The 243,793-nt window shown below is 43.6% G+C and overlaps 1 long non-coding RNA gene across 1 annotated transcript; it reads left to right on the top strand.

Moving 5' to 3' along the window:
* Positions 1-655: 655 nt before the first annotated feature.
* Positions 656-171,010, top strand: LOC125961385 (uncharacterized). Its single transcript, XR_007472063.1, has 2 exons — positions 656-711; positions 170,840-171,010. It is a non-coding gene; the product is annotated as an uncharacterized LOC125961385 (long non-coding RNA).
* Positions 171,011-243,793: the final 72,783 nt, after the last annotated feature.

Below are 243,793 nucleotides of genomic sequence, written 5' to 3'. Positions count from 1 at the left end.
TGTGCCTGGCACACAGGGGCACCCAAAGAAGCACTGATTACACAGGATTCTCACAGCCAGGTTGTGTCTCCCTCTCACACAGGACTGTGATCCTCCGAGGTCAGAACGGCTGGCGCACAGCGGAGGCCAGTGCAGGGAGTGGGGAAGGGGGAGCGATGGCCTGGGGTCGTTCCCAGTAGGACTAAGAGACCAGCAAACCCCGGTTTCACGCCGTCTCCCTCCTGCCTCATTTGCTTCCCCAGCACACAGCCCAAGAAGCAGGAGTTGCGTCAGCCCCAGTAAATAAGACCCGCTTTTTAAAAACATCATTAGAAACTCATTTACCACAAGCCACCAAAGCCGCGTGAGGCAGAGAAAACTGACCCCTTCCCCGCCATCTTCCTCTTATCCCACGTGCACTCTTCTTTTGTCTCTTTTTTTCCTTGTGTTTTGCTGATCCTCCTCCTTTGCAAAGAATTATTGCCACTGCTGTTTGCCGCCAAGTCCCAAACAATCGAGCGCACAGATGTGTGTGTTGCTCAAGGCGAGAAGTGCCGCTGAGCACATTTTCTGCCCTTCGCAGGGTTTTCATTCCAAAACCCCAAGATGCTGGAGCTCAGCCTTGCTCACTTGTCAACTCTTGGACTTACTTTCTCCGCATTAAAAAAATGTACAGGGGCTTCCCTGGTGGCGCAGTGGTAGAGAGTCCGCCTGCCGATGCAGGGGACGCGGGTTCGTGCCCCGGTCCGGGAAGATCCCACATGCCGCAGAGTGGCTGGGCCCGTGAGCCAGTGAGAGGCCCGCGTACCGCAAAAAAAAAAAAAAAAAAAAAAAAAGCACATACGGGTTTTTAATAGAGTTTAATTGCTTGCATTTTCCATAACTTTATCTCTTCCCTTCCCAGTCCTGGTCGGTGCTATTGGTTGCCTCTGAAAAAAGTTGTTTCAACTTATTTGAAAATTGTCTTAAAAATAAATTTAAAAAAATTTGCCATTCATTCAAAACTGTCTTAGTTTTCAGCTGGGAGCCTGCCCAGTGTCTCTGTGCCCCTGCTGCTACTCTTCCTACCTCGAGAAGAGGGGGCAAAAGGAGGTGGAAGTGATGCCTGGAGACCTACCCTGTGCCAGTTTCCTGGAGACGAGGACTCAGGAGCCCACGCTAACAAGGGAAGGCTCTGGGGCACAGAGAGGTTATGCAACTTTCCAAGGTCACACTGCTAGTGAGTGACAGAGGCAGGATTACTAACAGAACCAGCTTCTGGAAAACTCTAATGCTGTCACTGCCTCTGTCTTCTTGCTCCAAAGTTTTTGAGTCCTGATAGTATACGAATATCTCCTGCAAAGACCCATCCCGAGAAGGAGCAGTGGAAATCCTTTTCAATCTGCCAATCGTTAAAGGAAATTCTAGTCTCCATCCTCCTAGTGGTGCTTTGAGGATTAAATCTCCCAAGTCTAAGTTTGCTCAGCCGGGCACCCAGAAAGCACTTTATAATTATTAGCGGGCATAATTATTTCCTCCTTCAAAAGTATCCATCTTCTGTCCCATTCTCTAGACTCTGCCTGGCATGCTAAGATTTCTAAATGGTGAGTTCTTTGAGAACTGTGTCCACGTTAGGACCCACCAGGCTTTGAGTGTGCTGCCTGGCACTGCGCTCAGAAAATGCTGGTTGAATTGAACAGCAGCCCTGGTAATGGGCTCAGAGAGTAAACGGTGCGCTAGTAAATATCTTACCCTGCCCAGGCAATCCGATGCCTTGGGCTGTTACAAATGCACCTCTAAAGACCGTAAAGGATCAAGTGAATGGCAGAAATATACATGGTAGCAGGTGAACAGGGAAAATATTTGAGTGTGGATGGAAATTTTTTGTCTCCTCAGATTATATTGTAAGAGGATCAAGTCTTTTTCTATGTGCGTGGCAGCTGTCCTATTTTTAGAGTTAGGCTTTCTAACATATCGTCCTGAAGTTCTACCTTGCGCTAGGCACTGTGATCTAGTGCTGTTGAGGATAAAGGAGGATGAAATCATACTGTTCCTTAAGGTGAAATGAGGTTCATGGTAATTTAAAGGAAATTACACGATGAGCACCCACGTGTGGGTCTCCCCTGTTCCGCTTCCTGGGAGGTTTTCTCCTGGCCTCCCAGTGGGATTACGTGACTCATTCTGGCCAATGAGTTGAAAGCACGTGTCCCATTTCACTTCTGAGCTGGACCATTCGTTTGCCAGGTAAGACCCACCCTGCTCTCTTCAACATGATGGTTGCTCATCAATCTGGGACCCTAAGTGATTAAAATGCACAGAACCCTTCTGCTAACTTTCAGTGGGTGCGCAGCATGTGGGAGAAAGAAACATTTGTTTTAAATCCCTGAGTTTTTCTCAGTTTGGGGCTGTTTGTTACTGCAATATAACCTAGCCTATCCTGACTCACGCAAAATAGCCATATATTAGATCCTTGCTGTGAGCCAGACCCTGTTAACTGCATTAGAAAAATTAGCACATTCAATCCTCATAATAACCCCATGAAAAGATTCTCTGTATGTTTCTAATTGAGCTTTGAAAGTTGAGTGGCCCAGGGTTACACTGATAGTAAGTAGAGGGGCCAGGGTGGACCCAGATGGTCTAACTCCTGAGTCCTTGTTCTTTACCCCTGTGTGGTACCACGTTGCTGCCTCTCAAATAAATCAGTTAGTGCTGTAAGAGGGCTAAAAATGAAGCCACCAAGAATTAGGAAGAAGGAGGGATGATCCAGCTGGAGAGGAATGGCAATGGCTTTGGTGGGGGAGGTAGATTGGGAAGCTCCTCTTTGGAGCACAGACTTCAAAGGGGCAGACAGACTCTGTGGTGGTCCCGGAAGTCCAGCCTCCTGGTTGTCACATCCTGTACAATCCCCTCCCTTTGAGTGTGGGCTGGACCTATGATACATCCTAGCCAAATGATAGAGCCAAGGTGAAGGGATTTTACAGATGTAGTTAAGGTTTCATATAGGTTTTTGATTTGAGTTCATTAAAAGAGACGTTATCTTAAATAGGTCAGATGTAATCAGGTAAAAGCCTTTAAAAGGGAGACAGGGCCCTCCCTGAGGTGAGAATTCCTCCTAGCTGGCTTGATGAGGTGGGCAGCCATGTGGAGGAATCCTATATGGCAGGGAACTTTAAATGGCCTCTAGGAACTACAGGGGGCCTCCAGCCAACAGCCAGCAAAATGCTGAGCCCTCAGTCCCACAGCTGCAAGGAAACTCATTCTATGAACACCTTAATGAGCTTGGACGGGGATTCTTCCCCGGTCAGACCTCCACATGAGAACACAGCCTGGCAGATACCTTGATGGCAGCCTTGTGAGACCCTGAACAGAGGACCCCACTAGGCTTTTCCCGGACTTCTGGCTCACAGAGAGAGTGACATAAGAAATTCATGATGGTTTTTTTTGTTGTTGTTGTTGTTTTGCGGTATGCGGGCCTCTCATTGTTGTGACCTCTCCCATTGCGGAGCACAGGCTCCAGACACGCAGGCTCAGCGGCCATGGCTCACGGGCCCAGCCACTCCGCGGCATGTGGGATCTTCCCGGACCGGGGCACGAACCCGCGTCCCCTGCATCGGCAGGCGGACTCTCAACCGCTGCACCACCAGGGAAGCCCCAAGATGTTTTAAGCTGCTAAGTTGGTGGCAATTTGCTATGGAGCAACAGAAAAGTGATACAGAGCCCAAGATGGGAACATGGGTGTAAGGACGGTGCAAGAGGGAGGATGAGAAAACGATGAGGACCAGCAGCTCAGCACCTCCAGAGCCAGGTGCCTGAAGGGAGGAGAAGCTCAGGACCTGCTGGGGCAGAGCCTTCGATGGCAGACCAGCATGGCTGGAAGACTTTTAGGTGGAAAATGAGAAGGCTTTGTAGGCCTTTTGATGTGTGTTTGGCGAAGATTGACCTTGAAATGGTGATGTGGTGTTGGGATGTATAGTGGATTGAAAGGTGACCACCCCCTCAAATAAAAGATATGTCTACGTGCTAACTCCAAGAACCTGTGACTATGACCTATTTTAGAAATGGAGTCTTTGCAGATAGAATAACTTAAGGATCTCAAGATGAGATTACCCTGGATTACTTAGGTAGGACCTAAATCCAATGACAGGTGTCCTTACAAGGGCAAAGCCTAGAGGGAGATGAGACAGACAGAAGAGGAGAAGACACAGGAGGACAGAAGAAGGCTTTGTGAAGACGGAGGCAGAGATGGAAGGATGCATTTACAAGCCAGGGAACACCAGGCTGGCCGGCAACCACCAGAGCCAGGACAGCGGCTCGGGATGGATTCTTTCTCAGAACCTCCGGGGCAACCAACCCTGCCAACGACTTGGTTTCACACTTCCGGCCTGCAGAGCTGTGAGACAATACGTTTACGTTCTTTTAAGCCTCCAATTTTGTGGTAACTTGTCACCACAATCCTTGGAAACTAACGCAAAATGATTTGGAGAGAAAAGAGAGAGAAGGAACCACAACCAGACAGGAAAACATTGCACTGGTCCACACATGAGGTGTGACTGCTTCACACCAAATAGTGGGGATGGGAATGGTTGGAGCCAAGAGGAATCTACAACCCAATTTTCATATTTGACCTCCTATAATTTCCCCCTTGTGTATTACACATACAGAAACTCATTTATTGAACCCTTATTATGTGCCAGGTACTGTACATATTGCATTAATTATTTCATTCACATAACAAAAACATGTTAAAATAGAGATGATTATTACTCCCATTTTATGGAGGAGAAAACTGAGACTCAGTGGTGAAGTAATTTGCCGATGGATGTAGCATGTGTAAGTGGCAGAGTTGAGATTGACATGGAAGTGCATCGTACTGAAAGGGCAATGCCTTGAACCCAATGCTATACTGTCTCTGAGCTCTTTCTTTCATCAAGAAGCTTTGTAAAGGGTTCTTAGATGTGGGAATTCAAGGAGTCCTGGAAACACAAACGTAGGGCTTGGGTCTCTGTCTATGTCATCCTCTGGGTACAGCCAGAGTGCTAATTAGCATTTTTGTATTGCTTCTAATTACCCAAGACTCTCTGACAGTTTGAGTTCATGAATGCTAATGTAAGGGCAAAGTCATGAGAACTTGGAAGCAGAGGCCTTGGGCTCACAGAAACAAAATTTTGTGTTTTAGCTGACCCAATGGCTTTTGGTAGGGCAGAGTGACAAGGAGATGGGGCTCAGAACAGGGATTGAAATGAAGAGAGCCACTTCCTATGTACCTCCCATCCCAAGAGCTCTCACCTCGGTGGAATTATTCTCTAAGCAACCCAGCTCAAGGACTAGTGGGTTTGAAAGATTGATGTAATCTTAACATTTGTATTGCAAAAGGTTGTAGAGTACATCTATTATTTTTTGCCTGTCCGGAAAAAATGTCTCTTTCCTCTGGTAATAAGACTTTGATTTTGCTTGGAAGCCACCCATCCCTACTTTCAGTTTATGTGATTCTGATGGGGTCCAACTCACATCCCAGACCTTGGCTCCAGGAAGGGTCATGTGGTTCAAACCTGGCCAATCAGCAAATTCCATCCCCTTGGGCTCAGTGATTGACTCGGGAATAAGCCAATGAAATTCAACTCCAATATGTTGGCAATGCTGGGAAGAGAAGTATGTAAGTTGCAGATAGATCCCTTAGATTTCAGGCTCAACTCTATCCATAGGCTCAGTTGTATAATCAAGACTCTGTCGTTCTCCATCTCTGGTCCTGCTTCCCTTGATGTTGCTTCATTTTTAGGTTCATTCTCTACATAGGGCAGGAATGCTGGCCACCAGCAAGGCCCTTCTCTGACTTTGCATCCATATGTCCAGGTTCACAGAACCCTTGGTCACTCCTACTTGCCTGTACAGTCCATCCCTGGGGTGATCACAGTTGAGGAAATGAAGCTATATGACAAGTCCAGGCCATCTTTGCAACTGTGGGGAGGTGGGGCAGGCAGGCACCATGAAGTTACTCCCAGGGGACGATAAGGAGTTTTCTTAAGGCAGGCAAAGTCCAAATGCCCTCCAGAATGCCTTTCAACTGCGAGTGGCTTCCTATCCTTTGCCAGTGTCCAGAAATTTGAGTTTCTTATTAGACTTTTCAGACTTGGAAGGGCACAGTGGCTTCTCTGTCAGTGGTGTCATTGGCCAAATCTCACTCCTTGGAAGCCTTACAATCCAGTTTATAAGCAGATGTTGATTACATGCTAGCATGCTACTGCCAAGACACAAGCTTTCAGGCCAATGGGCTCACCTGGGGCAAGGGGATCCCCAGGGGCCCCCATAACCCTCCTAAAAAAGGAGACAGGAGGAGATGGTGACTCTTTCTGTTCTCAGTCAGCATCCTGGGACAGCCTCTCTCCCTCTTCCTGTTTCCTCCTGTCTTAGGTCCATCCTCCACATTACCGGCTGAGAGGTAATTCCCAGCTCTAAACTGCTCATGTCACTCCCCTTCCTAAATGCCAGTGGGTCTCCATTTTACTAGGTCCAAGTCCAAGGTTCTAACTTGGCATTCGGGGCTCTTTCCAGCCCAACCAGAACCCACCTTTCCAGTCACATGTCCTCCACACTTTTCCATCTTCTCCTTTTCCCCCATGGCTTGTTATGCTCCAACTGCAATGAGATATTTTTTGCCCCCTTCATGTGCAGGCTCTCTGGTCCCTCAGGGTCTTTGCACATGTGATTGCCTCTGCCCGTGAACAATCTTTAAAACTCCCCTCATTAGGCCAACACTGTATTATAATCATCTGAGAGAAGCTATAATGCAGTGCCTAAGAGCATAGACCCTTGAAATCCAACATCCTGCTTCTACCACTTACTGGCCATGATCTTGGTCAAGTCAGCCTCGGTTTTCTCATCTGTGAAATGGGGGGACAATGCTCGTACCTTCCTCTTGGAATTATTGTGTGGTTTAAATGTGGTAGATGATCTAACACACTTAGAGCAGTGCCTGGCACATCCCAAGCACTGTAGAAGCAACTGCCGTTGTTTTTGTCCGTTCACATTTCTTTCTCCTTGTAAATTGTAGACTCTTTGAGGGCAGTGCTGTGGCTTCTTCCCCTCTCTTCCCTCTGTGTTTATTTGCTCTCTTTTCCTCCGTCTACTGCAAAAAGAAACTGGGTTTCTGAGCAACGTGAGTATGAACAATCCCCGGGTTCATCATGGGGCAACTCATCCAGAAGCAAATCTCAGCCAACAGGTGAACTGAGCCAAGGTAGGAGGCTGGAGTTGTGGGAAAAGCATGGTTATTTGGGGCCAACCGGCGTGTCACACCAACTGCTAACCTAGTGGCTAGGATGGACCATTCTAACAGGTGATAGTACAGAGTTGACAATATGTTCTCATGCATACCAGTGCCTGTACAGGGAAAGGCAGAGCATGGGGTGAGAGGCAGGGAGTGACACTGGGAAAATTGATTAGGGGAAGCAGAGCTCCTGTGAGCGGAGTGTGCTGAGTCCTCTGCCAGGTGGCTGGAGGAGGGCCAGTGTGCGGAGCAGCATTTAACTGCTCTGCTGTTGCTCCCAATAGCTGGGCTATAAATGCTCATACTTCAGACGAAGAATAAGCCATCGAATCTGAAATTGTATTTCGGTAAAAATAAAAACAGGCTGGGTTGGAAGACAGTTGTGTTGCCTTTTGATTCCCCCCACATACACTTTTATTGCAGGAATTGCATGGCTGCTTCTCCAGCTGTGATAACTCTTTCAGGAATAATAAGAGCTCTCTTCAGTCTTAAACAGAGCAACAAAAGAATTTATTCCTTCTGATCTGCCTGTTTGTGGTTATTGAGCGCAGTGATAACTGGCATTTATATATTGCCTTTCATGTGCATTACCATTGGATCCTCAGGGCAGCTTTTGGAGGTAGGTGTGGTAATCATCTCAGTTACAGATGAGGAAACGCAGGATCAGAGAGGTGAAGCAACTTGCTCAAAATCACACAGCCAGGGCATAAGGCAAGACGGTATAAAGGAAAGAGCTGCACTTTAAGGTCAGAGAGATCTGGGTTCTAATCTCTGCTACTTAACAACTGGGTGACCTTGAGTAAGCTATTTCACCTCTCTGAATCTCCATTTCCTAGTTATTAAAATGGCACTGTAATACCCACTCCATAGATTTATTATAAATTGAATGAAATCGTATGTGAAAAGGTCTTAACATCATATATACTGCTTAATAATCCACTCTTTTCCCCCTTTTTCATAGTGTTGAATAGAGTTGGAACTTGAACCCAAACTAACTGATCACCCAGCCCATGTTCTTTTCACCTCTTCATGCTGCCTGGAAACTTGACCCTCTGCCACTATGATAATACCATGCAGGGGTGAGGTAATGCCTTCTTGTAAATTGCAACACAGAAAGGGAGATCCTGGGTACTAGAGGAACCTGCATTTATTCACTGTTCAGAGAGTGAGCCCTGTGGGGATTTAGGGGGACAGGGAGTCCAACTTTGAATATTACCTACATGTTAAATGGTCTGTGGGGAAGCCAAGTAGCACTGTCTACTTTAAGATGCAATGTCAGTGAGAGATGGACTCACTGAGCTGAAGCTTGGGAAACCAATCTGAGCTTTGGCTGCAGATTTATGACTCTCTGTCATACAAGGGGCCAGGATATGATACTTGTTTTCATGACTCTCAAAGGTAGTAGAGATGAGTTGTGGCGAGGACAGAAATAATTATAGTACAATATAAAACATGCGAACGCTGGATCACAACAGATAAAAGCAGACAAGACTCCTGTCCTCATGGAGCTTAGGTTTTAGTGCAATTTAATAGACGTGAATCAAATTTTCATTCAAATGGACACTAAAAATTGAAATGCCAGGCTCTGCAACTGGATCTATGATGTCTCCAAAACTCATTCATTTATTTATTCATTCTTACAAAGCATACTTATTCTGCTCCTGCTGTATGCCAGAGTCCATACTGAAAGCTGGAGATACAGTGATGAGTAAGGGGAGGTACAGTCTCTTCCTTTCATGGAGCTTCGAGACTATTGAAAGGGACAGATAGTAACTCAGTTTTGTGTAATGTACAAAAAATCACACCTGTGACAAGGGCTATAATGAAATGGCAAATGATATTAGAAAGTTTTAACCTAGACAGGTAAGTTGGGGAGGATTTTCCTGAGGAAATGATGGGAACTAAAGAACGATAAGACATTAACTAGGTGAAGAAGGTAGAATGGAGAACATGACAGAACAGCATGTGCAAAGGTCCTGTGGTGAGAAGAGCATGTGCATATGAAGAATTGGCAAAAGCCATTGCTCCATTTATTGAGCAAAAACCTATCATTGTTTCTTCATCTATAGCATATATTTGGGCCCTATTAATACTTAGCTACTTTGATTTTAAGATGCCAGTGTAAGTTACCCCATTGGTTTAGTAACATTGTTTTTTTTTTAAATTAAGAATTAAAAAAAAAAAACTAGTCAGAGCTTCATTACCACATTCAATTAGTACATGAATTTCTAAATAAACTTTTAATTCTGGATTTTTTATTGAAATATAGTTGATTTACACTATTATATTAGTTTCAGGTGTATAACATAGTGATTCAATGTTCTTATAGATTTAAAGTTATGAAATATTGGCTATATTCCCTGTGCTGTACAATATATCTTGTAGCTTTTTTATTTTGTACATAAAGTAGTTTATACCTCTTAATCCCCAATCCCTATCTTGCCCCTTACGCCTTCCCTCTCCCCACTGGTAACCACTAGTTTGTTCTCTATATCTGTGAGTCTGTTTATGTTTTGTTATATCTATTGGTTTGTTTTATTTTTTAGATTCCACATTTAAGTGATATCATACAGTATTTGTCTTCCCCTGTTTGACTTACTTCACTAAGCATAATAACATCTAGGCTCATCCATGTTTTTGCGAATGGCAGAATTTAATTCTTTTTCATGGCTGATTAATATTCCATTGCACATATATATCTATTCATCTGTTGATGGGCATTTAGGTTGCTTCCATATCTTGATTATTATAAATCATGCTGCTATGAACTTTGGGGTGCATGTATCTTTTCTTTTTTAAAATAAATTTATTTATTTATTTTTGGCTGCATTGGGTCTTCATTGCTGTGCGCGGGCTTTCTCTAGTTGTGGCAAGTGGGGGCTACTCTTCATTGAGGTGCACGGGCATCTCATTGCGGTGGCTTCTCATTGTGGAGCACAGGCTCTAGACGTGCAGGCTTCAGTAGCTGTGGCACGTGGGCTCAGTAGTTGTGGCTCGTGGGCTCAGTAGTTGTGGCTCACGGGCTTAGTTGCTCTGCAGCATGTGGGATCTTCCCGGACCAGGGCTCGAACCCGTGTCCTCTGCATTGGCAGGCAGATTCTTAATCACTGCACCACCAAGGAAGTCCCACATGTATCTCTTCAAATTAGTGTTTTCATTTTCTTCAGATATATACCCAAGAGTAGAAGTATTAATACATATGATAATTCTATTTTTAGTATTTTGAAGAATGTCCATACTGTTTTCCACAGTGGCTGCACCAATTAGTATTCCCCCGACAGTGTACAAGCGTTCCCTTTTCTCCACATTCTCACCAACATTTGTTATTTGTGTTTTTTAATAGAGCCATTCTGACAGGTGTGAGGTGATAGCTCATTGTGGTTTTAATTTGCATTTCTCTGATAGTTAATCATGTTGAGCATCTTTTCATGTGCCTGTGTGTCTTCATTGGAAGAAATGTCTGTTCAGGTCTTCTGCCCATTTTTTAATCGAGTTGTTTGGGGTTTTTTTTGACATTGAGTTGTATGAGCTGTTTATATCGATATATTTTGGATATTAACCCCTTATCAGTCATATCATTTGCAAATAATTTCTCCCATTCACAGTAGGTTGTTCTTTTGTTTTATTGATAGTTTCCTTTGCTGTGCAAAAGCGTTTATGTTTAATTAGGTCCCACTTGTTTATTTTTGCTTTTGTTTCCTTTGCCTTAGGAGACAGATCCAAAAAAAGATATTGCTACGATTTTGTCAAAGAGTGTTCTGCCTACTTTTTCTTCTAGGAGTTTATGGTTTCTGGTCCTATGTTTAGGTCTTTAATACATTTTGAGTTTATTTTTTGTATATGGTTTGAGAAAATGTTCTCATTTCATTATTTTACATGTAACTGTCCAATTTCCCTAACATCATTTGAAAAGATTGTCTTTTCTCCATTGTATATTGTTGCCTCCTTTGTTGTAGATTAATTGACCATAAGTGCATGGGTTTATTTTTGGGCTCTTTATTATGTTGCATTGATCTATGTGTCTGATTTTGTGCCAGTTCCATGCTGTTTTGATAGCTGTAGCTTTGTAGTGTAGGACAAAACATGTAGTATAGAACATGCTCCCTGAAGACAGGCAGCATGTTGCCTCCAGCTCTGCTTTTTTTTCTCAAGATTGCTTTGGCTGTTTGGAGTCTTTGAATAATTTTAGATTTATAGAAAACACATAAATTTTAAGATGCATTCAGAGCTTCAAAATGTGACGAAGATACATCTTGGAATTGTACCAATTTCTATGATTATGGCAATCACAGCTAACATTTATTGAGTTTTTACTATGTACCAGGCACTGCTAAGCACTCTTAATTTAAAACTTAGACAATACCGATGGAGAAACTGAGGCACAGAGATGTTAACTTGTTTTCCCTGAGTCGCCCTTTTAGGACCAAGTCAGGACTTGAATGTGGGCAGTCTGGCTCCAGAACTTTATAACCACTACATATGACCAAGCTTTACATGTTTGACCCAGCTCCTATTTCCATGATGGGCTTTTCTTCCAACAGCTGCTTTCAGGGATAATTGATGAGCTGAGTGTCAGTGGATGAAGCTGAAGGGGGCTCAGTCCTTAGCCAATGACACATCCCATGCCCTTGGGCATTCCTCTCTGCCCTCTGTGCTCACTCCATGCCATACCAAGTACAACATGGAAATGCCATAAGTTCCCTGGCCTCAGAGGAGAAGATGGGCACCTCCAGGCTCGAGACCAGCCTGGCCACACTGGCTGCACAGATCTACTGTGTTAGTACCGAGAACTGACTTTCCAATGAATGCGGAGCTCAGGGGCTGTTGATGGCCACATAATTATTCATGCTTTTGTCCAGATAATCAGAATCATCCTTCAGTCTCATTTATCTTGTCTACCCTTGTGCACCATGAGAGAAAGACAGCCATTACTCATGGCCCAACTGTTGATCTCTTTTGTTAATTTGTTAATTGGTTTTATGGTAACTTTGGTGGCAGATTTAAAGTAAATAAGAGATTATTTACTTAAATAAGGTAAGTAAATAAGATTTAAAGTAAATAAGAGAATTTCTAACCTTAAAGAAGGTTAGAAAAAAATAGAAGTTACTCTTGTTCATTCTCAACATATGAAGGACTGTGTGACTAAGTATAGAGATAGCTGTTACCTGTAAGGTATGAGGGTCCCCATATTCCTTGCTTGCCTTAATGCGTGAATTTTCTATTCTTCATTTTTCTTCTGGGTAAAGACATTTAAGACAGTTATACATTTTACAGCTCATACAGAGCCCTGTAGCCTGTAAAGGTTAGAGCTTAAAAGTGTGCCTCTGCCCTCAGATTATCTGGGATTGAACCCTAGCTCTATTACTTTCTTTGTGATCTTAAGTCACTTAAATTCTCAGTGCCTCAATTTTCTTATCTGTAAAATGAGGTTAATAATAGTACATACCTTGTAGAGTTGTTGGAGGTCCTAGTCCATATTAAATCTTCAGTAAATGCCCTGTCCATTCTCCTCCTTCTCATTATAATTATTTGTATTGTTGTTATTATTTTCAATATGCTATTTCATTAGATCTTTTCAAGCAGCCTGTAATAAAAGGAAGAGCATCATTTAAAGTAGTGTAACCCACTGAGAGAGGAATAGTGCTTGCTATTCTAGCACCCTAATAGAGGGATATTGTCATCTGTTCTATTCACTTAATTTCCCAGCAACTTTTTTTTTTTTTTTTTTGTGGTACGCGGGCCTCTCACTGTTGTGGCCTCTCCCGTTGCGGAGCACAGGCTCCGGACGCACAGGCTCAGCGGCCATGGCTCATGGGCCTAGCTGCTCCGCGGCATATGGGATCTTCCCGGACCGGGGCACGAACCCATGTCCCCTGCATCGGCAGGCGGACTCTCAACCACTGCGCCACCAGGGAAGCCCCCAGCAACTTTTTAATCGACTTTATTGAGTTATAATTAACATTAAATAGAATGCTCACATTTTAAGTGTATTGTTCGTGAACTTTTGTCAAATGTATATACCTGTGCTATCAAGATACAGAAAGTTTCCATCACACTCAGTTGTTTCCTTGTATCCCTTCCCATTCAATCCTCCTCCCCCAGCCTCAGTCAACTATTCATCTGCTTTCTGTCACTACAGAGCATATTTGTCTTGTATAGAATTTCATATAAATGGAATCATGTAATATGTGCTCTTTTGTGTTTGGATTCTTTAACTCAGCAGAGTGCTTTCCAGATTCAGCTATGTGTCTGTGTATCAGTAGTTTGTTCCTTTTTATTGCTAAGTAGTATCACATTTTATGGCTATAACAGAGTTTATCTGTTCAATGGTTGATGGACGTAGGGGCTGTTTCCAGTATTTCGGTGTTGTGGATAAGGTTGCTCAGTAACTTGTGTGCAAGCCCAAACCCATATGGAATATATTTTCATTTCTCTTGGGCAGATACGTAGGAGTGGAATTGCTGGAGAACCACAGAATCTCGACCACAGTATTTATTAAGGACTTCTCACTCCTCCAACCACTCATCTATACGAATACTTACAATTTTGGGGGGGCTGCACCATGCAGCATGCGTGATCTTAGTTCCCCGACCAGGGAACACACCCATGCCCCGTGCATTGGGAGCTTGGAGTCTTAACCACTGGACCACCAGGGAAGTCCCCACATTCTTTTATTCAGGACTTTTAAAAGATTAAGAAATTAGAACTATATATAATTTATCATAAGTTGACCTGGACTAATTAGTAATACCCAATAATGCATATTAGTGTAGTGGCTTCCTGCTAGTGACTTCTGATCCTTCTGTTCTGAGAAATAGTGACTCATGGAACCAAAGTAGGAAGGTGTCTCTCTCCTGGTCCCAACAGTGTGACTGGTAGTAACTCCCTGACATCAGAACATGTAGTACCGAGGAGACACAGATTGCAGTGAACTACTTCGGTCAGTCCTTCACAGGCTTTCAGAAAACAGCCTCTTACTCATGGAAGACACGTCCATAGACCCTCTAGGAAGCAAGGTGCTGCCCCATTGATCCCTGGATGATGCCAAAGTTTGTCCTTGATCAGATTCCACCTGCTTCTCCAGGTCCTGCCATCGTATCCTTTTAAAGTCAACTCCCTTCCCTAATGCCTTTTGGTAAAAGATGCAACAATGTCAACTTTTCTCTTCTGTTTTATTCCATATTCCACTTGAATCCCACTCACCATTTCACTTCCCCTTTCCCATGGACAAGCATTCCAGTGCAGTCAATGGATATCATTTCTCTATATATGTTCTTGCAAAATGTTACTATTTGAGGGTTGGATGAGTCACCTTGACAGAGACATTCCCACGGAAATTGCATTCAGTTAGTAGCTCACCAAAGGAAAACAAAAGTGTTTGTAACCAAAAGAAGGGGGAAGGATTCCTGAACAAGGGCAACCAATAGATATCCACTACAGTCCTCTCCATCCCAACAGGATCCTTCCTGCAGACACTAGTGAGCCCTTTAGGTGTTTAGAATTTTAGATACTGTGTCCAGGTGTAGTGAAAGGCTTCAAATAAATTGGGAGGGAAGACTTGGAATAAGGGGAGCCTAATAGATGTCTTTTAATCAGACCTCTGTCGAGTACCTCCTGCGTGCCAGATACTCTGGAGGGATGCAGAGTGGAGTCAGTGCTGCCTTTCTTTCTAGAGCCTATGGTCAGATGGAGGGAGACTGACGTGGAAAAAAATGATCTCTTCTACCAGACACATTATTATAAATGGGCAAAGGTCTATGAAATAGAAATAAGGGAGAGGTTAATTTCAGCACTGGGGTTGGGGGGGGAGTTGGAGAAGGCTTCCTGGAGGGGGTGCCATCTTAGCTGAGCACTTATGTAACAAACATCTACTGAGCATCTCTCATAGGTGCTTGGGATGCTGCAGTGAATAAAAAGATCAAAGCTGTATTCTCATGGGCTTTCCAAGCAGATTCTAGGGGACTGTGACTTGCCCCTGACAACCCCTCCAGCACGATGCCTCCTCTAGCCCCACCCTACACCTCACCTGTGTTTTAACCACGTGGTAACAAGTCATTAGCAGACAAATGGCTCCGGTTTTCTCCTGCATTCACGGATGAGCTCATGCTGTTCTCTTGCCTGAGACCTGCTCCCTGCCTGCTCTGTATCTAACCAACAGTTGCTAATACCTTCTCCTCCAGGGGGCTTCCTGGAAGCTCTCTCTCCTCCCCTGCCTTGGCTTTGTCCTGCCTCCTCTGTGCTCTCACAGCCCCTGTGTTTTCTCTCCTCCATAAGTTCATTGATTACAATATCAGCCTTGATTCCCCTCTCTGTCTCCTTGAAGGCAGGGACTGCATTGGATTCATCTTATTTCCAAGTACGCGTTTGCTAAATTTTTGATGAATGAATGAATATTGGGGGAAAACCTATTCTGAGATCTATGTCTTGATTCTGGTCTTGCTTCAACAATCAAATTACTGTGTGACCTGAGATAAATCCATTGCCCCCTCTGATCCTCTGTTTCTTCATCTGGATGTGAAAATCTTCAGGGTCCTCTCTTTAGTTCTGAGCTTCTATATACCTCCTTCTCTCTTAAGAAAATTATAAGTGTCTTTGTGGGAAAGTACAAAGAAAGAATGGCAAACTTATCCCAAATCCCACCATACAGAAATAACCATAGTTCACATTTGATGAAGGTCACTCCAGACATCTTTCTAAGGTCATGTACTAATAGCTGGGAGATCAACAGATAGAAAGAAAATGATAAAAATCAGGATCATTGTATCCTGACTTTTTGAAATACAATGTTAAATTAATTTTTCCCTAGATGTAATAGAAGCAAAAGAAATTGAAATGAAACTAAAGGACTTTCTGAACCCCAAAGTCCCATTATTCCGACATTAAACACTTACAAAGCTACAGCCCAAGAAATACCAACAATTTAGATACAAAGAAATTTCAAAACAGAGGGTAGAACAGATGTCTTTTAATTCTGACCATGAGATCTCAGACCCTAAGCTAGAAGAATAGGCTGCAGGGTCTCGATGATTCAGTTCCAGCAGGCTTGCGAAGGCATGATGGATGACTAGCTGCCCCGCCGTGGGCCATAATTGATGACAGCACCGCCCTGACCCAAACTCTTCTGCTTGAGAAGCCCGGTACCCGAGGCTGTCAGCTGGGGCTGTCAGCAATCCAGTGGGGCTGGGGTGGACCCTGCGAGCCCCGATCCTGGGGAGCTGACATGTCTGACTGCCTGATACATCCTCCCCAGAGTCCAGAATGATTGAGGGCAGATGGGCAAGATCTGGAGACCATGTTCTGATGTGATTCCAGGGGGTGCTTCTGGCAATAAATTACACATGTGGCGGAAATTCACCCATCTTCAGGTCCCAGCCCCTCTTGGCTTTCATAGACAGATGAACTCACAGTCTGATTTTATCTCCTCAGACAAGGCAGCTGTCACAAGAGACGGGGATGCCTTGACTCTTGCAGCAAGAACATAGGACAGGACACCAGTGGTGGGATTTTAGGGTCAGGCAGGAAAAAAAAAAGATGGTGGCATCACCATAGGACAGGGTAAGTCTCAAAGTTCTGGGTCTGAATCCAGGATCTGCCCTTTACTAGCTGTGCTCATTCAGGCTAGTGTCTTAACCTTTCTGGGCCTCAGTTTTCTCGCCTATGGATGGAGCTGAGAATAGTAATGATTGCTGAGGGTTGCTGTGGGTATAAAGCAGCTAGCACACCCAGGGTTCTTGCTAAATTAAATTTATTTGTATGACCTTAACAAGTTAATATGGTCTCTTGGTATCTCAGTTTTATTGTAATCAGTATAATAACAATATGGTGATAATAGTTAACCATGAAGACCACGTATTGGATTCGTACTGTGTGGTGGGCACACAACAAAGAGGTAATCGACGAGAGTTTAGTGAGGCGTATAGTTACAGAGATGGGGTCAGGTTACGGGGTATGGTGAAGTACCCCAGAGTTGGCAAGAGTGCGAAACCATAAACTATTCAGCCTCCAGGGTCAGGAGAAGGACGGGCTCCAGGAGCTCAGGGAGCAGCCGTGGCTGTGGGAAAGGGCTGCCCAGCAGAAGCACAGCTTTTTCATCTGGAAACTCCCAAGGCTGCGGGAAGGGACCAGGGGAACAAACGCACTTTGCAGTTTCTGCCGTGGCTCCTGTGGGCCAAACCCACTGAAAACCAGAGGGCAACGGAGCGAAGGGTGATGCAGTTGGAGGGGTTTCTGCTCTTGGAGCACAGAGAGGGTTGAGCGGGGTGAAAAGATCACCAGCACAGCCCTGCAGGCTTTGTCTTATTTCATCCTTGCCATGACCTAGAGGTCAGGACTGCTGTACCCCTGTTTACAGATGAAGGGACTGAGGCCTAGAGAGTTCAGGAGCCCCATCCAAGTTACAATGCGGTGAGTGGCAGAGCTGGTCTTCAGACCCGGGTCTGTGTGAATCAGGAAGCACCCTCACAATTACTTCTGTTAGCGATGCTAACTGTCAGAGATGATCGGCCTCCTTGGGGTGATCTCATGAGAAGAGGATGGAGGCAGGAGAGGCACAGGACACACGGAGGGGGTGACAGGGCCATCCTCCACCTAGCCACCAGGATGATCTTTCTGAGACACATACCTGAAACTGCCTCACACCCACTCCTTCCATGGCTCCCCATCGTCCTCATGAAAAAGTTAAGTCTCTTTCCTTCTCCTCCACAAGCTTCATCTTCTTCCACAGCCAGCCAGATTCCCCAACCTCCAGCCGCATGGAAGCATAAACTAATCTCTACACTTATGGCATCTGTGGCAGTCAGTGTTCTACAGAGAAACAGAGCCAAGCCAGAGATAGAGATATACATATACGTATTAAGAGATTTATTTCAAGGAATTGGCTTGATGTGTGGGGGGCTGGTAAATGTGAAATCTATGGGGCAGGCTGGGAGGCTGGAAACTCAAGCGGGAGCTGATGCCGCAAACTTGAGGCAGAATTTCTTCTTCAGGAAACCTCAGTCTCTCTCCCAAGCCCTTACAACTGATTGAATGAAGCCCACCCACCTTATTGAGGGTAATCCCCTTTCTTTAAAATCAACTGATTGTGTTAACCACATCTACACCATACCTTCAGGGCAACTCCTAGATTAGTGTTTGATTAAGTAACTGGGTACCACAGCCTGTTATCACAGCATCCTTTCATGCCCCCATGCCTTTTCAAAAGCTGTCCCCTCTGCCTGGGCGTCCCTCCCAGCCTTCTCAGTGTTGTGAGCCTTAGAGGCACTGCCCAGACGTCCCCTCCTTTGTGACGGCTTCCCAGATTTTCCCAAGCACGGTGAGACCCCCTCTCTTGACCCCCATAGCACCCGAGGCTCAATTCTGTCACAACATTTGTCACACAGCACAGCAAATATTTACTTCTATCCCCTGCACCCCCCAACTAGACTAGGTGGACGGTGGGTATTTTTTCAACCCAGTGTCCCCAGCATGTAGCACATGAAGGGGGAACAATAAATATTTGTTAAATGAATCAATTTCTTATAGTCAAGAAGGAGAATGTGAAGGAACAAACCCTGAAGCTCCGTGAGGCATGGGGAGATTTCACCACACACAAAATCCACCGAGGTATACGTTTCACCCCACTCAGCCTCGATCTCAATGTCTTTCCTCCCTGCTGCTTAGAGCTAAGTCGAGGCAGAACTGCCATGGGGCCAGGTGAGTCAGTAAACAGTGTGTGTGGGGTTGGGGGCAAAGGCAGGCATGTCTGCAGAAAGCCACCAGGGGCTGCTCTCCGTGAGAGGTTTCTGCACTTGGTATTCCACAGTATGTGCCATTTTTCAGCTTCTTGCTGGAAAGCACCAAGTAGTTGACGTGGTTGTAAATCATTCCAATGCAGCTGTCCGAGTGATAAGTGCCTGGGAATTGGGAAGGGACGTGGGGACATGCTCCCGCCCTTGGGAGCCAAGCAGGCTATTTCCGAAGCTTGGCAATTTTTTGCTGAAATGCAGGGGTCTTTGTCCCTTGGCTCCCGAATCAACAGGAGGCGGGCTGACTTTCATTCTCATGGTGGGGTCCACAGGGAGAAGATGCGAGGGGCCAGATCTCCTGGGAGAGTAGGTGCTTTAGCACCCTGGACGTGTAGCCACCTCAGTAAGAAATCCACTTCTAAGCTTGGTCAACCTTAGAAAAATTATCCAAACTCCCTGATATTCATTCTACTTACATGTAAAATGGAGACAAAAATAGTAGCTACTACGTAGAGTTGTGAGGATTAAATGAATGCTATTAAAGCATTTGTAACAGTGCCTAGAATATGGCAACCGCTCTATAAATGTTTGCCATCATCACTATATCATTATCACCATCATCATCACCATCATCTTTGCTATTGTCATCATGATTGTCTTGTCAAATATTTACTTAGATCCTATTACATACCAGGTTCTATACTAGGTTCAGAGAATTCTAGAGATTGAAAGATATGATCCTCTAACAGGAAGTTGGGCATGCAGACATCCACAGGTGCTGCAACAAACACTTGTTCGAGGGAAGGGGCACAGAGAAGAAATAGATGAAGACTTCCAAGGGGAGCAGTGTTTGAACTGACTCTTTAAGACGGTCCAAGAGAAGAAGAAATTGGTAAGGCAGACGAGAGGGTGCTGTGTACGGTGCAAGATAACATTCCAGGCAGAGGAAGGGCATGGAGACCCTGATCTGCAACGTGCAATCAGGGTGCTAAATGACCCGGCACAAAACCTGATCAGGGATATGTGAGCAGAGCTGATGGCCCCTCAGAACATTGCTAAGGTGCATTCACGGCCACAGAAGATTCCTGGCCTTCAATACACTGTAACATGTATTCTAAGTAGGTGAAAGTTTCTGCTGTAAGCTGTCTTCACAGCCTCACTCCATCATCTCCATAGAAACATTAGATGGATAAATCCCAGGTAAATGGTCCTGGATTCCTTCTTCCACCCATAGCACTAACACGAAGGAAAAGATGCTACTCAAGTCCCATTCACACAATTGTAAGTGTAATATTAATAGCTCTCACCGAATTGGCTTTCATTTTCTGTGCCAAGCACTCTTCTAGCCACTTAATATACAACATATTATTAACTATCAGCAGAGTTGCAAGGAAGACAACGTACTAAGCCTACCTAATAGATGAGAAAACCGAAGCTCCAACTGGCACATCCAAGGTGATGCAGGCAGAGAGTGGTAGACCTAGGATTCGAATCTCATTCTGCAAAATTAATCTTTGGATTACTCTAGAGCTACGATGTCCAATATGGTAGCCACCAGACATGTGGGGCTATTTACATATAAATGTTAATTAAATAAAATTTAAAATTCAGTTCCAAGTTGCACCAGTCACAAAGTGTTCCATGGCCGCATGTGACCAGTAACTACTGTATCGGGTAGTATAGATGTGGACCATTTCCATCATCCAGCAAGTTCTATGGAACAGAGCTGCTCTAGAGGACTCGCAATACCCTTCCTGTATCTGCCTTGTGCTATCAGGAGATCATGCCTTGTTTAGTTGGAGCTTTGCAATATCATACTTAAGACACTCCAGAGACCCACAAACCTCCCCTTATAAGGTTGCCACCCAGGAATAACCCATTTGGAAGGTAATTAGGCAATGTAAATCATGAAAGTTGCGGTTAATCAAAGCAAAAGGCATAGAAGGAAGACGTAGGATGGGCAGCTTCTCAAAGTATGGAAACTGCACTGAGGAAGAGCAGACCAGCCCCATGAGCACTGACCCACCCACACCGTGCGCTCTCCCCTGGCCTCAGAACCACAAAGTAGGTTCCCTAACATTGTTTGATGGCTTTCCTCCATGTTCCTGGAGTTTGCCCTCGACAGCCCTTCACAGATATTAACTCACTGAGGTTCAGCGTGGGTCTGGACCTACTATGAGCTGGGCACGCTGCAGGTTCTGTGGAGGAGAATCCATGTGGGATTTTGACTTCACACCTTGGCTGTGAGAACTGGGTTCAAGCCTGAGTCTCCCTCTCTCTGCGGTCTGGCACAAGTCCCTTTGTAGCTCTGGACCTTGGTTACCCAACTGGAAAATGAGATCTCAAAAAATGTTCGTCATGATCAAGTCATCATCATGATAGATGATGATACGTGTGAAAATCCCCCCACAGGGTGAAAAGTACTGCTCTGAAGGTCATTGTTCTAATTGAACTTCAAGGTGTTTCCTATGGCGCCAGTGAGTGTCAGACGACAATCTCAGAGAAGGAGGGGAAAGATTAGTTCTGTTTATCTGAGTCTTCATTTCACATATGAGAACAGGTGGACACGGGCTAAAATGACTTTTGAGAGGGAGCCCAGGTAGGCAGAGGGACAGAGAGACTGGAATCCCAAACTCCCACATCTTCTCTTCTTCTCACTTTAATCGCCTTTCCATCCTCAACCAAGCTGGGAACCCCTCTCTGCTTTCAGGACCCACAGGCTCTGTGTGGACTTTCATGATCTGAGGTCAATAATAAAGGTCCTGGAGATCATTTACTGATCACTTATCATGTGCCAGATAATTAACACACATACTAGTGGTTAAGCTCTATGGACACACCCTTATCCTACAGAAAGGGAAACATCATAGAGAGGTTAAGTTCACTGTCCAAGGCCACACCACTGATAATTGGCGGAGGAGCTGATCAAGCCCATGTTTTTCTGACTCTGAAGGTGTTTCACAGCTCACTGTCTGCTAGGGCAGCACCGTTTTGTACTTGCCAAGGGCTACAAAGATGGTGGGGAGAAAGGTCAGCTGTCTGCACCAGGGCAGGGCACTGCTGGGGCCCCTCTTCCCAGGGCTGATCAAAATGTCCAGCAGGGCTTCCCTGGTGGCGCAGTGGTTGAGAGTCCGCCTGACGATGCAGGGGACACGGGTTCATGCCTTGGTCCGGGAAGATCCCACATGCCGCGGAGCGGCTGGGCCCGTGAGCCATGGCCGCTGAGCCCGCGCGTCCGGAGCCTGTGCTCCGCAACAGGAGAGGCCACAACAGTGAGAGGCCCGCGTACCGCCAAAAAAAAAAAAAAAATGTCCAGCAAGACTGACCACCCTGGAACGTGCTGCTTTGTCAGAGGCCTTTGGTCTCTGCAGCTGGCTGGGCGAGGACTGTCGCTGTAGAGCAGCGCTTCCTAGAGGAAGAAAATGGAGAGGTCCCTCGGGAGCCTTCCCAGGGCATTGAGAAGCTCCCTCCACTCCAAAGCCTTGAGTTTCCTCCTCTGTTGGGATTTCCCTAGCTTTTTAATTATATTTAACTGAATTTTTCAGTGAAAACACTTCTGGAGGAATTTCCTAATTAAACGAAGAAGCAGTATTCTCAAATTATTTGGGGCAAACACCGTCTCCGTTTCCCGCTTAGAGAAGAAACTAAAATCCCACATTGGCCTTTTAGAAAGATCAAGGCCAGTTTTACTCCGTTATATCCATTCTAGCTGCAGCCTCCCCCTCCTTCCTTCCTTCTTCTCCTTCTTGCAAATTTGCATCTCCGGTTTAGAACAAAGGTAGTAAACGTATCTGAGGATTAGAGGATAGAATTTACAGGAGTTTGGGACAAAGTCCTCACCTTTTGCTTGTGTCCTGGTTGATCAGCGCACCTGTGGTAATTTCTAGGCTGTGATAGTTTCAATTTTCCAGACAAAGATTACGCATTCCCTTGTATTACAGCATTAGTCCGGCTTGTAATGGCCACTTCCATTTTCATCAGTGGCTGCAGCCTCAGCCTCCATAGCCCTTGATGCGTCTAACAGATGTCCAACAATTACTGGTTAATAACACTTTGTGTGTCTTTCATAACGTTTAACACCTCCTGACCTTAGTTTTTGTGCCTTTCATGTTCTCTGTCACTAGAATTTAAGCCCTAAGAAGACAGAGATTTGTTTCTTTAGTTCATTCCCAGGAAGAGGCACTCCACCAATATCTGTTGGATAAATAAAGCACAGAAAAGCCACAGAGAAGGAGCTGCCCATCTCAAATTCCAGAGTCAAGGTGAGAAACGAAATGGAAGGTGCTACTTGGGCCCTGCAGGGAAAACAAATTAGGGCCCTGTGTATCCAAGCGTGGCAAACAAAACTACCCAACAGGAGAGCTGTCATTAGTAAACAGTTCATCTACAACTTGTGAAAATCATCTCTCACAGCGCTTGGCAACCACTCTGTTGCATTTCATATGCATTTTCTAATTCAGTCCTTCACAGCTGCCGGGTGTGGTAGGTTATTCTTTTAAAGGATCTCTTTTTGTGGAAATACATGCAGATGAGAAAATCAAGGTATACAGAAGCGAGGGAAATTGTCAAAGTCACAGGGTTGGCAAGTGGCGAGGCCAGATTCGATCTTTCCTGCCCACCCTGCTCTACCACCTTCCTCAGTATGAAAATCAGCCATTGAGAGCTGCAATATCATTAACCAGAAAGGGGCTTAATATTCAAACGCAACTGAAGTGACCTAAGGTAAAGGACAAAAAAATAAATAAAATAAAAATAAAAACAACTCACCTCCCTCTCCCTCTGTCTTTGTGTTCTAACAAGCATCGCTATGCTTCTCAAGAACTAATCCCTTTATTTCCATAATTGATTCTTCTTTTTCCTCTTTGCTTTCCCAGCTGAGTGCTGTAAAATATGTTTTATTACCTGAGATTTTCTTCTTATTTACTATGTTAAAGCTGTCTTGACTGGGGCCTAAATTTCCCTTCTTTGTTCTCTGAAGTCCCTCTATTGTATGATTTTTTATAATGCAGAGCCCGAGCTCCAGGAGAACAGAGAGCTTGTCTAATCGGTCCTCCATTCTATCCATCCCCGAAATTTACATCAGTTCCAGGCACAAAAAAAGACACCATAAATATGTCTGAATGGACAAATAAGGGCACTTCAGATGCAGGTAAAATAATAGGGCCTAAAAGATGGGATGAAGGAGGAAACTCTGTCTTCCTTGAAGTCAGGAGGTCCTGGAAAGGTGGAAACTAGCATCTATTTTGTGAGGGACCCCTGGCTATGTATTATAATACTAGAAGTGGCAACGCTGGGAAGAAACTGGAGAGAGTATTGTAATGTGGAGTGAGCCTGGCTTGAAGCCAAGTATGGTGTGCGTTCCAGAAGCTAAAAGAATCTAAGGCCAATCTCCTTCTTTAGTACGGATATAGGGGAGAGTACTGGTATTGGTGCCCACATCCAGATTGATCCAACAATGAGAGAAATCTCAACTGCGTCTTTTAAACTCCAATTTATTTCAACAAATTCTCCCCAAGTCAAGTTCCATCTTTGCCTTGAGTAAAATAAATGTAGTGAACCCTTTGAAAGCTGCTTATGAAGATTTACATGTCTGAGATCCTGGCAAGTGAGAGTCGGCCTCAGTCCTGAGTGGATGATGATTTGTCTGTTCTGCTGCTCTCTGATCAGAGTGAGTGGCCCTAAATGATTTCCCATTCCTATTTGAAAAAGGATAGGTCACCGGTTTTGCTAGTTTCCAAGAGGCCACCATCACCCTGACATCGAAACCAGACAAAGATGTCACAAAAAAAGAAAACTACAGGCCAATATCACGGATGAACATAGATGCAAAAATCCTCAACAAAATACTAGCACACAAAATCCAACAGCACATTAAAAGGATCATACACCATGATCAAGTGGGGTTTATCCCAGGAATGCAAGGATTCTTCAATATATGCAAATCAATTCATGTGATACGCCATATTGAAAATTGAAGGCGAAAAACCATATGATAATCTCAATAGATGCAGAAAAAGCTTTCGACAAAATTCAACACCCATTGAAGGGTGAGCTGTGACAAAGCGAGAGAGAGGCATGGACATATATACACTACCAAACGTAAGGTAGCTAGCTAGTGGGAAGCAGCCGCATAGCACAGGGAGATCAGCTCAGTGCTTTGTGACCACCTGGAGGGGTGGGATAGGGAGGGTGGGAGGGAGGGAGACGCAAGAGGGAAGAGATATGGGAACATATGTATATGTATAACTGATTCACTTTGTTATAAAGCAGAAACTAACACACCATTGTAAAGCAATTATACTCCAATAAAGATGTTAAAAAAAAAAGGGCACCTAGTAAAATAAATAAATAAATAAATAAATAAATAAATGAAAATTCAACACCCATTTATGATAAAAATTCTCCAGAAAGTAGGCATAGAGGGAACCTACCTCAACATAATAAAGGCCATATATGACAAACCCACAGTCAACATCGTTCTCAATGGTGAAAAACTGAAAGCATTTCCACTAAGATCAGGAACAAGACAAGGTGCCTCCTCTCACCACTATTATTCAATATAGTTTTGGAAGTTTTAGCCACAGCAATCAAAGAAGAAAAAGAAATAAAAGGAATCCAAATGAGAAAAGAAGAAGTAAAGCTGTCACTGTTTGTAGATGACATGATACTATACATAGAGAATCCTAAAGACACTACCAGAAAAATACTAGAGCTAATCAATGAATTTGGAAGAGTAGCAGGGTACAAAATTCATGCACAGAAATCTCTGGCAGTCCTATACACTAATGATGAAAAATCTGAAAGAGAAATTAAGGAAACACTCCCACTAACCATTGCAACAAAATAATAAAATACCTAGGAATAAACCTACCTAAGGAGACAAAAGACCTGTGTGCAGAAAACTATAATACACTGATGAAAGAAATTAAAGACGATACAAACAGATGGAGAGATATACCATGTTCTTGGATTGGAAGAATCAACATTGTGAAAATGACTATACTACCCAAAGCAATCTACCAATTCAATGCAATCCCTATCAAACTACCAATGGCATTTTTCACAGAACCAGAACAAAAAATTTCACAATTTGTATGGAAACACAAAAGTCCCTGAATGGCCAAAGCAATCTTGAAAAAGAAAAATGGAGCTGGAGGAATCAGCTGGACTTCAGACTATACTACAAAGCTACAGTAATCAAGGCAGTATGGTACTGGCACAAAAACAGAAAGATAGATCAATGGAACAGGATAGAAAGCCCAGAGATAAACCCACGCACATATGGTCACCTTATCTTTGATAAAGGAGGCAACAATATACAATGGAGAAAAGATAGCCTCTTCAGTAAGTGGTGCCGGGAAACTGGACAGCTACATGTAAAAGAATGAAATTAGAACACTCCCTAACACCATATACAAAAATAAACTGAAAATGGATTAAAGACCTAAATGTAAGGCCAGACACTATAAAACTCTTAGAGGAAAACATAGGCAGAACACTCTATGACATACATCATAGCAAGATCCTTTTGACCCACCTGCTAGAGGAATGGAAACAAAAACAAAAATAAACAAATGGGACCTAATTAAACTTAAAAGCTTTTGCACAGCAAATGAAACCATAAACAAGACAAAAAGACAACCCTCAGAATGGGAGGATTGCAAACGAAGCAACTGACAAAGGATTAATCTTCAAAATATAGAAGAAGCTCAATATCAAAAACCAAACAAGCCAATCCAAAAATGGGCAGAAGACCTAAATAGACATTTCTCCAAAGAAGATATTCAGATTGCCAACTAACACATGAAAGGATGCTCAACATCACTAATCATTAGAGAAATGCAAATCAAAACTACAATGAGGTATCACCTCACACTCGTCAGAATGGCCACCATCAAAAAATCTACAAACACTTAATGCTGAAGAGGATGTGGAGAAAAGGGAACCCTCTTGCCCTGTCAGTGGGAATGTAAATTGATACAGGCACTATGGAGAACAGTATGAAGGTTCCTTAAAAAACTAAAAATAGACCTACCATATGACCCAGCAATCCCATTACTGGGCATATACCCTGAGAAAACCATAATTCAGAGTCACCACAATGTTCATAGCAGCACTATTTACAATAGCCAGAACATGGAAGCAACCTAAGTGTCCATCAACAGATGATAAAGAAGATGTGGCACATATATACAATGGAATATTACTCAGCCATAAAAAGAAACGAAATTGAGTTATTTGTAGTGAGGTGGTTGGATCTAGAGTCTGTCACACAGACTGCAGTAAGTCAGAAAGAGAAAAACAAATACCATATGTTAACACATATATATGGAATCTAAACAACAACAAAAAAAACAGGTTCTGATGAACCTAGGGGCAGGAGAGGCATAAAGACGCAGACATAGAGAATGGACTTGAGGATGGTAAAGGGGGAAGGGTAAGCTGGGATGAAGTGAGAGAGAGGCATGGACATATATACACTACCAAATGTAAAACAGATAGCTAGTGGGAAGCAGCCACATAGCACAGGTAGATCAGCTCGGTGCTTTGTGTCCACCCAGAGGGGTGGGTTAGGGAGTGTGGGAGGGAGACGCAAGAGGGAGGGGATATGGGGATATATGTATACATATATAGCTGTTTCACTTTGTTATACAGCAGAAACTAACACATCATTGTAAAGCAATTATACCCCAATCAAGATGTTTAAATAAATAAATAAATGAAATTATTAGGGTGGTCCCTAATCTGACTGGCATCCTTATAAGAAGGGGAGATTAAGACACAGACACACACAGAAGGAAGACCATGTGAGGACACAGTGAGAAGACGTCCATCTGCCAGCCAAGGAGAGGGGCCTCAGAAGAAACCAACCTTGCCGACACCTTGATCTTGGTCTTCTAGCCTCCCGAATTATAAGAAAATCAATTTCTGTTGTTTAAGCCACTCAGTTCGTGGTGCTTTAATATGGTAGCCCTAGCAGACTAGTATAGCAAGAGATAAGGAAAAACATTCCTGACCAATGGATCAGATGAGCTAAGGTCCAGCCACGACAGCCTCGGGGGCTTCAAGTGAGAAGGGGCGGGGGATTGGGGGGGGTGCGGAAGAGGATGTGTGTTGGGTGCAGGCTTTTGACAGGACTGAACTGAGGCTTCCCCTTGGGGCGAGCGCCACGGCTTCCTAGGAAAAATGCTGGTTAAACACAGACACGTATTTTAACTGGACAGGATGTCTGCCGAGCTCTGAGCACCAAGCCTACCTCCTTCCCCAGCAACTTAGACGGGTGGGTAGCAAGAAAAGCTCTCCCAGCCAGCCTCTGGGTCTAGCCAGTGACCAAGCTGAGGGCGTGGACAGCCCCCCAAACCCTGTTCAAAGAACCCAGGCTCCTCGAGTGGCCTGGTGGCCAGCAGAGACCCCCTCTCATTCATCTCTGCTGCAGACCTTGCTGGTTGTTCCCTGATCTACCCTGCCCTTCCATCCAACGTCTTTGCTGGAAGACTCTCCACCCCACGTTTTTTCTGGATGTTCACACTTCTCCAAAAACTGTGTTCTCAGGGAGGGTACCTTTGAATTGACCTATAAAACACACAATTCTTAATTGCTCAGCCTGATTAATTTTTACATATGCAAACCCCTGTGAAACTAGAATGAGATCAAGATATTGAAAATTTCCAACACACCAGAAAATTTACTGCTGCCCCCTTCCAAGTCAGTGCCAATCACTCTTCTGACTTCTACCACCATGGATTTGTTTTGCCTGTCCTTGAACTTCATATAAATGGAATCATACCCTATGTATGCTTTTGTGCGTTCCTCCTTTGCTCCACATACTTGTTTTGAGATTTCTTCATATTTTTGCATGTAGCAGTCATTCGGTTGTTTTTTTTTTTTTTAGGAAGGAACATATACTACGATTTGTTCATTTTTTTCTATTGAGAGAGGTCACACTTTAAATGATGCAATGCTGATATCTGGAAAATTCTCAGTAGAAAGAGAAAGAAAGTTCATCTTACTGAAGCAAAAATATTGTCACCGCTGTGATATCAAAACTTGCTGCACCTGTCTTATTCTATCTCAGTATGTTGGCAGGGAAATGTATACAACATCTCTGGGATTTTTTCCTGTAGAAGCAGGCTGGCCAGAAGGGTCTGAAGCCAAACTACTGCGCAAGGGACTCTCCCTCTAAGCTGGACCCTGGGTACAGGGAGCTGCCAACAAATAACAAGGAAACAGACCAAGATGTAGTAGAAAAGCCTGAACCCAGATAGACCAACTGGGTTCAGTTCCTGGAAGTTACTCTTAGCTATGTAACATTTAGAAAGCAACTTAAGAGTTGTAGCTCTCAGATTCCACATCCTAAAGTGGGTTGTATAAAACAGACTTCATAACATTGTGAGGTTTCAGTGAGGCACTTGACACATTGTATGGGTTTTTTCTACTGGGGAAAAGATCTAAAGGAAACTTTTAACTTTCAGGGAAGAATTCCATGACATATTCTAACCCAGGGACATTGAACATTCTCCCCAGGACTTGTGGAGTCATGGCTATTGTCTGTGTCTCCTGCAGGAGTAGACACCAACAAAATACACACGCCGTTATAGTTTACATCTGGGGTCTCCCGCCGGGTACTCTCTGCTCTCATTCTGTCCCTTCTGACCAAGTTCACTTGCCACGGAATCCCATTGTACCCTGGCACCCCCTTTCTCTCCTGCATCACTTCTCCACCTTAACTGGATCACCCCACTGGTTCATAAATTAGACTTAATGGGTCCTATGGGAAGTCCTTCTCATTCTCTCCAGATAACACCCAATTTCTCTTCTGTCCTTCTGAACAAAGTTCCTCGAGAGGGTTGACCTTACTCACCATCCTCACTTCCTGACTCTTCATCCTCTCCTCAGCCCACTCCCCACTAATGACTATTACCAAATGTTGACAATGACCTAGATCTTGCCAAAGCCAGTGGGGATCCGTTCAATCATTCAACAGCTACTTATGACCATTTCTTCTAGCAGTTTGTTCTGGGTTCTGGCATAGATCTCTGAACAAAGACAAAGATCCCTACCTTCCTGGAACTTACCTTCCAGAGCAGAGTAAAGAGGTTGAAAGCCATCATTTCTTCCATTCTCTCCACAGCACTTCATTTTCTTGGAACACTTTCTAACTGTATGACCTTGGGCAGAACAACATTTTAATGCCTTAATTCCCCTCCTTGTTGGAGGAGATCATTGAAAGGACATGAAAGAGACCAGGACCTGTGTAATCGCAGGCTCCTTGCCCCTCCCCGTCCTTGGAATGTACATTCTGCCCACGTTCCCACAGTGGGAGCCGTTTTCAAGGATGTGGCCTTGAGAGAAAATGTGTGGAGACCATCTGGATGGTTTACATGACTGAACCCTGTTAAGACCTGTATATAAACTGTTAAGATTCTGGCGGGTGGGTGTGGAGATCTACTCGCCATCCAAGAAAAGCCATATACGTAAGTTCCCTTGTTTACTAACCCTGCCACCTACCAGTCTGGAGTGGCTGCCTCTTGCTTCGTTCTGTCTTTGCCCACTGTGTACAGGGGCCAGTTTGTGAATCCTCTGTAAGATGCAAGCGATAAAATCTACCTGGGAGGGTTCTTGGGAAGATCCAGGGAAGTACGACATGCTCAGTGCCTGGCACACACACATACACAGAAACTACAGCTCTAGCTCCTGATTTTTTGCTCTTTACCCCACAAAATCTTTAATAACAAAGTATATGACTTCATATTTGTTATGCTTGTAATTATAAAGTAACCTCCACAATAATACACGCAACGGAATTAAATTGCCTACAGCTCAACATGTGTTTTTTTTTTAACTTTCAGTTTTATGGTTTCCACCAGCTCTCTGATTTACAGACCTGTAATCATCCCTTTCTGCCTGTCAGCCCCTGCCAGCCCAGGGACAGCCTTGGCTTGTTTAGTCAAGACCTTCAGAGCTTAACAGCCTGGCCTGAGGCCTTGTTCTCCCAGAATCATATCTTGGGTCTCTCACTCTCTCCCTTCCTTCATTCCCTCAACTTTTGATTTTAATATAATTTCAAACTTGCAGAAAAGCTGCAAAATGAGTGCCAAAAAAATCCCAATACCTTTAACCATTTTCATAACATCTCGCTCCATTTTCTTCATCATTCTACATATGATGGATTTGAGACGTTGGAGATTATCATGTCCATTATTCATTTTAGTGGGTGTTTCTTCAGATCAAGAACGTTCTTTTTTGTAAACACAGCATCATCAAATTTGAGAAATTTATCATTGATTTAATACTATCGTGAAATCCACCGTTTATATGTTGTCAACTTTACCCAAAATGTCTTTTACGGTCCCCACCCCACTCTACACCACCATCCAATCCAGCATTTGGTCGTCATGTCTGTTCAGTCTTCTTTCATCTAGAATGTTCCTCAGTCTTTCTTTGCCTTTCTTGATCCTTATATTCTTGGAGAGTTCTGATGGGCTATTTTGTAGAACAGTCCTCAAAATCTCTCAGTTAATGTGATGTCTACCAGGCTTCTCCTCTGTATCTTCACCATTTTCCCTTTAAAATTAATAAATAATTTGTGCATAGATACTTTGAAGCTCTGTACATATCCCATTCCTTTACCAAAGCTTCACAGCAATGGTTAAGTGTTAACTGGTGATTTTCTAACTCCATCAATCCTTCTGTATTTATTAGTTGACATTTAACCATAAGGCAGAGCTTTTCTTTCTTCTCCATGGGCTTATTTATTCATTTACCACCTGTATCATTATGGACATCATGGATTCCTATTTTATTCAATGAGTTGTAATCTATTATCATTATTTATTTCCATACTCAAGCTGTACCAGATTGAGCCAATAGGAACTCCTTCATGTCGATGCCATTTCCTTTTGACACTGCCACATCATCCTGGAGCACTTCCTTACTTTCTGGCACAAAAAGGAATTCCGGGCTCAATTTATACTCTCCCTTCCCCAGCCCTGGATTTGGCCTTTTTTCTCCAAATGATCCAAGTGCCTTTCAGACGAGAATGATACTTGGAAACCAAGATCTAGGTCTTAATGTGCTCACTGCTGTTACTATAGTGTTGCTGCTATAGCATCTACTCAGCAGATAGAGCTAGAATATACATATATGTCTACACACACACACCTCTGTATTAAATAAAAACCAAGAGCTTGTACTGATACTTCTAAATCTAATCCAGTGGCACAAGAAACGTTCTAGTTTTCCCCCTTTCTATACTTGCAGCTGCTTTTTCTAACAGTGAGAAAACTAGATCTCATTATCTTCAAAATATTTACTCTTTTGCTCAAGCCCAGGATACACAAAATGTAGTTTCAGAATTGCTAACTCATGCCGCTATAAAAAACAAACCAATTAACTAGAGTTCAAATTTTGTTTTTAATTCTTCTTTTGGGTAAAATTCACATAAAATGAAACGCACAAATCTAAAATGTACAATGTATGAGTTTTGGAAAATGCATACATCTGTGTAACCTGTAATCCTGTCAATATGTACAGCATTTCCATCATGCCAGCAAGTTCCCTTGTGCCCCAGTTTCCAGTCAATTCCCCACAAGAGGCAACCATTTTTCTGATGTTTTCCATCATAAATGAGTTTTACATGTTATAAAACTTAATATAAATGGAATCAACCATTATGTTCTCTTGTGTGTCCAGCTTGTTTCTCCCAGCATATAGAAGTGATTTATCTATGTCGTTATATGTATAAATAATTCATTCCTGTTTACTGCTAATTGTTAGTCTGCTGAATAAGGATGCTACAAACTGTTTCTACATTTCCTTGTTAATTCTTCTTTTGGTTATTTCCAACTTGGGGCTATTATGAAGCTGCTCTCAACATTCTTATACAAGTCTTTTGGTGGATGTATGTTTTCATTTCTCTTTGGCATATACCTAGGAATGGAATTGCTGAGTTATTGGGTAGAAGGTGACAATTCTTCTCAAAGTAGTTGTACCATTTTACACATCCTCCAGCAATGTATGAGAGTTCCTGTTGCTTCCCACCTTTGTCAACTTTGGTGTTGTCGGTCTTCTTTAGTTTTAGCTATTCAGGTGAGGGTATAGTGATACGCCATTGTTGTTTTAAATTTGTATTTCCCTGGTTACTAATGGTGTTGAGCACTTTTTCATGTGTTAATTTGAAATTTGCATATTTGTTTGTAAGAGGATATCTAAGGTTTTGTCCATTTTTAATTGGATTGTTCATCTTTATATTCTTGACTTGCAGGAGTTCCTTATACAGTATATTCTGATGCAAGTCGTTTGTCATGTATGTGTTTTGCAAATATTTTTCTACAATCTATGTTTTCTTGCTTCATTTTCATAATGGTGACTTTTAAATAGCAAAATTATTTAATTTCGATAAAGTCTAATGTGTCGGTATTTTTTCTTTCTCCTTTTTTTGTGTTTTACTCAAGAAAATTTTAACCACTCCCAAGTTGTATGGATATTCACCTATATTTTTTCCTAAAAGTTTATATTTCTGATTTTTATGGTTAGGTCCATAGTCCATCTCAAATCGATTTTTTTGGTACAGTGTAAGGAAGAAATCAAGGTTTATTTTTCTTTCCCTAATGAGCTGCTTTGGGGTCTTTGTTTAAAATCATTTAACCATTTAAGATGAGTCCGTTTTTGGAGTCTCTGGACAATGATTTAATATTCTTTCATTTTGCCAATATCACAATGTGTTACAAAGTAGCTTTCAGTCCACTAAGTCTGGAACTATAGATAGATGGTGACAGTTGCACAGCATCACAGATGTACTTAACGCCATTGAACTGTACACTTTAAAATGGTTGAATGGTAAATTGTATGTTATGTGTATTTTACCACAATAAAAAGAATGTAATGAAAACTTTTCAATTCCTATTGTCCTTGACCTCTCAGGGAAATGTTGCTCTGTTACCCACTCTCCTTCTTCTTTGACATCTTCTCATCCCAAGACTTCCAGGACTGAAGGTACCCATCATTTTATTATCCTCCCCAAAGCCCCCATCTCTCCAATTCCTCTTCTCTGCTCTTCATGTTGCTTTTTCTCAGGACTCAGCTCTCTCCTCTCTACTCTTCTTATTCTGAGCGTGTTCCTTGGGAGATCTCACACGATCCCATGGCTGCCCTTCCATTTCCATCTGTATCCTCAGCCCAGTCCCCTCTTGGAGCTCTAGATCTTTATTTGAAGCTGTCTCTTGGACCCCCTACTAGGTTGTTCATCCAACATCTCAAGTCCCCCAGGTCCCAAACCTAATTCAACTTTCCTCTCATTTCCTCCAAATCTGCTCATCCTCCAGTGTTCTACCCATTTTAATCACTACCTGTGCTACCTTGGGAAGGTACCTGAAGTTCATCTTAACTGTCAGGGCCATGGCCAGAAAAAGGCAGTCATGGAAAAGAGGGGATTGGGAAAGAGCTTAATGGTGGAAGTCTGTGCAAAGGTATGGGTGGGCTTAGCAAAACTGGCTAGGGATGTTGAAGCACCCTGGGCCACCAACTGTGGACAGTCATCATCACAGCAGGCATAGGAAGAGGGAGCATCTTCCAGAATTCAGCAAGAGCTGGAGGACAGCACTACCTGACACAGACTGTGGTCTTCAGAGAGGAATTCAGTCCCTGCCAACCCACAGCCCACCAGGGATGGAGACGGGAAGAAATCTCTCCAATGGCTCTTCCCTCTCACACCCTAATCTCCAGCTGATGCCTCTTATTGGCTGACCCTAACCAGAAGCCAGATGGCCAGGGAGCCTGGTTCAAGCAGTCCGTAGAATGCAGTCACCAGATCAGAGAATAGAGAAGGCTGGAGAATGAATCTGGAGGGACAAACGGAGAATATCCAGCACACTCACTATGCCTCCTTTTTCTCATGTATAAAACTGGGATGAGAATAGTACCTACTTAATGGATCCTTCATGAGCAGTAAATACTTTATCATATATAAAGCACCCGGAACACTGTCTGACATATGATAAAAACTCAATGAATGTTTGTTACCGTGTTTCTTTTCTTCCTTCTCGTCCACCTGACTGGATTGAAACTAATCCAAAAAAAATGTTTTGAATAAAATCTTCTAGCTCCAAGAGAAGGCAACTGTCCAAAACATGTGTAATAAGTCCTTATTACATTGTAATAAGTCCAATTTGTGCAACAGTGTGGCTTGTTTGTCGACATCTGTTCTTTCTGGAAACTGACACGTAATTTTCTTACCATTAAGCCACTGATTTCTCATATGCAACAAACATATAACGCATCCATCACCCATTGTGAGCTGACTTTGAGCAGACCGTGAAACCCAATGGCCTGTTCCGATGATTTCTGGAATCCATAGGTGGACTCAGATTCATTTGCCTTGAATTTTATGAAAAGCTCATCTTTTATCATCATCTCCTGTCAAGCCGGCCTTGTATTAGTTGCTTTAAAGTGTTACAAAGTGTGTAATTATATCTATAGAAATATGCTACATTTAAAATACAATTAGAAAAATAACAAGTATGCATGATGGCAAATATGAAACAATCACAATCCTATAAAGTGCATAAAATTACCTGTAATTTCCCTAGCTTCAAAACACTGTATCCATAGTATATTATGCTCTATGTTATCCATAATACATTGAATATTATGTATTACAGTATGTATTACAACATAAAAGTTTCTGAGTCAGACAGCATAGTTTAAAATGTAGGTTCTGTCGTGTACTAATTCTGTGACCTTGGAAGATGTATGTATCCTCTTTAAAATTCATTTATCTCATTGCAAAATGAGGGCAATGATGTCTAATTCAAGAGGTTGTTATGAGGATCAAGTGTGAAACTATATTATTGGGGTCCAGGGCAGGCCACCCCAAAATGTGCCTTATTGGCATATTGATGATTTTGAATTAACGTTACTTAAGAAATGGCCAATGCAGAGGTACACTCTGACCGTCCTCTTTGTCTCTCTGAAAGCAGGAAGTAAATCCCTGCGAAAGGTACCCTCCCTCCCTCTGGAGGTGGAAAAACACCCTTATCGTCAGAGAGAGGGAGTTCCATCCAAGAAGGCTACATCAACAAACCTTGTCACTTCTTTAACTGACTTCCCCAAGCCCTAACTCTGTTTAGATTCTTCACCAATTAAACACCCAAAACCTAAGTTTCTTTATTCCTCACAAGTTTATTGTTTCTTTGTCTAAAAGATAAAAAAAGCTGCCTGCTTTGGCCACTTCCTAGGTCTTATTTCTATGAGACTTCAGTGTGCACAAATTAAAATTGGTTTCTTTTTCTCCTATCTTATTATCAGTCCAGCCACAAGAATGCAAGAGGGGTAGAGGGGGAAATTCCCACCCGCCAACAATACGTGAGATGTCTAGTACTGGGCCCAACACATGATTTGTGCTCCATATATTAAAGATTGCAGGGAATTCCCTGGCCGTCCAGTGGTTAGGACTCCGTGCTTCCACTGCAGCAGGCACAGGTTTGACCTCTGGTCGGGGAGCTAAGCAAGGCACAGCCAGAAAAAAAAAAAAAAAGTAAAGATTTAATTATTATGGAAAATCATATGGCTGTTTATCAAGATTTAAAGTTTGTTTTCCAAAGAGTTCTATCTGGAAGAAGGAATGCTGGGTAAATAGAAAACTTTACAATTTAGAAGGAGATTTTAGCCGGAGGGAAGGAGTGATTGGGCTGTGTGTCTCCTGGGTATTTTTACTGCAACATGGCCTCCTCCCGATTGTCACTGACCACAGGCTCCTCTAAAGACAGAGGTTTCTAGGGAAGGCCTGTCTCAACATCTCCATCCAGACCAGCTCTGGGAACGTCAGTAGCCATATTTCTTCCATTTCTCACTGTCAGCCCAAGGGCTTGGGGACACTCTGATCTCATCTGTGTAGCACTTCTCAGGATGAAACGTCTTTGGGCATTTCACACATGCAAAAGAATAAGGTCAGAAAACAATCCCGAAAAGACCCTGTGTTAGGAGTCAGTGTTAGGATGAGAGAGCTCTCTTCTGTCTCAGATCCTTCTGGGGATGAGCTGAGGCATAAGTTAAATCAACAGATAAAAAAAATGAAATGAAATATTAAAAGGTCTGAGGAAATGGATTTTGTTATCATGGTCCCTGGACCAAACTTTCCATTTAAAAACACCCAGATAAGAAGGTGGGATTAAATCAGAGTCATGAGTGGATTACAAGAAAATAATCATAATAATGGTAAATATAATAACAATGACTAAGGTTTCTGAGTGTTTACTATGTACTAGGCATCACTCCACATGCTTTCCATATATGAGTTCTTAAATCTTCAAAACAATTCTGTGAAATAAGTGCTATTATTTTCCATATTTTTCAGATAAGGAAACTGAAACAGAGAAGACAATAAACTTGCCCGAGGTCACACAGCTAATAAGTGGCAGCGCTAGGATTCGAACCCAGGCAGCTAATTCCAGTCTGGAGACAGCCTGCCTCTGACCTTGGCTTCTCTCCCAGATGAAAATGTGGCCTTGCTGATGTGAGTGTAGGTAAGTAACAAGGAGACTCTGATATTTGTAAACATCCCTTTAAATGGAAACACATAATATTATCAGCATAAGTTATTCTGGGAGGCAGAGAGATTTCTGTAAGCCCCAAGAATACAAAGACAATGGCACCAAGATGATCATGCTGTTTTCATATTTTGACAGGGACCTACCTGTTGAGACATTGTCATTACTAGGCAAGTGTCACATTAGGGGGACAGGGACCAAGGAAATCCCTGCCCTGGTTATGCTATGACTGTTCCTGCCCTATGCGTTCACTCTGCATTCTTGAAAAGTTCTAGGATTTTGGCTAATAAAAGTTAGAACTTATCGTAGGTCTGTGTGTGCACCCATGTGGGCCCTGTATTTTTTTTTAATTTTATTGAAGCATAGTTGATTTATAATTTTGTGTTAATTTCTGCTGTACAGCAAAGTGATTCAGTTACATATATACACACATTCTTTTTCGTATTCTTTTCCATTATGACTTACCACAGGATACTGAATATAGTTCCCTGTGCTATATAGTAGGACCTTGGTGTTTATCCAGTCTATACATAATAGTTTGCACCTGCTAATCCCCAAATCCCAATCCTTCCCTCCACCACCCACTTCTCCCTTGGCAACCACAAGTCTGTTCTCTATGTCTGTGAGTCTGTTTCTGTTTTGTAGATAGGTTCATTTGTACCGTATTTTAAATTCCACATGTAAGTGATATGATATGGTATTCGTCTTTCTCTTTCTGACTTAGTATAAGAATCTCTTGTTGCTGCAAATGGAATTATTTCATTCTTTTTATGGCTGAATAATACTCCACTGTATATATACACCTATGGGCCTTTTAGAGCCCGTGGGCCAGTAGCACCGGTAGCACTTGGGAGCTTGTTAGAAATGCAGTCTCAGGCCCCACCCCAGACCTTCTATAATGAGTGGAATTGTGTCACCCCAAAAGGCCTGTCCACCTAGTACCTCAGGAGGTGACTTCTCTCTCTCTCTCTCTCTCTTTCTTTTTTTACAGAAATTATTTTCTTGTTATTATTTGGAACAAGGGTCTTTGCATATTATACTAACTAAAGGATCTCGAGATGAAATCATACATCCTGGTGTTCTTAGAAGAGAAGGAGAGGACACACAAATACACGCAGAGGGACGAAGGCCGTGGGAAGTTGGAGGCAGAGTCTGAAGTGATGAATCTACAGCCCAAAGAACACCCAAGATTGGCGGCAGCCTCCAGAAGCCAGAACAGAGGCAAGGAACAGATTCTCCCCGAGAGCCTGTAGAAGGAGCCAACCCTGCCCACATCTTGGTTTCAGACTTCCAGCCCCCAGAACCCTGGGGGAATAGATTTCTTTTGTTGCAAGCCACCCAGTGTGTGGGGCTCTGTGACAGCAGCCCGAGGAAAAGAATGTTCTTACTGACTCAGATATTAAACACTTGGTTTAGCCAAAATTAAAAGTTTGACTATAGATGCCTAATGTGATGTACATTTTAAGAAAAAGCATATTTATTTTTACAATACCTGGGTGATTCGCATGCACATTAAAACTTAAGGAGCATTGGCTAGCATTTGCCAGGTATGTTGACATCTATCACAGGTTTTCAATCTATTCGAAGGAGCAGGTCCACCCGTGCCCGTCCCCGGGCCAAGAGACCTGTCGGAGACAAAGCCCATTGTGGCTCTAATGCATGTACAGGCCCCCCTGATGCTTTACAGAAGCAGTGAGTAAGAGCAGGGTCCCTGGAACCTGAAGGTCTGAATCCCCACTCTGCCCTTTCTTAGCTCTGTAACCTTGGGCCATTTAGTTTCCTACACCTCGTATAACCCCGGTACTTGTGTTTATAACGGGATCGTCAGGAATGAGTTAACACACTTAACACACATTACGACAGGGCCTCGCACAAGCACAAAAGAATCTAGCTGTTCTTCTGTGAGTCCGTAGCCTCACGTTGGTGAGTCTTGTCTGTGGCACTATATCGATGAAGAATTGATCCATTCCAAGTCCTGTCTGTCTAGCACATGCCTCATCTCTCGATAGGCACAAGGCCCTCGTTCAATCTATAATGACCAATCCACTGAACTCCCTTTCCCCCTGACTTCTCCAGGTCTGAAATTCCTCAGCTGAAGCACTCATTATGTCCCATGAAAGAACAGTTGCTATTTCAGTGTAGCTTTGATTCTATTCACCTATCCGCTCCTCTGATTTTGCCGCCTTCTTTCAAGTTCACACCTGCACAGACCTCATGCCTGCCCACCTGTCTTAGTTTCCAGGTGGCTGTACCGGACCCATCTGTATCCTAGTACTTAGCCCCAGGCATTAACCAGAATTACTTTGAGTTGAAAGGAAACATAGAAGCTGCCCCACTTTTACAATGAGGAAACAGAGAGGGGTGGATGAAGGGAAAGACAATTGAAATGTACGCACATTAATTGAGCACCATTTAGTCCATGGGATTTCAGTTCATCCACAGGGCAATTTTACTAAGTTGGTGTTCTCGTTCTCCATATACCAATGACAAATGTGAGATTCAAAAAGGGCTGGATAATTTGCCCAAGGTCACCCAATTGGAATGCGGTGAATCCAACATTGGAAACAGACCTTTCTATTTCTAAAGCAATTTTGGTCATTTCATTAAATCATGTGACTGAGCTGCCATGTGATCTATCCAAGGTCACAGAGCTCACAGAGAATGTCTGAGATGCGGATGCAACCCTCTTCCCCACTCTCCCTCCTTCAGTTTGGTCAATTGCAAGACCTTTTAAAATATATGGTTTTATAATCCGCTCAGGTTATAAAAATCTTTGAAATGCAGACACCTCATTCCTGTAGCAGAAATATTAAATGTTGCTCAAGCAAAAGGCATTATCTGATAAAGCAGCTACTCATATCCAAGCATTGTGATAAACTACTGCTTACCATAGAGAAAGTATTTATAAAACCATGAGAGCCTATCAGAGTGGATACTAAATCCCCCTTTTCCCATCTTTATAGAAAAGTTTTCCCTTCGCAGCAAACAGAAGGGCACCGGGGCAGAAGGGAGGGTGACACTGCCTCTTTTAAGTTTCCTATCCAGTTTAGAGGTCACTGCTGCGAGCCAGCCATCCCCTTCCTGCTTCTTTGAGATATGAGGACGTCAGTCTGGGACCAGGAAAGAGAGTTAGCTTTCTCCTAGTGCTCATGTTTGCTGACCTTCGCTTAACAGGTATTTATGAGCTGTGCCTATTTCCAAATTGCGAGACTGGCAGGAGTGATCAATATCATGGCAGCAGGCACCTGTTGAACTATTATGTGCTGAGCACTGTGCAAAGGGTTTTGCATGAATCATCCCATATGATCTGCCAGCAATCCGATGAGGTCGATTATTTCATTACACCCATTTTACAGATGAGGAGACTGAGGCTTAAAGAGGTCAAGTGGCATGGTGAAGGTCGTGCAGCTATAATAGAATATGACAAAACTTCTCAAACTGACCTTTTCCAGCAGAACCTTCTGAAGACCCCAGAGAGTCCCTTGTTTTTTCAGAAAGAAAGTTTGGTTGGGGTATTTATCCATTAGCTCCCATTCCCCAGTGGTTGAGGGTTGCTCCTAGGAGTGTTAATCCCCTGTACTCCCAGGCTTTGCTTGCACGGGGGCCAGGCAGTTTTCTGCAGCCCTTGGAGAAGGTCCTGGGGCAGAAATCAGAAAGACACACAGCGCATGGTTTTGACTCATTCCAGCTGAATATATTCAGGGGTACTTATGTGTGTTGGAGGGAAGTTTGAAAATGTATAGGTCTATGACAATGTGGGTCGATACTATAGCCAACTCTTACGTAGCTACTTACATTTAAATTAATTTATATTAAATTTAAAATTCAGTTTCTTATTCACACTAGCCACATTTCAGGTGCTCAAGAGCTTCATGTGTCTAGTGGGAACACTATTGGGCAACATGGATATAGAACATTCCATGACCATAGAGAGTTCTGTTGGACAGGGCAGGGCTTCCAGTCACCAACATCTGATTGCTCAATCCCATCACCATGGTGGTTCAAGGACTTTCTCTTGTCAAGGACTTTTCAATTGTTGAACACCTATTGTCCATTGAGCACCAGGGATAATGCATTCTATATATCATCTCCCTCAATTCCCGAAATTCTAGAAGTGAACAGTACCCTCTGCCCATTTTACAGCTGAGAGGACTAGTGCTTTGAAAGGTCAGGTGACTCACCCAGCGTCACGCTGCTTGGGCTGTGGTAGAGCTGTGATCTAAGACCAAGGCACTGGATTCAAAACCAGGGCTCTTTCTGCAGTGAGCATTTGTTTCTCACTGCACACCTTGCTATGTGTGTGTGAAATCTCCCATAGGCATCTTGAAATCAGTTGCTAACCATGTTTCAAACTCATCCCAGATGAGTGGTAGGATGCGGGGCAAGCATCATGTCTCGCCATTTTGACTCGTATGTACAGCCATACCTACACGTCTGGTTTCCAGATGAGCGTTCTCCAGTTCAAGAGATGGATAAAATGCCAATGGTCTTTTATCTAATTAAACATACAGATTACTCGTAGAAATATACGACACAAACCAGAACTGACAACTGTTAAATCTGCACGTGGTAAAATGTGTTACGGTAGAAAAACTGATTGAAGAATCGCAGCTTTTTGATAACACTGAAAATCTGCAAAAGCAAAATGACCCGAGGAAAAAATTAGAACGGGTAGAACGCTTGAAAGAAAGTAAAACTGATAGCAGCAAAAACTGAACTGACTGGCAAAGTCTGTTGTTGATTAAAAGTTGTTGGAATGGGAAGTCCCTGGGGGTCTAGTAGTTAGGACTCCACACTTTCACTGTCGAGAGTACGGGTTCGATCCCTGGTCAGGGAACTAGGATACTGCAAGTTGCGCAGCGTGACCAAAAAGAAAAACAAAAAACTGTTGGAAGACTCAAATGGTCTTGACAAAACTTAGACGTGCAAAATTTTACCTGAGAATATTTAATTTGATAAATTAAAAATTAGTAATTTTTTTAAACGGCAAACACTAATCCGAGCTGTCTTATGGATCAGCCAACATGATAAACACTTTGTCTGGTTTATTTTACTTAATTCTCAAATAGACTGGGAGACTGATATTAATGTTACCTTCATTTTACAGTTGATGAAACTGAGGCAAAGGGAGTTCATGGAACTTTCTCAGATTGATAATACAGCTAATAAAGGCTGATGGTGGACTAGAACCCAGGAAATTTGTTTATAATGTTTACGTGCCTCAATATTTATTTCACTTTACCATGCTTTTTATTTGGTTCCTTTTTGGGGGGCTTTCTGTGAAATTATTTTCTGCACCTCTTTTGGTTTATATGAAATATTTTATATTTAAGAATTTAAAAATATGTGTTTGGGCTTTATATTTCAAAATAATTTTAAACAGAAAAATTGTAGAAATAGTCTAATTTGAATAATTTGTGAATGTGTTGCAGACATGATGTCCCATTATTCCCAAATATTTTAGTATTTCCCAAGCCAAAACATACTCTCCTAAATAACTATGTATAGCCAGCTAAATCAGGAAATTAACATTGATAAAACAGAGGAATGGATAAAGAAGATGTGGTACATATATACAATGGAATACTACTCAGCCATAAAAAGGAATGAAATTGTGCCATTTGAAGAGATGTGGATGGACTTAGAGACTGTCATACAGAGTGAAGTAAGTCAGAAAGAGAAAAACAATTATCATATATTAATGCATATATGTGGAATCTAGAAAAATGGTATAGATGAACTTATTTGCAGAGCAGAAATGGAGACACAGACATAGAGAACAGATATATGGATACCAAGGAGGGAAGGGGGGAGTGGGACAGATTGGGAGATTGGGATTGACATATATATCCTACTATGTATAAAATAGATAGCTAATGAGAACCTACTGTGTAGCACAGGGAACTCTACTCAATGCTCTGTGGTGACCTAAATGGGAGGGAAATCCAAGGAAGACGGGATGCATGCATACATGTGGCTGATTCACTTTGCTCTACAGCAGAAACTGACACAACCCTGTAAAGCAACTATACTCCAATTTAAAAAAAAAATCACTAAAAAAAAAGACTTTGCAATCTGTGATTCATCATTGAAATTCAATGGCTTTAGGCAATATCTCGCACATAGTAGGTGCTCAACACATAGTGTTGAATTGGTGGGTGATGCATGGACATGAGGAAACCAGAGCCACAGTGCCAGCCCCTGAGCCCAGCAAGACACCTCTGTTAACCCAGGAAAAAAGGGCAGATAAACCCCGACCCCCTCCCTGTCCCAGTCACCCTTGTCCCAGCATCTCAGCTTCACTTTTAAAGGGAACCCTCTTTTGTGGAATCAGCCCCATTGCTGCGGATGCATTCATTAATTTTGCTACTTAAAGATCCAAAATAATAACTTGTCTTTTCCACTTAAGGAGGTTCATCCAACCCCCAAATACGTGTGGTTTTTATTTGTTCTTTTTTCAATTATAAAAGCAATATGTGTTTACTGGAAAAAATTTGGGAGATAGAGACAAGTGTAAGAAGTAAACACATCAAACACAGCCTCTCCGTGTGTTGTTATCATTTGAGTGTTTCTGTTGCCACCCTATTTTATTAGGTTGTTTTTTTTTTTTTTTACACAGCTCGTAAGTTGGAGAGCTCTGGTAAGTGCTTGTCTACATTATAAAAAGGATTGAAAACATTATTTTCAACAGCGACATAATACCCCGTCGCATGGAGTATTATGTACCATTTTATTCTCCTATTGGACTTGTAGCTTATTACCAAAGTCTCGTTATTACAAATAATGGTTTCTTGAGCATGCTTACAGATGCATACATTAAATTTGGTTTCGCTTGTGATTATTTCCTTATGATAAATTCCTACAAGTGGAATTACTATGTCAACAGGTAAGAACATTTCTAAAGTTCAGGATATATATTAGCTGCTTTTCAGAATGTTTGTAAAAATTTCTGTTGCCTATGGAGTGTCTGATGATATCTGTAAATGACATTTTCTGGTTTCTTCGTCCTTTTAATGGGAACTGTTCTCCTTGGCTAAAAGGAAGAGTTCTAAAAATTGGGGGAAGAGTTCAAAAAGCATTGTTGGTCCCTGACAGCAGAATCCCAGTTGGCATGCTTAGATGCCCCACATCCCCTGGACTTTTATCCCAGAAGAACAAGACCAGATTTCCCAAGGGGGTCTTCAGGTGGATGTCTCAACCCTCTGCCTGTCTTTGCTTGTAGAAAGGGGGAAACTCTGAGGATGGAGTTGGGGAGCAAGAATCAAATGCTCACATTGGTCTTGTAATTTCCTCAAGTCCCTGAAGATGCTGTTAGCCTGGGGCGGATTCTTTCAGAATGATCTGAGTACTGGGGCAGCCATACAATGGCCACCAAGAGAGGGCAGGGGAGGGGAGGGGTGTCCTCCAATAAACACATATTGCTTTTATAATTGAAAAAAGAACAAATAAAAACCACACGTATTTGGGGGTTGGATGAACCTCCTTAAGTGGAAAAGACAAGTTATTATTTTGGATCTTTAAGTAGCAAAATTAATGAATGCATCCGCAGCAATGGGGCTGATTCCACAAAAGAGGGTTCCCTTTAAAAGTGAAGCTGAGATGCTGGGACAAGGGTGACTGGGACAGGGAGAGGGTCGGGGTTTATCTGCCCTTTTTTCCTGGGTTAACAGAGGTGTCTTGCTGGGCTCAGGGGCTGGCACTGTGGCTCTGGTTTCCTCATGTCCATGCATCACCCACCAATTCAACACTCTGTGTTGAACACCTACTGTGCGCCAGATATTGCCTAAAGCCCTTCAGAAAAGTATTGAAAAGGACAGGTGGGGGGAGTCATTTTTGCAACTGGACCTGTTGCTGGCCTCGAATATCACTTCCTTCTTTTCTGAACACACATACCTGTTCTCTCCTGCAAGCTGCTTTCTTTGGACTTTCCCACCTGCATCCTACAGGTTTCCCTGAACCTCTTGGTCCTGTGTCCTCTCACCTCCCACCGTGAGCAACTTACTTCAAGAAGAACCAGTGGCTCAGAAATTATCCCAACTGCTGGGCTACATTCCTCTTGACAGATCTGCCCTCCTGAGCCAGAGACCTTAACTAAACTACCAGGGCATCCTTATGTGTCACTTAACTCTTTTGAAGGGCATCTCAACCCCAACTGCTCCATCAACCAGCTTCCAGAAATTACAGAGAATAAAAATGCTAGCTGAGGTGTGGGCTGGAGGTGATCCATGTTATGACTGAATCAAAGGACCTTTGCAGAGCCTGGGGCCAAACCTGTTAGTGTTCCTCCAGTATCCAAGCAACCCTCTGCATTTCCCATCCTCCCATGCAGCTGGCGTGGACCATGTGCCTAGTGCCGGCCAATGAAATGTAAGAATGGTTAGCAGTGTTGGAGTTCAGACATATGACACTTCCAGGTTGAGGCATTTAAGACCCTTCCAACACTCTCTTCCCCTGACACAGTACCCATGGAGGCTGTGTGTCTTGATACATCTGGGTTCGTGTAATAAAAATGTTTGCACTCTGAGCCACTGAGATCTCAGCTAACGTTAGTTATCTAGTATAACAGCAACTTCAATTACCCTGATCGATATGGAAGCACAAAGTCAGTTTGAGGAACTGGTTTTTTTCCATATGTTGGTTAATAACAAAATCTTTCTTTGACTGGCTTCTGCTGTCCCTTTAACTTTGGCCAAAAGCCCTGCAGTCTCAGAGCCTAAGATGAGGTTTGAATGGCACCTTCCCGTTGATGGTTTGACCCAACATAGCATCCTCTACTTTGGGGATTGATAGGAGTTAGAGTTTATGAGGAAAGATGGGTGAAAGTGAAACTAATGGATGTGAATTGAGTTCTGGGTTGAAATTTTGATTCCACCACTGACTGGCTGTGACTTTGGGCAAGTTGTTTACCTCTTCAGCCTCAGTGTCTTCATCTATAAAATGGGACTAGTAATAGTACCTGCCTCATCATGCATTTGATGTGAAGATCAAATGTAATGATCCATGCAGAGCACTTAGCACGGTGCTATGAGACATTGCTATTTGACAGACGAGGAAACCGAGCCTTAGGTGAGGTGATCTGGCTGTGTCACACAGTGAGTTATTTGCAGAACTTGGGTGGGAAGCCAAAGCTGGTCTTGACTCCAAAGCTGGTCACGTCTCCTCTGTGCCATTCTGCTTCCCTGTCCCCTCCCCTCCTTGGAGGGCCTTCTGACAGCTTGCGGAGCTGCTCTCTGTGGGATGGGCTGCAGCGTAAAGCCATTCTGTGTGGCATTCATTTGTGTCTCAGCCTTGGGCTGAGCTCCCTGCTCAGGTGTCTGGACCTCCTCTGAGCCACAAGGAAGGGATGTTGAGAGTTGATAGGGCTTTGCTGTCACTGGAGAGAAACAGCTGAGACAGAGATTGTCTTTGAGCCCATTCGTGATGGTGAATGAAGAACTTTGAAAGTGCCCCTCAGACCCATTTAAGACAACAGAAAGACACCATTCAGACAGAATTCCCTCTGCCAAGTGTGTCTCCCATTAAGCCTTCCTTTGTGTGGGCCCAGCAACGGGCTGTGATAACCTAGGCTGGTGAAAGAGAACAATATTCCTCTGAGGAAGAACGAGATGCCATTTCTCTGAGACGCCTTTTGTTAGGTGAGCTGTCATTGAAATATGGGGACAGGGACCATGGTAAGCAAACAGCTACTGAGCACAGAGTTAGGTGAAGACAAGATAAAGAGGGAAGCTTTCTGAATAGCCCACAGGCACTTGGCTCTTAGAAGGATGGGAAGGATTTTCACGATGTTGCATAAGAAGGATGAGGATGGAGCAGTGAAAATGCGACTTCTACCCAGGATCCTCCCTGGAGACACAGCTTTCTGAGCAGCATCGTCAACACCGTAGGTACCACTTCTGAAGCACTTATGATGTGCTGGGTCGTCACGTCCACTCTCTCAGGCTATTACCATGACAGTCACGTGTGGTTGTTCTCTTTATTTCTATTTTACAGGTAAGGAAAATGGGGCTCCAAGAAGGTCAGGAAGTTGCCGTTAGTCGCATGGCGTGCAGTAAAGAATTCAGCCTTGCCCAAAGAGAGGCGTGGTCTTTGCCCTTGGCTTCTGAGGGGGAATCTCTAAGCCCTTGGAAGGGCAAGCCTGGAAAATGTCTCTGTTTGCTTGGGGGCCTTCAGTCACACCATGTGATTTAGGGTGGAGGCTGTCACACGATATCAGCTCAACCTCCAGAAGACTGCAGACTGACATCAGACACAAGGATGGTCAACCAAGCCTATGAGATGGAGCCCCAGTAATACTGAGGCCCCAAGCCCCTGAGGCCTGGGTGGGCTTCCCTGCTAGGCAAGGCTCCGTGTATATTGTCACAGACAGCCGCCTGGACCCCATCTCAGTCCTACTGAAGGAGAATTTCTAGGAGTTAACGTCAAGGAATGTCTACTCTTTGGTTTTAATAAAGTCTCTGGTTGATTCTAATAGGGTTAGCCTGGCACCAGTCCATAGAGGCGGGGAACCACACTGCTCCGTGAAATCCCTTTGCTCCCTTGGTTTAAAGGCATTTTCCCAGTCAAGCATTTAATTCTAACATGTGATGCATCCCCCAAATGCCTTGAGGGTGCGGAGAGTGTCTTTTTATTTCTGCATCCTTCACATCCAACATAGAGATTGGCGCATAGACGTTTGTCAAATAAAAGAATTAATATAGTTCTGGTTTGACATGTTCATAACTAGCTACATTATCTGGTGCAAATGACTGTGAAATAAATTAATACTTATTGCTATTATTTAATAATAAATAATTAGTAAAATTATTAATATTAATGTGTTCCTTTTAATTTTATTTAAATTAAATTAAATATTTGAGGGACTTCCCTGGTGGTCCAGTGGTTAAGACTCTGCGCTCCCAATGCAGGGGACCTGGGTTCAATCCCTGGTCAGGGAACTAGAGGCCACATGCTGCAACTAAATAGCCCATGTGCCACAACTACATGCCACAACGAAGACCCGGCACAGTCCCAAAATAAATAAATAAAATATTTTATTAAAATTGATTAAAATTAATTTTGTGTGATATGAGGGAGAGTAGAAAAAAAGAACTTAATTGACCTAAATGTGCGTATGGAAGCCACCGTGAGACTGCCCCATCACAGGGACAGAGCCTCAGACAGACCCACATCTGTTTGACTTAAAGGAAGCAGAGGACCTGGGTCAAGGAAGTGTCAAGATCCCTCCTGCCCCGAGAGCCACGCCTGGCCCTCTGTGCATCAGTTCATTTCCTCCCCACATAACTGCCCAGAAGGGCCTTTGAACCTGCTGTTTTCTCAGCTTAAAATGCTTTCTGCACGGTCTTGGCTTTTATTCATCCTTAGCATCTTAACCTCAGGGACACGAACACACCCTCCAGGTCCCTTCTCTCTACTCTACGCTCTCAGCAGATGTCACTCCATCTGTGGGGCTCATCTGTGCGATTCTTCTTCCCTTTCTTCTTAACTCTACTGTCATGAGCAAAGGGGACCTTTCAACTAGGACAGGGATGGTATTTACTCCCTACACCCAGCACAGCACCTGACACCTGATAGATAGACCTCCACAGACCTATTGCCGAATGAATAAATTATCCCTCAAGTTACAGGTGAGACTCAGGGAGCAAAAGTCTTGCCCGGGGTTGCATGGCCAGGAAGCAGCAAAGCTGGGGCAAAAGGCTTCTGGATTCTTCTGTCTTTGCTCTCTTCTCCTGAATCCCCACCTCCTCCTCAAAGGAGTGGGAAACTCAGAGCAGGCCGAAGAAAACCCTTAGCAGGGACAGCTGCCATCTGCCGAACCGAGGAGGCAAGAGCTGCAAAGAAAGAAGAAAGACTATTTATGATCCACTGGGTTTCACAGAGAGACTCACTTTAGCAGGTTATTTCCCAGAGGCCAAAGATTTTGACCCCTACATTGAGGGAAGTGTCACATGGGATAATGCCGGTTTATGAACTTCTCCCCTGGCCTTTGGGAAAGTGGAGACTGTAGGAGAGAGGCTTTAAATGGGGTCAGAAGAAGACGTTAAAAATGGCATTCGCCTGAAATCCAGGCTCTGACTACCACACCTCCATTTCTAGAGGGAGGAAATGTTATTCATTCAGTTCAGCAAATCTCATTTTACTTTCCTGAAGGCAGTGGGATGTAGTGAGATACACAAGGGCTTCGAGGGCAAAGAGGCTGGATCTCAGATGTGCTGCTTATGAGCTGTGCAACATAGGAAAAGTTGCTTCTGTTTGCCTGTCACCTTGTTGGGAATAGGAGGAAAATGCCTACCATGCATGGCATTGGGAGGATATTTAATGAGACAAAGAATTTAAAAGTACCTAGCAGGGTGCCTATCACAGGGCAGACACTCAGGAAATCTTAGGTCTCATTGAATGAAATGTACCCGTTTGAATTGAAGCTTCCATTGTTAGAATGAGGGCAGACAACTGGGATCATGGGAGAAACAAGTGACCTTTAGGGTCTCCCCCAAACAAGGATACCATGGTTCTCCTTCATGTTTCTTGACTGTCTTTGGGTGTTAAGCTTCTCTGGGATTTGTGTTTTGGATGTAATCATTTGACAGCAAAGCATGAATAAATTGGGGTTGTGGCCATTAAGCCCTTCCTAGGACTTTTCCAAAGTGAAGATAAGTAACATCTTCAGGGTCCTGAATCACCCAATCCAGTTACTTATTCAGTGTGGACAGGCATAACAATAGCTAGCATCCTAGGGGCCAATACTTACCATGAGACAGACAACGGATTAACATCCAGACAATGTATTAGTATCATTTGATCCCCACGAGCTGAAAAGGTAAATACTGTTGTTATCCCTATTTCACAAGTGAGGGAACTGAGGCTCAGAGAGGTTAGGTATCTTGTCCAAGGTCACACAGCTGCTAAGTGATGGGACTTGGATTTGAAGCAGGCAGTCTAACTCCACAGCCTTTGCTTGAAGCTACTAGGCTGCACCCCTCCCAACTGAGCAGGCTTCTCCTCTGTAGCAAGTCCTGTGATGTTTAAGCCCAGAGATGTTGATGCAGAATCTGGTCTCTGTACACTGACACCGAATTAAATCTCGGAGACAAAGTTTTGGGTGAAGTTGAAAGGAATAGCTTTATTGCTTTGCCAAGCAAAGGGGGCCACAGAGAGCTAATGCTCTCAAAACTGAGTGTCCCGACCTGGAAAGGGTAGTGCGGAGTTCTACAGTAATGGTTCAAAGAGGAGGGTGTGATCAGCTCGTGGACTTTCTTCTGATTGGTTGGTGGTGAGGTAAGTGGGAGTCAGCATCATCAACCTTCTGGTTCCAATAGGTCTGGGGTCTACGTGCTTGTGGGCAGCATATCGTTAACTTCTGTTAACTTCTCCCACACGGCAGGGGTTTCAAGTATCTGCAAAACAGCTCAAAGATATTGTTATGTGTATCCCCTGAGGGGGACCCAGGACCCTGCCCCAAGGCTGCACTATTGTTTCTCGACTGCTCCTCCCTTATCTCTGCATCCCCTCCCTTCCCTGATTAACAGCTGTTTGAACCTGCCCGTTGGAACTTAAGTTGCTTAACATTTTAAAATTTGTTCCGAGCCCAGTAATTAAAAAAAAAAAAAAAAGTTTTTTCATGTTTGAAAATTTTCATTTATGCTTAGTCTCATTTTAAGCAGATTTCTGATGGCATCTCATCTAGTGGCTTTTTTTTTTTTTTTTTTTTTTTTTTTTGCGGTACTCAGGCCTCTCACTGTTGTGGCCTCTCCCGCTGCGGAGCACAGGCTCTGGAAGCGCAGGCTCAGCGACCACGGCTCACGGGCCCAGCCGCTCCATGGCATGTGGGATCTTCCCAGACCGGGAAGATCAGCAGGCGGACGCTCAACCACTGCACCACCAGGGAAGCCCTATCCTGTGATTTTTTTCTAAGATCAAAGTAGTTTTTGAAGAGATGCATTATCTAAGATTTACAAATCAATGGATTGGGTCCCATGGGCGTGGGGGAATACTAGCCATAGCAAGGGATTCTAAAACAACTAATTTGGGCAGTGGAAAGAACAAAAGAAATGCATGCACAAATGCACTGGCCAGCAGAGACTCTGGGACAATGGTGGGTTTGAAGTTTTGGGTCTGAGCTCATATCCGAATCTGTTTTAATGGCAGGTCCTGGTGTGCTAAGTTACCACCTCTCCTCTGCATTTGAATATTGTTTTCTCTATGGGGCTTTGAGCTCCATGGAGACTTGTGTCACGCCTGAGTGTCCCTGTCCCAGTAGCTGAGAAGGGCAGCAGGTCTTGGGGGGGGTCACAGCTGCAGCAGTTGCAGCAAATTGCCTGCCCATTTGTACACTAGGCTGATGCTCTGTGATGTTGCATTTGTTCTTGGAAAGTTAAAGCCGTCCTCAGTTTGTCCAGATGCTGCTCCTATTCAGTTGTGTTTTTATTAAGCCCAGGCAGCAGGCAGGAGAAGAAAATCCAAGGCATAAAATGCAAGGATGCATAGATTTCTCATAAAATTACTCCTCAGGCAAGTTATTTTTTAAATACAGGAAAGAATGATCACATTTCCCCATGACACCACGCTGTCAAGGGCTGAGTGCTGGAAAGATACAAGAGATATAAAAGACACAAGCCCCGGCCCCAAGGAGCTTTTATGTCTATTTCCCCCAAAGTCTGCAAACGTTTCACAGTACTGTTAAAAATAAGTAGCCAGCATTTACTACTTATTACATGTGTCAGGAAGGAAGAAATTTCCCCCTGCCCTGCTGAAAACGTGCACCTCAGATTGGGACTTGAACCCACGTGCCAGGACTCGAACCGGGCCAAAACCCACAGTCTTCCAACTGAGATCACACACCTGGTCTCAGGACCTAATGAAGCTCAGGTTCAAACTTTAGTTCAAAATAATCAATATGCCATTGAGGCATACTTTGGGGTAGCCTGACCTGGGCCCCCAAATCCCCAAATGCCTGAGACCAAGAAGCATGCCCAGGTAAGGTGACCTCATACTATCAGAGCTGAATGGATGCTAACAAGTGCTACCATCTATCCCTCAGCACTAACTTTATGACTATGTTAAGCTCTCCGTAAATATACTATGTCATTAAATCCTCTCACTACCCCACGAGGCAGATACTGTTAGAATCCCTGTTGTAGAGATGAGAAAACTGTGGCACAGAGAGGTTAAGAAACTTGCCTGATGTCACACAGCCAGGAAGGAACTGAACTGGGAAAGAATCCACTGGGACTGTCTGAGGTAAGAGCCCCAGGTCAAAACAGCCACGTGACACTGAGGCAACTCCCAGGAAAGCAATGAAAGAAGAGAATGGATGCATGCTTGGATTGACCAGGAAATTGAGGTGGAGGAAAAGTAAAGCTAGAGAATCAATGAAAGCTAGGGAGTAAGCTTAATTCATCAGTCATTGCCATCAACTCAACTACAGGACATAATGCACTAGATTGAGGCTCTTAGCAGTAGAGATAAAACAACCACGTCTCAATGGCATAAAATAAGACCCAACTCAGTGCCAAGGAGTCCTAGACCCCTTTGCTTGCTTTTTCATTTTATTCTTCCAAAGACAGAAAAAAAAGCTCAAAGGGTCTTTCTGTGATGAGGAGCTACCTTTTTTTTTTCATTCGAGGTTATACAGACACGCTGATATGCAGAGAAAACAATTTTCTAGATAACTTTTCATCCTTACTTCTGTCTTTCCCCATTCCCACCCCACAAAGCCCAGCATACTGGAATAACACTCCCTTGCAGTTGAATGGCTGTTCTTAACTTTTACAAGCAAGTTTGATATCTACTCGATAATAGTAACAATAATTTTTTTAGCACCTGATAGATGTCAAGCCCACGTGTTTACCAGCATGAGCTGATTTATATATATATATTTATTTATTTATTTATTTATTTAAATGTTGAGCCTTCATTTAATTTATTTATTTTTATTTTTGGCTGTGTTGGGTCTTCGTCTCTGTGCAAGGCTTTCTCTAGTTGTGGCAAGCGGGGGCCACTCTTCACCGCAGTGCGCGGGTCTCTCACCGTCGCGGCCTCTCTCGTTGCGGAGCACAGGCTCCAGACGCGCAGGCTCAGTAGTTGTGGCCCACGGGCCCAGTTGCTCCGCGGCATGTGGGATCTTCCCAGACCAGGGCTCGAACCCACGTCCCCTGCATTAGCAGGCAGCCTCTCAACCACTGCGCCACCAGGGAAGCCCTGATGTGATTTTAACAGCAGCTCCGATGTGGTAAATATTATAGCTTGCATTTGCCCAGTTGAGGAAACAGGTTCAGGGAATTAGCAATTAGGACATGGAGAGGAATCCAAACCCTGGGGGGCTGGACACCACAGTCACACCCTTCCCACCAGTTTTCTTTAAGCCTGTAGTTCTCAACCTTGACAGCCCATTATAACATCCTGGGAAACTTTAAAAAATAACTAATGTCTGGGCCTTTACTCAGATCAAAAGAATGAGAATCAATGGGGTAGAGGGACGGCATTTGAAAAGCCCGTCGTGTGATTTTTGTTTTTAATTGGGGTGAAACTTGTGTAGCATAGGGTTACCCATTTGAAAGCACACAATTCAGTGGCAATTAGCGCATTCACCATGTTGTGCAACCATCACGCGTCCCTAGTTCCAGAACATTTCCATCATCTGTAAAGGAAGCCGCACCCCCAGCAGCCGTCACTTCCCATCGCCTCCTCCCTGCAGCCCCTGGCAACCAGCAGTCTGCTTTCTGTCTCTATGGATTTGCCTATCCCGGATGTTTTATGTAAGTGGAATCACACAATCTATGACCTTTTGAGTCTGACTTCTTTCATTTAGCATCATGTTTTCAAGGTTCATCCAGGTTGTGACATGTGTCAGAGCTCCATTCCTTTCTATGGCTGAATGGTACCGTAATTATGGAGAATCACGGTCGTGTACTGAAGGGGAGCGCGATTTACTACCCCAGGGTGTGTGTCTCTTTGGCAGAGGGATTATTTGGGGCTGATCCGTTTTGAGAGACGGCAGATATAGGAGCAGCTCTGAAAGCTGAGTGGAGATTACCCTGTGTAAGAGACGTTTACGCGTATAAGGGAAATCTCCAATTGTGAGGGCGTCTCCCTCTCTGTATCAGGAAGAGAAGGACGACCCTATCAGTGAAGAAAGCAATGATTTAAATCTGCACTGCAACCAGACCCTTGTTTTCTGTGCTTTTCCTGGTCACCTCCCCAAACTGGCTCCCCCTTCCCCCCCGACCAACATCCTTTGTCTTTAGCTGGAGATGGTATTTCAGGCGATGGCTTGAACCATTTCAGGGATTTGCTCAGATTTCCTGGGTCTCTTCCATGCATACAGGAGATACACATGTTATTAAACTTCTGCTTTTCTTCTGTTCATGTGTTTTATTACAGGGAGGTCTCACAGCCAAGAATCCAGAAGGGCAGAGGGGATATTATCTTTCCCCCATCACAATACTACCCGCCACAACCACCATGGGACGTCTGGGGGAGCACACGTTTGTATTTTTGTTTTCAAAGGTGAGAAACTCAGGGAATGTGATGTGCACAAAATCTTAGGAAATCTGTCTACTCTTCTTTCCCCAAGCCAGTGGTATTATCACTACATGGCCTTTCCTTGACCAGACTCAACAGATGAACCTCTTCTATAATTTGGGGGTTTTCTCCCCACCGTTTTTGTTTCGATAACACCCACATAAAGCTCAGACAGACCCCCCAGGGTGCTGGTGATGCTTGTGTTGGAGCCGAGGAAAGGGCTGGCCTCTTGGACCCTTATGTCTTGCTGGCCGCTCATTACCCACTCATGAAGATTTAGAAGCCCTTGGCCATCATTCCTTCCTTCATTTCTTCTTTCATTCATTCCACAATACTAAGCAAGTGGCTTCTTTTGTGGTGCTAGTGTTTGGTCTGGGGCGGGGGACCAGCAGTAAATTACGCTCAGAGACTGAGATTGTCTTTGCCAATAATTTATTTACTGCAGTTTCACTGCGAGAATTATAATAAATAGCATAGAGGATAATGTCTCTTAATAAGCCAATAAAGAAATAACATACTCCAAACTAATAAGAGGTTAACAGTGAACTATTTTTCCAGGCCAGGGGGAGATGAAAGAAATAAAGTCCAAATTTAGTCGAGGTGTACACTCTCTATGAGCTGGTTCTTGGGAGAGGGGTTTAGCCAATCGCAAGCTGACTCCAGCTTCTGGGGCAAAAGAAAAAGTCCCTTGTTGCTAGAGCACGTTGCTAGGGAGCAAAGACACAGATGTTGGCGGGCAAGGTGATTTCCTCCTGGAGCTGCTGCACAGTTCTCACCACTGCTGACAAAGAGTCGCTTTGCTCAAGCAGGAGCTAATGCCCCAAGGTCTTTAGAGAGCTATTTAGATCAGCAAAGAGTCGCCTTGCCCAGATGTAACACTCTCGAGTTAGGGTCAAACCTCTTGGTAGTTAAGGTCTCCTGGTCATAGTCACTCCTCCACGTGGTCTCATCCGTAAGCCCCCAGCAGGGCTCCCAATAGCTGAGCTACTGCACGGTTGTCGACAACCACAGATATCGACAATGGACACAGCAGCGTAAACAATTTCCTCCTCAGAACAGAACAACTGCATTCTTAGCCGTTTTTTAAAAAAGTGAATTTGACATCATATCAAACCAATATAGAACCGCTAGTAATCACACCACAGTTGGGGGTTATGGAGGTGAACAAGATAAACCCGGACCCTGATTTTGAGGAGTCAACTCTCTAGGAAGAAAAGGCTGAAATCAAGCAAAAAAATGTACCAGACACAGGTATCCCCCACTTTTCAAAAGACTGCTTTTCACCACTTTGCTTTTATGAAAGACCTGCATCACTACTGTAATAGAGAAGAACAGATCTGACTCCATATTGGATTGGTTTCTTTTACTTTTTTGTATTCTATTGATTTGCTACACGTTTAGTCACTAAAGGGATGCTGACTGTAGCTTAAAGTATACATAATGGCTCATCTCGGGGAACCCTGCCTCCCATGCCTGAGGATTAAGCTAAAATACCTTTGTTTAACACACAGGAAGCATCTTGACCAGGCCCGCCTGTGAATGACTGCAGAAAAGAAGCAATTAACACATCCCCTTGGGAGTCTGGTTGGAACCAGGAAATATCTGCAACAACTTATTGCCTTTTTACTTTACCTCCTCCCCTCCCCCCACCCCCTTCATTCTAGGAAAGAAACTGGCAAGATGGTTCTTTGGGACACCAGTCCATCATCTTCTCAGTCTGCTGGTTTCCAAATAGTCACTATTCATTGCCCAACGACTCATCTCTCAATTTACTGACCTGTCACGTGGTGGGCAGTACAAGCTTGGAGTCAGTAACAGTACTTGTTTTTGCTAACTGAAAGAAATCCCAAGAGGATTTCTGCTTTTACAAAAAAAGGTATATAATTGCTTCTTCCCTTTACGCCATTTCAGCTTATGAAAGGTTATACAGGAAAGCCCTGCTTTCAGATAGCGGGGTTAACTTGTAGCTAATTGTTTACAGGAGAGAAGGATGCCACAGAGAAGACATACAGGATCCTTGAGAGGATGTGATGGGGAGCTGACGTTGTCTAGGGCTCAGGGCACTGCTTGTCAATTTCAGGTGTATGTGCGCTTCAGCACAGACCTTGTGAATGTGCGGATTCTGACTTGCAGATCTAGGGTGGGAAGGGGAATCTGCATTTATATCAAGCCCTCAGATTGTGCCAATGCTGCTGGTCCACAGGCCACACTTTGAAGCAGCGGTGGGTGAGTTGGGGCCTGGGGTATGGGTAGCAGTTAACCAGGGATGTTCCCCCTGCTGAATGAACCCTTTTGTCACTGCATTTAGAAGGAAGAGCCATTCTCTGGCAACCTTTCAGTCCTGGACCTCAACCTGGCAGACACTGATGGAGAAATAGTTAGAGGTTCAGGGGTAGAAGGGCAATAGATTTCCCAAATTTTTAGAGGTATTTCATAAAGTCCTTGCTATAGGAGGGTCTGGAGACATGAAATTTGTGGAGACTGAAGCAGCCAGCCTTTTAGAGAATTTCTGGTCCCACCCCCTCATTTTAAAATTAGAATCTGGGACCCTGTCCATCCTTTGGTATTTGTTAGCATTTACTGGGCACCTGCTGTGTGGCAAGTCCTATGCCATCCATGTTGTTCATTTGTGCAATTCTCAGAACAACCCAGAAGGATTAGTATGAATATCTGGGGTTTATAAAGAAGAAAATATAAATAAATGCTTATCTAACACCACACAACTAGTAAGTGACACAGCTGAATGCAACCCCAGTCAGCCCAGCTCCAAAGCCACGCTCTTTGCACGGCATCTACTGATCTGAATCTTTATTCCGGCATCTGCTTACTTTTGAGCCTTGACTTGGGTAAAACACCTGGTGCTGGGATAGAGTCAAGAAAATGGGGACGAGGGGGTGGCAGATGGGAGGCGCTGGCTTCACCTCATGAATTACAAAATGCTTCTCCTACCCATGCTCTTGCCACAAAAACTCTTCCAGAACTATTTACCGTGATGACAACTTCACCTGGGACTTTTCAGTAGCGAATTTAGGAGGAAGAAAAAAAAAAAACTCGAAGCAGCTTAAGCAGTGTCCCCATGTGCCCCTCTCCCTGGCCCTTTTTCATTTTTCCTTGTTTCTCCTTGGCTTTATTCCGCTTGCTGTCGGCAGCTTGTATCCATGAAAGCCATGCCAAGGAGTTCAATTTTTACCTTCCAGAAGACAGGGATTCGTTTGGTAATGTCTCCCTTATCCCAATCCTGGCACACTCACGGGCAATTGAGTCAAATGGCTCATTTACTAGGAAGTTCATGACAGCAAATCAGACCACTGGCACTGATTCAAAAAGATATAACAGATTCCAAGTCCCAAATTGACCCTCAGGCACAGAGTGTCCCTTATCAAGCCAGTCTTTTCTGGACCAGCCTTGGACAAAGGAAGCTGGTAAATTAATTAGAATCCGAGCTCTTTGGAATAAAAAGTGATCATTTTTCATCGTGGCTTGAAGGACACCATTTATCTGGCAGGTCTCCACTCTCTTCAGAGTCGATGGTCAGAAATCACCAGGAGCCTGACAGGTGATGTCACGGGACGGACACAGGGTGTGCAGTTAGATGGAGTTCCTTCCTCTGAAGCCAGCATCCTGGGCACATCAGGTCATCACCCTGGACCTCACCTTCCCAATCTGTAAAGTGGGATGAATCATAAGTCCTGCTTTGACTCATTGTCGTGGGGGTTCTGAACACTGTGTGTGAGGCGTCCACAATGTCCCTGACCCGTAGTGGGCACTCAGCAGAGTGGCAGCTCCTGGGGCAGCGTCTGCGTTAGCTGGAAGAAACTCGCTCTTTTGAGCTGGTGTTGCTCTGATATTCAGTATGCACCAGGCACTGCTCTAAGAGCTTCACATGCTTAACTCATTTAAAAATTCATGGCCACTTTTTCTTTCTTTTTCATTTTTTTAAAAATAAATTTATTTATTTATTTTGGCTGCATTGGGTCTTTGTTGCTGCGCATTTGCTTTCTCCAGTTGCAGCGAGCGGTGGCTACTCTTCGTTGCGGTGCGTGGGCTTCTCATTGCAGTGGCTTCTCTTGTTGCGAAGCACAGGCTCTAGGCGCGTGGGCTTCAGTAGTCGTGGCGTGCGGGCTCAGTAGTTGTGGTGCACGAGTTTAGTTGCTTTGCAGCATGTGGGATCTTCCCAGACCAGGGCTCGAACCCGTGTCCCCTGCACTGGCAGGCATATTTTTAACCACTGCGCCACCAGGGAAGTCCCCACAGCCACTTTTTCATATGGAAGTGTTATCATCTCCATTTTATCAATACATATGATGAACCTGAGACTCAGAGAGGTCACCAAGGTCATAGAGCCGTCCTTGAACCCCAGGGTCTCCGCTCTCAAACAGGACACTGTAATGATTCTACTGCTTACGATTGGAGGTACAGAGATGGGAAAAATAACAAGAGCTGATCTTCACTTACTGCTTGAAATCAGCCGGGCACCTTACGTGGTTCATCTCATTTGTTATAACCCAATAAACTAAGTCCTGTCATTACTACCATTTTACAGATGATGAAACTGAGGCCCAAGGAGGCTAATTAGCTTGACCCAGATTACACAGCTGGTAAGTGGATTCAGATCCATGTCTGAGTGAAGAGCCTGTGTTCTCAGCCTCTGCTACTTGGAGTCCTCGACAGGTTCTGCTCCCTCGGTGCTCCCTCTGGGCCATTAAAGGAGCTGCTGGCTGGAGGGGGCCTCACTGGAATGACCTCTCAAGAGTCCCGGGTCAGGGTCAGCTGCCCTATGCTGATAGTCTGAGCCACCCCAAAGAATGATGGTGCCTGTAGATGCTCCAAGATCATCGCATTTAGAACCCATTCTACAGACAAGTAAACTGAGCTGAGAGAAGGCCCTTGCCCAATAAAACCAGCACTGAGTCCTCCTTTCAGTCTACCTTCTCTTTAAAAAAGGAAACTTTCTAATATTCTCTAATACTTATTCTCCAAAAATGTCTAAAATATGGGAGAAGATTTAAGTCAATATATAATAACTGTAGCATTTTTTATAATAGTGACAAATAAGATGTGAACCAATTCAATGTGCAGCCATGTGGATTGTTTAAATATATTGTGGTGTATATGGAAATAACTCAAGTATCCATCAACAGATGAATGGATAAAGAAAATGTGGTCTGTATACAATTATTATACTATTTAGCCTTAAAAAAGAAGGAAATCCTGGGCTTCCCTGGTGGCGCAGCGGTTGAGAGTCCGCCTGCCGATGAGGGGACGCGGGTTCGTGCCGCGGTCCGGGATGATCCCACATGCCACAGAGCGGCTGGGCCCGTGAGCCATGGCCGCTGAGCCTGCGCGTCCGGAGCCTGTGCTCCGCAACGGGAGAGGCCACAACAGTGAGAGGCCCGTGTGCTGCAAAAAAAAAGAAGGAAATCTGACATCTGTGACAACATGGTTGAACCTGAAGGACACTATACTAAGTGAAATAAGCCAGACACAGAAGGACATATACTGCATGATTCCATTTATATCTAAAATAGCCAAACTCATAGAAGCAGAGAATACAATGGTAGTTTCCAGGGACTGAAGGGCGGGAGAATTCAATGGGTATAAAATTTCAGTTATGCTAGATGAGTCGGTTCTAAATAAATAAATAGATAGATAGATAAATAAATAGATAAATAACCCAACCAACCAACCCAAGGACCCTCTGGGAAGTGTTGGATGAGTCTATTACTTTGATCATATTGATGGCATCACGGGTGTTTGCAAATGTCGAGACTCATCCAATTGTACACATTTAATATGTGCAGTCCTCTGCATAACAATTATACCTCAAAAGAGCTGGTTTAAAAATCATAGTGCATCTACACAGTAGAATATTGTGCAGCTGCTCTCAATAATGTGTGTGAAAAGTTTGTCATGGAGTGGGAACTGCATGTGAGGTAATGTTAGATGAAAAAAAAATCAGTGGACTTCCCTGGTGGTCCAGCAGTTAAGACCCCACACTTCCACGGCAGGGGGCACGGGTTCAATCCCTGGTCAGAGAAATAAGACCGGCATGCTCTCTGGAGGGCCAAAAAAACAAAACAAAACAAAGCAAAACGAAACAAAACAAAACTAAGCGTTTCTTCTACTTTCAGCTAAAACCTTTCTTGTGCTCCTGGGACTACCAAATTCTGTTTCCTTTAAAAAAAAAAATCAGAGCTCAAAACTAATAGAGGCCATCATCATTGCTTTGGGGCTGGTGGGGGAGGGTCACTTGATTATTCTGCTTCCTAAATATGTCCCATATTGTCTGGTGTCTGATCACTCACCCAAAGAGTGGCTTTTACCGCTGTAACGTGCCTTGGCCTGTCGCCTGGTCTCCACTTGCACTGTCAATACCTTAGCCCAGGTCATCTTCACCTTTCACTTGGGCAATGGCAGCAGCCCACCAGCTGGTCTCCCAGACGTGAGGTCTGCCCCCTTCATTCATATCTCACGTCACAGCCACCGTGATCTTTATAAAACATGAACATAACCGTGGTCTTCCCTCGCTGAATGCCTCAGGTGGCTCCCCACTGCCCTCAGGATAAAGTCTGAACTTAACGTGACACCCAACTTCCCTCTGCAGTCTGATTGCATTTTCAGCATTTTCTGTCTCTCACCAGCCAAGCAGAAAGTTCCACAGCCCCTCTGACCTTCCAAGCTCCTTCTAGCCCTGGGACCCAGTCACATGGCCTTCCTCCCACCTGGCACCGCCCCCCTTCCCTCCACTAACTTGTCCTTCTCATCGGCTTAGCTGTCACTCCCTCTTTACAGCTTTCTGTGTCCCAGAGACTAGGTCAGCGCCCCTCCCTGGGGCTCCATGCTCCCCCTCCCCTACTCATGGTGCCGCTTTTATTTTGTTGTAATTATCTGCTAAGATGCAACCTCCACAGGGGCAACGTCTTTCTTCAATTCCAGCCACAAACACCAGTGCATTGAGTAGGCACTCAGTTTTGCTGAATTGATGCCTCAGACAATACAATGAGGAGGCTGGTTTGGGAGTCTAAATTATCCAGTTATTTGAAGGGAAGGAAACTTTGAGGGGAAAGCTTAAATGACCCATATCTGTTGTATTAAAGGAACATTTCCTCTGAAATGTAACTGTCTTTCCTTCTGTGCTATAACGATTTAGCCTCTCCATAATCTGAAATGCATACAAACCACCAGGTGGTCAAAGAAACATTTAAAAAATACAGATGCCCAGGCACTACCCACAGGGATCCTAATTCAGTAAGTCTGGGATAAGGCCCAGGAATCTATATTCGTAAGCAGTCCTATGGGGGAATTTGACACACCCACCCGCCCAACTTGGGGTACCATTACAATATAGATGAGCCCAGCTTTGTGCTTGCAGTCGGGAGCAGGTCTGTTGCCTCCTAACTCCTTTCTTCTCCGGTCCCACATTTTCTACCTATTGAGTGATCCATGTGAATTAGCTCCCAGGGCTGGAGACCCATTCTTCCTTGAGCCCGCTCGGAATAAAAATGTACACGAAGCCCATCAGACTGCAGAGCGGATGATCCTTCCTGCTTATTAACGATATTATAGAGGCAGCTGGCTGACCACGTTAGTATGACAGGTCTATTTTCATATGGAAAAGAAAATTATAGAGAGGCATAAACATTTGCTAACTAGAGAGATGTTATTATAGCTTGTAAATTGCATTCAGATGTTCAGTAATACTGGAGTTAATGGGTTTCTGAGAGTTCTTCAGCAAGCCAGTCCATCTAAGAAAAAACCTTTCTTTTCTATTTTTATTAAAAGGGTGTTGCCCAGCCTCCCGAATCGGCAAGCAGGGAATCCTGAGTCTCCAGGGGTCTGGGGGCTGCAGGGGGACAACACTGCCTCTGCTTCCGTTAAGTGTAGGACAGTCAGGGAAGCCCCTCCTGCATCCTTGCATATTATTAAAGAACAGAAAAGAATTACCGACCCAGGACCTGTGCTGAGCACATCTCATTTTATCCTCCCTGCAACTCAGTGAAGTGGGATTATCTCCTTTTTATCGATAAGGAAACCAAGGCACAGAAAGTTCAGGAGTCTTGCTTAAAACCTAACAGTTGATAAGTACAAGAGGTGGGATTGGAACTCATAGCATCCAACCTCAGAACCCAGACTCTGAACCAGCAAATTCTAGATGCCAGGATTAAACAGCCCTGCGGGGCAGCCCTGCGGGGCAGACCTGCGGGGCAGACCCAAGTGGAGTAAAGTATTCCCTAAAAAGAGAAAGAATCAGTTGTGATTTCTCAACATTCTTAATAAAAGTATCTAGTATATATTTATTGAAAAAAATCAAGACTTTTCCTCACCAAGGAAACAGTTCCGGAAACCCTTAAGTTTCAAATGTTGTACCCATTTTACAGATGCATCTCCAGAGGCTCAAAAGTTCATTCGTCCAAGAGGTGGAGCCAGAATGTGAACCAGATCTGTATGACTTACCTGGACTGCCAGTCAGCAGATACTGTTTGAAATCTCCTCCATGCCAGGCTCTGAGACACGCAGTCGTGTGGGGACACAACAGACACCACCCCAGCCCCAGGATTTATACTCAGTGCTGCTCTGGGACTCCCTCTGGTGTGGCAAGCCTGGGGAAAAATGTCAAGGATATTGCTATTGATGATGATTTTGTTCTCCCTCCCCTCACTCTGCTTATCTTGATCCACAACCCTTGGTCACCAGGACACCTTGTCCTGGCCCCCAGCTAGAATCTGACCCAAATAGTCCTCCCCACTTCACCTTGAGGGCCACTTTCTGGGACATGAACCCATAAAATCCAATGATGGTCAGCAACCCTTCCCCACTGGGCAAGCCACTGACCTTTAGAACCAGAAGATTCTAGGACATCCTATCCATTCTTTGCATTTGAAGATGGGGAAACTGAGACAGAGGTGACGCATCTAGAAACCAAGGAACACCAGGCATTACCAGCAACCATCAGAGGTCAGGACAGAGACATGGAACAAATTCTCCAGCCCTGCCACCATCTTGATTTCAGACCCCTGCTTCCAGAATTGTGAGCTAATAAATTTCTATTGTTTTAAGTCACCAAATTAGAGGATATTTATTACAGCAGCCCTAGGAAACTGGTATACCTGACTTGCTCCAAAAGGTCTTTATAGGGTTTATTTAATACAAGAAAAAATAAGTTTAAGGAAAAGGACATGGAGAGTAGTAGAAAAGATGGAGCTAAGAGCCATCTACACAGACCAGGTGGAAACGGTGCTAAAAATGGACGGCACAGTTGGGTTCTGAGCTTCCTAGTAGCTGATGCAAAAAGAAAACCCCAACATCGGACATGATCCACTGTACCTACGAGAAACAAACATAGTCACACAGAATGAGCACTGAGACCCAAGTGGAGTAAAGTATTCCCTAAAAAGAGAAAGGATCAGTTGTGATTTCTCAACGTTCTCAATAAAAGTACCTAGTATATATTTGTTGAAAAGAATCAGGACTTTTCCCCACCGAGGAAAAGTTTCCAGAAACCCTTAAGTTTCAAAGCATATACTAAGAGCAGAGAGAAACAGACTAGTGTGTCCTGGAGATAGATTTTTTTTTTTTTTTTTTTTGCGGTACGCGGGCCTCTCACTGTTGTGGCCTCTCCCGTTGTGGAGCACAGGCTCCGGACGCGCAGGCTCAGCGGCCATGGCTCACGGGCCCAGCCGCTCCGCGGCATGTGGGACCTTCCCGGTCCGGGGCACGAACCCGTGTCCCCTGCATCGGCAGGCGGACTCTCAACCACTGCGCCACCAGGGAAGCCCTGGAGATAGATTTTTAAAATACATAATATTAAAATATTAAACAGGCCTCCTAGGGGCACACTTCCTGCCATTTCCTGTTCAGACCCTGGGCAAGCGTCCTGAGTGGTGGTTGCACACTCCTCCCCAGAGGCAGCAACAGAAAAGCCAATTGTCTCAACCTGCCCTCAGCAGCTCGGTGGGGACTCTGGGCCCTGGGCTAAGCAGAGTCTGCCCTCCCACAGGCTACTTTTTCCGTCTTCCTAGAGGGACCCTGCCTCTAAATTCATTTGTTTCTTTATTTATAAATTCAATCATGCATTTGCTTGTCAGATGCAAGCCTGGACCGAGGTGCTAGGAATTCAGTGATGAGAAGAACAGATCGGATGGGATGGGAAACAGAGTGCCCAGTGCAGTGGCTGGAAAACAGCAGATGCTCAAACATCATCGTCACCTTTCTCTTCTTATTTTCTTCCCCCAGCAAACTTTGGGAGCTATGAGGCTTGCTGGGTGGTGTGGCTAGGAAGCTATGTAAAAGGTATATCATTCTGTTCAATCCTCTCAATGGGTGAATGTTGGGTCACATGTTTTTGAAGGCTGGATGATCAAACCTCGGCTCCTAAGAAGGGCTCTGTAAGCATTTACTAAGTAAATGAATGAACAAATGAATATAAGACATCAGTGCTTATTTTTAAAATAAATTTCTTATTTTTTTAAAGTAATTGTAGTGAATAAAAGTAATACATGCTCATAGTAAAGATTCAAGCAGTACAAAGTATATACAGTGAAAAGTAAGTATTGATCCCATTACCTATCCCCTCCTCAGTTCTCCCTAGAAATAGTCATATTAATAATGAAACTGAGTAGGACCTGTGGGGCGCTCCTGGGTACAAATCCTTTCTGTGTCCCCCATTTCTTCTTTGTAGGAAAAAAGGCTTCACTCAGCCTCCTTAACCTTCCCCGAATTCCAAAGGGCAGATTCAAACAGTTGCTAATCAGAAAAGGCAGGGAATGCAGAAACAGGGGCGGGGCAGTCAAGAAACAGTAGTGCAGAGATAAAGCAGCATCCTAGTCCCTCCTCAAGGGACGTACATAACCCTATATCTCTGAGCTCTTCTCCAGGAAAGAAGGCGCCCCACCCAGGTGGAGAATGTTGACCTCAGGCTGAGCACAAGCACCTAGACCCCAGCCTGGTTGGAACCAGAAGGCTGATCATTGAGATTCCTGGAACACCATGTTACCTCCCCACCAACAAACAGCCTGCATCCTTCACCCCAAATTTTGCCTATGAAAAGACCCAGGAAGTTAAGGTCTTTTAAGCACAAGTTGCTCGTTCTCCTTGCTTGACCCTGCAATAAGTTTCTCTGCTCCAGACTCTGAGGTTTCGGTTTGTTTGGCCTCACTGTGCAACGGGCACACGAACTTGGGTTCGACAACAGTTTTAACAGATACTATCAAACCGCGCTCCAAAATATCTGCATTTTTCACACTCCTTCCTACGGTAGGTAAAGACGCCTATTTCTTCGCACCCTGGTCAAACCACAAATGACAGGCATTTTCAACCTTTGCCATTCTGCCCCCTTAGTGATTTGACAGTTACTCATCACGCCCTCATACAAATCCTTCTGAACAAGAGAGACATTCTAAGCTGTATTCATGAAATTAAACACCTTTCATTAAGGGCCAGGTTCAGGGTAAATTGAATCCAAATTCTGTACCATCTCAGCTGTTAATTTTTTCACCGATCTGGGCTCTCTTCTCTAGGTTGGGGCTTAGTGAGCTCCGCTCAGATTAGAAGCTCGGGTGTTATTTGCATAGCCTGTGGCACTGAAGAACAAGGCCTAGGGCATCACCATTCATTAGGTTGTTCCAACACGGAGCTCTGGTTGCTCATCCGGATGTGAATCTTATTTTACACTCTTGTATTTTCCCCTATGAGGCTTTCAGAAGGAACAATTCGTATGTCCTGGTGAGGGTTGAAGATGGAAAGTGTCTGGAACGATTATTGCATCAGTAGAGTCAGTTCCTGGGGCCACATTGTACATAGTTCAAGGATTCCCGAGATAGATGAGACTTTGAGAAAGTGGGCAGGTCCATGGCTCAGCTTCTCGGCTCGAGTTAGAGAATTTCAATTCAACCCAATTCAATAGAAATGTGTGCAGCCCTAGTATTCTGTGTTAGGCTCTGGGATGCATTGTGAGAATACATGGTAAGCTGAAACAGACATGTGCAATCCCCAAGTTAGGGTCTGTGTAGCCTTTAGTTGGGTTAAGGAGCTCCATTAACTGTCTAACATCATGTACATAACTAGGCATGTATGTGTGTGTGTTTGTGTGTGATTGTACGTACTTTCTGGGAAGAAGGCCCATAGAGTTTACCCTATTGTCAAAGATCTCTCCCTTTTAAAAAAAAACAACTTATGAATCCAGGAGTAATGGTGTATCTACCTTCACCATAAGGACTTTTGGAGCCATTTCCAGGGTTTTTATCATCCCAACACCCACGAGGTTCTTGCTTTTCTCCAACTACAGTACACCCTGCTTTGCCATGCCTCCATGCCTACTCCTTTACCATTGGAAACAAAGTCTTCCAGTCCTTAGGGAAATTATGCTACACAATGCAGTGATTGGTGGGTACAGAGGGTACCCAAATCTGGGTAGTAAAGGAATTAAACCATTAAAAGTTCACAAATATCTTTTTGAATTAGTGTTTTCCTTTTCTTCTGATAAATACTCAGGAGTGGAATTGCTGGATTGTATGGTAGTTCCTTTTTTGGTTTTCTAAGAAACCTCCATACTGTCTTCCATAGCGGCTGCACCAATTTCCATTCTCACTAGCAGTTCATGAGTGTTCCCTTTTCTCCACATCCTCAACAACACTTGTTTCCTGTCATTTTGATAATCTCTATGCTGTACCCCTATGTTTGTCACAGCACTATTTACAACAGCTATGGTATGGAAACAACCTAAGTGTCCATCCATAGAGAATGAAAAAAGAAGGTGTGGTGTATATATATATACAATGGACTATTACTCAGCCATAAAGAAGAATGAAATCTTGCCATCTGCGGCAACGTGGATGGACCTGCAGAGAACAAACTGGTGTTTATCAGTGGGAGGGAGGTGGGGGGACGGATGAAATAGGTGAAGGGGATTAAGAGGTATAATTTCCGGGCTTCCCCGGTGGTGCAGTGGTTGAGAGTCTGCCTGCCGATGCAGAGGACACGAGTTCATGCCCCAGTCCGGGAAGATCCCACATGCCGTGGAGCGGCTGGGCCCGTGAGCCATGGCCGCTGAGCCTGCGCGGCCGGAGCCTGTGCTCCACAACGGGAGAGGCCACAACAGTGAGAGGCCCGCGTACCGAAAAAAAAAAAGAAAAAAAGAGGTACAACTTCCAGCTCTAAGAGAAATAAGTCATAGGCACGTAATGAACACACAGGGAATATAGTCAATAATACTGTAACTATGGTGATGGATGGTGACTGGTCTTACTGTGGTGATCATTTCATAATGTATAAAAATATCATTTCATAATGTATAAAAAAAGTATAATGTAAAAAAATCACTATGTTGTACACCTGAAACTGATATCATATAGTATGTTAATTATAACTCAATGAAAAACAGAGACGAAGACTGAATTCTGAAATCTGATGCTACTCATATGCTTTCCTTCATTCACTCACTCATTTGCCCACTCGGTAATCAACACAGGCTGTCATTTACACACACACCATCACACACTTGCTGTCTTGTTCACTCACCATTCAGGCAACACACATTCATTTGTCCACTTTCACACTCATTCACTCTGTCACATACTCACGCAGTCGTTTATTCATTCTTCAAACCCTCACAGAGGACATACCATGTATCAGGCAACCTTGAGATTACAGAGACACATGGCCCACGTCCCTCCCCTAAAGGAGGTCATAGTCTAGAGGGGAATCAGATGCTCAAAGTAAGAACTATAACACATTGTGTTATGTACCGAGAGAAAATGCTGTGGAAAGGGTCCGTGCAAACTGCTGAGAAACCTCCAAGGTGCAAGCAACGGACTCATCCTTGGGAGCAATGAAGGACGCTTCACAAGCTGGGTCTTGAAGCGTGACTAGGAGTTTTCTAAGCAAAGGAGAAGGACAGGCACTCTAGGCAGACAAAACAGCATGATCAAAAGTCTAGAGGTGGGGAAATATCGGAACCTGGTACACATTTAAGAGAGCAATGTCTTCTTTCCCCAGTTATAACCTGATTTGTTTTGACCTGGGAGTGTGGCTGCTTTGGAGAGAAAGTGCTCAGCTAATGAGCCCACAGAATATTGTGCAGCTCTTGGTGACGGGGCCCCAAGACCCTGGGTGTTTGCTCCCCTCAACATTATGTTGATTGGTCTCTAGCTGTTCCTTTCACTTGATGAACTCACTCCAGAAACACATATGGCCTTCAGCGGTGGTGACAGAAGCCCTGCCTGCAAGTCACTGATTTACTGTGAATGAAGTAATCTCTTTCCATCATTAGGATTTAGTTTATGGGACTCCTGCTATGATTGAGTGCCAGCCCTTCCAGCCTTTTCCATAGCCCTGCTCCTTCTCCTTCCTGGAACTCCTGCTGCACAGGGGTGGGACAAAGAAAAGCTCATAAACAGAAATTACATTTAGAAGAGGTGAAATGTACAAAAGTACATGGGAGTCAATACTCATGGCAATGACCTATATAACCTCATTTTCAAAGAGTGGCCACCGTGAAGATCTTGCCTAGAGACACTTCAAGTGACTCAGATTCAGGGAAATTTTGTTTAACTGGGGAGACAGTATGACATGTGGAGTAAAAGCTCATGGACTCTTGAATCACAGAGGACAGAGTTCAAATCTTGGCTCTGCCACCTGTACATCCCAGTCAGGACTCACTGGGTGCGAGTGACAGAAAACCCAACTGAAGCTCACTTAGGGTGGGGAGGAAAAGGGTCACCTCTCCAACACTGAGAATGCACCATGCTCTTTATTATCACCAAGATTTTCAAACACTGTTTGTTATCCTTCAAATGGTCTCCATTTTCCCAGCCCTCCACGGGGTTAACTCTTACTTACCTCTTTAGACCGTAGCTTAGATAGCACCTCCTCTAGGAGGCTGTGGTAAGCTACTCAGATTCACTTCCGGCTACTGGGATACAAGTGGCTGACAGCTCTCACCTAAGTCTCTATCCAGGAAATGTCTTCAGCCAAAGAGAACTATCCCACCCAAAGTCACTCCACATTCCTGGGGCCAACCCACACCCAATAATTATTCCACATGGCTGATATCAACCTGACCTCTTCATCTCGAGAAAGTACAACTCTTGGGGCCGTCCCAGCTCCAGAGCTCGCTTCATCCAGAGGGATCGTCTGAAGCCTTAGCGCTCTCGCATCACAGTTCAACTCCTCCTTTGCCTGATTCCACTTCCCTCACTCCCCAAAGGTGCTGATATCAAGGGCATTCCCTGAGAAATCTCCTGCATGAAAATCTGCAATTCAGAATCTACTTCTTGGGGAACACAATGGGAGACAGAAACCTCCCTCAACACCCCATAAGACTAGGTCAGGTATCAGGTCCAGGAAATTTTCAGCTGCATGTCACCAAAACCCTAACTCAAAATTACTTAAACATTTTGATATTTATTGTCTTCCATGGAGAATCAGAAGTACAGGCTTCAGGGTTAGTCGATTCATCAGCTCAGTGGCATCTTCAGAGACCCAGATGCTTCTCCTCCCTCCACTCAACTGATCTTAAGTGCTGGCTTCATCCTCAAGCTGTTACAAGATAGCTGCAGCAGTTCCTGTGTCACACCTATACATGACCATGCCTCGAAGCAAAAGAGAGACCATCTCTTCTGGGAAACAATACGACCTTCCCAGTATCCCCTCAGTAAGCCCTCATATCCTCATTGGCCAGAGTTGGGTCACATGCCCACTCCTGAACAAATCACTGGCAAGGAAGATCAGGTCCACATGGCGATGGGGTTTCTGCCCCGTGAGGGACTTGGCTACAGGGGAGGCTTGGGTACCTGAAGGATATTAAGATTTTGTAAGTAAAGAAGAGGGAGACTGGATGAAAGGTGGACCACCAAGAACAGCATCCTCCTTTGCATCCCTTGGCAGGCTAGCCTTCCCTCTTATAACACTTATTCTGATGCAGTGAAGAAATCTGCTCACTCCTCTGTCTCCCTCATGAGACAGAGCTCTGTGCGATCAGACAGTTCACCTGTCCATGCCAGGCACTGGAAGATCCAGTGATGAGTACATCAAAGCCTCTGCCCTGTGAAATTTACATGCAACACACAAATTGAGGGCGCAGTGTAACATCAATGCTAAGTACTAGGATCTGAAATAAAACAAGAAAAGGTAATTGGAATGATTAGGGTTCTTCTTCAGAAAGTGTGTTTCAGGGAAGACGTCTCTGATAAAATTACATTTGAACAGAGACCTGGATGAGGCAAAGGAGGGAGCCATATCTGTGCTAAGTGAAGTGCTCTCCAAGATTAGTGACCAGTATGTGCAAAAGCCCAGAGCATGATCGCCCTGTTCACAAAGAAACGAGAGGCCAGTAGAGCTGTCAGGAAATGAGCAGGGGCTAGATTAATGCCACCTAATAGAAACACAATGTACTCCCAAATGTAATTTTCAATTTGCTAGTAGACACACTTTTTTTAAAAGGTGAAAATAACCTTAATATATTTTATTTGAGTCAATATACTTAAAATATTATCATTTCAACTGAAATAATATTTGAAAGTCTTAATGAGCATCTTCACATTAGTTTCTTCAGGTTGCCTTCAAATACAGGAAAGACGCCCACTGTGTATTTCACACTCACAGCATATCTGAATTTAAACTAGCCATATTCTAAGTGTTCAGTAGCCGTACGTGGGCAGCATAGAACAAGATCATATAGAACCTACGGTGCAGCTTTTATTCTTAATAAGATGGGAAGCCACTGGAGGGATTTGAGCAGCAGTGTGGATTCATTTATTTGTTTTAAAAGGATTGCTGTGGCTTTTAACAGAGATTTTCTCCTATAGGCATCAAAGAAGGAAACAGAGAGAAACAGACTCACAGACATAGAAAACAAACTTACAGTTACCAAAGGGGAAAGGGTGGGGAGGGATAATTTTGGGATTAACATATACACACTACTATATACAAAATAGATTAACCACAAGGACCTACTGTATAGCACAGGGAACTATATTCAATGTCTTGTAATAACGTATAATGGAAAAGAATTTGAAAAATATATATATATAACCGAATCACTTTGCTGTACACCTGAAGCGCTGTAAATCAACTGTACTTCAATAAATAAATGAATTAATTTTTTTTTTAAAAAAAAAGAAGCTATGCTTGAGTGACAAAAAGCAGCAGGAAATAACCTCTGTCCCTGAATGTGGAGGTGGCTGGACTCACAGTTGGGATGACCTACCCTAGATCCGTTCCCATCCCATCCCTCCATTTGCACTGGGGGTAGGGGGCAGTGTTTGACCTCCTGCAGACGGAATTTCCATGAGGGAGGCTGGCCTACCCCGTCATTTGCTCAGCTGTCTTCATCTCAGAGTCTTCATTTGCCGACCCATAAAGGAAATCACAGATGGTAATTACTACAATTAGTGGAAAGTCTAGAAAACCAAATCAGACTCTGGGATGCTGGTGTCCACCCTGCATATTCTGGCCCAGTGCTTCCCAGGCATTCTCAGCTTATGGATCTTGTCCTCCAAAGAAACCATCTACTAAAGTCCAAATCAGGCAGTCTTCGACCTACAAATGGGTTCGGTTCTGTGACGCTTTTTGTGGGTCCATTTGTGCCAAGATCCCAAGACCCTGCCACGAGTGACAGATGCACGTCCTTGTAAATAACGCCAAGCTCTATCTGCCGAGTTGTCTTGGTCTCTTCCGTTCCCAAAGAAGCTTCATTCAAAGTTGTTTACACATTGACCTTCTTTTTATCATAAATGAGGCGTGAGTCACCTTCATAAATAAACCATGAGACCTAGAGGTTAAATGGTCCCATACAACGGTTCATGCCATCAGCTGATGCTGGGCAGGGCGGACCCGCCTTTGCTCTGGTGGGTAGCTTTGTTCATTTCTAGCAATTTCCATGTTTCTACGTTGAACTGCTTCTAAAACAAGTAAGGGCAGATCAGAATGCTGTTGAGCCATCCCTGATGGGCCCTTCTCATATTTTGTCCTTCAAAGTGGGCAGCTATGATGAACGTAATTTGAAAACCCTCTTACTGTTACTGTCTAATGTCTCCAAAACTCTAAGCAACGGGACTTCCCTGGTGGCGCAGTGGTTAAGAATCCGCCTGCCAATGCAGGGGACACGGGTTCGTGCCCTGGTCCAGGAAGATCCCCCATGCCGTGGAGCAACTAAGCCCTTGCGCCACAACTACTGAGCCCGTGTGGCACAACTACTGAAGCCCGTGCGCCTAGAGCCCGTGCTCCCCAACAAGAGAAGCCTCTGCAATGAAGAGAAGCCCACGCACCGCATCGAAGTGTAGCCCCTGCTCGCCACAACTAGAGAAAGCCCACGCACAGCAACGAAGACCCAACACAGCCAAAACCAAATAAAATAAAATAAAATAAATAAAAAACATCAACGGGCTTCCCTGGTGGTGCAGTGGTAGAGAGTCCGCCTGCCGATGCAGGGGACACGGGTTCGTGCCCCGGTCTGGGAGGATCCCACATGCCGCGGAGCGGCTGGGCCCGTGAGCCATGGCCACTGAGCCTGCGCGTCCGGCGCCTGTGCTCCACAACGGGAGAGGCCACAACAGCGAGAGCCCCGCGCACCGCAAAACAAACAAACAAAACATCAACAACAAAAAACTCCAAGCATTCACATGAGCTCTCACAGTTTTTCAACAGTTTTATTGAGGCATACCATAAAATGAACTCGTTTTAAGCGTACTAGTCAACGATTTTTAGTAGATATACGGAGTTGTGCAACCAACTCCACCATCTAATTTTAGAACATTTCCATCACCCCAAAAAAGTCGCTTCCCTTTTCCATGCCCAGCTCCAGGCAATCACTAATCTGCTTAGTGATTTGCCTTTTCTGGACACCTTATATCGATGGACTCAAGCACTATGTGTCATTTTGTAGGTGGTTTCTTTCACTTCGGGTAATATTTTTGAGGTTTATCCACATTGTAACAAATACCCGTACTTCATTCCTTTATACTACCCACTCTCACAATTTTCTCCATATCCAAGTGCCACCTAGCCTATTCTTTAATTACTATTTTCTTTAAAATCACTGTTTTTAAAAAGCAGTATTGAAAGAAAACTGAACATTAGTACTAGGACTGGAAAACCAATACTGCTTACACTAATGGAAGGGAACTCTAAAATAAAATAAAATGTTGTTGTGGATTCTATCTCAATAAAAATCAATCAATCAATCAAACCTTATTTAATACTAGTGGGTTACCGACCTCTTGTGAGGTTCTAAGCCTGAGACCCGGTTTCAATGTGTTAAAAGGAGAGATTAATGAGCGTCATTTGGACTTGATTTGTTTGGTTGGTTTTTTTTTTTGTTCCCACCATGCACGGGCTTGAGGGATCTTAATTCCCCAACCAGGGATCGAACCTGTGCCCCCTACAGTGGAAGTGCAGTTTCCTAACCACTGGACTGCCAGGGTATTCCCTGGACTTGATTTAGATGGCAAGATGCTTGGACCCAATGCTCTAAATAGATGAAACTTCTAGGGTAGGATCTTGGGAGAGTTTCTCTACTTTGCATGTGGGAGGAATATAAGTGACTCGTGGCTGTAGGGTGGACTGTGGTGGGTTTTAAGATGTGTCCACAAATTTTTTGTAACTTACCATCAAGGGATGGAGTCTAATTCCTCTCTCTTCAGATATGGGCTGGCGTCTAATGAAGAGAATGTAGCAGAAGTGATGCTGCATGGCATGTAGCTAGGTCATAAAAGTGACGTAGCTTCCAGTCCATTTTCTCTCTTGGAATGTTCGTCCTCATGATCAAGCCACCATGTTGGGAGGAAGCCCAAGTCATGAAGAGGCTACATGTAAGTGCTCTGGCTGCCCTCCCTAAGGTCTTGATCAACAGCCAGCACCTACCACCAGACGTGGGGGGTGAATGAACCTTTAGATGATTCCTGCCGCAGCCTTTGAGCCACCACAACTGATGCCAGGAGCATTAGCAAGCTGTCTACCCTGAGTCCTGCCCAAACTACAGACTGGGGAACAAAATAAACGTTGTTTTAAGCCACACACAAAAAAATGAGACAAGCAGACACTTGCCCCTAATCTCTAAGGGAAGCTAAAACATCCCTGGAGAGGTAATACGATGGAGTGAAATGCGTGATAGAACTCTGGTCATAGAGAACAATGTTGGTGGGAAGATGACTGGAGAAATCGGAGTGAGTGGATGCCGCCTACTGTAGGCAGGGCAGATGAACTAAAGTGTACACTATGGAGGGCAAATCTCAAATACTGGGGGCCACTTTTGTTTGTTTGCTTTGGCTAAATGGAGTGTTGGAGTTTCCCGTGTGGCTGAGTTCCTCCAGCAGGAGAAATGATAGCTGCTCCTCGGGACAGTGCCTCACTCTCCCTCACGCCTTACACACCTTTCCTCTAAATAGATGCTAAACAAGGTGGAAGAACACTGGTTTGAAGGGGTTGCTTTGTGCTCCCACATGTCTTAATCTGGCCTTCCTTTTCCATTGGTCTCCCCAAATTTTGAGAATATCCTAAGATACTCTTTCATTGTCCAAACAATCTAAGGCAAAGTGTACCGTAGGCAGTAAAAAAAAAAAAGCCAAAAATATGTTAAAGATCTATTAGCACCAAACTGAGCATTTCTCATTGAAGTGTAAAAAAGATGGCAAAATCATTGAAAAGGGAAATTATCTTGTAAAAACCTATAGTGGAGTATAATCTGCAAAAATACTGAATCACTATGCTGTATACCTGAGACTAAGAGAGTATTGTAAATCAAGTATGCTTCCATTAAAAAAAGGAAAACTTTGGTTCTTTAAAGCTTAATTTGAAGAACAGTTGTTTTACAGTTACGCACAAGACCTTGGCATGGTACACAGTCATGAAACAGAACACCCTTCCTCCTCTTCCCATAACTGCCTCTGGACCCCCAAACCCTGGATAGTGCTGTAATTCAACTACAACACGTGATAAATAGGCTAACCTATTCATTCACTGAGGGAATGCCTTGGGACCTGAACACTGCTTTTTTTTTTTTTAATTTTTTTTTTTAAAGAGGGCTTGAGTTTTTTTTTTTAGCTCAGTTGTTTTTTTAAAAAATTAATTAATTAATTTATTTTTGGCTGTTTTGGGTCTTTGTTTCTGTGCGTGGGCTTTCTTTAGTTGCGGCGAGCGGGGGCCGCTCTTCATCGCGGTGCGCGGGCCTCTCACTGTCGCGGCCTCTCTTGTTGTGGAGCACAAGCTCCAGACGTGCAGGCTCAGTAGTTGTGCCTCACGGGCCCAGTTGCTCCGCGGCATGTGGGATCTTCCCAGACCAGGGCTCGAACCCGTGTCCCCTGCATTGGCAGGCAGACTCTCAATCACTGCGCCACCAGGGAAGCCCCTGACCACTGCTTTTTGACTTCTTTTGTGTTCTGAATTCTAAACACAATTAAAATCTTTCAGTGGCTCCTCATGGTGCTCCGGGTAAAGTTTCATCTCCATCCGTATAGAGACATTTGGTGTTGTCTTAATGTGCCTTGGTATTTCACACCACGTAGGCTTTGCATATGCTGTTCCCTGTGTTAGAGACACACTTTTCCTTACATTTCCCAGCATAGCGCCTACTCCTCCTTGACACTTGCCTAAGCCTTGCCTCCTTCAGATTTACTAGGTTACTAACCCTGTTCTGTGCATCCATAACTTGCTGTACTGTGAACATCCCGTGTTAATAATACTTTACTGGCCTTCCGGCTCCCTGAAGACCACAGTCCTCTCTTCTCTCCATCTCCAAGGCCTTGCCCAGTTGTCAATTTACCTTTGCTGCCTGAATGACCTTGAAAGGAACCTATTAAACACCAATTGTTTTTAAGTTGGAAGCAGTGGTAAACGTCACATCTTTGCTAAACTTCTCAGCTCACGCCACCACTTGTATTTTAGTGGTGTTTGTTCGTTTTGTCTCAGCTTCCTTTTGAAATGGCCTCCCAACCTTGAAAACATGCCAAGCAAGGTGATTTTGCAAGCACACTCACAGCGTGCACACCTCAATTCATAGCTCAAAGTCTTCTCTCACCTCCTGTTTCTCTCTTCTCTCTAATTCATGGTTATCAGTAGCAGAAAGAGCAAGTATTCCATCCTAGGCTTTGTTCTCTCAAACAGGAGGATTCTTCAGGAAGTTTGCAGTGGTTCTGAGCAGAGAAGGCAAGAACGCACCGTGTTGATGGGGAGAGGCTCCCTGGCAGGGTAGAGAGAGCCTGGGTTTGGAATCTAAGGCCAAAACCCCAGTGGTCCACTGGATCCCACCCGCTCCAGCCGCTCTGGGAGAGTATTCCTGCAACTGCCCCATTTCTTTCCTTGCATCATAAAATTATCCCTCTGCTTTTCATTTCTATCAAAACACAAATGTGCTACAATATTTCCCAGCTTGAGAAAAATCATCCCTGGTCTGTCCAGAGACTGTCCCATCTGCTCTCCTTTACTGCAAACCTGTAAAAAGAATCATCTCCACTCAATGTTCTGCCCGTTCTCTCCTGCTTTCTTCCCCACCTCCCCACCAGGCTACTCCGCCCAAGGTCACCAGTGATATCTGATGTGCTAAACTGATGTAAATCCTCAGTTCTGACCGAACCCAATTTAGCAGTAGCATTTGATGCAATTAATTGCTCCCTCCTTGAAATCCCTTCTTCGCTTGGCCTCCATCTTGATTCTTGGGTAACTTCCTACACACTCACTACGCCTTCTCAGTTTTCCCTGGTTCTTATCCCCCTGTGCTCTAGGTCGAAGTGCTCCATGCTGTCCTCTAACTCATTCTCTTTTTTAAACTCCCACTCCCTAGTTGTTTCAATCATCCCATGGCATTTATTACTGTCTCTATGACAACGCGTCCCACATTTTTATCTCCAGCCTCATCCTCTTCCCATATGCATTTGCCCCTTAATGTCTCCTCTTGGATGTCAGGCAAGCATCTTCAACTTAACGGATACAAACCTGAACTCTGGACTCCACCCTGCTCAAAATCTGCTTTGGCCAACATCTCCCCATCTCAGTCAGCGACAACTTCTAGTTCTTCAGACAAAAAATGTCAGAGGCATCCTCGACCCCTCCCTTTCTCTCACGACACACTGGCAGAACAGCAAGCAGGACTTTGCTCATCACATGAGCAAAATAGGCCAGATCTCGGCTGCCACACACACCCAGCCAAGCCCTGGTGGGGCTGGCTGCACGCCACTGCCGCCGTCACCACCCAGCTTCTGGAACAGGGTTAGCGATGAGTGATGGAGGGGACAGAAATAACTCCTGGGGAAAAGGAGGTTGGCATTTCTGGGGCAGGGCTGCAAGGCTCTGGCAAGGAAAGCAGAAAGGAAACCTTGTTCTTCCTCTGGGTCAAGGCTGATGATAGCTATCTGTCCAGTTGCAGGAGTCACAGCCTAATGACGGATCGGAGTAACGCCGGATGACAGACGTGGCTTGAAGGCAGAGGGGGCACCCAGCTAGGTCAGGGGATGAGCACTGGACTTGGAGCCCTGAGCTCCAGCAGTGAGTTCTGACCTAGCCTTGGGTCTTGTGTGATGCTAAGTCACTTACTTGGGCCCCCAGTTCTGCCACTTGCTGTCAGGCTAGTTTCTTCACCTCTGAGGGGCTCTTCCCTCGTCTATGAAATGAGCACACTTCGCAAGGCTTTTGGGCAGGTTAATGAAAATAGGGTCTTCTACACAGAGGCACGCAGTGTGGTTGGTTACTGGCACATTGTAGGTATGCTTCCTTTTCAGAGTCTCCATCCCTTATCTATAACGTGGGGGGAACATTGCATCTACTGTCCTAGAAGTTGCTATAAAGGTGTTTAAAAGGGCTTTATGAGGAGGATGTAAGATGTCACTTTATTACTCTTTTATCATCTTGAGTGTTCTAGGCTGCAGAGAAGAATCTGTTCATACAACAGTTAGTATATGAACATCACTCTCTTACTATTCAAGTCTGTTCTGTGTATTCTGTCTTGCCAACAAGACTGTACGCCCCACGGTGGGCAGGGACCACCTTTGCATTTGCTCATCCTTGTCATCCCAATGCTTGCCATTCAATAAACAGTTGGGAAAGGAAGGACTCTCTAGTGCCTTGAAGGTTTCTTTTTTTCTACCCCTTTTTACACATGTGGTTTCATGAGGAGTCTCCCAACTTCCTGCCCCCGAGGAGTCCCCAGGTTAGGAAGAGAGACAGACTTACCCAGCACCTACTGGTGGAGGGTGTCTGTGCTTGTACCTGCACTTCTTTTAATGAAAGCCCCTAGACTTCTCTTTGGACAGCTCCTCATCCTCACTCTCAGACCACACGGTTGGGGGATGGAGAAGGACTCACCCAAGAACTAGCTAATCAGTATATTTTTGTTCCAAACGTGGTGATTGGTGTAGAGACAGTCACATGACCTGGGTCAGACCAATGAGACGCAGCCTTGGGATTTTTGACTTCATCTGTTGAGTAAGTGAAGCTCTTTGCGCTGGGACTGTAAGCAGAGCAGAGAAAAGGGAAGAGAGACTCTGATGAACCCCTGATGACATCATTTCAGTCTCCACCTCCAGCTGTGTCTGAAGTCCCCAAACTGTTCAGTTACAGAAGCCAATGAATTCAAATTCTCTTTCTTGGCTTTAACTGCGTTGAGTAAGGTTCCAATCACTTGCAACTGTAAGAAGGCAGTGGTGATGTCACTGCAGGTGGAACAAAAAAGTAATGTAAGAGTGAGTAATTGTGTCTGAGGGCACCAGTAAACACGTGTGACAATTACCCTTGAAAGGGCAAATGAAGTCTCAACCAGGCAACCTCACTCTAACCGTCTCTTGCTGCAACCTAGGTTCTATTCACTTTACATGTAGGGTGTAAACTCCCCATGTTCTGATTTGATATGTACACAATATTGAAGAAGAAAGGAAGAGAGGGTTGAAGAAATGACAGCCTTCAGGGGAGCAATACCATTTTAAATGTAAAATTGCTGGGTGTTGACAGCGGGAGTATGCAAATTATATACAAACTGTATGCATATTTAACTTGCAAATCCCTTGCGATCTTCCTACACTGTCTTCCACACACCTGGTTTGAGGCCCCAGGAGGAAATCCTGGTGGGAACTTTCAATCAACAAGTATTTATTTAATAAGCTCTTATTCTGCAACTCTGCAAGGTGTTCGGACTACAAGACTTGGCCTCTGCCCTCAAGGAGTTGGCAAATGAGCCGGGGAGAAGGGAGGAACCACAAGAGACAATTACTGCATAATAGAAGACAAGATGTAATTAAGTGCCGAATGCTGGGCTGTGGGCTGGAAGCAATTGTGTGAAGTTGCAAAGAGGCCAATTTCAGCTCAATGCAAGTGTGAACTTTCTGGTAGATGGACCTGTCACTCAAAGATAATGCAAAGCCTGCCTGAGAGAGACTTGAAATCATAGAAATAATAATAGCAATCATAGAAATAGGAGTCATACCAACGGGGTTTGAATCCCGGCCCTGTCGACTAACCATATGACTTTGAGCAAATGCCTTTGTTTCTTCATCCGTAAAATGGGCCATCACAGCAGCCACCTTGCAGAATCATGAACATTAGGGATGCTGCAGGGAAAGCATGGGAGAAGCCCGGACCATAACAGAGGCAGTAGGATGTCAACAAGTAAGGGTCAGGTGGATCTGAGTTCAGACCCCTAGCTCTGCCATTTTTAAGCTGTGTGGCCTTGGGTGAGTCATTTAACCTCTCTGAACATCAATAAATAAATGAGTGATTATTATTATTGCTATTAGTGTTGTTGTTGATGTGCTACCACCAATCTCATTAAGATGCTGAGAAGATTCTTGGGGCAGCCTCTGGTACAGGTCACTCAAAAAAAAATTATGTGTATGTGTATATGCACACACAAACACACATATCTGTACTTGTGCATGCATGTCTCAAATAATCAAGCCCCATCCTCTGTCTTCTTCTAGAAGCTTCCCAACAGCATGTGGGTGACCCCAAGTCTCTCTGATGACTGAACTATTTGAAAAATGAAACCAATCAGAAAACACACTTACAACTGCACCCCAGAATCACTTCTCCAGAACTCCTACAGGGATGCCCAAGCAGACACATTTCCTGATGTTTCCACCTTCCCTTTAAAAATCAGGCTGTGTTTTTCTTAGAAAAGTAACACACACAAATTGAGGAGTTTTGAGACATTTTGTAAAGGTATAAAAATCTCAGTTTAGATCACCCACAATTTCTCCATCCACCCACGAATAAACACCACTTCCCAGACTTATGTAGACAAAAGCACCACAGGAATCTCTGTGAGCTAAACAGCGCCCAAGGTATGACCACAAAATATGTTCTGAGAGTATATGAACTCGAGGGGAACTATCAAATCAGATGCTGAATTAATATTCAAGAAGTACCTGGGGACTTCCCTGGTGGTGCAGTGGTTAAGAATCTGCCTGCCAATGCAGGGGACATGGGTTTGAGCCCTGGTCTGGGAAGATTCCACAAGCCACAGAGCAACTAAGCCCATGTGTCACAACTACTGAGCCCACGTGCCACAACTACTGAAGCCCCCATGCCTAGAGCCTGTGCCCCACAACAAGAGAAGCCACCACAATGAGAAGCCCGCACTGCAACAAAGAGTAGCTCCTGGTCTCCGCAACTAGAGAAAAGCCCACGCACAGCAACGAAGACCCAATGCAGCCAAAAATAAATAAATAAATTTATTTTAAAAAAAAGAAGTACCTGGGAAACTGCAATGAGATACTGCTACCTTCCCACCAGAATGGCTAAAATGAAAAGACTGACAACATCAAGTGTTGTCAAGGACATGGAGGAACTGGAATTCACACAGTGATGGGACTTTGGTACAATTTCTTTGGAAAACTGGAAATACCTGTTAACACTAAACACATGCTCATCCTGTGACCAAGTGATGTCAGTCCCATGCACGTGGCTGTTATGGGCTAAATTGTGTCCCCCCAAATTCATATATTAAAGACCTCACTCCCAATACCTCAGGATGTGACTGTGTTTGGAGACAGGTTTTTGAAGAGGGATTTCGGGTTCAATGAGGTCATTAGGGTGGACTCTAATCCAGCATAACTGGGGTTTTTATAAGAAGAGAAGATTAGGACAGAGACATATACAGAGGGAAGACCCTGTGAAGACACAGAGAGAAGAGGGCCATCTCTACAAGCTCAGGAGAGAGACCTCAGGAGAAACCAGCCCTGATAGCACCTCGATCTGGGACTTCCAGCCTCCAGAACTGTAAAAAGATAAATCTCTGTTGTTTAAGCCACCCAGTCTGTGTACTTTGTTATGGTAGCCCTAGAAGACTAATATTATGACCAAGGAAAAGGAGAATCTATGTTCACTAAGAGACTTACACAGTAATGTTCACAGTGGCTTTATTTCTCTCTTTAAATTTATTTTTTATTGAAGTATATTTGATTTACAAAGTTGTGTTAATTTCTGCTGTACGTCAAAGTGATTCAGTTATACATAAATATATTATACATTCTTTTTTTATATTCTTTTCCATTATGGTTTATCATAGGATATTGAGTATAGTTCCCCATACTATACAGTAGGACCTTGTTGCTTATCTATTCTCTATATAATAGCTTACCTCTGCTAACTCCAACCTCCCACTCCATCCCTCCCCCAACCCCCTCCCCATCGGCAACCACAAGTCTGTTCTCTATGACCATGAGTCTGAGGTTTTATTTCTAATAACCCCAAACTGGAAAAAAAAAAAACCCAAATGTCCGTTCATAAGAGAATGAATGGAGAAGAAAAATAAATTGTCATATGTTCATGTAATAAAAAAAGAACAAACTACTGATTCATGCAATGACATGGATGGATCTCATGGGCAGTGTTGATTGAAAGAAGCCTAATACATACTCTCTGGTTCCACTAATATTAACTTTAAGGCAAAATTAATCCACAGTGAGAGGTCAGACTGGTGTTACCTCTGGGAAGGCATTAACCAGGGAAGAGCATAAGGGAGCCAATTGGAAGCTGGGAACGTTTTCTATCTCAATCTGGATTTTGGCTACACATTTTATATTATGTAAAAATTCACCAAACGTAACGTTTCAGAGTTTCTGTTTGAGATGATGAAAAATTTTGGAAAAAGTAGTAATGATGGTTGTACAACATCACGATTGTAATTTAATGCCACTGACTTCTACAATTAAAAATGATAAAGATGGCAAATTCAGGATTTATATATTTTCCCACAATAAAAAATTTCCAAACAAATTAATCAAACTGTACGCTTAAGATGTGTGCCGTTTACTGTATGGTATGCCTCTACGTGTAAGTAGGAAAAAAAACCTGTCAAGGCGTATTCCACAATGCCTAGATGATACAGCTGTGAGGTGCACATTTCTTTTTTTTCTATTTTTCTTTAGGAAACCTCATCCTCAATGTCATGCTGTCACTTTTGTGACTTTGAACACAGGTAGGGAGGTCTGGTTGACTTCCTTCTTGATTCTCCTTCTCCAAGGATTCTTTATTTTATCTCATTCTTTTAAAGTTCAGCGAATCATCTTCCCTGATGGTCTGGGTGAAGGTCTGGCAGCCTTGTGTGAACGAGGGTATCGTTGGACTCAAGGAAAATCTGAAAATCTGTTGTACATACGAATCCTCTCCCTCCAACACATAACCCCTCCCCTCAAATGCATTTTTGGTTGGCTGGCTGGAGATGTTTATAAAAAGGGCATAATTAACGTGACAGGTGACTTTGTTCCATGAAAGTAATAACAGCAGAGAAAACAGGCATATAATTACTTGGGCTTTTTTGGTGCTCGAGTGTTACCACTGCTGATATTAAGTGAAAAACATGACATCGAATTGTACTCTGAGTGTGAGGGGGTGATTCACTTTCAGCTGGTGGAGATGTGGGCTTTTGGGGGGACGTGGAAAGTGGACTTGAATTTTTTTTTAAATAGAAAAAAAAATTAACCCCTTCATGACACAGGGGTGCGTGGTTGGATCCTTTGTGTCTTCCCCTTGCAGGGATCTTCCCAGGACCACCCCTTGTGGGTCCCACCCCCTCTCACTTGGATAAGTGATGCCTTATATTCTTCCTTATAAACTCCCACTGTCACACCAGCTTCTTTCTGTCTCTTGTCTCTTCCTGCTCATCAGATAAAGTAGGGAAGAGACAAACTGAGCCCAAATATCTCACTCATCCCCTACAAAGACAGAAAGCGATGGAAGGAAGGGTCTTCCACAGCCCTGTGATGCCAAGTCCAGGTATATTTCTCCATGGGCTGCCAAGTGCACAGGGATCTGAGCACTTGCTGACCCTTCTGTCCGTGAAATTCTGCCTGTACCAAAAGGTGCGGCTGGTCTTGCCTGAGCTCTTTGGCTCAAATCCACAGAGCACATATTTCAAGTCAGATCATCTGCATCATTTAGGCATGTTCTGACCTGCAAGTGACACACTGTGGCTTACACAGACAAAGGTCTATTTTTCTCATGTAACAGGAAGTCCAGCGGTGAAGCAGCAGCTGCTCTTCATTCGTGGCTTGATTATGCCAAGGCTGGGGTCTCAGCGACTCTCTACGTCTTTCTTTCATGATTGTTATCTCGCATTCTCAAGTGGCTGCTGGGGGTCCAGGCACTTTGTGCATATTCAAGGCTGAAAAAAGTGGAGAAAGAGGTAGAGCTGGGCTTCATCTTGTCTTCCTTTATCAGGAAAGCAATTCTCAACCCAAAAAGGCTGGGAAATGAGTACTGAGGTTTTCCAGGCTCCGTAGCAGGAAGAAGCAAGGCAGTGGATGGGAATAGGGAGGGAGGAGCCAGCCAGCCAGCTACCCTTGGCGCCATCTTTGCCACATGCTCCAGATGCAGAGAAAGCACAGGCATCCACGTGGATGGAGGACCATGAAGCCTGGATTTCTTTCTCTTTTTTTTAACTGAAGTATAATCGATTTACAGTGTTATGTTAGTTCAGGTGTACAGCAAAGTGGTCAGTTACATATATATATATATATGTTTTATATATGTATTCTTCCCCAGATTCTTTTCCCTTATAGGTTATTACAATCTTGGTGTTCTTGAGTTTCAGAGCATCAGGGGTTCTAAGAAAGTTGAAGATGTATGTCTCTAGTCTCATCTTCTTCTTGTGTCTGTTTGAGTTCTCTGAGAAGCAGATGTCCAGATGAAATTAGAAGTGCAGGAGATTTATTGAGGGGGGATGCCTGTGAAGCATAAAGGGAAAAGGGCAGGAGTAGGTGTGGAGAGTCTTCAGACCATGGTGCGGATCTGACCCCTGTGAGAAGAGAGAGGGAAGGAAGGAGGGGTGGGAAGGAGATCCTCAGCCTGCAGAAGGAACCAACCTTGCTGACACCTTGATTTCACCCTTCTGGCCTCCTGAACTGTGAGAGATCACATTTCTGTTGTGTTAAACCACCCGGTTCGTTGTAATTTGTTACAGCAACCCTAGGAAACTGACACACACCCCCGGTGCACGCCAGGCCTGTTCTGAGCCCCTCCATTTCTTGCTTTGTAACACGCAAGGTCTTCAACTCAGATGTGTCTGAGATCCTCCCATTCTTGCGACCTGAGGCTCCAGGTCAAAGCGGATCTCTAATATTTATTAGAGGGACCTCCTGGTCTCAGGAACCCAAGTGTTCATGTTGAGCTAAGCTTTGGGTTGACAGCCTGGGCTTTGGGGTCAGGTGATCTGAATGTGAATTCCGTCTCCAGCTGCTTGGTGACCTTGGGCATCAACACAACCTTTAGCTTTTCTTACCTATAAAATGATAAGAGTTCTTCCTTAAAGAGCTCTGAGAAGGATCCAGGGAAGAACCTGCTTCACTGTATAGAGCCAGCATGTGGGTGATTTTGTCATTATTGTCACTATTATTTAAAAAATGATCATGACAATGATAGTGGTATTGTTCCAGAGACCTCCTGTCTTCTTTAAATGTTCCTTGTTCTGTTCTCTTTCAATTCCTTCTTCTTTTTTCTAAAAAGCCCATGATTGACTCCAGAATTCTCGACTGGCAAATTAAGTACAGGTTTAGGGGATCAGAAAAACGGGGACCCAGAGAGACAGAGAGCAAAAGAGAATGAATTAGAAAATCTTAAAGGAGAGAGTGAGAGCAAGCAAACAAGAGGTATGATTGATTTGAGCATCTGAATGTGTGTAATTTGGAAAAATAAAATTGTACGTTGTAGCCTACTGTTAAATTGCATATGGCGGCCGTGTGCGGTTTTCAGGGCGTTGGGCCTCTGCAAGTCCTACCTTATTGACTGTGCCTCTTCCTCTAACCCAAAATGCCCCAATGCACCTCCACCCAAAGGAAGACTAGCATGTGAAATGGCCCTGTAGTGGAAGGAAATATGCAAAATCAAGTTGAAAAAAGCAGGCCAGTGTGGCTTGACTAAAGAGGAAAGAGAATGTTTCTCCTTCTCACTATGAGCCCTGGGAAGGATTTCATCTTTATCCTGAGACCAGTGGAAGCCACTGGAAGGTTTTGAGCAGCAACAAGATGCGATGGGGCATTCTTAAGGATTCTCAGAGCAATTGGCAGCTGTATGGAGAAAAGACTGGAAGAAGCAAGCATGGGCTCAGGGGACCAGTTACAGCATCCCAGATGAGAGACAATGATGAGACCCACTACTGACACTTTTGTGACTTCAAAAAAAAAGAAAGCCCAGACCTTCTCTCCCTCCTGCCCCACAAACAGGCTGCAGCGTGCATGGCCTCTGCTCAGAACAAAGTCCGCAGCTGTCTCTCTGCACAGGAACCAGCCGCAGACAAGCAAAGGACGGTAAATGTCAGAATCGGGCAATTTGCAAAGACGTTAAATCCCCAGGCTCAGAACTAGCTGCGGCTCCAATATGCGAGAAGACAGGAGCATAATTTTCTTTAACCCGGAGAAGACACGAAATGTAAGGGCAAATCCCAGTACAGGTATTTGGCAACTAAGATCAGTTACTTATAAGGAGGAGGAGAGAAGCCGTCAAGATTGAGGGGCAGTTCTGGGCTTAGTACGAGTGTCACCTCATTTTATCCTCTCAGCGGCCCTGCAAGGAAGCTTTTATTCTCCCCAGTTCATAGGTGAGTTAACTGAGGCCCAAGCGCCTGAATGCCTTAACCAAGTGGAGAAGTTATGGCCATAACTGCCTTGTCATCGATTTCTGAGTCTCTGATTTCTAACCTTAGCCCCAGTGCTGGATAAATCCTTTCCCCAGGGTTGCATTGACCTCCAGGGAAGAGCCCCATCCCGTGATCAATGCACAGGCCTCTGTGATTCCAAAGAGGATTAAGTATTAGCATCTAGTTCACACCCACCACATGCAAGTCCCTAAGCTACGCATCATCTCGTTTAATCCACACCAAGACGCTCTGATGGGGGCACGGGGGTTATCGCTCCCATTTAACAGATGAAGAAATGGTTCAGAGAGGTCAAGTTACAGGTGAACAAGGCTGCTAAGTATGGATTTGATCCAGTGCTGTCTTATTCTGCCCGGGCAGAGATCAGGCATCATGCGCAGGTAACGTGATTGGGGATCTCACACTGCTCGTTTATAATTTGCACATCAATACTGAAGAGTGGCATGACAATTAAGTGACAGATGGATAAAGGAAATGTGGGGCGAGGGAAGGGGGGAGGGGCAAGATATGGGTGGGGGGTTACAAGGTTCAACTACAATGTGTAAAATAAATAAGCTACAAGGATATGTTGTACAATGCAGGGAATATAGTCAATATTTTATAATAACTGTAAATGGAATATAATTCTTTAAAAATTGTAAAACACTACGTTGTGTACTTGCAACTTATATAATATCGTACATCAAGTATACCTGAATTAAAAATTGAACACACCCTCAAAAAAAAGAGAAAATGTGGTGTATGTATTACACACACACACACAGTGTGTGTGTGTGTATATATATATATATATATATATAAAGTTGAATATTATTATTGAATATTATTCAGCTTGAAAAAAGAAGGAAATTCTGACATTTGCAGCAACATGAATGAACCTGGAGGACATTATGCTCAGTGAAATAAGCCAGACACAGAAAGACAAATACTGCATGAGCCCACTTATATGAGGAATCTAGTCACTCATAGAAGCAGAGAGTAGAATGCTGAGGGGCTAGGGAGGAGGAAATGAGAAGTATGAGTCAAAAAGTCCAAAGTTTCAGTTACGCAACGCGAATAAGTCCTAGAGATCTCCAGGACAGCATCGTGCCTGGAGTTAACAATACTGTACTGTATAGTTGAAAATTTGCTAAGAGGATAGATCTTATGTTAAATGTTCTTACCGCAAAATAATAGGGATAATTAATTGAGTGAGAGGAATGTTTTGGAAATGATGGTTACGCTTATGGTATAGATTGTGGTGATGGTTTCATGGGTGCGTATCTCCAAACTCATCAAGTTGTATGCATAAAACACGCACAGCTTTTTGGTTTTGTTTTTTATAAAATTTATTTTATTGAAGTATAGTTGATTTACAATGTGTTAATTTCTGCTGTACAGCAAAATGATTCAGTTATATATAGTCATACATTCTCTTTCATATTCTTTTCCATTATGGTTTATCACAGGATATTGAATGTAGTTCCCTGTGCTATACAGTATGACCTTGTTTTTTATCCAGTCTATATATAATAGTTTGCATCTGCTGATCCCAAACTCCCAACCAATCCCTCCCCCATGGCAACCACAAGTCTGTTCTCTATGTCTGTAAGTCTGTTTCTGTTACATAGATAAGTTCATTTGTATCATAGTTTAGATTCCACATATGAGTGACATCATACGGTATTTGTCTTTCTCTTTCTGACTTACTTCGTTTAGAATGATAATCTCTAGGTCCATCCGTGTTGCTGCAAATGGCATTATTTCATTCTTTTTTATGGCTGAATAGTATCCCATTGTATATATCTAGATACCACATCTTCTTTATCCATTCATCTGTCAGTGGACGTTGTTTCCATGTCTTGGCTATTGTGAATAGTATGCACAGATATTTGTATGTCAATCATACTTCAATCGAGTGCTTTGAAAAAATGAAATCAGATGATGAGGACATAAAGTTTCTCCTCATTAAAAGCCCCCTATGAAAGGGGAAAGGAAGGGAAAATGTGTTGAGATGATACCTACTATGTATCAATACCAGCATAGCAGCATAGCAGCGTAGCAGCTACAAGGGCGGATCTGACCCAGAGAGCCCTGGATCCACCTCCTGGCTCTGCCGCTTGCTGGCTGGGTAGCCTGGGGGAGAGGGGTCACCCACCCACTTTTAGCCTTAGCATCTTCACCTAGTCAATGTTCATGACCACAGTACTACCACACCAGGGTGTCCTCAGGGTGGAATGCAAGGTGCTTCCAAGTGCCTGATGCCTGATAAGTGGCAACAAACATTAGTTATTCAGATAGTCATACCACGTGACCTCCCTGAGATGATAAAATTGCCTGTTTCCTGAAGCACCATCAAGACTACTTCCAAATCTAGTTTTTTTGGAGATGAGGTAATGAGTGTGCAGAGAGGAATTCCATTAGACAGAAAAATCCAGGAACTGGCCTAAATGAATATTCCTCCCTAATGTCATTTTTGACCTTTTCTACTTCAACTTAGAAGTGATACAATATGTGGAGGTTTCATCTGAGTCAAATGGACAGCAACCGCCCCCATCATTTCATCTCTGATTCCAGCCTTTGAAGGCTCAGAGTTATTCTGATTCCAGCCTTTGAAGGCTCAGAGTTATTCTGGAAGCGGTTTTCCCTGATAAGAAGATGATCAGTGCTTAGACTGTACGCAAATAGTATTGGGGCTTGAATGGCCATGGAAAGAGGGTAGCTGGGAACATGTTTGTTTGTGGTACAGATAGTTGGTTGGATGAATTCTGGTCAAGAAGTGTAGTGAGTAAGGCCCAGGGAATTAGCACAGATTCCTTCTGTTCTCATATGGACCCCCCCCCAACACCCCTCTCCCCGGGGTTAGCACTTACACTTAGGCTGTGAGAACCCTGAGCTTGTATTCATCACTTTGATACGGGATATATTTCTCCTATTCTGGTTCTGCTTCACTTGTCCATTATAATCACCATCATCTGGGCAAAAAAGCAAATGACAGAACATCCTGTATCATATAATCCCGCTCCTGTAAAGTACAGAGGTGTGTGTTTCTTTAAGCACTAGAAAGATGGCTGGAAATATGCTCTTTAAAATATTGAATGTGGTTAATAAGTTATTTAGGACTGCTGGGAATTTCAGTGAGTTTTTTTGTCTTTTTATTCTTTCCGGTATTATTTGAAGTTTCTAATATTACCACGAATTTTCTGTGTAATAAAAAAGAAATAAATAAAGCTATTTTCACTTAGAGCAGTGTTGAATTCTGGCCATAAGGCCAGTTTGAAATATTTGTTGCATTATCTAGAGGAAACTGACAGCCGCGGGGAAGGTTCCTGGGGTCTTATCCAGGAACCTTGATTCAGAACCCCTGAATCCAAACCCTAGATTAATAGCTGTGTGGCCTTCGGAAGTTTTCTTATCCTCTCTGAATCTGAGCTGAATCATCTTTTATATGGGGTTAATAATAGTACCTGTCTCACAGAATGGTTGCATAGTTTAAAATGAGTTAATATATGTAAAACGCAACTGACACAAAGCCAATTTGGTATTAGCTATGACGATCTTTCCATGAACTACATTAGGAGCTGCCAGAATCAGACTCAGGATGTAGTAAATTATGATAACAAGACATTACCTTTCAAATGGCCCATAATTCGAGGAGCTACGCACAACCTCCTATTTGTGAGAAGCCGGAGCAATGTCATTTTCCCCCCATTTTCTCAGAAAGAGTCACCTAAGAAAGTCCTACAGACTTCTTCGAAGATTACAAAAGCTGTTCAGATTCTGAAGCTAGACAAAGAAGAAAAAACTCACAGAAAATATGGAAGGTAACAAGGTTGGCACAGAAATGTGGTTTTTCATTAGAGCTGCAGCAGGAATTAATCAGCTTGACACCAAGTGGCAATGTTCTTCCCCAAAAGACAGTAGTTTAGCGCAGCCCTAGACAAGGGAGCTGATAAGACCAAATACGTGTTCGTGTGTGCATGCACATGTGCGTGCACACACACACACACACCACACTCACTCCTCCTCAGCTCAAGTCTAATGAATTAGCCCAAATGAACTTCCAGAAATAATTGGACCACCTCTGGTTGGCATGAGTCTACCTAAAAAAACAAAAAAACCTGGAAAATATTGGCATGAGAATCAGGCTTCTGGGTAGCAGGCAGATCTGCAAGACATAAAGTGAAAGGACGTAAGAAATGCGACCCCCAGGCAGGTACACCTGGAATACCTTCCCCAGTCTTCAGCCAACTTCGAGAAAGCTAGTTTTGAAATCCAGAAGACCTGGGTATAAAGCTTGGCACCGCCCCTTCCAGCTCTGTGACCTTGGGCAGACCCACTGAGCCTAACATCCCTAATTTGTAAAACAGGCTTCTCTAAGAGTAATAAGAATGTGATGATCGAACAGATGTCGCTTCTTAGTACAATGGCCCACACCCAGTAGCTGAACAGTCCACATTCGTTAACAATTATTTATCTGTCATGGCTTGTTCTATTCCATCTGTGTCTTACTCCTTGTATTTGCTCCACGAAGCTGAATTCATCTTCCTCTTGTGGATGCCTCTGCTTCTCCATCCCAGTCCAGTCCTTAAGGCAGCCTCAGATGATGGTTTTACCTGGATAAGACCCCAGGAACCTTCCCCGTGGCTGTCAGTTTCCTCCAGATAATGCAACAAATATTTCAAACTGGCCTTATGGCCAGAACTCAACACTGTTCTAATGTCTGAAATGCTCAATTGAACTGAGCATCATTCTCCTAGGAGACCAAGAATTCACATTCTTACTGCAAATGCATTTATTGGCTATCTTTGCTACAATGCAGTAAGGATAAAGAAAACTGCAGATAATAGAGGTGGATGCATTCGTTTCCTGTGGCTGTTGTAGCAAATTACAACAAACTTGGTGGACAGAAGTCCAAAATCACTATCACTGGGCTGAACTCAGGATGTTGCTCCCTCCAGAGGCTCTAGGAGAGATCCTTCCTTGCCTCTTCCAGCTTCTGGTGGTTGCTGGCATTCCTCGGCTTGTGGCTGCATCACTCCGGTCTTCAAGGTCAGCATCTTTCAACCTCTCTCCGCCTCCTTGGTCACATTGCCTCCTCCTCTCCTGTGTGTCTGTGTTCTCTCCTTTTGCCGCTGTCCTACAAGGACACTTATGATTGCATTTAGGACCCACCAGAATAATTCAGGATAACCTCCTTAATCATAAAATCCATAGCTTAACCACATCTGCAAAGACCTTTTCCCCAAATAAAGTACATAAACGGGTTCCAGGGATTAGGACCTGTTATCTTTAGGGGCCGTTATTCAGCCCACTACAGTGGGTTACATGAGACACCAGATGAGATGGGAATTAGCATCTGTTATGCACCTACTATACGCTGGATGCTTTCCTCAAAACAGCCTGCTGTGCTAAATATAATTCCCGCCCTATTAATGGTGTTGGCTTTCAAAAAGCAATAAAACAAACTTAGAATAGTAGCAGCATTTGTTTTTTTCATTTCACATTAAATGGTAATTAATCAGCCTGACACGGAGCACACAGTTTTTCCTGCTTGCATCACCTGTCCCCACCATCCTGAAACTGGCTAATACTTTCTTGCCTTTCAAAGTGCAGTTCAATCCAGTCTCCAGGGGGCCCTTCCCTGTACCCCAGGCTGGGTGGTGACCCTTCTTTGGGGCCCCTGATACCTGGCTTGTCTGTTCTCTCTGTTCAATGACTCATTTTCTGTCCAGGAGACTGGCTCCTCTGAGGGAGGGGCTCATGCAACTTACACAGACAACACAGTAAACATTTGTAGAATTATAAAGTGACAAGACAGGGGCTCAGAAAAGTTTATATTATTTGTTTGAGATCATACAGCCAGAGTTTTTCTTCTTATAATAAATGAATCTATTTCCCTTTTATAAAGTTAAAATGTGCAGATAAAAATCTCCCACCTCCAAACAATGTTAAGAACATCAGAACTTCCAGAACTTTTTTTATTTCACATGCTCATAAATATGTCCATAAAATATATGGTATCCTCTGTGATTTTTTTTACATAAATGGTATCATGCTGAATTTATTCTTAGGCAACTCACATTTTTACTCAACAATATGTCTTTGAGATTTACCTCTTCAGCTGATGTAAATCCATTCCTTTTGATGATCATGTTTCATTCTATCATATAAATATACCATATTCTATTTATTCTTTCTATTGATGAACTTTCAGGTAGATTCCAATTTTTTTTTTATTGCCAAGAGCAGTTTTGCAGTGAAGATTCCTGTGCACATCCTTAGTTTCATATAGACAAGCGCTTCTCCAGAGCAGATACTTACAAGCACCACTGGGGTTTGAACCCAAGTCTTCCTGCATTGAACCTCAAGCTTCTGCTTGTGGTTCTAGCGAAAGATCACAGCTGAGGGGAAGATGGATTACCTGGAATCCTGAGAATAGAGATTCTAACAGCATCATTAAAGGGAGAACCAATTTCAGCACATACATCATCTCAGAACTGGTCCTGCACCCTGCCTTTGCCCATCTAGCTGTATGACATGGGATAAGTCCCCTCTTGGGACCTGTTGGCCCCTAAGGAAGATGTAGAACAAGGTGATCGCTAGGATCATCCCCCCTAATATTGGGGGATACTCAGGAAGCCCCCCAACTTTGTTACTGTGCTTCTAGCAGTGACCTCATGACCAAGCCCCATCATTTTTCTTTACTTCCCATGTACATTCTACAGAAGGCCCCTCCTCCCCATTGCTGTTGCCTGGGTCACCCCAGCCTGGTCCCCATCTTTTCTTGCCTGGACCACAGCAATAGTTTCCTCATTCCTCTTTCTCTTTCTGCTCAATTCCTCCTCCCAGATCCTTCTGATCAATCCCTTTGAGCAATTTCAAAATTCGTGCCTGATCTGTTCACTCCTCCTTTGCTTAAAATAGGCAATGGCTGCCCACGGCTCTTCAGACAAAGCCTTGGAATCCTTGACATGCTCTGTGAAGCCCTCTGGGATTTGACCCTGACAGCTCTCCAGTTTCAGCTCACACCTCCCTTTGCCCCTGCCACATGTGCCTTCTTTGGTTTCGTGTGCCATGCTCCTCCTGCCACAGGGCCTTTGCACAAGCTGTTCTCTTTGGCTGGAGTGCCCACTACCCTTCCCCTTGAACTAGCTAACTCCTACTCACCTTTTTCATATCATTTCAGGGTCACCTCCACGCAGAAGCTTTCACAGAGTCTCAATCAAATTCCCCATTTTCTTAACACCCACATCTTTTTTTTTTATAACTCCTTTCAACAAATTGGAATCCTGTTTATCTGTGGCATTACTTTGATTAATGTCTGAGTCCCCCTAGACTGTATGCTCCGTGAGGGCAGGAAAAATGTCTTTTCCCCTACTTTAACCACAGTGCTTTGCAATAGTGGGTGCTAAAGAAACCGTGGCTGCAGGAAGGAATAAAAAGGAGGGTGAATATAGCTGGTGCCCTCACATCTGCTCCCACGTGGCAGTAACAGGGGCTGGGGACAGATTGGATCTTCTCAGACCCTTGGTGGTTTTATTAAAAGAGGAAGATGAGAAAGCCAAAGAAGGGGAATATCTTTACCATGTCCATTAAAAGAAGTGTTAGATTGATAATAATTTAACCCATTTAACCTCTCTGAGCCTCCATTTTCGCATCTGCAAAATAGGGGAACAGTTGTTCCCACCTCATAGGGCTGTTGTAACGAGTAAATAAGATGCTTGTGTGTCAGAATACTTAGCACGTTGACGGACATATAGAAAGTTACTTCCCATTGATTCTCATAGGAGTGGCTCCGTGAATGACAGCTGATGTGAGGAACGCTTTGCTGAGCCAAGATTTGTGGATTCAGGACTTTAAATTCACGGTATCCTTTGATCATCACATCAGCCTATTAATTTGTCAACTTGCTCCCAAATCTGAATATTCCCCGATGGCCCAAGGCTTGAATCTGCCACACCTGACCACACGCTACTCAGACTGGGGTCCTCAGACTTCCAGCATCAACATCCCCTGGGAGCCTGTTGGAGACGCAGCATCTCAGGCCCTGCCCAGACCTCCCGAAGCAGAATCTGCGTTTTGTACGAGATCCCCAGGAGTTTCAAATTCTCGTCAGAGTGTAGGGAGCACTGAGGTCGGGCCCAAGTCACTTACGTGACTGGCCTGAGGTCACACAGCCAGTGAGGAAACAAGGTGAGGTCTGAACCCAGAGTCTGGGAGCCTGACCACTCTACCATGTGTCGTTGGGAGAACACACAATAATTGATGGAACTTTCTCATGCATTTCCTTACCTGATCTTCACAGTAACCCTAAGAGGTAGGCAGGGAACCCTGTTTTACAGAAGACCAAGTGGTGCTCAGATAACAAGTCACCCGTTACCAAGAGGCAGGCTTTTGAGTGAAGACACAGTCCAAGATGGCATTTTCCCTTCCTGTTTTATCAAGCAAAGGAGTAGTTCCATGCTCAGAAGGGCATTTTTAAAGTGTTGGCATATCTGCTTTCTCTGCTTAGTCTTATAGTGTTCCCATGAGATGGGCTGGAAGAGGTATCTCAGCTTAATGATGAGGAAACGGAGGCCCAAAGGGCTAAGTGACTTGACTAAAATCATGCAATAAGTGACAAAAAGCTGGGGAAACAGTAATAATAACAACAACAACAATAATAATAGTGATTCCCTATTACCAATAATATGGGAAGCCAGGCGTTTTGCTAGCCTTGTCTAAGTTTCTCATCAACCCCAGGATTGGGTATTGTTTTTGTGACAATTGTAGAATTGAGTTAACTGAGTCTCAGGGCATTAAAGATTTAGGGAGAACCATGCTCCGAGCCCAGGTCCCAAGATAGCGACAGGCTGGGATGACCGATGTGGCAGCCCCGAAAGCCAGCTCGGTCTGTCACTTCCCAAATAGAAACATGCCTTTAATTATATCCCTTAGCACAGGGAGGGGCCTGGCGACAGATGATCCCAGGCTGCACACGGCAAGCCTTTTGAAGCAGCACGTCAATGCCCCGGAGCCCTTCATCCCATTTGTCACCTGCTTGGCGGCTGGTCCTCCGTGATTGAGCTGGAACAGCTGACATCATGCATTTAGACAAAATCGCCAGGTTTCCATGTTTTGATTTGTAAGCTCATTGATGTCTAAAAGAAAAGCAAGAAAACCTAATCTCTCGGGATCAGAGTTTGACACTGTTGGGCTGAGGACAGAGAAAATTCAGTTTTGTTGTGCACCAGCTGTTGGGTATCATCTTGTAACTATAATAGCGCTGTGATCTTCTGGAGATAACGTTTCATCAACTTGCACCGTGAGACAAACAGACATCAAGTGACCAGCACCCCGCCTGGCACAACCCATGAGCTCAAAAAATGAAAATCCATGTCCGTAACGTTGTTTTGAGCAACAATGTAAATCTTCAAAATAAGTCTTTATTTCCCAGCAGTAGCCCAGCCTTAGCACAGTGCCTGGCACATAATAGGTGCTCAGTAAACACTTGTGGAATGAATGAATGAATGAATGAATGAAACAAAGCAATGGGGATGATTATTTACATTGGTAGTGAGTTCTCTTTTTAGCTACCCAGCACCTGAAGTTCCTTCCTTCACCTAGAACGTTTTCCCACCTTTTGAGGCAGAGCCCACCTCCCACTTCAGAAGATAAAAATGCCAAATACCCACTTTTACGGGTCTCAGTGGCCGCCAAGCTCTGCCAGTCTGTTGCACCAACTCCAAAGTGGAGCTGGAGCTGGAGCTGGAGCTGGAGGCATCAAGAAACTGAGGACAAGTGAAATCCATTTTGAAAACGGATGGTGGCTGTGGCGGTGGCTTCCTTCAATTTCCCAGGCTAACAGCACACCCAATGTCCAGGGCCGGTGCTGAGGACCATGAAGGCTCTTAGTGATGTTGGGAGTGATGACGACTAGTTCTGCTGGGACATTTGGGTAGCTGAAGCTGCTTCATGGTTCTGAAAATGACTCACTGGTCCTCTGGTGGTGAGCTTCCTTATGACACCCAGGCTTAGCTTCTGTTAACTGCTACCAAAGTCCCCGACCACTCATTCCATCACTTATAGATGAAAGAAACGATGCTGACGGGGTGAAGTGACTTGCCCAAGGTCACACAACTGCTAAATGACAGAGCCCGTTTACAAACTCAGGTCTAGAAATTCTAAAGCTCAGGCCCTCTGAATTTCACTGAACTTCTAGAAAGAAATATGTTCCAATTAAACAACTTGGCTGCTGAGAATGTAAGGTCTGGTTGCAGGAGTCAAGAGTCTTTTCCCTGATTGGTGCATGTATACGCCATGTAGTCATGCGGACAAGTGGGCGTGGGTGGGTCCATCATGCAAACCCATGTGGACACTCTGTACAGAAGACAGCCTGGCCATCTGGACTTTGGAGTTCTGGTTAAAAGGAGAAATCCATTTGTCCAGAATTCATCAAAAGAATCCCTCCAACTCAGGCAGAATGGACTCAATTTTTAATTGGGTTCAAGTCAGATAATTACTCATCTGCCCATAAAATTCATTTTAATTTATTAAATGGAGCTTCCAAAATAGCATTGCTCTGGAGTGTGGCCAACTGCATGGGCAATTTGTCTAAAGGAAAGTGTTTGGGGCTGAAACCTGAATCCTTTCTTGCCCAGCAGCTGAAGGACTTGGACAAGTGACCCAACCTCTCTGAACTATAGTTTCCTTATGTTTCTATGGGTACGATATTTTTACCTGCCCTGTGGCAGTGTTGAGGATAAATGAGAAGTCTGTGTCAACTCTGGCTTGGCACAGAGAAGGTGCTCAATAAATGATACAAGGATATAAGAAGGATTCCCGGGCTTCCCTGCTGGCGCAGTGGTTGGGAGTCTGCCTGCCGATGCAGGGGACACGGGTTCGTGCCCCGGTCTGGGAAGATCCCACATGCTGCAGAGCGGCTGGGCCCGTGAGCCATGGCCGCTGAGCCTGCGCTTCCGGAGCCTGTGCTCCGCAACGGGAGAGGCTGCAACGGCGAGAGGCCCGCGTACCGCAAAAAAAAAAAAAAGAAGAAGAAGGATTCCCTTACAATAAATCAACAGAAGTCAAATTACTGAGTAAAACAGCATGGAACAGTCTTAAGAATTCTTGATTTGTGTCCCAACTTTTTTTCCTAAAAGGTAACACCAATTTTCACAGCCATTGGCAATTTATAAAAGCACCTGTTTTATAAGGGATTTCAACCAGATCCTTTCCAGTTGGCACAGGTTGCTGAAGGATGGCATGTCAGAAACCAAAACTGAAGATCACGTTTCAAGTAAACTTGGGTGATTCATGAACTGATGAAGGATTCACACAGGTCACGTTCAACCGAAGTGCAGGGCACTGGGCAATCGTCAAAACCCCCTGCCTTTAATGGTGGGTACAGAGTGCTGTCGAGCTTCTGCGGTTGGATCGGTAACTCTTAAATTTGCAAAGGACCTTTCAGGCTTGATCCGACTTGCGCTCAGGGCAGGAATGACTGAAGCCAAGGTCTGTGTGCAGAGGGGAAGGGAAGCCAAGAATTCAAAAGACGGAGCATCATTACGGAGGAACATGGCAGGTGATGGTGTTGCCTTTGTTGGAATTCCCAGAACAAAAGGCTTTAGAAGAGCAAGAAAAGTAGAAGCACATGGGATGAATCCTGCAGCCACCAAAATCCTTTTTCTTCTAGAATGGAGAGGACCACCACTTACCTATCCATGAAAAGTTGGAAACACGGATTGATTTACAACAGAAACCCCTGGCCATTTGTTGACTGACAAAGCTCATCGCGCTTTATCTTGTGATCTGGGTCATGAAAGAAAGGATTTTTGAAAACTTTGGAGCCAGACAGACCTGTGTTCAAAGCCTGGCTCCATCACTAAGACCTGTGTGTCCCGGCTGTCCTGCCTTGGGTTTCTTGTTCGCATTCATCACCCAGTCCGCTTTGATTGTTCTCATTGTGCCTGTGGGCATTTGAGCACATAGGAGGCGCTCTGAGAGCCAGCATCAGCCTCCTTCCTGTCCTCTGCCTAATCTGCTAATTGGGAGAAAACCATTATAGGTGCCCCGGCTCTCAGCTTGCCGCACAAGTGAGAGCAGTGTCCCAATTCTGCTGTTCCCGGTGACTGCATGTGTGCTGTCAGAGGACCTATTGAACCTGCTGGTCAATCCATGTTTTGGAGATCTGAAGAGCATACACCTGCATTGCACTTGATCCGGGTGAATAGAGATGTATGCAGTACAGATGTGGGCCACCTGTTCATCCCGTCAAGCGCAAAAGTACTGACCTAACGTAATTTGTTTGGCAACCTCTCAGCAGGGGCTGCCAAGACTCCCTAAACATTAAGTGTAATAACGTCCTCCCTTGGAGGAGATGTTCACTCTTAACCAATGTTAAATTCCTTATCAGCCAGTGCTGGCCAGGAAATCTGTCCCTGCTGTTAGGGGAAGAGATCCAAGTGTTCAGCTGAGCAGCACTTCATGAATAATTTTAATTTCTTTTTAAAAAGGAAAAACAATAGAGCTTGGTTGCCTTTTTTGCTCAGCGACTGCTTACCAGGGTTCTTTGAACCAATGGTTCTGACCCGACGTGGGGGGGCACACCCCTGCCCTGCAAGGATGGTACTCAATAATTTATGACTGTGGACCATACGCTCTAATGCTTGGCTTTGGAAATAAAGCTGGTAGCGGGAGGAGATGGGGGAAGGATGATCTGATTGCAAACTTCTAATTAATGTATGTTTTATTGATGCTTATGAAGCCTGAAATATTAATAGAAGCAAGTGGATGCATAATTGATATGCCCCATAGAAAATGTGAATTATTGGACATGGACAGGAAACCCCAAATGTCCTCCTGTCAAAGACATGAGAAGGATCCTGAAACTACTTGAAATGATGGAGTGCTTTGTGTTTCTGGGAGTCTTGAAATCTCTGTGTACTCTGGCAGCTGGCATCAGAAGGATGTTCTTTTCAATATCTTGTCTCTTGGATGAATATGCCATTTCACCATTTCTTTAGGGGAGGAGACAGGGACAAAGAGAGATCTTGTACTAATGGCATCCTAAATGTATGAGAGGCATTTTTCCAACCCTCTCACTTATCATGATGATAATACCAACCCTATTATATAATAATACCAATGCTATTATAAATCCCATCTTATGGGTGAAAAACTAAGATGCAGAAAGGTAAAGTGACCTGCCTAAAGTCACATGATTAGTGAGTGGTGAAGCTAGAATTCAAATCCTATTCCTTTTACACCACAGTGGTAATTGCTGCGGACAAGATTCACTTAGTGATGCTAAAAATAGTGGATGACAAAAGAGTGTGTGGGTGGGAATCCTGGCCCATCACTTCCAAGAAGTAGATTGTAAGCAAGCCACCTAATCGCTCTGTGACTCAATTTCCTCACCTGTAAAACTGGGATCACGATAGTACCTATCTTATAAGATTGTTATGGGATTGAGCAAGCAATACATCTACAGTCTTAGCCTCTGGCACGTGATCACCTTTAGGTATTACAGTTATTATGACCACAGAGAATGAGAAATGGGTCAGAGAGATAACGCGACACCAGTTGTAAGAAATTAGGTTTCTCGCCTGAGTGAGTTGGAGCAACATTGCAAGCAAAGGAAAGATAAGAAAGATGCAGTTTGACTTATGTTTCAAATGGTTCCCTCCGGTTGTTGTGTTGAGAACAGACCAAGAGGAAGCAAGGAGATGATTTGGGAGACTTGATGGAAATCCAGGTGAGGGGTAATGGTGAGTGAGATCACAGTGGGAGCAGAGGAAAGAGTGAAAATTGCTTAGATTCCAGATATGTTTTGAATGTAGAGCCAATAGGATTAGTTGATAGACTGGATGTGGGGCGTGAAAGAAAATGCAATCAAAGATGAGTCCAGACAACCGGAAAGACGGGGTTGTCATCAAAGATGGGAAAGATATGGTGGAGCAGGTGCGTGCAGGTCTAGTTTGGGGCTCCTCGGATTTGAGATGCCAGTCGGACATCCCTCGGGAGAGGCCAAGTAGACAGTTCTCTCCATGAGTCTGGAAAAAGCATATTCTCCAAATCTCTTCTTTTTGTTCCTAGCTGCAATTCATTCTTTCCTGGCAAACATCCAGGAACGAAAAAGGAGAAAATAAAAAATGCACCAGCAAATCCATTTAGGTCATGCCCCACACTTCGGATGTACATTTGTAAAGAGTATTAAATTATGTCATATGACTCCCTGAAACATGTACTCACTAGAAAGGCAGAGGATGACGACGATGAGGATGATTAGAAAAAGAGAGAAAGAGAATATCACCAACCAGCTCAGAGAGAAACAAATGACAAGGAAAGAAAAAAGGAACGAGACAAACATTTTTAAACATCTAAGTGGCAATGTGATTCTTTGTCTTTAAAGAAAAATCAGCCTCGTGGGGCATTGGAATAACAGACAAACGAATGTATTGGGTTTGTCTGTTTCTCAAAACTCAGGTGATTGCTGATCAAGAAATGAACTCTTTGTGACAGCCTGGAGGGGTGGGACAGGGAGGGTGGGAGGGATGGAGACGTAAGAGGGAAGACATATGGGAACATATGTTTATGTATGACTGATTCACTTTGTTATAAAGCAGAAACTAACACACCATTGTAAAGCAATTATACCCCAATAAAGATGTTAAAAAAAAAAAAAGAAAAAAAAAAAAGAAATGAACTCTATCAGAAATCCCAGAAGCTTCCTTAGAGTTGAGTTTCCTTATCTACCCTGGGGACAGCAGGATGACCAAGGTCCTCCCTGAGGCCACGAAATGCAAAAAAGCCCTTAATGGAAGAACACAATGAGAGAAGAGCGGAGGGGGGAACCTTGCCTCTGCGGAGTAGGTGCCACGGGCTCAGCCGCGAGCCTGGCCTGGCCTTACTGAATCATCACCAAAACCCCATGATATAGGATCAACCTCTTCTTACTAATGAAGAAGTAAGGCTTAGAGGGTCTGAGTGACTTCCCCAGGTTTGCGGGGCTCTGAGAGGGGAAGAGGCTGGATTAGAGCCCAATTCTTTTCTGACTTCAGCTTGAGTATTTTTCCATGGTGTCCAACAGGCTCCCTTGATGGAGACCGCAGGGAAATGCCCTGATATCAGAAATCTGAAGAGAGTGGGGAAATATACACTGGTTTCCCTGGGAAGCATGAAGGACCCTGAGCCCAGGCACCAGCTTCAGGGACCAGCAGACCCCCCTGTGCTCCATTTGTAAGAGACCTCAGCTTCCACAGCTCCACTGTGAAGCCCCTCCATCCTGACAGTGCGCTTTGTCTTTGAAGACAAGGACGATGTCTGTTTTGTCACCACTGTACTCCCAGTGTTTGGAAAAGCCACGTACATCATAGAGGATAAATAAGATAAACAGTAGTTAAAGGCGTAAGTGAATCAAGATCCTGGATCACCAAATATTTCCGTGTATTCGTTATAGTTGTAACACTATGAAAACTTTATTTTTAATGCAGGATCCACGTTTCCACATTTATCAGGCACCTGCTATGTCTGGGCACTGTGCTGGGGGCTAGAGATTCAGTAATTAACAGTGCAAATTTGGCCTCTATCCTCGTGAAACCCACTTAAAAGAAGGAAATGCTGTCATTCACAGGGACGCGGATGAACCTGGAGGACATTATGCAAAGTGAAATAAGCCACACACAGGAGGACATATACTGCATGATTCTACCTATAAGAAGAACCTCAGAGTCGAACTCATAGAAGCAGAGAGTAGAATGGTGGCTGCCAGAGGCTGAGGGGAAGGGGAAATGGGGAGTTAAAAACAGGAGGAGTAAAAGGGGTTTTATTTTTTTATTTAAAAAGCAAAGTCCTCCAACTTCCTTGATGTTCTGGCTCCCCAGCCATAGGGGGGATGATGACTGAGATGCTGGAGGAGCTGATGTCCACAAGGTGAAAGTCATCCAGTCTTAGTTTCCTTCTCTTTCCCCCACCCCCACCTGTTCTCATCAAATAAACAGATTGGGGGAGGGGACCACTTCCACTGCGGCATTCAACAGAACCCTCCTTTTCTTTTTTTAAAATTTATTTTTGTCTGCATTGGGTCTTTGGTGCTGCGCACAGGCTTTCTTTAGTTGCGGCGAGCGGGGGCTACTCTTCGTTGCAGTGTGCAGGCTTCTCATTGCGGTGGCTTCTCTTGCTGTGGAGCACAGGCTCTAGGCGCATGGGCTTCAGTAGTTGTGGCTCACAGGCTCAGTAATTGTGGCGCATGGGCTTAGTTGCTCCACAACATGTGGGATCTTCCCGGGCCAGGGCTTGAACCGTGCATTGGCAGGCGGGTTCTTAACCACTGCGCCACCAGGGAAGCCCAGAGCCCTCCTTTTTGACCCCTCCCATTCTCTCTTCCTACCACTGCCCCCCACCCCGACCCAGGCACTTCCCTTCCTTCCAGAGAGCCAGGCTTCAGAGAGGAGATGCATGGGGGCGCCCTGCTCTCCAGCCAGCCCCTCCCAGACTTCACGCAGATGGGGGTTAGCGTGAAGTCTAACGTGACAGGGACGTTAGACTTGACAGGGACAGCCTGGTGTTGTCATTTGCTTTCCTTGCACAGACAGTGGCCTGACTTACTACAGCTTTGGCCAAAGGGTGCAGTGAAAGCGGGGCCTCAGAGGTGGGGGCCTGGACTCCCACTCAGCCCCTTCATTGGGCTGTTCTTGCCCCAGCTCAGCTCTGCTTTACTCGTGGCTGTAGTCTCCAGCCATGAGTCATTTTCTCTCAGACCCTGGACTGGCCATTCCCAATGGACCCAACAAGAGGGTCTGAGGTCAGCCTAGTGGAGAGATACATGCACTGGCTTAGGAATCAGTCCCAGCTCAGATGCGTGGCCTTGGACATGTGACGTCCCACCTCCATGCCACCATATTGGAAAATGGAGTTCTACAAGCAGGACTGGCTTCCTCAGGTGATTGTGAGGATTGAAGGAGATGTTTATAAAGCACATGGCTTGGCCCTTGGCAAATGTTTGACCTAATCTTTGAACATCTACTACCAGTTTGGGATACATCTTTTAAAATAATACTTCTCTTCATTTATACAAATATATATATGCTTGTGTGTTTTCCCTCTTTTTTTAATGTAAAAACTATATGTACATATTGGAGATTAATCCTTTGTCATTTGCAAGTATTTTCTCCCATTCTGAGAGTTGTCTTTTTATTTTGTTTATGGTTTCCTTTGCTGTGCAAAAGCTTTTAAGTTTCATTAGGTCCCATTTGTTTATTTTTGCTTTTATTTCCATTACTCTAGGGGGTGGGTCAAAAAGGATCTGGCTGTGTTATATGTCATAGAGTGTTTTGCCTATGTTTTCCTCTAAGAGTTTTATAGTGTCTGGCCTTACATTTAGCTCTTTAATCCATTTTGAGTTTATTTTTGTGTATGGTGTTAGGAAGTGTTCTAATTTCATTCTTTTACATGTAGCTATCCAGTTTTCCCAGCACCACTTATTGAAGATGCTGCCTTTTCTCCATTGTATATTCTTGCCTCCTTTGTCAAAGATAAGGTGACCATATGTGCATGGGTTTATCTCTGGGCTTTCTATCCTGTTCCATTGATCTATATTTCTGTTTTTGTGCCAGTACCATACTGTCTTGATTTCTGTAGCTTTGCAGTATAGTTTGAAGTCAGGGACCCTGATTCCTCTAGATCCAGTTTTCTTTCTCAAGATTGCTTTGGCTATTCAGGGTCTTTTGTGTTTCCGTTCAAATTGTGAAATTTTTTGTTCTGGTTCTGTGAAAAATGCCATTGGTAGTTTGATAGGGATTGTATTGAATCTGGTAGATTGCTTTGGGTAGCATAGTCATTTTCACAATGTTGATTCTTCCAATTCAAGAACATGGTATATCTCTCCATCTGTTTGTATTGTCTTTGATTTCTTTCATCAGTGTCATTTGTAGCAAGGTGGATGGACCTAGAGTCTGTCATACAGAGTGAAGTAAGTCAGAAAGAGAAAAACAAATACCATACGCTAACATATATGTATGGAATCTAAAAAAAAAAAAAGGTTCTGATGAACCTAGGGGCAGGACAGGAATAAAGACGCCACAGAGGTAGAGAATGGACTTGACACGGGGGGGTGGGGAAGCTGGGATGAAATTAGAGAGTAGCATTGACATAAATACACTACCAAATGTAAAATAGATAGCTAGTGGGAAGCAGCTGCATAGCACAGGGAGATCAGCTCTGTGCTTTGTGACCACCTAGAGGGGTGGGATGGGAGGGAGACGCAAAAGGGAGGGGATATAGAGATATATGAATGCATATAACTGATTCACTGTGTTGTACAGCAGAAACTAACACAACATTGTAAAGCAATTATACGCCAATAAAGATGTAAAATAAATAAATAAATAAATGCCCCCACGATTTTCAAAAAAGAACTGTATATATAATACTAATGTATATATACATAACACACAGAATTTATCATTCTGCAAATTACTTTTGTTTACATGAAAATATCAGGCTTCTATTTCACCTAAGGAGATCTTCAGCATCTTTCCATGCTTGCCCGTGAATATCTCCTTCATTCTTACCCTGATGTCCAGTATTCCGTAAAGTGGAACCCCATAAGATGTTGATGGACATTTAGGTTGTCTTTGAGTTTTTACTGTTGTAAACAGTGTAGCTATTAGCATCTTCACACATGCTTTCTTATGCATATGTGTGAGAATTTCTCCAGAACAGGTCTTAAACAATGAGGCATGCATGGAGGATTTAGACCACCCTTCCCACATTTGAAAGTAGATCATATTTGTTCTTAGTATATAAAAAACTGAATCAGATACTGTGATATTTATGATTAAAGTATCTTTTCTTGTTTTTTACTTCTCGGTGTATTATTTATTATTATTACTTGCATAATTTGTAATTGTATATACTATAGAGCTCCTATAACCTACTAGTGTAGGAAAATTTCCTAATTACATTTTAATTCCACATCTTGAAATATAGATTCACAGGAAATAGAAAAAGAAAGTACAGGGATGTCCCATGTACCCTTCACCCAGTTTCTCCTAATAATAGCATTTTGTATAATTCTAGTACCATAGCAAAACCAAGAAATTGACATCGATAGAATCCTTGGAGCTTATTCAGAACTTACCAGTGTTCTATGCACACATTTGTGTATGTGTGGTGTGTGTTTCTATGCAATTTTAACACATGTATAGATTTGTTTAATTACCACCAATCAAAATACAGCACTGTTCCATCACCAGGCTCCTTGGTGCTACCTTTTTCTAGCCACACCCACCTCTTTCCCACCATATCCCTAACACCTGGCGACCCCTAATTCGTTCTCCATCTGTATAATTTTGTCATTTCAATAATGTTATATACGTGCAACCATACAGTATGTAATCTTTTTTTAAATTGAAGTATAGTTGATTTTCAATATTTTAGGTGTATAGCAAAGTGATTCAGTTCTACATATATATATATATATATATATATCTCCTTTTTCAGATTCTTTTTCACTATAGGTTATTACAAGATATTGACAGTAGGTCCTTGTTGTTTATCTATTTTATACATAGTAGTGTGTATCTGTTAATCCCAAATTCCTTATTTACGCCCCCTTCCCCCTTTTGGTAACCAGAAGTTTGTTTTCTATGTCTATGAGTCTGTTTCTGTTTTGTAAATAAATTCATTTGTATCATTTTTTTAGATTCCACGTATAAATGATGTCATATGATATTTGTCTTTCTCTTTCTGACTTTCTTTACTTAGTCTAATAATCTCTAGGTCCATCCATGTTGCTGCAAATGGCATTATTTCATTCTATGTCTGAGTAATATTCCACAGAATAATATACCGCACCTTCTGTATCCATTCATCTGTCAATGGACACTTAGGTTGCTTCCATGTCTTGGCTATTGTAAATAATGCTGCTATGGACATAGGGGTGCATGTATCTTTTCGAATTAGAGTTTTCATCTTTTCCAGATATGTGCCCAGATGTGGGATTCAGTATGTAACCTTTTGAGACTGGCTTTTTAAAGTCAGCATATTTCTCTTAAGATCCATTCAATTTGTTGCATGTAACAATAGTTTATTCCTTTTTATTGCTGCATGGTATTCCATAGTATGGATGTCACAGTTCGTTTAAGCAGTCACCCATCAAAGGATATTTGAGTTGTTTCCAGTTTGGAGCTAATATAAACAAAGCTTCTATGAACATTCATATACAGGTTTTTATATAGACATAGACTATCATTTCTCTGAAATAAATGCCCATAAGACAATTGCAGGGCTGTATGGTCAATGTACATTTTGTTTATAAGAAGTTGTCAACTATTTTCCAGAGCGGCTGTCCCATTTTACATTCCCACCAGCAATATATGAGTGATCTGGTTTCTTCACATCCTCACCAGCATTTGGTGTTGTCACTGTTTTTTATTTTAGCTCTTCTGTTAGGTGAGTAGTAAAATCTCTTTATGGTTTTAATTTGCATTTCCCTAGCAGCTAATGATGTTAAGCATCTTTTCATGTGCGTATTTGCCATCTGTATATCCTTTTTAATGAAGTGTCTTTTCATGTCTTTTGCCCATTTTCTAATTGGATTGTTTGTTTCTTTACTGTTGAGTTTAGAGAGTGCTTAATAAAAGTTTCTCTTTTTAACATTCATTTTGGAATACCAGATGTGCTAAATAAGAATTCTGGTCAGATGGACGCTGCCTATGGAACTTGTTAAAGACCATTCTGAGCCTCATTTGCAGAATTATCATGCTTCCCAGGGATGTGTAGTTCAGCCACACGATCTCTCTTATATCCTATTTTAAACCAACAATGGACTCATTGCAGGTATGCATTAAAAATATCTGATTGAGAAAAAAAAATTTTAACTATAATGGCCAAAAATCTCTGGTGGCCAGTGCACTGCTGAGTGGTCAGCCACCTGGTGACTGAGCAGTAAGTAACCCATCTGTTCTCCACTACCTTCCATGCAAGGCCACCTGATGTGCACTAGAAGACTCCCATACATCTCCCATTTTAAAAAGAAGGAAAACTATTCCTACATATTGCCAATATTTGAAATCTGTTATGGTCAAAAGCATAGGCTCTAGAATCAGACAGCTTAGGGTCAAACATTAGTTTCACCGCTTAGTAGTGGTATTACGTCTACTCGGTACAGTTGTGCAGGTTGTGCACTGCACACATGCATACAGATGAGGAGGTGAGTGAGTGGGGGCTGAAATCCAGATTGCCCTGTATTTGTCAAGCCGTCTTGGGGTTGACTCCATCTGGATCAAGGGGCTGCTTCTTTCTTATGTAAAGATGCTAACCACTTGCCAAGCTGTACATTGGTTGAGCTGTATCTGCCCAAAAGGGCAACTTGTTCTAATTCAAAAGAGGGTGCCTTTTCCTGATTTGCCTATAGACTAGTAAGGCTAGCAGAGGCACTGTATTGTGTTACCTTGGACAAGTCACTTAACCTCTCTGGGCCTCAGTTTTCATGTCTTTGGAATGTGGGTAATAATAACACCTTTCTCAAAGAATTGTTGCAGGGATTAAGTGGGTGAATTCCTATAAAGGGCTAGACATAGCATCTGGTGTATGATAACTGCTCAACAAAACTTAAGTCATTGTCATTAGTATTACCATCATTTACCGGTACAGATGGACTGGATCACCTGTGACCAGTTTGCAAAGCATCAGTTGGAAAATGCTAGTCCCGTGTACTGCACAGGATTGGGACAATATGGCCCTTTATTAAGCAGCAGGGCTTCTGATTTACAGTTGCAAAATGCTTCAAAGTTCAGAATGCTCTCCTGATGCAGGGGCTGGGGAGCTGAATCGATAAGGAGAGGCTGGCGGTATGTCCTTGGTCCTGGAGCCCGGCCAGTCTGACTTTGAGGGCCAGACCCCCAGCCCTGAGCTCTCTCCTGCTAGCCTCCTGTGATGCTTCCTCAAACAGTTTTTTTCGATTTCCTGAAAGATGGAAAGTTTTCATTTCTTTTCCTTGAGCAAATCCCCACTGCACTCTGCGAATATTTTCTCTCCCAGAAAAATATCCAGAGTATCTGAAAGGGACGTCAGGGGGCAGCTTGTCCATTTGCTTCCAAACTCCAGAGGATGGAAACCTCACGTGGGAAGCATGTTAAAAATACAGGTCCTCGGACCTCGTTTCTGGAGATTCTGATTCAGCGCTTCTGGAGTGAGGTCCAGGTAGTTTTCTTTTTAACTAGTCCTTTTAGGTGTTTCTAATGTTTACTCCACCCCTCTAAAGCTCAGAGAGGGATGTGACTGGCTCCAGGTCACAGAGCAATGAGCAGCAGAGCCGAGACTAAACCACAGGCTTTATTTGGTGGCATTTCCCAACAGGCACTGCTTCTCCATGGCTTTTTCCCTCATCCCCACACTCGCATCAACTTTTTATTTCCTGATGTTGAACAGCAAATCCTCTTAGTGGCTTTGCAATTGTAAAGACCTGTAAGTGAGTTTTGGGGCCTCAATTGGATGGCCTTGGATGCTTTAAGATACACCCATCACCTCCAACCTGCAATACAACTTGCAGGCTCAGGGTTGCTTCCGCAAAGGTCATAAGATCTCTGAATTTAAGGACAGGAGACTCATCCCTTCCTAACTGGGGATTAGCAACGAAATTGCCGAAGACAAAGACATTTGCCTCTATCTGGGGCACGGCAAAGAGAGCAGGACAAAATGGAGAATCTGCATCCACCTACACCAGGAGGTGAAGGAGGGTCTTGGGAAGAGGGGAATGAGAGGGGCTATCTGGGAGGCTTATCTAGTGGACAGCACATTGGCCATCCAGCCACTTCATGTGACATTCGGTGCATGAAATATTAACTGGCGGGGAGCGGGTATCAGTTACTGTGCTAAGCCCTGGCTGGGACTGACTCTGACTATGAGAAAAAGAGAAAACGATTACTCTTTGTGCAAAGATGACAAAACCTTTCTAAAGACAGATAACAGGGACTTCCCTGGCGGTCCAGTGGTTAAGACTTCACGCTTCCTCTGCAGGGGGTGCAGGTTCGATCCCTGGTTGGGGAACTAAGAACCCACGTGCCGCTCAGTCTGGCAAAAATAATAAACAAATAAAGACAGATAACACATTCATCTTGGAAAATGCATGTGCAAATTGCACATGGATATAGACTCACTTGTGTGGACGAAAGCAAACACATGGATCTGCACACCAAGCGTGTACACATTCACATTGAGACGGGCAGGGGTGGACATGTGCACACACGAGACACAAGCCCACAAAACCACAAGTGTAGTTACACATGTACCATATATGCACAAATGTGCTTAAGACGCGCCATCGTGCACTGAATTCTCATTTCCACCACCGGACTGTGAGTTTCTTCAGGTGGAAACAGTGTCTTATGCATCTCAGTAGCCCCAAGGCTCAGGACAGAGACGGGAATAGAAGAAACATTCAGCAAAGTTTTATTCAACTTGACTGAACACAGACCCACACACTTGAACCTGAGCTAAAACCGTCCTCCCATGGATACACCACTGAGTACAGATGTGCGTTCGCTCAGAGATTTTTTTCCACCGCCTCAGCAGAAATCAGTCCTAACTGTGGATCTAAATATCGAAGTAAAATCGGATTGCCTCCCTTGCAGTCCTATTTGAGGAACAGACAGAATGCTCCCACGGCTCCAAAGCTGACAGCCAAGAAGGGAAAAGTCTACAATGGCTACTGGGTTTGCAGCCGGTGTGGGAGTCCAGCCCACCCACGGGGGTACTCAGCTGCCCTCCCGATCCAGCATTTATTTCTTTTTATTGGAGATTCTGTCGGATCGCTAAGCCCCTCCGGGCTTTCCCGAATACTTTTTTGTCACAGTCAGTCCTTTCTGGGCTGTACAGGGGATATGGAAGTTTAGTTCCTGTATTAGTTTCTTGAGGCTGCTGTAACAAATGACCACGGATGAGTGGCTTAAAACAACAGGAAATTTGTTTTCTCACAGTTCTGGAAACCAGAAGTCCAAAGTTAAGGTGTCAGCAGGGCCTCCTCCAGGGGCTCTAGGGGGAATCCATCTCTTGCCTTTCCAGCTTCTGGTAGCTGCCAGCATCAGTTGCTTGTGGCTGCATCACTCTAATCTCTACCTCCACGGCCACATCACCTCTTCTGTCTGTCAAATCTCCCTCACTCTTGTAAAGACACTTGTCATAGAATTTAGGGACCACCCAGAAAATTCAAAATAAGCTTAATTCGTTGACATCTACAAAAACCCTTTTTCCAAATAAGGTCACATTCATAGGTTCCAGGGATTAGGACATATTTGAGCGGGGAGAGGGGTACCACTCAGCCCACTGCAGTTCCTACAGTCACTAAGCTGGTAAACTAACAGGAAAATCTCCTCCATTTCAACTTTTTGGGTGGGAGTTTTTCTGAAAAAAACAGGGGATCTAAGACTGTTTAAGGAAATGCAGATTCAACCCTTTCGTGCACTGGCTCACATCATGTAGGACTATCTTAGACAGTACCGATTGGTTACTAAGCTACTCATCCCAGAAAGATTTTAGTATTAAAAAAAATACTTTCAAATCCACTACAGTCCTGAGCAGAGAGTGTGCCTGTGTTATTATGTCCCCCACTCTCTAGGATGGTCAACCAGAATGGCAGTAGTGAGTGTATCCCATGCCCATCCAGAGAAGTTGGTTCCTCTTTTGACCAACGAGCTTAGCGAGCCTTAATTTGAGCACAACTCAGTCTGTTCATTCCAGTATGGATGAAACTTCTGCCATGATCCCTCCTATGGTCAACACTTTCGACCCAAAAAAGGCTGGAGTAGCCACCGATGAGTCCGGGAGGAGTTCCATGCTAGATGTGATACTATGAGTTTGACAGTGGCTTGAGGTGAATGGGCATTTTCAAAGAACTGGTCCAGGAAGAAAGGGGAAAGATGGACAGTTCTTAGAATTCAGTGGAGACCCTTTGGAATTATAATTAGCCTCTAGGCACCACTCACCCCAGAGGAAGTGGCCAACGGCCATGCATGACCAGTGGCTGGAGGAGGCTCTGGCCCAAAGCACACCATAGCTTGGGGAGTTTGAGGAGAACCAACAGCGATTGCCAATGTGCTGTTTGGAAACTCACCTTCATTGGGACTTCAGAATCCCCTGGGAAGAGGAAAGAGAGAGAGAGAGAGAGAGAGAGAGAGAGAGAAAGGAAGGTAGACAGGAGGGACAGGGAGAGGGAGAAAGTTTCCAAAACTGGCACCCCAAAGATTCTGTCCCAGTTGATCTGGGGTGACACCTGGAAGCTCTACCTTTAAGAAAAAGCAAACAAAACCCAAATATCCTCCTGTCCTCAGGTGCTTTGACCCAGAGCCTTGTTCAGGAGCCACTGCCTCAAGGAAGCCACCTTCATGAACAGATAAGAATTGTTGGTGCAATGCATTGCTTTCTGTCACTCAAATTTCTTAAGGGCAAGGTCAAGTCTTATTCATCTTTGAACCCTTCATTGACAGCACAGTGACTTTCACATAATGAGTCAATAAAATCGTTGAAATTGTAGATGTAAGGGATACGTGTTCCAATATGTTTGGCGATAATTTCCTGAGTGACTTGGCCACCTCCTAGCCTTGCTTCACAGAGAAGCAGTCACAGCAGTGGTTAAGGAAGAAGAATCCAGAAGGAAGCAGCTTGGGTCAAATCTCCACTCTGGCAGTTACCCTAAGACTTTAGACAAGCCGCTTTACTTCTCTAAGCCTCAGTTTCTCCATCTGTTAAATGGGAATAATAATAGTACCTACCACTTAGAGTTGTTGGGAGGAATCCATGGGCACAGCCCAGTGCCCAGCACCTTAGTAAGCACTCCATAATCGTTGGCCATTAGTATTATAATTATTGCTAATTTAAATAAATTAAAACAGGTATGCACTGTCCATTATCCTCATGGTTAAGAAGTCATTCACCATTGCATGGCAGACCCTTCTCAAGAGATTCCTCTCTGGCTACTTTGTCCCTCACCCCTGACCTTCTGGAAATTTGCTAATTGTCCCGCCACGCTTAGACGGCTCCTTGGTGTTCTGGACTATGCATAATACTGATTTCGCTGCTCAGAACGCCCTCCTCTCACTGTCACCCCAGTTCTCATCTGCCTAGTCAAATGGCAATTCAGATGCTCCTTTCCTCCAAGAAGCCTTCCTTACCTGCTGGTTCTTTCTCTTCTCCGTAGAATTAATAATCCTCTCCTCTTTCTTAGAGATCCACACTTTATACTTAGTTGTATTTTTAAACATACCACACTGCATTGAAATGTGCCCTATCTCATTTGTCTTAGTATCCCTGAAATTTAGCAGAGCATCTAGAATGTCAAGTGCCCAGCCAAAAAAATCTCGTGAATGAATAATTAATCCATGCCAACACAGGCTCTGAATTAGTGGGTTTGGAACTCATGTACTTTTATAGCATACAGTGTATCAGTTAGGTATTGCTGTGTAACAAACCACCCCCAAACTCAGTGGTTTCAAATAACAATAATTTATTCTTGCTCATGTATGTGCAGGTGGGGTAGGAGCTCTGCTTCAAGCCTGGGTTCAGGTGTGCTGGGCTGCTCACTGCAGGTTTGGTTTAGGTTGACTGCAGGTATGTTTATTCTGAGGCCAGGTTGAAGCACCAACAGCTACCAAAGGGAAGCTCCTATCATGGTGATGGCAGAGGTGCAAGAGGACCAGCCCAACGTTGAAAACACATTTCACACCTCTCTGCTTGTATTGTGATTGCTACTATCTCGTTGGCCAAGTCAGATGACCCAACCCATGGTCAAGGAGCAGAAAAGTGCGCATTGCCCATCACGAGGCCAAGCAAGCTACAAGGCCAGGTTCAACACAAATGGGTCCAGTGAGCGTGTTCTTCCCGTGGGGGTGGGAGGGAGTGGATATTTGGGACAATAAATAACTGATCTAACAAAATAATGCTCAGTCTTTTGATAATTCATTTGGCTTATCAAATGTTTTCATCACCATTTAGACGCCTGTATTTCCTTGTTCAAATAACCTTATTGATGACTGCATAATTATAATATTCTGAACTAAGAAGAAATTAGATTCTCTGCTCTTTGTTCCCATTACATCTTTGGTTAGGGGTGTGTGTGTGTGTGTGTGTGTGTGTGAAATCATTGAACAGCCTGTGTTGTAATTCTGTGTATCTCAAGGATGTGACGTTACTGAATGGTGCAACACTTTCATTGATTTATCAACATTGAATCTCACGCCCCCTTTCCCTCCTGGCCACCACCATCATTAGTGATAGAGTTGACAAATATTTACCTTCCCATCCTCCACTGTAGCTGGGAGTACGACACAGTCTGGCCAATGAAACATAGGAGACATCTTCAAGGAGATCTTGGGAAAGTCTTGGCTCTCCTAATAAAAAGAAACACTTCAGTTGACTCTGCCCCTTTTCTCCTTACTGTCTTGAATGTGCATGTTATATGGTTGACAAGTGTTAAGGAAATATGTAGAAAATCATAAAGATTGTAGTTGACATCTTTGGACCACTGAATCAACACCAATAACTGTGTACCTCATATAAATAGGGTTTTCTATTACTTGTAGCCAGAGACACCCCTAACTGTACAATTTTTTAGGACAGGGGTTGGCAAACTACAGCCCATGGGCTAAATCCAGCCAACCACTCATTTTTGTAAATAAAGTTTTATTGGCACACAGCCATGCCCATTTGTTTGTTGTCTCTGGCTACTTTTCTGCTACAATGGCAGAGTTGAATAACAGAGACAAGCTGGCCCACAAAGCCTAAAATATTTGCTCCCTGGCCCTTTTCAGAAAAGAATTTGTCAACTCCTTGCTCTAGGACAAAGGTTATAAATGATTTCTTTCTTATATCCCTCAATGCCTAGCACAGTGCTGGTACACAATAGACATACAACAATTGTCTGATATAACAGCAATAGTATCAGCTGTCATTTATCAAGCACTAACTTTGCCAGGAGCTGTGCTAAACCGTCTTCATTTATTACTTTATTAAACCTGCACAATATCCCAGTTGGTTGGAACCACTGCCTTCCCACTCTACAAATGTGGAGAGTAAGGCTTGGGGTCATTACATAACTAGCCCAAGGTCCTAAAACTAGTGAAGGGCAGAGCCAGCCCTCTAGTCCAGGTCTGGCAGAGTTCAAAGACAACACTCTTAACCTCGGGCTCTCCTGCCTCCCGGGTGTCCAGCTGAATCTGATCAGAGACTCCCAGGACAGTAACAGGAGCTCCATCCTCTTTTGGACACCATCCTGGTTTATGAATAGTCTTTTCTTCAGGGGAAACTTCATCTCGCTGAAGAAAAGAACCTCTAGGCAAATTGAAAACAATGACTGAATCTCAGAAACAGAGGGATTTCACAGCCACCAAACAAACAGAAGGTGTTGTAAATCTCCCCACGTGTGTTAGCTGAAAAGGAGTGGTTTTGCATCAGTCAGGACTTCCCAGCGGCATTCTTTCTCTCTGCTCATACCAAGGTGTCTCCAGACAAAGGAAACTGTGTTGCCTGCCTGTCAACTGCCTTTTATTTTAAGATCGGTATCTTGCCTCATCTTAAAAAAAAAATCCTTCTTGCTCTTTTTGAGATTTCTCCCAGCATGACTTAGATTGAGGCATATGGCGGAGGATGGACACCACCCCTCCACTCATCTCAGAGACCAGCCTCCCGGATGCCCCAGGTGATTGAACACAAATCACTCAGCTGCCTCCGGGGTGAGGAGAAGAAAGACCTGGGTGGGTATTTGTCACACCAGAGTCTCTGCGACAGCTTGATTCAAAGGTCTCGTCAGAAGGTGAGGGACATTTTCAGATCAAGTTAGTTCAAATATTGGTGGTGGAAATCCCACGGTTTCTCTTAGTAGACTACGAAGAGATGGAGAAAATCAGCGTGAGGTTTAATTTGAATTTCTGTTCCATTCATCAACGAACACATTTTGAAAGAAAAGGGAATGAATATTCATTCAGTGTCTACTATGCGCCTGAAACGGTGTACTAAACAGTACCTACTAAACACCCAAAACTTTCATCTATTGATAAATTATACATTTTATGCACCATGTGTCCAGGCATGTTGAAAGCGCTGTGCACATACCAATTCATTTAACTCTCACAACCACTTTATATAGTAGGTACTATTATTATTTATGGATATAAGGAGAAGTGAGCATGGGAAGTGTATCAGTTATCTTTTGTAGCTAACAAACATCCCCTAGCCATAATGGCTTTAAAAATCAAGCATTTATTTAGCTCTTGATTCTGTGAGTCAGTTGTGGGTTTTTCTGATCTGAACCACTTCAGCTGATCTTGGCTGGGCGCTCTCGTGCAAATTCTGTCAGCTTGGGGATAGGCTGATGGCTGGAGTGAGGATGGTCTCACTCATGTGTCTGGGGGTTGGAAGGCCGTTGGCCGGGAGACAAGGCATCCTGTCTCTCTCACCATCCAGCCAGCTAGTATGAATGTCTTCACGTGGCATCAGTATTCCAAAGTAGCAAGAGGGGACAAGCACTTCTCAAGTCTCTATTTGCATCACGTTTGCTCTTGTCTCATGAGGCAAAGCAAGTCACATGACCAATCCCAGAGCCCTGCAGAAGGGACAACCTAATTGCATGTAGAGAGAGAGAGAACTGAATACAGTGGGGCCATCACTGCATCCATCTCCCACAGAGAGGTCATGTCACTTATCTAAGATCACACAGCTCATAAGTGGTGGGGATAGGATTTCAACCCAGATAGTCTGACTCCAGAACCTGCGTTCTCAAATACCATGCTATTCCACAATACGTTATTTTGCTTTATTCTCAAAAAATTAAATTAAATTTAAAAATTCTAAAGAGAAGACTTATTCCTAACTATTTTAAAAATGAAAATCTGAACCTCAGTGGGGTTAAATAATTTTCCTGTGGTCACACAGCTAGGAAATAAAGGAAGCTGACTCACTCTTAAAAGCTCTCTCTCTCTCCCCTGCATCACGCCAGTACCCACCTGTGCTTGCTGAATCAACCTGTGGGCAGAAGCACCAACCAGGGACCACTTTCAGAAAGTAAGAGAAGGCTTATGTGGGGTTGTCAACACGGGCTGAAGTCTTCCCTAGCCACTTTTCCCAACTACTGCCCTGAAGTTTTATTCCCATTCAGGAAAATTAATTTCTCCTTAGCAGAGTGGTAGGTGTTGTGGCATTCAAAATAAATGAAACACCAATTTTCAGCTCCCTGGATGCTTACAAAGTGCAAAGTTATGAAACAGCAAATGCCAACACACAATGAAGTAGGTGGATGTGTGGACAGATGGAAGCAATTATGGGCAACTGGAAGGTGAGTGTAAATAGGGTTAATCAGAGAAGACTCCCCAGAGGAGGTGGGCTGGAGAAAGAGTGGGATTCAGATTGACCAAAAAAAGAAAGAATAACCTATCTTAGAGCTACACTTTTCTTAGAAAAATGTGAGCACGGGATACTTAATGGTTCTGTCTCTTTCACTACATGTAACAGTAACCAATTGAACAAGTAGCCAAACAAGTAGGTTTCCAAATTTAATATGAGAATACAGAACCCAAGATGGCAGAGCACCAGGGAAAAACTGGAATCAAGGGATCAAATGCCACCAGAGTGTCCTCTGCCTTTTCTCCCTGCTTTATTATTTCTCAGCCAACAAGCTTCCATTGCTTCTTACAAGGTGGAGGATGGCTGCCTCTCAATTCAACTCCAGTTTCCCAACAGAGTGAATCTGATTGGCCTAGTTTGAGGCATCTGTCCATCCTTCATCCAATGAGCTTCTCCAAGGGGGCTAGCATCACAAACATGGCTGCTGGGGAAGCCAGCTGCTGAGTTTGAGGGCATTGGCTTCTGGGCTGGGCAAACACCACAAAGTGGGTCTACGAAGGGTATACCGCCATCAGTATAAATGGCGGTGAGCTCGACTGGATCTAGGAAGTTTTGAAGGATGGGTCAGTGGGAAGAAAGCTAGGAACTACTGATGGAGACCACTGAATTCTAGCCAAGTACATTAGTCTAGGACTCATCAATAATCATGAGCCTTGAAAGGGTTATCACAGAGAGGTTTATAATCAGGAAAATGATGCAATTGAAAATTATGTATTTCTCTTGTGAAAGCAACACATATTCATTACGGAAATTTTGGCAAATAGAGAAAAGTATGCTATTATTTCCTTCCATTTTTACACTCACACAACATGCTGGCATCTGGCAGTAGATGAGGGTCACTTTCAGAACCAAATAGTTTATCCACAGTGGAAATCACCTATTAAGTTCTGGATCATGTTATATAAAAGTACTATATCTTACTTGTACTCACTTGATATTATCATTACTTGGGTTTTTGGGTTAAAATTATACAAAGTGTCTTTAGATAGCATGACTTATGAGTATTTCCTCATGCCATTTTGTATTCTCCAAAATTAGGCTATCTGATCTTAAGATCGCCATAGTGAACTTACCCATTCCTCTTTGGTCAGACAATTGGATCATCTCACCTTGTTGCTATTATAAATGACTCTGTGATGTATATTCTCATTTCTAAAACTTCACCCCTATTTGCGATCGATTCCTCAGCAGTGGAATTATTGGGTTACAGGTAAGAACATTTTTAAGTCTCTTGATACACATTGCAAATTGACCCTCCAGAAAAGATGTGCAAAAGGAAGCATTCCAGCCAGGCATGAAGAGAGTATTAACAGACCAGAAGGCAAGCGTGGGCAGGCCCACTGAATTACTGCCCATGGGTAATGGCACCAAGCTCTGTTAGGGAGGATGCATCCATTTTCACACCATGAGAGACTTCTCGTGGGGCCCTAATACTCAAAGTCCATTGGTGAGGACACCCTCTACCCTGGATTAGCTTTGCCAGGTTTGATTGTTTCTTTGACACTCTTTGTTTTTACATTTTTATTACTGGTCAGTGTATCTTTTTATAGACACATGGTCTTTAGCTATTAACAACTTCAGCGAAGTCTTTTTCCAGCCTAGAAACTTGAGCTCTTTTTTTTTTTTTTTTTTTGCGGTACGCGGGCCTCTCACTGTTGTGGCCTCTCCCGTTGCGGAGCACAGGCTCAGGATGCGCAGCCTCAGCGGCCATGGCTCACGGGCCCAGCCGCTCCGCGGCACGTGGGATCTTCCCGGACCGGGGCACGAACCCGTGTCCCCCGCATTGGCAGGCGGACTCTCAACCACTGCGCCACCAGGGAAGTCCTCCACTGTGCTTTTATAACCTAACACGGTAAACTCCAGTTCCTCTGTCCAGAAAATTAGTCCAGGCTGACATTAGCTTTGCGACCTCACTAATCGCCTGCAAGTTCATTTGTGGGAGGGGAAGAAGGCCTTTCTCCTCCGGCTGATTGTTTCTGCCAAACAATTCAAGAATAAAGATTAGCAGCAGGACAGTGAGTCTGGGCTGACGCAGGTTGGCAGGCGGTTTCTGCTCCAGAGAGACCCTGCAGGGTATGCTTAATTAGCCACTGTAGCTCCAGGCCGGGAAAGGATGCATCGAGAATGCCGCCCAGGGTCTCTGCGTAAGGCACGCAGCCCTTATGTCATTAGTATGGAAGCTCTACGCTTAGTTAACTGAATGAGCGTTAACCGTGAGCCTGCTCTTCTCCTAAGCAAGCAGAGGCTTCGCCCCTCTCGTCTCTGCAGCCCGGCTCCCCATCCAGGAGGCAGAGATGAGTGACTTCATCTTGTCCCTGCCAGGCAGCTCCTCGTCCTCCCTGGTGAGTCCCCTTGCTCCGCCAGACTCTCAAGTGAGCACGTATAGTTGCCTCTTAACATTGGATGGAAGCTCAGCCTAGTGGTTTTCTGTGCATTCAGATTGCATTCTGCAAGTGGAGGTATCCTCCCTGGAAAACCTGGGCTTGACATGGCCATTTCCCATGAAAGGCACCAGATCTGCTCAGCCTTGCCGTGTGGCCACAAATCTCTGTTTCTCAATTCTTCCCAAGAATCCCCCTCACATCAATAAAGAAAAAAAAAAAATCAGCCACAATCACCAAGAGGGTGAAGTTTAAAATGTTGAAGGCAAAAGGCATGTAATTCTTTTTTCCTATAGGTTCTGCCACCAAGTCTTCATGGGGGGAGTCAGAGAATTCTCTGGAATGTGGTTGATGGATAAATTATAGAGAAGCAGCCAGGACAAGGAGAAAGACATGGATGATGTAGTCAGACAGATATATTTGTTCCAAGTCTGGCTGTGCCATGTGCTGGTTGTGTGTCCTTGGAAAGTTAGTTAAACTTTCTGTGCCTCAGTTTCCTAATCTGTAAAATGGAACCAGTTATACTAACCTCATAGGGCTCCTGTAACTAAACAAGAAAATAGGAGTGGAGGTTCCTAGCCCAGCTGAGGCCCTTACTGAGTAAGCACTCTCCACCAGGGATTAAAAACACATCAGGGTATGGGGATATATGTATACATATAGCTGATTCACTTTGCTGTACAGCAGAAACTAACACAACATTGTAAAGCAATTATACTCCAATAAAGATGTGGGGAAATAAAAAACACAACACACATCAGGGGATTTGGGTCTGAAGACCCAGAGGTCTGCACACAAATTTTCCTTTTCTTCCATCATAATGGTCTGAGAATGTCCCTAATAATCTTCAATGCCCTTTTTGCCTGTAACACTTTATAAGCCTGATAGGAACTTAGATTGCTTCCTGGTCTGAAAAGTTTGTTTGTTTGATAGCCAAGACATAGAAGCAACCTAAGTGTCCATCAACAGATGAATGGATAAAGCAGATGTGGTACATATATACAGCCATAAAAAAGAATGAAATAATGCCATTTGTAGCAACTTGGATAGACCTAGAGATTGTCATAGTGAGAGAAGTAAGTCAGACAGAGAAAGACAAATATCATGTGATATTGTGTATATATGGAATCTTAAAAAAAATGATTCAAATGAACTTATATACAAAATAGAAATAGACCCACAGACATAGAAAACAATCTTATGGTTACCAAAGGGGACGGTAGGGAGGGACAAATTAGAAGTTTGGGATTAACATATACACACTATTATATATAGACTAGACAACCAACAAGGACCTACTGTATAGCACAGGGAACTGTACTCACTATTTTGTAATAACCTATAAGGGAAAAGAATCTGAAAAGAAATAGATATATATATATCTGTATAATTGAATCACTTTGCTGTACACCTGAAAGTAACACAACATTGTAAATCAACTATACTTCAATAAAAAATAAATAAACAAAATTTGTTTTATCATTAAAAAAAAAAAGTTTGTTTGCTTTTTAATGGGATCTTCAAAACCCAGATGCCTCTCCCGGCCCCAGAAAGACAGAAATCATCAAGAAAGATGCTCTCGACCATAAATGACATAAAGAAGATATGATTCCACTGAAAATGACCCCAATTCTCCCCATGTTGTGCTTGTATTGTGAGGGGGTCTAAATCCATTTAACCCTGACGGGAAATTTTCTCCAGTCATCACACGGCTCTCTCCGGAGACTTGATAAGGTTATTAAATTTCCCCCAGGCATTGTGAACCAGCTTTGTCTTGGTATTTTCAAGTTTCTAAGGCATGCTTGGGAGCTACTCAGTGAGGGAAGATGTCCTGGCGTATCACGGACTCGAAGCTGATAAGCTCCCTGCCCAGAAGCCGCCACATTTATTATCTTGTTCCCGTCTTTTCTGGTTTATAATCAACTTCTGGGAAAGCTCTCCATTAGAGTTTGTCAAGAAATCCTCCTTAGTTCTTCATGCTGGGACACAGGGGACAGGGTGGTTGTGTATCTGATTCTTGGTAAGGAGTGTGGCTGCGATCAGTAATCTCTCTAGGTCCCTCCACCTGGCCCCATGAGTGGACCTTGGGGAAGATGATGAAGCAAGACAATATAAGAGCTATATTTTATCCAGAGATGGAACATTGGAAGCCCACATCTTTAAGACCATGAGAACCTCATTAGTAAGTGTGACCCTAAAGGCAAAGATTCCCCTCCCCTCTCTGCACTGACATTTTGGAAATCTCATCTCAGAGAAATAAAAACACGGAGAGATATCTTATTTCAAATATCTTAAACATTGCTGTATAAAGGTAGAAAATGGTCTCATTCATGTTAGTTGAAGAGTAGAAACACGAATAATGAATGGAATATACATGGAGGACAATGTCCACTTGACATTAAGCAGAAGAACGTAACAAAGTATCTCCAAAAAAGGTTTAGAGTTCATACATCTATTAATTCACTCAGAAGAGATGCACTGAACACTAACTGTGTGTCAGGCACAGTTCTAGATGCTGGGGACTTATCAGTAAGCCAAGATGTGCGTGTTTCCCATGGTTCCACTCGCCTTTCCTTCCTCCGTTCATCAAGCATTTCAGTGCTATCACAAAGAACTGGCAGGGCACTGAGGACTCAGAAGATAGCAAACAGATAGACGATTGCAAGGCAGGATGGAAAATAGCTAATGTACACGGAGCACTTCCCATGGGCCAAGCAGCATGGATGAGCTCACTTTGTCCTCATAATAAACTCTATTTGGTGTAGAATTATTATCCTCCTCTTACGGGTGAGGAAACCGAGGTTCAGATGGGCTAAGAAACTTACTCAACTTTGTTATAAAGCAGAAACTAACACACCATTGTAAAGCAATTATACCCCAATAAAGATGTTAAAAAAAAAAGAAACTTACTCAAGTTTACTTCAAAGCAAGGAAGTAGCCCAGCCAGACATCAAACCAACAGTCCGATTCAAAGTTCATTGTCTTCCACATGACTTTGGATAATTTGTGCATGTATAGCCTACTGTTGGGGTGGGGGTGCTGGTAAACCACCTCTCCTAGAAAAGCTTTAATTTGTAGCATTTGCCAATTCCCATGGTGTAAGTACTCCCACCATGGCTGATTCGAAGTTAGTGTAAGTGCTGATTCATGAACTTTCTGAAATTTTCATAATTGGTTCTTGTGAACTGTTAGTGAGGCCCTAACAAATGACTGAGGGTAAGTATGAAATACGGGTAGATCCAGAGGAGAAGCCCACCTGACCCAGCTCTGCGGATTTAGTTACAAAACTCAAGAGGAATGAGGCACAAACTCCTTTTACATAGGTCCCTGGAGCAGCCTTTTTTTTTTTAAATTAATTTTTATTGGACTATAGTTGATTTACAATGTTGTGTTAGCAAAGGGAATCAGTTATACATATACATATACCCACTCTTTCTTAGATTCTATTCCCATATAGGTCGTTACAGAGTATCAAGTAGAGTTCCCTGTGCTATACAGTAGGTCCTTATTAGTTATCTATTTTATACATAGTAGTGTGTATGTGTCGATCCCAATCTCCCAATTTATCCTCCCCCCCACTTCTCCCTTGGTAACCATAAGTTTGTTTTCTACATCTGTGACTCTGTGTTTTGTGAATAGGTGCATTTGTACCATTTTTTTTAGACTCCACGTACAAGTGATATCATATGATATTTGTCTTTGCCTGACTTACTTCACTCACTATGACAGTCTCTAGGTCCATCCATGTCACTGCAAATGGCATTATTTCATTCTTTTTTATGGCTGAGTAATAGTCCACTGTATATATGTCCCACATCTTCTTTACCCATTCCTCTGTCGATGAACATGTAGGTTGCTTCCATGTCCTAGCTGCTGTAAATAGCGTTGCAGTGGACACTGGGGTACATGTATCCTTTCAAATTATGGTTTTCTCTGGATATATGCCCAGGAGTGGGATTGCTGGAGTAGCTTTTTCCTTTTTTTGAAACCAAAAAATTTTTTAACGTTTCCTTGAATTCTCTGAGATGCCCCAGTATCCTTCCACCAAATTGCTTCTTGCCCAAAATGATTAAAGTTGAGTTTTGTTATTGAAAAACCAAAAAATCTTATTAACAAATGCAGAGGGACCAATCCACTGAGGTCTTTTGTTACTGGAATCAGGAAAATGGTCTTCTGCAAAGCAGGAGTCAGTGTATTGACGACAATTCAATGTGGCTTCAATGGATACGTTCTTCTGACAATTCAGGGACCTGTACTCCCAGAACAATGGAAATCGTCACTCTACCAAAGGACCATCTAGCAGCAAGATCCTCGGGTGCACTTCAGCATTCGTTTATACACCATTTACTACTTGGCAGAGAAACTGAGGGAACATTATGACCACCAATAACATAAGCCGACGTTGGCAAAGCTGGTGCCAATGGAATAGATATCGGTGATGAAGATGAATTACCTTCAAAATTCTAACAGAAGCCAACAATAAAGTACAATTCAATTTCAAAGGGAAAAGGCCTGCAAACATTGTAGAAATTCAGCTAGAGAGGAAAGCAAGAAATAAACGTCTGTTCTGAGGGCTACCTGAATTTTGCTGTCAGGTGGATCTGAGCTTCTCTCTCTTGCTGTTTGCCAGCTCTGTGACCTTGAACAAGGTACGTTCCATCTTGAAGCTTCAGGCTCCACTTTTATGACATAAATAATTCAAAATGGCTCCGAGAAATAAAGGCAGAATACGTGGATCTCTTAGTGTCATGCTAGCCCATAATTCATATTCAAGAGGTGATCATTAATGTGATAACAGTGACCATGATGATGACAACAGTGTTGATGATGAGGAGGATTACAGCTCAAGTTCTGCCTCATCCAGAAAGCCCTTCCTGACCACTTTATTCCTGACCAATTTTCCTGACCTTTGTGGGTGGTCCTGATGTAGTCCTTGCCTCCACAGTTAAGTAGATAATTACCTGTATGTGCAGGAGCAAAGACTGGGTTTCAGGTAGCTTCTGTGTCTCATGTGATAAGGAAAGCACAAGATTTGAAACCAAATTGTATTTCAGAGAAGTTTAGCCATTTGCTCAAGATCACACAGCGAATAAGTGGCAGAGTTCAGCAAATTAAGCACAGGGCTGTCCTACGGCACAGCCCAAGCTCTCACCCTCTGCTTTATCTTTCCTCCCCAGAATGTTCTTATCTATCAACGAAGCTTAGTGCTATGCTCTTGGGACCCACTTCTTGTTGTTGATAATGATAGTCTTGTAGGTGTGTGTCCAAATCCCATGTTGACCTGTGAGAGGGGCCTTTGGATGGATTATGGCTCCGCTCAAGTCAAGTACACGTAGAGGACGGATTCTTGCCCTTCTCTGAGCCCCAGCATGATGGATTCAGAGTAGCAGAATTAAACTGGATATCGTCCAACAGTGTGTAATCTACTGCATTTGGGGTCAAGGATGATGGCGGGGGGTGGGGGCGCGGGACAAAACTTGCAGAGGTATCAGCATTGCTTGGTTGTGCCTGGTAGGCAATTAAGAATCGCCAAGTATTTGCACCCAATTAACTCAGGTTTGTTTTCCTTACTGAAAGTCGCGGATGTTCGACCTGTCCATCTGATGGATGCTAATGCCCTCCACGGTCTCCTTGCAAACAGGGCCAGGGAGGCTGCTTGAAAGAGTGGCTGCAGCTCCTGCAGGGTCCATACATGCTTGGCACTGGCCCCGTTCTTTTGCTTCAACGTGGGCCGAGAGCCAAGGTCTCTTTTTTTTGACGTATAGTTGATTTACAATGTTGTGTTAATTACTGCTATATAGCAAAGTGATTCAGTTATATATATATACTTCCTTTTTTTAATATTCTTTTCCATTATGGTTTATCATAAGATATTGAATATAGTTCTCTGAGCTATACAGGACCTTGTTGTTTATCCATCCACGGGCTCTTAATCTAGGCTGCCAGGGCTCTAGTCTCAGTCCCACCACCTGCAAACTGTATTCCCTTATCGACATTATAAGGACGATACTCCAAATGCATAAGCCTTTTGTAAGGAGAAGCCACACATCACACGTACCAAATGGCCAACCGTCTCAATTTTCAGGCCGTCAATGTCCCCTGCTCCCCACCCGCACCGAGCTCTCAGGTTACCAGCCACCAGGAAGGCCCAGAACAGATGGAAAAGAAGGAACTCAGATGACCTCCATCCTTCCATCCCTCCTTTGCCTCCACCACCCACCACGTACCCCTGTAAAACTCCCAGCTGCATCCCCCAGCTTCCCTCCGCTGGGAAAAAAACACGTGCTATGGGGTCAGAGCTCCGAATTCAGATACCTGTGCCTCCGAAACCTGTGTGTCCCATCACAAGCAGCTCTGGAGTGTGTTTCAGCATTTCTAGAACATGAATGGTAACGCGAACTGAATAAAAAGAAGGAAAACTGTGTATCAGCATTGGGCACGTGCTGTCATTACAATACATGCTACTGTTGTCCCAGATATTTTCATCTTGCATGAAGGGGCCGTGCCCTCTTAGCAGAAGTCCTCTCTGTGTCTCTCCATCTCTCTCTCTTTGTCTCTCTCTGTTTTTCTTGGTGCACGTCAATTATCTCAGTCCTTGCGCATTTCCTTAACCCTGTCCTTTTTGCATATCTCACTGTGTCTCTCTCTCCAGATCGTTCTCTCTGTCTCTGTCTTTCTCAGCATCTCTGTGTACATGTGTGTGAATTCTTCCTTTCAGTTTCTCATACCCTCTCTGTCTCCCTGTCTCTCAACCATAGTAATTAAAAGTATATTCTCTGGATCCATCTACCTGAACTTGCACACTGACTCCATGCTTTAAGAGCTATGTGAACTTGGGCAATTTATTTAGTCTCTCTGAGCTCTTTTATTTTTCATTTCAAAAGGAAGAAAAACAACAGTACTCACCTTATAAGGTTGTCATGAAGAGTAAATGAGTTATTGCAGCTAGAAGCACCCAGCATGGTGCCTGGCACAGAGCAAGCACTCAATAAATACTAACTATTAATATTATTATCTATTTCTCCTATTTCAGGTGCATTCTCTCCCTTCCTCTATCTCTATATTTCTGACTCTCTGTTTCTCTGTCTCTCCTTGTCTCTCTCTCTTTTTCAACTCCCTCCCTCACTCCTTCCTTCCTCCCCTTCTTCCATCTCTCCCCACCTCCCTCTTTCTCTCTTCCTCTCTTTCTGGACAGAGGCTCACTGTAGCTCCTTTCCTAGACTTGTTTACTTACAACAGGTTCTTGATTAGGTGTCGATCCCAGGCCACCCACCAGAAATTTAAAAGTAACCCTTGTGGTGCTGAGGTTGGGGAGAGATGTTTCAGGAGCATTTACTGGGTTGCTCAGGAGATGGCCCAGGGGTTCCGTGTCAACAGGAAGGACGCTGGCGCTGTTGTCCTATGCCATGGAAACCACCTGCCGGGTACCACTGTAAGATGAATGATGCCGCTGGCAAGCAGGAAGATGAAGAGCGTGCAGCGCAGAGGGTGAGTTTTCCAAAGGGAGCAGAACGGTCGACCGTGATTCATCCGAACTCACTTTTGAACTCAAAACTCAAATTCAGTTGCCAGTAGAAGTCTGTAAAGAATTAATTAGGGAGCCTCACAAACAGTCAGAACTCATAAATTTGTCACTGTCGAGAAGCATCATTTCGTCTGTCAGACATGAAGTATGGCTGTCAGAAGATGGAAAGAAAGGAAACAGTCAAAGAAGCGGGTCTGCTGGCTGTTTCTTTCCCATGCTTAGAGGAAAGGGGCTAGTTAAGAACTTGAAGAACTCAGAGGGAGGAAGTGGCAGTGCCCCTGGACCATAGCTCCATGAGGGCAAGGCTGGCCACATCAGTCGTGATCACTACCGGTGCCCCAGAGCCCAGCTTGGTGCTTGGTACGTAGGAGGAACTTAAAATATTTCCTTTTTAAAATTTATTTTATTGACGTATAGTTGATTTACAATGTTGTGTTAATTTCTGCTGTACAGCAAAGTGATTCAGTTATACATGTATATATTCTTTTTTTATACATTATTTATTTTATTTTTTATTTATTTTTGGCTGCGTTGGGTCTTCAATGCTGCACGCAGGCTTTCTCTAGTTGTGGCGAGTGGGGGCTACACTTTGTTGCAGCGCATGGACTTCTCATTGCGGTGGCTTCTCTTATTGTGGAGCACGGGCTCTAGGTGCATGGGCTTCAGTAGTTGTGGCACTCAGGCTCAGTAATTGCGGCACACGGGCTTAGTTGCTCCATGGCATGTGGGATCTTCCCGGACCAGGGATCGAACCCATGTCCCCTGCATTGGCAGGCGGATTCTTAACCACTGTGCCACCAGGGAAGTCCCATATATATATTCTTTTTCATATTCTTTTCTATTATGGTTTATCACAGAATAATGAATATAGTTTCCTATGCTATGCAGTAGGACCTTGTTTATCCATTCTATATATAATATTAAAATATTTCTTGAAATGATTAAAGATTCAAAAGGAGGCAGTTGGCAAGGATGAGATGGAGGACCCCAACATCTGGCATTGAACCTGGTGTCCCTCCATTGCTCTCCACACCTTCCTGTTAAACAGGTGATGTGGAGCTGTTACCACAGCTGTTACCATGGCAACCCCAGTAACAATGAAGAGCATGGCTATGGAACTCCAACCGGCCCAGCCCCATCCTCACTTAGGCTAGCGTCTGTTTCTTCTCCATGTGTAAAAAGAAGCTCATAATTGCATCTACATTATAGAATTTTTATGGAGACTAAATGAGAAATTCATTTGAAGATGGATATTAGCTACTGCTGTTACTACTATGAGAAATGAAGGGAGATGCATTCGTCTGCTAGGGCTGCAAAAATAAAATACTACAGACCATGGCTCAAACAACAGACATTTATTTTCTCACAGTTCTGGAGGCTGGAAGTCTAAGATCAAGTTGTTGGCAGGGTTGGTTTCTTCTGAGGCCTCTCTCCTTGATTTGCAGACGACTGTCTTCTCCTGCGTCCTCAGTCTTTTCTCTGTACAGTACTGTGCCCAAATGTCCTCTGCTTTAAAGGACACCAGTCAGATTGGATTAGGCCCACCCTAACGACCTCACTTTAACTTAATTATCTCTTTAAAGGCCCAGTCTCCAAGTATATTCTGAGGTTCTGGGGATTAAGGCTTCAGTATATGAATTTGGGGGAGACAAAATTAGCTCATCATAGGGACCTCCAGTATAGTTATGCTTTGGTTTAATCAAGCTTCCTAGTAGCTTAGGAGAAAACAAATGTACCCTCCCACTGGCCCTGAACTGAGCTCACCCTGGTAAAATATTTGACTTAAAAGATGTTTTTCAAACCTGACCTGTTAGGGAACAAAGAGCCACACAGCCCGTGATCTAGGTGTCCGCCTTGGCTCTGCTCCCTGCCGGCTGCATCATCGCATTCCGTTCAAGCATCTTACTCTCTCCCTGGTCCTCATTCAGGAGAAGTGGATCGTACCACATGGTGCCCAAGATCCCATCTGCTCTAATTATCTCTAGATGATTCCTTAAGACACTGAAAGGATCTGGAAAGGTTCACATACAAAATATGAGTTTGTATACAACATTTTGCTTGTTCCCCTCTCTGTCTTAAGAAGTTGTTTCTTGAGTTCTCCATGGCGGTAGGCAGGTGGCAGAGGACACTAAAACCATGTGAGAAAAACAAACAAACAAAAAAAGTCAGGGTATCAAGATTGTGTGAAAACTCATGGAAGTCTATTACTGGGATTCATCCGTCTTGTCCGGCATGAAGAAGAGGTTGCAGGTCCAGGTTGTTACCAGAAACAAAAGAACCTAATGCACAATTGTGTCCACTCGTGAAGCACAGCACACGGTGCAAAGGTTTCCCTTGCCTTTCTCTTAGCAGATACACACTACTGTATGTAAAATAGATAAACAACAAGGACCTACTGTATAGCACAGGGAACCATCGTCACTATCCTGTAATAACTTATAATGGAAAAGAATCTGAAAAAGAATATATATGTATGCATATGTATACCCGAATTGCTTTGCAGTATACCTGAAACTAAAACAACATTGTAAATCAACTATACTTTGATTAAACAAAAAAAAGCCTTTCAGTCCCATCAGGCTCCACCTCGGGATCCCCTGGGAGTCTGTCTCTTCACTAGCTTCTGCCTCTTTCTCCTCTCCTTACCCTCAAGCTCTTGGTCTTTACTATTTTGCTGCCGGGGTCTTGCTCTATCATAAAGGAACTCCTTAAATGCTCAGCTTCTGAGCATGATGTCTGATTCCTTCCTCTGTCGTAAGAAGAGGCTTTAGTCCTTTCACTGTCCTCAGGTGAGAGCAGTCAAGTGCAGTGGTTAAAACAGACATTCTGAAGCCAGTCTGATTAGTCTTGAAACTGGTCCACGTTTGCAATTTATAAACCTATATATTGTGGGAGAATACTCGAAGAACTATAATGGGTACACAAGCAAAAGAGATTGGACACCCCGATCTCCAATAAGCAAACAACCCTTTAAAAAGATAATTTGTGGAAGGGCTTCCCTGGTGGCGCAGTGGTTGAGAGTCCACCTGCCGATGCAGGGGACATGGGTTCGTGCCCCAGTCCGGGAAGATCCCACATGCTGCGGAGCGGCTAGGCCAGTGAGCCATGGCCGCTGAGCCTGTGCGTCCGGAGCCTGTGCTCCGCAATGGGAGAGGCCACAAGAGTGAGAGGCCCGCATACCGCAAAAAATAATAATAATAATTTGTGCAATAGTACTTTTCAGAACACCTTTTCCTTTTTTCTTTTTTTTTTTACATCTTTACTGAAGTATAATAGCTTTACAATGGTGTGTTAGTTTCTGCTTTATAACAAAGTGAATCAGTTATACATATACATATGTTCCCATATCTCCTCCCTCTTGCGTCTCGCTCCCTCCCACCCTCCCTATCCCACCCCCAGAACACCTTTTTCTTAATACTGACTTTCTGAGCCCAATGTAGTTGTTGCTATTTTGTTAATAAAACCTCAGTCTCTTTATTCTGTCTTACTAAAGACTGCCTCCCCACCAAGAATAGAGGGGAAATCTCATCCTGTTACTAATAAATTTTTAAGTCACCAAAACACAACCGTAAAGATTGCATCTGAGAGACAGAATGAAAGACTGGGATGTTTAACACATAATAAATCAATAAGTATGGCCATCAGACAACCCATTTCTCTTTGCCATCTCCTGCACATTAGCTCCCACCCACCTCCAAACCCGGTTTTCAGTGATATACATATCATTTTGTTTCACATTCCCTTTATCGTGCATTTTCAGGGAAAAGCTGCATTTTTCTGCAACTGCTGTTTTATTCTAACATCCATGTCTGATTTCAGATATTGACTTCCAATTCTTGAGACCAACTGTGTTCACAGAATTCCGTGTAATTTGGATACTGACCTTGGAAATAGCTTTGGGCTGTCTTGTTCCAATCTTCTTGTATCACTTGAGGGAGAAGATTTCCTAAATCCACTTGCCAATACCCAGAATTGTGTAATCTTGAGTTTCTTCATATAAGTTTGTCCCAAGGCATCTGCCTCTGATACACCTGCCTTCCTGATACTAACTGGAATCAGCTGAAAGTAAAGGGGACTGCTCAGGGTGGGGGGGATTGATGGTGAATTCTATCCCTAAAGGAGAGTTTCTCAACCTTGGCACTATTGGCATTTGGGGCCAGGTAATCCTTTGTAGGGTCTGCCCTGTGCACTGTAGGATGTTTAACCGCATCCCTTGTCTCCTCCCACTATTTGCCAGTAGCATCCCTCCTAGAATCATGACAACAAAAATGTCTCCAGATATTGCCAGTGTTCCCCTGGGAGACAAAATCATCCCTAATTGAGAATTCTGTCTTAGAAGTAGTCAAGTGAAAGGTGAACACCACCCCAATTTCCTCAAGTTCAAGTGCTAGATGGGAACTTGAAACAGATTCTAAAGTCCCTGGACACTATAAAAGTCTACAGTGCCATAAAATGGTTTTAAGTTCATGGTGATGGTGGGGTGAGGTAGGAGAGAGAGGAAAGAGGCAGGAATAGGACAAGTTTAGAATCCAAGTCAAACAGATTTGGGGTCCCCCAAGGCATCATCTGATATTGTTCCTGTTCCTCTCCCCCACGTCAGTCCTGGTGGAGGTCCAGTGGAATGTTGGAGGAGGAACAAGAGGCTGATTTAGGACTTTGAGATTCATAGCAATGGGTGATGCCTCCAGAGTGTCGTAAGTACCAGGTGGCTGAGTCTCCCCCAAGTGGTCCTCAGGGACGTTTTGCCCTTTCATTCAAAGGAGGAGGTGCATCTCTTAAGCTTTCCTCCCCTTCCCCCCCCTCCAGGCTCTGTGCTCCAACATCCCTGAGAACCAGGAGTCGCTGTTAGCGGGGATGCCCACCCCTGGCATTCCTGAGCTCTCTTTTCTGCTTTAGGACAATCAGCTTCCTCTCTGGGCTGCTGGAGGGACGTCAGGAGACGTGGGAAAGGGAGACAGCCACAGTTTTGCCCCCTCCCTGCCCTTGGACCCCCACAGCTAGCACAATCCTCATGGACATTCACTTTCCAAGGTAAGAGGTTCAGGCAGACACAACCCATCATTTTCATAGGAAATGACATGCAGTCTAAGAGGCATGGGCCAATTGCAAAGCTATTATAACCTGCTACTGACTGTATCTCGTATTATTAAATAACCATCTCACTGGAGCCTGGGGATTTGGGGTTTTTTAAGGCCAGCCCCCAGCTCTGAAATTGACATGACCAGGATAATTAGACCTCACCTCAAGGACCTCATTCCGCCTACCTGCCCACAAAGTTAGCAGCTGGGTTTCTTGACGTTCCCGTTAGGACAGCTCTTAGGCTTAGGTGGGCCATATTTCAATTTAATTGTCCTGCCCACGACAGACTCACTGTCTCGCAGGCTGGAAAGAGAATGAATTAGAAGTTTCCCGTTCTGCCTCAGAGTCAGTGCCCTCTCTTATGCTATGTTTAGAACTTGTGTGGGCAATTGGCTGATGCCAAACACATCTTAGCTTTAATTCCTGTTTTGAGGCGACACTTTCTTCACTGAGGGCAAAACTCAGGGTGGAAGAGCTTGTTGAGATATTTATTCCACTGTCTTCCTCACTTCCTGTAGACTGGTAAGGCTTGGTCCGTCTGGGAAAGGAGAGAGTCTTCTCTCAAATGCAGAGGCAGTCCACTTCATTGGAAGCATTGCATGCAAATAAAGGGATCCCGGGGGCTTCCCTGGTGGCGCAGTGGTTGAGAGTCCGCCTGCCGATGCAGGGGACACGGGTTCGTGCCGGGAAGATCCCACATGCTGCGGAGCGGCTGGGCCCGTGAGCCATGGCCGCTGAGCCTGCGCGTCCGGAGCCTGTGCTCCGCGATGGGAGAGGCCACAGCAGTGAGAGGCCCGCGTACCGCAAGGAAAGAAAAAAAAAAAAGGGATTCCGGCTGGCTGTCCTGCACCTGTGTTTTTCATTTAAGCAACGCGCACCGCACATCCGCTGAGGCCCATGCCCTGTGCTGGGCATGATGATGCAGCCGTGAAAAAGTCACAGCCCCTGCCCTCAAGGAATTACTGAGTTTGATGAGGAAGCAAACTAGTAAGTGGATATTACATCATGAAATAATAAAAACAAGAACAATGAAAAACAAGCAGTTCTCAATTTTTGAGCCTTTGATATGGGTCCAGTATTGGGCTTAAAAGGAAGGAACAGGGGCTTCCCTGGTGGCGCAGTGGTTGAGAATCTGCCTACCAATGCAGGGGACACGGGTTGGAGCCCTGGTCTGGGAAGATCCCACATGCCGCAGAGCAACTAGGCCCATGAGCCACAACTACTGAGCCTGCGCGTCCGGAGCCTGTGCTCCGCAACAAGAGAGGCCGTGACAGTGAGAGGCCCACGCATCGCGATGAAGAGTGGCCCCCGCTCACCGCAACTAGAGAAATCCCTCGCACAGAAGCAAAGACCCAACACAGCCATAAATAAATAAATAAGAAAGGAAGGAACAGAGGGTAGGCTCTGGAGTCTGATGTCCCAGTTTCAATACCATCTTGGACACTGATCGGTGATGTAAACTTGGAAAAGTCACTTCCTCTCTCCTAGTTTCTAGATGTGGAGTCTTGGACCAGTCATGTAACCTCTCTGAGACTCTTTTTCCTCATCTGTAGGATGAGAATAGTCCGCACATCCTAGGGCTGTGTTAAGGATTGGATGCAATAACACAAATAATCTAATAAAGATTAGCTATCGTTATATCAATAACTCCATGAGATGGGCCTTCTTATTATTCTTGTTTTATGCATGGGGAAACTGAGGCTCAGATAGGTTATATTACTTGTCCAATATCCCACAACTGGTAATCCTTGGATTTGAACCCAGGTTTGTAGGAGGCCAAAACCATGCTTTGGACCTGAGTTCAATATGAATGAACTAGAGGTTTTTGAGGAGAAAAACAATGGGGTATTTGAGGAGAGAGCTTAAGCCTCTACCCTGTGTCCTGCAGCATGGAGACCAGGGGGAAATGGCTCTAGATGCCACAAGAAAAGACAGGAGAGACCTGAGCATCTTCCCCTTGTTGTCTTCCTTGCTCTCTGCTCCCTTTTTCTCTCTTACTTCGTATCATCAGCATTCTGTTTCCACTTCCCCACTTGAATGTCCAATTGGCTTCTTAGTCTTGAGATAAGCAAACACAGACTCGGGAGTTCTAACCACCCTTCCCAATCTGCTCTTTCCCCAGCAGTCTCCCATCTCCTAGCCACTCAAGCCAAACACTCACAAGCCACATTTTTCTCACCAGCAAAACATGGCCATCCCACTTTTCTTTTTATTGAAATATATTTGACATATAACATTGTGTAAATTTAAGGTGTACAACCTGTTGATTTGTTACATTTATATATGGCACTATGATTGTCACTGTAGCATTAGCTGACACCTCGATTACATCACATAATGATCATTTCTTTTTCTGGTGGGAATAATTAAGATCTAGTCTTTCAGCAAGTTTGATGTTTATAATACAATAATCACTATACAGGGCATTAAATCTCCAGGACTTATTTACGTACTCATTGCAAGTTTGTATTTTAAACATCACTCCTATGCCCTCACCCCAGTCCCTGGTAACCACCATTCTGCTCTCTGTTTTTACAAGTTTAGATTTTTTAGATTCCACATATAAGTGGGATTTGTCCTTCTCTGTCTGACTTATTTCACTGAATGTAATGTCCTCAAGGTCCATCCATGTTGTCGCAAATGGCAGGTTTTCCTTCTTTCTCAAGGCTGAATTATATTCCATTGTATATATACACCACATCTTGTTTATTCATTCATCCATTGACGAACACTGAGGTTGTTTCCATGGCAACCCCACCTTCAAACTAGTGACTGGCTCCTCATTTCCCTCCACCTCCTCTACCCCCATCATCTCTCAGCTGGACGGTAGCTCAGTGACCTTCCTGTTTCACTCTTGCCCCTCTCCGTTCTGTTCCTCGCATATGATATCAAAGAGCTTTTGAAAACAAAACAGATCTTGTTATTCCCCAATTAGAAAACTTCTAATGATCTCCATTTACATTTATAGTAAAATCCAAACTCCTGGGCTTCCCTGGTGGTGCAGTGGTTGAGAGTCTGCCTGCCGATGCAGGGGACGCGGGTTCATGCCCCGGTCCGGGAAGATCCCACATGCCGCAGAGCGGCTGGGCCCGTGAGCCATGGCCGCTGAGCCTGCGCATCCGGAGCCTGTGCTCCACAACGGGAGAGGCCACAACAGTGAGTGGCCCGCATACTGCAAAAAAAAAAAAACACGAAATGTCCAAACGTCCTTCATCCATTATCCCAATGCCCACATCCCTCTTCATCACCCTTGTCTGACTCTTGGAGGATTGCACCAAAATACCACATCTGTACAATAAATACCAAAATGCAAGCTTCAATTTGTCAAAGGTAATAATGTCCAGCTGTTTAATCCAGAAATCCCCCTTCTAGAAAATACTATAAGGAGATATTCTAAAAAACAAATTTTTGTTTGCAATGTGATTTACAATATAGAGAACAGGAAACGACCCAACTGTCCGGTAATAGGGTACTGGTTAAACAAATGTGGGCACATTAATATGATGAACTGTTATAAGGTCACTAAAAATATGTTTATGAGCATTTTTAATATCCTGATGAAATACTTATTCAACAATGACAAGCAAAATAATGAGGATGCAAAACTGTATTACTTTAGTCTCAACTCTGTAGCAGAAAGAAATGAAAATACACTAGAGGAAATATGCTGGAGTGGCCGACCCTTTGTGTTGTGTTTAAGAATGATGTTTTGTTTTGTTTTGTAATATATTTCATATTTTTGCAGAGTTTAAACTATGGCATGATGGAGATTTTTTTCTTCATCTCATTCCATTGCCAGTAAATAATCTAGCCACTGCTCTTCTGGGATCCTGGCCGTCTTCAAACTAGGAATATGAAGGTGTGGATTGAGAAAGGTGGAGAAATATGGAGACTCATTCAGAATTATGATAAACTGGAATTATGCTAAGAGTTGATCAGTCATTACCAGGAGAGAGCTTTGTCTTAAAATTGCTTCCTAAAGCTGAACTCTTTATCCTTTCCTCTCTCAAACAGCTCTTGAAGGATCTCAGATTTCTACCCCTCCCCAAGCTCAACAGGGAGAAAACTGGGTGGAACTTAAAAACTGACATCCTGGAGAAAGGCTGGAAGGAAGAGGTGGGGTGCAAATTGAGAAACCAAGGGAGCCATTGGGGAGAAGAAGGAGGGAAAGAAGGCCACAAGAAAAAAAAATGTGTCAGAAACCTATCTACCTAAGAGGGTCAAACAGATAACCAAGCTGTGTGAAGCAATAGGGCTTAGTGGGGATTGCAGCAAACTAAAGAAAGAGTTCATACCCTGTGGAATGAGAAGAACTAACTCAATTGCAGGTGACTGTTACCATGTAGGAATGCAAGCCCAGGGTTTGCCAAGCTTTTCCCATGTTTCCAATCCAGAAATCCATATTTTTATGTTAAAAAAAAAGCCACTTGTTTTTAAATATTGGCAAATATTTAAACATTTAAACTCCATTTACAAAAACATGATATAAATACAATAAAAATATTACAAGTTGGTTCTTTTTGGTTGGTGGTCACACTGGGTGTTGTTACTTTTCTCTACTTTTTAAGTAAGAAAAAAGAAACAAAGACAAAATTTAAAACACCTACAAACCAAGTAAAATACTGACAAGCCATATTCCACTTTCAACCATACCGTAGTATAATAATTCTCTTTTACCTACATGAGGTAGACCTGGTATGAATCAACAGGGAATTAAAAAAGAATCACAAAGGTTTTCAATTATTTTCACTGTTCTCAATGGTTTCTTCAGGAATGGACATCACTATCCCACCCTTCCAAATTTTAAGGGATGACAAAACAATGAACATCCTTTAACAATCAGAAAACAAGAGAAGACTGGAAAAAAATGAGGCATGGAGTGAAAGTTGGCGAGGCTCCCATCTCCAGCCTTCCATCTTACCGGTCTCCCGCTCTATGAGTGAGCATCGCTGTGTGTTTAAAAGACACATCCAGATTAATTTGTCTGACAAATGAAGAGAGGTGTGAGGCTTGTCACGTCATGGAGATGGTAATGTTGTCACTGTCTTTATAAATCATTCCCACCTCTCCTGAGACAATACTAGGTTAATCTGCGGGTGCCTCTGATTCCGGCGGCAAAGCTGAGAACATATCACCATTTTGCTGAGGAGTTCAGGTAAACAGATTGTGGGAGCATCTACTGGGCCAGAAATAATGGGAGTCTTACAAATATAACACAGGAACATCACAGTTCCTTGATATGACTGCCTCATTCCAAGGGCTGCCATCTGGTAACCAAGGGGAGATAAGAACTGGGCCATCCTACAACTTGGCTAGTGGGATCCAGGTGTCCTTGGCTATAACAACTCACCTTCCATTGACCCATCACCCCAGGGTCCTCCTAGCCCAGCACATTGGTTAAATGATTCTGCTAATGACTGTAGAACTGATGATAAGCATTAATTGTAATGATAACCATTAAACCATAGATTTAATAACGAATACCCATGTGAAGCCAATGATGTGCTAATGATGGACTTAGATTTCCATTTAATATTACAAATCTTGACACTGGTATTGGCAGCTGCATTCGAGATTAATGGGTTGACTCTCTCCAAGCCACCAGCTGGAATTTGAATGAGAATTCGAATCCCACTGTCCCAGCCCACCTCACAGAGACTGTCCGGATGGTCAAGACCACAGATGTGAAAGCGTTTAGTCAATTACAGAAAGATGTTTTCCAGATATTTGCTGTCTGTTTCCCAGAAGATCAAATCCTTCATCAATTTGATCCTTAAGAGAAAAAGTTGTTTTAAAATACAGCTTCAAAAGAAACTGTGGGCTGTGGTAGAAAAAGGGAAGTTCTAGCATCAGACAAATCAGGAATTTGCATTCATGTCCAGCCACTTCCTTGCTGTGAGATTCCAGGAAACTCTCTGAGCTTCAGGCGTCTCCTCTGTCAGTGAGAGATGGTCTAAGGGTTAAATGGAACAGTCCAAGGAAAGCACCTGGCACAGCAATTGACACAGGTGAAGGATGGTTATTTTTTTCCTAATGGGAGACTGGCAAGACTGTGCCCCACAGAACCCACCGCATGAGAGCCCAATGTCAGTCCCTGAAATCATAGTGACCATTGGCGAAAATACCAACCTCATGCTTTTCTCTCTTCTCTTTTGATCCAAGGAGGAAATTCCTTAGAATCTTGCTGCCCAAATTGTGGTCAGTGCCTTGTAGCATCAGCACCACCTGGGTCAAGGAAGCAGGATGGAGGGAGAGAGTGATGGAGGGATGTCTTTGCATGGGGTGGGCAGGGAAATCTTTTCTGGGGCATTTGGGATGAGACCCAATGGCAAGAAGCCCACCATTTACAGATCTGGTAGAGGGTGTTGCAGACAGAACAGAAGGTGCAAAGGCCAAAGTCAGGAGTAGCTTCAAGTATTCAAGGAACAGAAAAAAAGATGGTGTCTGGATTCACAGGAGAGAGCAAGGTTGAAGGGTAGGTACAAGATGAGGTTGGAAAAGGAAGCAAGAGCCAATTAAAGTAGTTTCTCCCAGTACTTGGGGGAGATTTCCAAGCTTACCAGGTTAGTCTCAAAGACACACATACACACACACACACACACACACACACACACACACACTTTATAAACTTTCATTGCACCTTGAAATTCTTCTTGACAATTATCACAATATAACCAAACAGGTATTCACATGTTTATCTATTTGACATTTGGCTACCTTGCCAGCCTATACTCTTCTTGAGGGCAGGGACCTCTATTTTGTTCACCATTATATACTCAGCATCTAGCAAAAATGTAGAATGTGGCAGGTGGTGGATTACTTTTTTAGGAGTGAGAGAGAGAAAGAAAACACCCAGCTTACAATATGTTTCATCAGATGGTAGTTATTAAATTATTTTAAGATGCTTTACTAAATTCCCTTTGAATTGTATTTTTCTGTGCTATGAAGGAAATGGGTTCCAATACCACAAAAATTTAAGAGGATTTCTTTAATTTGAGTTATATGAACCTGGGTATAAAGCAGCTATAATTTTTCTTACACTGTTATCACAGTGAAAACAACTCAGAGAAATTTGTGAAAAATTCGAGGAAAGCACGGCAAGGTCTTTGCAGTGCCCTATGCGAGAGCGTGGAAGTATTCAGATGATTCGCGGCATATTTTAAATCATTTTTTGAGTTATAATTTTCATATACAACAACGCACGCATTTTAAGGGTACAGTTGGATAATTCGGACAAACATGTACACTTACATCATGAAAGGGCAAATACGAGTTTAAAATGTTGAGGCTTCATTCTCCGTGTTGGAAATAAGGGACGAGATTTCTCCCTAGTCCCACTTGTTTGAGCGTAAATGTACTTTCACAAGCTTTTAAGCTTAAGTTCTTTCTCTGTCTCTTTGAAATGTGTGTACCTCTTTTTAAAAGCTAAGTAAGTCTTTCCAGCTTTAGGTACAAGTACTGTCTTTCTTACGGACCTGTGAGCCATCTCTTTGAAATACATAATCATCAAAGAAGATGGAGGTAGAAGCCTAACTCCAAGGATCAAAACTACCCTTGTCGTAAATATGTGAGAAGTTTATTTTCCCTTTGGATAAAGCCAATTAGCAAACACAAATGGCCACCCAGTTACCAGGTGAATCTAGGATGGATGATGTGTGATGAATGGTGCTGTCGGGTCCTCTTCCTTGAGAACTAGTTATCCTTTATCTTGAGGATGTGTAGGGAATAAGTCGTGTATGCTTGGCTATAGAAAAGGGAGAATTTTTTTTTTTGCAGTCTCTTCGTAGATTGCCTGCGATACATATCACATTCCAGTTTAATGCTTATTTAATAGTAAAAATTGTTTTCTTTCTCTTCTGCCTTTGTGGAGAGATTTTCTGGGTTGGAAAAAGATTTTGCTTTAAATTATACTTTTTCCAACAGTTACCATCACCCTAATCAAGATATATAACATTTTCATCACCCCAGAAGCTTCCATGTGACTCTGAAAAATGAGTCCCCACACCTCCTCCCCAGGCAACCATTAAAGTTATTTCTATCATTATAGATTAGTTTGACCTATTCTAGAACTTCCTTAAATGCCATATGGTATTTACTCTCTGATGCAAGGCTTCTTTCACCCAGCATGTTTTTGAGATCCAGCTGTGTTCCTGCGTGTAGCAGAAGCTTGTTTCATTGCACTGTAGAGCACTGCTCCGGAATTTGTTTTTGCAATCACCTGTTGATGGACAGTTAGGTTTTTGACTCTTACAGACAAAGCTGCTGTGAACATTCACGTACAAGGCTGTTTGTGGCCCTACGTTTTCATTTCTCTTATATAAATAGCTAAGAATGGAACTGCTGATGGGTCAGGGAAGGACTGAGAGTTTGGGGTTAGTAGATGCAAACTATTACCTATAGAATGGATAAACAACAAGGTCCTACTGTATAGCACAGGGAACTATAGTCAATATCCTTGGATAAACCATAATGGAAAAGAATATAAAAAAGAATATATATATATATGTATAACTGTGTTACTTTGCTGTAGAGCAGAAATGAACACATCATAAATCAACTATAATTCAATAAAAGAAATAAATTTAAAAAAAGAATGGAACTGCTGAATCTTATGAAAATGCTTAACTTTCAAACTAACTGTCAGACTCCTTTCCAAAGTGGTTGTACCATTTACACTCTCACCAACACTTAGTATGGTCAATCTTTTTAATTTTACACCTTCTAATTGATCAGTATCTTGTGGTTCTAATTTGCATATATCTAACAAGTTGGACATTTTTGTGTGTTGTTATTGACTATTTGTAATTTTCTTTTTTCCCCCCCCCCCCGCACCCCCCCCCTGTAATTTTCTTTAATGAAGTATCTATTCAAATATTTTGCCCCTTTTTTTTTTTTTCCGGTACGTGGGCCTCTCACTGTTGTGGCCTCTCCCGTATGCAGAGCACAGGCTCCGGACGCGCAGGCTCAATGGCCATGGCTCACGGGCCTAGCCGCTCCGCGGCATGTGGGATCTTCCCGGACCGGGGCACGAACCCATGTCCCCTGCATCAGCAGGCGGACTCTCAACCACTGCGCCACCAGGGAAGCCCCTGCTCCTTTTAAAACTGTTTTTGTCTTCTTATTGAGTTGTTAGGATTTTTTTTTATATATTCTGGAAACAAGTCCTCTCACGGACACATGTTCTGCAAATATTTTCTCCTCTTCTTAATAGCCAGTGTTTTTTGTGTTCAGTCTTAAGAAATCTTTACCTGTCTGAAGGTCATGAGATTTTTCTCCTACGTTTTCCTCTTAAAGTTTTATAGTTTTGGCTTTTACATTTAGGTCTATGATACATTTTAAATAAAATTTTTGGTGAGGCAGAGGTTGAGGTACACATTTCCCTCTTCTAAATATCCTGTTTTTCTATCACCGTTCGTTGAAAATGCATTCCCTTCCCCAAGTGAGTTATGTTAGTGCCTTTGTCTAAAATGGATTGATTATATCTTTAGATAATATAAATTATATATAAATATTATAAATACAATATATAAATGTAAATGTGCAAAGAAAATCAGTAATTTGCCAGTAGTCATCCAACATAACTAGTAGAAATGGAGTCTGCTCCTTTGACAGCCGCTTTATACCCTCACCCTCACTATGGTGTATACCAGGAAATTCCACATTTATTATCTCTTTTATTTCTTTTAATAACCCAGTCAGGCAAATAATCTACAGATGAGGAAGTTGGGGCTCAGAAAGAAGGAATTAATTTTCCCAATTCCTTCACCTGGTGAGTAGAAGCTCTGAGCTTTGAGCTTGAGTTTTTCTGATTCACATCCAATGCTTTTTTCTTCAACCGCCCTTTGAGAAAGCCCAACAGCCCTGGGGAAATTCAGCAGGAGAAATGCTACCTTTGTCTTTCAACATCTGGCATTGATGATTTAAACCATCAATACGTCTCAGCAGCAGGAAGGAGAAGTGGGGAAGAAGAGGTATTTGGGCTTAGGGTGGGCATGGAAATAGACCAGGGTCTACAATGGTGGGTCTCACAGGCAGGGAAATACTGTTTGCACTTGGAGTGGAGATCTGTTTTTATCACTATGCTGGATTGGATTGGCCTGAAAGGGAGAAAATATTACCCATTTTATTTCACAAACTGCTTTAGAAAGCAGACAAGTTTAGCGTTGGCAATTTTGGTCTCTCCACAGCAGGAGCTGTTTTCAATTTTGTCTGTAATAGTTATCTTTTCATAAATAACACCAGTGCCGATTAGTACAGCTTTTATGGTAAATCTCAAGTCAGATAGTGTGAGTCTTCCAGCTTGATATTTTAAATTTTTTGAGTATTTTTAGACCATTCCATTTCCATATGTTTTTGAATCAGCTAGTTAATTTTTACAAAAAGTCTTTCCGTATTTTCATTGAGATTGCATTGAATCTATAAATCTATTTGGGGAGAATTGACATCTTAACAGTATTGACTCTTCTGATTCATGAATATGACCTATCTTTCCATTTATCTAGGCCTTCTTTAATGTCTTTTAGCATTTTTAAATAATTTTAAGCATGTGCGTCTTACCACATATTTGTTAGATCCATCTCTTACTATTTTATAGTTTTCAATGCTATTATAAATACTTCAAAAAATTCAATTTCTCATTTTTTGTCGCTAGAACATAGAAGTACAGTTTTTGCATACCAGTCATTCTAAACTGTCCTGTTAAGTTCTTGTGGCTGTTTTTTGAGATTCTTTGGAGTTTTCTTTGGATCTTCTCTGTAGCTGGTCATGGTATTTGTGAATAAAGATAGTTTCATTTCTTCCTTTCCAATCCGTGTGTCTTTTGTTTCATTTTCTTACTTGATTACACTGTATGTTGAACAGCAGTAGTGAGAATGGACATCATTGTCTTGTTGCTATCTTGGGGAGGGGAAACGTTCAGTCCTTTACCATTACATCCGATGTTAGCTGTAGGTTTTTTGTAAATGCTTTTAACAGGTTGAGGAAGTTCATTCTATTTCTGGCTGCTTTAGTGTTTTTATCAGAAATGGATGGTGAATTTCGTCAGATGCTTTTTCTGCACCTATTAGGGTGAACATAGAGTTGTTGTTATTTATTCTGTCGGCACATTGATTTTTCTAATTTTGAACCAACCTTAAATTCCTATGATAAACCTCACTCATTCGTCACGTGCTTTCCTTTATCTGTCACAGGACTCTATTTGCTAGTATTTTGTTAAGGGTCTTTGCTTCTGTGTTCGTAAGGGATATTGGCTTGTAGTTTTCCCGTAATGACTTTGAGGACATGACACATTTTAAAAGCTTTTGATACATTTATGCCAAACTGTCCTGCAGAGAGGTCATACTGATCATTTTCCCTCTGGCTTTATGTCCGTGCCCGTTTACTAACACCAACACTGAATAGCCACATGTTTTTACTGTTTTGAAACAATCAATTAGTGAGAAATTCAAACTTACTATTTGAATTTATTTTTCCTTGATTCTGTTATTGAACATTATTCATCTATTTACCCACTGTATGATTTCTGTGTGTGTATAGCTTGTTTTCCTCTCTCTTTTTTTCTCTTATGATATTGGTCTCTTTCCTGTCGATTTGCAAGATGTCCCTAAACTTTAATTACTTTAATTACTATTCCTGGCTTTTAATTATTTTATAGCCCTCACCACATTTTTTGCCTGCCTTCCTTGCTGGATTTTGAATTTCCTGAAATTACTGTCTTACTGACCAGTGTGTGTTCATGGCTTGATACAGTGTCTAGGACCTAGTGCAAATTTCACAAATGTTTCATGAATAAATAAGTGAATTACTCTTATATCTTCTTTCACTTTGATAGTTTTGTTTGCTGTGAATTATGTAGAATTCATATATGTAGAGTATATTCTTTGAAATCTGTATTTTGAAACTAAGTATGATTTGCCTGATTGACTCATAATAATTCAAAAGGTATTGTTGAATTTTCTATAAACATGAGCAGAAACGATTTATTTGACTTTAAGGATACACCTGTGCAGGCCAAGCTTGTAATTTAGATAATAAGTAAAAATATCTAATAGTAATGATGTAAAATTCTGTTAACTAAGAATATGTTTGCATAGCATACTATAAAAAGTTCTATCCTTAAAAAAAAAATTTTGTCTGTAATAAAAGAAATGATAGACACACTGGCCTGCAGGAAGGGAGGAAGGATAACACCTTGGCCCAGAAACTTTGTTTACATTCCTATTCAAACATGGTCTGAGTGTGTCCCATTGAAGGAGAGACATGTGGGTCAATTTGACCCTAAAAGGACTCTGAAGAAGAAAGGGAAGGAGGAGGGGGAGAAGAAAGATGAAGAGGAAGGAAAGGAGGAGAGGGAGGCGGGTGGGGGCCTGATAAGCAAGCCTAATATAAAACAGTGGAAAAGTCATTTGCCTTCAGATTTAACTGCAATGAAACCAAGCTGTGGGGCCTCAGGCAGGTTATATCATTTTCCTGGACCTCAGTTTTGTCATCTGTAAAATGGAAGTAATAATGGTTCCTGAAAGCACGGCATCTGTCAAATCACCCAGAAACTTTAGATGCTCAGAGAAGATCTCTTTAAGCAATTAACACTTGAGACCAAGTCAGATATACAAAAATTTCATAGAAGAATATCTCAGGTTGGGTTTGCACTCAGCAAATGCAAAGTCCCTGGGGCAGAAAAAAAAATGTATTAAAGAAACAGAAAAGATGGTGTCGTGGAAGCATAGAAAGTAGGAGGGAGGGAGGAGAAAATTAGTTTGGGGCAGGTTCAGGTCATGTAAGACTTTAAGGGCATAATTAGAAATCTGGACTTTACTTCAAGTGTAACAGATAGATTTTAGGGGGCTTTAAAGGGTTTTAATGCGAGAGAGTGACATGATTTGACTTATCCCAGAGCAGTCATGAAGGAATTTGTTCCCTAATGCTTGCTGAAGGGATTAGTACAGCAGATGCAGGTGGAAATGCTCTCAGTTAAGAACTTGGTCAGTGGTAGTTATCATGTTGCTCTCATGGGTGTATCAATCTGGCCTTGACCGGTGCACAAGTTATTGCTGAAAGGGCTCACTTCCCTGAAGCCCGCAGAAAGTTCCAGCCGGCCAGTGGCACCCAGCGCCCCACAGCCTGGGGCAGCTGACTCAGGAGCTGAGCCATGCAGTCCAGCTGAGCTCATTAAAGCTCCCCAGCTTCGCTGATGCAGTTTTGAAATTTAGTGATTAGGGAGCAACCTTTACCTGGCCGTGGGGCATGACCTGCTGCTGGGCTGTGCCTGGTTTCCTGCCCTTCCAGGAGGAGGGGCTGATTTTTCCCCACCTGTGCTCACTTGGTTGTTTTTCTCACTGAGACAAGCCCTGCTATGGCTCTTTCTACAGAGGGCAGGGACCACGGAAGCCATCTGCCTACTTCCCGAGTCATGGAATCTTCAAGGGTCCAGCTGGGGATCCCCTTCCCCTCATCCAATCATAATACCAGAAATAAGCTACTGTTTTTTTGAGCACCTACTATGCTCAGTTACATTGCCTCTTTCAAACCTTTGACCACTCTTCCCAGGAGGCATTTTTCTCTCTATTTTACAGATACTCAGAGAGGTTAAGTAAGTTGCCTAAGGTCACACAGCTACCAAGTAGCAGAACTAGGATTCAAATTTATTGTTTTCAACATCACAGCTCATGCTGTGCTGCTTCTACATCTCTTCTTCCCCGTTCTATAGATGAGGACAGTGAGGCAAGAATGCAAGCAATTGTTTTGCACCAGATGCCTCAGTGTGTTTTTTAAAAGCCTTTGTCATGGAAGGCAGAAACTGGCATCACAGTATGTCTACAGACTCCTTGGAGGGCAGGGCAAGTTGACCTCTGAGCTTCCTTCCAGCTTTTAAGTTCAGAGATTCTACTTCTGGGATGTTTGCTGAAGAAATCTACAAAGTAGGTCGTTTCAATAAAACTGAAAACCTATCCAAATCAATATTTATTGACTCCTTATGTGCAAGGATTTATAACTTAGAAAAGATTCATATACTATTACTCCTGAGCCCACTTTTGTCCAAGATGGAGTAACACCGATCAGATTTACCCTTGTGCCAGAAATAACTACGAAAACCAGACAAGACATAAGAATGAGTGTTTTCTTTTTATTGGAGTATAATTGCTTTACAATATTGTGTTGGTTTCTGCTGGACAACGAGGTGAATCAGCTGTATGTATACATATATCCCCTCCCTCTTAGACCTCCCTCCCACCCACCCCCCATCCCACCCATCTAGGTCATCACAGAGCACCGAGCTGAGCTCCCTGTGCTATACAGCTGGTTCCCACTAGCTACCTATTTTACACATGGTAGTGTATATATGTCAATCCTATCTCCCAACTCATCCCACCCACCCTTCCCTTCCCGCCCCATCTGCATGTCCATTCTCTACGTCTCCATCTCTAAAATAGAGAAGAACAAGTGGTTTTAAAGACAGTGGACGGCAGGCAATCAAGCACCGTGATCCTGATGAGGCTGGAAAAAAACAAGGTCAGTCCTATGAATCTTCCTGCTTTGAGAGAGTTTCCAGGAGGCAGCCTGGGGAGGGGGAAGCCGGGAAGAGCTTTACAAGCTCTCTGAGTTGAGGAGACGGAGCTTGAGTCTATGGAATACAAAATAGCTAGAGTGTGCAGGATAGGGTACCAGATTGCAGAGAGCTACATGGAGAGACGACACCAGAGATCTGCAGAGGGTCCCCTCAGTATTGAGCACATGGATGGTAGGAAGCTACCATAGGCTGGGGAAAGAATCACCCAAAACGATTAGAGGAAATGGTGCCTGGAACTCACGCCGGGCTGGGATCAGTACCTATTTTCTACCAGTTGGACTGGAAAGCCTCATGATTCGTGGGGCATTGGGTAGAACCCTTCAAAAGAGTCTTGCCTCAAAATGGGTGATGCTGTAAATCTTGAATAGAATGGGACAAAGAGAAGACCCCTAGACCAAATAGCACCATTAACATTTCCCCCTCTTCTTCCCATATGGTTTACCTCAAAACTGGAAAGTAATTCAGGAAGCTTGTAACATTACTGTGTGTAAGATCTTAGTGAAAATTTCCCTTTTGCACTAGTCTTGACCTAGAACAAAGGCGGCTTTTTGAGAAGCAAATAAACAACTTTGGAAGGTGAATCACAAACACAGTCATTAAGTTTTATCTGGAACAACTTTGACCAGGGCTTCACAAAGATTCATTTCTATAGCGCAAGTGATAGGATGGACTGCATGTAGTTTTTCTTAAGAGTACCTTGTTCATTTTCCCTCATACCCCTTTGAGTAGAGAGTTGCATGGGGATGAAAGTTTTCCAATATTCTTCTTAACATATGGCATGATAAACAGAACACAATATTATAAATACTAATTAGTATCAGAAAGACATTTTTAATTTGATTCAACAAATGTCCACTGGGCACCAAAGCATTGTCTATGTGCTGGAGATTCAAAAGGAATAAATATTTTAATAAATAATAATTAACATTTATATTAACATAATAATAAATTTATATTAATAAAGAGATGACCCCTGCTCTCAAAACTAATGAAGTAGACACACCCAAATAATATTAAACCTTGGGAAAATATTAGAACTCTGCTTGGGATTCTTCGCCAGAAACCATAAACTCACATATGTTGTTGTGCCTCCTGGTCTAAAACCATGGCAGGCGCCACTAATTGATCATAGCGCTCTATGGGTAAACTAGACTGAGAATTGATTAAGAAGAGACCATTTGCACCCCAGCTATCAGGTGATCTCCTTCTGTTGGTTTTCTTCTAAACTCAAGCCTTTAAATAGTTCCCGAGTCCAAAGTATCTTGGTTGATTTCATGCCATTTAATTCCTCCAGAGACAGAATAGCTACCTCCTTGCTTGCTGTAGGCAATATTCGACTGCATTCCCTCCTGATTTTCCTCATTCTCTAACAAATCATCACCACTGTCACTGTAATTATCAGCATTGCCTTTATCATCATCATCATCATCACCATCATCACCATCACTACCATTTTCTGAACACTGATTATGAGCCAGCCTAAGTACTAAGAATGCATTAAGTATTTTCCATGCCTTGTTTCAAATTCTTGTCCTTCTAAATGGGTAGTTTTACTGCATTTACAGATAAAGAAACTGAGATTTAAGGAGGCAAAGTAGCTTGCGTAAGTTCACCTAGTGAAAATCAGAATTCAAACATATAGGTTTTAACATCATAGAAAAACTCATACTTCAGGATGCTAAGATTCTTTTTTTCCATCTCGGTCCAGGTTTCCCAAATCGCCTAAACGTAAACACTGGCAGAAAAATTATTTATTTTCTATTATTGTGACTTGAATCAGTGCAACATTTTGCTCGTCGGCATTTGGACCATAAGCTTAGAAGTCATCTGAGGATATTGAAAATCCCCGTGTTCCAATTCAGAAACATTCAGCCGGTATTGAAAAGATTACTGCTGCTTTATGTGGTTGTCTATTTTTTCACATGATACATTTTGTGTCATGATGGTTTTCTAACTAACTGGCTTTCCAATGAGAATTTCCATTTGGATTTCTTCTGTGGTGTGCAGATGGTAATAAAAGAAAGCTGCCAGCCTCATCCCCGGGTCTAACTTTTATCACTACACTTCATAAAGAGTGAGAGCTCTCACAAGGGACTCCTGGGGTCTGTATAAATTGCTGTTATTTCCGTGGTTTACCACTTGGACCTGGAGTGATTTATCTTTACACAACTAGGGGCTGCTGTGGAATCCATCATCTGAGCGGAGGCAGGAAGCCAACAGTTCTGTGATCATTGAGCAGCTAAATGTGAAAATGCATGGTACACATGGAGGTCGGGCTACGTCTGATTGACTCTTAAATGAATGTGCCCACGGGGTGCACCCTGGAAACCACAACTGCTAATGAATTACTCCAGCATGCAAGCCTCACGAGGATTGGGACTATTGTAGGCTGAATGTTTGTGTCCTCCTAAAATTCATTGGTTGAAATCCTAACCCTCAATGTAGTAGCATTAGAAGCTGGCACTGTGGTGGCATTGGGAGGTGATTAGATCATGAGTGTGGAGCCCTCATGAATGGGATTAGTGCCCTTATAAAAGAGGCCCGAAAGAGCTTCCTCACCCCTCTGCCATGTGAGGACACAGAGAGAAGATGGCCATCTATGCATCAGGAAGCAGGTCCCCACCAGACACCAAATCTACCAGTGCCTTCATCTTGGACTTCCAGCCTCCAGAATTGTGAGAAAGAAGTGTTTGTTGTTTAAGCCACTAGTCTGTGGTATTTTTGTTACAGCATCCCAAAGGAACTACGACAGAAATCTTGTCTGTATTTTTCATTATTCAATTCCCATCACCTCACTCAGTGCCTGGAACAGAGTAGATGCTCCAAAAATCCTTTTCCAACATGTTATTATGAAAGTGTTCAAACACAGGAAAGTTGAAAGAATGTTAAAGTGAAAACCCATATACTCACCACCTAGATTCCACCATTAAAATGTTATCATAAAAATAATGTGTATATATATATATATAACTGACCCACTTTGCTGTACAGCAGAAATTAACACATTATAAATCAGCTATACTTCAATTAAAAAAGAAATGAAAATGTTATTATATTTGCTTTGTCACTTACCTATCCATCCATTAATCCAACTTATTTTCCAATGGAAAACATTTCAAAGTAAATTGCAAATTATCAGTATACCTTCCCCTAAATATTTCAGCATGTGTATCAATAACTTCAATATTTGTTCTCAGCGTTTTTCTCTTTTGATGAAAATTTACATACAGCATAATGTACAAATTGAGTACATTTTCTGGTTGCTATGGGCTGAATTGTGTCCTCCTCCCCAGTTCTTATGTTGAAGTGCTAGCCTCCAGTAACCCTGATATGACTCTATTTGGAGATAGGGTCTTTAAAGAGGTAATTTAGTTAAAATGAGGTTGTTAGAATAGGCACTAATCCAATAACTGGTGTCCTTAAAAGAAGGGAAAATTAGAACACAGACATGTACAAGAGGAAGACTATGTGAAGTTACAGGGAGAAGATGACCATCTACAAGTCAAGGAGAGAGGCCTCATAAGGAATCAATTCTGCTGACACCTTGGTCTTGGACTTCTAGTCTCCAGAACTGTGAGACAATAAATTCCTGTTGTTTAAGCCACCTCGTCGGTGCTACTTTGTTATGACAGCCCTAGCAACCTAATACATTGTGTTTTGACAAATGCATTCATCTGTGTAACTCAAACACCCATCAAAAAATAAAACCTTATCCCCCAGAATATTCTCTCATCCCCCTTCCCAGTCAATGCCCACCCAAACACTATTCCGAATTTTTCTACTCTTGGTTAGTTTTGTCCATTCTAGAACTTCATAAAAAATGGAATTATGCAGATGTATTCTTTTTGTAAGGTTTCTTTCACTCAGTATAATGTTTTTGAGATTCATCTGTGTTTTTTCACGTATCAGAACATTATTCCTTTTATTACTAAATATCATCCCATAGTATGAATGTTCCACAGTTTATTTACGCCTTCTCCTATTGATGGACATTTAGGCTGTTTCCAGTGTTTAGATACTATGACTAAAACTGTTGTGAATATTCCTGTACAAGTCTTATTGTGAACAAATATTTTTCTTTCTCTTGGATAAATATCTGGGAATGGAATGGCTGAATCCTACGGTAGACCTAGGTTTAGTTTTATTTAAAAAAGACAACTGTCAGGATTCTTTCCAAAGTGGTTGTACCATTTTACATCTTCACCAATAATGTCAAGAGTTCCAGTTGCTCCAAATCCTTATCAACGCTGGGTGTTGTCTCTGTAAGTATTTGAGGAATAAATAAAGATGATTATTTCTGAGTCCTGAGGTGACAGTATCCAGAACTGCTTGGAGGAGACCTCCAATGGGAGAACCAGGTTTCTTTCTCACAAAGGAGAGGACATGAAACAATGAGAAGATTATGAGATTTGGAGATGAGTCAGCTGGGTCCAGATCTCAACTCTACTACTTAATATCTGTGTGATCTGGGCAAGTCATTTAAATTCTCTGAGCTTCATTTTTCTTATGTGTCACAAGGAACTACTGCCAGCATCACAGGATTGGTAAGTATTAGATGAGAAATTCTATCCAGCAGAGTTGAGCACAGAGCCTGCCCATGGTGAAGTTCAGAAGTTGACCCTTTGGGACCCAGATCAGTTACTCTGTTCTCATTTTGCATCTTTTCTTGGGGCCTCTTGTCCCTTTCTCCCACCCACTTGCCCATTAAGTTCTTTCTTGCCTTCTATTCCCCCTCCCTGATGCCTCTGTAAAAACCAGAATCATTGGTCAGAACCCTGCACACCCAGTAGCTAAAAGCATCCTTTGAAAGCCTCGAAGGAACCCAGTCACAGAAAAAGACCTAAGTTAGAATTCAGCTCCATTTTTCATTACCTGTGACCCTGGGGACAACTGGTCTTCATTTTCTTATCTGTAAATTATAGACAATAAGACCTTGCCCCACGGGGCTCTTGGATGTGGTAAATCAAGGAAATGTCTAAAACACCTAGTGGCACAGAGTAGGTGGTCAGGAAACGGGGACCCCTTTCCTCCCGAGGCCCGAGGTCAAAAGACACTTTGCATGCCTGTGGTCTGGCCTCTCTGCTCGCCCTCAACTCTGCTCCTGATTCATTCGGGACTGATGGAAGCCCCATCGTCTTTTGTTCTCTCTTTTTGATCTTCCTATTCAGGCCCTTGACATCCCATGGAGCAGTCAAAGCCAAGACTCCTTGTGTGTGATCACACCCCAAGCCCTGGAGAGGGTGGCAGTGTGTAGTGGTAGAGAAATAGATGAGAGGAAGGAAAAAGAGAGGAAGAAGGATCCATTTAGCACCTGTTTCCATCCTAAGCCTCAAAAAAAAAGATTTCAGCAAGTTCCCTTCCCTGGGCCCCTTCCCTATCCTAATGTCATACACCCAGGGCATCCCTTCTCTCTTCAATTAAAGATAAAGAAAAGCCTCTTCACGTTTAACAAATGATTCCTTTGAAATGAAAATAAAAGCCTTTCATTCAATGATCATTCCATTTTATTATTATTGTTAACTCCTGGTTGACTCGTGCTAATTAAGCTCCTCTGGATAAAAGGGTAACATTTCTTAATACAGAGCAGCCACCCAACCATTAGGAATTTTCAGGACATGTTCTCCGTACTTTGTCTAATTAAAGGAACATCCAGGAGAGGGGTTCACACATTGTCGGGGTGATCTCAGTGAGGAGGGAGGTGGCCCACCACTACTCACTAGCTCCTTCATTCACTATGTTCCTTCTAAATGAGTTCGTAAAGCCACACTTCTTGAAACTGCCTGAACTTTACACAGTGATGAATGCTTGAAGTCTCCTAGACTCATAGATTTTCACTGGATAATTAGGAAATGGGGTCGATGGAGCACTTCCAAATTGTACTCTTGGGTAGCCCAGAGAGCTTAATTTAAATTGCTGGAGAATTTATGTATGTGGTAGTGTGGAAGGTTTTGGAAGCAAATGAAACTGCATTAGACCAGCTATGAATAACAGCTATGACTTTTTCTAGCTTGTGACCTCAGACGTGTCATGTCTCAGAGTCTCCGTTTCCTCATCTGCAAAATGTAAATAATAAGACCAACTGCAAAGAGTTGTTATAGAGCTTGGAGGTGATACATAAAAAGCATCCAATATAGTATATAACAGGTGACCTCAATGGAGGTGCCAGCTTACCATCACCATCACCATCACCATCACCATCATCATCATCGTCATCATCACCGTCCACCAGAGAGTTTCTGACCTTTAACTGGCAGCCACGTTGAATCCACATGACACTATGTTAAAACATTCCTCTGGACTTCTCTCCAAGGGTAGGCCAAACGCTATGTTTAATGCAAGAGGGGTGGAGAGGTGTAACCTCTAAACATCTCTGTAAGGTCAATTTCTTTGTCCTCTGCTTCCCAAGGACTAAAAAGCATGCACGGTGACTTAACACATATTTATACATTATTTATGTATGGAAAGACGATGCTATTGTAACTTGTAACACAGAGAGATATAAATAAGCCTTGTTAAGTCAGAATTCTACAAAGGGTGTGCTCTTTACCTGCTTTTTCTCCCTCTGGGCACCAGAATTATGGCTGCGATAGTCAGGGAGGTTGACCTGGACATGACATCTAGTTTAACAATACCTGTAAGAATTCTAAAACCTGGGACTTTTCAAAAGCTAAAGGAAGGTTTAGACAGAATGTCTGAGCCTTTTCACTGGCTTCTAAGGAGGTCTTGATTCCTGCTTTTTCTACGCACCTCAGGTCACAGTGATGGGCCATGTAGTCCCCCACCCTTCTGGCCCAAGGAGGGGTTGGTCAAGTTCAAGTTCAGATTAGGTCATGTTGCCCATGGTAGAGGATCCAAAGGAAAAAATGTTCATGTCATACGCGGGCCTCAGTCTCCCTTCTCCCACTCCAACTACGTGCCATAGTGGTTTTGACCAAAGGTTAAAAGCTCAGGTACCTACAGGTGCCAAGCAGGTTACATAAATGAGTGACAGTACTTTCTGGAAAGCACAGCTACTGCCCAGTGTCAGCCAGTTGTGGCCAGGTGAGAATGTGCAGTGTTCCCAAATAGTCTTATTCTTTAGGATGAGTTAAGAGATCAGATTTTGGTAAAATCTTCAATTTTTTAAACTGTTGGCTAATAACAATAATAAAAACACTGTAGAAGTCAAACAAGAATATTCAAGGGCCAGATTCAGCTCTTAGACAGTTAAGAGGTTAGTCACTGGAGTTAATCAGAACCCAGTTCAAATCTAAATTTTATGATCTGATGACCTTGGAGGTATTTGCTTACCTACTCTAAGGCTCTGTCTCCTCACCTGTGAAATAAAGGTAATGATGGTACCTACTTCATCAGCTGGTACTCAGATCAACTACGATTATACTGAGGAAGCCCTAAGCACAAGGCCTGGCACATAGAGTTAAATTAACACTAGTTTAATAAATCATTGACACTTCAGAATGTGGGGATGGAATTCAAGAATATCAGACAAAGTTTACCTCCCCAGGCCCTACTTGATGATTAATTGTGGACCATCCAATCATTTCCTAGTCAGTTTACTCATATGTCTCTAAGTTGGCAGAAATTCTGAGCCAGGCTTGTCCCCAAGAGCTGCTCATGAAAAATGATCTCTTCCCTCTTCAAATCTAAGCCAGGTCCACACCCATAAATGGCTTATATCTGACCCTCTATTTTGAGATAAGAGGAGGAAATGGGCCCGTGATGGGTCAATTTGAAAGGTCTCCCTTCTCCCCCGAGTCCTGAATTTTCCCCTGGGAACCGACTCTGTCCGTGTCATCATTCATCTTTGTCTCTGCATCTTGACTTGTCTTGGGAAGCAGAGGCACTGGATCTGGGATGTAGGAACTGCTCCCCTGGGTGCTGTCCACATTTTGTCTAGAGGAGAGGCATTGTGGGAAAGAGCCAGCTTGTGGGTCAGGAAAGGCCAGAAATCTCTCTGTCCTGTGTGCTGTAGGGTGTTTAGCAGCATCCCTGGCCTCCACCCACTAGATGCCAGTAGCGCACACACGCACACATATACCAGTTGTTACAACCACAAGTGTCTTCAGCCATGGCCAAGTGTCCCCTGGTGGGAAGGCGTGGGGGACAGATTTGCCCCTAGTTGAGGAGCACTGCTCTAAATCCACACTCCTGCTATTTCCGGAGCAATCACTGATCCAGAAAACCTCCCTGCATTAAAATTGCCAGGTCACAGGTGCTTCCTATGGGGATCTGGGGTGAAGTTCCCTCCAAAAGGAGACAAAGACCATGAGTAGGAGAAGCGCTCCCTGGAAAGAATGATGTAGAAAGAAACACATAATGGGCTTTGGGGTCAGATGGACAACGGCTCAAATTCTGGTTCACACTCAGCTGAGCGACGTTAGGCAAGTTACCTCACCTCTCTGAGCCTCGCATCTTTCCTCTGGAAAATGAGGTCAACAGTACCCTCCTCCAGGGGATATTGTCCATTTAAAATGTGATAATGTCGGGAGTAAGGGTATCACTATGTCATATTGTCCTGCTAAAGAAACAGAAATAACTATTTCTTCATAGGGAAGATGAAAATGCACTTTAATCTTTAAAAAGGAAGTTAGCAGCTTCTGTTCGGTGTTTTATGTATTTAGACCTGGCCCCACTGATTTAACAAATGGCCTAGTCACAGCAGGAAGGTGAAAGGGCTGTCTCTTAAATGAAACATTTTCCCTCTGGTGGTCTCCTACCTTCCTTCCTTCCTTCCTTCTTTCCCTCCTTCCTTCCTTCCTTCCTTCCCTCTCCAGGCCACCTGGTCAAGAAATCATCTGTGATCTGTTTAGTATAAAAACACACAAAATATCTGGCTTCTTCCATTATCTTTGTCTACAGCACTGGGTCTAAAGTCAAAGGTCCCCTAAGCACTAGACTCATCTCCTCCCCCACTCCTTAAACCAGTTCCCTCCCTCAGTAAATATTTTTGAGGGCCTACTATGTGCCAGGCATTTGAGGCAGATGGGTGAAAAGAAGGTACCACCTTCTCTTCATAAACTCACAAACCAGTGAGGAAAGGAGATAAGTAGGTGGTCAATTACAATACATTGTGATCACTAAAACATTACCTCTTGCTTGAAAAATTGGTTGGAGTCTGTACAAGACTACAACTTTATGCTAGCAAGGAAATTAAAGGAAGAGAAAATAAGTGTAAGCAAAAGAAGAGGAAGTCGAAAGTAAGATGAATGTCCATGACACACATATTGAACAGGTTACTGGTAGCCTGCAAATTGAGCACTGAGCCTCCTAGCGGCCAATGCAAAGAGAGAAATAAGAAGTTATGGGACAGTTTGGTGTGGTCAGCAGAGGAGAGGTATATAATCCTGCAGGGAGTCAGGGAAGATATCCTGTAGGAGGTCATATCTAAGGATTCATGCAGATAAATAAAACAGGGAAGCGTGATGTAGGCAGACAACACAGCACGTGCAAAGCCTGGAGGCAAGGTCTCCAAGCTTGCCCTCATAGCAACCTTCAAGCTTGTGAACAAAGCTCGGGAGGCTGTTGCTCTTTCCTTTTCTCTTTACCTGATGGGATGAGCTTAGTACCAAATTTCACAAAGAATCCTCCCAGCGATCTGCCTTCGCTGTTCCCACAGCAAGTTGTTTTAAAAGGTGAGATTCAGTGAGAGCTCCACTGGCTGCAGAAGAAAAGCACATTCTGAAATTTTGCCTTTGCTTTTTGTTCCTGGCTTGGCAGAGTAGAGAATACACAAAAATCGATTCAGAGGTAAATGCTCGGCAAATAAAGCATTAACAGTAAAAGAAAACCTCCCCTACCTTCCCCTGTGCTGCCTGGATTGCAGGTTCCCATTGTTACTGATGTGGGGTCTGCACTGCCCATGAACCACCCTGGATGTTATCTGACCACGCCCCTGAGAGCCCCTAAATGCATGCCGAGTGCGGACCGAGTGAAAGAGATTTCTTCAGCTCACTTCATGTTTATGCATGTGCCCCGAGCAGCCAACCAGCCCATCAACCCCTGGTACTCCGTTTGCATCTACCTTATGCCGGACATTGTGCTGGAGCCAGATTGTGAAGAACCTCGTAAGTCTTATTTTGTGGATCAAGTTGCCCAGGAGATGAACTCTGAGTGGAGATTTGCACGCAGGAGGTTTACTGGGGAGTGCTCTCAGGTACAACACCTGGGAGGAAGAGGGAAGCTGACTGGGCAGATGGAGCAGGTGAACAGTGTTGCAGTTACAACTGAAATCTCGGTTGATGTCACAGGGGGCGCTGTACTGTCCCAAATTGAAGCAAGGGAGACAGACTTTTGTACCTCCACACTGGCCAGTGTTGGAATCTTCCCTGATAAGGGGTATAATCTTGGAGGAGGCAGTATGCTGTCCAGGGAAGGACTCAGCTGTGAGCTCTTGGTCTTGCAGCGGGTCAGGACAGCACACCACAGCATCCACTACACCATATGAAGAAGTTGGGATTTTATTCTCGGAATGAAGAGAAGGTATTGACATGTTTCAGGCAAGGGAATGGCATGATCTGATTTTTGTTATTTAAAGCCCACTCCAGCTGGGTGATGAAGTGATGTGGGCAGGGATGGCAGCAGGGAGACCAATTAGAAGGCTATTGGAGATATCTTCGCCAGAAAGGATGGTGATGCGGTGGCAGTGGCTGGTTTGAAACAGCGGGACACGATGAATGACTGCCTGGTGGAGCGGGGAGGACTAAAGCTTGAGCATCTAGATGGGTCACAAGATAATGGACCCTGGAGAAAGGTTGAATCTCAGGTGGGGGCTGTGTAATCCATCTGGAGCAGAGAGAGTCTGAGGTCCCTGGGAGATGCCCAAGAGAAAATGTCGCGTAGTTTGATTGTGGAGCTCAGGAGAAAAATCTGGGCTACAGACAAAAAAAAAAAGGGAAAATCCTCAGCATAAAATTGACACTCGAGGCTATGGTGTTAAATGAACCTTCCTAGGAAGGATGTGTAGCTTGAAATGGAAAGGGAGTCCATGAGAGAAGCCTGGGGAAACTCATTTTTTAAGGAAAGAGCAGAGGGGTGAAGGCCAGAAAAAAAGGCTAAGAAACAAACCAAGATGTCAGTCAAACAGCAGGAGAATATGGTAATAATATAGCTAAATTTTATTGAATACTCTTGCAAAGGTTATTTATTTTTGTATCTTTGACGATGGAAGAAACCGAGGCTTACATGGGTGAATTAATTTGTTCAGGATTGCCCACTCGACAGGAATAGAATAAGGGGTTAATCTCAGAGTATCTGCCTCCATATCCAATGTCCTGATATACTGTTGTAAAGATGACAAGACCATGGAGAGCTTTTCGGGAAGGAAAGAGTGGTCAAATCTGGTAAATATTGCAAAGAGGAGAAGCAAGTCGAAAAGTGACAGTGTCTGTGATCTCTTCAGCAAGGAAAGCACTGGTGGCTTGGCGAGAGCACTTCTACTGGGATGAAGAGCACAGAAGCTGGAGTGTCCTGAGCCGAGGAGGAATGATGAATTACTGTGAGCGTCACTGGCCATGAAGTTCTGATGTAGGTTCATCCACCTTACTAGGTTTCCCTGCCAAACTATTTATTGTTTTAGTTTTCTCTGTGCTCGGCTATCTTGTTGACCAGAAGTTGCATATGAAACCTATTGGTTCATTTAACACTATTGGGTGCCTGCTGAAAAGACAAGGATGGACACAATTAGTCCAGGAGAGCGTAAGTAATGAAAGAACGATAGGCAACACCTTTAACTCCACCAGCCTTAGGGTATGGTTGGGGACGGGTCCCGTGTCCAATGGATTTCATGAAAATCCTCAGGTTCCCTTTGTATTGCATTTACTGTAATATTGTTTGGGGTTTTTTTTTTTTTGAGTGTGGAGAAAATTCTTATTATTCTAACAATACTAATAACACAATCATATTTATTGATTCAGGAAATATTTCTAGAAATCCAATTATATGCTAAGTGCTGGGGATACAGGTGAAACAGACCCTGTCTTGAAGGAGCTCAGACTCCTGTTGAAGGAGGAAGGAACATAAGGAAATAAATGTGTACTAAGTGATAAGAAACAATGAAGGTGAACGAATTATGGGTTTGGTGGGGATCTCAACAAAGGGAGTGGAATCAACTTGATGGGGGCAGGGAGCTGCTGTACACAGAAAGTCTATTGATTGACACAAGCTGGGTCTTGAATCACAAAGGTCACGTGACACTCAGATGGACTGGGGGAGCATGGTGCATTTAGAAGCCTACGTAGTTCCACACAGCTGAGGTCAGAATTTTGTAAGGAAACAGCAGGAGATGAGGGTGGGGAGAGAAGCACCTCCCCACAGGGTACCGCACTTCACAGTTTGCACAGGTCCTCCACCTCCATTATGTAAATGATTCTCCAAGGCGTAGAGGAAGGAAACTTACATGGATTGAATTACCTAATAAATGCCTAGCATTGGGTTGGAATTTTTAAGTCATCCTACCTAAATCCCACCACATGCCTAAGATGTAGGTACTAGTGTTTCTGCTTAAAAATTAAAGAAAATTGACACCCAGAGAAGGTAATGATTTGTCCAAGGTCAGAACATGGAGATTTTAACCTAGGACCATCCGACTCCCATGTCTGTTCTCTTTTTATTATATGATCCTGTCTTTTTCCTATGCTGAAATATTCTTAAGTACAGGAGGAGAAGCACACTATTATACACCTAAAAAGTAAAATAAATCATTTATGGAGCGAGAGCTGACCTGTCCTTAGCACAGCATGAGTCCAAAGCTATTTTCTTTAGGCACCTGGTCTAAGAAAAAAGAAATGTTTCTTCCATATAAATCTTTAACACCACTGAATGCGAACGGTCAGTGAGGGGGTGGAGGTGGAGTCTGGGAGAAGACCAGATTTAAATCACTTCTTGAACCCTGAATCTGAAAGTACAAGCTTGTGATGTGGACTTTTAATAATATGGACAAATGCAGAATTCCAAAATCTTTTCATTTTAATGGACTGATTTTTGAGGTATATTTCTAAACAGGTCTGTGACATTCAGTTTGCAGGAAGAGAAAGATAGAGTGGGCAGAGGATGGGAATCCATTAAAATAATAAAGTATTCCTGATATTATAACCAAGTCCGTGAGGAAGATTCATCATCCATTCATTCTTCATCATTCATTCATTATCCCCTATAATATGTGGGTCCTCCTGGGTACCAGGCACCACTCAAAGAATGGAGGATCAATCATCGGACAACACAGACAAAAGCCCTGCCCTCCAGAAGTTATATTCCAGTGGGAAACGCCACAGAACTTCTAAATGTTTTGCCATGAATGTAAACAGTAGAAATGAGATTTAATGACAATTCAGGTTTCTTATCTTGTGGCTAACTAGCTGCCCTCTCATGCTAAGACTACTCAGCATTTCTTTTTCTTCATCTACAAAGTGGGAGCGTTGCAGTTCATCCTTTGTATTGCACTGAGTTGTCTTGCAACTCATTCTGCTTGAAAAAGCATAGACTGCTTTACTCCTGAATATACCAAACAGGAGAAGGAGGAGGGGGCAGGGGAGGGGGAGAGAGAAGGGGAGAGGGATAGGAGAGGAAGAAGCAGCAGTCGCAACAGCAGTGGTAGTAGTCATAGAAAGAGGAGGAGGAGAAGGAGGAGTAGCAACAGCAGCAGAAGTGGCAATAATAAGAGTAAATGTTCTCAAAGAAAGAAATTTATCAATGGAACAGACTAGAGAGTCTAAAAATAGACCTACATATCTATGGTTGATTGATTTTTAATGAGCAGGCTGAGAAAATTCAACAGAGAAATGATAGCTTTGGAAAAACTAGATATCCATATGAGAAGAAAAATAAACCTTAAATCTAAACCTACACCATAGACAAAAATTAACCCAGCATCGGCCAGAGAGCCAAACTTTATAAAGGCTAAAACCATCAAAAAGTTTGGAGGAAAAATAGGAAAAAGTCTTTTTGACTTGGCATAGGCAAAGATTTTTTAGAAAAAATGCAAAATGCACTATCAAAGAAGAAAAAAATGGATAAATTTGACCCCCTTAAAATTAAAAATATCTGCTCTTCAAAGACACTATTAAAGAATTGAAGAAGAAAGCTACAGACTGGTAGAATACACTTGAAATACAAACATCGGACAAAGCGCTTGTATCCAGAAATATATGAAGAACTCTTATAACTCAATAATAAGCAAAGAAATGACCCAATTTTTAAAATAGGTAAAAGATGTGATCTGATATTTCCCAAAAGAAGACATATTAGCAACCAATACGCACACAAAACTTGATCGATGTCACTGTCAGAGATGCAATGAGATATAATACACAGGTATTAGAAGATTTATATACTTCAAAAGACTAATCATTCCAACGGTGCAGAGGATGTGGAGTAACCCAAACTCTCACATATTTTCATACATAGTTAGTGAAAATATAAAATGACAAGACCACTTTGGAGAACAGTTTGATAATTTCTTATATAATTGAAAATATACTTACTTACAACCCCATGATTTCATTCCTTACTTAAAAGAAGTCAGAACGTATGTTCAGGGCTTCCCTGGTGGCGCAGTGGTTGGAAGTCCGCCTGCCGATGCAGGACACACAGGTTCGTGCCCCGGTCCGGGAAGATCCCACATGCCGCGGAGTGGCTGGGCCCATGAGCCATGGCCACTGAGCCTGTGCGTCCGGAGCCTGTGCTCCACAACGGGAGAGGCCACAACAGTGAGAGGCCCACATACCGCAAAAAAAACCCCACAAAAAACAAAACAAAACAAAAAAATAAAAACGTATGTTCACCCAAAGTTATAAATGGATGATCACAGGAGACTTGTTCATAATGTCCGCACATTGAAAACATCCCAAATGTCCATCATCAGGTGAATGGATAAACAAATTATGGTACATCCATACAATGGACTAATACTCAGCAATAAAAAAGGAACAAACTAGACACACAATAGGGATAAATCTCAAAAACTACACTGAGCCAAAGAAGTAGACACAGAAGAGAACATACTCTGTGATTCATTTATCTGAAATTCTGGAATTCTCCACTATAGTGATCTTGCTCCCCTGGGGGCCATTTGGAAATACCTGGAACAATTTTTGGTTTATAACAAGTTAGCGTATGCTACTGGCATCTAGTGAGTAGAGGCTGGGAATGCTGCTAAACATCTCTTTTTTTTTTTAACATCTTTATTGGAGTATAATTGCTTTACAATGGTGTGTTAGTTTCTGCTTTATAACAAAGTGAATCAGCTAGGCGTATACGTATATCCCCATATCCCCCCTACTCTTGCGTCTCCCTCCCACCCTCCCTCTCCCAACCCTCTAGGTGGACACAAAGCACCGAGCTGATCTCCCTGTGCTATGCGGCTGCTTCCCACTAGCTAGCTATTTTACATTTGGTAGTGTATATGTCCATGCCACTCTCTCACTTCGCCCCAGCTTACCCTTCCCCCTCCCTGTGTCCTCAAGTCCATTCTCTACGTCTGCGTCTTTATTTCTGTCCTGCCCCTAGGTTCTTCAGAACCTTTTTCTTTTTTAGATTCCATGTATATGTGTTAGTGTGCAGTATTTGTTTTTCTCTTACTGACTTACTTCACGCTGCATGACAGACTCTAGGTCTTAAAATGCACAATTAAGCCCCCCACAGCAAAGAATTATCTGATCCAAAACATCCACAGTGCTGAGGTCAAGAACCCTCGGTTAATAATTCGAAAAGATACATGCACCCCAATGTTCATTGCAGCACTATTTACAATAACCAAGAAATGGAAGCAACCTAAGTGTTCATCGACAGATGAATGGATAAAGAAGATGTGGTACATATATACAACGGAATATTACTCAGCCACAATAAAGAATGAAATAATGCCATTTGCAGTGTGAGATTATCATACTGAGTGAAGTAGGCCAGACAGAGAAAGACAAATTTCATATGATATCGCTTATACATGGAATCTAATAAACTGATACAAACGAACTTATTTACAAAACAGAAATAGACTCACAGACACAGAAGACAAACTTATGGTTAGCAAAGGGGAAAGGAGGGGATAAATGAGGAGTTTGAGACTGACATATGCACACTACTATATATAAAATAGATAACTAACAAGAGCCTACTGTATGACACAGAGAACTATATTCAATATCTTGTAATAGTCTACAAAGGAAAAGCATCTAAAAAAGAATATATATATATACATATATATGTATATGTGTGTATATATATATACATATATATATATGGATCATTTTGCTGTACACCTGAAACTAACATAATATTGAAAATCAACTATACTTCAATTAAAAATTTTTTTAAAAGAAAGTAGATTGGTGATTGCTCCTGGCTAGGGGTGGAAAAGTGAAGCTTGACCACAAAGGAGCACGAGCGTGAAGAAAATGTTTTATATCTTGATTGTGGTAAAAAGAAGCATTTTATTTGATGCAAATTATACCGCCATAAAATTGATTTTAAAAAATAGTAAAGGCTCCTCTTAAATGTCACTGCCTTAAACCCTCACTTTAGACTTGGTTCCGTTTTGTGCAATCTCAGAGCACCATGAACATTTCCTTGTAATTACATTTATTCGGGAAATCGTTTGTTGAAAGACTGTCTCTCCTGCTAGACCTTGCAGGTCAGGACATGCCTGTGTTGACAGGGCCAAGAAGAGGACCTGGCACAATGCAGGGTTTCAACACATGTATTTTTCTGTGAACAAACAAGTAAATAATTCCCATCGTTGTTGTAAAGTCATTTGCCCTCCAGGGATCTCGGATCCCCTATATTAGCACCTTATTCTGTTGAAATTTTGTTTTGTTTATTAAAATTGCTGCTCTGCTGTCTTGAATCTAGCTCATTTAAATCTGACTTCCCTTCCACTGCCCCCAAACTCACATGGGACAGAACTTAATGACCGCAGTTGACTTTAGTAAGCACAGTTCCAAGGTCGTTGATCTCTCTACTCTGTCGGGGTTGCCGTGTTATGAAGTGGGAGGGGCATCGGTGTGCTGTAACAGTGATTAGTACTATTATTACCATTTGAAACAGAAGCCTCCTAAAGCAGTTTCTGGAGACCTAGAATGTGTCTGGGTCTGTTTCTCGCTTTTAAATTTTGTTCTGGAGTCTCCTAGATCCAATTGCCCTGAGGCAGTAGAAGGACCCTTGTGAAGCATCGTCAGCCCTGAGGCATCTCATGACTGACAGCTCTTTGCAGATAAGGACCCGCAGCCATCTGCCAGGTGGCCCCAGGGGTTGCTGCCAAGAGACGAGGGAGCAGGAATTGAAAATAGCTGAGTTTACACAAACACACACATTCTTACCAACCCCCCCTAGCATGCCAAGATGTCGAGCTGGAAAGACCCAATCTTTTCAGATTGGGTCTGAAAAGGGTATTTCAGTAATAATTGCACTGGAGCAGGCCCGTTGGGTCCATGCCCCTTAAAATCAACCTCACCCCCATCACATATCCTTATCCATAAACAATAGATGGGGAGCTCAATAGAAACCCAGTCTGTTTATACTGATGCTTTGCTCCCCTTGACAGGACTCTCCAATCCCTGGTGGGACTGTCCTTTCCCTTGAAAGTGACTCTCAAGCCTGGAATTTCTGGGAAACAGCAGGAAGATGGGCAGAGCTTCCTTCAGTCAGGCTCCCCTTCAGAGCACTCAAACCCAGGACCCTGCTCCAGTTCCCCTGGGTACCCACTGAGGTGCCCACTGAGAATGGGTCATGCTCTGTATTTAACAGATGTTGTCTTCACGCTGCCACCAGGACCAGCCCAGGCCTCCTGGGCTCTTCAGACATGTTGAGAACACAGACCAGCCAACTTCATATCTTCTGCAGATTTATTGACCTTCAGTACTTCCTAAAACCATGGAGGCAGGCAGCGCTCCTTCTCCAGCAAGACCAAGAGAATCAGGAATATAATACCAATTGTGTATTTAAGGCTTCCAGCAGTTTTCTAAGCATGTAATAAGCTTTGCCTTTCATTTAAAGTCACAAAAGCCCTGCAAGTTATGGATACCCCAGCCTAGGAAGTCATGGTTCTTGGAGCTGAAGAGAATGGTCCAGGTGGCCAGGTGAATGGGCATTGGGACAGGAGTTCCAGCGGTCCTGACCAGTGGCCTCTTAAAACGTCTTTCTCTTAAAACCTTTCACATATATTGAAACAACCCCCGATGGGGTCAAGTCCCAACAGCCCCAGCTATTGCCATACTTCTGTCTCCCAACTGTGAGTCTCAAGGATGCTTGCATTCTCCTCCAGCATCCTCCATCAGAATCCCAAGTTCCTCAGGATTTATATCACACTCAGAGAGCAATGAACCTCTCCTCTTTTCCCTAGCTGTTACCCCACCACAGGTTCTAGAGCCAGTTCTAACTGAAAGAGGACACCACGTATCTCCAGCCCTTGTTCTGGATGAGTAGAAGTCAGCTGGAGAGAGAGCAGGGAGGTGAAGAAGGAAGGACCAGTATGTGCAAAGCCCTGATGCTTGGAACCACTAGGACATCAGCATGACAGAAGTGTGGTAAGTGGGCTGGGAGTGTCTTGCCATTCCTTTGTGAAAGTGCAGACGGCAGTGTGGTTGTCCCTGGTGTCATCGCTCTTGATTAGGAACAGATTTCGCATTACTCACTCCGTCCACGCCTGGGCAGCTCTTCTAGATAGCATCCGGCAGGAGTGACTGTCATGACTGTTTCCAGGGCGCCTGATTCAGCTCGAACTCTATACTCACCAGAGGACACTGGTCAGGACCACTGGAACTCCTGTTCCAATGCGTACTCACCTGGTGAGCTGATCAATTCTTTCAACTCGAAGAACCATGACTTCCTAGGCTGGGGTATCAGAAATGCACCACAGTATCAGGAATCATACACATCTTGTTGAAGTTGTGCCTCTTTCCCTTGCCAGCTGTATGACCTAGGACAAGCCACTGTCCCTCTCCAAAATCTAGTCTCCTTACAATGAATGAGGGATTATACTGGGTTGGCCAAAAAGATCATTTGGGTTTTTCTGAACGAATGGAATGGAATGTTTACATGGAATGATTCGAAGATTCAGGTAGCCCAAGTACCTGGTGCAAGAAGATGCCAAATATATGGTACTTAAGACCTCTCTTAGAGAGTCTGGGATTGACATATACACACCCCTATATTTAAAATAGATAACCAAAAAATAAAAAAATAAAATAAAATAAAATAGATAACCAACAAGGACCTACTGTATAGCACAGGGGACTCTGCTCAATATGGGAAAAGAATTTGAAAAAAAATAGATAATATGTATATGTATAACTGAATCACTTTGCTGTACACCTGAAACTAACACAACGTTGTAAATCAACCACAGTCCGATACAAAATAAAATTTTTTAAACAAGAAAGAAAAAAAATGACCTACCCTAGATGACCCAGTGCACGGAGGGAGTGAGATAGAGATTTAGACGTTCTGAGGCTCGGGGCAATCTCCTCTTAGAAGGGGACATAGAGGCTTTAAATCCCTTTTTAGACTTTTTTTGAACTTTGATATTTTTTAAATATTGTTATTTACTTATTTATGTATTTATTTATTTGGCTGCACCAGGTCTTAGGTGCGGCATGCGGGCTCTTAGTTGCGGCATGCAGGATCTAGTTCCCTGACCAGGGATTGAACCTGGGCCCCGTGCATTGGGAGCTCGGAGTCTTAACCCCTGGTCCACCAGGGAAGTCCCCCTTTTTAGACTTTCTGATGCATGGAAATCTTCTGTATAAATTTCTGACTGAAAATGGGGAAACAACTTCCTTTCTTTTCATACGTGTCTTTCAAACATGCATCCCAAAAGACCATTGCTGTAAACCTGTCGTAGTATTACAGCACCTTATCATACGGTCCTCAGTCTTTGTAATTACCTGCAGCAAAGAATCCAAGTGACTTACCTTAGGGGACTCCAAAGGCAGCTCCCAGTGCTGTCAGAACTCCCTGAAGGGTTCCAGTGGTGGAGAGATTGCCAAGGGAAAGGCACATAAAACCATGGCCTTGACCTTTCACTTGTCCCTGTTCTTTATATGGTGTCAGGAAGACGGTAGTGGTAGGTAAGGCCACAGAACAAGCTGAAACAGCATGGGGAGAAAGCTAGCAGCAACGCAGGGTGTGTGGTGGGATCTAGGTGAGTAATTGAGCAGGTGGTCCATGAAGGAAGACATCTCTTGGAGGGCCAGCCCTCCAAGGACCACCTTGTCTCCCTAATCCCAATAGAGTCTTGAAAATCAGATACTTCCTTCACATGCTGTGCTCCTAAGAGTTTGTAGGAGCCCTCCACAGGTCAAGAAATTGTAAAAGTCTTGATAGACTCTGAAAGAAAGGAAAGCATTTTAAATATCTCAGAACTTGCAGTTTCTCAGAGCAATTGGAATCCTCTCCATGGTGACACAAGACCAGCTCCAGCAGCTCCCTTCACTTGGGATGGTCTGCAGCTGTTCTGGTCTCCCTCTCTGCCTCCTTTTCTTCCTCTCCAGTTGTCAAAGCTCCTGTCCTTGCACTGAGGTACAGGAACCAAGTTCTCTGCATTCAGACAGACCTGGGGTCAAACTGCCGAGGCTCCACCATCTCCCAGCTGTGTATCCTCAGGTTAGTTACTTCATTTCCCTGAGCCGCAGATCCTCATTTGTAAACACGCAGAGCATAATCATGGCATCACCCTCTTGGTTTGCTGTACGGATTAGATAAACTATGGATGGAAAATCAGTCCTTAATACATGCTAGTCTCCTAAGTACACCCCCCGGGACAGTCTTCAGTATCCGTAACAGTGACGATAATCTAGTATGAAGTAACCACTACGTACTAGGCTCTGTGCTAAACACGTCACAGTCTATTGTCCTATTAATTCTCACAACAGCCCTATGATACAGGTGCACTTTTAGAGTTGGGAAAACAAAGTCCCAGCAAGGTTATGTAATGTATCCAAGGACACAGATAGAAAATGACTAAGTAGGGGTTCCAACCAACCATCCGACTCCAGACCCCCTACCCTTAGCCACTACCATCACGGTGCATAAGGAAATAGCACTCTCTTCTCTTCCCTCCTTCCTTGATTTTCTTTCTCCCTTCTGATTTGCTCTAATCTACCTTCTTTCCCTGTGTTAACTATTGATCCAGGAGTCCTTTACACCTATAAAGCACTTTGGGATTTTTTAAAAGCATTCACGTAAAGTTACGTTATTTGTAAATCATTCAACACACTTTTATGAACCATCTTCTGGCTGCCTGGCACTGTCTGGAGGCACTTAGTGACATCCGAGCCCCGACAGGTCTCCTGTCAAGCAAACAGAGCCAGACTCGAGATCCCCATCGGACAGAATTTAAATAAGATCTAAACTCAGAGAATTTGAGTCTCTGAACCACACAAGCTATGTGCAAGTTTGCAAGAATTTGCATCCTTTACAACTGACACCTGGATGCCTGGCTCTCCTCCCAGCATTTTTCACAACCATGTCCACACAAATTAACAATAATGACCTAAACAACAAGGTCAGCTAAGCTCTCTTAAGCATCAACAATGTGCAAGAACTGTTCTAGCCACTTTAAATCCATTATTCTCCTGCAAAGAACTCCATGAGTTAAGTACTCTTTTTATCCCCATTTTACAGAAAAAAGAAACAGGCTCGGAGAGGTTAAATAGCTCATGGGATATGTAGCTAATAAGAGGTAGACACAGCATTCAAACCCACATCTCCCTGATTCGAAAACTGATCCTTTTAACCTCTACACTCTGCCACCTCTCCAAAGCAGTTAAATAAAAGATAAGACTACATCTTAGTAAACACCAAACGAAGAGAGAGGCAATTTATATTCTGAAAATTCAAAGAGAGGAGACATGAGTGAAAGATGGCAAAGGTTGGAAACTGGCTCTGTTATCTGGGAAATTTTATTTCATCTCTAGGATCCTCAGTTTCTTCAATTGGGAAATGGAAATAATAGTACCCATCTCAGGAGGTCAGTATGAGGATTTAAGAGGATAACATATGAAAGAGCACAGAGGGGCTTAGTGTATGTTTTGACATAGAAGATTTGCACTGGAGATCCTCTCTTTGGTCTAAGGAGCAATTTTTCTTTGGGGGCTGCCTTTCCCTTCCTGTAGTTGTGAATCCAAGTTAGGGATGAAAGGAGCCCTAAGACATGTTTGAATATGAAGATGGGTCATCTGACTCCCTCAGCTTGCTTGCGGGAGCAATTTGAAGGCCTCAAATAATTGTCTCGAAAGAACCAATTCAGAGAAAGTACATTATGGGAGGCAAGAAAATTGCCTAATCCTCGTGCTGCTGAGTCCTCAATTTGCAGAAGCTCAGAATCAAAATAATGAGTAAATAAGCATTGGAGCCATTCCAAGCCAGTTCCCCTGTGAATGCCTGCCTGTCAGTCACTTACCAGAAGGCTCCATCTTTCAGAGTGCAGAAGTTCTTGAGGCCACCTGGGAACAGCTATGAGGTCAGAAAAAGCAGAAATGGAGTGATAAGAGCACATATGGAGCCAATAGAAAGACTTGGGGTCTGAGGGGGCTAAAGTCACAACTCAGCCACTCACCAGCTGTGTGACCTCCAGATAATACTCTCCACCTCTCTGGGTCTCCCTGCAAAAGGATTATGTTGCTAAAACATAAAAGGAACCTGAGCACAGAGGGTGCCCATGGTAGGTGTTCAGTAATTATCAATGCAGCACTGGGATTAAGAGGAGAGGCTCTCAGGTCCACATCCTCTCCCACCCCTTATTAGCTATGCAACTTTGAGCAGGTCACCTGTGCCTCAGTTTCCTCATCTGTAGAAGGAAGGCAGGATCATACCTACCTATGGATTGTTGAGGGGATTAAACGAGAAAATGGGGGTAAACAACTTAGTAAAATGCCTAGCATATTGCAAGTAATCAATAGACAGTACTTATTACTGTTGTTGTTTTCATTAACCATTGAATCTAAATTTTAAGTCCTTTTGGTTAGTGGTTAAGCACATGAATTTTGAGATCAGATCAACTCAGGTTTGACTCTAGGCATTACCCCTCCCTAAGTGGGTGAATAACTTAGGACAATTAATTTCTTGAGACCTTAGTTTCCTCATCTACAGAGGTGGGAATGATATTACTATTACTACCTTGTAGGGTTACTATGAGACTTTCATGGGACCATCTATGAGAAACCCAGGGTGGCTGTTGTTAAGAGGGGGGCTGCCCCCAGGCAATTAAGACCTCCTAGGTGAGGTTCCATAATGAGGGGAAAAAATCTCAGTGGGGTGGGGCTCAGGAAGGAGGATAGGGCTGGACCCTCTGTCCTTTGGAAAGTGACCATGTCTGCGTGCTGCATTTGCAATTCAGTTCAGCAAACATTTATTGAGCACTGACTATGTGCTGGGGTACTAAGATGGAAACAAGGAGCTAGCAAGGAGTTCCCAGAAGCTCGTGGGAACAATAAGACCCATAAGGATTATGGGCAGGAGGGAAACTAGAGCACACTGAGTGTCCACTAAGGGCTTGTACCATGCTGGGTGTTTTATGTACTATGACCCACTGAATTCCCATAATAACCCTTTGAGATGGCGTGTTATTCTCCTAGGGTTGCCATGACAAAATGTCACAACATGGGTGGCTCACATGACAGATATCTATTTTCTCACAGTTCTGGAGGCTGGAAGTCCAAGATCAAGGCATTGACAATGTTGGCTTCTCCTGAAGCATCTCTTCTTGGCTTGCAGATGGCCACCTTCTTGTTGTGACCTCACAAGGTCTTTTCTGTGTGTGTGCACATTCTGAGTGTCTACTGTATCCAAATTTCCTCTTCTTAAAAGGATACCAGGGCTTCCCTGGTGGCGCAGTGGTTGAGAGTCTGCCTGCCAATGCAGGGGACACAGGTTCGTGCCCCGGTCCGGGAAGATCCCACATGCCGCGGAGCGGCTGGGCCCGTGAGCCATGGCCGCTGAGCCTGCGCGTCCGGAGCCTGTGCTCCGCAACGGGAGAGGCCACAACAGTGAGAGGCCTGCGTACCGCAAAAAAAAAAAAAAAAAAAAAAAAAAAAAAAGGATACCAGTCCGATTGGATTAGGGCCCACCCATATGACCTTGTTTAACCGTACTTACATCTTTGAAGGCCCTATCTCCAAATACAATCACAATCTGAGATGCAGGGGGTTGGGACTTCAACATATGAATTTAGGGGGATACATATATATGTCATAAGAGGTGAGAAGTACTATTATTTCCCCATTTTACAGATTGAAAACAGTCTTGGAGATGCATAGGAACTTGCATCCAGTCACATGGCTGGAAGTCACAGCCAGGTCTTTATCATTTCAACTCTTGAGTTTGTTCTTTACATTCCTGACACTGCCCAAGTATGAAGGTTAAGGGGACAAATATCCTAAGAGATGTGCAAAGAGCTGTGATTTGAAGGGACCCGAAGAGCGTTTCTTTTCCCCGTGGCTGGGCACAGAGGCTAAAATACTGCTGTGAGTGCACTTATAGGGATATCTGAGTTCACTTGGTTTTATCCCAAAGGAGTTACCAGAAGGCTGTCCTTGATTATCTCCACTGACATGGAGCTCATTTCCTCACAAGATATAAGGTCTATATCTTATCACAGAGACCCCAGAGAAATTATAGCATTTAAGTAGGAAACTTACCAACCTATTAGCAGGTTCTCACTCATCAACCCCCTACAACTCATTAAGAAGCAGCACATTGTCACCTATCCGGGAAATGTGGCCAAAGGATTTCACAAAACTGACCATCAAACCCTCCTCATGTGAGAAAGAGCAAGTGGTTGGAAGCCAGAACCACTTAGGTCTGAATCCTGGTTTTGCCACTTAGTAGAAAATTCCCATGACCCTATTGATAGGAATGTAAAATGATGCAGCCTCTGGAAAACAGTATGGCAGTTCTTAAAAAAAAAACAAACAGAACTACCATATGACCCAGCAATTCCACTTCTGAGTATATACCCCAAAGAATTCAAAGCACTGTATCAAAAAGATAATTGTACACCCATAACAACATTTTTCACAATAGCCAAAAGATGGAAGCAACCCAAGTGTCCATCGACAGAAGAGTGGATAAACAGACTACGGCAGGTACATGCAGTGGAATATTATTAAGCCTCAAAAAGGAAGGAAATTCTGACACATGCTACGGCATGGACAAATCTTGAGGCCATAATGCGAAGTGAAATAAGCCAGTCACAAAAAGACAAACACTGTATGATTCTACTTCTTAAATACAAAGATGGGGAAAAATCCCATGGCCTTCCTAAGTCTCAGTTTTCTCACCTGCAGAAAGGAGCCATGGAGTCATGAAATGGGAGATTGAACTAAATGACCTGTTGGAGGTAAAGAACTTGGCGGAGAGGGGATAATTTCCCCTCCCCCACCATACACTCTCTCTTTCTCTTTCTCTCTCTCTCCCCTCTTTCCCTCCCTTCTCTCCGCATCCCAGACACCCTCTGCCAGAGCTTCTTGGCTCACACCACGCATGCATATTTCCTCTGTCACTGATCATTTCTCTCCCTTTGACTCTCCTACTCTCCGATGCTATCTGAACTCTCCGCTGCTTGGCTGGCAGAGAATCATCTTAATCTCTCCATCATCGGTACCTGGGCTGAGATTTGGATTATGGCAAGTGAACACGAGCCGCAGGGATCAAAATCACAGGGCTTTGAGGGAAGGTTTTATTTTTTTATCATGTAACAAGGACAGACATTTGACATAATGCTAGGAATATTTTTTAAATTCTATCCACAGAGAGATGAAAATTGATTGAGTGTCCAGTTAAAACCCCGTAGGTTCAAAGTCCTCCTATGGACGGGGAAGTTTTACAGATGTGTATTCAATGCATAATTCACGGGGAAGTGGTATGATTTATTTATGTTTATCTGTGAGGATGGGCTGAGCAGGAGCTGCTTTAAACGGATAGTTTTATGGCCTTGAAAAATAAGAGGCTCCATTTGTACATCCATAATTAAAGGGCCACCGATGACTGAGGATAATGTAGGCATGACTCAGCCTGTCCATGAGATTTGTGAGGAATGATCTTCTGGTTCCTGGGGGTTCTGAGAATGGCCCTGGAGGGCTCCCAGGCTTCCAGGGGACCAAGTGGCATCACATGGAGCTTTGCTGGAGTCACCTTACCAAAAACACTGGGAGGGGGCTTCCCTGGTGGCGCAGTGGTTGAGAGTCCGCCTGCCGATGCAGGGGACACGGGTTCGTGCCCCGGTCCGGGAGGATCCCACATGCCGCGGAGCGGCTGGGCCCGTGAGCCGTGGCCACTGAGCCTGCGCGTCCGGAGCCCGTGCTCCGCAACGGGAGAGGCCACAACAGTGACAGGCTCGCGTACCGCAAAACAAATACACTGGGAGGTAATTTCAGAATCTGAAGCAGGAAAGTCCACTGGTATGAGGTTAGGTCTGCAGGTGGGGATAACATCAGTGCCTGGACCTCATGGGACAACGTGGGGAAGATGCCAGCAGGCAGCCAGCACTCGGTACATGTGGCATAAAACTTGGAAACCTGGCAGCCACCCGGCAGCGCTGGCAGCACCGGCAGCACTGCCCCTCCCCCCACCTTCACAGCATCACCGTCAAGAGCACTGAACACATACCTGAATTGAACTTCCCTCAGTGCCAAGTTTACTCATCTGTCAAGTGGGGTAATAATAGCAATGATCTCATAGGATAATTGCAAGGATTAAAATAGGAACATAGGTCTTAATTTGGGTCCCACTACATCACCGTTAGTATCCCCCCTTAGCAGATGGGTAAGGGGACCTCATGCCCCAGTCAATACCATGATTCTGGCATAATTTACCAGTGTCCCATTCATGCCCTCTGTGTCCCTGTTCAGATAATTAATCATATGATTGTCCTCCAGAGAAGAAAATCGAGGTGAGAGAAGTAACTTGCCCCAAATTACACGATAAGGCCTGACATTCCACTCCATTCCTTTCTGCTTCCAGTTTGGAAATGACCTCCCAGTGTTCTTGGTAAAGTGGTTCCAGCAGGGCTCTGTGCAGTGCCCGTCACCCGGAAGCTTGGGAGCCATGCAAGGCCCTCCTCAGAACCGCTGGGGTTCTCGAAGCTTCACTCCTCACACGTCACATAGGTGGGCTGAGCCATGTCTACATTATGCTCAGCCACTAGTCACCCTTCCCTTCATTTATGAACATAAATACAACCGCCATCCCTCACCTGTTGAGGATTGTTCCTGGAGCATTGAATCTCCAGCATATTTGCCCACGAATGGCACAGGCCAAGGATGCCCCAGTGGGTGGACAGAGAAGTACCCCAGGGCACCAGAGGAAACCATCAGGACACACGGAGGCAGAGACCCCAGCCAAGGCCGAGGGGTGCGTGCAGGGCACCTCCAGCATCTGCTACAACAGGTCCAGTGGCAGCAACTGTAGTCCAACTGTTGTAGCTCCCCGGGAAGTACCTGTGATCTGAGCTACTGTCCTAATTATTCCCTGAGCCAGCATTTGTCTCACGTGATCCAGGGAGACCGTGTCCTGAGATGATGTTGAAGGGACAGCAAAGCCTGGGAAGGCATTGATGGAGCTTCTGAGTTTATCCCAAGGGCGGTGGGGAGCGACTGATGGGTAAACTGGGAATGCACGTGATCTGCTGAGCACTTTCAAGCAATCGCTCCGGCTGCTGCATTGTAAAAAGCAAAAGCCCTAGGGATGATCAGTGCTCATCGAAGTGAGGAGGAACAAGGAAGAAGAAGGTGACCAGGCAGTGGATTGGCATGTGTGAAAGTTCTGCCTCTCCATCACTACAGAACCTCATACCTGGGAGACCAGAGAACACACACAACCCCAAGGGGCCCAGAGTTCAAGGGAAAGGAGCGCCTGGAGATGGTCCATGGGCAGTCACATCTCCATGGCAACACACTCGCCTTCCTGGGGCCCAAAAATCAGGAGGATGAGTTTGGACCTTCCAGTACCTTCTGGAGAATCATTCATTCATTCATTCATTTGTTCGTTTGTTCATCCAATAAATATTCACTGAGCTTCTCCTAGGTCCCAAGCCCCATGAGAATTCTGGGGATACAATGACAAACTGAACACACAAGGTGTGTCCTCATGGAGCTCAGAGTCAGCCTTCACATCCCCACAAGCCCATCTTCTAGGCCAGGATCCTGGAAGCTCCCAGGAGAGGGGGGGAAAGTCAGCTGCTTTGGAAACAAACTCCTGGTGCCTTTAATCGACTTCCCTGTGCTTCCTGAGGCTCCAGCAGCCTATCCTGCTGACGCAGCACTTTTTCCAGAAAGGGATAAAGTCTGAGCAGGGGCCTCAATGTCCTGTGTACATTCAAAGGGCTCAGCACACGCGCCTGCTCCCGGAAAGAATCAGTCAAATCCCGGGCAGCATTCAGCCTAGTGGGGATGCAGAATCAAACTGCCACAAGGAAAACCAAACAGCACATGAGACGCTCGTGTGTGCCATGCTCTATGCCAGTCACCTGAGGCTCTTGACCGCGTTTACTCCCCCTAATCACCCTGGCTGGTGCTGCTGGTGGATGCTGTGTGTACTACCCAGATCCCTCCTTCAGGACTGAGTAGCCTCCAGCTACTGGGGCTATTATTGGCCAAGTTCTTTCCCAGGAATCGCACGCCAGATGGAAGAGAACGACCTCATCCCTGGGGGCAGCCTGTATCCACTGCGCGGCCCAGCCCTCCTGCCTCCAGGTGGGACAGCTCTGCAGGGTCACCCCAGCTCCAAGTAGCTGACGATGTTACCAAACCAGACCTGCGTCCACTTGCCCACGCACAGTAAAGCCAATCTACTGACACCGGGTGGAAGGAAAGGGCAGCATTTGCTGTAAAGGCGTCATGCAAGGAGAAGGGGTGGCTCAAAAACACCCAGCTCCCCGAAAGTTTTCAGCAAAGCATTTTTTTTAAGGGCAGGTGAAGGAGGAGCATCTCAGGGTAAGGGATCAGCGCGTGCACAGTTCTCTGAGTGGCTGGTGGAGAGGTAACAGGGCAGTGTCATGGGGGTTAACGTTACCAATCCTTAGGCACCAGTAGGTCTGGGGGCTACGTGCTCATGATCATCAAGTAGTTAATTTCTTCCATTTGGTGGTGGTTTTAGCATAAGTAAAACAACTCAGGAAATACGCGTCAGATACTATTATCTGATACTTCAGAGAAGAGCTAACGCAGAGGGTATGGGGAAGGGGTCTGCCCTGGGAAAGCCCCACAGGGTCCTGCTCAGTTACAGTGATGCTGTAATCTCCTGAGGTACCAGCTGTAGCCGCCTAACAGTTCAACTCCTGCTGCCAGATCCTGCTTCCTTTCCCCCAGCAAGTGCTGAGCCCTAAAATTCTCCCCAATAAACCTCCAGGCAAATCTCCACCTCAGAGTCTGTTTCCTAGCGAACCTGATCCTCTTATTATACCTATTCTGCACAAAAGAAAGCAGAAGCTCAGAGAGGTGGTATGATTTGTCCAAGGCCACACAGCCAGGAAGTATACATGGTGCTTGGGGTACTGGACCCCAACTTCAAAACTCCTTCAAAGGGCTCCATCCTCTTGCTGGAATCCACTCCTTTCCTTCTTATTCCAATAAATGCTGGTTCAAAGGCCCATGAGTTCCCTCCAATGCATCCCTCCTCCTTGCTAGCACTTCTGCTGAAACAGCAAAACAGGGATGCCCTTTCTAACTCTCCTGGCCATCGGGTTATCAAGACAGATGCTTGGCAGACAGGAAATAATGTCAAAATCAGGTTCAGAAATGCTCTGCAACCCTCGGGGGCAAACCGGTCAAAAAATTTTATTTTTTCCAAATCAAATTGAATCAGACTCAGTTCCATTTGCCGAGGTAGTGAGAAATGAAGTCTCGGTCATGTTTTGCTGTCCCTCCCCTCCGTGAAATCCTCCAAGTTACTTGGTGCCCAGAGAATGCAGGAGAGGCATGGACTTGAGAAGGACGTGGGTTTTAAAACCAGTGCCAATTTTTTTGTTTTGTGATGCTCGTTGAACCCTGTTCTCAGTGATCTTTGGATACTGATGCCTCAATGGGCTCAAAGCAGCCATTGCCAGAGGTCCCCTCTCACAGACCACAAGTCCGGCCACAAAAGCTCTCAACACTTCTCTCATCTTTTACCCTTGCACAGGCAACCTGAGGGGGTCACAGATCTTCACCACCCACGGAATTGCCCTCAAACCCTGTCCCCTCTCTCATCCAGGGACACCAACCCCATCACTACCCCCGGAGCCACTTCCATCTCATCCAATCCTTAAGACTTTTTCCCTTTTTAGGGACTTCCCTGGTGGTCCAGTGGTAAAGAATCTGTCTTCCAGTGCAGGGGACGTGGGAACTAAGATCCCTGCCGCACTACAACTACTGAGCTCTTGCGCCTCAATGAGAGAGCCTGTGTGCCGCAAACTACAGAGCCCATGCGCCCTGGAGCCCACGCACCACAGCTGCAGAGCCCACATGCCCTGGAGCCTGCGTGCCACACCTAGAGAGAAGCCCACACGCCACAAGAAAAGATCCCGCATGCTACAACTAAGACGCGATGCAGCCAAAAAAATAAAGAAAATAAATAATTTTTTTTTTAAAAAAGACTTTTTCCCTTTTAAAAAACCCACTCTGGACTTCCCTGGTGGCGCAGTGGTTAAGAATCCGCCTGCCAATGCAGGGCACACAGGTTCGAGCCCCGGTCTGGGAAGATCTCACATGCCACAGAGCAACTAAGCCCGTGCGCCACAACTACTGAGACTGAGCTCTAGAGCCCGCAAGCCACAACTACTGAGCCTGCATGCCACAACTACTGAAGCCCACGTGCCTAGAGCCCATGCTCCACAACAAGAGAAGCCACAGCAATGAGAAGCCCACGCACCGCAACGAAGAGTAGACCCTGCTCACCGCAACTAGAGAAAGACCGTGCAGCAGCAAAGACCCAACGCAGCCAAAAATAAATAAATTAATTAATATTTTTTTAAAAAAAGAAAACACTCTGTCACCTCAAAAAGAGTTAGATTTAGAAAATAAAGTCTTTCCAGGAGCAAAGAAGCCTCATGCCTCCATTATTCAAAGGCTTGGTTGGTGTCTTCATTTCTCATAGCTGCCATAATACAGTACCACAAACCTAGTGGCTTAAAAACAACACAAATTTATCATCTTACAGTTCTGGAGGTCGCAAGTCTGAAATGGGTCTTACCGGGCTAAAATCAAGATGTTGACGAAGCTATATCCCTCCTGGAGGCTCTAGGGGAAATCTCTTTCCTTTTCTTTCCAACTTCTAAAGTCCACCTGCATCCTTTGGCTCGTGGCCCCTTCTTCCATCGTCAAGGTTGGCAGTGTAGCATCTTTCTTGCTTTCTCCTTCTCTCCCTCTCTCTGTCTCTCACTGTTTTTTCCCTTGTAAATTATGGACTTTGGATGATGATGATGTGTCCATGCAGGTTCATCAGTTGTAACAAATGCAGGGGATGTTGATAATGGGGGAGGCTATGCATGTGCGGAGACAGAGGGTAAATTGGAACTCTCTGCACCTTCCTCTCAAGACTGCTGTGAACCTAAAACTATTCTAAAAATACAGTAAGTCCCCTACCTACGTACCTTCAAGTTGCAAACTTTCAAAAATCCGAATGTGCGTTCACATGTCCAACCACATAAGTTAATTCTATTTGAGGAGGCACTGTTAGCTTTTGAGGCACAGGACCCGAACGTAGAACTGTACACGAAGGTGGCAGCAGCCGTTCAGAATGCAATCCGGTGCTACCGTGTCATCTATGACAAGAAAAAAAAGAGCTACTAGCCAGACATCACTGGATTGTTTTTTCAAGAGCGTAGATAGAATTGAATCCAGCAGGGAACCAGAACCTGTGCCATCAGCATCAGCCGTGAGCGGAACTGCAGCTTGCCCTCCGCCTCCTATTCCTGACGATCCTTCAGCTCTACCACCTCCCACCTCCTCTCCCTCCTCCAGTCAGTAACTCTTCTTGCCTGTTCACTCGATGCCAGCCCCTGTGTGCCAGCTGTACTACTGTACTTTTCAAGGTGCTGTACTGTAAGATTAAAAATGTTTTCTTTATTTCTTGTATTTGTTTTTTATGTATTACTTGCGTGAAAAGTATTATAAATTTATTATAGTACAGTACTATATAGCCGATTGTGTTTTTTGCGTACCTAGGCTAACACTGTTGGACTTACGAACAAATTGGACTTATGAGCGCACTCTCAGAACGGAACTCATTCATATGTCGGGGACATACTGTAATGTCGATTTAAAAAAAAAAAACTATTTTAAAAAAAATGAACGATACCTCGTTGGAAACCTTTTATGTTGGTTCCATGTGGAGATGATAATATTTTGGATATATCAAGCTAAATAAAATACATTATTTAAATTTCATCTGTTTCTTTTTACTTTTTTCATGTGATTAAGAAAATTTGTTACTGTATAAAATTATATAATTCTGTAAGGATCGAAAATTACATTTGTGGCTCACTTTATATTTCTGTTAGTGCTGGCGGATCAACTGATTTCTACAGAGGCTTGCTTTACCCATAGGCCCCGCAGGATGTTGGCTGCTTCACTCCTCTGTAACCCAACGCCAAGCACCGTCCCTGGTACATAAGAGATGTTTTAGTCAATATTTGCTGGATGAAGGAGAGAGTAAGTGGGGGAGCACTTGGCCAGGCTGGGAATGGTTCTATGATGCTGCAGCTCCTGCTGTCACTCATCTGAACCTTCTGTCTTCAACTCACATCCTCTCTATGAAATCAGCGTTCTGCATACTGGAAGGATGGAGGGATATTTTGGCATCCTCTTCAGGCTCTATCCTGGAAACATGTCTCCCACTGCTCAGTCCAAGGAGCTTCCTGCACCCACTCCCACCTCCAGCAAAGCAGCTCCCAAAATTACCTAGTCCCTTCACACTCAATATCACATCGATGGCCCTTTCTACTCTCCTTCCATTTCTGAATGGTACTCACATAGGAATGCATATTTCCACGTATAAGGGAAAGACCCAGAAGAGAATTGTCAAGGAGCTTGCTACAAGGTCACAGGGCGTATTGAATTTCCCAGATCCCATGGCCAAGTGAAAAGAGCAAGCGGTCAAACATCTTTGTTCAACCAGAGAGAAGAAGATAGAGTGCAGTCAAACCAGATCTGTTTTGCTATATTATATTTTGTTTTATTTCATTTTTCTGATTATAAAAGTAATACATTATCCAGTATATGAATATGCCCTTCAATCCCATCATCCAGTCAGAGTCAAAGGATGGCATATTTCTTTCCAGGTTTTGTACTTAGGGTTCTTTACATAATTTACAGAGTGTTTTTCACAATTTCGCCATCCTATAGTTGCATTCGATGTTGTAGCAAAAAAAAGAGTCTAAAAAAGAGTGGATATATGTATATATATATAACTGATTCACTTTGCTGTACATCTGAAACGAACACAATATTGTAAATCAACTATACTCCAATAAAAAAATGTTTTTAATGTTGTAGCAAAAATATGTACAATATTATTTCAAACTCTTCATGGGACAAGTTAGACGCCATATATGGAGGAACCACAATTAATTAAATTTTGTCCAGATTGTGGGTCCCTGGGTTGCTTCCAGCTGATCAGTATGATAGAACCTGGCTCTGCATCTTTACTGAGAAATCTTTGTTCCATCTTATGCTATTTTTAGAGTAGAGAAGAATAGGATCATGTGTGAAGCCCTTGATATATCCAGCAAGACTTGTAAGAAAAGAAATGGCCTTACCAAAATCTGCCCAGTTGTCACATTTGTCCTTCAGTCTCCATCCCTAGGGGTGGCCGAGGACACTCATAAAATGAGTAAGAAATAACTAATTCTGCCTTTTCACAGGCCACACAAAGATCTCCTGGATCACTGTGCTCAGGATAGATCACTCCTAGAGAACAGAGGGAAGGGAGTGTCTCTTCACCCTCAAAATGCATAGGGAAACTTGTGAGAGAAGCCGAAACTTTTTGTTGTGGGAAATGGTACCAAAACTAAACTCAAACTATCCTCAGGGGAACGGAATTTATTGGTTCACATGGCTTAGAAAGGATACTTTGGAAAGAGAAAGAAGAGCTATAGGAATGAAGCCCCCAGGTAATGAGACTGAGCTTTGACACTGCAAAGCACCTCTCTCTCTCTCTCTCTCTCTCTCTCTCCTTCCCTCATCAACATCTCACCTCCATTTTATCTCCTTGGCTTCATTAACTTCCACTACAGTATGGGTCTTCTCTACATGACAGGAAAAAACGATACCTGCTAGCCCCTACAACTTACTCCTTGATATTTCCACCAGAAACAAGACTGTCTTTCCTTCAGCATCAATTCCAGGAAAGAATGTCCATTGACTCTGCTAAGGTCCCATGCTCACCCACTGAGCCAATTACCGATGCCTGAGGAATAGAGTTCAATGATTGGCCAGACCTGAGTCATATGCCAATCTCATTGGCCAGATCTGTTATCCCAAGGAGAGAGATGCAAAAACTTGCTGGATGGTCTTTTTTTTTCTTTCAGTAGCTACTGTAGTTAAACATGCTCACCTGTACCCAGAGGCTCCATCAGCTTATGACAACAAGGGCACAGACAGTTGACGAGAGTTGTCAAAGCTAGAAGATTTTCCTTAACTTTGAATTTCACTTTTAAAAATGAGAAGATGTTGGAAGTGTAACTGATAAACATCCGGACGTCCACCTTCAGTTGATTCCAAACAGATAGCACAAAATTATGCTATTTACCTGCAGATATCATGTGCCAGACAAGAAATGTTTCTCTGCAATTATCTGATTTTGCGCTGCCTAATTTAGATGTTCAAGTTGTCAGGAAAGAGCACGTATCCGCAAATATAAAATTATGTATGTGTATCATCCGGTTATAAGACAATCAGTAAACAGGGTATTTAAGAAAAGTAATTACTAAGGCATGCTGTTTGGAGGCATATTACCTAACCAGGTAATGAAATAACTGAACATGAGTTTCTATTTAAATGTCGTTCATCTGCAGATAAGAAGATATTCTGCAGCTTTTAATTAAGTCATAAAATTTCTCAGCTTTACTGTGCATTAGGTGGAAGGTGGTTCTAGTTCTTTCTCTGGCACAACGGGAAGAACTGAGGTTTACTTCTCTGGCACAGAACCCAGAAATAAGAGTTATGAAATCTTCAATAAAATTTTCCACATCCCTTTCGCATTGGCCTTATACAAAAAATAAAATAACTTTTATACACATAAAAACCTGACTTAGAGTTGACCTCAGAACTGAGACAGAAGAGTGGCATGGGCAGAAATGTTTGCTGAGTGCCTGCTACGTGCTGAGTACTGTGCAAAGAAAACATTTCCCGTATGTTATCTCGCGATAACTACCCTGCCTTTTCACCCAAGCCTCAAAAGGTCACACAGCTTGTGAGTGGCAGAGCTGGACTTTGAAATCAAGCCTACTGGTCTCCGAGGCCCATGTTCGAGCTGCCACAGCATGGGTTCCTAGGCTGACAGCTAAAAGGGATGGATGCCAAAGTTTCCTTCTAACTGTCAGTTTCCATGATGCTAATTTTTGTGGCTCTACCCATAAATGGCAGCAGAATAGCATCTGTGAATCAGGGCTCAAGGGAACCAAATTCTGCTGGATAGTTCTGTCATCTGTTGTATTTTTCAAGGCAAAACCTATCGGAGCTATGTCATTTGCTGCAGATGTTACATCCCCCCTTGAGGATGGCAGGCGGTAGAGCTTAGTGCATGGACCAGAGTCCACAGAGTATGGATTTTCGACTCCGACCACCCAGACTCCACAATTTCCCATCTGTGACTATCGCTGGGAATATAGGCAAGTAATTTCTCCCCTCTAAGTCGCAGAACTCTCACCCGTAAAATGAGGTCAAGTATATTCCTCACCTCATATTTACTACTCTGAAATTACTAGACACGGTGCTAAGCCTTGAGTATACTGACATACATATTAGTGAACAAACAGATGCAGCCCTGCCTTCATGGAGCTTACAATCCACATGGTGAGAGAAATGTATGGGTTAGAAATGTGTTTGGCTTTAATCAATTGTTTTTAAAATCCCAACATTATCTTGAAACATAAGTGCATTTGTGGCTTGCAAAATAAGCTCATAATAAGGAAACCTAGCAGCAGCTCAGTGATATCCTGAGGGTCCCTGGATCTTCCTGTCTTCTGTTATTCTCAGTGTGAGAATGAGGTCTTGCTTCATGGTCACAATACAGCTGCCACAACTCCAAGTATCACATCTCCACATGACTGTTTTCCAAAAAGAAGGAATCTTTCTTTTATGAGGGAGAAAAATCCTTGCCGGAAACTCCTGGTAGAACTTCTCCTTAGATGTCATTGGCCAGAACTGGGTCACATGCCCACCCCAAAACCAATCCCAAGCAAAATGAATTGGAATTTCCACAAATAACTTGGACCAACTGTGATTCATCCCCTGAGGCTGAACACATTGCCTCTTCCTTTTGCAAGAAAAAAAATGAAAAAGAGGGAATGTTTGCTGGGAATAAAAACCCAGCAATCCAGCAGTACCTGTCACAACGGGCAGATGAGATGTGTCAGATGCAGCCTGGGTTGAATGTGAAACAATCACCTGGAGATGCTGAGAAACAGGCTGGCTGAGGTGTCAAATGCTCAGTGAGAAAAGGAGCCCAGGATATGTACCTGGCAGTCAGAAGCAAAGGAACAACATAGGGAACATCAAACTCAGATGTCTACAGGGGCCAGGTTGGTAATAATACTTGGCAGAGCCCCTGGGCAGATGTCAAGGCAAAGAAAGGGGGCCTATCCCATTTGTCTGAAGGGGGCAGCAGCTATTCCATAATAGCCAATTACTGCCAGTGGGAATTCCGACCCAGGGCTGCTAGAGCTTCTGAATTTTCAAGAGAAGCCAGAAATCTAGACTTCTAAAGGAAATCTCCCAATTTTTAAGTGTTGGTAACGAATTTAAAATAACATTAATAAATTGGCAACCCAAACAAAATATCTGCAGACTAGATTCTCTGCATGGTCCTACAGTGTGCAGCCCCTGGGGCAATCTTATCTCGTCTTTTCCTGAAGGCACGCTCAGAGCAAGGCTGAGTATAGGTGCAAGGGTTCCCAGCTCCTGCGTCTTAAATGCCATCATGTTCCTGGCCCATAGTGATGCCCGGAAGTTATGTATTTCCACTCTTTTTAGCACCTCCCAGGTGCTAAAATATATAAATATAGCTAAAATATAGCTATATAGAGCTATATTCCACTTCGTATCATCCTCATCCTGATATCCAGAAGAATCAAGAAGGAAAGTCCTAGAGGCCACTCATGACAAGCTCTTGAAAAACCATAGTTTGTTTAAAGTGCGTTCATCATTAATATAACAAATATTGATGCAGCACCTGCTGTGTACCAGGCACTGCCCCCAGGAGCTGGAAATACAGTGAAACCAAGACCAATGGCCCCTGCCCTGCCAGAGTTTTCTTTCTCTGTGTCTTTGGGGGTCCCTGACTCAACTCTCTGCATCATTTTTTCCAATGTGGTATGGTGCCCACCCAGGAGCCCCCAGGTTCTGACTCTCTCCTTGCTATCCCAACATCACTTCCTTGGTTTCCTGGAGAAATCTTTACCTTCTGGTCTATCTTTCTGTGCTCATCTTCCTAACTTGGGAAAACATAAAGTGAATTTTTTTTAAAATAAAAAGCAGAAAGGCAGGAGGAGAACATTCTTTCCATCACTCCTGGGTGATGCCAAGCCACAGGGGCCATCGTTATTCTTAAAGGGCCACCCATCAGGGCTCTGGGAAGAGACGCAGAGCCAAGTGTGCTCCTTGCCAGCACTGCTGCAGCTCAGTGCAAGGTGTAACATTACCGCCTGCTCATGGTTTAATAGAGCACAGCTGACTGAGTATTTGCATCTCGCTGCGGGATTCTCCAAGTCTGCAAAGACTTAACCCAATGCATCTCGACACTGACTGCACATTGGAATCCTAAACTGACGCCCCACCGACATCAATTAAATCAAAACCCTTGAGGCTGGGGCCTGAGCATCAGCATTTGTAAAAACTCCCCAGGCTGAGAACCAGGTTGCAAACCCAAGAGAATGAACCTGTAACAAAGCTGACACTCACACATGAAGAAGAGGTTTATGGACTGGGGGCTTCCCCTGACTGAGTGGAACCTTGGAATTGCAAATCAGCCACAGATTGGACCAAGCAATTAACCTCTCTAGACTCAGTTTTACCATCTGTAAAATGGGGATAGTAATAAATAATAGCTACCTTGCCAGATTAAGTGAGGTGATGAATGTGAAGGTCTTGATTCATGATGAAAACTATTATTAATTGCTTATTAAGTGGTTATCTCCCTACTCTCTTCATGGGGAATCATCTGTCAGGTAAGACCAGTCTTAACTCCCACGTGGCTTAGGTGTGAGTTCCAGGCTCTGTGAGTGTGTAGTGTGTGTGTGTGTGTGTGTGTGTGTGTGTGTGTGTGTGTGTGTGGTCTTTTATGCCTGTCTCTCTCCCTGATGCACCTCAACCAAAATTTCATCAAGTCCTGTCATAGGGAGAGGTTTGGATAATTTGGAAGATGCTCACGATTCAACGTGTCTGCTGAGACACATGGAAGAATTAGGAAAGTCTTTTCCCCTCCATTTGAAACTCTTTCTAGAATACAATCATGTTTTCTTTAAAATGAAAAGTGAAGAAAACTGCAGCTCAGTTATTTTTAGTCACCTCTACTGTCTAGAGAGACTCTGAATGGCTTTGTCACCTCCAAGCAGAACTAAGAGAAGTCAGTTTTCTCCCAGAGAGTCCCGAGGCAGCTGGAGCTGATAGCTCTTAGCCAGCAAGGATTCTACAAGAGTGTGTGGAGTGACTTGGTCGGGGAGAGGCCATTATTAAAGGCCAGTGAGAGGACTTTCAAAAAGAAACACAATATTGTGGAATAAAAAGAGGAAAGAGGGCTTCCCTGGTGGCGCAGTGGTTGAGAGTCCGCCTGCCGATGCAGGGGACACGGGTTCGTGCCCCGGTCCGGGAAGATCCCACATGCCGCGGAGTGGCTGGGCCCGTGAGCCGTGGCTGCTGAGGCTGTGCGTCGGGAGCCTGTGCTCCGCAATGGGAGAGGCCACAACAGTGAGAGGCCCGCGTACCGCAAAAAAAAAAAAAAGGGGAAAGAAAAAATTAATAGCTTTCTATACTTCCTGCTGCCTCTAATGTCACCTCTCTGATGACTCAGTCTATTTGGTGAAAAATTAGAGTTTGAAGTTGGCATTCCAGAATCCTCAAAGTCCAAGGGCAGAAGGTCCGCCTCACACAGGCCAGTGAGAGGCAAAGAGCATATTGGCCTTGGAGACAGACGGGCTTGGGTTTCAGCCTCAGCTCAACCATGGACCAAGCAAACCAATGAAACTTCCTAGACTGTCAGTCTCCCCATCTATAAAATGAGGACAGTTATAAATCATACCTACTTTCCCAGATTAAATGGGATGATGAATGGAATGGCCTTGACTGCTATTCATTGTTCATTTATTCAACAAATAATTACTGAGGGCTTCTTCCAGAAGCTGGGGCTTATAGCCATGAACAAAACACAGTTGTGGGCTGGAGGATTTTAGGTAACGTGGCCAGAGGAGTCTTCACCGAGAAGTGGGAGAGTGGGTCTTGCAGAAATCTGGCCAAGAACATGTCAGGCAGAGGAAACAGCAAAGATGCTGAAGAGGAAACAGATTAGGAGAGTGTGTGAGGACCAGCAGAGACCAGAGCGGATGAAGGAGGAGAGAGTCAGAGAGAAAACAGGGGGCGGGGCCCCATGAGGCCGGCTAGACAGTGGTAAGGATTGGGCGTTTATTCTGAGCCGGGAGCTGTTGGAGGAGTTTGAGCCTAGGAACAGTGTGACCTGCTTACGCTTTCATGTGTTCCCTCGGGCAGCTGTGGAGAACAGAACAATGGGAGGCGAGGGAGGAGCCCACTCTAAGAATCCAGACAAGAGATGCTGGTGGCCAGGACCAGGGTGGTAGTCCAAGAGATGGCAAGAAGTGGCCAAATTCTGGGTATTTTGCAAATATAGGGTATGAGGAAAAGAGAGAAGTCAAGGGCAACTCCAAGGTGTGGGACTTGTTTTTATCTTTTTAAGTATTATTCAGAAAGAGCTTAACCTCAAAATAAAGAATAGTCCTTCCCAAAAGGAAGTTGGTAGCCTTACACTAGCATTCAACCATTCATTGACCCACCGACATACCTATCCATCAGCTATCTATCTACCCATCCATCCATCTAACTATAGCTATAGACATAGATCATTAGATTATTTTTCTACTTTAATCATGAACTTCCTGAAAACCCACATTAATAAACTGTAATAAACAAATATTAGTCGATAGACCAGCCTCCTTGCAACCCTAACAGTATGTTTTTACCTGAACAATAGGTTCTGGGTGGAAGGGTTTCTCTTGGGTTTAGTTTCCGCTCTAAGTGTAAATTTTCCTAGTTACTCCCCACAAGGAATTCAGAGTTCTCTGCTATTCCAGCGATACTTTCAGAAACCCTAATGAAATAGTTTTGAATGGAAGAAAGCTCTTCAGGAGGCAGCAAGGTACCAAGCAATGCCAATGTTTCATCTCGCTGCGTGATCTTTGGGTCAGGCACTCAACCTCATGCCTCAGTCTCCTCATTGGTTAAAAAGGGACCAATGATGTAACCCCTCAACTACCTGGAAAGACAGCCAGCCCCCAAGATGGCCCCGGGGATTCTCATCTCCTGGTGGTCACACTTGTGTAGCCCCCTCCTACATTGGATAGGCTGAGCAGTGACCAAAAAGATATTACAGAAATGTGTGACTTCTAGTGTTAAGGCACGAAGGACATTGCCGCTTCTGCCTTGCTCTCTCTTGGATCACTTGCTCTGGGGGAAGTCGGACATCATGTTATAAGGATTCCCGAGCAGCCATAATGGGAAGGTTTATGTAAAGAGGAACTGTGCCCTCCTGCCACCAGCCGGCACCAACTTGCCAGCCATGTGAGGGTGCCATCTTGGAAGTGGACCCTAACACCCCAGTCATGCCTTCAGATGACTGCAGCCCAGCTGACATCTTCACTGCAGCCTCCTAAGAGACCCTAAACCAGAACAACTATGCCGAGTCGCTCCCAAATTCCTGACTCTCAGAAACTGTGAGATAATAAAGGTTTACTGATATATATATATATATATATATTTTTTTTTTTTTTTTTTTTTTTTTTTTTTTTTCCGGTACGCGGGCCTCTCACTGTTGTGGCCTCTCCCGTTGCGGAGCACAGGCTCCGGACGCGCAGGCCCAGCGGCCATGGCTTACGGGCCCAGCCGCTCCGCGGCATGTGGGATCTTCTCGGTCCGGGGCACGAACCCGTGTCCCCTGCCTCGGTAAGTGGACTCTCAACCACTGCGCCACCAGGGAAGCCCGGTTTACTGATATTTTAAGATGCTAATTTGGGGCGTAATTTTTTAATGTTTTCATAGAACTAACGTAGTCCTCCATCGATAATCAATGAAAGCACAGTTCTTAGCCTGATGCAGACGCCTCACTCTGACTCACGACCCCTTCCTTGTCCTCTGGCCTCATCTCCCAGCCCTCCCCATATGTACCCCTTGGTCTTGACCCACCAGACCAGCTCAAGTTTTCTGAAAGCAGAAAGCATTCTCACCTCTGCACCCTCTCAGTGCTATTCGCCCATCCCTCTGCAATGCCCTCCCCAAGTGTTCCTAGCAAGTGCCAACTCTCTCACAGTCCAGCTCAGATGACACCTCCCGCCTTCCCTAGGAGAAAAGTGCATCTCTGTGTTTCCATAGCACCCTGTAAACACCTTTATCCATCCCTGTCCTGATCACTGAATACTGTAATTAATTACATACTGCTGATTCCTGCACATGACAAGAACCACATCTTATCCATCTTGGTATCACTCCCATGCCTGTTACATAGTAGGTTCTCAGAAAATGTCCATCCATTCAGCCTCCATAAGCTAAAAATATTCAGTTACCACTCGCTGAGCTCCTATTGGGTGCCAGCATAGTACCTCCAACCTACCCACACTTTGAGGCAAGAATTTTACAGATAAGGAAACAGGCTCAGAGAGGCTAACGCTTTGCCCAAGAACTCCCAGCTGCCTAGTGATGCAACCAGAATTGAAACGTAGGGAACAAAATGAATTGTCTCCAAGCACTTTCAGCTTTCAGAGTTCTCTCGGATTTATCTCTCACCACAACCCTAAAGGTAGCTGGCAATCAAATGAGAGAAACGTATGCCCGGAACATTTGCGACGATAAATCCTGTGCCAGTGCAAGGGGTCATAATTGCCCTTGACAGCCACAGCCTTCTTGCTACAGACCCAGAGGCTGAGATCCAAATTCCTTGGGCCCTTTTGTTTCCAAATATCTTCAAGCCCCCACCAGTCTCTACGCTGCAGTGACCCCTTCTAAAGGAGCTGTGACATTTCAGTGGCCACCGCTCGGATGAGTTGCCTGCCACGTGATGCCTGCAGACAGGCAAGGGGAGCCAGAGGGAGGTGTCCCGCCCGGTGAGCATTGTTTGTGTAACATTTTAATTGCTTGTCCTGCCACTGCCACTTCATTTGGTATTCACTGTTATCGCATCCATCCTAATGAATTTATCTGGTAGTAACGTGGATATCGTATGCACTGATGCTCTGCATTGCCCCAGCATTTCTGCCGGCAGAGATCGGTGACACGCTTGCCCAGGAATTGTGCCAGCTTGAAAAGGTTTGGGGGTTTTCTTCCACCTTTTTCAAATAACTCAAGTGTTTTCGCTGAGCAGTTGTGTCTTTTGCCTCTCTGACTCAGAACCATTTTTATTTTCACCCTTGAACAAGTCCCCAGTGCCCACCTGTTGGTCCACAAAGAATATACCATCGGTGCCCTCCTCTAAAACAATGCCATCTGATAGAACTTTCTGCAGCGAAAGTTCTGGAGATGTTCTGTATCTGTGCTTCGCAAAACCATAGTCACCAGCAACATAAGTTTATTGAGCACTTAAAATATGTCCCCTGTAATGGACCTAGAGATTATCATACTAAACAGACTTGTGGTTGCCAAGACAGGGGTGGGGGTGAGGGATGGACTGGGAATTTGGGATTAGCAGATGCAAACTATTATATATAGGATGAATAAACAACAAGGTCCTACTGCATAGCACAGGGAGCTATATACAATACCCTGTGATAAACCATAATGGAAAAGAATATGAAAGAGAATGCATATATATGTATAATTGAATCACTTTGCTGTACAGTAGAAATTAACACAACATTGTAAATCAACTATACTTCAATAAAATAAATTGTTAAAAAATAAAATTAAATTAAAAATGAATAGAAAAAATATGGCTCCTGTGACTGAGGGACTAACTTTTAAAATGTATTTCATTTTAATTTATTTTAATTTAAATAGCTACACATGGCCAGTAGCTACCACCTTGGACAATGCAGTTCTAACAGGAGACTAGATCAGGGCTCATCTCATCCTCACAACTCTCAGAGTATGTGGGGGGAGGGGTGGTGTTTGTATTCCCATTTCACAGACTAAGCAACTGAGGCCTGGAGAAGTTAAGGACTTTGCCCAGGGCCACATAGTATGTGGGAAGCACTCTGGTCATTCATTCAGCAGGACCCTGACCAGGGGTTATTTTAGGGCCTACCGTTTACTGAAACATGTACCTCAGCGTCCTTGTTTGCAAAGGTCAGAGATCCTAGAAGGCAAAAATATTGATCACTTTCCCCTTTTCATCAACAAAACCAACGATGAAGTGACTGGGAAGAAGGTCCTTAACTTTAGATGAAAAGGAAAGTCACGTCTCAGGATGCCTGCCTTGTCAACTCACAGCCTCTAAATGCCTTTCTAACAAAGGGGACCATAAACACCTTTTTGTACCAAGAAGACTCTGCCAGCTAAGGAAGAGAGAATTCACTGTCAGGGGCAGCTCTGTCGGGCAGGGTAATTAGACCAGTCTTAGAGCCCTACCACATTCTGCCCTGGCAGCCATTGGCCTGGGGTTCTAGAAACCTGAAGATCTCCTTGGCAAGTCTGAGCCCCACCCCCAGCCCCAGACTGTGACTGCCGGCTGAGGAAAGGAAAAGAGACCTTGGTCACAAGCTCTGAAGGGTTCTGAGCCCGACCTCGGCTGCTCTGAATAGTGACCCTCGATCCAAGGCACCATTATCCCCACTGGGAACTCATTTTTATGAAACTCAACTCTGGTCACATCACACCTGCACTTAAAATTCTTCTATAGCCCCTTTTTCCCACCTCACTGTTTGAGTTGGAATGTCTTACCTAACCTTCTCCTGGCCCTGGGACTGGGTTTACACCGTCAGCTCCCCTGATTCTCAGGCCTTTGGACTCAGGCTGAATGACATCACCAGCTTCCCTGGGTCCCCAGCCTGCAAACAGCAGACCATGGGACGTGTCAGCCCCCATAATTGTGTGGGCCAATCCCTCGAAAACAATCTCCTTTATTGATTTATATGTAATATATGTTAATATATGGTATTATCCTATATAAATTATATAGGTATATGTAAAGTTATATATTATATATAGTTGTTATATTTAACATTATATGTTTATATAATTATATATTTAATTTATATATTATAACTATAATGTATAAAAAATATATAATACATAAAGTATATATTATATATATACTATACTTATACTAATACTATACTTATATATAAAGTATATAAAATATAAGTATATAATAATAGTATATTATAATATCAGATATGTCATGTAATATATTACTAAAATTTGTATATAAATTATATACATAAATTTTAAAATATTAAAAATATATATATATATATATCCTGCTGGTTCTTTTGCTCTAGAGAACCCTGACTAATACATTAGTTATCCGTCAAAATCCAAATTCCAGGGCTTCTCTGGTGGTGCAGTGGTTGAGAGTCCGCCTGCCCATGCAGGAGACAAGGGTTCGTGCCCCGGTCCGGGAAGATCCCACATGCCGCGGAGTGGCTGAGCCCGTGAGCCATGGCCGCTGAGCCTGCGCATCCAGAGCCTGTGCTCCGCAACGGGAGAGGCCACAACAGTGAGAGGCCCGTGTACCGCAAAAAAAAAAAAAAAAAACATTGACATGGAGGAGAGACCAGTTGGTAGTGAGAACATGCAGGATTTACACAAAGGAGTTACAAAGTTTAGCTCAACGTAAGGAAAAGTCCTCGAAACCAACAGATCTGTCCCAAAACTCAGGAATGCAGAGCGAGGACCAGGACCCCAGGGACGTGTGTGGTTTCACCCTCCCCAGGCAGGTGACACGGGGCAAGTCAATCCCCATCCCTGAGCCGCCACCTCCTCTTCCTGATAATGCGCGTGATGTCATAGCCCAGAGACCGATGCCCAGATGTTTCTTCCTTCCTTTGTTCAAAGCGGGGCAATGTCTTTAGCAACAAAGCACTACTGCTCTCTGAGGATCAGCAGGGGATTAAGAGCCCAGAGGTTTATAAATGTCATGGCTCGCTCTGCCCGGCAGGAAAGAACCTGGGACTGAAATGTGGCCTCTACAGACGCAGCAGGGTCTGTACCCACACGTGTGTGCCAGCAAGGACTCCCAGGGGGAAAATATTTGACTCAAACTCAGAGTCACTTCAGACAGAAAATTTGGCAATTAAGGAGCTCATTTGAAATAAGTAGTGATAATAAAAGCGAACATTGATTACACCACTCATACATGCCGGGTCTTGAGCACTTAATAAGCATTATATCATTTACATCATCCATATTTATGGAGGGCCTGCTATGTGCCAGGTACCATCTGCAGAGGCAGCCATGAACAACACAGACAAATATCCCTGCCTCTGGGAAGTTTATATTCTCCTGGTGTATTTCAGGAATGGGCAAGAGGAGAAGAAAGGAGTGGATAATAAAGAAAGTGCACAACCAAAATATGAAACATGTCAGGTTGTTCCAAATACTAGAGAAAATATATCAGGAGAGAGGGACCAGCAGGGTGCAGTGCAAGCTTAAGTGGGGTGTTCAGGAAAAGCTCACCCTGTTTAAGCAAAGACCTGAGGTGAGGGGCAAATATCTGAAGGAAGAAGATTCTGGGCAGAGAGACCGTATAGTCACAGAATTGTGTGACCTTCATCACAATCCATTTTAGAATACTTTCTTTAGCCCAGAAAGAAATATTATGCTTATTAACAGTCACTTCCTGTTTCCTCTCTCCCATCCAGCTCCTGGCAACCACTAATTTGCCTAAATGGCAGCCACTAATCTGCCTAAATGGACACGAGGTTTCTTTCTGGATGACTTTTGTAGTTAAAGGATGACTCTAGGGGCTTCCCTGGTGGCGCAGTGGTTGAGAGTCCGCCTGCCGATGCAGGCGCCGCGGGTTCGTGCCCCGGTCCGGGAAGATCCCACGTGCCGCGGAGCGGCTGGGCCCGTGAGCCATGGCCGCTGAGCCTGCGCGTCCGGAGCCTGTGCAATGGGAGAGGCCACACCAGTGAGAGGCCCGCATACCGCAAAAAAAAAAAAAAAAAAGGATGACTCTAGCTGACATGGAGAGAAGAGATGGTGGGGAGGTGCGAGGTTAAATCTAGGGGACTAGTTACAAGGCTGTTGTAATAAATCAGGCAATCCTCACCTCAGGGGAGATGGGGACTCTTATTATGCCCATTTTACAGATAAGCAACCTGAGGCTCAGAGAGCTTGACTTACCCCAAGTCTCATGCTAGGAAAGGGAAGGGAAACGCCAGGAACTGGCACCCCGTCTATCATCCTCTGGCACCTGACCATCACTAGTCTTGCCCCGAGGGCTGCAGCAGATTAGATCAGTGTTTCCAGTTCCCCCCTCCCTTGATCATGTGATTGGCAATGGCCAATGGGCAGCTGGACTTTAAAAATATTTAAAAGTGGGCTTGCCCTCTTCCTCCTCTGCCAGCACAAATTGGATTAAAATTCCAGGTAGCTACTGGTCAAGGAGCACATGGAGATGTGCAGAGTCTCCAGCCTGGAGGCAGGCTCAGCCGAATTCAGCTTCCATTCGCCAAACCCAAGCGACCTACCTACTATTTTTCTACAGAGTGAGAAAAATAATATTTGAGATAGTAAACTACTAAGATTTGGAGCATGTTTGTTGCATACAGTTATTGCAATAGACACTGTCTAATCGAAGAACAAACCCCAGATATTTGCAGCCTGTTCTGAATAAGAAAACCTCCAGCTTGCTAGCGGTGGGTGGTTTCCAGAGCTCTTTTGGACACATTTTCTCACCTAGCCTGAAGAAGCAAACCTAAGAAGTAGTTGTTTCTTATTCCCTGTTTTATAGGTCGGGATGCTCGGGTCAAGGACAATGCAGCTGCCCCACCTCCCCCTTCATCCAGGTTGACTGGGCAACCCAGGTCTCTAACTGCACATCTTCCAACCTTATTTCCAGCTCTCTTCTGCCTTTCAATCCCTTCCCTTCCCCTGAAGTGTTCATTATAATTATTTTATAATTAGTTAGCTAACATGCCAAAAGGAATCCAGCACAAATGTCTCATGGCTCAGACCTTAACAGCTCCCACTAAACTCCATCATCCCCCCCACCCTGAGCTCCCACGGCTCCAAGGAATTTTCCACACAGCGCTTATCGCGCTGCATTTTAATTGCTTGGCTTCCACATCCACCTCCCCCACCAGACTGGGAGATTTTGAGAAGAACCCAGCACTCTTCATCTCCAATACCCTGTGATTTTCACACAGTCTGACCCAGAGAGAAGACCAAGTACCATATTTTAATAAATTCAAACCAAGGCAGCAGCTGGCTTTCCAATGTTCAGTTCACCTCAATACGCATTTAATTACTAGTTGTAAAATGGAGACCCCAACACGCCAAAGAGGAGTGTGTTAAGCCTGCTGTTTTGATCCTGCCATTTTTATTTCCTTATTCTAGCACCAGAGACATTTTACTCTACACTGCAGTAAAGAGTTTACCAGTCAATATGCCAGTAAACTCTATGTGCACATATGAGCATCTGTGTATGTGTTTATATATGTACCTGTCTGTGTTTGTATGTGCATTCATGTGCATGTGTGTACAAACATGAGTGTATATATGTGGTTATGTGCCTGTATGAGTATTGCATTGTGTGCATATGCACATCTGTGTGTGCATACGTGTGTGGCTGTGTGTATATATGGGCGTGTGCATATCTGTCTCTGTGTGTGCATATGCATGTCTGTGTACACACACATAAGCATACCTAAATATGTGTGACTTGTGCATGTATATACACATGTGTGTCTCTGTACATATGTATATTGGTGTGCACATGTGTGTTTGTGCCTACACATGTGTGTGTCCATGTGCATGTGTGTGCATGTATGTTCATACTCTCTCCATCTTCTCTTTTCTCCTCCCTTTCCCACCTGCCTCCACCTATCTCTGTCCCCTAAAGTTGCTCAATGTTCTGATCAGACGCAATCAGACAAACACAAACCATCAGTCTTTGGTTCAACTGTTAGTGAATTTTATTCATTCTACGTACAAATGTTTGTGGAGAACCTACTATGTCCCAGGCACTGTCCTAGGTCCTGAAGACAAGGCTGGGTTGGGATGGGGGTGGTTAAAAAGATAGAAATCGGGCTTCCCTGGTGGCGCAGTGGTTGAGAGTCTGCCTGCCCATGCAGGGGACACGGCTTCGTGCCCCAGTCCGGGAAGATCCCACATGCCGTGGAGCGGCTGGGACCGTGAGCCATGGCCGCTGAGCCTGCGCGTCCGGAGCCTGTGCTCCGCAACGGGAGAGGCCACAACAATGAGAGGCCCACGTAACGCAAAAAAAAAAAAAAAAAAAAAAATAGAAATCCTTCCCTTACTTGCACCCCGGTGATTATTTCTGCCATAAATTACTGGTAGAACATAATCTGCCGCAAGTAAAACTAATAGAACTGAAATGACACACACTAGAATTTGTAACGGGCTGAAAGTTGACAGAAGAAAAGTATTCTTGATACAATTTAGATCTGCAAAATTTGACCCAGAAGATTTGAACTGGATAGAAAGGCCACAAAAGAAGGTAACAAACAAACAAAAACCTTAAAACAGCAGAAGTTATCAGCAGCAGAAAGTCAGTATAAGGAAAAAGATGGAAGAATCACATGCTTGTTGTAAAATTTAAACAGAAAATAATTGATCCCATGAAAATAATGTTATGATAAATAAATATTTGATGGGGAAAAATGGAAACGTTTTAGTTGAGCTGTAGAGAAAATTAAACCCTGGATTAAAATGGCTTAATGGAATTTGCTCCATGAAACACTTTGTTGCAGAAAATTAATGTTGCAAGAATTGCCACATGGGTGTGTGTGTAAAAATGCACATGAAGTCAAAACAAAGGGGTGAAAATGGGGAACAGCGCACAGTATTCTTCACCTGTGTCACAAAATTCATTCATAGTCTCAGCTCCCTGGAGGACTCACAGCATGGGATTGGAGCGTGGTCAGAGGCTACTGGTTTTGCCTCTCTACTCAGCACTTCTCAAAGGTTTCTGTGCATTCAAGTCACCCTGGGGCCTTGTTAAAATGCAGATTCTGATACAGCACAACTGGGGCCCTCGGAAGATCTTGCATTTCTAACAAGCTCCAAGGGGATTCAGAGGCCGCTGGTCTACAGACCACACTGTGCATTGAGGTCTCTGTAGACACTGCTGCTCTGGGACCAGAGCACCCCTCACCCCTCCCAGGGTTCAGATCAGCTGTCCACATTGCATCATCCCTTCCTGGAAAAGCAGCTGCTGTAAAAAAGTCTGCTTTGGAGAGACCGGAACCTAGATGGCAGAGTAGAAGGACGTGCTCTCACTCCCTCTTGCGAGAACACCAGAATCACAACTAGCTGCTGGACAATCATCGACAGGAAGACACTGGAACTCACCAAAAAAGATACCCCACATCCAAAGACAAAGGAGAAGCCACAATGAGACGGTAGGAGGGGGACAATCACAGTAAAATCAAATCCCATAACTGCTGAGTGGGTGACTCACAGACTGGAGAACACTTACACCCCAGAAGTCCACCCACTGGAGTGAAGGTTCTGAGCCCCACGTCAGGCTTCCCAACCTGGGAGTCCGGCAACGGGAGGAGGAATTCCTAGAGAATCAGACTTTGAAGCCTAGTGGGATTTGATTGCAGAACTTCAACAGGACTGGGGGAAACAGAGACTCCACTCTTGGAGGGCACACACAAAGTAGTGTGAGCATCGGCACCCAGGGGAAGGAGCAGTGACCCCAGGGGAGACTGAACCAGACCTACCTGCTAGTGTTGGAGGGTCTCCTGCAGAGGCGGGGGTGGGGTGGCTGTGGCTCACCGTGGGGACAAGGACACTGGCAGCAGAAGTTCTGGGAAGTACTCCTTGGTGTGAGCCCTCCCAGAGTCTGTCATTAGCCCCACCAAAGAGCCCAGGTAGGCTCCAGTGTTGGGTTGCCTCAGGCCAAACAACCAACAGGGAGGGAACTCAGCCCCACCCATCAGCAGTCAAGCGGATTAAAGTTTTTCTGAGCTCTGCCCACCAGAGCAACAGCCAGCTCTACCCACCACCAGTCCCTCCCATCAGGAAACCTACACAATCCTCTTAGCCTCATCCACCAGAGGGCAGACAGCAGAAGCAAGAAGAACTACAATCCTGCAGCCTCTGGATCAAAAACCACATTCACAGAAAGATAAGACAAGATGAAAAGGCAGAGGGCTATGTACCAGATAAAGGAACAAGATAAAACCCCAGGAAAACAACTAAGTGAAGTGGAGATAGGCAACCTTCCAGAAAAAGAATTCAGAATAATGATAGTGAAGATGATCCAGGACCTCAGAAAAAGAATGGAGGCAAAGATTGAGAAGATGCAAGAAATGTTTAACAAAGACGTAGAAGAATTAAAGAACAAACAAACAGAGATGAACAATACATAACTGAAATGAAAAACACACTAGAAGGAATCAATAACAGAATAACTGAGGCAGAAGAACAGATAAGTGACCTGGAAGACAGAATGGTAGAATTCACTGCCATGGAACAGAATGAAGAAAAAAGAATGAATAGAAATGAAGACAGCCTAAGAGACCTCTGGGACAACATTAAACGCAACAACATTCGCATTATAGGGATCCCAGAAGGAGAAGAGAGAGAGAAAGGACCCGAGAAAATATTTGAAGAGATTATAGTCGAAAACTTCCCTACCATGGAAAAGGAAATAGCCACCCAAGTCCAGGAAGCACAGTGAGTCCCATACAGGATAAACCCAAGGAGAAACACACCGAGACACACAGTAATCAAATTGGCAAAAATTAAAGACAAAGAAAAATTATTGAAAGCAGCAAGGGAAAAACGACAAATAACATACAAGGAAATTCTCATAAGGGTAACAGCTGATTTCTCAGCAGAAACTCTACAAGCCAGAAGGGAGTGGCATGATATACTTAAAGTGATGAAAGGGAAGAAGCTACAACCAAGATTAGTCTACCTGGCAGGGATCTCATTCAGATTCAGTGGAGAAATCAAAAGCTTTACAGACAAGCAAAAGCTAAGAGAATTCAGCACCACCAAACCAGCTGTATAACAAATGCTAAAGGAACTTCTCTAACTGGGAAACACAAGAGAAGAAAAGGACCTACAAAAACAAACCCAAAACAATTAAGAAAATGGTCATAGGAACATACATATCAATAATTACCTTAAACATACATGGATTAAATGCTCCAACCAAAAGACACAGGCTTGCTGAATGGATACAAAAACAAGACCCATATATATGCTGTCTACAAGAGACCCACTTCAGACCTAGGGACACATACATACTGAAAGTGAGGGGACGGAAAAAGATATTCCATGCAAATGGAAATCAAAAGAAAGCTGGAATAGCAATACTCATATATGATAAAATAGACTTTAAAATAAAGAATGTTTCAAGAGACAAGGACGGACACTACATAATGATCAAGGGATCAATCCAAGAAGAAGATATAACAATTATAAATATATATGTACCCAACAGAGGAGCACCTCGATACATAAGGCAACTACTAACAGCTATAAAAGAGGAAATCGACAGTAACACAATAATAGTGGGGGACTTTAACACCTCACTTACACCAATGGACAGATCATCCAAAATGAAAATAAAGAAAGAAACAGAAGCTTTAAATGACACAATAGACCAGATAGATTTAATTGATATTTATAGGACATTCCATCCAAAAACAACAGAATACACTTTCTTCTCAAGTGCTCATGGAACATTCTCCAGGATAGATCACATCTTGGGTCACAACTCAAGCCTCAGTAAATTTAAGAAAATTGAAATCATATCAAGCATCTTTTCTGACCACAACGCTATGAGATTAGAAATCAATTACAGGGAAAAAAACATAAAGAACACAAACACATGGAGGCTAAACAATACGTTACTAAATAACCAAGAGATCACTGAAGAAATCAAAGAGGAAATCAAAAAATACCTAGAGACAAATGAGAATGAAAACACAATAATCCAAAACCTATGGGATGCAGCAAAAGCAGTTCTAAGAGGGAAGTTTATAGCTATACAAGCCTACCTTAAGAAACAAGAAAAATCTCAAATAAACAATCTAACCTTACACCTAAAGGAACTAGAGAAAGAAGAACAAACAAAACCCAAAGTTAGCAGAAGGAAAGAAATCATAAAGATCAGAGCAGAAATAAATGAAATAGAAACAAAGAAAACAATAGCAAAGATCAATAAAACTAAAAGCTGATTCTTTGTGAAGATAAACAAAATTGATAAACCATTAGCCAGACTCATCAAGAAAAAGAGAGAGAGGACTCAAATCAATAAAATTAGAAATGAAAAAGGAGAAGTTACAATAGACACCACAGAAATACAAAGCATCCTAAGAGACTACTACAAACAACTCTATGCCAATAAAATGGACAACCTGGAAGAAATGGACATTCTTAGAAAGGTAGAACCTTCCAAGACTGAACCAGGAAGAAATAGAAAATATGAACAGACCAATCACAAGTAATGAAATTGAAACTGTGATTAAAAATCTTCCAACAAACAAAAGTCCAGGACCAGATGGCTTCACAGGTGAATTCTATCAAACATTTAGAGAAAAGCTAACACCGATCCTTCTCAAACTCTTCCAAAAAATTGCAGAGGAAGGAACACTCCCAAACTCATTCTATGAGGCCACCGTCACCCTGATACCAAAACCAGACAAAGACACTACAAAAAAAAGAAAATTACAGACCAATATCACTGATGAATATAGATGCAAAAATCCTCAACAAAATACCAGCAAACAGAATCCAACAGCACATTAAAAGGATCATACACCATGATCAAGTGGGATTTATCCCAGGGATGCAAGGATTCTTCAATATACGCAAATCAATCCATGTGATACACCATATTAACAAACTGAAGAATAAAAACCATATGATCATCTCAATAGATGCAGAAAAAGCTTTTGAAAAAATTCAACACCCATTTATGATAAAAACTCTCCAGAAAGTGGGCATAGAGGGAACTTACCTCAACATAATAAAGGCCATATATGACAAACCCACCGCAAATATCATTCTCAATGGTGAAAACTGAAAGCATTTCCTCTAAGATCAGGAACAAGACAAGGATGTCCACTCTCACCACTATTATTCAGCATAGTTTTGGAAGTCCTAGCCACGGCAATCAGAGAAAAAAAAGGAATACAAATTGGAAAAGAAGAAGTAAAACTGTCACTGTTTGCAGATGACATGATACTATACATAGAGAACCCTAAAAATGCCACCAGAAAACTACTGGAGCTAATCAATGAATTTGGTAAAGTTGCAGGATACAAAATTAATGCACAGAAATGTCTTGCATTCCTATACACTAATGATGAAAATTCTGAAAGAGAAATTAATGAAACACTCCCATTTACCATTGCAACAGAAAGAATAAAATACCTAGGAATAAACCTACCTAGGGAGACAAAAGACCTGTATGCAGAAAACTATAAGACACTGATGAACGAAATTAAAGATGATACCAATAGATGGAGAGATATACCATGTTCTTGGATTGGAAGAAACAATATTGTGAAAATGACTCTACTACCCAAAGCAATCTACAGGTTCAATGCAATCCCTATCAAATTACCAATGGCGTTTTTTACGGAACTAGGAGAAAAAATCTTAAACTTTGTATGGAGACACAAAAGACCCCGAATAGCCAAAGCAGTTTTGAGGGAAAAAAATGGAGCAGGAGGAATCAGACTCCCTGACTTCAGATTATACTACAAAGCTACAGTAATCACGACAATATGCTACTGACACAAAAACAGAAACATAGGTCAATGGAACAAGATAGAAAGCCCAGAGATAAACCCACGCACCTACGGTCAACTAATCTATGACAAAGGAGGCAAGGATACACAATGGAGAAAAGACAGTCTCCTCAATAAGTGGTGCTGGGAAAACTGGACAGCTACATGTAAAAGAATGAAATTAGAACACTCCCTAACACCATACACAAAAATAAACTCAAAATGGATTGGAGACCTAAGTGTAAGACCAGACACTATAAAACTCTTAGAGGAAAACATAGGAAGAATACTCTTTGACATAAATCACAGCAAGATCTTTTTTGATCCACCACCTAGAGTAATGGAAATAAAAACAAAAATAAACAAATGGGACTTAATGAAACTTCAAAGCTTCTGCAAAGCAAAGGAAACCACAAACAAGATGAAAAAACAACCCTCAGAATGGGAGAAAATATTTGCAAACGAATCAATGGACAAAGGATTAATCTCCAAAATATATAAACAGCTCATGTAGCTCAATATTAAAGAAACAAACAACCCAGTCCAAAAATGGGCAGAAGACCTAAATAGACATTTCTCCAAAGAAGACATACAGTTGGCCAAGAAGCACATGAAAAGCTGCTCAACATCACTAACTATTAGAGAAATGCAAATCAATACTACAATGAGGGGCTTCCCTGGTGGCGCAGTGGTTGAGAGGTCGCCTGCTGATGCAGGGGACACGGGTTCGTGCCCCGGTCCGGGAAGATCCCATATGCCGCGGAGCGACTGGGCCCATAAGCCGTGGCCGCTGAGCCTGCGCGTCCGGAGCCTGTGCTCCGCAACGGGAGAGGCCACAACAGTGAAAGGCCCGCGTACTACAAAAACAAACAAACCAAAAAAAAAAACAGGACTCATTTGGTCTTTGCAAGGACAAAACAAAGCCAGCCTCGGCAGACACCAGCACCCATACCTCGAGACTGAAACTGACTAGTGCAGGGGCCTCAGGTTTGCTACCAAAATGACTTTAGAGGCTCTTTATTTATTTATTTTTATTTATTTATTTTTGGCTGCGTTGGGTCTTCGTTGCTGCACGTGGGCTTTCTCTAGTTGCGGCGAGCGGGGGCTACTCTTCGTTACAGTGCACGGGCTTCTCATTGTGGTGGCTTCTCTTGCTGTGGAGCACGAGCTCTAGGTGCACGGGCTTCAGTAGTTATGGCTCGCAGGCTCAGTAGTTTTGGTACACGGGCTTAGTTGCTCTGCGGCATGTGGGATCCTCCCAGACCAGGGATCGAATCCATGTCTCCTGCACTGGCAGGAGGACTCTTAACCACTGCACCACCAGGGAAGTCCCTAGAGTCTCTTTAAGAAAGGAAAAAAAAGAGCAAGTCAAGCATATTTTTCCCCTTTCTCAGCTTCCAACAAATCTCAAATTAGTTTCAAAGTACTCAAACTTCAGAAGGGTGGGAAGCTCAGAGCCCTTGGTGATGGGCCTGAATCTGCAGTTTTAGAACATCAGTTCCCCCTGGGGGATTGGGGGGGTAGGGGGAGGCAGACGCAGGCCATAGGTGCAGGACAAGGGCAGTGCTCACTTGTGAAACTCTTGGTGAGAGGATCCTCCATAGCCCAGAGGACACACCTCCAGCACAAACTGGGACCCACTAGGCTCTGGTGGGGAATGTGATTCCAGGCAGGAAAGCAGACTCAGAGCAAGGCCGATGGAGTTAGACTGACCCAGGCTCAAACCCAATCCTGCCACTTCCGGGCAGTGTGACCTTGCCTGAATCACTTCTACTGTGAGCCTCTGCTTCCATATCTGTAAAATGGAGATAATAAAACCTACCTCATCAGGCATCATGAGAATTGAATGGGTTATTGCTATCAGCTGAAGGTTTGTGTCTCCCCCCACCCGAGATTCATACATTGAAACCTAATCCCCAGTGTGATGATATTTGGAGGTGGAGCCTTTGTGAGGGGAATGAATCATGAGGCTGGAGCCCTTATGAATGGGATTAGTGCCCTTATAAAAAAATCAGCACCCTTATAAACAGGACCCTAGAGAGTTACCTCGCCACCTTCTACCATATGAGGACACAGTAAGAAGATGGCCATCTGTGAATCAGGAAGTGGGTTCTCACCAGACACCAAAGCTGTTGGTGCCTTGATCTTAGAGTTCCCAGCCTCCAGGACCATAAGAAATAAATTTCTGCTCTTTCTACATCACTCAGTCTCTGGTATTTTTTGTTATAGCAACCTGAATGGGCTAAAACAGTTATTATGCACAGAACGCTTCGTATAAGACCTGATCCATGGACGGACACTATCTTAGCCAGAGTTCCCACTCTACCTGGAAGTAAACTCTGAAACAAGAGCTTTCAGGTAGGCCATTTATTTGGAGAAGTGACCTTAAGGAACAAGAATAGAGAACAGAGGATAGTGAAACAGTGAAGGAAAGAATTCTATAAAGTGTGTGTCCTCAGGTTGGTTACCACCATGCAATAGGGTTCAGTGTCACTGTGCTGCCAGCAGCCAGTTAAACCCCCATCCATGGATACCCCAGTCCAATGTCCAGATCCTGCATGAGACCCTACAGTTTCACCCCCACCTTTCATGTCCCTATCTGCTCACCTTCAGAATCTGCCTGACTTCCAACACAGATGACAAAGAGGAAAAGGAATTAATATGAATTGAGCGCATGACAACGTGCCAAGTGCTTTATGTGTTTTGCAAAATAACATTTGCAGGTACTAACAATTACGTTTCCAACCCCCTCCCCAAACTTCTGTTGATCCTTCTGCCAGTCCAGGATGGTAAGGCTTGCCATGTTCATTGCTTTGGGAAAGGAGGTTATAGCGGAAATCCAGGAAGGGGAGAAGAATCTGTTCTCTGCTTTGGAGTTTCAGCACAAGATTTTGAATCTCGCGGTAGAAACAAGAGTTTGAGAGAATCATTTTCTGAGTTTCAAAATCCTAGGTTTTGAGCATCAGAAGTCAGGGCCTTAAAAGACTGGGCATATAAATGATGTCATTAATAATAGATTTAGGAGAATTTATAATCAATCGGAATGAGTTTTCCTGCCTTCAAGGAGTTGGAGATTGTCAGGGTCAAGGAAGGCAAGGAAGATTTTATGTTGCTGTATCTCTGAGAATGGGTCTTGAATCCTGCCCTATTGCTTTCCCAGGTCCAGTCCCAGGGGAATAGGATCAAAAGAAAGAGGACTGGTTTGGGAAACTGAGAGCAGAGACCTATATCTTGCTCCCCAGGTGAAGGTTGGGGAAAAGCAAGTCCTAAAATGACCCCCAATAATTCTTACCTCCTGAAGGTCATGCCCTTGTGGAAACCCCTCCTCTTGACTGTGCGTTGGGAATATAGACTCATGTCTCATGAACAGAATATGGCAGAAGCAACGAGATGCCACTTCCAAGGTCAGGTTACAAAAAGACTTGCTTCTGTTCTGGGCTGTCTCTCTCTCTCTCTCTCTCTCTCTCTCAGAAGCCAGCTGCCATGTCGTAAGCAGCCCCATGGAGAGGTCCACATGGCAAAGAACCGATGCCTCCAGCCAACAGTCAGCAAGAACTTGAGGCCCACATTCCGTCAATGCGGTTGGAAGCAGAGGTTTCTGCAGCCCCAGCTGACACCTTGATTGCCGCTTCTTGGGAGACCCTGAGCTGGAAGTACCCAGCTAAGCCGCACGCAGATTCCTGACCCACAGAAACCATGAGTTAATAACTGTGTACGTTTTTTTAACTGATAAATTTGGGGCAATATTTGATGCAGCAATAGGTAACGAATACAGCATAAAAGGTATCCAGACTGAGGCTCTGAAGCAGACTACGAGCCCACATTTTCCTGGGTGTGGCTCTGAAAATAGATCATTTCCTTTGGGATAAGATCAGTATAAACATGTCAATCAGAACCAGGAAAGTGAAGAGGTTCTGCCATCAGTATCAGGCGTGTAAAACAGAGACTCAACTGAGATCCAGAGAGGGAAAGGGGTTACAATGACTGCATGGTCAATTCCTAGCCTGAGATTCCCACCTGCCCCAAAGACATCATCTCTTTCACACCCTCAACAGTCCAAGGAGGTCGGTTTTATTAGTTTCACTCTTAAGGAAACTTTGTTCAGAGAGTTAAAGCAACTTCCCTAAAATCAATAGCTAGAAAGTGGGGAGCTGTGATTCAAACGGAGGTCATTGGCTCTGAACTCAAGTGCAGACCTGCTACACCATGCTGCTTTACTTTCCTTCCCTGGTCCTGTAATGTCTGAGGGGTGAGGCTGGAATCTGGCTTCCCTATCCTGACTCTCAGGGTTATGCTTATGCCCAGACTCAATTTGGACTCTCATTTGAGGCACTAGCTTAGCTCCAGGCCTGAGACTCCAACTCTTGTTTTCTGGGACTGTTATTTATTGGCTAGCTGATTTACTCTTTTGTCAGCAAAATGATCCCCCTTTTCAGAAAGGAGAAGTAACTCCCCAGACACTCAGAAAGCAAGCAGTTGCCTGGTTAGAATGATAATGGTCTATGAACTTATTAACAGGGAACAGATCAAAACTACTGACTCGAAGGGTGATGTCCCCCAGAACTCACTTGGTTCGTCTCTCCCAGTTCCCTCCTTGCCCCTTTTCAGAAGCCCCCTTGTCTAACTTCAGCCATTGACTGATGGAAAGTAGTGATAGATTATCAAGGCATTTGAGAGCTGCTCTAGCTGCAGCATGAAAAATATCTCTGTATAGAGTTCAGGGCTTTCAAGCTTATTGGAAAAGTGCCAATAAACCATTGCATGCCTCTATCAGTCAGCATGGGTTAGATTTTGCTACAGTAACAAACAGACCCAAATCACAGTGGTTTAACACTAGAAATTTTTATTTCTCTATCATACCACGTATTTCCCTGGGTTAGCAGGACTCTGCTCCATACAGTCACTCAGGCACCAGGCTGTTGGAAGCCCCACTAGCTAGTAGCTTCACCATCTGGAATGTGAGGCCTCCTCATTTGCTACAGCTGGGAAAGAGAGAGAAGCACATTCCATCTCTAAAGCACTCAGCAAGCAGCATGATCCCTGCTAACTCCAAGCGGTCTGGGAAATGTGGTTTTCCAAGTGTCCAGGAAGGACAGGAGAGCCTGGCTTTGGCGAGCACCAGCAATGCTGGCCACAGTGCCACCAGCATCTCCACCAGAGTCATAACACTGTCTCATGAGGTGGACACTGCATATGCACGGGAGACATTCATAAACCTGAAGTTGCCCTAAAAGACCTTCTTTTTCTTTCTTTTTTCTCCACAACAAAACGAAATATCTCCTATCCTTGCGGAGCCATGGAACACACCCTCCATTGATTCAAGGATGCAACCGTGCTTAGGCAACTGGCACTTTGTAAAATCAAAGAATGTTGCCACTTAGAGGGGCCCCCAGGATTATTAAGGCTTAAGTTTTATTGGGGGCAGTTGAGGACATAAAGATCCAGAAACAGATAGAACAAATCCAGAATTAAACTTTTATTCATCCCTTAGCAAACATTTTTGAGAGCCTGCTACATCCCAGGAACTAAGTTTTAAAAATAGGGAGACAGAAATAAATAAGAGACTAGCCTTGTCCTCAAAAAGCCCGTGGAGGCAGGGTGGGGAAGATTGACATGGGAGCAAATAAATAACAGTGAACAGCACTGTGTGTGTGCATGTGTATGTGTGTGTGTGTAAGAGACAGAGAGACCAATCCTAGGTCCCATGATGGAACAAAAGAAGAGGAAGGAGGAGGGTACATCTACCTGCAGGGTGAGCATCAGGGGAGATTTGGGGGAAGAAGTGATGCCAAGTGAAGTTTTGAAGATTAGCAGAAGCTTGTTAGGTGGAGGTGGGGCCAGCAGTCTAAGCACAGGGCATGATGGGAGTAAAGGCAAATTTCAGACCCAGTTATTACATCCAGGTTTCTGACATCACGTTTGACATTCCTTCCCCTACCTCCCAGGATCTAGCATAGTGCCTGATACACAATAAATGTTCAATCAACACATGGGAATAGACCTCATATTTATCCAGCAAGTTGTTACTCTCGTGTTGTAGCCACAGGATAAAGGATCTGAAATCTCATGACCCTAGCCTTCCCTATCCTTCAAGTTGCTTCTCAGGTGCCCTGGGCAGGTGAGGCTGGGGGAAGAAGACATCCCATAGGGCTGGTCTGGGCATTTCACAGCATCCTGAGGCCTCACCTCTGGCAATCTCCCCAATCCCAGGGCCTCCATACTAGAAACTCAGCATGGACCACTCATGCATTTTCCTCCTGCGGAAAGGGGACTCATTTACTCTCACCTCTGTCTGCTTGTTAAGCCTTTTGTATCTGTATTTGCTGCAATTTAACACAAAATGTGTTGCTTACACAGTGCAGATATAACACAGAAAGGAGGGGAAAATCTCAATTCAATCACATTTAGTCTGGTTGGACAGAAAAAAAAAAGTATTTTAGCTACTGAAGGTAAGAGAAAGGGAAATTGTTTTCATCACTGATTTTTTAAAAAATATCTTTAAAGGGACTTCCTTGGTGGCGCAGCGGTTAAGAATCCGCCTGCCAACGCAGGGGACACAGATTCGATCCCTGGTCTGAGAAGATCCCACATGCCACAGAGCAACCAAGCCTGTGCACCACAACTACTGAGCCTGCACTTTAGAGCCCGAGAGCCACAACTACGGAAGCCCTCGAGCCTAGATACCATGCTCCGCAACCAGAGAAGCCACCGCAATGAGAAGCCCGCGCACCGCGAAGAAGAGCAGCCCCCACTTGCTGCAACTAGAGAAAGCCCATGCGCAGCAACAAAGACCCAACGCAGCCATAAATAAATAAATAAATAAATAAATAAATAAAATATCTTTAAATTATTCTTATTAGGAGTAAAACACAGTTGTTTCCTTGGTGCCAGGAGTAGACTAGAGGATGCAGCAGGCTATATATTTAGGACAGCAGAGAAAAGGAAACCCACTGCTTGGTTATTTAAAGGAAAAAACAGTTCCCCTCTAGACCGAAGGGACTCAGTGCTGTGTGCCTACCTGAGCTCCAGGTAGGGTCTAATCTGTGTTAAAGAAGTTATTGATTTATAGTGATGATAGATGTTTATGGTGAGGGGAAGGGTTATTTCTTATTTAGAAGGAAAAGGAAACCCCTGTCCTCACAACTTCATAAATTAGGAAGTGTCTCTCCCATCCCTCCCCATCCTCCACTTCACGTCTCTACCTCTGTCGTTTCTGGACCATGTTCCCTACTCAGAATAGCCAGTACAGGTAAAGAGATGTTATTGTTTTAAAAGAAAGAGATGGGGCTTCCCTGGTGGCGCAGTGGTTGGGAGTCCGCCTGCCGATGCAGGGGACACGGGTTCATGCCCCGGTCCGGGAGGATCCCGCATGCCACGGAGCGGCTGGACCCGTGGGCCATGGCCGCTGCGCCTGCGCGTCCGGAGCCTGTGCTCCTCAACGGGAGAGGCCACAGCAGTGAGAGGCCCGTGTACCGCAAAAAAAAAAAAAAAAAAAGAAAGAGATGAAGAGGATGCAAGGAAGGACAGAAAGGCAAGGAGGGGAGAAAAGGGGGAGGAGAGAGGAGGAAGAAAGAAAGGGAGGGAGGGAAGAAAACAGAGAAGGAGGCGGGGAACTTACCACTTTTCAGGATCTACTGGAGCCCAACAGTGTACATTGTACAGTAAGTCCCCTACATATGAACTTTCAAGTTGCGAACTTTCAAAGATGCAAACATGCGTCACTTGTCCAATCATATAAGTTAGTTCACATGTCTGGCGTACATTGTCATGTGCATGCATCCTCTACAAGCGGTTGTACTTTTGTGTACTTTACTGTACAGTACTGTATAGAGTACAGTAGTACAGTATCTTTATTTCAAGCCCAGGATGTGCGGAAACAAGTGTAAAAGCAGCAGTGATGTATTGATAGCTGGTACTGTACTGTACTTTTCAAGGTACTGTACTGTAAGATTAAAAATGTTTTCTTTATTCTTTGTGTATGTTTTTTATGTATTATTTGTATGAAACGTATTATAAACCTATTACAGTACAGTACTATATAGCCGATTGTGTTAGTTGGGTACCTAGGCTAACTTTGTTGGACTGACGAACAAATTGGACTTACAAACGCACTCTCGGAACAGAACTCATTCGTATGTAGGAGGTTTACTGTAGTTTAGAGTAGAGAGGTGCCTCTGGGCCCAGTCTCCAAATGACCTGTCAGTTACTGGCTGGTATCAAATGGGTCAGTAGCAACAAGGGCACAGCGGATGAACAGTGTCTCTGCCCACACTTGGCACACATACTGCCCTAGTGAGAGACATCGATATGCTTAACACACAATGACCACACTGGTGATTTCCACACCCATCTTTTTCACGAGACTGGAAGCTCCTGGAAAGTAAGAGGATGTGTTAATGAACCAAACTTGGATCCGCTCGCCTATAACACAGTAAAGTCAGTCTACTGACGCCAGGTTGTGATTAAGGAAAATGCAGCATTTATTTCAGGGCACCAAGCAAGGAGCCCAGGCAGCTAGTACTCAGAAAACCTGAACTCCCTGACAGCTTTCAGAGAAAGGTTTTTATTTTATTTATTTTTATTTTTTTGGCTGCACCACGCAGCTTGTGGGATCTTATTTCCCCAAACAGGGATCAAACTTGGGCCATGGCAGTGAAAACGCCAAGTCCTAACCGCTGGGCTGCCAGGGAATTCAGTGAAAGGTTTTTAAAGACAGAGTGAGGGAGGGGGGTTATGGGGCGTGTGATAATCTCATGCACATTCTTCTGATTGGTTGGTGGTGAGGTAATCAAGAGTCAACATCATCAATCTTCTGCTTCCAACCGGTCTGGGGTCTATGTGCTTGTGGGCAGCATTCAGTTAACTTCTTCCACCTGGTGGGGGTTTCCATATCTACAAAACAACTCAAAGGACATGGCTCCGAATATTATCTGTAGTCCTTGAGGAGGAACTAAAGGTGCTTGACTTTGTTTGTTTATTTATTTATTTATTGGAGTAAAATTGCTTTACAATGTTGTGTTAGTTTCTGGTGTACAATGAAGTGAATCAGCTATATGTATAATTATATCCCCTCCCTCTTTGACCTCCCTCCCGCTCCCCCCACCCACCCATCTAGGTCGTCACAGACCACCGAGCTGAGCTCCCTGTGCTATACAGCAGGTTCCCACTAGCTATCCATTTTACACATGGTAGTGTATTTATGCTTGACTTTGTTTAATGGCTAAACTATTATTATTATGTTTAGCTTGACTGTTTTCCTTTGTTTCTGCATTTCCTCGCTTCTCTAATTAAATTTATTCTTTGGAACTTGGGGAAGGCCTAGGAGGCTAAAGTTTTTCCATAAACAAGAGACGGGCAAGGACATGTGGGCATCTGTCCTGGAAGGCCCCTGAGGTCCTGCTTGGTTACAGATGGTCTTCCTCTCTGATTTGCTTAAGCTCCCTGAATGTCTCCAACAGCCCATGTCTCTTGTCTCAGCTCTGGCTGGTCCTTCTATCTGGGCTGACTTCCTCCATCCCATCTTTGCCACTGAGTTTTAAAATTCAACTCACTCATCATCACTTCCTCCAGGAAATCCATTCCAATCTTCAGGCTGGAAAGTGGACCTTCTTTGTTCTTGTCCCTACGGCACATCAGCATGACCAGTTTATTGTTCTACTTCCCCATCTAGATGCTGCACTTGCTGAGGGCAGTGGCTGAATTCTATCTATCCTTTGGTGCATCGCTCCTAACCAGCTTGAAGCCCAGGCAGACACCTGATAAATATTCATTGAATGAGTAAATGGTGTCCTATTCCGATGTTCTTTTTGTCCCAACTTTTGAACTTCCATTCCTCTTGTCTGCCTCTCTCGCCCTCACCAAAATCAACCTAAAGTTACCCTTTGTTGTGAAATTTGAATTCAAGATGCCTTCTCTGGTACCCTGGGGTTCCAGCCGTTGGGGAGCTGGAGGCCTTGATTTTTCACAGACTCGGCTTATTCCATGTTCTTTATACGGGATGATTTTAGTAACATCCTTATCACCAGCCCACTTTCACTCTAAGGCTCCTCCAGCTCTGCAATTATTTCACAACGTTTTTCTAATCAACGTGGGGCCCACAAGGGCTCATAAAGGACATTTGTCTTTGTGTTGCTCCTTTTCCTGAGTTTTCAGAATTAAACTCCTCTTGGAGTTCCAGCCCTCATGGGGGAGAGATTACTTTCCATTCAGTGAGAGAATAAAGGTTAATCAGTAAATGGGTCTTCTGAATTAAGAAGATATTCACAGGGGAAAAGAAAACAGAATCCACGAAACCGAGAGTACACTTCCAGATTGATGAGCTCCTGCACTTGTGAGCCTCAGAGAAAATGACGATGTCAGAAGCCCTTTCTGACTGCGTATGAGAGATTTAGCAATTGTCATTAAATAAAGACAAGGGCTAAAGGAAGGAATTGGGTGTCTGCTATGTGCCACGCCGAGATAGACGCTTACAGGCATTATTTTACCTGGTTATGATAGCCTCCAAAGTGGCCCCCAATGTTTCTTGCTTCCTGGCATTTATACCCTTGTCCAGTCCAATCCCATATTGAACAGGCTGACATGTATGACCAATAGGGCTTTGAAGAAATTATGGAATATGACTTACAAGGCTGGATCGTGAAAGGTATTGTGGCTTCCTCCTCACTTTCTCTTGGCTCATTCACTCTGAAGGAACCCAGACACCGTGTTGTGAGGACACCCAAGCACAACAACCCGCAAGGGGACTGTCAGAACCAACGAAAGAAACTTGACCTTGAAAATACCTCCTTTGTTTTCATTTCAGGAGTATTTGAATCTGGATAATTTTTTCTTCTTCTTATGAGCTCTTAGAATTTTCAAACTCGCAGTCCGTGAGCCCTGAAAAACTTCCGATGGATACAGATGTTACCCAAAATTTTGACTCCAGCATCATAGATCGATGAAACATGAAAATTACATAGATCCCACAAGTTAGCTTAAAAAAATAGGAAAGAAGAGTTTTATAAGACAGCAGAGGTACCAGCTAACCTACTTTAATAGTGATTATCTATAAACAGTGCTAATCCTGTGAACTGAAAGAAGAAGAAAAATTCAACCAGAAAGCGCTCAATCTGACTCCCTGTTGCTTTATCAGATGGTCCAGGTTAGCTCCAAAATTATCACTGGATCCTCTTTAAATACATTCCACTACACCAGTGACTCTCAACCCTGGCTGCACATTGGGGATCATCTTGGAAGTTCTTTTAAAAACACCAGTGCCAAAGAAGATGTGGCATATATATACAATGGAATACTACTCAGCCATAAAAAAGAATGAAGTAATGTCATTTGCAGCAACATGGATGGACCTAGAGACTATCATACTAAGTGAAGTAAGTCAGAAAGAGAAAGACAAATATTATATGATATCACTTATTTGTGGAATCTAAAAAATAATACAGATGAACTCATTTACAAAACAGAAACAGACCACAGAGAGAGGAAACAAACTTATGTTTACCAAAGGGGAAAGTGGGGGGAGGGATAAATTAGGAATTTGGGATTAGCAGATACAAACTGCTATAAATAAAATAGATAAACAAAAAGGACCTACTGTATAACACAAGGAACTATAATTTTTTTTTTTTTTTTGCGGTACACGGGCCTCTCACTGCTGTGGCCTCTCCCGTTGCGGAGCACAGGCTCCAGACGCGCAGGCTCAGCGGCCATGGCTCACGGGCCCAGCCGCTCCGCGGCATGTGGGATCTTCCCGGACCGGGGCACGAACCCGCGTCCCCTGCATCGGCAGGCGGACTCTCAACCACTGCACCACCAGGGAAGCCCAAAATTTTTTTTAAAGATTTCAAAAAAAACCCCCACCAATCCGTGGTCCTCACCTCAGATCAATCAAACTAGAATCTCTGGGGATGGTGCCCCAAATCAGTATTTTCAGATTCCCCTGGAGAGTTTAATGCACGGCCAACATTGAGAATCTCTGCACCCTAAGATTGGGGTTGGCATCTCTAAAAGGATAATTTCATACTGATTCCCTTTCTCTGAGAACTACCTCCCACCTCTAAGGTGAGCTGCTGGCAGCCCTGTCTGCAGCATGTGGCCCTGATAATTATCATACCGGGGGCAGACATCAGGCTCAGGCAGGACCAAATGGATTCTCTACCCCAGGAATCTTGATTTTGGATTAGGAGACTGTCACGTGACAAAGGCTGGGGGAGTGGCCATCTTCTACTTTGAGTTCCTGACCTCAGACCTTCAAGTAGCCTTGCTGTGGTTGAATCCAAGAGATTTCCTTGTATCCTTCAGCATTCAATGACATTCTTGGGATGGAAAGTGATAGAACTCAAACCAACTTGAGCAAAATGACAGGAGTTACTGATTTACATACCCATAAGTAGAGAGAAGGAGGTGACCTCAGGCACAACTGGGCTCAGAAAGGGAACAAAGTTATAATCTCCATCACTCGCTCATCTGCCATCTTTCCAATACCTATATCCGTGTGTAGGCTTCATGTTCTCTTCTGACAGACAGGTTTGTCCCACATGATAGGAAACAGGCTGCAAGCAACGACGTCCCGTCATTTTAGCTCCAGAACCCCAGAGGAAAGCCCTTTCTCCAGCTCCACATCAAAAAATCCACAGAAAGTCTTTGGACCAGAATTGGAAATATGCTCACCCACCCATCCACCCACCACCAATCCCTGTTAGCAGGGAAATGGCTTATGGTGATTGGCCGGGCTTGGGTCACCTGACCAATCTCTATGGCAGTGAGAGCAAGGTCTGTGATTGACAGCCTCACCAGAGTCACCTGATTTAAAGAGAAGAAATAGAACAGGAGATGATGAGCAGATATTAATCCTTCTTTGAAGAAATCCCTTTTTTCCCTTGCTTAAGCTCTCCTAGGTGACTTTATTCCTTGCAATCGAAATACCTTAACTGGGTATGGCTATGAAACTATATCAGGAAGAATCCTTATGATAGAACTGTTCTACCAGTGACTCCATCAGGTCAACATCCTGGGTGTGATTTTGTTTGAATTTTGCAAGGTGTTACCAGTGGGGGAAAGAGGGTGGAGGACACATGGTATCTCTCTGTATCATTTCTTACAATTGAATGTGAATCCAAAATGATCCCCCCAAAAAGTTCAATTCAAAAAAAACAAAAAACTAGAAAACAACATGAAACAAAATCTTGAACAAAGACCCTGCCACCAAAATTAAATCCAGGCAGAGACTGGCCTCCTGATGGAATCAAATGGAAACCAATTCATGGGCAACAGAAAACCACCAATCATCGGAAAAACCAGATCCTTTTCTCTCCTAGATCTTTTTCTTTAATGACAAAAAAAATGAAGTCCTGACAGGCTCCCTGCATGGCAGCATCAATTCACATCCACACAGTGATAATTAGAGGGAAAGGTTCAAGAATGTCCCGAAGCCCACAGTTCGCACGCCATAAGACATGGCAGAATGTGATAATCAGCTCAGAATTAGCACTAATCCTTCATACATTTCTAAGCACATCAAATATTAAAATACAATTAGACACTGGGTAAGGGCCTAAAAGTTTTGGTGTTAATTTTAACTGGGTCAAGGAACCAACCAAAAGAAAAAAGTTAAAAGTTGAGGGACTTCCTTGGTGGTGCAGTGGTTAAGAATCTGCCTGCCAACGCAGGGGATATGGGTTCAATCCCTGGTCCGGGAAGATCCTACATGCTACGGAACAACTAAGCCCATGCGCCACAACTACTGAAGCCCGTGCGCCTAGAGCCCGTGCTCCGCAACAAGAGAAGACACTGCAAGGAGAAGCCCATGCACCACAACAAAGAGTAGCCCCGCCTCGCCGCAACTGGAGAAAGCCCGCACGCAGCAACGAGGACCCAACACAGCCAAAAATAAATAAATAAGTTTATATTTTTAAAAAAAGCTGATAATGAAGGATCAGTTTTTCCTTCTTAAATCGGGGGCAGGAAGGAGTGACAATTTAGTGGCAAGCAAAGATTTTGAAACCAAAGTCTTGGAGTCAAACTTTGACTCTCTCCTGGGCAAGTCACTGCTATGAATCTCATCCATAAAATGGACATAATGCTAGTAATCCTCACCATAGGTCTATCGTGTGCACCTAAAGCAGTTAATGTATGTGTATATATGTGTGTGTAAAATAATGTGTATATTGGATATACATATATATAATATATGTGTATATGTGTATGTTTGTTAATATATGTATATATAAAAAATGCTTGGCACACAGCAGGTCTTCAGAGAATGGTTAGTTTTTCTCCCACTGGGAAATAGCACAAAAAGCCTCCTGATGTGATGAATGTGTTTTATGAAAACATAAAAACGGGGGTTACACTTCCCATTTAATTAGGAAAAATGTTAAATATTCCTGTCGCAGATATTCACACATATGACATGAAATATTATGATGGCATTTTGGTCTTCTCCTCTGGACAAGGGAAGAAGGAGAGTATACCGGTAAGAACAATTAAGAGACTATAAATCCTTCCAAATACGTGCATAGCCATACAATTGGGCGGCAGACAGATTCTTAATGAATAGCCTCTTAAGAAATTAAACAGTTGATGAATGATGCAGACGTCTTTGTGGCTGACTTATTTACAAGGGGAGATAGCCACAGGTAGGACTTCTACATACTTTTCTTGTCCCCAGATTTTATTGGAAACACTGCAAGTGAGGCGGGAGCACTGCCATTTCACGGGAGCCGAGCTGCTGCCTCTCTACCCCAAGTTAGTAAAGGAAGAAAATGAAAAGGGAAGTACCACCCACAAACCATTTCAACTCCTTGAAGCGCTGCACCTTAAGAAAGAGAATAAAGCAGCAGGAAAGAAATTGCTTAACGCAGTATACCTTCTCCCCTTCTCCTCACTAATAGGGCCCCAACTTTATCCAGACTGGCCACCTGCCTGGTTTAAAACTACATTCCCCAGCCTCCCTTGAAAGTGAATTGACCACGTGACAGTCTAACCAATAAGCAGTAAGCTGAACTTCCTGGGTGGGTGAATTCATCTCTTGCTGGACAACAAATTACCCTCAAAACTTAGCAACTTGAAGCAATGAACATTTATTATCTCACACTTTCTGTGGGTCAGGGATCTGGCAGCAGCTTAGCTGGATGCTTCTGGCTCAGTCTCTCATGAGGTTGCTGTCAGTTGAATATATTTATATATATTCATATCTGTCCTGCAACTAGAGGTTATTCTACCCACTTTTCCTTCTACAGGTGTGGTAGAAGGAACACTGCAGTCACATGGACCTGAGTTAGCATCCAGGTTCTACAAAATATTAGTTTACAGTTAGTTTCAGACTTCCAACCTCCAGAACAGACAGAAAATAAATTTCTGTTGCTTTAAGCTACCTTGTTTGTGGTCATTTGCTATGGAGCACTGAGAAACTCATACAGCATGTGAGTTAATATTACCTCTTGTTATGATTTGCATGTGTGATACACCCACTGCTTCAAATGACCCCACAAGGGCCAGGACACAAATATTCACGCCTTTGACTCCTCCACAACCTTGAGGCGTAAATTCCTGACACCAAAGCTAATTTTACCTTTTGACCTGCATGAGGCTATTTTTATTCCAACTTCCAAGCCCGGTTTTGCTGGGCTCTGGTTAACGAGGTAGCTGAGCGCTTTCAGAAGGTCTGGACAGAACTGCATAATTAGTCTCCTATGTTTGCTCGAAGGCAGCATTAAACAGAGCTCCCACCTGGCGTCCTCACTGTGGGGTTGGGGGACCACCTACAGCAGTGGCCTCTGGGATGCTTGCTCCAGGAGGGACCCTTGTGTGGATGCCCTGGACCAGTGTCTAAGGGGAGAGTTCAGGCAACAGCATCTTCAACAGATTCCCCCGGAGATTCTGGGGCTCCCCAAAGCCCCACCTCATTAACCCTCATGCACAGAGCTGCCCAGACCTGGCACCATCTGGGTTCTGGCCACAGCTCACGCACTTTTGGAAAAGAGGATTCTCCCCCAGAGCTTTTCCTTCCTCCCTGTGGTCCTGGAGTGGATGGTGGGGCGGGCTGTTTCCGAGGAGTGGCCAGGCTTCCCCAGCCCGGTTTACACTGCGGGAGACTGGAGACGTGCTCAAGGTGCCATGAGGGGTGAGATGGTGAGAGGGGACGAACAAGGCAGGACGTCTCCAGCGCCTTCCCAGCCTCCCTTTGGGAGAACGCCTCTACCTTGTCCTTACAACCAGCCAATAAGAATGCTTTCTAGACCTGGCTGATCCTTTGATTAGATTTCCAAAAATCTGGGGCGGTGAGCAGGCTGGGGGTCGCTTGTTTGTTTGGTACCGTATCTGTACAGCCACTGTCTATCGGAGGCAGAAGAATCCACCCAGTAAATCCATTCACTTAGCAAATATTTGTGGAGGACTGAGAACATGTGAAGGCCTGTCCTAGATACAGTGGACACACAGTGAACTGGTTTATCCAGCCTTTGCTTTAGTTGGACAATGGCGGGAGAGGACACGGCCTGATTTCCGAGTGAGAAGCGCTGGGGGAGGGGATGGAGTCATGGGAGGGGCTGGTCTGGAGGGTCTCGCCGAGAAAGTGACACATACCAGAGACCTGGATAAATCGAGGATGGGGCCCTGGAAATATCTGGCTGAAGAGAATTCCAGCATCAGGGAAAAGCCAAGTGAGGTCCCTGAGAAGAGAGCACTGAGCATGTCTGGGGACCAGCAAGGAGGCCCGTGGCTGGTGAGGAGTGAGGTGGGGAGAGGCTGGGAGGAGGTCCGGTCCTGGAGCGGACAGAGGTCAGACCATGAAATGTGCACTTGTCCGGGTTAGCGGCTGTCCTGGAACGGGCCGGGGCGGGGGTCATGGAGAGCTGGCAGAATGGATGGATTCGGGGTGGATCCTGAGTTGTCAGGAAGTCAGGCAGGACTTGCAGATGAATGTGGGAGGACGATGAAAGAAGAGGAAGCAATTATAGTTCCCAGACACTGACAGGATATGGGATGATATTAAAGAATTATTAATTTCTTAGGTGTGATCATGGTAGTGTGCTTATGTATTCTTCATTGTTCTTACCTTTTTGAGATCCACACTGAAATCTTTAAACATGAAATGACATAATTCTGGGATTAACTTCAAAATTATAGGGGAGGGGAAGACTTTAGGGGGGTGGACATGAAACAAGACTGGCCATACGCTGATCATTGCCGGAGCTGGGTGATGGGGTCATGGGTTTGCCTTGCACTATTCACTCCATTTCGGGGATGGATAAGCCAGGCGAAGGAGCTGGTTAAGGTCCTCCTGTAGCATAAATTCAAATGCTGGTCCCAGACCTGAGACATCAGAGAGAGGGTTATGCACCTCCCCCACTCTCCCCAGATGCTTCAGCCCACTGCCCCTTCTAACCCCATTCTCAGAGGCTTCATTGATCACAGCCTCCTTCACACCCACACCCCAGGACCAGCCACGTAATTTGTAGGACCCAGTGCAAAGTGAAAATGCAGGGCCCTTTTTCAAAAATTATTAAAAATTTCAAGATGGTGCTAGCATAGCACTCGACTGACCCTTCTAAGCCTGGGGTCCTGTACAACCGCACCAGTGCCACGCCCACAAAGCCAGCCCCGCCCCATCCTTCAAGGATTTGGAGAAGTTGCTCCTGGGTGCCCATCTAAGAAGTACTGGCATCCCTGGCCACCATGATTGAATGACTTCTTTTCTTCATCCATTTATTCAACAAGCATTATGGTGTATCTATTATGGGCAAAAACTCCTGGGTGAGGGGGTTACAGCAGGGTTCCCCAGCCTCGGCACTATTGACATTTGCGACCAGATACTTCTTTATTGTGGTGACTGTCCAACGCACTGTAGGATGTTAGCAGCATCCCTGGTCTCCATCCACGAGATGCCAGTAGCACCCAAACCCCAGGTATGACAACCACAATGTCTCCATACATAGTGAAATGTCCCCTGTGGACAAAATCACGCCCTGCTGAGGACCTTGGTTACGGTAATTTTTAAAACTTTGGAGGAGCTCATGGTAAACTTTTCCTTTGTTGAACCTTTCACACTTATATTTTAAATTATTTGTGACTTATTTGTTTAATGTCTGTCTCCCCCAGATAGACTCTCATTTCCAAGAAGACAGAGATCCCATACCTGTTTGTTCTCAGGTGCATCTCCAGCTCCCAGTACAGTTCCCCTGATGTGGTAGGAACTCCACACATATTTGTTGAATGAAGAATATTAGAGAGAGAGGCAGATGTCAGACAGAAAGAGTCAAGTGTCTCAACATGGGAAACCAAAACAGATGAAGCACGTACGGGGGAGCATGCGTACAGGGAGGGATTTACTCCTGGGAGAGAGAAGGCTCCAGGAGTCTACATAAGACTGAGCAAGTTTTTTAAGGGCAAATAGAGGTTTGGCTGGTGGACTAAGGGGATGTGCATCCTGACAGTGGGAACACATCTGCAAAGGACGAAGGTGAGAAACAACAGATGTGAGCAGGGAGGTGCCCACAAGGGCGGAAGGGGGTGAGCCGGAGAGTGGTCAAGGCATGTCCAGCCCACGGGGGGCCTTGAATGCCACGCCGAAGTGCTTGCTCTGAACTCTGCAGGCGCTGAGCACTCAGTGAAGGGATTTAAGGGCTCTGTGTTTGCAGTCGTGTGCAGAACAGATCGAGAAGGTGAGCTGTAAGCCAGCAGGCCAGCCTGGAGACGCAGTTTCATTACGAGTCAGAACTGGGGCACTGCCGCTTCACCTCCCTCTCAGGCCGTGAGGGCCTGGAGCTGCTCTGTCCTTGTCCTTAACCAGTCTTAGTAGGTGCTTGAACCAGTGGTTGAGGTATCCCAATCAGGGAAGGAAGAACTTTCGACATAGGATGTTGGAGAAATCTCCGTGGTTGTCAGAAGCCCAGGACTCAACGTGGTTATGAGTGGAAGCACATTGGGAAGACAGCATCCTCCCTTTTGTCTCTGGACAAAAGAGCCCAGAACAGATTCTTGTTTCTCTCAGACCATGTGCCTGTCCCTGAGCTATCGCTGTGGCCAGAGGAGTAGAGAATTCTGATTGACCAGGTCCAGGTCTCACGCCCACATCTGAGGCTAGGGGGGAACCACAGCCAGTCCACATGGAATGAATGGGCTTCCCCAAAAGCAGCTCTGTTATTAAAGAAAGGGATAAAGGCCAAGCAAAAATAGCAGGTGTCAACTAAAAACTCTCCACTCATATGTTAGTTCTTCAGTGAGCATTCTCCCAACCCTCCCTCCTTCCCCCAGATTAGCCCTATGTCAGTCTTCTCATGAATCCACTGCTTTTCCCTCTTAGCTATAACTTGTTTATTATGCATTTCTTTAATATCTGCCTTACTCCCTGACCTAGGAGCTCCCTGAGGGCAGGGATGCTGCCTGGATCCCACATCTATCAGTGCTGGCCTTGACCACAGCAGATGCTCAATAAACACCATCAGTGACTTTTGTAAAGTAATTATTCATTCAAATAAGCCCCGGAGCCGGGAGCAGCATTCAGGTCTCGTGAGTCCCAGCCCAGCACATGGAAATTTTCAGAAACAGCCGTCCTGATCGCGGCTGTGGTTGGCGTTGCTGGGGCATCACCAGAAACCCAGCCTGGCACCACGGCTCAAAAGCCCACGTGCAGACTGTCCCCCCTGAGGTTTGACCTCCAGCATCTGCCTGTCTCTTCTTGTCACTCAGACTGGCTGAATATAAACATCAGAGCTTTTAGCAGCCAAACGAGCCAGGTTCAAATCGCAATTCTGCCACTTAACACTTCAATGTTTGCAGGCAAGATTCTTAAAAAGCAATGAGACCCCACTTCAGTGTTGCTTTTTAAAAACTATTTTCTCTACCTTCACTTTTCGTGAATATGCTGTATTTTGTGACTCCTTATAAAGCCTTCTATAAGCCTTCCTGGGACATGGCGGGGTATATAAATAAAATGTATCTGCAAAACAGAGATAACATTTACCATGAAAGGCTGCCGGGAGGATTAGAGATAATGTAGGCAATGCACCTGGCAGCGAGGAGCTGCTATTGTCATTATTATCATTATTTGGGGTGAGGCTGAATCTCAGCACCTGCCTCCTCAGACATCAAGCAGGAAGCCAATTTCCTTGAAAATAAAGGTTACAGATATGAAAGGCTTATCCAGAAATACATAAATCATCTCTCATCAGGACAAAATCCAGGGGTATCGTCAGGTCACAGGAGAGGCCCTGTGCTGGTCTAGTTTGACCTCCCCCCCAGAAGGTCAGAAAGGTGTTTTTAAGAAAACAGAGCTCAAAATATGTGAGCAAAACTGATAGAAATGCAAGAAAAATAGAAAATTTATAATTATAGTCAGAGTCTCTCAAAAATTAATATAACAGGTAGACAGGAAATTAGCAAGCATATAGAAGACTTGAACAATACTATCAACTTGACCTAACTGACATTTATAGAAACACTGGGTAGTCTTTCATACTCAAAAGAACTTTGATCCGCATGTCACACCATATGCAAATATTAACTCAAAATGGATTATAGACCTAAATATAAAACCTAGAACTATAAAATTTTTAGAAGAAGACTAGGTAGAACCTCGTTTTATCCTAGAAAACTAAAATAAAATCTTTGTAACCTTGGGTTGGGCAAAGATTTCTTAGATATGACACCAAAAGTATGATCGATAAAAGAAAAAAGTTTTGATGACTTGTACTTTATCAAATTTTTAAATCTTGACTCTTCAAAAGACACTGTTAAAGAAACAGACTCACAGACATAGAGAACAGATTTGTGGTTGCCAAGGTTGGGGGGGAGATGGGGGAAGGAAGGATTGGGAGTTTGGGGTAAGCAGATGCAAACTATTATATATAAGATGGATAAACAACAAGGTCCTACTGTATAGCACAGGGATATATATGCGATATCCTGTGATAAACCATAATGGAAAAGAGTATGAAAAAGGATGTGTGTGTGTGTGTGTGTGTGTGTGTGTGTGTGTGTGTGTGTATATATATATATATACACACACATATAACTGAATCACTTTGCTATACAGCAGAAATTAACACAACATTGTAAATCAACTATACTTCAATAAAAAAAAATTTTTTTAAGGCAATGTTAAGAAAATGAAAACCCCAGCCACAGACTAGGAGAAAATATTTGCAAGATATATATCTGATCATGGACTTGTGTCCAGATTATACAAAGAACTCTCAAAACTCAAAACTAAGAAAGTAAAACTCTGAAAAATAAGCAAAACATTTGAACAGACATTTCAATAAAGAATATATATGGATGCACACACCTTCTCACCATACACAAAAATAAACTCAAAATGGCTCAAAGACTTAAACATATGACATGACACCATAAAACTCCTAGAAGAGATCATAGGCAAAACATTCTCTGACATAAATGGTACCAATGTTTTCTTAGGTCAGTCTCCCAAGGCAACAGAAATAAAAACAAAAATAAGCAAATGAGACCTAATCAAACTTACAAGCTTTTGCACAGCAAAGGAAACCATAAACAAAATGAAAAAGACAACCTACAGAATGGGAGAAAATATTTGCAAATGATGTGACCGACAAGGGCTTAACTTCCAAAATATACAAACAGCTCATACAACTCAACAACAAAAAAATGAACAACCCAACTGAAAAATGGGCATAAGACCTAATTAGACATTTCTCCAGAGAAGAAATACAAATGGCCAATAGGCACATGAAAAGATGCTCAACATTGCTAATTATTAGAGAAATGCAAATCAAAACTACAATGAGGTACCACCTCATACCGGTCAGAATGGCCATCATTAAAAACTACAAATAACAAATGCTGGAGAGGGTGTGGAGAAAAGGGAACCCTCCCTCACTGTTGGTAGGGATGTAAGTTGGTACAGCCACTATGGAAAACAGTATGGAGGTTCCTCAGAAAACTAAAAATAGAGCTACCATATGATCTAGCAATCCCACTACTGGGCATATATCCAGACAAAACTCTAATCCAAAAAGATACATGCACCCCTATGTTCATAGCAGCACTATTCACAACAGCCAAGACATGAAAACAACCTAAATGTCCACTGACAGATGAATGGATAAAGAGGATGTGGTACATATATACAATGGGATATTACTCAGCCATAAAAAAAGAACGGAATAATGCCATTTTCAGCAACTTGGATGCAACTAGAGATTATCATGCTAACTGAAGTAAGTCAGAAAGAGAAAGACAAATACCATATGATATTACTTATATGTGGAATCTAAAATATGGCACAAATGAACCTATCTACAAAACAGAAACAGACTCATGGACATAGAGAACAGACTTGTGGTTGCCAAGGGGGATGGTGTTGGGGGAGGGATGGAGTGGGAGGTTGGGGTTAGCAGATGTAAGCGATCATATATGGAACGGAAAAAAAAGAATATATATGGATGCAAATAAGCACATGAAAAGATGCTCCATATCATTAGTCATTAGGGAAATGCAAATTAAAACCACAAGATATTGCTATATACCACTATTAGAATGGTTAAATTTAAAAGATTGACCATACCAAGAGCTGGCAAGAATGCAGAGAAACTGGAACCCTCAGACACTGTTGGTAGGAGTTTAAAATGCTACAACAATTTTGAAAAACAGTTTCTTGGTGTCTTAAAATTGAGACAGGCCCCTAACAGGTGATCCAGTCCATTCTACTCCCACGTTACTCAAGAGAAATGAAAGCATACAGCCATACAAAGACTTGTACACAAATGTTAATGGCAGCTTTACTTCGAATAGCCAAAAACTAGACGCCCATCAATGGGTAAATGGGTAAACAAATTATGGTACATCCATGCAATGAAATACTATTCGGCAATAAAAAGAATGAACTATTGATACACTCAACAGCAGGACTGAATCTCAAAATAATTATGCTGAGTAAGAAACTCCAGACAAAATAGAGTACTTACCCTATGATTCCATGTATATAAAACCCTAGAAAATGTAAACTAACCTATAGTGACAGAAAATGGATTAGTGGTTGCCAGGAGCCAGGAGTACCAAGGATGGTGAGGAGAGAGGGGTGAAAAGAGGGTACAAGGAAGCCTTTGGAGGTGATGGATATGTTTGTTATCCTGATGATTTCAAGGTGTGACTATATGTCAAATTTTACACACTTGTACCCTTTTTTCCCCAGATGTATTAAGGTATAATTGACAAATAAAATTGTGTATGTTTAAAGTATAGCATCATGATTGATACCCATATATATTGTGAAATGATTACCATAACCAAGTTAATTAACACGGCCATCACTTCTCATAGCTACCTTTTTTTTCCCCTTGGTGAGAATACTTAAGATCTACTCTCTTAGGGAATTTCAAGTATACAATACTGTATTGTCAACTACAGCCCCCATGCTGTACCCAAGATTCTCAGCACTTACTCACCTTCTAACTGGAAGGTGGTACCCTTTGACCAGCATCTCCCCATTTCTCTCACTCCCCAGCCCCTGACAACCAGCACTCTATTTCTATGAGTTCAGCTTTTTTTAGATTTCACCTGTCAGTGATACCATACAGTATTTGCCCTTCTCTGTCCGACTTATCTCACTTAGCATAATGCCCTCCAGGTTCATCCATGTTGTCACAAATGGCAGGATTTCCCTTTATTTAATGGTGAATAATATTCCATTATAAACATGTATATGAAATATATATATTTCACATTTTCTTTATCCAGTCATCCATTGACAGACACTTAGGTGGTTTCCATATCTTGGCTATTGTGAATAATGCTGCAATAAATATGAGAGTGCAGATACCTTTTCAAGACACGAATCTCATTTCTTTGGATATATACCCAGGAGTGCCGTCACTGGGTCATGTGGTAGTCCTATTTTTTAATTTTTTGAGCAGTCTCCATATTGTTTTCCATAGTAGCTGCACCAACTTACATTCCCACCAACCAGGGTTCCCTTTTCTCCACAGCCTTGTCAACATTCGTTATCTCTCGTCTTTTTGATAAAAGCCATTCTAACAGGTGTGAGGTGATATCTCATGGTGGTTTTGATTTGCATTTCCCTGATGATTAGTGATGTTGAGCAACTTTTCATGTACCTGTTGGCCATTTGTATCTCTTCATTAGGAAAATGTTCATTCAGGTCCTTTGACCAGTTTTTAATTGGAATATTTTGATTTTTTTGCTATTGAGTTGTATGAGTTCCTTATGCATTTTTAGATATCAACCCCTTGTCAGATATATAGTTACAGATACTTTCTCCCATTCTTCAGTTGGCTTTAGCTCCAGTGGTTACTTCACCGTACCAGACTCCACCCCACTGTATGCTTTAAGTATGTGTAGTTTATCTTATGTCATTTACACCCTGCAAAGCAGTTGACAAAGGTCTCCCCCAAGAAAGTTGTACACTTAGGACTTGTGCATTCTATGTACTAAAATTACACCTCAATAAAATCCTATTTTAAAAGAAAGTCATAGACAGAAACTCAAGCATACAAGAGCTCAGAGAACACAGCGCTCCTGAGCTTCACAATGAAATGTATTCAAATAAGAAATGAATGCAAAGAGTTCAAGAAAGGATACGCCTGGGAATAAACATTGATCTGTTCAAATGTAAAACTAAGGCTAAACAGCAGTGAGAATTATGGTTACAGAACCTAATTCCAATGCCATGACCTTGAAAATGTAAACACGTATTTTATGTAATTAAAACCATGGGATTGGGAACAACAGACAAGAGAAATGTGAACATGTTTTCTCACCTTTTACAGAAGAGCCCTCGATAAAGTGAAACAAGTCACTGAAAAACAAAGATTCTAACCTCGAAATGATTCCATAATTTTCCCCTTCACTTTAGAGGAATAACTTTGGGATGAGAGTTATTTCTGGTAAAGGAGTTGCTGTCTAAACTTTGACAATTTCTTCAAATTCCATTTCCGTTTAATTTTCTTCAGGTAAAATTTAAAGTAGTTATTTTTGTTAAGAATAAGGTGAAGAACAGGCTCGCACTTAGTAAAATAATTCCCATCTGTCTTTGCACTGACCTTCCTATTCCGATGTCTGTGTGTATGTGTGGGGAGATGCCTACAATGATATTCACTAAATATTAATTATGTTTTTCTGGACAGGGTGAAACAAGGTGAGTTATTTTCCTTTCTTCCATATATTTCTCCAATGGCTTGAATTTTTTATAATATGGGTACAACATTTTTACACAAATCATAGTTATTAATCTTGTTTAACAAAACAAACAACAACCAAAAAAAAAAAAAAACACAGGTGCAGCTGTGAAGTCAGACAGAGATGTGTTCCCATCGCAGCTGTACCACTGACTCCTGGTGGGAATGGAAACGTCTTTCAATCTCTCGGTGCCTCAGTTTTCTCATCTGTAAAACGGATGTAACACAAACACTGAATCCTTTGGGTTGAAATGGGTTTAAACGGGATGGTGTGTGAGGTACTGAGCAAAGGACCCTAGTGGCAGTTCTACTAGCCAGTGGAATCCTGGCTGGAAATGATTTCAAAAATCCCATGACGGTCTTAGTTCACAAGTTCACAAGACATGAGGCACAAATCATATTTGAATTTTAGGGAGGAGCTATGGACAACATAACGAAAGCAATATTTAACTGAGACCAATAACATCTTCAGAACTGCATCCCATCCACTTGGGGGCGCCAGAGGTGAAGATCCCTGTTTCCTTTGGGTTCTTATTCCTTGGACCGTGAGTAGAGTTTCTGGAGTTGTGACATGCACACATCAAGCTGGGGTGTTATTGAAGATAAGTCTGACAAGTTCCCACCATGGGTGACTAGCCTCAGCATACGGAGGTATTTTTAGCAACTGATCTCCAAACACTGCCAGATGTTTCCTTGACGTTCACAATGGGCCATCTCCTTGAAATCTGCCCTGGTACCCACTCTGGCTCTCCAGAACAGCTTGGAGAAGAAGTGACAGTCAAATGACTGTACTTTAGACCATTGCAATAATTTTGACGTTGGAGCATCTGATTTTTATTCATCTCCATGGAGGCATCTCGTTGCCTTAGCAGGTAGATACATTTCAGGAAAGTGATTTTGTAAAGTAAATACAACTTTTTCATTGACTTCCTTATACAATTGTAGAGAGGTTTGCCCTGGAGACAAACCAAAAAAGCAATTCAGTATTGAAAAAAAATACCTCGGTGGCCAGGTCCCAGGCCTTTCGTTGCTGGCGTTACAAGAACAGATGATTTTTGAAGAGTTTTCAGAGCTTTGCAGCACTTTGTATGAAATCCTTTTTCTCTCTTGCCAGGCAAGAATTACCTTCTTCAGGCAACAAAATGATCTCCTGGATCACATAATCTCCTGATAACTCCGTTTTCAAATTTTGAAGTTCAGCTCTATTTCTTCATTTATGAAAATTGCTAGCTCTACCAGAGGTACACTGTACCAGTAGGGACCACCTTTGTAAAAATGTGTTCCAGTGCCCCCAATTTTTCAGTGTGTGTAAACAAAAAAGTTCTAGGGCTAATTGCCAATTCCATGTACTCTAACTTTCATAAAACTGGTTTTCTTAAATGTAGGAATACATGTGTCTGAAAAGGTCAGTTAGAAATTCAACAGAAGCTTAATCAAATCAAACACCCTAACATCGGGCATCCGAAGACCTGACATAGCCCAGGATTGGGCATATCAAGAGAAGCCTTGTATAGAGACTCCAAGAAAAAAAAAGGAATTCAACAGCTTCAAGCCCCCTTCATTCTGCAAACAAGGCAATGATAGGAGTCCTCAGGGCCTCCCTGTGGCAGGTGGCATGGTGAACAAGACAAGAGGGAGAGGATGAACTCACGAATGGAAGCTCTGTATCATGTTTCGGGAAAGCTAACAATGTTACGGATTGAGGATATCAACTTCTGGTGGAGCTGAATCACAAAACTAGGAGGTGTGATATAAAAAAGGAAGACTTCTTGGCCCCCAAAGAGCCCCAGCTAGAGGCCACGATATTTACAATTCCACCCCTCAAGAGGCAGGGAGGAGACAGGCATCCAACGGCGCGAACGATCTCAGAGAACAAGGGAAAGTAACGTGGCAGAGGGGGGGCCAGCTGTTATCCAACACCACTGGGCATCGCAACTTGATCTGGGTCCATTGCAGTTTGAAGTAGTCTCCATTTCTGACCGTCCGTAAGAGACGGTCTCTTATGAAAACACACGCACTCCAAAGCGCACGCCAAGTATCACACAAAAGTGCCTGTACCTGCACTCTGCTAGTGGGTCGGCTCTGTTCCCAGCTTGCTCTCCACCCTCCTCAAGCTTCGCCCACTGCCTTGGATCCCGTGTGCCATGTGCACAAGCCAGTCCCTCTGCTGGGATGCTCCATCCCCACAACTTAGTTCTGCATCCCTTCCTCCGCGCATCCTCCCCGACCACACTTCCCACTGTCAAAGAGAAACACAGCCGGACCTTAGTTGAAGCAGTGAAAACAGCTTTTATCGGTAAATACTACTGAGAGTAGGAGAAAGAGCAGAGCTCCATCCCCATTTGTGCAGAGGTAAGTGGATTTCTAAAGGGAGAATGAGGGAGTGGGCAGGAGGAATGGAGGGAGCTTGTGCAGAGACAGGGACATGAAAATTCACAAAAAGTGGGAGGGAGGGTTGGTCCACGTAAAACCCATTCGGGTTTGCTGACTGGCACTGCTGAAAGTGAGGCTCCAACCCTCCCACAGAGGCGGGGGCCCTATGTTCAGGTGTTGGCTGAAACAAACAGTAAATTCTGTTGGCATCCTCAACTTTTTCTCAGGCAGCACTTTAAGGAAAACTGCATCCCAGGGATGCAGCCATGAGCTGTTAAAAAACTATGATGGTGCCTGTTCAAGTCCAAGGCCAAGTTTGTTCAAGTTCAAGGCCAAGGTTGAGGCCTAATGGGGAAGAGGGCTCAGAGTAGCCCGGCTAGAATGTGGTCAGGAGAGGTCTTTGTTCCCATCTCCTCTGGGTTAAGCGCCTCCCCTCACCCCGTGCTCCCCTCCAGTACTACCTCTTATGCCAAGAGGGCCTGTGGGCAGTGGCAGGCTCCTACTAGACCTTGAGCTCTGGTGGGCGGGGGAGACGCACTGGGTCTGGTTCACTATTCAATTCCCCACTTCCTGGTCTTTTGAAATGTTTATTTCTTCTGCATGCACCATCAAGGACACACATGCAATAAATGGATACTCCCCAGAGCGGCTGCAAGGGTTTCCCTCCCCTCCACCCCACACCCAGCCAGACACTTCATCCTCTGGACCCCCCACTGTCCCATTCGGGTCCAACTCTGTGACAACTTCTAGATGCAATTGTCCCTGCCTGGGCAAACCTCGGCCAAGTATGTGTATTAAGCGGGTGGCAGTTTTCTTTTCTTCTTTAGCTGAGATGTGAACATTATGGTGAAAGCGTCTGATAAAATCCAAGAGGGCCGAAAGCTCCAGGAGCAGAGAGGGGCCGTCTGCATTTTAACAGTCTCTGAGAAGTCCACAGGGGCAGACCAAAAAACGCTAAGAAGCAGCACCGTATGTCTGGGTGAGAAGAAGGACTTCACTGCCATTCTCAGGAGCCAAAGCTGAGAAATTTAAAGCCCCTGAGAGGGGTGGCACTGGGAGGGAGGGGGGCCCAGCTGGAGGACAGTGCAGGCGCAGGAGGGACCAGGAACATGGGCGGGGCTGCCTCACACACCTGGGCTCAGGTGTCACTCTGCTGTTCATTGTAAAGGTGTCCCCCTCTTTCAGCCTCTGTGTCCTTCACTGTTAAAATAAACAGGGAGGACAACAGTTATGTAGCTGCGTGGTTGGGAAGATAATAAAGGAAAACCAGAAAGCACCCAGCACAGCGACATGTCACCTACTCTCCCATCCTTCCTTCTGCTTCTGCCTCTTGACAAATCCCCAGGCCTAGACCCCCATTTCTGCCTCCCTAGGGTGTCAGGGAACCCATCTGACCTTTTCTTAAAAAAGAGAAAGAGAAGGACAAAAAGAAAAGAAAAAAGGAGAAAAAAAGATGTATTTACTGTGTCTTTTCTAGTTTCAAAATAGTACATGCTTATTGTAGAAGTATTTTAAAATATAATAAAGAAAAAAAACTCTCATAATCCTTTATACATTTTTCTGTAGTTCCTTCTCACCTTCCCAGTCATATATAAGAGATTTCATACAAGTTTTTAGTTTGCATGTAGCTCTTTAATCCATCCGCAATTTATTTTATATGTGAGAGAATGGAGCTCTGAATTTTTTTTCTACCAAATAACCAAATGTCCAGTACTATTTGAATAAGATACTATTTCTTTTGTATTTTTACTTTCCCCAAAACTTATGTGGTGCTACCTTTTTTAAAAAATATTTATTTATTTATTATTTATTTCTTTTCCTTATTTTTTTGGCTGTGTCGGGTCTTAGTTGCAGCCCACGGGATCTTTCGTTGTGGCATGCGGTTTCTTCGTTGCTTCTCTCTAGTTGTGGCACACAGGCTCCAGGGCGTGTGGGCTCTGTAGTTTGCAGCACACGGGCTCTCTCGTTGAGACGCCCAAGCTCAGTAGTTATGGCACGCAGACTTAGTTGCCCCGTGGCATGTAGGATCTTAGTTCCCTGAACAGGGATCAAACCTGCGTCCCCTGAATTGGAAGGCAGATTCTTTACCACTGGACCACCAGGGAAGTCCCGGTGGTGCTACCTTGATTATCAGCTGCATTCTTGTTATCTCCATACTGTTTCATGGTTTATCTACTCTACGTTGTAGCCTCCTGCCTGTAAAGAGCAAAACTCTAGAATCAGACAAGCCCAGGTTGGAAGCCTGGCCCACTTACTAGCTCTGAGAGCTTGGGCCTGTCCTGTAAAATCTCTGAGCCTCTGTTTCAATATCTGCAAAATAGGCTTGATAATAATAGTCCATAGGCTGTTGATGATTAAGCATTTTGCACAATTCCTAGCGTAGTCTGAGAATTCAATAACACTAATTCACTGAAGTTATTATTATCCTATTGCTTTGTTCTAATGAGTGATCATAATCATTTGTTCAAAAAACTATTTTTTCAATATCTACTACGTACCAGAAACTATGCTGAGCATTGGTGTCCCAGGAAAGAGCAACAAAATGCTTCTTGCCCACAGCTTGGTATCTGTTACCCTTGTGGTATTTCAGGACTGCCACGGCCCCCATATACATACACCCTATTCCTTGATAATTCTGCTTCCCACTGGAATTTGGCTAAAGTACCTACTAGGGTGTCCCAGCTATTTTGAAAAGCATTGGGGGTTTTGTTGCCAAACCTTTGGGAAAAGCAGATGAGAAATAACCATAAGAGACACAGGCAACAATATTTACAGAAACCTACTATTGGCATTATTCATCGTACTGGCTATAGAGTTTCTGGTGCCCTGGATCCACTGGAGCTAGAAGCACTAAAATAACCTCCTTCTCCCACAAAGATTTTACTTCCTGGTACTTATGCTGAAAGAAATCATACAGAATGCACATGATTCTCACACTCCCAGCCAGAAAGGAGCTCCCAACTGGATGAATCCCTTTTGCCTACAACCCCAGAGACCAGGAACTTATCTCTGGGTCCCAGGAAAGATGACATGATGGCATTTCATCCCAGCAGGTACCCCACACCCACACAAACAACATGGGTTCTCTTCCAACTTTGAGAGAAAAGACAGAAGCTCTGGTCTCATTGTGTTGCTGCTTTCCCAGGAAATGGAGCCCCAGCCATCAGGGTCTCCACCATATGCTATAAACCGATGCTTAAAATCAAGGCAAACATGGAGCTCACCCATGCAAACTCTCCCTGGGGGCTGGCTCCCTTCTCTCCCCATGAAGCTATTGTTTGTAAATTAAACCAATTGGAAAGGCAGTACACTTCTGCAGAAGGAAATCCCTACCGTTCTGATTTGTATGCACCAGAAAAGCCAAATGGAATAAGGCCCAAACTTGGTGTCAGAGGGAATTAGCCCAGAATGATAAACCCAGCTGGTGAGCTCAAAGGCATGCGTTGAACAAAGGTGACGCACAGGTCCAGCTGTGTTTATGGTCCTCCCTAAATGGACAGAAGCCTCAAGAATCTGGCTCTGGGGCAAATTCCTACCTCATCCTGCACATAAAAGAGAAATAAACAATTGAAAAGAATGAATTGAGTGGCCGTTTTCCCATTGTAGCTTTTCACATTACAGCTCAGTAGAAAAGTACCATCTTCTTATGACGCCTGGCAACTTGAAGGCACATATGATGCCTTCAAGCACCTCGAAGAAGACATTACATTTATGATTTCTCATTTATTTCTCTTAAGAACCTGATGGCATAAAATGAGGAAATGAATTGCAGACAGATTATGTAACTTGTCCTTCCTGCACCCTATTTGAATGTTTCTGGAATCTCCAACTCATCTTTGAAGACTCAGTTCAGACACCCCTTCCCTGATTTCCTTGTGCCTCTGAGTCTTACAGCTGTTATATATACCCTGTAATAACAGATTCTATGGTAGACTGACTGTCTGGGTTTGAATCTCAGCCTCATAGCTTCCAAGGTCTGACTCTTTGAGCGAGTTACTTAAACTCTGTAATTTTATTCTAAACTATGAAAAGGGGGTGATTTTAATAATCCCTATCTCATTGAATACTGATGAAGATTAGTTGAATTAATACATGTAAAGCACTTAGGATACAGCCTGGAAAATAGTAAGCATTCAATAAATGATGACGATGACGATGATGATCATTAAAGAGCTCATTATGCTGAGTTCCCTGAGGACAGGAACAGTCTCTTAATCATGAGTGCCGGACCTTGTCAGTCCTGTTATGTACATCCAAGTGCCTAAAACAGTACCTCTCAAGAGAAGACACTAAATATTGGTTGAATCATTGGACAAATAAGTTAATGAACTTGTCTCTTTCTCTCCAGTGCCCAGCCTCAAGTAGGTGCTCAATCAACGTCAGTTGACTTATTAAATAAGTTCAAAAATGACCAACCTCATGGGTGTCTTAAGCCCCCAGACACTCCTTACATCTCTACTCTCATACTGGCAGCTCTTGTCAAGAAGGGTAGAGACTTTCACTCCCTGACAAGGCATTTGAAAGGAACAACAGCCCAGATTTATGTGCATTTCCAAAGACCCAGCCTTGGAGAGCACCCCGGCTTTAATAAGCACCCTTGAGTCTAGCTGGACTCCCTCTGTGAGACGTCATAATTAATTTGGTGCTCTTTGGCCTTCTAATACACTTTCAATAGGAATAAAAGCAACTTTGATCTCCCTTCAAGCCTATAAATAATTCAGCCCCATTTGTGTGTCACTGAATCTCTTTTAGTAGGAACTGTACAAAAGTCAGGGTCAAATAAATGTCTCTTCAATGTTTGTGCATAATGTCAAAGAATATTTTTAGGGCACATGGTGTTCAGAGAAGAGATGAAGAGAAACAGCGCGTTAATTGTGTTCAAGTGCAGATATTCTTGAATGCGTCAGTATGGGTTCCCCTGACAGCCCCCAAGCTAGACAGCTCCTGCCTGCATTGCTGACCTGGAAGGACATTAACGAGGACCACACTGCCCTTAAAATGCAATGGTGCAGCTTAAGCTCTTCCTAAATCCAGAAGCGGTGTCAGAACAATTTTCATCCTAGTTCTGAAGTTTGCAGATTCTAGCAGGACTTAAAAAAAAAAAGCCTCTTCCTGCCCATGAATTAAATGCCCGGAGAGTGCAGTAGACAAGATCGTGGGCTATGTGTGAAGCCACATAGCCAGACATCTTGGCTTGTCACTCTCTGGTAGTGTGATCTCGGGCAAAGTACCTGAACCCACTGAGGCTCAGTTTCTCCATCCATAAAATGCGATAAGAACAGAATCTAAGGTTCCCAAAGGGTTATGATGAAGATTAAAATAAATAATGCAAGTACAAAGATTGGCACAAGGTAAGTGCTCCTTAAAATTAGATATGCTTTTAAATATGTTTTAGGTTGTGATTTTCAATGGCTGTTTCTACAAATACGTGATCTGGTTATGACGTATCAAGAATTTCTCAAGAATTCTGGTTTGCTGGTGCCACTCTTTCTTCTTTTCCAGTCTGTTGCTTTGTATATATTTTCATTTATATCCTCTGTTTCCCTCTCCCTCTCCCTCTCTCTTGTCAATTCATGGGACTTTGGGCCAGAGGAGAGACAGCTGGATGTGCTCATTCCTTACCTTGGTGCTATCCCTTGAAATCCATTATCCAGGGAATCAGAGTCCCACAATGGCTGCTCACCTGAGGATAACCAAATCCCGTGCTTAGAAAGAATATCAAGGGCAAGGTACCCATTTTGCAAGTGAGGATATAGAGGCTCAGGAAGGGATGGAACTCCCTTAAGAAAATGCAGCTAATGCAGGAGTCTTAACCTGGGGTCCACAGACCCTCAAGTGTCCTGGGTAAAATTTAGGGCGTCTGTGAACTTGAATGGGAACAAATTAGAAAACGATTTTCAAGAACCTCTAGCTGAAAGTTTTTTATTTCCTTCAACTGAATGTAGACAACCAAGCACAACAGTATTTACCTTATTGTGACTGTGTCACCAAAGGAAACCACAGATATTTTTCCCATCACAATTGTTGTAAACATTGCGAAATATTATTTATGCTCAGCACAAGTCTGAAATATTGACAGTTATTAAATCTGCCAGTAGATATACAATATATACACAATAGATACCGTTATTTAATGCACTAACAAAGAAGTATGTGTGTTATTCTATCCCATATTTGTATTTTTTTTAATGTCTTGCCAGCAATAAAATTGGTTCCCTGTGTAATTCTGATTATTTTATTCATTTAAAAAACAAAGTTTTTGAGGAGCGATCTATGTCTTCACCCAACTTCCCTCTGGCCCACCCACACTCCCCAAAAGGATAAGAGAGCTAATGAATGGCAGAGCTGTGATCCAAATGAGTCTGCCAGAAACTCTGAGCACAAGGCCCCTCCATAGAGTAGGTTGGAGCCCTCTCTATCTCCAGGCACACTCTGTGTTATTCATGCTACACTTACAATCTCCTAGCCTTCCTCTGTATTATCATTCAGGCCAATTAGGAGAGTAGGAGGAAGAGGAGAAAGAAGAGGGAAAAAGCAACAAGAACCCTGATGGTGACCCAGTTCTTCCATATGACTTAGTTCACAAAAACCCCATCTAGTAGGTACAGAGGATCAGAGACACCAAGGGCTTTGTCCAAAGCCACACAGCTAATGAAGCGTAGACCCAGGACTCAAGCCCAGTCTGTTGAACCCTAGACCACTGCCCTGTGTTCCGTCATCCCTAACAGTTATACTCATCTCCGCTAGCCCACGTGGTCTCTTCCCTTAGCAACCACTCTCGCCTCACATAATTGCACCTAAATTATCTTATCTTTATCTTTACCCAAGATAGCTTCTACTGTGTAGTCCTTGTTATTTCAAAACTACACAGAAGTTTTATGGAGAAGTCATAATGTCAAGAGGGTCCTATCTGTGGCACCTGGGCAGGAACCTCCTTTGCTGGCTGGGGAGTGCATCAGTTAGGGTAGGCTAGGTGATGCTGCAGTAACAAATGACCCCAATAGCCCAAAGCCTTGACAATAACAAATATTTGTATCTCATTCATCCTCTCTATACACCATGGCCAGCAGAGACCTATGCTCCACATCTCTTCTCTCTGGGACCTAGGCTGCTGGAGCAGCCACAATCTGAGACATGGCTTTGGCAGAGGGAAAAGAGAACATGCCTCTTAAATCTTCTGCTTGGAAATGACTCATGTCACTTCTGCTCCCAGTTCATTGGCCAAAGCAAGTCAAAAGTATGACATCATTGAGGAAGGGAAGCATCATTCTCCTTCAGGGAGAAGGAGTGAATATTCCAGTGAATAATTCAACTAGCATAAGGGAAAAGCCCATAAAAGGTGCTATGTTTTGACTGCAATCTAGAAATGTCTGCAGGTTTGACCTCTGATACATCAATCACATATTTACATGACTGACACTTTCCTTGTCTAATTGTATGCATCATAGTCTTAACTATCGTTATGATGACAAGTTGCCTTTTAAAATTATTGAAAAGGTACAGCTTTTAGGGAATGTGTTTAGAGGAGAAAGTACTCTCTCCTGTTCCCTTCTCCCTATAGTTCTGGCAATGCCTCCAAGACTGACACTCCTTGGTCATATTTTCTATTACCCAACCACAGCCAAGGACACACAGTAGGTATTCAACACAGACACAGCCCCTTGCTCTGAAATGCTGCTGACCAGTGAAGATTGCTTTCTGCTCAGCCAACACTGGGAACAGAGAGGCAGTCTGCAAACACTCTTCTGAAACCCTGTTCGCTAAGGAAGGAACTGTGCTGGGCTAATATTTGTCCCCTCTGAATTTAAATATCATGTAGAGAGAGTGCGGATGTAGCAAGATGGATTAGCAGAAGGAGCTAAGGAGCTGTGTTGCCAGAACGGTTTTCTTCTTTCCCCTTGATTGATGAGAAGGAGGCCAGGCTCACTTTTATCTCAGGCAGGTCATGTTGGAGAAATGTTAATGATGTCACCAGGTGATGGATTTTCTCATACCTTCACTAACTGAAGCGTGCCAGACCTATCAAGCCCTGTGCAGGGTGGATAGCAGAACGAAGAGCTTGACTGCAGGAATGACCCCCTTATAATCAACTTGCTGAGACAACACCATGTAATGGGGTGATGGGGACGCATGATGGGACAGAGCAAGAGTCTTGAAATTGGTGCCCATGAGCCCGATCTAGCCCATAGGGTTATGTGTGTGTGTATGTTAAGCTCACACATAGTTTCTTATTGGTTTTTATTTTTGCTAATTTTTCCCAACATTTTATTATGAAAATTTTCAATGCACAGCAACACTGATGCATTAACATTTTACTAAGCTTGATGTATCACATACGTATCTTTTCATCCATCCCTCCACTCATCCTTTAATCCATCTTATTCTTAGTTCATCTCAAAATAAATTGCAGATATCCATATACTTCCTCCGAAATACTTCGGGATCATTGTCATTAACTAGAGTTCGATATTTGTTAATAGATTTTTGTATACAATTTACATACATTGAAATACACACTTTTTCAAGTGTACATGCACTAGGTTTGGACAAATGCAAGTATCAGTATAATCCAAACCCTATGAAGATATAGAATATTACTACCATGCCTGAAAGGGTACTCATTCCCTTCCCAGTCAATCCCTACCCTCATCGTAGGTTAATTTTGCTTGTTCTAGAATTTCAAATAAATGGACATATGGCAATGTGCTCTTTTATGTCTGCCTTCTTCTACTAAACACGGAGTTGCTGAGATTCATTCACATTTTGTACGTGTATCAGTAATTCTTTCCCTTCCATTGCTGAATCAAATTTGGTTGAATCAATATCTCTGTTTAATGCCCTCTCTACAAGGAATCTTTTAGAACTAAGTATTGAGTTTTAAAGAACATACATTGATTTTTCTAATTTGATGACATCTAAAAATCAGGAGGTTTCACCTAAAAATCTGGATTTCTGGTTCCTTTTGGGAATCTGAAGATTGGGCAACACTAAACTCACCTTCTCCCACGGCAACAATGCTCTGGGCTGAGGGACAGTGCCAACTTTAGATGTGACAGGTGCTCTCTCATTTGCCAGTCTTTACCACTCCCTATCGTCCCCCATCTGGGCAATTTCATTTATGTCACCTGCTTGCCCCTGGAGACATATGATTTTCTGACTCCTATTTATAGTGACCAAGTGCTCCAAAGTGATTATGCAGCAAATTAACGAAGCAGAGAATAAGTGAACAAAGTGTGTTTCATTGGCTATGTTGTGCCAGAGATCCTGCATTACAGAATGGATAAGAGACCTAGCCTTGGAATCAGTTACACCTGGGTCTAAACCCCTCCTCTATTTTGTATTGTCTCATAAGTTTCACTTCCCTTCACATCCTTCTCATGTAATATGGGGATAAATATGCTAATTTATCAGTTGTTGGAAGAATCAATGGACTAACATATTTCAACTGCTTAGCACCAACAGGATGGTAGTTTATAATCATCTATATTATTGTTATTATCATCAATTGGTCCTCCACAAGAGGGAAAATCAACTCATCTTTCATTGCATCTTTCCAATGCAGCAATTTAAAGCCTCTGAATCCTGAAAGAGTATGATTGTGGCTAATGATGGGGAGGAATGTCCTGATCCTATGCCCTGCTTTCTAATTAGCATCTCAAGCATGATTTTACTCCCAAGTAGAAGCCATCGCAAAAGTCTAGAATGCAGTCAGAAGAGCAGGAACGTCCTTTTGTGTTTTAGAGGACTTGGGACAAAAAGCACTGGAGATCGCCAAAGACCGACTAAGATACCTCAAGGGGTAGAGAGTTACAGAAGAAAAGATCCAGAAATAGACCCCAGTACATACATGATGTTCATATATAATGGCCTCACATTCATATAAGTGGGAGAAAGACAGATTACTCCATAAATGGTAACAACTGGAAAACCATCTGGAGAGATATAAAGTCGAATTCTTATTTCACACCTTTGAGCTAAAACAAATTCCAGATGGAGCCAAGATTTAAATGCAAAATAATAGAACCATTAAAATACTAAAAGAAAACGTGGGCGATCTTTTTATAAACTCTTGATGACCAGAAAACATTAAGGACGACATAAAATTCAAAATCCACATATTTAAAAAGGTATATTGAACAAATACAATAAGCGATTTCTGCCTTTAAAATCCACAAAGTTGAAAAAGATACAACTGGGGAAAACAGTTGTGTGAACCAAAGGAAAAGGCCATTTCCTATATATAAAGAAATTCTAGAAATCAATAAGAAAAAGATGCACAACTCAATAGAAAAATGGACCAAGGATCCTTCATTTGAAAAGAAAATATGAATAGTTCTTAAACATATTAAAATGTGGTCACCCACACTAATTATAAGGTAAACGTAAATTTAAACTATAATAATATATTTTTAACATCTAACTGGCAAAAATCTGAATGTTTGATAATGAATTGTCACTGAGGTTTTGGGAAATAGTCATTTTCACAATTGCTGATGGGAAGATAAATTGATAAACCTCTATGAAGCGCAATTTGCCCCACACCTTTTTTTTTTTTTTTTTTTTTTGATACAGGTATATATTGAAAAATGGTTTCCACAGTAAGGTTAGTTAACATCACATAATTACAATTTTTGTTTTGGTGAGAACATTTAAGATCTCCTCTCAGCAACTTTCAACTATACAATTTAATATTGTTAACTATAGTCACCATGCTGTACCTTACATCCCCAGAACTTGTTAATCTCATAACTGGAAGTTTGTACCCTTTGACCAACCTCTCCCCATTTCCCCACCCTCCAACCCCTGGCAACCACCGTTCTACTCTCTGTTTCTATGCAACATCTGGCTTTTTTCTTTTTTAGATTCCACATACAAGTGAAATCCTACAGTATTTGTCTTTGTCAATCTGATTTATTTCACTTAGTATAATGCCCTCAAGGTCCATCCATGTTGTCACAAATGGGTGAATTTCCTTCTTTTCATAGCTGAATAACATTCCATTGTGTGTGTGTGTGTGTGTGTGCGTGCGTGTGTGTGTGTGTGTGTATCACATTTTCTTTATCCATTTATCCACCAGTGGACACTTAGGTTGCTTCCATATCTTCGCTATTGTAAATAATGCTGCAATGAACATGGATGTTCAGATATCTCTTCAAAATAATGACTTCATTTCGTCTGGATATGTACCCAGAAGTAGGATTGCTGAGTCATCTGGTAGTTCTATTTTTAATGTTTTGAGGAACCTCCAGACTATTTTCTATTGTGGCTGAACCAATTTACATTCCCACCAACAGTGGCACAAACTTTTTAAGTTAAAAATGCACATACTATGTGACCCAGCAATTCCACTGGAAAAAGTTATCATATTTGGACTTGCGTGAAATTCTGTAAATACAAAGGTTATTTGCAATATTGCTTGCAATAGTGAAATAGTGAGCATAACCTAAAAACTATAAATAAATCATCAGTAAGATAGATTATGGTATGTGCTTAAAATGGAATACTGCTTTTGTAGCAATATAGAACAGTCTCTAAGATACATTGTTAAAATTGACCAGGAGGGTGGGGCAGGTACAGAACGGTGAATATAGTAAGCTGGTGTAGGCGACGGAGGTGGGGGGGAACAGATAGGGCATAATGTATAGGATGGAAGTGCACAGAATATATCTGGAAGGACACACAAGAAACCCAATACCAATAGTTGACTCTGGAGAGGGGAAATGCATTGCTAAGGCAGCATACCCTTCTATATACCACGTGCATGTATCACCTATTCCTTTTTTTTTTTTTTTTTTTTTTTTAATTTAAAAGGTAGTGCAGGGAATTCCTTGGCAGTCCAGTTGTTAGGATGCCACTGCCAGGGCCCTGGGTTCTATCCCAGGGCACTAAGATCCCACAAGCTGTGCAGAGCAACAAAAAACAAAATGTAGTTCAGTTGCCATCTCTGGGTCATTTAAAGAGGGATGACTATTTTAGCCAACTACCATAAAGAATAAGCAAGCATCATTAGAATGGTTCCAATAGATTCCTTTATAACTTGGGAATTCTAGGAATTTCCTGAAATACGTCAGCAGTAGCTAATTTAATTGCACTAGAGATGAAGGAAGTATTTCTATTAGATTTGTAGAAGCATAACATGCTTTTGAACTTCAGGTCCCCAAGGCTATTAGCAGATGGCTGAGGGAGGCTCTCTGGATCACCCAGCCCCCTGTCATGGCCTTGGGAACAGGCAGAACTCCCTTCCTCACGGCACTGATGACCACCCAATTCCCAGGGGCCATCTCACACACAGAGATAGAGAACAGAATGTAGTTCTTAACATAAATGGAATTTGGAGCTATTTTCAAAGCTAGAACACATTCACACTGTAATGTGAAGGCATTTTTAGCTTCCAAATGGTACCTGACATTTCAGGGTTTACTATCTGCCAAGCCTTTACATGGATCATCGCTTCTAATTCTCACCAAGAGATGGGGGGGAGGGGTCTGTCATTATTTCCACTCACAGGCGAGGAAACTGAGGCTCAGAGACGTTTGTCCAAGGTCACGATGCAAGACTCAAAACCAGGCAGTCTGACTTCAGAAATCCAGAAAACTCTATACTGCTTTTCTTTTTTTTTTTAATATATTTATTTATTTATTTTTGGCTCTGTTGGGTCTTCGTTGCTGTGTGCGGGCTTCTAATTGCAGTGGCTTCTCTTGTTGCGGAGCACGGGCTCTAGGCACGTAGACTTCAGTAGTTGTGGCATGTGGGCTCAGTAGTTGTGGCTTGCAGGCTCTAGAGCTCAGGCTCAGTAGTTGTGGCGCACGGGATTAGTTGCTCCGCGGCATGTGGGATCTTCACGGGCCAGGGCTCGAACCCATGTCCCTTTCATTGACAGGTGGATTCTTAACCACTGCGCCACCAGGGAAGCCCCCTTTATACTGCTTTTCAAATCACAAAGCCTCACCTCTCACCAGCCACTCATCCTCCACACACATGAATTTTATGTCTTTTTTTTCTTTCTTTTTGTTGCACCAGGTCTTAGTTGCAGCAGGTGGGCTCTTTAGTTGCAGCATGTGTGCTCCTTAGTTGCGGCTTGCCAGCTCCTTAGTTGTGGCATGAGAACTCTTAGTTGCAGCAGGCACGTGGGCTCTAGTTCCCTGACTGGGGATTGAGCCCCGGGTCCCCTGCACTGGGAGCTCGGAGTCTTAACTGCTGCACCACCAGGGAAGTCCCTATGTATCTTTTGCTGTGCTTCTTCTAGTACACTAGATGGGGTGGTAGACAGAAGAATGATCTCCCAAAGATGTCCACATCCTAATTCCCAGAACTGGTGAATATGTCATGTTACATGACAAAGGGGAATTAAAGCAGCAGGTGAAATTAAGGTTGCTAATTAGCTGATCTTGCGGGGGTGTGGGGGGTCTTATCCTGGGTTATCAAGATGGGTCCAATGTAACCACAAAGATTCTTAAATGTGGAAGAGGAGGCAGGAGAGGAGGTCAGAGTTATGTCAATGAAAAAGACTCAGCTGCCCATTGCCGGCTTTGAAGATGGAGGAGGGGCCATGAGGCAAGGGAAGCAGGCAGCCTCTAGAAGGTGGAAAACAAGAAAACAGATTCTCCCCTAGGGCCTCCAGAAAGAAATGCATCCCTACTAAAAACCTTGATTTTGGCCCACGGAGAGCCTTTTCAGACTTCTGATCCCCCCAGCCCCAAACCATAAGATAATAAATTTGTGTTTGGCTCTTGACCACTTGAAATGTGGCTGGTGTGACTTAAAGACTGAATTTTTGTTTAATTTAATTTTAATTAATTTAAAGTCATACAGCCACATGTGGCCCGTGACCATCATGTTGGACAACAAAGCTCTAGGTGACTACAATTATGGGTAGGTACCCCTCCTATAATATGAATCACCTCCTCCTCTCTGTTCTCCTGATGCCACTCAAGTCTCCAAGCAGCAGGGTTAGAGGCAGCCCTGGAAACACAAGAGGGAAAACACAGTGGTCAGGAGCTAATATTCTGTGACAACCACTTCCCTGACGTGTAACCTGGTGTATCAGTCAGGGCTCTCCAGAGAAGCAGAACTGGTAAGATACAGATAGAAATATACAAACGGAAGTTTATTATAAGGAATTGGCTCATGGGATTATGGAGCCTGAGAAGTCCCACGACCTGCCATTTGCAAGCTGGAGCCCCAGGAAAGCGGGTGGTGTAGTTCAAGTCCAAACCCAAAAACCTGAGAACCAGAGAAGCCAGTTGTATAAGTCCCAGTCCGAGTCCAAAGGCCAGAGAATGAGGCTCACCGATGTCCAAGGACAGGAAAAGATGGACGTCCCAGCTCAAGCAGAGAGAGCAGATTCGCCCTTCCTCCGCATTTTTGTTCTATTCAGGTCCTCAACAGATTGGATGATACCCGCCCACATTGGTGAGGGCGATCTTCTTTCTACAGTCTACTGATTCAAATGCTAACCCCTTCCAGAAACACCCTCACAGACACACCCAGAAATAACACGTTACCAGCTATCTGAGCATCCCTTAGCCCAGTCAGGTTGACACATAAAATTAGCATCACACCTGGAGCAGATGACTTAACCATCTTAGAATGTGATGGTCCATATAAAGGGCCTTGCACACAGTAGGTTGTCAATCCAGGTTATCCACTGTCAGGAATGTTATAGTTCTCTTTTACGATGCTTTTGTCTTCCACAGTTGGATGGTGGGAGTTCTGATTCATCCTGGTTCCTCTCTCATCTCCACCATCACCTAGCACAATGCCTGGCACACAGTAGGTCCTCAGTTTAAGTGTTTGAAGGGAATTGAACCCATTTAAGTCTCAATACCTTTAAATGATTAATGTTGTATGTGTGGTTTTAGGTATTAAATACACTGAGAATAAGTGTGCCGCTGGAAAAGATGCTTTCCTGTAGCTAAAAGAGGCTGGATCGAGTGTGCTGGGGGGAGAGGTAATTTCAAAGGCACCTAGAAACTCTCCTTCTCCCTTTAC

This window comes from Orcinus orca, chromosome 16 (genome assembly GCF_937001465.1).
Source record: "Orcinus orca chromosome 16, mOrcOrc1.1, whole genome shotgun sequence".
NCBI lineage: Eukaryota > Metazoa > Chordata > Mammalia > Artiodactyla > Delphinidae > Orcinus > Orcinus orca.
The sequence above is the reverse complement of the archived record's forward strand: the minus strand, read 5'-3'. Positions and strand labels throughout refer to the sequence as shown.